The sequence below is a fragment of the Amblyomma americanum genome, chromosome 1 (assembly GCF_052857255.1).
Source record: "Amblyomma americanum isolate KBUSLIRL-KWMA chromosome 1, ASM5285725v1, whole genome shotgun sequence".
NCBI lineage: Eukaryota > Metazoa > Arthropoda > Arachnida > Ixodida > Ixodidae > Amblyomma > Amblyomma americanum.
This window is the reverse complement of record NC_135497.1, coordinates 548,944,524-549,232,881: the sequence shown is the minus strand read 5'-3', so window position 1 is coordinate 549,232,881 and position 288,358 is coordinate 548,944,524. Positions and strand designations below refer to the sequence as shown.

At 47.2% G+C, this 288,358-nt stretch overlaps 1 non-coding gene and 3 pseudogenes across 1 annotated transcript; 1 reads left to right on the top strand and 3 right to left on the bottom strand.

Annotated features, from left to right (window-relative positions):
* Window positions 1-129,879: 129,879 nt before the first annotated feature.
* TRNAL-CAA (transfer RNA leucine (anticodon CAA)) lies at window positions 129,880-129,953 on the bottom strand. The gene has a single exon. It is a non-coding gene; the product is annotated as a tRNA-Leu (tRNA).
* A 48,543-nt stretch (window positions 129,954-178,496) lies between these two features.
* LOC144129596 (telomerase-binding protein EST1A-like) lies at window positions 178,497-181,631 on the bottom strand (annotated as a pseudogene).
* Window positions 181,632-181,660: 29 nt separating this feature from the next.
* LOC144129586 (uncharacterized) lies at window positions 181,661-183,062 on the top strand (annotated as a pseudogene).
* A 21-nt stretch (window positions 183,063-183,083) lies between these two features.
* On the bottom strand, window positions 183,084-184,111 carry LOC144108237 (protein phosphatase 1 regulatory subunit 12A-like; annotated as a pseudogene).
* Window positions 184,112-288,358: the final 104,247 nt, after the last annotated feature.

The window sequence follows — 288,358 nt, the reverse complement described above, 5'->3', positions numbered from 1 at the left end:
GAGTTTTTTGCCAGGCTTGGGGATCATGACGACGACGGCGTGTTTCCGCTCCGCTGGTACCGTCCCTTCTTCCCATTGTTTGTTGAGGTATAGGGTGAGTTGATTGATTGCTTCGTCGCTTAAATTTCGAATCAGCGAGTTGTTGATTTTGTCCGCTCCCGCTGCCGTGTTTTTTGTTGTCGCCCTTATGGCCTCGACGACCTCTTCTCTCGTAATGGGTCTGTCCGTGGTTGGGTTTTCCGCGCCCTGGAAGTCGCCTTGGTAGCCGTCCACCTGGTCCTTCCCATAGCATTTCTCCCGTACCGCTTGGAGCAGTTGTTCTTCTGTGCCTTCGTACTGGTGGATCAGTCTTTGGATTGATTTTCTGCTTTCCGCCTTTCTTTTGCTAGGTCCATTAGCGTTTTTAGAATGTGCCACGTTCTAGCTGTGCTGAGGCTGCCATTCAGCGAGGTAGTAAACTGTTGCCACCCCTGTCTTGCCAGCTGCGTTGCATATTCCTCTGCTTGCCTGGTGATTTCGGCAATCTTTTGCTTTAGTTTGCTGTTTAGCTTCTGGCGCTTCCACCGCCTGGTTAGGCCTCGTCGTGCCTCCCAGAGTCGGAGGAGTCGCTTGTCCACTTCCGGTGCTTGTTTGGTCCGGTCTACGTCTTTGGTGTAGAGGTCCTTAATTTGTCTAAGTTGTTGGCTCCAGTCTTCTGCCGAAGTTATGTCGCCCTTGAGTTGTTTGCAGTGGGTACGGAAGGCGTCCCTGTCAGTTAGGCTCGCCTTGCCAATCTTCCTCTTGATGCTTTCTGCTTCCGTGCTGACCCTGATGATATAGTGGTCGCTACAGAGATTTTCTTGCAAGTTCTCCCATTCGACTTGCTTAGCGCCCCTGACAAAGGCTAGGTCGGGACATGTGTCCGCGCCTGCACTATTGCCCTGTCTGGTGGGTTGGCTTTCGTCTGTGAGTAGCTCGCAACCTATGTTTTCTGGTGCCGTGCAGATGCCGCGTCCCTTTTTGTCTTCGATTCTGCTGCCCCATTGCGGGCTTTTCGCAGTGAAATCTCCTGCAATTATCAGGGTGTTCTGCCCTGCAAGCTTCTTTGCTTCCGCAAACAGCCTGATGAAGTCGCCTTTGTTTTTCGGTGGACTATATAGGTTTACTATGTAAATACTTTTGGCTTTCCTTTTCCTTTTTGGAATCACTTCAGTTATGATGTGTTCTAGTTGCGTGTCTTCAATTCCTTTATGAGCTATGGTTGTAATTTTGTTGCTAATGAGAGTGGCTGTTCTGCCATTCTCTTGGCATGAGTATCCTTTTAGAATTGGGATCCTATTTGTTTCTTGTAGTAGTATTAAATCTGGTGGGGTTATTCGAGTGTTAATGAATTGCTGTAGGAGCGCCAGAACAATTTCGACTGCCTGTGCATGTTTAAAATGCAATGAAAACGGACGATAAAGAGAGCAAACACGAACTCTGGCTTACTAATCAAGTTTATAATGTGCCGCTTTGTAAAAGCTTGCATGTCTTGCATCAAGGTCGGGATCACGAGCTTACTGCCGGCGGGGGTTTCTTATAAGCCTAGCGTACACTAGGGTCTTGTCAGGTTTATGTTGCGTCTGTATGTTACCCTTGGTGCATCCGGAAATATTTTCTTGAGACGATCGTTGCTAGTTAAAGAAGGGTAGTATTTCTGCAGAATATTGTTCATGTCGGGAAGGGTGTTCGAGTGTTTCGTTATAAGTGCAGGTGCCACTCACTGTTAACTTTGTTCGTTTTTTAAGTACATCGCCTCGTTTTAGGGTGGTTGCCCATTGGAAGGCATTGTTAAGGCAGTTCTGGTGATGGTTCCTATTGGAGCTTTTCCCCAGATCTTCCCTCTTCGAGCCCCAGAACTCTCCTAACAATGCAAATCCTAATCCACAAATTTAAAACCTTACACCCAGTAGGGATCAACAAATCCAAAGGATGGTTACAATTTATCAGGTACACTCTGGCACTGGCGCAATGGTTTATAAAGGGCTTGCATATGATCGGAGGAAGAAAAAGAAAGAAAAATGTCATACTGCTATTCACCGTACTTAATTGCGCCGCTTGATTTTTCCTTTCAGCCTACGTACCTTTCAGCCTAAACCCTTTTCAGTCTCTTCTCCACCTCGAAGTCCATCTTGTCTCTTTGTCACCCCGTAGGAGCAGACTCCAGATCCGGAATCCGTGGACCTCGGCCTTTCGAGAGACAGCCCAGGCGAACCAGGGGCCCGCAACTAACTGGTGGCAGCGGTGTAATTGACCATGCAGCGTGGTGTTGCTTCACCGGGTGAGTGCTTGAGCTTTGCTTGATATTCGCCACGCTTCAAATGTTTGGGTTAATGCATTTTACTGCTGTGAATCGAAGGAAGTTGATCAGTGAGACGAGTGTTTATAGCTCACGTCAGCAGTTGTTCAGCAAAGTCAATGCTCAGAGCAGCAAACATGTATCTATTGAAGTTGCTAAGGACAGATTTGCTGTCATTGTGCGAAGAGTAGGATGTAGAGCTAGGGGTTAATAAGATGAAAAAGTCGGACAATTGCATATTGCTCTTGGAAACCACCAAGGAAGGAACAGTTAGCGATACGTGTGAACTCCTCAAAGCGGAGCGAAAGAAAAATGAAGATGGGTGAAGAAAAATAGAGGAACGACGGCAAGTGGCAGAGCAAGACGAGCGGGAGCTCAAATGGTTCCATCTCGCGTATGAACAAAAAAACTGGAATATGAGAGCTCGAGAGGCGCGACTAGAGAGGGAGTCAGGCCGAATCGTTTCAGTTGGACAGACGTCACGCCACAAGACAGGACTGTGAAACAGCGCAGAACCCTCATGAAGAGTGCGGAGCTGTAAGTGTGTTCAAAACGCAGTTTCGAAAGCCACACCGAGACAGAGGACAAAAGCTCAATTGTAGACGAGCAGGGTGTTTCAGGGGTAACTAAGCGTTAAGGGCGATAAGCGGGTGCCGGAGGAATACCTTCAGGCGAGCGAACTGCCTAACTCGGGGGCAGAGGATCGTCCCTCTGTCAGCTGTGCGGAGCTGGAGCCGTGCTGCGAAGAGGCCAGTTTAAACTTGAATGGGCCCAACTAGGGGGCAGTGGAAGGTCCGCCTGTCAGCTGTGTGAAGCTGACTCTGCTCTGCGAAGGCGAAGAGGCCAGTTTAGAATTGGATAGAGGTTTCCGAGATGCGATAGAAAAACTAGAAGAAGGTAGTTTTGTTCAGGAGACGCACACGGCAAAGCCTAGACGGAAAAAAAGGAAAAGGGCAAGGACCAGGATGAAGCGCTTGTAATATCAGGCCCTAAATTCTGCTGCACAGAGAGGTGCTAATGTTAGTACCCATGAAAATGCTGCAGAAAAGAAAAAACCTTCCCGCTTTGGACCTTGTAATCATGCGGCTAATATTACTGGTCAGGAGAAAGGCGCAGATGGTTTTAAACCTGAGCGCAGTAACAGAGAGAGAAAACCGCACCTTGCAAGCAGAACAAGAGCGTTGTTTTGCAAAGGACATTGGCTTGCGAGATGACCCAGACAACCCCGAGAGGACACAAAGGCGCTAGAAAGGAAAGCAACGCTTCCAGATAGATCACAGGACACTAGGTTGCGCGACACTCGGCGCATGCGAGCGCAGGGATAGAGCAACAGAAACCTCATATACAGGCTTGTTAAGGCGTGCGCACTTTAGAAGGATCGGTCTTTCACTTTCCGCACTGTATTCGAGGAAGCGCGCAGAGCAAAAGGGTAGCCGGGGCTGCTTGGGGCGAGAAAAAAGAGCAGCTTCTCGCGCTGGTCGCGGTCTGTCGCCCGGAGTCGGTTATCGGCACTGCATGGGCTGCCAGGGCCTTTTTAGCGCGTCGAGGAGCTGTGGAGATGAGAGTAGCAATCAGGGGTGGTTTTTTCAGTTGCCTTTTGACAGCAGTTGTTAGCAGTACAATCATTCTTAGCGTGACCCCGGCGGGCGCGTCTGAAAGACTAATCCTTTCAACGCGGGGATGGTGAGTCAGCTTACACCCCGCGTAGCCATTCGAAGTAGCTGTTTTTTATTCCTCCTTTTTTGGTGTGTGCGTGAAAATTGGGGAGGGAAATGCTACTTTGTGTTAGGTGAAATATTTGGATTTGATCAGGTGTAACTGTTTTCTTATCAATTAAATAAAGTACATGGTGTGATTTTAGTTAGAAAGTACGTGTTTCAATTTGGGATGCCACCAAGTGAAAAAGGCACTCACAGGAGTGCAGCGAAGACAGTTCTTGAGTAGACGATGTGCTATTTGCTTAGGTGGAACCGCTGAGAGCTAGCAAGTTTCCTTGTGTTGAAAATTTGGCACAGGTTTGCCTTCATATCTTTAGTACATTCAGACAAGAAGGACTTGGTTGAGATACCAAGAGCTGGTCGCTACTTTAACGCCAGTGTTGCTAATGTCAGGCGAAAGCAAAGAAATCACAGATATTCGTGCCCATTTTTGAACTTGCGTTTAGCGGCGCCGGCTTAGCTAGCCGATTTTGGTATTCAAAGATTCAGGGACGAAGTGAGGCTGCAGAATTCTGCAGAGAATAGCTGCAGCAGCTTTCTGTACAGGTGGTGACGAGGTGCATAAACGACTAATTGAGTTTAAGAGAAGTCTCTCGCCAGCACGGGAGTAAGGATTGCGATGCGCAGTCGCATCTTTAAGAGTTCAACTCGAGAAGTTGATTATTAGACTCGAGGGTCAAGCTTCTTTTAAAACAGCCAGTGGATTAATTTATCGTACAACATGGCAGCCTGCCTTTGGTGACCTGATATGAGACGCGGATGCTCGCTTTTATCCTAAATTCGGGTAAAACTGAGGTGCCAGTTTGTTTGTTTGCTTGGCCTAGTGTCGTCATTAGTATTACTCTTGTTTGGCTTCCATATTTGCTACCACTCTTCAAATCGTGTAGGGCGAATCGGGTTTTGGCAGCTAATTTGGCAGACATGAAAGCTGATCTTATTAGCCGAGACTATTGCTGTCCGCTACAAAATGTTGTGCTGACGTTTATGCCGAAAATGAAGTCGTATTGCTTAACAGCCTGGCGGCTCTCGGGTGAATTTCGTGCACTGCCTTGGGAGTGGCGCTATGTGGAGTGGTTGGTTTCGACTAATGCCTCTGTTGTGCGAGGTTTACGACTCTGTTCTGTGATCGCAGAGAGAATCAAGAAGGGCCTCCCACGCTGCAACTCAAGTCCATCTCTCCTCGGCCGATCGAGATTCTCCTGGCAGCGGAGGAGTTGTTACGGATAGAGAACGCCAACATACGGAGAATGTTCAAGCGACTGGGAGTCATCAATCGACAGATGCTTGCTTCAAGGAGCAGTCGGCCTCGCTGTGGCGCCACGAATGCAGGTGGCGGCGTCAACGAGGGGACCCCCCCCCCCCCTTTTGTTTACGGAGGTGAAAAGGATGTCCGCTGCCGGGAAACATTTCTCGGGTCCATGACTCTCAATAGTCCATGGCGTCGGACACACCCGTCCCCTAAGTGTCGGCGAAGGCGGCGGCCAGCCCGGTGCTGCAAGTGAGTCACGGCAGACGTGGCTGTGTTTGGTTAGGGTGAGCAAGGACGCCGAAATGCTGTGCTTCAAAAAAGACCTTGTCTTCCCCTAAGTGGCACCATCTGCGCAAGTGCAGAGGCAACCTTTCGTTCCTAGGAAGCGCTGTGCAGTGCTGGTGTCTGACCTTCGATGCCGATTGATCTGCCATTCGGGCTTTTCGTCACTGCTACAGGAACAGCACAGAGTATAACTTGTCAGCAGAGGCGAGAGTGTTGTTGCGGACGTCCTGGTAGTCGGATCCTAAAGACTGGACACATGATTGACATCAGTGATGAATGCTTTTTAAATTTACTAAATTTCCCAACTAGGCACCTGTGGACAGAGGACACTTTTTAAGGAGCAGTTCGGCATGTGATCGACCAGCTCCCCATTCACTCTTGCGAGAACTGTAAAAATATAAATAAACCCTTTTCAGTCTCTTCTCCACCTAGAAGCCCATCTAGTCTCTTCGTCGCCCCGTAGCAGCAGACTCCCGGGTCCAGAAACCGTGGACCTCGGCCTGGCGAGAGATAGCCCAGGCGAACCAGGGGCCCGCATCTAACAATAAGAAGGAAGCCGGCAGTCAGCGAAACGAGTGTGCCCAGGGCAATGATTCTATTGTTTTAAAATGTAATGCTGATCAATGGCGAATAATACTTCGATTAAACTGTATCTTAAAGAAAATTACTCTCAAACCAGCAGGAAAAATAACCAAGCCGCCGGTGGTATCCGCACCCATGACCTCCGAACATCACGTCCGGTGCTCTACCAACTGAGCTACGGCGACGGCTCTCGAATCTGCTGCTCTCGTGGGTATTTATGTTTATTGGGTGTAAGTGAACCTTGAGAGTGTTCACCAATGCTATCCTCGTCCACAGCGGCGGACGTGGCACGTCCTGTATTACCGCGGGTGTGACGTCGACCGTCATCTAACGTAGCGGGCGGAAACTGTTCGAGAAGCCTGTTATGCTCCCCATAGCATCAAGACTACCAGAATCGAGATCCTCGTTAAGCAATTAGTAGACAAGGCAACGGAAATGGGGGGCTCGTTTGACAAACATATGAAGGAAGCCAACTGTCACCGATCCCAAGGTGCACAATGGAATGTTTACATTTTTTGTAATATGTAATGCTGATCAATAAGGAATAATATTTCGGTTAATCTGTAACTTAAAGAAAATTACTTACAAAGCAGCAGTAAACGCTGGTGAACACAAGAAGTGGCGCTGGTTAACACTGTCAAGGTTCGCTTACACGCAAAATCTGAATACCCACGAGAGCAGCAGAAATGACAGCCGCCGCCGCCGTAGCTCAGTTGGTCGAGCACCGCACGCGATATTCGGAGGTCGTGGGTTCAGATCTCACAGGCGGCTTGGTTGTTTTTCTGCTGCTTTATAAGTAGTTTTCTTTAAGATACAGATTAATCAAAATGTTATTCCCTATTGACCAGCATTCAGTGCCAAGAGCGTTAAGTTAGGTTGTAGTGCAGGTTTAAAAGAACCGATCTAGTTTATTGTAGCATCGCATCTCCAATGCGGTCCTTTTTACGGCATGTAAAAAAACCCGCGGGCTATGAAAAAGTACCACGTGACTTCGCTCGTGCACTACCATAATACAGCGCTCTAAACGGCGTTTCGAGCAAACGGAGCGTGCTCGCTGACCGTGGCGAAGTGAATGGAAAAGACGCGCCGCTGCGGGAAGTGCTGACATACTGTCAAGCTGCTGCTAAGAGCGGCGGCCGTTCACTTCGCCACGGTCAGCCAGCACGCTTCGTATGCTTGAAACGACGTGGAGAGTGCTGCAAAATGGAAATGCACGAGCGAAGTCACGTGGTATTTTTTCATAATCCGTGGGCTTTTTTTTTACATATCGGAAAAAAGGACCCCTTAGGAGTTACGATGCTACAATAAACCAGATAGGTTGTTTCTAAACCAGCGCTACAACTTAGCATATCGGCCTTGGCACTGAATTGATTATTTGAAAATTTGCTTATTTAATCTTAGTTAATTAGCTAAGTGGAATATAAAAATATTTTGGGCAGCGCCACATGATGGCAAACACTGTGTTGATGGTTTGAGTGGGCTGCGGTTTACCGCTTTTTTAAAATCCTTCGTTGAATCACGTGAAAAATCTTTATATATAGGTTAAGTGGAGTAGGCACTTCTACAGAGAAACATTTATTCTCGAATTTTCGACCGCGGTCCGGTCTTCTTCAGGAATGCAGTGTATCGCGTTAGACCGATGTTTTTAGTTTGTGAGCTGCAGAGGAGAGGGAAAAGGAATGTAACACGCATATAGCAGCAACAGTAGAAGAAAATAAAAAAAGGCAGTGTGAGGGAAGCAGACAGGGACAAGGCTGTGGGCGCAAGAAAAAAAGCAGAAAAAAGAAAACAAAAGAAAATCTAGCAAGGAAGGTAAAAAAGAGATGGCAAGACGAGAGAAAGAGAGAGGAAGGCGGTGCGGGGGGACATGGGCAGCGCGGCAACGACAGGAGTACGAAACCAAAACACAAAATACAAAGTTGGGCCCTGTTGCAGATGCGTAGCCAAAGAGGAGCCGCTGCGCATATGATGCCGACGACGCCGAACAGGCCGAACCAGGAGCCTTTTGAGGGCTTGTCACTAATTTCCTGTGAGCGGAGAGTTGGAATGTTAGCGAAAGAATGGGCTACATTCTCACGAGCCCGTGGGTAAGAGCGCACAAAGGGGCAGGGTTTCAGTTAAAATTGCATCCTCCCCGCGGCTCAGGTTGATTCTCCCAGGGCGGGTCATAGAACCGACTTCGTAGGGAGTACTAAAGCCCCACAAACAAAGTCTATTGAGGGCTTTAGGGAGCACCGGTTTGAATTGGGCGGGGGCCAGGCTGTGTACAAAGCTTTCAAGTTGTCCCAAGAAAAAAAGAAAAGAAAACAGCAAGGAAGGCCAGTCAGTGATTAAGGAGCGGTATGAATGCCTAGGGATGTATACTAGGAGATTTAAAGGGTACCTCAAAGTTGTCCAGTTAACTAGACTTGCAGAAATATTTTCTTTGGAGGGCGAGGGTAAAAGAAAGAGGACGATTCAAGAAGGTTTTAGCGAAAATCATCGATGATTTTCGATAAAACCTTCTTGATTAGTATTCAAATTGTATTCAAAATGTGGACAATTTAGGGTTCACGTTCAAAATCTCGGGTGTTCTTGTAGCCCCCTTGAAGAATTGTTACTTTTAGTTGGTAAATGTGTGTCCTTTTCACTTTGCATGCTTGGATAAGGGATGATTTGGGAGAAACTTGGTGTGTGCGCGATGACAAATCAAATGTGGAATGCGTTGGCTGTCATTCCTGTGTATTGCTGGTTACACAGAGTGCATTCAAGAAGATAAATAATTTTTGATGAGTCGCAGCCAAAGCTGCGATTGATTGAATGCCGGAAGCCGGACCTCGTACTCGTTACGGAACATCTGGTCTGCATGTATTTGCAAACTTTGCAGCGACCTTCACACACAGGGGTGACATCCATATTTTTTGGTTCTGTGTGCCTTCTAGTGGACTAGATAGCTCTGAATGTTTTGGGCACGCTTGTAAATCTCGCGGGGTTCGCATGCAAATTAATTAGATAATCGTTGACTTAGTTGGAGGATATTAAAGTGCTTCCTAAAAATTCTGTTTAGTTCGGAGCGTTACTGTTCAATGTGAGAATTAGGATTGCAGTGCAATCATTTTGGTTATCTTATCGGTGCCCCAGGAGTATTTGATTAGGGTTAAGATATGAGGCTCTGCTTATGTCGTCACCAATAAGGGAAGGTGGGTAGCGCTAAGTTAAGAGCACGCTGCGCATGTGGTCAAAGTTGTCATGAAAGTCGAGGTCGTTAGAGTAGATTCTTCTAAAACGATGGGCCTGCGAATAAGGGATGCTGGTTTAACAGTGACGGCCATAGGAGCTTTCAAAATGTATTCTTGGGAGTGGGTTAGTTTTGTATCAGCTGTTGCACAAACTGACTCGTCCCTTGTCAACCAGAATGTATTCAAAAAATTGATTTGACTGGTTGAGTAGGTACGTGTGGGTAAACCTGATGTTTGGGCACACGGACTTGAAACTGTCAATGAGATGGATAAGTTGTCACCGAGAATTTCTCCATCACCAACAGTTCTCACCAGCAGTTACCGAAAGCAAGGTGCATAGGGAACTGTTTCGGTGACTATTGGCTTCCATCACACGCACACGCACACGCACAGGCGCGCGCGCGCACACATTCCGGCAGTCTTGATGCCATAGGTAGCATAAGGGCTCTCGCACAGTTTCCGCCCTCGCCGATAGAAAATGTTCTATGTCAGATTCGCGTGAACAAGGCCCCCGTAAGCCGGGGCCGAAACGTCATCCTTTTTAACGATTGGTCGGCGCTTGAAGATTTTCTGCCATCGCGTTAATAGAGTACGTGCTACGTTCGCCGCTATGGACGAGGGTGGCGCTGGTGAACACTCTCAAGGTTCGCTTACACGCAATAAACATAAATATCCACGTGAGCAGCAGATTGAACAGCGGTCGCCGCAGCTCAGTTGGGTAGAGCACCGGAGGCGATATTCGGAGTTCGTGGGTTCGGATCCAAACGGCGGCATAGTTGTTTTTTCTGCTGCTCTATAAGTAATTTTCTTTAAGCGACAGAATAATCGGAGTAATTAAAAAAAAGAAGACAATAGAATTATTCCGCTGTGCACCTTGGTTTCGGTGACTGCTGGAACCCTTCACAGACGCAATTCAAACAAGCAATCTGGACGGCCGCAATCTTTGTTAGCACAGCACAGCTCAGTAATCAAGCGTTAGTGAGCGCCAAACTGAACTTCGTCTGCCTGGTCTTCCGTCTCCTTTTCTCCTACATGGGCACTGCCCGCTGGGGAATCAAAGCCAATTTGTCTGTCTTATAACAGCCCCGAGGTGAAAAGGCGCCATCCTGGCGACCTAAGGGCACGAGATGACAGTGGGGTTGCAGTAGGGTTTCATGCGATCGAAGAGGACAATTTCCCAGCGGCGGCGCCGATGATCAGGCGATGGTATGAGAGGCATGACGACATAATTAACTGGAGATGTCTGATGAACTGCGCGATAGGAATCCTGGTATTTGCTCAGCAGTTCTGTAGACTGGCCCGGGTGGGAGGGCAGCCAAAGCCAAACCAAAGATTCAGGAAGGTAACCTGGCGGCAGACAGGTAGAAGTGGCACGGGCACTTTTCTGAGAACGCTGGTCGTGCGAAGTAAAGGAACAGGCGAGTTGACGGCATTCTTGGCATGCGCAGAGGCTTGAGACTGTTGTAAATCCGGAGGAATCTGGGCGGTAAGGGAGTATGGCGCCCATAATTAAAGATGGCTCCCGGCCGTAGAGACAAAAATATGAAAAAAAAACAGTAGTTGCTTGTGTTGCGGAATTGTAAGCGTAGGTAACGAAATGTGTAATGCAGTCCCAGTTTGAGTGATAAGGTGAAATGTATTTAGCCATCATGTCGCCGCGAGGGTCCGGTTAAAGCGCTCGGTTATGCCGTTCGTCTGCGGGATGGCATGAAGACGTTATACAGTGAACGATGTTACTCTCCCGAAGAAGGGCCTCCAAGACGCCAAACAAGAAGACGGGACCTCGATCGCTGAGAAATTCCTAAGGCGCGCCGTGGTAAAGAATGATGTTCTGATATATGAAACCGACTAGCTCAGAGGCCATGGCAGCTTGTAACGGGGAAGTTTCTGCAAAGCGCGTGAGAAGGTCTATGGCAACAATTATCCAATGGCGTCCTGCGGAAGTGCTCGGAAGAGGACCATAAAGTCGATTCCTATACAGTCGAATGGCCGAGCTGGGCAAGATAAAGTTTGCAAAGGAGGAGGCGAGTGCTGTGGTGGATCTTTGCGACGCGGACTGGCGAGGCAAATTCGGTTGTCGCAGACGAGCCTTGGCCATCTCTGCCTGAGCTACACACACCCGCAGTGACCAAGAAGGTATTGCTTACTCAGAGTCCCGAGCCCATTGCTATTCAAGCACAAGTCACAACTCCGGTCCAAGACCGGGACCGCCTAGTGACTTGGCCATCGCTCCCGAAGCACCCACCCCAGCACCACGCACCCAGTGTGTTGAGCCTACTGCTGGTCGGGTAGTAGGTCTGAAAGCGGACCAGGTCGCAGACGAGCAAGTGATTGCAATGCTAAAGCCAATCCTGAATGCCATGCGTTTGCTGCTTTCCAGCATGCACATGCCAGCTGCACATAATGCACTGCCGATGCTGGATTTTTTGCACCCATTGCTTGCAGTTGTCCAATAGCTGGCACAACCTATCCTCCAGCCTCATCCTTCCGAGAACTCCGATGCTTACGTTGTCATCAACATTATCAGCCTCAACGGCAAGCAGCCTTTCTTGACACTGAAACGTCTGGCTGCCTTGTGATGGAGGTCCCTCGATCTGTTCAACTCAGGTCGCAGCAATCGGCAGCCCTCAAGGTGTGCAGGCTACAGCTGCGGCGGTCTATGACTTACAGTGATTGTGTCATTGCCTGTCATGCTTGCTACGGACCGCCTTTTTCTACCTCTTATTCTTTTATGCCCTTCTCATCCTTCTCCTCTAGTGCAGGGTAGCCAACCGGAACATTTTACTGGTTAACCTCCCTGCCTTTCTTCTAGCACTTCTCTCTCTCTCTCATACCGATGCAGCTAGCGTCCGCGTGGAGATCTGTAGGGGCAGAAGAGTAGAAATGGCTCAAGATCGTAGGGGAGGTGAGACGGCGCAGAGTTTCAAAAGCACCACCGCATGCAGTGGACCAGGGCGGTAAGTCGTAGCCGCCGGCTAGAAGTTGTCTCAGTGGGGTGAGAATGGCTGCAAAGTTCTTGAAGAACCGACGAAATTGCGAGCAAAGTCCAATAAAGCTTTTAAATTTTTTCAGGGAGGTGGGCTTCGGCAAATCAGCAACTGCTCGAAGCTTGGCAGGGTCCGGAAGGACACCATCCTTGGACACGACATGCCCTAAGACAGTCAGCTGTCGGGCTCTAAAGCGACACTTTTTCAAATTAAGCTGCAGGCCAGCGTCGCTGAGACATCGAAAGACACTCTCAGGACGAAGAAGATGAGACGGAAAATTTTGGGAGCAGACGACGACATCGTCCAAGTAGCAGAGGCAAGTCTGTCATTTAAGCCAGCGTAGGATGTTCTTCATCATGCGGTCAAAAGTGGCAGGCGCGTTGCAGAGACGAAAGGACATCATATTAAATTCATGCAGCCCATCAGGAGTGGTGTAAGCTGTTTTCGGGCGATCAGCTTCGGCCATCGACACCTGCCAGTACCCAGAACGCAGATCCAACGAACAAAAGTATTCCGCTCCTTGCAGGCAATCAAGCGCGTCATCTATCCGAGGCAGGGTAAACCTCTTTCTGAGTAATTTTCTTTAGCCGGCGGTAGTCTCCCCAGAATCTAATGGAACCGTCGTTTTTTTTGGCCAGTAATACAGGAGAAGCCCACGGGCTGTGAGGGGGCTAGATCTCTCCACGGTGCAGCATGTCGCTCACCTGTTCATCAAAGATGCGGCGCTCAGCGGACGACAAGCGGTAAGGGCGTTGGCGCAAGGGTCCATGTGTTCCAGGGTCGATATGGTGGCGATCCGCTGTTGCACGATGCAAGGTGTCTTGATGAGAATCGAAGGACAGACGTAAGCGCTGAAGCAAGGCGACAAGCTTGGTGCTTTGGAGAGGTAGTGTAGCGGCATCTAGAGAATGGGCAAGCCGGTCGGGTGAGGTCTGGTCGGCTACCTCGATTGGAGGAGTGAGGGCTTTGATGCCATACGGGGCAGGGTGATCTAGAATAGGAGAAGCGTCGTCGAGATCAAAGACATGAACCGTGCCAAGCGATTCTGCCATAAGTGGTGGGGATAGTCAACGGATTCGCAACGTACATGGCACTACAACCACATAGAGGCATACTGTGCAGGGTCAGAATGTGTCAGCGACACTTCAGTCATTTTTGTACAATGCATAAAAGGCGTTCCTTTCAAAGTTTTTGTGATAAAGATGTGATGAGAATCTTCTTTCCTATTTTTCTTTTTTCTCTTGCACGGTGTGCGCCTGCGCTGGTCTGAGAGTATTTAAGCTGTGTGTGCGTCTCTGAATAAACAGTTGTCAGTCAGCGCTGTGTTGGTCATTCTTCTCTTCCTTCTTTCTTTGGCTGTGTGCCGTTGCGTAGAAAAAATATGAGCTCCAACCAGCAGAAGTTGAGAGAACAGGATGCGGAAGCATGACAGATTTCCGGTGCGCACAAAGGGGTGAGGACGAATAAAAGACAGTAGCATAAGAGAGTGCAGCACAAGTCAGGGGCACAAGAATAGAAGAGAAAGGCGGCACGGCGGTGTCGTAAGAGGCAACAATATCTGCAGCGGTAGCAGGGTATGCATCCACAAGAGCGTCACACAGCGGCGACAAATCAATTTGAGCCCGTCCACAGTCTATGATGGCGTGATGCGCAGACAGAAAGTTGCCATCGAGGATGCTGTACTCAGAGGAGCGGGCAAGAACGAAGATTTCATTAGTGTAGGAGAGGCCTTGGATGATGAGGCGGGTGGTGAACGCTGGGAGATGCGGAATGGGGTCAGTGGTGGTGGTTCAAAGGGAAATTTCAGAAAGCGGCGCCGTCCTTTTTTAGTTTTCGGCACAAGTTACGACCAATGATGGACACGGCAGCACCAGTGTCAATAAGTGCATGAACAGGAACACCTTCAACCAACACTTCAATAACGTTCACAAGAGAGGTAATAGGGCTTGAGACGGTCGCTGAGGGCGCAGTTCTTGTCTCCGGAATTGCGAAGCCTTGTTTTCCGCTTGAACAGGTGGGAACCGGCGGATCATAGAAGAGACCGAACTGTGGTGAGCAGACGGCTACCGTTGGGTTCGGTGGTCGGAGCCGGAGCGATACGTAGAGGGATGGTGGGGATGAGGAGAAGAGACAGGTGCGGAGGGCAAGGGAACGCCGTACTTCGGCGCTCGGCTGTAGTCGTGAGGACGGGATCCGCGCGCAATGTGGACAAGAAATGTGGACAGCCCCAATCTTTGTTAGCGCAGCGCAACACAGTAGTCAAGTGTTCGTGAGCGCTAAACTTAAGATCGTCAGCCTTGTCTTCCAGCTGCTTTTCTTCTTTATCGTCACTGGTTGCAAAACAAATACCCACGAAAGCAGCGGATTGGACAGCCGTCTCTGTTTCTCATTTGGTAGAGCACCGGACTTGATATTCGGAGGTCGTGGGTTCGGATCCCACTGGCGGGATGGCTTTTTTTCTGCTGCTTTATAAATAATTTTCTTTAAACTAATTGATTGGCATTACAAATTAAAAAAATGCTTCCTTTGCATATATATATATATATATATATATATATATATATATATATATATATATATATATATATATATATATATATATATATATATATATATAAAGGAAGCCAACAGTCACGGAAACCAAGGGGCATAGGGGAATGTTTTTATTCTTTTTTATTTGTAGTGCCAATCAATCGGTTTAAAGAAAATTACTTATGAATGAACGTCAATGGTTGTGTGGTGGATGTACACTGTGCGATCGTAACAAGCGACATTAACGGCGAATTACAACCAGGCCACAAGAACAAGGCGGCCGAGAAATTATCCCCATGATCGGAGTCTTCTCTCCTCAGGAGTCGCCCCGCAGGGGGGCGTCTGCAGCTTGCAGGCAGGAACATCCCCGCAGGTGGATGATGGTGATCCGTGCATCACCACGGACCCGAGCACCCGCGCTTCGCCATGCGTGGCATCGCCGTGTCCGGGGAAAAAGGAATCCTGGTGGTTGAGCCGATGCCGAGCGTTTGGACCTTTAAGGCCCCTCGGCTGAGGCAACACACCACTTTGGCCCCAGCTTCCTGTAGACAGCACCTGCGGCCTGACCCGGCCGGAGGAAATCGGCAGTCGCCTTTTCCTGTCTTCCCCTCCGTCTTTCACTTTCCTATCCCTTTCTCACAACTCTCCTATCTCCTACTCACTTCCTGGTTTTTCCTTTTTTCCTGGCAGCGAGGGTTAACATTGAGTGATCAACTACCCTGATTTGCGTCATATTTGGTTATAGTTGAGGTGTGCAGCTGGCGTGGGCACGACTTGCTTGCAAGTTCCTGTCCCGTCCCCTCGCTGGACTCCGTGGTGGGTGGCTGGCATCATTCCCGAATAACTACATTTTTTATGGCTCCCCCTTTCAAAACCAGATCGCTCTCTCACGAGAGGGAGGAACGAAGCAGATTTTTCCTGTAGAAAGATACAAGCATTTTCAGTTTCAAGTTATGCACAGTGAATGCGAACAAAAGCAAGCCCGAATAATATCTCCATTTCTGGTGTCCAAATGCTTAACAGATTCCTTGGGCCCTGGCTACAAGTTATCAAAAATGGCCAGCGGCGACCTACTCCTTGAATTGCGCGAGAGCATCCATTGCTCTAAACTCTCAAGCATTGCTTCCATAGGAGACGTCCCTGTCTCCGTGACTCCCCACCGATCCCGTAACACAGTCCGAGGTGTTATCTCGGAAAGTGACTTCGTCCATTTAACAGAAGCCGAAATGCTTCAAGGGCTCACCGACCAGAATGTGATGGACGTTAACTGAATCAAAATCCGCAAGGATAATAACGAAATAGACACCAAACACATGGTCCTCACATTTAACACCAGCACTTTGCCCGAAACGATCAAAGTTGGATATTTGAAAGTCAATGTCAGACATTATATACCCAATCCCCGCCGATGCTTCAACTGTCAAAAGTTTGGCCACGGCTCACAGACCTGCCGCGGCTGCAAAACCTGCGCGAAATGCGTCTCGAAGGACCACCATTATAAGGAATGTGATGCAGCACTGCGCTGCGCAAACTGCGGAGACCACGCTGCGTACTCCAGGGCATGCATACCGCGAGCCACTTCGAATTCAGAGCATAACAACTTACGGATAACCAATCCTGGTAAAGCCGCACCTGACGCCAAAGCTCAGAACGTAAAATTTTGCAGGCGCGTTTAACATGCCCCCACGAGGGTCTAACAAGGCCGAATAAGGCACTCACTTCTTCCGGAATCCTGCCTTTTCTGAGGCATACGGCGATGTATCTGGCACGGCACGTAGAGTGAACAATATTGGTGATGAGCATATCCTCGGAAGGAAAGTCTTTGTTTACACAGAAAGAAGAGCCCACTGCAGAAGAAATATACTTGAGTAAAACACGTTTTTGGGCAAGTTGGTAACATTCTTGATTCATATTGCAGCGAAGAAGCACACACACACAGAGAAGGAACACGCAAAAAACACGGACGAACGCTGCACTCACAACTGGTTTACTGCGAAAAGAATTCAAGCTTAAAATGGCTCACGCATCTGCGCACTACAGAAAGAAAACCAAAACAAACACGTGCCACGAAATAACATCTTATCGTATTGCCGCGAAATGAAAAAGCCCTTCAAGCGGTTGAAAAGAATTTCACCCTTATAAAGCGTCGTGCTACTACTGCAAAACAAAAGATAGCCGACTTCTGCAAGGATGTTGGGAATGATACCTTGTGTACGCGAGTCACTAAGTCTAAAGGTAATGCTTTGAATGTTTTCTTTAGTGCCAAGACGCACAAACCCGGGGTCCCTTTCCGCACTATTGTAAGTGAAAAAGGCTCTTGGCAGTTACATGTTAGCCAGTTTCTGCAAAAATCATTAAAACAACTTACTGTTCACGATCCGTTCCTTGTCAAAAATTCTGGAGATTTAGTTAATTTTCTCAAGAACGACCGCAACATCGGCTTTCCTTTCTCTGTCGATGTAGAGGATCTGTTTTATTCAATACCTCACCAAGAGTTGTTCGCTTCTTTGAGACAATGCATTGACAAGAGTGGTGTTGTCCCTTTCCAAAATTCGGCTTGCATGTCTGTTGACAATTTTTTGACTCTTTTAGAATTTTACCTTAAAGGTACATTTATCGCTTTTAACAATCACCTCTATTTACAGACGAAAGGCATTTGCATTGGATCTTGCGTAGCACCCATTTTAAGTGACATTTTTTTAGCTAGCATTGACCAGGTTTTAAGCACTGTTTTTAACTCGGACGAGGTCATCAAAGTGTACCGATATGTTGATGATTTTTTAATATTTTTGGACAAGCAGAGCCCTTTACACTACTGCGCTATTGTTAACAAGATTTGAGATGCTTTTAGGAAGTATGGAAAGGGACTAACATTTACTTTCGAGACACCGGATAACGACGAACTTCAGTTTCTAGATATTCGAGTGAAGTTGGGCAGGGGTCATACTTGTTGGATGTACGCCCCTCGTGTTCAGAAGCAAATCTTGCCTTACGACTCTACTCATTCGAAGGTCATAAAAAGAGGCATAGTTAGTTTGTGTCTGGATTAGGCGCTTGAGAAATCGTGCGTCCATGAGATGCAGTCTAGCTTTCAGAACCAATTGGCTAGAATTTTGTCAGCGGGCTACCCCTTGTCGGTCGTGACTTCTGTTGCAGAAGCTTGCCTGAAAAAAGTGAAGGCACGCATAGAGAACTCCAAGAAGAAAAAAAGGAACATGAACCTGCGACCGGAAGTTGCCCCCTACCTACACAAGGTGTCGCATAACATGAAGAAGGTAGCGAACAGGTATGGGGTGCCGCTCGTTTTTTCGGCGCCGGTGAAGCTGTCAAAGTTGTGCCCTCGTATTTCCGGAAGCGAAACAAGGAGAAGCGGGTGTGGAAAAAAGCACACTACGCCCTATGTGCAATGCGCTTCTGAGGTGGTATACGAGCTGCCACTTTCATGTGGAAAAGTGTACATCGGTCAAACGGGGCGATGTATTAACGACCGGCTAAGCACCAAAGGAATTTAAAGAACAAAGAGAATGTGCACTTGGTTAGGCACTGCCAGTCATGCGTGACATGTTCGCCACGTTTCGATAGTATTCGAATCCTAGGCAGAAGCAAGTATAAAACGGCACGTGAACTCCTGGAGGCCTTTCACATAAAGGAAAAAGCAGATTGCTGCATTAGTGATGCATCCGTTTTTTTTGTACGCTTCGGAATTCAACCTTTTCGCGGCAATACGATAAGATGTTATTTCGTGGCACGTGTTTGTTTTGGTTTTCTTTCTGTAGTGCGCAGAATCGTGAGCCATTTTAAGCTTGAATTCTTTTCGCAGTAAACCAGTTGTGAGTGCAGCGTTCGTCCGTGTTTTTTGCGTGTTCCTTCTCTGTGTGTGTGTGCTTCTTCGCTGCAATATGAATAAAAAATTACGGTGACATAACGCATATTTTAGGGTCAATGTTACTTAGTGTTTTATGTCTTCAGGAGACCAATCTTGGTCCACAGCATGCGCATATCCTGAAACATTACAAAAGTTTTACACGAAATCGCGAGCAGGCAAATCGACTCTCGGGAGGCGTTGCAATTGTCGTCCAAAGTGGCGTCCCTGCTCAAGAAGTCAAACTTAACACAAATAGTGAGGCAGTTGCAGTTAGCGTCGTTGCCTACAAAACAATAACAATATGTTCTGTATATCGTCCCCCGCATATCACATGAACAGTAAAAGATTTAGAAAGCCTGAGTCATCAACTGCCGGAACCATATCTGGTAGTTGGCGATTTTAACGCTCATTTCCCATTTTGGGGAAGCGAACGATGTGACTCAAGGGGACAAACAATCGAAGATTTTATCTTCTCAAATAATATCTGTCTTTTAAATAATAGAAAAGCTACTTATTGTTGCCCAACCTCGGCAAAATTAAGCTTCTTCGGTTTAGCTTTCACATCACCATCGCTTTTTAATGATTATAAATGGGATATTTTAAATGACCCTCTGGGAAGTGATCACCTAACTACTATCATCAGCCTCTCATCGTCAACTCCAGTCATCCCCACAAGACCACGGCGCTGGAAACTTCACCTCGCCGACTGGTCGCTTTTTACAGCAAGTGCCACACTAGAAAAATAATTGTGTGAAGACTTCAGCATAGAAGAAATTAATTAAAAGTTTACTACATGCAAAATATCGGCCGCTGCACTAGCCATACCACAAACAAGAGGACTTTTACACAAAAAAAAACAAAGTATAGTGGACACAAGAATGCATATTGGCAAAAAACAACAAAATAAAACTTGGAGTCCTCTGCGTCGGTATCCCACAGCGGAGAACTTTATTGCCTATAAGAGGGCCAAGGCCAGAGCGCGATTCGATAGAAGAAATGCCGAGAAATCTTCGTGGCAGAAATATGTATCGTCAATAAATAGCTCAATAACCTCAAAAAATGTGGGAGAAGGTTCGTAGATTCAGTAGTGACCATAACCCTTTCACACTTCCTTTATTGACTACACTCGGGACACAAACATCATTGGAAGAACAGGCCAACATACTGGGTGAGCATTTTTCTGAAGTTTTCAGTTCGTCCAATTACATAAACACGTTCCAGAAGTACAAAGCAACAGCAGAAAAACAAAAACTTCCATTTGCAGCAGGTATGCACGAGGACTGCAATCAACCTATCACACTCCAGAAATTGATTAGGGTATTATCTTCTGGTAAAAAGACAGCACCAGGCCCAGATAATGTGCATTACACAATGCTTATCCATCTATCTGAGGCTGCCGTGCAGGCATTGTTGAAATTCTTCAACAAAATATGGACAACTGCGAATATACCTGAGGAGTGGAAGAAAGCAATAATAGCACTTTTCTGAAACCCGGAGAACCACCAAGTCCTAACAATTACAGACCGATAGCCCTCACCAGCTGCATTGCTGAATCTTTCGAAAGCATCATAAACATTAGACTGACCTTCACACTTGAATCTCGTCGACTCTTAGATGTACGTCAATGTGGATTTAAGAATGCATGCTCGACCACTGATCCCCTTGTCCGCCTAGAAAACACCATCCGGGAGGGATTCATCCGCAAACAGCACTGCATCGGGGTCTTCGATTTGGAGAAGTCCTATGATGCCACGTGGAAGTTCGGCATCCTCCATGACCTAGCAGAGCTAGGGATCCGCGGCAGGATGCTGAACTGCTTGAACGACTTCCTGACTAACCGCACATTCAAAGTCCGTCTGGGAGCAACTCTGTCAATGACATTCACCCAAGAGAATGGCGTACCCCAGGGATGCATATTAAGTACGACACTGTTCATAGTAAAATGAATTCTTCGCCGAAGTAATACCCAAGTCTGTAATGTATTCAGTTTATGTAGATGACCTACAGATAGCATACACTTCTTCCAGCATACTGTCCTGCGAGAGACAAATACAAATCACACTAAATAAACCGGCTGCTTGGGCAGAGAAAAATGGATTCAAGTTCCTCAAAAAACAGTAGCTGTTCTTTTCTCACTACGACGAGGCCTACAGGTCGATCCCAATTTTGCTTGAATCAAACCACACTCCCAGTCAAACAGGAACATAAATTTTTAGGCATCACTTTTGACAAGAAACTTACATTCCTACCACACATCAACAACCTTAAAAAGGAAGCATCCCAAGCCCTCAAAGTATCAAAGGTACTCTCGCGAAAACGGTGGGGGTCCGATAGAGCATGCCTATTACAAATATATCGCTCTTTGGTGCGCTCGAAACTGGACTACGGGTGCAAAGTATATGGTTCAGCAAGAGCATTCGACTTGAAACGACTGGACCCTGTTCATAATCTTGGTCTGCGCTTATCAACTGGAGCATATAAAGATCCCCGGTAAAAATTATTTATGTTGAAGCTAATGAGCCCACATTAGAGGATAGAAGAGTCGCACTTACATGCACGTACATCCTAAAAACCCGTTCTCTTCCTAAACATCTCTGCTATCCCATTGTTACCAAGTGCCCATCTAGAAGATTATTCAATATTAAACCGCATTTTATCAGGCCACAAATAATGCGCTTTGAAGATAAATGTGAAGAGTTAGCAGTGCTGGACGCCCTACCGAATATTGAACAAAGACATGAATATCTGCCACCATGGTACAGCCTCCCTTCGGTGTGTGACTTCACACTGACACATGTAAACAAAGAGTAAATGCCACAAGAGAATATACTGCAAGATGTCTTTGCACTACAAGAAAAATATGACACCTACACTGATGGCTAAACAAAAGTCATGTCGGAGTGCAGAAATTCAAGGAAAAACGAAAAAATAATATGATTGCCACAGTATGCATCGGCATTTTGCTGCGGAGTGTTATGCGATCCTCGTTGCCGTAGAACAAATAGTAAAAGAGAACATAAAAAATAGCATCATTTACACCGATTCACTGAGTATGCTCAAAGCGCTGCACTCTACAAATGCTGCTGAACCCATAATACGAAAAATCTTACATAAAATAGTTAAAATCACAAAGCAAAAACATAACATTATATTCTGCTGGGTTCCTAGCGATGTAGGAATTTCAGGTAATGAGAGAGCAGATGCTTGCGCAGCACAAGCTCGAATTGGTCATATAAAACAAGTTAACATACCACAGAGGAATTTTTCTAAAGAACTGCACAGTAAACTCAGGAAAAAGTGGCAGGTTGCATGAGACGAACACAAAAACAACAGAGTACATTCTATAAAACCTGTTTAGGGAGAATGGAGGTCATGTAAACATCAAGAGCGTTTTACAGAAGTTATTTTGTGTCGACTACGCATTGGACACACACCTTACACACAACTTCTTACTGACAAAAAAAGACAAACCTCTCTGCGAAATGTGTGGCGATGAACTCACATTAAACCACAATTTAATTGTATGCACAAAACTGGAACAACTGAGGAAAAATATTTCACAACATTCTACAATGAATACATCTCACTACAACCCATGTTACTTTTGGGAGATCAAGCACTGGTTTATTTTTCAAGCATTCTTAAGATTCTCAGAGAAGCCAATGTTTTAAACAAACTTTACTTATAAAAAGCGTAACCTTTAACAAAAGCTCTAACCATGTGTTTGGCTCATCATAGCCTTTGTTGCTTTTGCGCCATTAAAATCAATATAACTAACTGTCCCCAGAAGCCTTCTCTGTCGAGCTCGCCCACATTTAATCAATGGTCGGTTGCCCTCAGTCCAGGGTTCCGCTGGCCACTGCAGTCCACTGAGCTCGCTGTACTCGGCCTTGTTGGTCTTTGGTCTTTACAGCGGTCGCTGGACAGGAGAGTCTCGCAATGATCCGCACTCGGGTTTTATATTGCCATTTCACCAGTCAACAGATGGACGAAATTTACGGCATTGTCTGGGGATATGCGCCTACTTTCGGAGAATCGTTCAAAACTTCTCCAAGCTCGCAGAGCTGCTCACTCGCCGGACGAAAGACTCTGCACCGTTTCTCTTGGGGCAGGATCAGGAAGAATCCTTCACAGAACTTAAGACCCACCTGCATTCTACACATATCATTGGCCACTTCGACAATGGAGAGAGCACGGAACTGCACACAGATGCCAGCAATGTTGGCCTCCGTGCGGGGATTGTGCAGTGGCAAGACGTTGTAAACGCAAGATCGCGTACGCAGCTCGCACTTTGTCCCGATGTGGGCGTCGGTAGGGTCGCCGATGAGGTCGTCTTTGAGGTCGGAGGGTGAAGTCGCTGACGTTCGGGTCTTCGCACCAAATCGTCGGATGTAGGCTGTTCACTCGCTGCGGCAGCGGCGGTCATACCCCCGGAGGACGCCGTCTGCCGTTTTCCCGGCGGGTAGACTGTCCTCTGAATTGGCCGGAGGATGATGCTCGGCTGGGCGAAGCACCGCGTCTTGGAGACGGCGGCTTAGACTGACATCGTGGCAGTGTCGAGCGCAGCACGTGATCGGCAGGTGCTGTTCAATGTCCCGCGGTCTCTCACCATACCGCGGTCGAGGTGCGCCCTGCAGAAATCCTCTTAAGCCCATTCTCCTGCATGGGGATCTACAAATTTTCGTCCGTACCTGTACGGCCACCCTTTTCGAGTAGTCAGCGATTGCTACTCCTTGTGTTGGCTAGCGAACTTGCAAGTTCCATCGAGGCGGCTTGCACGGGATGTCCTTCGGTTGCAAGAGTTCGACGTCACCATCGTGTATAAGTCGGGTGCGAAGCATAGCGCTTCTGAATGTCTCTCCCGCGCTCCTCTTCCGTGCTCACCGGTTGAGTCCGACGACGATTCTGCTTTCATCGCCGCTGTCACCACATCCGACCTTGCCCACCACAAGAGGGCCGACTGCGAACTGCTGCCTCGAATCAAGTACCTCGAAGGAACTGCTCCGTCTCCGCCCCGACTCTTCACGCGCGAACTTTTGTCGTTTTGCTTAAGAGATGGCGTCCTCTATAAGAAAAACTACGGCCCGACCGAAACTGCGTATCCCCTCGTTCTCCCAACCGCGGTTCTGCAGGAAGTTCTCCCTGCATGCCACGACTACCTTTCTTCTGGCCAGCTTCGATTTTCCAGAACATTGGGACGCTTACGTCACAAGCACTACTTGCCACGGCTTGCTGAGGTTGTCCAACACTACGTTAGAACCTGTCGTGAGTGTAAACGACGGAAGACACCGCCGACAAAACTGGCCGGCCTTCTGAAGCCAATTGATCAACCAAAAATTTCATTTCAGCAAGTCGGCATGGACCTACAAGGCCCATTCTCAAGAGAGAGAGTGTTTATTGATAGGAAAATGCAGAGAGGTTGGCCTGAAAAATAAATATCTGGCCTGCTACTCTGCTCTGGGGGACGGGAAGAGGAGATAAAAGAAGGTCACAATGGGGGCCGATGATGATGGGAGGAGGCAGATGAAAAACTACTTAAAAAAAACAAGGCACACTTTCTGACATCACAAACGCGAGACAAGGTCCGTGTCGCTCAAAAAGCGTGAGAGCACTCGCGTTGCCTTTACAGTTCTAAAACTATCTGGCCAAGCGCCGAGGATGAAATCCTCAGAGAGGAGCGATGTGTCCATAGGCTTCAGAGGAGATGCAAGTATGAGTCTTTGACGTGCATACGCTGGACACGCCACTAAAACATGTTCTATAGTCTCTAGCACGCCACATGTGGTACATTCCGGGGAGTCCGCTTGTCCTATTAAGTGCAAGTAATTGCGCGTGAATGCCACATTTAAACGTAGTCTACGGATAACGCATGCAATAGGGCGAGGTATTTCGCGAGGAACTGAAAAGGTCATCGTCGGATCTAGCCGTTTAAGGCGGATGTGGCGGGTGTCTGGCAGGGCCCAGTATTTAGCCGTCGCTCTCCTTATCAATTCCGAAAGGAGACAAGTTGTGTCCACTATAGAGAACGGTATAGCTGTACGCAGGCCACTGCTGAAGGCGCTCCTTGCTTCAGCGTCGGCGGTCTCATTTCCATCGAGTCCGCAGTGTCCGGGGATCCACTGAAACACTATACTGTGGCCGTTTCCCTGATCAAATGATACGAGACTAATTATATCAAGAGCCAGAGCTTGGTAGGCTGTGTGGCGTAGGAATCATCCTAAAATGTGTAGCGCAGGCTACAGTCGGTGAAAATGCACCACTCCTGAGGCGGTTCTCCGCAGATGTGGCGAATCGATTCCCGAAGGCCCACAAGCTCTGCAGCGGTTGAAATAGACTTGTGTCCCATAATGAATCTGCGGGTCGTCTGTTGTGCAGGGATTGCGAAAGCTGCTGTTGATGCATTTGGAGACGCAGATCCATCCGTGTAGACGTGCACACATTTGTGGTATTCTGACCAGATGTAGGCAAGTGCGAGTTGCTTCAGTCCGCTAACCGGCATCGCAGAATTCTTGATTATGCCAGGGACATGCAGGCAGACTGAAGGCTGAGCTATTACCCATGGGGGCTCCAAGGAATGATGCGGCAGGGCATAGTCTGATGGCAATTCGGAGCGATGTAAACGCAGTGCGCGTGAAAAACTGCTGTCCGGTCGCTCATCAAAAATCTTCGTCAGCGGGTGACAGCGGTGCCGTGTAAGCGCACGTAAATATACACGAAGTGGTTCGTGTGACAGGTAGACCGATAATGGGCACGCACGAGATTCCTCAATCGTGCCTTTGTTCGAGGCAAAACGTGGTAATCCGAGGTATATCTTGAGCGCCTGTGCTTGGACACTCTCTAATGTCCGCAAGCAGGAAATACTCATGTTAGTCAGTACAGGAAGGCTGTAACGAATGTAGCCAATAAAAAGGGTATAGTAAAGTCGAAGCAAGGAGCGCTCCGTTGGGCCCCATTTAATGCCTGCCACAAAGCGAAGCACTTGGCAAAAAAGAGTGAGTCTTTTCTTTAGCATGTTTATATGCCTCAACCATGACAGATCGTGGTCAATGATAATGCCCAAAAATCTGTGGTGGGAGACGTATGGTATTGAAACCCCTTGAAGATTTACCGGGTAGTGGCAGACAGACTTGCGCGTGAATGCGACCACAGCACATTTTTCAGCTGCCATGTGCAAACCCTGACGCCATAGGTATCTTGAAGTAGATGACACGGCACGTTGTAATCTCGCACGCATTTGCGGACGTGTCAAACCCGACGCCCAGATGCAGATATCATCAGCATAAGCACTAATGTGAATGTTAGTGGGAAGTTCATTCACCAGTCCAATCAATGCCACGTTAAATAGGGTTGGGCTAAGAACACCTCCCTGAGGAACTCCACGGCAAACCTGATGACGGGTAGTCTCCCCATCAGGCGTAGACATGTAAACAGACCGGCCGTTGAGGTAGCTCCCAATCCACGAATACATCCAGTCGCCAACGCCAATGTCGTCAAGGGCATCAAGGATGGTGTCATGAAGTGCATTATCGTAGGCCCCTTTCATGTCCAAGAAGACAGCAGCGACGAGTCGGCGACTACGTTTTTCATGTTCCACTGTCGATATGAGGTCGATTACGCTGTCAATCGAAGAACGTCCCCTCCGGAACCCGGTCATCATATCCGGATAGAGAGCCTTCTGCTCTAAAAACCATTCGAGCCGCGCCAGCACCATTCGCTCCATAACTTTGCCGACGCAGCTTGCTAGTGCAACTGGCCGGTATGAGGTAAGCTCATAAGGAGGTTTGCCTGGCTTCAAACGTGCAACCAGGCGGCTGATCTTCCAGTGTTCTGGAACGATTCCGGAAGCCCATGTATCATTATAGTAACTGAGCAGCACAGTTCGGCCTTCCATGCCAAGGTGAGAGAGGGACGCGTACGAAATCCCGTCAGGACCAGGTGCAGATGGACACCTACACGAGTAAAGAGCAGCTTCTAGTTCAGGCATCGTGAATAGCATGTCGTAGTGGTCATCTGGTGAAGGTGGTACAAAAGCCTCCAAACTGGTTGATGGTACCATAGTTGTGCCCACAACCATTTTGCAGAATTCTTCTGCACCTCTACATTATTACGGCGTTGGTAAATAGACAGGGCATGGAAAGGATAGCGTTCCTGCAAGCTCCTGGCTACATGCCAAATACGCGACAGTGGTTTGCGAGGGTCCAGCGATGAACAGAACTGCCTCCAACGTTGTCTCCCTAGTCTCGCTAGGTGGCGCTTTATTTGTCGTTGAGCTCGGCGACAAAGTGCAAGATCATACGTGGATTTGGTTCTTCTGTATTTCCTTTCGGCGCGCTGACGGACTGCGCGTAGTCTTTCGAATTCCATGTCAATAGTAGACCCTGGCGTAGGCGCACATATATACCGCGTGGTATCACTGAGAGAGGACGTAATCAGGCCTTCTACTTTAGATGGTGTTCAGAGGTCCACAAAGAAAATCTGTACGGACGACCTAAAGGCAGGCCAGTCTGTATATCGCACGCGAGACGGAGTAGTAGGTGCGTACCACTTGACGCAAACATACGTTAGAATGTGGTCACTCCCATGTGTTTCCACGTCACTGCACCAGCTGACGTAAAACTGGAGACTTGCTGAAACAAACGCCAGATCCAAGCAGCTGCTTTACGACGTGCCACGCAGAAACGTAGGTGAACCATCGTTGATATTGATGAAGTTCTGGGAGTGCATAAAGTCAAACAGGTTCCTGACTCGGTTATTCATAACAGCACTGCCCCACTGAGAGTGATGAGCCTTAAAATCGGCCACTATGATATGAGGAGCTGAACAAGTCTGGATGGCTGAATATAGGTACGAAGTATCAATGGCATCTCTAGGTGGAATGTAGGCACCGATTATCGAAAAGACCCGTCCTTTTAGCGTGACTGTCACACAGATGTAATGGTTTGTGTTGTGTGGCTGTAGAACATGGCGGACGTGCGCAATGTCTTGGCGTATGCAAACTAACACTGCTAGTTTCGTCTTCTGTGCGAGACCACAGCAGCACGTATCCACAAAGGCGGAAAGGCGACGGCATGTTGGGCTCACATATAACCAGCACAGGGAAGCGGTACTTGTGGACGCGTTGCCGGAAGTCACTCAGACGACCTCGTAGGCCTCGGGCATCCCATTGCACCACTACACTACGGCGCACGTGCATTGGCACAGATGAGGTGGGTTTTGGTTGTGCCATAATGAATTACTGCAACGCCGCCAAGAGCGGCTCAAGTGCATCCAAAAACTGCACAACAATCTTTGCTGTTGGCGTGTTAATGCCTGTAAGCAGCACGCGCATTGAACACACAAGCTTTTTTAACATTATGCTCACATCCTGACATTCGGGCTTGCCAACAGTGTCAGCTGGAGTGGCAACAGGTCTTGGTCTTGCCATGGCGACCTTCTTGGATGGCAGAGCAGGCCATTCAGTATCAGAGGAAGAAGGTAACACAAACGCATCAGACTGAGCTACTGCGGTAACAAGGGACACGGCCGCAGACGTCTTGTTATCGTTGTTAGGCTCATGCTGCTGTGCCTGCTGAGCTGATACTTCCTGCGACTGTGGTGCAGGTGGACTAGAATTGTGGGGAACCGGACGACGCCGCCGGGAACGATGTTTGCGGCGACGAATACACGCCGCCGCTTCTTGGTGGTCGAATTGTCCTTCACCATCTTTTTCAGGATGAGTCTTTCATTTTGCAGCTTAGGGCAGTCCTTAGCTGTGGCTTCATGGGCACCCGAGCAGTTGGCACACTTTATAGTCTCCGTCGTGCAGGTGTCATGCTGGTGCATCCCGCCGCATCGACGGCAGGATACCTCGTTGTTGCAAACAGCAGTCACATGACCTATCTTGTTGCACTAGTGGCACTGAACAGGTTTGGGAACATACAGGCGGACAGGATGCCTCGCATAGCCCACCTTGACGTGGGATGGCAGAGCGTCTGTTTCAAAAACGAGTTTGACACACTTGGAGCGCCCGAAACGATGAATGTCAACAATCCGGGCCGTAGATTTAATCAGCGACTAGATGTCCTTGTCAGCTATCTCCGGGTCAACATCAGTGATAACTCCAGTGGTTGTCCGCTTCCCGTAAGCAACGTAGGAGCGGACCGCCATGCCACCGAGGACGCTAATTTCTTTCAGCTTGTCTGCTGATGCCTGAGATGTAACATCTACTGTCAGGACATTCTTCCATGCATTAATTCTGACTTCACAGACTTGTCCTGGAACAACCCGGTTGAAAAACTGGGTTAGCCGCTGTCTGTTAATGGTGTTCAGATTAGCCGTCTGCGTTGTAGGAACGAAGGCCACTGAGAAGACACCTGTCTGGTCAACATTCCTTGTAGGAAACTCACCCGCTGTCGATGTCCGGCGCAACTTCCTTTTCAGGCGGCGCGACTCAACAAGCGTGAAGCTGCTGTTGTCAGAATCCATCGCTGTCACCATGGATTCATCAGACGAATCTGGATGCTCCACATCAGCACTAGAGTTGCCACCTGGTAGAGCCGCAGTCTTGTCAACGGCGACCACGGGAGGACGCAGGGGTTGTACTCCCGCCATCCCGAAGGATGACGAGGACACAGTTTAGGCACAAAAGCAAAAAACTGCAGAAAAGTGGAAGAGCTGAAACAAAGAACCCCCATTCTCAATGTCCTCAATGGGCAACAGGTATATTGTTGTCACGGACTACCTCAGCCGCTACTGTGAAACCAAGGCTGAAACCGCGCAGTTCTTTGTTCACGACATTGTGCTTCGGCACGGCGCTCCCGCTGTTGTGTTAACTGACCGGTCAACCGTGTTTACGTCGGCCCTTGCACAAGTCTTGCGTCTCAGTGGCACCAGTCATAGAAAAACGACTGCTTGCCATCCTCAAACGAATGGACTGGCGGAGAGGCTGGACAAGACCATTGCAGATATAATGTCTATGTATGCAGAAGGTTACCATCAGAAGTGGAACGAAGTAATTCCTTACATCACGTTTGCGTAGAACACCGCCTTCCATGAAATGACGCGCTTCACTCCATTCCGTTTGGTGTATGGCCGTGATGCCCTGACCATGCTGGACGCTATGCTGCTCCCGGATTGGGCCCTCTCGTCTGTCATGGGCACTGACCAATTCTTTCGTGACGCAGAAGGCGCTCGCTACCTGCTAGACACCGGATTCGACACCAGCCGACAACTGACGCCCGGAGTTGCAACCTCTGCCACAGGGAGCTGATTTACAAACCCGGCGATCACGCCTGGGTATGAAGCCTATACCTTTGCGCCGGCGCGGTAAAAAGCTCCTTCGCCACTATTTAGGCTCCTATGAGGTGCTACGTCAAGTCAGCGAGGCGAGCTATGAAGTGTTCACGCAAGGTGTTGTCTGCTCTTCTCGACCGCCCAAGTCTGAAGTCGTCCACGTGTCGCTCATGAAACCCTATTACGACAAAAAGTATGGTGGAGCTGCCATAAAAAAAACGTAAACCAATAAGCTCCTGCCTGTGCCACTACGTATAACAGGGGACAGTTAGCCCCTGCGGGGGTTCAGATCGAGTGCCGAGGCCACACGCGCCTTCGCACTTTAGGTACCTTCATACCGTTTTTCCTCTTTGCCGGAGGCATCGAAGACATGCCTCTTGAAATTAGAGGGCATTGCCATACTGCTTATATTCTGCGAGTGCCGCCATGCAGCCAAGCTGCATGACTTGGCTCCTGACGGAGTGAGGAAGCCGAGGCTTCTGCTCCGGTGCGCACTGCTGGCCTTCTTGGATGTTGAATTAAATTCCTCTTTTGATTCGCGCTCCCTTTGTCGGTGACAATATTTTTGAGCCACGTCTATAAGTTTTGACAGGCTCATGTCATGTGATATAGCGCGGGTTTTTTGTTGCACCAGGGTCATTTGCCCGCGTATATCGTGGGGTGCATTTTGTTTAGTATGTGTAGGTTTGGGTAAGAACCTGTCTGTAAATATCTCCGAGTGACAGCTTCCTCTCGGTTGACAGATTTGTGCGGCGGGGATGTAGGTGTCTTCGGCCTGCATGGGTTTGTAGTATGGCCGACTATTGCTTGGGTGCTTGCACGAGCTCCACAGTCTCGTCGGATGCTCGGAAAGTAGTGTGTTCTTCAAGCTATCCCGTCGGCTTCTTTGTTCCCTGAGACCCCCGTGTGTCTCGGTACCAGCAAGATTTTTTGTGTAGTCTTGCCATTTCCTACATGGTTTTTAATTATGTCGCTCGCTTGGAGGAGCATACGGAGCGCGTGACGAACTATCCTGCCTTTATGTAATTTTGGCAGGCTGTTTGAGAGTCTGTGAGTATTGTTAGTGATTTCCCGGTTCTTTAGCCGCCGCCACCGCTAGAGCAACGGCTATTTGCTCGGCCTCTGCAAATGGGAAGTCTCGCGTAGACGCGCTGGTCATTTCGCGTAGCGACGAATCGGCCACCATGGCCGTTGCAATTTTGGTGTCTCCTCCTCTTCAGGACGCGTCTGCATACATAATCGTGTCGTGAGGAGCGTATATTTTCAGGATAAATTCGGCCCTCGCTTCTCCGCTGCCTCGGTGGAGGTTGGGGTCGATGTATCTTGGTGTTGGCTCTACCTTGAGGGATTCCTCGCCATTTCTAGCATCTGCTCGCGGTATCCGAATAACTGTAAGAGCGCTCTTCCTGTCGATGTCTGCAGCAGCCTGAGTTTTTGCGATTCAAGCTGCGACTCGCGTAACTCCTCGAAGGTGTTTTGCACTCCCAGTGCCAAGAGTTTTTCTACAGGTGTGTTGCGCGGTAGTCGGAGTGCTGTCTTATACGCTTTGTTTAGCACTGCATCCGCAATTGTTGTATTTCGCCCTTGTGGAGGCCTGGTAGGGAAGGATGCACGTAAATCCGCTTTTAGTTTTATTGTGTCCTGTTCGCACATGCCGCATCGCCTGTTGATGATGCGGGTGATCATGCGTGCGACTTGTAGCGTTGTTGGTTTGAGTAGGGTCAATGTGTGAGTACTGCGTTAGTTGGATTAATCCGAAATGCCCAAGATTCGTATTCCTGGCTTTTCCGATGTAAGCGTTCTTTCCAGGCAGACCTTGAGTTTCAGGTCCTCACTGGTTGGGACGGACCGGCTTTGCTTGCCTCTCGATACTCGCAGCAGCTCCGATATAACGGTCCAGCATGCGAGTCCTCTCTCTCCGAGGTATTGCTCTACAACAAGAGACCGCTTCCTGTAGCCTGTCTTCCTTCTCCCCGAGAAAGCTCTTGTTTGTCCAGACTGTAATGTCGTCGATATACATGGCGTGCCTGATGCCTTTGATCTTCTTTAGTTTTCGAGCTAGCCCTACCACAGCTATGTTGAGTGTCGGTGAGATCACTAACCCTTGCGGTGTTCTCTTGTTTGGCGTGTGAATTTTGTTTCATCGGAGGTCTCCCATGCCGATGAGGGCAATTCTATCGGACAGCAAGGCTTTGACGTAGCCGTGGTTTCAGAGTCACTGAAAAAAAAGGCTGCCACCATCTGGAAGACGTTTAAGTAGCGAGCGTTAGCTCTTTCGTTTACTAGACGATGAAAGCGAAGAAGAACGCGCCCGTTGTCGAATTACACCCCTTAAGATATGTCACAAACAGAATTTGCTTTCTTTGGCGAGTCAAGGCTGACCTAGAAATCGGCTTGAGGTGCTATATGGTAAAGCTTCAATTAGTAATTGCATTTATACAAAGTTTATCTATTATTGAATTGTGGTTTTATTTCTATATCACAACCCATAGCGTTTTATTTGCCTACAAAGTTAAGTACACAACCGTCCACGAAAGGGCGCCCCTTGGATTCGATAAACCGAAGCTATGCTGCGATTTCATCCCATGGCGTCATACTGACATAATTCCTCCTCTATCCACCATATTGGACCGTGACGTTATCATCGGCACACGGCAGGTGGTTATTGTTTCTACAATGATATTGCAGATGGCGCTACAAGCCCCAATGCAAGATGTGCTGTTTTCTAGTTGCTGCCACAGATGGCGCTGTGATCTCACGGTGGTAGGAGACCCCTAGAAATCTCGAAATGTGATGAGTAGAGCTAACGCTCTTAAAAATTTCAAAGCTTCCAAAGCTGGCAAATCTTTCAATAACTCTAGTGCACTGATCCATTGAGCCAGTTATGCGCCTTTCCTTTGCAAAAGCCACCGTAGTCTCACTGCGAATAAACCAACACTGGGTGTAAGACTAATTTACTTACTGCAAGCACCCCCTGCAGAGCGTGGAGAGGGCCGAGAACGCGATCGAACCGCAGACGCGAGCGGAAGGTAGAGTATGCACGTGAGCGTGTGGGAATTCGTTTTTTTCTCGCCCGCCAGAAGCGGTTCTCCCAGGGCCTCCGTGAATGCACTCCCCACCCGTTCTGCTTCCGGCGGCGGCTGGCGGCTGTGCCGGCTGATCGCACAAGCACCCCTTCCTCTCCTCTTCCTTGAGGTTGCGTGGTGACAGACAGAAGGCAACGATGCAGGTGTACGGGTCTGGCCCAAGGAGGTTACAAAAAAAAACGGGAGCACTGCAGCAACAGGTCGCCGGCGTTCATTTAGTTCATTGGCGTTGGTGTTGACAGCATTGTAGACTCCATTGACTTAGAGGAAAGAACAGGCGCATAACTGATTTCCTGGATCAGCGGATATCTGAATCGCGGATTGACGTACGTGGCGGTGGTGACAGAGAAGTAAATGTGCACTGCAGTTATTGGCGCTGACAACGCTGTGGCAGAAACGCGGTTCTGGAGCAATAGCGGCGCGTTTCGATAGAGGCGAAACGCAAAAGGCGGCCGTGCGCTGTGCGATGTCGCTGCGTGTTGTAGATCCTCAGGCGGTCGAAATTATCCGGACCCGTCTATTGCCGCACCTTTCTTTCACTTCATCCTTTATTCTTTCCCTTATGGCGCGGTTGGGGCGTCCACCGAGAATGCGAGACAGTTACTGCGCCACTCCTTTTTCTCTAAAACTGATTTTTCATTTTTTTCCAGAGTTAGCCAGTCGGCATTCATTAAGTTCATTGGCGCCCCCAATGCTCTAGACGCCACAGATTTAGAGAAAAGGAAAGGTACCTAACTGACTCCGGGTAAGTGAACACTTTAATCTCGCTGGAACTTCACAGACCTAGAAGGTTGGGGGACCGCGCTCTCTAGCTCAGAGCCGGCCTGACAGAAGAGGTTGGTGGAATGGATGGAGAATGTCGCTAGAATTCATTGACTGATGGCCGCCGCCCAGGATTAAGAACCATGCCAACCAAACCTACCTTAACGCATTGCATTGGTTCATTACCTCGCCGACACCTACTTACCTTAATTGCGCTTTTGGATACGTGGCGGTGGTGTCCATCTGCAAAAAAGCATGTTATCACACAATATTTTGTGGTTAGCAATGCTAAACACCAGCCATGTTTTACATTCGCGCTGTGTTAGCAGTGACACGCACTGCGTTTTCCTTTTTGTGGCAGCTGCGGTAATTGGAGGGAAAATCAAACCCATCCGGCTTCCATTCACATGATCGCATGCAGGACATTTAAATGAGAGAGCACAGGAGCATGCGTTAGGGTGGCGATAGCTAGAATGCGATGCACTCAGTGCAAAATATCACTTAGAGCTTCCTCGAACCTTGAGGGCAGGCAGCGAAAGGAAATCAAGGCTTTCTAGGCAGCGTGAAAAAAAGCGGTAATGAAGAAATGGCGGGCGCAGTAATTCTCATTCTCGGTGGACACCTCACGCACGCTCTCACTGCTGTGGTGCTTAAGGTTGAACGTTGAAAATTGGTTGTGAAATAAAGGAGATAGGCAGTATCTCTCTTGCTCTCAGCGGATGCTGAGCCGCAGCGTGAGGGCCAGGATGAAGGAAAGAAACTACAAAAATATAACAATATTTCACTTGTAATCTTAAGAGCGTTTTCCTCGGCAGGCGCTCGAAGCGAGCGGACGTGTTTTTTAGCTCTCTGCTCCTTCGGACGCTGGGCCTAAGGCTTCGCGGCGTTGCGGGGTCTCCCCATGGAGGCCACAGACACCGTGAAAGAGCGAAGGCCTGTGTTCGGCGGTGACAATGAGCAACGCAGGGCAGGCCGCTCACGCTCACGATCACGGAGACGAACGCCATCCAGAGCAAGGTCGTCCAGCACCAATCGGGGAATGCAGGCCGAGATCGCTGATCTGCGGGACACGGTGAGGTGCCTGACGGCGGCGCTCATCACCACCTCGGAGAACCTCGAGTCCGTCATCGGTACCTTGGACGTGTCGCCGGCGGACCCACGCGTTCTAGCCTTGAGGGACGCCATGGCGCTCGCTCACCAGACACAGAACTCCATGGCGGCTCCCTCCCCGCCATTTCTAGCCAACCCTGCGCTTCCTGCCGCCATTGCTACACCTGGGAAACCTGCTGTGATGCCCTCTCCCCCTGATGCTGCTGCTGCGGGCTCACCGCGGACACGTGCTGACGAGGAGAGCATGTGCACCCCAATGGACGAGTCTGCTGTCCGGAGACGGCGACGCTCAACGGGGTCCGAGGAGGAGAGTGACTCGGAAACCAAAAGGGACATCGCGGTGTCCAAGCGGGAAGCTCGAAGCCGCCCACCGTCACTGTTCCCTCTCCCTCCACACTCGAAGGAGCAGGGCCTTCCCAGCACGAGCCCCATGGAGCCCACCCCCAGCCTGCTGCTGATGCTGCTGCTGTTGCTGCTGGGGCGACGGCGTCCGGAAGAAAACCGGGTGCGACTTCACCAAATCCCGCTACACGAGACCAGGCTGCGGATGGGGCTTCGTCTGCTGGGAGCGAGCGCGCCCAACTGCGCGGCGCGCCGCAGCAATGCGGCGCACACAGCGGCGATGCTGATGCTGGGGCCAGCCTGGTCCCGTGGCGCATTATCACTACCAAGGCGCAGTGGCGTAGGAGAGCTGCCCTGGAGCGAGCCGCGGCTGCCGTGGAGGTCCCGTCCAGCCTGGTGGGGACGGTGCTGTTCTGGCCGGCGAACCGGGGCACAGCCTTCACCAGGGAACAGGGCTAGGAGTTGGCCGAGGAGATCGGATCCCGCCCGGGCGTCCTCGCCGTCCGGGTAAACATGCGGCGGAATGGGGGGGGGGGGGGCAACGGACGCGGGGAGCACCGATGCTCTCCAGGCCCTGCTGGCCACAGCCGTCCTCCGCGGCGTGCCGGTCTGCGCCAACGAGCCTCCTCCTCGGAATCAAAGCTCCGGCCTGGTCTTCGGTGTGGACGGGCCCATGACAGCGGAAGAGCTGCTAGCGGCGGCGGAGTCAACGGTACCGACGGTGTCGGCGTCTCTGTCGGGCAGCACACTCGCTCTCCGTTTTGCGGCGCCGACACCACCGGCGCTCATCACCATATTCAAGCGCAGGCTCGCGGTCCGCCCCTGCCGTCCCCGGCTGCTCCATTGTGCCAAGTGCGCCAGCCTGGGGCATGTCAATGAGGTGTGGCGTGCTCCTGCCCTATGCACGCGCTGCGGCGGGCCGCACGAGCCTGGTACCTGCGCGAGCAAGCCCCGCTGCATTAACTGCGGGGGGGCGGCACGCAGCCATTGACCCAGCGTGCCCGCACTGGCAGCGAGAGCGTCACGTGGCCAATATAATGGCCACATCCATGGCACCGATGTCCAGGCGGGTTGTCGGAGCCATCGTCTAGGCTGAGACAGCGGCCCCAGCCCAGCAACATCAGCAGACGCCGCGGGCGCTTTTTTATGCGCAGGCCGTCAGGGGTGTTGCAAGTGGGTTGCAAGCCCCAAGGGTAGCGTTGGCCTGGCGGCCTGGGGCACAGATGGAAACATCCGAAGGTCCAGCAAAGGATGAGTCGACTGGCAACAGAACAACTTGTTTATTCTGGCATCGCAAAAGAACAGCCGGTCAGGGCGACCACATTACTCGAAGGAAGAAATCGAAGTCTCTCTGGCGTCCGGGGCAGCTCCCTTTATACCCACGGAGTCGAGGGCAAGAAGGAACGGCTTGGGATGAGGCGCCCGATACGGCGACGCTCTGACATGTTCAGACGTGACGTGCGCGTCCGCCGGGCCGGCGCCGGTCAGACCTCGCCTCCCAGTTGGGGAGCTCCTCTCCCCGGCTGCCGCGCTTTGACAAGCGTGGGCACCAACATGCACACACACACACGCACACACGACGACACGTGGCATTGAAACCTGCCTGGACGCGCTTGGCGGGAGGCGTTACGGCAGCACTGAACGGGCCCAGAATGACCGCCACTTTGAGCGAAGCCCCGGCGTCCGTTGCATCTGCGCCGGCTATACCGCGCGTCGATGGCGAAACGTAACAGACCGCCCCGCCGGGAGAAGGAGATCCCGATGGTCAGGGGACTGCATCCGCTGTCCGGAGGGATGTCGCTCGATGATGCTCGTAATCGAAACCGGTCGTGCCTTGACGTTGCTTGAGCGCAGCGCACAGGGAAGGCCTCGTTCTCAGGTTCAGGTTCACACAGGGCACTGCAAAGTGACTTCGGGAGAGTTGACATTTTTGTGCTCGTTCCCAGCAAGCATTAGAACTACGCCGAAACGCAACCGCTCAGTCAGCAAGCACGAGACAACCCTCACTAAGCTCTGCCAGGCTCTTTCCCCTTTTATACTACTGCCTAGTTCCTTACAGTAGTCAAGCAGCACTCAGAACGCTTCCACAAATTGGAAAATTGCACAAGAAAGCACATCATCACTTTGAAACACTAAACAAAAGCAACATGTTAAAAATCCTGCCTCAGGAAGAAAATATCAGTAACAAACAACTTTGAGGCGGATTCCCACGTTAGGGGCTTCGACTTAAGCCATCGGCGTTACCGTTGAGACTCCCCTTTTTGTAACGCACCTCAAAAAAATATTGTTGCAAAGCGAGGCTCCAGCGCAGGAGGCGGCCATTTTTGGGAGAGATGGTCTGCAGCCATTGGAGAGGGCAGTGATCCGTCTCAATGATAAACCTCGAGCCGGCTAGGTAGCATGACAATTTCTGAACGGCCCACACGAGACACGCACACTCTTTCTCGGTGGCGCTGTACGCCTGCTCACGACAGGTCAGCTTACGACTAGCATACAGGACGGGGTGTTCTACTTCTCCATTGTCCCTTTGGCACAGTACAACGCCCATGCCTCGCTCACTAGCATCGCACTGAACAACGAACCCCTTTGTGTAGTCTGGCGATCGCAGCACAGGCTGGCTTGTGAGGGCGCTCTTTAGGGCGCTAAAAGCTCTTTCCTTTGTCTCGCCCCAGACGACTGTTCGGGGCTCTGTTTTTCTTAGAGCATCCGTCAGGGGAGCCGCGATATCGGAGTACCTGGGGATGTACCTCTGATAGTAGCCGGCGACACCTAAGAACGACCGAATATCGGTCTTCGTGCGCGGTTGCGGGAAGTCTCGCACAGCGGCCACCTTTATTTCAGAGGGGCGGCGACGACCCTGTCCAATCACGTGACCGAGGTAGACAACCTCGGCCTGCGCTGATTGGCACTTGGGAGCCTTGACTGTCAAGCCCGCTTCGCGCAGGCGGGTTAGCACTGCCCGCAAATGTGCCATATGCTCAGACCAGGATGCGGAGAATATCGCTACGTCGTCTAAATACGGTAAAGCGAATTCTTCCTGTCCCCGCAACACTTTGTCCATGAGGCTTGAAAAGCAGTATGGCGCGTTCTTCAAACCAAAACTCAAAACTTTAGGACGGAATGTTCCCATTGGTGAAATGAATGCCGCATACCTACTAGCCTCTTCTGTAAGTGGAACCTGCCAATAACCCCTGACAAGATCTAGGGTGGAAATAAACTGAGCGCTACAAACTTTCTCAAGGCGCTCCTCGATGTTAGGGATCGGATAAATTTGATCCTTAGTGATGGAATTAAGCCTGCGGTAGTCGACGCAAGGACGAGGTTCCTTGCCCGGTACCTCAACTAAAATCAAAGGGGAGGTATAATCACTCTCACCCGCCTCAATAACACCGAGCTGTAGCATTTTCTTTACCTCAGCCTCCATAACATCGCGCTGGCGGGGTGACACCCGGTACGCCTTGGATCGTACTGGCTCTGGGGAGGTAAGTTCTATATCATGAGTAAGGACAGAAGTCCTACCAGGCCTCTCAGAGAACTGACCTTGAAACTCTTGTAAGAGTTGGTGTAGTTCGGTTTTCTGCTCAGGCGACAGCGGTGCTTTACTGAGTAAGTCACTAATGACCTGATCAGTGTCTTCCCTGTTCGTCACTGAGCTTAGTCCCGGAAGCTCGACCGGAAGCTCTTCTAACTTGCCCGTGTCGGGCATTTTTTCTCCAGTACCTGGTGCCTTCAACGCTACAGGCTCAATTTTATTCAGTTCGGACGTGCTCTGAATATCAGCTTGCTGCGCCTCCGACCTTTTTTAATTGTTCGACAACGTCGGCCCCGCAACTACCGCCTTTGCAGCGAGCTCCCGAACTCTCGATCTGGTTAAGGCCTGAACGCTAGCCTCACCAAACAAAAGCCCCTTCTCGCGCAGGAGGTGATCGGACCTGTTCGAAAATAGGTACGGGTACTGGGGGGGCAGCATAGATGACACTACGGCCTCCGTCTCAAGTGCTCCGAAAGGTCCTTCAATAAGCACTTTTGCTACGGGCAGACACACGCTATGAGCTTCCACGGCTTGCTTGATCCATGCGCACTCGCCCGTGAACATATCGGGTTTTACGTAAGAGGGGTGAACTACATCCATTGTAGCTGCGGAATCACGAAGCACTCGGCACTCTTTCCCGTTCACGAGGAAGTCTCGCATGTAAGGCTCGAGAAGCTTCATGTTCTCGTCAGTGCTACATAATGACAAACACACGACTTCTCTTTTTGTTTCTGGACACTGCGCCGAAAAGTGACCCGGCTTCTGGCACGTATAACACACGCGCGCTTGCCTCCTCTCGAACCGCTTTCTGCGTTCGGCTTCGGCTGCCGCCGTCTCCTTACGTTCGGTCGGACTGCTTTCACTCGCATCCGCACTACGTGTGTCCCCCCTTGCTCTCATGGGTGTGAACTTCGGCCTCTCAGACTTGGAGCCAAATTCACCCTTTTGACCGTCCTTAGCTCCGCGAGCCCGACGCGTCACAAACTCCTCGGCTAGCTCGGCGGCTTTAGCCACTGTACTAACGTCTGGCCTATCCAAGACCCAGTACCGCGCGTTCTCAGGTACCGACTATAAAACTGTTCTAGCCCGAAACACTGCAGAATTTTCTCGTGGTCACCAAACGCTTTCTCTTCTTTGAGCCACTCCTGCATGTTTGACATAAGCCTGTAGGCAAACTCAGTATATGACTCACTTCTGCCTTTTTCATTTTCCCGAAACTTCCGACGGAACGCCTCCGCTGACAGCCTGTACTTTTTTAGCAGACTCGATTTCACTTGGTCGAAATCCTCTGCCTCCTCTCTCTTCAAGCGAGCGACTACGTCGGCCGCCTCGCCGGGTAACAAAGTGAGCAAGCGCTGTGGCCACGTTTCCCGAGAGAACCCCTGCTTCTCGCACGTTCGCTCAAAGCTAACCAGGAACAAACCAATGTCCTCTCCAAGCTTAAACGGCCGCATCAGGTCAGTCATTTTGAACGATACCCGTTCTCCTGCACCGTGTGCCTGACTTCCATTACGAGCGCGTTCCATCTCTACCTCGAGACGCTTCATTTCCAAAGCGTGTTGACGGTCGCGCTCTTCTTTATGTTCGCGCTCGTCTTTCTCTTTTTGCTCTTTACGTTCGCGCTCGTCTTTCTCTTTTTTGCTCCCTCTCCTCAATGGTCTCAAGGCATTCCGACAGCTCGTCATCCCCAGCCTCCAACTCAAGAATAGCCCTTAGCAGTTCTGGTTTTCTGAGTTTGTCTGAGACATCCAGACCCAACTCTCTTGCAAGCTCCAGCAATTTCGGTTTGCGCAACGACTTCAAATCCATGGCTGCTCCGAATGCTGACACTAACAAAAGCCTGGCAAAACTCAGAAGAAGAAAGTCCCGCACTCACCAAACCTCGCAGCCAAGAATTCAGCGCAGTCGTTCCGCTGCAGGCAACCAGTCATCACACAGGGCTCGTTGCACTGCTCCCGGATGGTCGTTGTGCTGCTCAGCATACAGTTGACCGCATATCTTCGCTGCTGGCCTCCGTTGTCGGGATCTCACCGCTGGCAACCAGTTGTTGCAAATGGGTTGCAAGCCCCAAGGGTAGCGTTGGCCTGGCGGCCTGGGGCACAGATGGAAACATCCGAAGGTCCAGCAAAGGATGAGTCGACTGGCAACAGAACAACTTGTTTATTCTGGCATCGCAAAAGAGCAGCCGGTCAGGGCGACCACATTACTCGAAGGAAGAAATCGAAGTCTCTCTGGCGTCCGGGGCAGCTCCCTTTATACCCACGGAGTCGAGGGCAAGAAGGAACGGCTTGGGATGAGGCGCCCGATACGGCGACGCTCTGACATGTTCAGACGTGACGTGCGCGTCCGCCGGGCCGGCGCCGGTCAGACCTCGCCTCCCAGTTGGGGAGCTCCTCTCCCCGGCTGCCGCGCTTTGACAAGCGTGGGCACCAACATGCACACACACACACGCACACACGACGACACGTGGCATTGAAACCTGCCTGGACGCGCTTGGCGAGAGGCGTTACGGCAGCACTGAACGGGCCCAGAATGACCGCCACTTTGAGCGAAGCCCCGGCGTCCGTTGCATCTGCGCCGGCTATACCGCGCGTCGATGGCGAAACGTAACAGGGGAACACCCCAGCAGCAGCAGTCACCAAAGAAACGGCAGCGCCGGCAGCGGTAGCGGCTATCTGGTTGCCCGGCGTCCCGTACAGCGCGGCCCGAGCCTGCGGCCGCTTCTCATGGCCAGCCCCATGACGCACGGGACGCGGAGATCGCGCGCCTAAAGCTGGCGTTGCGCGCCCTCAACGCACTTTTTCCGGAGGGCACCGATGGACACCGGGCTTGCTTAGAAGCAGCGGGTGCTCCCGCACAGATAAGCCAGCATGATGGCTAGCCGCCGGACTCCCTCCCGCATACCATCCATCCTGCAGTGGAACGTGCGCTCTCTTGCGGCGCGGTACGCCGAAATGCGAGTTCGCATCGCACAGGATTCGCCGGAAGTTAACGCGCTGCAGGAGACGTACGTACGTTCACATGATGGGGAGCCCCAGATGCGGCTACCTGGCTACATTCGCTACCACTCAGCCACCACGTGCGAGGAACCCACCTGTGCCGCAGTGCCCTTTTGTGTCACATTTCAGCGCCCCTGGAAATCAAGGTGCGCGATATACGTGCGGCAGGACGTCCAGCACACCCTCGTCGGCTCGGCGGCGACGACATCTGATGCCCAGGAGTGCGTGGTGGTGACAGTGCGCGTCGGTGGTGTTTACACGTCGGTGGCCAGTGTTTATGTGCGTCCAGCTCTCGCGTGCAACTGGCTGTGTTTTCCTGCTGTTTCTTCGTGCTGTGCCCCGTGCCAAATCATCTGCGGTGATTTTAACGCCCACCATAGTGCGTGGGGCAGTGCGCGCCACTCCTCGCGTGGAGACGACCTGCACGACGCAGCAACGCAGCAGGGACTCACCCCCTTGAACACCAGCGAGCCCACCTTTCGACGATGCGGAACAACCGGCTCCTGCATCGACGTTGCCTTCGCATCCAGAGCCATCGAGGCGACATGGCGCCGATCACCATCTCTCTGTGGCTAGGATCTTTAATCCATCCTAATCGAACCCACTGCGTTGGAGGCGCGCACCAAACGTGCCTACTCCATTACCAACTGGAGTGCGTTCAGGCGGGCGGTGGACGAGGCGGCGGCCACTGGCGCAGATTTCTTTTCTTCAAGTCGAGTTCGAAGCGCTTTCGCAGCCGCCCAATGAGCAGAGGTAAGGGCAGGGCAGCCCACACCTGATATGAAGCTGCTCAATCTGCGCGAGAAGAGAGATTGCGCAGAGCGACGGGCGCAACGGACTGACAGAGCCGCCGACTGGACTGTCTGCAACCGCTTGGACACAGCAGCGCGCCGCCACGCCAACAAGCTATACCGCCGGCAGTGGGCTTCACTATGCCAAAGGATGTAGGAAGATATCAGCTCGCGGAGGCTGTTTGACACCGTGCGGCGCATCACCGAACCACAGGCAAGCCGTCAACCGGTGGCCGCCATCGCAATCTCCAGCTGGCTCAGCTTTGTAGAATTGGCAGAGCGGTTTGCCGATCGATTCGCGCCGCCCAGTCCCACAAACGCCGCTACCATAGATGCTCCTGTGAGCCCCAGAATCGACGCCAGTCCCTCGCCCGTCACCTCGGAAGGTCCACGTGATGCGCCGTTCACCGCGGCGGAACTGAACAATGCGCTGCAGCGCTACCGCTGCCGCTCGGCGCCCGGACCGGACGGGGTGACATACCAGATGCTGTGAAACCTGGATGCGCAGCAACGACATATCCTCCTGCAGCAGATCAACCTGGTGTGGGAACGCGGGGAGCTACCGGAGGATTGGCGAACCGCGGTCGTTTGTCCCATCCGAAAGGCAGGGCGCCCACCTACGGAGCTGAGAGCATACCGGCGAGTGGCATTAACAGCGGCGGCAGGTAAGCTCATGGAGCATATGGCGTTGCAGCGTCTGAACGAGCGGGCTGCGGAGGCTGATTTGTTTGACGAGCGGCAGACGGGTTTCCGTGGGATGCGGTGCACGGCTGACTCTATATCGGACGTTGTTACAGCGCTGGAGCATGCCAGGGCAACAGGCCAGGTTGCGCTGCTGCTACTACTGGACGTCTCGGGCGCTTTTGACAACGTTCACCGCGCACCAATTCTCGCGGAGCTTGAGGGGGCTAGTGTGAGCGGGCGCCTATTCCGATACGTTCATGGCTTCCTGAGCGGGCGCACCATGCGCGTACGAGTAGGGGGTAAGCTCTCCAAGCCTCGCCCGGTGGACATGGGCGTGCCGCAGTACTCTGTCCTATCACCGTTTCAGTTTAATGTGGCCATGTTGGTGGTGCCGGCCTCCCGCCCCATGAGCGGCCGACACCATGTGTACATGTCCATATATGCAGACGACATAGCTCTGTTGTGCCGGGGACCACCGGGCGAGGCGTTCCGCGTGCGGGGATGCCTTCAGGGAGCCCTGACTGCAATCGATGCAAGCTTGCGCGGCCTTGGTCTGTCGCTGAGCGCGGACAAATCGGTGGCCATGGCCTGCGTTTCGCGCTCGCGCACGCACTTTGCTCCACTGCCACTGGAAGGGGCTCCGATTCCTTGGCGTAAATCGGTGCGGTACCTTGGCCTGGACATCGACTGGCACCTTTCCTCCCCCCCGCGACGAACAAGGCCTGTCTGCAGATGAGGATCACCGCCGCCGTGCACAAGCTCACCGCTCGAGGCCAGGGCATCTCCCAGCAAGCCGCGCAGCGTCTACACAATGCCGCAGCTTTGGGGCGGTCCTCTATGCGCTGACGCTCGTCACGCTGCGCAAGCCATGCTGGAAGAAACTCGAGCTTCAGCACCGCAAGTCCCTGCGCGTGTGCCTAGGCCTGCCAAAAAACTCGCAGTGCGCCGCAACGTTGACCGAGGCAGGAGCGTGTCCACTTGAGCTTCAAGCAGCGCGCAGGGCATTGAATTACATCGACCGGCTTCACCGCACACAGGACGGCGGCTAGCTGCTGCAGCGTATGCGCTCGCATCCGCGCTCACGAATGGGCGCGGTGCTGCTCAAGTATGAGATATTGACACAAGGCCCACCCCCCTACGGCTCCTGCGCGCCCTGGCCTGCTGCCTCGGAGGTACAGCGAGAGATCGTCGGCATTGCGGGAAAGCGGAGCACACCCCTCTGTGCTGTGCAGCAGCTGGCCAGAGCCGTCATACACGAGGAGCTCCAGGACCATCTCCTCGTGTACACCGACGGCTCAGTGGACCGCGACAGCTGCTTCCTTGCTGCGGCGGCCACCATCCCCGCCCTGCGACTGCACAGTAAGCAACACGCAGCCTCCTGGGCTCCTCCATCACGGCGGAGTTGATGGGGATCCGGCTCGGGCTGGACCTGCTGCTCACCCTCGGCCCTCCGCCGCCCAGGAGTGCTCCACTGTGCGACTCCCGCGCCGCCCTCAGCCGCCTGCAATCTAACGGCCGCGGTACCCCACTAGTGCGGGAAATTCGCTCGCGCATCGAGCGCCTCGCGCAGAGAGGTTGTGCCGTGCGTGCACATTGGGTGCCCGGTCACTGCGGCATCGCAGGCAACGAAGAAGCTGACGACTTCGCGACCGCTGCACACCAACTACCTGCCAGCGATCTCCCCCTTGCACTGGAGGACGTACATGCGGCCATCCACGACCATCGCCCAAAGCAGCACCCAGACCCACGCATCGCGGGAGGTGAGCGCATCGACAGTGTCACCGGCTGTCGCGCACTTACGCGGTCACAACGTGCAATGATCCTCCGCGCGCGCATTGGCTGCGTGTGGCCCGGGGAACGACGGATGCGTCACGGAATCGCGACGAGTGATGTGTGTGACAGATGCGGTGCTGTGGAAACACTAGAACACCTGTTCCTTCACTGTTCCGCGTTCGCCGATGCTCGTCGTGATATGCTCGCGGCGTATAGGTCGCAGGGCATACTACCAGACTCCATCTGGACGCTATTGTGGCCGCAGGGCAGTGCGCGCACTCGTGAGCGATCTTTTGTGAGCCTCTGTGCATTCCTCGAACACACGGGTTTGACGTCCCGTCTGTTCTCCGTCAGGTAGTTACACGCAGTGACCGAACGCTCCGCGAGTTCTACCTTGAACGATTAATAACTGTACGCCCCACTCCAGTTGTAACCAACACAGTGCGGTGCGCGTTTGTGATTTAATTCCTCTAAAATGAACTAATCATGCGCACACCCTGGACACATTTCTTATTGTGTAAATAGTTTGTACATATTACTTCTCCCCCTATCCTCTCGTCCTGTCCTCTCACCTCTTTCATTTCATTTCTCCATTCTGCCTGCTATCCTTTATTTCCGCTGCCCCAGCTCAGGTGCTTCAGTATCGATGGCAGATGCCGGGGCTAGCAAAAATCTTTTCCTTCCTTTTACTATTATTTTTAATAAAACCACTACCACCATCCAGCTTAAGAGCAGAAATGCGAAAGCCTTTCCTTTCTTTCTCAGTTCATTTCGCGTTTTTATTTTTTTTATTTTTGCTGATTTTTACTTTTTTCGTGTCATATTCTCCTTTTATTTTTGCTTTGTTTTCCGGTTTGCATTTTCAATTTTTGTTATATGATTTTCATTATTTTTGTCATTGCATACGCGTTGCTTATCAACTGTTGCTTAATCCAGGTTCAGGTTTTCTGTTAATTATCATACTACTTATGATTGACAGCTCCTGCGGATAACTTGTGTCTACAACTTCCATGAACAACTACCATCCACGCCAACCTTGAGCCAAGAAAACTCACGCCTTAAGAGGGGGTCTGTAGAGCACAGCTTCAGAAATTTCGACTGCCTGTGTTCTGCACCATGTAGTCACATCACGCAGCTCAAAACCGTGGCTTGTATTTCGCATCTACCAAAATGCGGCCGCCGCGAGCGGGACATCTTCAGTGGTTACGGTTTTAGGGCGCACGCAATTCTTGGCTCATGTGGTGTGGACGGAAGTTGTAGCGCAAGTTTGCGGAAGGAAGTTGTCCGTTCGAACTGTCAATCACAAGGCGTATGGCCAATAAAATAAAATGAAATGTAAAACCCGATTAATTGCAACGTTTCCTGAGCAACACATCTAATAAAATAAAAAAACAGAAATCCAGAAAAATGAAAGCAAAAGTGGAAAAAATTGAATAAAAATAATAAATTAAAATTTGTCAAAACCTTTTCGACAATTGAAAATAAGAAATACAGAAAAATAAAACTAGGACAGCAAAACGATAAAGACAACCAAAAAATGAAAAATTGAGAGAGAAATTGAAAGAATTGAAAAATGAAAATTAGTTTTTGGGAAAGGAAATGGCACAGTATCTTTCTCACATATCAACGAACAACCGATCCGCACCTTAAGGGAAGGCATAAAGGAGGGAGAGCAATAAGAAGGGAAGCAAGAGGTGCCAAGTAGTTTCGACCTCCTGGGGATCTTTCACCTCCACTGACGTCGCAGAGCACACGGGCGCCTTAGCGTTTCGGCTCCATCAAAACGCAGCCGCCGCGGTCGGGTTTGAACCCGGGAACGTCCGATCTGTAGCCGAGCGCCCTAACTACTGAGCCACAGCGGTTGGTACACACAAGTGTATTCCTATAATTTTTCCACTATGGAGGGCGAGGACGAGTGCTGTGACATAATAATAATTAAAATATTAATAATAATAATTGGTTTTTGGGGGAAAGGAAATGGCGCAGTATCTGTCTCATATATCGTTGGACACCTGAACCGCGCAGTAAAAGAGGGAATAAAGGAGGGAGTGAAAGAAGGCAGGAAGAAAGAGGTGCCGTAGTGGAGGGCTCCGGAATAATTTCGACAACCTGGGGATCTTTAACGTGCACTGACATCGCACAGCACACGGGCGCCTTAGCGTTTTTCCTCCATAAAAACGCAGCCGCCGCGGTCGGGTTCGAACCCGGGAACTCCGGATCAGTAGCCGAGCGCCCTAACCACTGCGCCACCGCGGCGGGTACTGTGACATGTCAGTGAATGTTTTAAGATCCCCTGATTGACCAAATTATTCCAGAGCCCTCCACTATTCCAGAGCATCCCTTTCCATCTTTCTGCTTCCTTTCCCACGTGCCACTTTCCCTTAAGGTGAGAAGTGAGACGGTTACTGCGTCATTTAGTTTCCTCAAAAAACACCACTGATTTTTGTCTTTTACCGCGTATTGGCATAAGCAATGAATTGAGACTAAGCCTCCTCCATAATAATAATTGGTTTTTGTGGAAAGGAAATGGCGCAGTATGTCTCATATATCGTTGGACATCTGAATCGCGCCGGAACGGAAGGGATAAAGGGCGGAGTGAAAGAAGAAAGGAAGAAAGAGGTGCCGCAGCGGATGGCTCCGGGATAATTTCGACCACCTGGGGGGGATCTTTAACGCTGACTGACATCGCACAGCCCACGGGCGCCTTAGTGTTTTGCCTACATAAACACGCAGCCGCCGCGGTCTACATATAATCAAATCACCACATTCTACAAACTCAGCCGCATGACATTTCCACCACCCTGAAGCACCTTGCCGCCCTTATTCAGCACTACATGGAGACAATTTCAGTCAGGCTGCTTTATTTCACTCTACCGTCTCTCATGCTTCTACCCCAGCTAACGCTCTCATTGTAACACCTGTGGCGTGCCCAAATCATCCCATTCTTTCTTCCTGGGAGCCCGCCGACTAGGAATGGCTGGTGGACCGGGCTTTATGTGAAGTTCAAACCCATGGTCTCCTGGGTCAGTAGAGGACCACGCTGGAAAATTACTTCTTCTCTTTTTTGTTTCATAAAATGTGTCCATCCACATGGTGCTTGCTGTTCGCATAATTGAGACACACCGAATCAAGCTGTCCTCGTATTTCGTACTTCGAAGTGTTATTCAATGACGACACACTGCTTTTAATATAACCGCTGATCGGTGAATGGAAAGCTCCCTCCACGCCTTATTCGCAAACACGCACTGCTGCACTGGATTTTTGATACATTTTGCTCAATAGCGCGGTTTACTTGCGCGACAGGATTCGTGGGCAAGCTAAAGTCATATAAAATGGACTCGTGTGCACAGAACTCTTATTAATGTTGTAAGCATGCACGGATAAATTTTAACATTAAAGCCGTTGCATAGGTTTTGCAACACGCTTAGTGGTTTAACGCGACAGCATATACAGCGCGTTTGGTAAAAAATCTAAGCTTTGGCTTCCTCATAATTTTTTTTAGGAAAAGAATTGGTGCAGTAATTGTCTCACTTGATTTGAGGAAAGGGTAAACGCATAACTGGCTCACTTTGCCGGCGCACCTCCACAACGCCATGAGAAAACAAATTGAAGGGCGCTTAAGCTTTGCCTTTAAGAGTGGAACGCGATAGTGTTGCAGTACTGCAAGGGAGTCCAAGGAAAGCCATCACCCGTTCACTGCGACGTCTTGCCCATTAAACATATCGCTGTGCTACGTGCGGTGAAACGGACGCGCGGAGCGGCAAACCGCGTAGAAGCGCTGCCAGGCGCCTTGCCGAAACGCGCGGGACTCAAGTTGCAGTCGTAGTTCGTCGGCACATCGTACTCGACAAACCCGATGCCACGAACGCCAGCATAGCTTCCGCGCCGAACGAGCGGGCAGCAAGCCGCAAGCTTTTATTTTTAGTGTTTCTTCTATTAAAATAATAGTAAAAAGGAAGCAGAAGATTTTTGCTAGCCCCGGCATCTGCCATCGACACTGAAGCACCTGAGCTGGGGCAGCGTAAATAAAGGATAGCAGGCAGAATGGAGAAATCAAATGAAAGAGGTGAGGGGACTGGAAGAGAGGATACGGGGACAAGTGATATATACAAATTATTTACACAATAAGAAATGTGTCCAGGTTGTGCGCATGATTAAATCATGTTGTTGGAAATAAAGCACACGCGCACAGCACTGCGTTGTCTACAACTAGTTTGGGCCATCCAGTTAATAATCGTTCAAGGCAGAACTCGCGGAGCGTTCGGTCACTGCACGTAGCTACCTGACGGAGAACAGAGGAGACGTCAAGCCCGTGTGTTCGAGGAATGCACAGAGGCTCATCAAGGTTCGCTCACGAGTGCGCGCACTGCCCTGCGGCCACAATACCGTCTTGAGGGAGTCTGGTAGCATACCCAGCGCCCTATAGGCCGCAAGCATATCGCGACGAGCATCGGCGAACGCGGCACAACAAAGGAGCAGGTGTACTAGTGTTTCCACTGCACCGCATCCGTCACACACACCACTCGTCGCGATTCCGTGACGCTTCCGTCGTTCGCCGGCCCACACACAGCGAATACGCGCGCGGAGGATCATTACACGTTGCGACCGTGTAAGTGCGCGACAGCCGGTGATACTGTCGATGCGCTCACCTCCTGCGATGCAGTGGGTCGGGGTGCTGCTTTCGGAGATGGTCGTGGATGGCCGCACACACGTCCTCTAGCGCAAGGGGCAGATCGCTGGCAGATAGTTGGTTTGCAGCGGTCGAGAGGTCATCAGCTTCTTCGTTGCCGGCGATGCCGCAGTGACCGGGCACCTACTGTGCACGCACGGCAAATCCTCTTTGCTCGAGGCGCTCGTTATGCGAGCGAATTTCCCGCACTAGTGGGGTACCGCGGCCGTTAGACTGCAGGCGGCTGAGGGCGGCGCGAGAGTCGCACAGCAGAGCACTCCTGGACGGCGGAGGGCCGAGGGTGAGCAGCAGGTTCAGCCCGAGCCGGATCCCCATCAACTCCGCCGTGATGGAGGAGCCCAGGAGGCTGCGTGTTGCTTACTGTGCAGTCGCAGGGAGGGGATGGCAGCCGCCGCTTCAAGGGAGCAGAAAGCTTCGTGGTGAAGGCGCTTTCGATGTGCGCTGCGTTGGTCGCCGGTCAGCGTGTGATTCCTGCGTGCCCGCTCGGCATCACTGCGCCCGAAGGAGCTGAGCGGGAGGCGCTGTCGTCGCGCCCTATCTGTTGGGGCAGTGCCGTACATTGCAAGGAGGAGGAGAAGGAGGAATTTTTCGGTCATGGCGGGCGCTGTCGACACCGGCTTTTCTGCGACACGGGGCCCTTAATGCTCTCGCGTTAAAAATACGAACGCTGACTAAAAGCTTAGACGGGTTTCCGTGGGATGCGGTGCACGGCTGATTCTATATCGGACGTTGTTACAGCGCTGGAGCATGCCAGGGCAGCAGGCCAGGTTGCGCTGCTGCTGCTACTGGACGTCTCGGGCGCTTTTGACAACGTTCACCGCGCACCAATTCTCGCGGTGCTTGAGGGGGCCGGTGTGAGCGGGCGCCTTTTGCGATACGTTCATGGCTTCCTGAGCGGGCGCACCATGCGCTTACGAGTAGGGGGTAAGCTCTCCAAGCCTCGCCCGGTCGACATGGGCGTGCCGCAGGGCTCTGTTCTATCACCATTTCTGTTTAATGTGGCCATGTCGGTGGTGCCGGCCTCCCTCCCCACGAGCGGGCGACACCATGTGTACATGTCCATATATGCAGACGACATAGCTCTGTGGTGCCGGGGCCACCGGGTGAGGCGTTCCGCGTGCGGGGGTGCCTTCAGGGAGCCCCGACCGCAATCGATGCCAGCTTGCGCGGCCTTGGTCTGCCGCTGAGTGCGGACAAATCGGTGGCCATGGCCTGCGTTTCGCGCTCGCGCGCGCACCTTACGCCACTGTCACTGGACGGGACTCCGATTCCTTGGCGTAAATCGGTGCGGTACCTTGGCCTGGACATCGACTGGCGCCTTTCCTTCCGCCCCGCGGCGACCAAGGCCTGTCTGCAGACGAAGAGGATCAGCGCCGCCGTGCACAAGCTCACCGCCCGAGGCCAGGGCATCTCCCAGCAAGCCGCGCTGCGTCTATACAATGCCGCAGCTTTGGGGGCGGTGCTCTGTGCGCTGCCGCTCGTCACGGTGCACAAGCCGTGCTGGAAGAAGCTCGAGCTTCACCACCGCAAGTCCCTGCGCGTGTGCCTGGGCCTGCCCAAAAACTCTCAGTGCGCCGCACCGCTGGCCGAGGCAGGAGCGTGGCCCCTTGAGCTCCAAGCAGCGCGCAGGGCACTGAATCACATCGACCGGCTTCACCGAGCACCGGACGGCGGCTCGCTGCTGCAGCGTATGCGCTCGCACCCGCGCTCACGAATGGGCGCGGCGCTGCTTGAGTATGAGCAATTGACCCAAGACCCACCCCCCTACGGCTCCTGCGCGCCCTGGCCTGCTGCCTCGGAGGTACAGCGAGAGATCGTCGGCATCGCGGGAAAGCGGAGCACACCCCTCTGCGCTGTGCAGCAGCTGGCCAGAGCCGTCATACACGAGGAGCTCCAGGACCATCTCCTCGTGTACACCGACGGCTCAGTGGCCCGCGACAGCTGCTCCCTTGCTGCGGCGGCCACCATCCCCGCCCTGCGACTGCACAGCCAGCAACACGCAGCCTTGCTGGGCTCCTCCACCACGGCGGAGTTGATGGGGATCCGGCTCGGGCTGGACCTGCTGCTCACCCTCGGCCCTCCGCCGCCCAGGAGTGCTCTGCTGTGCGACTCCAGCGCCGCCCTCAGCCGCCTGCAATCTAATGGCCGCGGTACCCCACTAGTGCGGGAAATTCGCTCGCGCATCGAGCGCCTCGCGCAGAGAGGTTGTGCCGTGCGTGCACAGTGGGTGCCCGGTCACTGCGGCATCGCCGGCAAAGAAGAAGCTGAAGACCTCGCGACCGCTGCACACCAACTACCTGCCAGCGATCTGCCCCTTGCGCTGGAGGACGTGCGTGCGGCCATTCACGACCATCTCCGAAAGCAGCACCCCGACCCACGCATCGCGGGAGGTGAGCGCATCGACAGTGTCACCGGCTGTCGCGCACTTACAGGTCACAACGTGCAATGATACTCCGCGCGCGCATTGGCTGCGTGTGGCCCGGGGAACGACGGGTGCGTCACGGAATCGCGACGAGTGATGTGAGTGACGGATGCGGTGCAGTGGAAACTCTAGAACATCTGCTCCTTCGCTGCTCCGCGTTCGCCGATGCTCGTCGCGATATGCTCGCGGCCTATAGGGCGCAGGGCATACTACCAGACTCCATCAAGACGCTATTGTGGCCGCAGGGCAGTGCGCGCACTCGTGAGCGAACTTTGGTGAGCCTCTGTGCATTCCTCGAACACACGGGCTTGACGTCCCGTCTGTTCTCCGTCAGGTAGTTACACGCAGTGACCGAACGCTCCGCGAGTTCTACCTTGAACGATTAATAACTGGACGCCCCACTCCAGTTGTAACCTATACAGTGTTGTGCGCGTGTGTGATTTAATTCCTCTAAAATGAACTAATCACGCGCACAACCTGGACACATTTCTTATTGTGTAAATAGTTTGTACATATTACTTCTCCCCCTGTCCTCTATTCCTGTCCCCTCACCTCTTTCATTTCATTTCTTCATTCTGCCTGCTGTCCTTTATTTCCGCTGCCCCAGCTCAGGTGCTTCAGTATCGATGGCAGATGCCGGGGCTAGCAAAAGTCTTTTCCTTCCTTTTTACTAGTATTTTTAATAAAACCACTACCACCACCACTAAAAGCTTCTTTCCAGCTTGTGTTCAATTTTTCTTTCACCGTGGGGTTGAGTCCACCAAAAAAGTAAGCCAGATATATGAAAATTGGTTTTGGGGGAAAGGAATATCTCGGCAGGCACCTGAACTGCACCGTAAGGAAAGAGAAAAGGAAGGACTGAGAGAAGAAATGAAGACAGGGGTGCCGTAGTGGATGGCTTCTGAATAAATTCGACCACGTGTAAATCTTTAACGCGCACTGACATCGCTGAACACACGGGCGACTTTTCGTTTCGCCTCCGTCGAAACGTGGCCGCAAAATATATAATTTACAGCTGCCCCGTATGTTGTGAGCAGGCAGAAAGAGGAAATTGGAGCTCTTTAGGCAGCGTGAAAAAATTATGAATAAATGGCGGGTGCAGTAATTCCCGCTCTCGAATTACGCCTCAAGCGGGCTCTCACTGCCGTGGTGCTTAGGATTGAACATGAGAACTGGTTGGTTGTGAAATAAAGAGGAGACGCAGCCTCTATCCCGCTCTCAGCGGATACCTGTACCGTGCCATGAGGATTGGGATGAAGGAAATAAACAGTAGACAAACAATTACCGGATTGTACTTGTCTGCTTAAGAGGAGAAATGCGAAAGCGTTTACCTTTTCTCAGTTTCTCAATACATTTTTATGTTTATTTTTATCTTTATTGCTTTTCTATTTATTCTTTAATGTCTTTTTTAGTTTTCCGTTTTTGTTTTTGTCCAGCTTTTTCTAAGTTTATTTCTGATTTTTCAATTTTTGTATATTTTTCAATTCCATTACATGTTTGTTGCTTGTCGACTGTCGTAATCGACTTTTACATTTACTTCAGTTACCATACAACTTGCGATTCACAATTCGTGCGGACAACTTTCGTCTACAACTTCTGTCTACGCCACTCTTGACCAAAGAAAGGCTTAAGCCTTAAAAAGGAGCTCCAGAGAGCAAGAGTTTGGAAATTTCCACTGCCTGATTTATTTACCATACACTCACCTCGCACAGCACAGATGCGCCTGTTGTGTCTGAAGATGAAATTACGCTCTTGAGAAAAAGAAATGGCGCACTAAATCTCTGTAAAGGGGGGAGTTAACAAAGTTGGCTAAAAAGAGGGGCCACAGTGAAGGGTCCTGGAAGAATTTCAATTACCTGCGTGCGAATTAAGAAGCATTCGAGAGCAAGCTTTTTGAAGATGGACACCACAGCCGCATACCTCAAACCGTACAGTATTCAATGACACTGGGAGCCAGTTATGTGCCTTTCTTTTTCTCAAAATCAATGGAGTCTGCAACATTCACCTAACCTTCTGCCGCCCCTTGCTACGCTTACTTTCTCTTGGAATCCATTCCGTGGAATCAAGAGAAAGAAATGGGCTTGGGCAGGGCATGTAATGCGAAGGCAAGATAACCGCTGGTCCTTAAGGCTAACGTGTGGAGGTGCTGGGTGGCATTCCATGTTCCGGACGCCCCCTTCAAGTCGTAACACCAGTCCTCTGCGCTTCGCACCGGAGGACCAGCCAGCAGTTAACCGAGCCAGCAGACGACTTCAGGAAGAGGTGCCTGAGTTCGCGACCCTCCCGGACCACACCCGACAACGAAAAGGCGCTGCTGCGAGCACGAAAACCTCGCCAAAGATGTCGACACCAATCATACGCAACAGCCACGGGTTCCTCTAGTTTACAATACAATACAATACAATACATCTTTATTTCCAGAAGACAACTGGATGGTCTCTTGGGCTAAAAGCTACACAAAAGCTTGACGAGGCCCAAGAGACCATTACAAGGCAGCAGCGTAAAGAATAGAAACATAATAGATGAATAGTACATAGGTAGACAGTAATAGGGAAATAATAAAACAGTTACTGTGACAGGTAATAATGATGTCAATCACATAAAGCTACCAGTAATGAACTGAAACCAAAATAAAACAACTGAAAAGCACATACGCGGAAACAACAAACAAAAATTAATGGATCACAACTGCACAAAACAGGAATGTAATTGTTTTTTGTTCAAGCCCACTGTGTGTCTATATTTGTTTAGTATTGTAGGGAGGTTATGGGTAAGTGACTGATATTTATAAAATGTACGAAAATGAGGAACTGCCCACGCATCAACATTTCTTGTTTGCACGCTAATATTTCGTCGCTCTAAGGATGCCAAGGACTTTAGAAGGTTAGTAACTTCAGGGGAGGAAAAGTAGATTGACTGTAATAGGCGAAATTCATACAACTTGTCTACACTTATGATACTGAATGATTGAAATGCACCCTTTGTAGTTTCCATGGGCTCAATATTTGCTATGTAACGGATGAATTTTTTCTGTAAAACCAGGAGTTTATTTAAATTGGTTTTTGTGGTTGTGCACCAAACTAGACTGCAGTATCTTAAATGAGAGTTAAACAAAGCATGATATACTTGAAGTTTTATCTTGGGTGGAAGTACAGTACGACAGCGCGATATAACTCCTGTAATCGAGGAAAGTTTTTTACGAAGGTGATCAATGTGAGCATCCCAGGTTAGATGTGAGGAAAAATGTACACCTAATATTTTATGGTTGTCAACGATTTCAATTTCTTGGTGCTCATAGGTTATAGTGTGATTTATTATACGTAAGGGAAGACCCCGAAGAATGGTTGGACCAACTTGAGCTGGTGGCATCATTCAGCAAGTGGGATGATGCGGCGAAAATTGGACACATATGTTTCTCACTGCAGGGCTCAGCACGTACGTGGTGCGAAAACCACGAGTCGTCTCTAACGACATGGGAACTATTCGAGGAGGAAATTTTGAAGGTATTTACCAGTGTCGTGAGGCAAGGAAGCGCCGAACGATTCCTCCAGTGCAGTATCAAGCTTCCGAACGAGCCCGTGCGCGGTTAGGTGGAATAGAGGAAGCGCCTTTTTCGCAACGCCGACCCCGATCTCAGATAACCGAGAAAAAGAAAGCTCACTTTTTAATGCGCAACGTAAAAGTGCATCTTTTTACCAGCCTATTCCGCCAGCCGCCAAAAACTGTCGAGTAATTCATGCGAGAAGCCCTCACGATCAAAAAGACCGTCGACGTCCGCGGTCGGCAGTACAAGCGCCCTTCTCTTGTCTTTGCAATCTGTCCGGACATGACGCACACGACCAGCAACAACTTGCGGGAAGTTGTCAGCGAAATCTTCCGCGACGAGCTGCGCCGAACGTTTCCTTCCTCCCCACAGTCGCAAGCAGCGACTCTCATGGATTTGGGTCTGGAAGATGTGCAACAGGCACTTGGCACCCCTTCGGTCACAGAATCCCAGGGCACGACCTACGTCACTGCAGTGCCCACTCCTCAGCTCAAATGACGCCACCTACGTCCTCAACGACATTAATAACTTTTTACAGAACACCGCCTTCCTGCCCCCGCCCGCCCAGCCTATGAGCGACGCTCAAGCCCCAGAAAATGCAACGCCTGGGGGACTTCCGATAATCGGCCGTTGTGCTATAATTGCGGTGTCGCTGGCCATATATATTTCTCTGCCCTTACCGACGTATCGGTCTTCATGAATTTGACGTTTGCGCACCACAACCACGCTTCGCAAGAAATGGACGAGCACCTGCGTCGAGGAGTACTAGCCAAACCGCTTTTCGCACTCACCTTCGCCGCCAGCCTGGCGCTTTGCGTCGCCACGCCACAGATACGCAGCCGCAGTACGAAGAAGGTCTGCCAGCCATCGTAGGGGAATCTAAAGACAGCAACGTCTGGAGGTGAGTTTCTTGCCGAGCGAAATACCGAAGGTGCTTCAACGACCATGCTGCAAGAAGACTCCGTCCCCGACACGCCGATGCCGCAAAAAATTACAACCTCGACCACAATGCGAACCGCCTTCAGAACCAAGCCGCTACCGAGGAAAGATTCGACCACACGTTCTACCCACGATTCCCATACCCAACGAAGCCGTGACCCGACGCCCAGGACGAGGTGCAACGCAAGAGCCAGGACGTCCGACTTAGAAGTAGCTATCGAAGGTCGGAATGTTACAGCTCTAGTCGACACAAAAGCCGATTACTCGGTGATGAATGGAACATTTATTGAGGAGCTGAGGAAAGTCACGACCGCTTGGGACAGACCACAAATTTACACCACATGGGGCCATCTGATTATTTCCTCAGAACGATGCACAGCGCGAGTGACTGCCAAAGGACATACCTATCCTGCGACCTTCGTTGTGCTACGGAAATGTTTGCGCAAAGTGATCTTGGGCATGCATTTCTTTAATGAGCATCAGGCGATCGTCGACCTGCGATCCAAGCTGATCACGCCTTCGACTGATGGGGCCATCTCTTAGATGAGAACTCTAGAAAATCACATTGCTGTGAGTGTCCTGGTGGAATACATGATCGCCCCACCCCTTTCAAAGCGTTACCGTGACCATGGGCGCCACGAAGGCCATTAACGCTGAAGCCATCATCGAGGGGAACATGCAGTTGCTTCTAGACCCAAGAATCAGCAACCCAAAAGGCATCGCATACCTCCGCAATGACTAGGCGAAGTACTGCTGACCAACTTCAGCGAAGAATACCGTCACATTAACAGAGGAACGACGCTTGCTATCTTCGATGAAGTATCCGACGTAGGTGACTCCTTCGCCCGCTCTGACCCATACGCAGAAGATTTACTGACCAAGAGAACTCGCCCACTTTCGACATAAACCCAGTCCAGCCCCGGAGGAGACAAGAACAGATCCGCAATCTGCTTCGAAGCTTCAGCGATTGGTTTTCGTCATCGCCGATGGTCCGACAAACATCAATTGCCATGCATGGCATTATGACAGACCAGCACGCCCGACCTCTCCGTCAAAGTCCCAACCGTGTGTCGCCGCGCGAACAATCCATCCGAGACAATGTGGAAGAAATTCTTGTGACGACGTCATCCAGCCTTCAAACCTTCCATGGGCGGCACCGGCTGTACAAGAGAGAAAGAAGGACGACACACTTTGATTCTGCGTTCATTACCGCCGCTTGAAGAACATAACAAAGAAAGGCGTCTACCCCCTCTACAGCATCGGCGACACACTGGCCGGCTCTGCAACGCAAAGTATTTCTCAGCGATGGACCTCAAGAGTGGTGACTGGCATATTGAGGTCGATAAAAGAGATCGCGAGGAGACCGCATTCATCACTCCAGATGCGCTCTTTGAGTTCAACGTGATCCCATTGATCTCTCTTTCGCACCATTGACGTTTCAGCGAGTAATGGACACAGTGCTGGCAGGCCTGGAGTGGCAAATTTTCCTGCTATATTTACATGACGGTTTTTTCTTCGCCTCGAACTTTGAAGAGCACCTCGAAAGACTTTGAGCAGTACTAGACGCCATCAAGTCGTATGAACTAACCTTGAAAGCAGAGTAGTGCCACTTTGCCTATGAAGAGCTGCTGTTTCTTGGCCACGTCGTTAATAAGAAGGGAGTAGGCCTGCACTGCAGAAAACAGCTGTTATTGAACAGTTTCCACCGCCGGCCAATACGGAAGCAGTGCGCAGATTCCCCGGACGGTGCGCATATTACCGACGATTTGTGAAAACATTTTAGCGCATCGCTGACCCCCTGACCCAAGGGATGAAGGCAGACGCGCCATTTAAATGGGAAAGCGCCGTAAGGAGGAGATTTTAAAGAACTTCAACGTAGTTTACAGTCACCACTAATCCTCGCGCATTTTGATGAAAACGCCGATACTGAAGTTCATACCGACGCGAGAAGCCTGGGCCTAGGCGCCGTCCTCGTTCATAGAAGCGACGGGCTGGAGAAAGTCATTCTATATGCTAGCGGTGCCCTTCCAAGGCCGAGGCTAACTACCCGACAAAGTAGGCGGAGTGTCTTGCCATCATCTGGGCTACGTCGAAATTTTGCCCCTACCTGCACGGACGGCCGTTCTAGGTGGTAAGAGACCAACGCACGCTGTGCTCGGTTGCCAATTTGAAGGACCCCTCTGGCCGCCTCGCTGAATGGAGTATACGCCTCCAGTAGTTTGATGTCACTGTCGTTTACAAGTCCGGACGCGAACAATCTGACGCCGATTGCCTCTCACGAGCCCCTGCAGATGCACTGTCACCGGACGACGATGAGGACGCCTTCCTGAGACCCATCAGCCCCAGCTCTTTTGCAGAGCAGCAACGCTCGTACCCCTACCTAAAACGCCTCATCGAGTACATGGAAGGCAAAATTCCTTCATCTCCCGCCTCATTCAAGCGATGACCGTCTTCCTTCTATGTGCAGAATGATGTCCTCCTGAAGAACTTCGCAGCGAACGAAACAGCCTAGTCCTTGTTGTATCTGCTTGTCTCCGCAAATAAGTTCAACAGGCTTCACACGACGAGCCGACAGGTTGACATTTCGGGTTTTCTCGCACCCTCCGCCGCATTCAAGATAAATATTACAGGCCTCGAATGTCTTGGGTTTCGCACATTATATGAAAACCTGCCGAGATTGTCAGCGACGAAAGACCCTTCCCACCCGACCAGCAGGATTCTGAACCCCATTGAACTTTCCTCCGGGCCCTTTCAGCAGATCGGCATGGACTTGTTTGGTCCTTTCTCAAAGTCAGTGTCTGGAAAAAAGTGGATCATTATATAGACCGACTACCTAACCCGCTTACGACAAGGCAATATCCCTACCTAACGGAACAACAGTAGAAGTCGACAAATTTTTCGTAGAGTGATTCTTCATCGACATGGCGCCCCCGATGTGCTCATCACAGAAAGAGGAACAGCATTCACGGTGGAACTAACGCAAGCCATCCTGCGTTACACCCATTCCAGCCAGCGGAAAACAACATCATATCATCCGCAGACCAACGGACTGACCGAGCGCCTGAACAAAACCATCGGTGATATCTTCGCCATGTATGACAAAGCCGAAAATAAGATCTGAGACGTCATCCTGCCTTACGTCGTCCTAGCCTACAACACCGCAGTGCAGGAGACCACCCAGATGACGCCTTTCAGGCTCGTCCATGGCAGGGAGGGCACGGCCGTGCTAGACGCCGAGCTGGCAAACGTTACCGAAGAACAGAACGTCGACGTCTTCGCCTACCTTCAACGTGCAGAAGAAGCTCGAAGACTTGCTCCATTGCGGATCAAACACCAGCAGCGGACAACGCCAGACGCTACAACCTAAGAAGACGCAACGCGGATTACAACCCAGCAGATCAAGTCGGGGGTTTGGACGTTCATTCGCCGCCGTGCATTGAGTGAAAAGCTTTCACGCCGTTTTACGGCCAGTACAAGGTTCTTTGTCGTGTAGGTGACCTGGATTATGAAGTCATTCTAGACGCAATGAGTGCATCCCAGCGATGCTGCACACGCCAGAAGTTGTCAATGTCGTCCATCTAAAGCCATAATATGTGCGCTAAATGACGCTGTGTTTCCACACTCTGTGTATATTTTTCCAGGAACCGTTTCACTTGTTGCTAGTCGCCTTATTTGTTTCAATGCATCGGGTCGACGCTTCTTTGAGAGGGGTTAATGCTGCGGATCTTTGCAGTGTTTTTGTTCAGCCTTCAAACCTGCCGCCACGCCACATTATCGCTTTCTTTGCGATGCAAGACGCGACCAGATTTATCTCGATTGATCACATCCAGCTGAGCTGATTCTAAGTTGTTCCAGAATGTTCTAGTAACTTTTCACCCTTGAACTCGAAAGCTCGCCAATATACACGAGGGAAGCCAAAAGTCACCGAAACCGAGGTGCATATCCCCTATGCACCATGGTTTCCTTATTTCCATTTGCCTTATATATATATATATATATATATATATATATATATATATATATATATATATATATATATATATATATATATATATATATATATATATATATATATATATATATATATATATATATATAACTGCAGACTGACACACGTTTAAAAACATAAGGGTTTCTGACGCTTATACTGGCAACCAATCTTCATCAGATTGGTATATGATTGTTCCAGACCTGTCTACAGGGGTAAAAAAGAAGCTGCTACAATGCGCTTGAATTAGAAACTGAAGTAAAGGAGCAACAAAACCTAAAGGTGCTATAAAAATCGCACGTTCCCGTCGTCGCTGCGTGATAAGTAACAGTCCGGAAGGACGTGCAGTACCCGCACTCCGGAACGCACAATGCACTAGATAATGCGCACAAACACACTTGCCACAAACACATTCGACTAGACTTTAGGGTGAGTGACTGTCCGTGGTAGGCGAGGCCTTTGTTAAAACATATATGCTAATGTGCCGCACGGATATGGCGAATACGTTTCTAAGAATGTGGGTATGAATGGCGAGTCTAGTCCTGTAGGAACCAAATAATACCGCTGAATAATTTCGATATTGCCCAAAATTCGAAGAGGGATACGGGTCCACGAGCCTGGCGTAAAGCCGGATTCACTCTGGGGACTCACCCCCTTGAGCACTCTGCCGCTGTGCCTGAGTGATTATGGCGCTCGGATGCTGGCCCGAAAGAGGCGGGTTAGATCCCTGCTGCGGCAGCCGGATTTCGATGGAGGCGAAATTCTAGAGGCCCATGTACTGTGCAACGTCAGTGCACATTAAAGAACCTCAGGTGGTCAAAATTTCCAGAGCCCTTCATTACGGCGTCCCTCATAGCATCAGTCGCTTTGGGACGTTAAACACCCATAAACCCATAAAACCCCCTTCGAGCGACAAGTTCAATTGAAATCGCTACTTACCGCAACAAATTGACCGAAGCCACGTCCGCGGCCCGTCCATGCGAATCTGCCCCAAGGTTGGGCCCTGTCAATGGAGTCACCCCAAGGTTTACACAGAAATGGTGCGTGAGGCGCCTGAACTACTGCAGTCAGGGCGCCTGGCGAAAGGAACACTCCTCATTCCTGTGGCCACAACCAGGAGAGCAGGTGGACTGCCAGCCACAATGCGGGGACCACACAACAAACTGAGAGCCAACGGCGTTTCGCCTGAGTGGAAGCCTTAGTGCTGGCGCGCTAAAAAACGCTGCCTGACATTCGAAAACGACACTCATGAAAGCGGAGCGGTGGACGGTCGGTGCGTTTATGGCTCGTGATATGCGAGGAGTGGTTTTCCTTCAGAACTTGAAACAAAATACCAGACGTTCGCGCAACTCTATGTAAGCCGTATCACTCTAATCTGTATAGATGGGCGACGTCATCGTTTTTCAATGGCAGAAGTCATTACCACTTTCTTTTCACCGATAAGAGTAAATGTGCTATAAATTTCCTTGTTAACGGGAACAAAATAAACTTTTGACCCAAAATTGACAGTCGGGCAAAAAGGAAGCCTGCAGAGCACCGGGACAGTAGGCCAAACAACTGACTTCCGGCAGCGGTCTTGTTTGAAACGGTGCGACGGTGTCGAATTCCCTGCAGCGAATGGATGCTTCGGAGCCGCGTCAAAGAATTTGGCCAATTGAGGAACAAATGTCCGTGGAAGCCAAACTCTCAATTCTTGCTCCCGTAGGTAGCCTGTGCAGTAACTACATCAAACTTGCTTTCAGGCACTGTACCGTATGTGTCCACGAAATGCAGTGTGATAGTGCCCGCTTGCTTTGAAAGGAATTGGATGTAGGAACCGTTTAGTACGCAACAACCACCCAAATAAAGATTGTTGCCTTCAAACACGTCTCTCCTATAAAATTTCCTTATTTTAATGTTGGTAGAGGCAGCTATCATTTGAAATATAACGCATATGTTCACTTGGATAACCGCTGTGGGTGCAGTTTTGGCCAAATGTGAGAAGCCCCGGTGTTTCTAACTTCTCATCTTGCACGTGACGAGCCTCATTTTGCCCACATCATCCAATGAATGTGAAAAATTGTTTCATAAAACCTGGAGTAGAACGGTGCTTTTCAATTTACCAAATTACAATATTTTAGTGGCTTAAGAAGAACTTCTAAAATACGGAAAATTTGTAATTTTTTTATTATTGCAAATTATTGGATACTTTGCTCAGATAGAAGAAAAAGAAATGGAAGATAATAGCCAGACAACTGGTTTTCTATAATGTTTTTCTTTAACGCCCCAGGTAACACCCACTTGTTCAGAACATCTGTGCAGCGGAGAATAGTAGTAATAACAGTAATAGAAAACACTTTTATTAAACGGTCATTACGTAGGACGTGTTGCAGGGTCGCATCCCTGGAGGCAAGCCAGAGAGCCACCGTGCGGGTGGGGCGAAAGCATATCCAAGTGACTGCAAGGCCGTGCGCCATTATATAAGGCAGTGTTCTATATCTGCGCATGCGTGTGAACAGGTCTAGCACTGAGACGTGGGAGTGTGCTGGTACAAATAGAGTTTGGCTTCTGTATTGAGAAAATTGAATTGTATTCGGAGAATGATATGAGCTCTCCGGATCGTTAGGGACACATGCGGCGGGGCGCACAATTTTTGGATAGTATTCCTGGACAGAGACAGACAAAATATAATTTAGACAAAATTAGGCGCTCCCAAGAGGTGGAAACACGGACATATACTTGATTGTAAGAAAAAACAGCCATGATACGTGCATTTCAATACGTAGTTTATAGCGTGCATTTTTGTGACCGAATTGTATCGATGTTTTCCCTTTTGCGGGGAAGGCATTTTCTTGCGCTTGCGGTTAGCTGCGTGTTCGCATTCCGCGAAAGGTCGCTCTCAGGGCACGTGCGCATGAGCAACTGAGTGCATGCGCAATCCGCGCTGAAGGATGCCACATGGTGAGCGAGTGCCCGGAATTAGCGAGGCGGTCGAAGCGAATGGCAGGAAACGCTATAGTCCGCAAGCAGGGGTACGGCATGGTTTGCTTCTTTTATCAAGCATGTACTGATTGCAGTTTCTCTTTTGCACCACTGATGATTTTTCAAATTTCTGCAAAATTATCCACAAATTTCTCCTATACCTCGAGCTTGGCTCATGTTGGCTTTGTTGCCTATGCGCCATGAAGCACAACACAATACATAACACACTTTCAAATTCGCTATGATGAAGGTGGTCCTCTGAGCCCTGCGTGGTCTACATGCATGCACTCTTCTACGACATGAAGGCGCGCAGCTTTAATTTTGTGGGTGGGGTCGAAAGACGCATAGATTAGGTAAAAATTTAGGCAGGGTTTCAGCATGGCTTCAGCCTAGTTAAACGAGCGAAAGTTGTGCTGTGCTGTGTTTTCTTGGCTTTACTTTGTTTGGTTTGCTGGTTTTACAAGCGACAACTATCACGTCAGAAAAACACGCCTTCGCTGACGTCGACATAATCATATCAGGAAAAGAAAGATCAAATTCAAGCTCAAAGGACGAAGTCAACGGGCAAAGCTCAAAGGTCAAGACCAAATGTCACAAGGCCGCTGATGATTGCTCATGGTAGTCGGTCATTAGATATACCCCTACGCCATACGTTGTATATCAGGGCTGTGGCAGAATGAGTAGTTCTTAGTGTGTCCTTGCCAGGCTTTGAAGGTCACAGTGACTAACCGACCCCAAATCAGAAGCTGTACCTCGCGTAGTAGAGCCTTTCCTTCTAAAAAGAAAACAAGCATGGCTCGACCAATCATATTAAAGCTCCTTGAATTCCGCGTAAACAATGGCTATATTACGATCATGCCTTGAACTCAAAATCACCAGCAGATTAGTACCTGAGGCCTTTTCTGAACGAGTTGGGGAAATACGAAAACATTTACAAATGTGGAGAGAACAGGCGCCAAGCCAAACTAAACAACGATAAGCTTAGCGTTTACAGTGCTGTTTTGCTGTGACGAAAGGAGAGGTTCTCGATTGAAGCTTAAAAAAATCGAGCTGACTTCGGACTAAGAGATCTGTAAAGAAACAAAGAAACAAAGAAGCAGAAACAGCAGTTCTCCGGAAAGAAACGCCAAGCTGAGGGAAAGTGCTACAAAGGAGGAACAGACGGCAGCAGAATCCTGGGCACCTTTGGAAGCACCCGTACGGCGGCACTCGAAAGAGAGCGGACAAAAGGCCACCAACAGCACGGCGCCCTTAATTGGCAGCGACATAGCGCAGAGCCGCGCGGTCGGCAACAGATGGCCCTTCTGCTCTGCACGCCCACGAGCGGTCTCTTTCCCGAACGAACTCCAGATGCCGGCCACGACGCAAGTGTGGGGTTGGGGACGCGACCGCCAAACCATGTGATCGTGCGGGGGAGACAGAAAGACTGCCTCGTGGACGTTGAGGGTGTAAAGAGTTGGTGGACGGGGCCAGTGCGAAACACGGAGTCGTCGGAAGAAGACGTATGTAATTTGCCTTGAATATACCCAATGTTTTTTTTTGATCGTTATTCAGTTTTTGTCCCCTTGAGATTTATCGGCTATTATTCGAACCCTAAATTTTAAAGTTCAAACTAGTAGCATTATAGCTAGATTGATAAAAAGCTACTACAATACATTACATGGTGCCGAAACTCGGGTTGACAAGACAGCGGTGAAACCCGAACGGATCACGAGGGACTAAAAAAGACTGAGCTTAGGAAACGACAACATGGAAAAGCTCAAAGCCAATAGAAGTCGGCGAGCGCACAACACCATGATAATCAGCGAGGCCACAGCAGTACTGCCGACAGCTGACGTTCATCAACTGACAAATCTGCTGCACAGACTACAAGTAAGCAACGATGAACTGCGCAAATTAAACGACGAGTTGGAGGACCATCTGCCGGAGGAAGCTTTCGAGACCGAATTCACCGAGGCCATCGAATACGACGACCGGGCCATGAGCACAATCGGTCTACTCAAGGCTCAGATAGCAGCTTCGCAACCGACAACGCTTGCAGTACACAAAGCAGAATCGAGCAAGCGTCGCTGCCGACACCAAGGCACAGTAGCATAAAGCTCCATAAGCTGTATCCAGAATTATTCAACAGAGAGTTTGTCTATTGGCACACTTTCTTGGAATGTTTCCACGAGACGGTGCATGAAAATCGGTGCTTGTCGAAAGCGGAGAAGTTCTATTACTCAAAGAGCCTCCTCACCGGGCCCGCTTCTTCGGCAGTAAGATGATTGCAGGCAACAGAGGCCTGCTATAACGATGCAGGACAGGTACTGCAGCGCCGTTTCGGCGACAAAGAAAAAATAGAGCCCGAACACCTTGCCAAGTTAAGGATGCTGCCGTCTCGTTCGTCTTCAGGAGATGTGAGGGGACTCCGCCGGCTTTAAGACCATGTGCAAGCACACATTTGCGGACTCATGGGACTGGGAGTTACCACGCACGCTTACTCTTCAATGCTTTGCAACATCGTACTAACAGCGCTGCCGCCAGACATGGTAGTAGAGTTTCATCGACTGACAAGCCAAGCTACAAAGACAGGTCCATCGTCACTAGCCGATAGCCTTCCCGCTTCGCCAGCGCAGGAGTCCACCTCTACGCACACAGCAGATATATCCGACGGCCGGTTAAAGATATTACTGCCCCTGCTAGTAGAGACCGAGTACCGAGATTGGTGCAAACAAGATCCCATTTTATGGCAGAGAAGAAGCCGTATCACAAGGACCGCTCAGCAAAACGTACGAATCAGCATACTGCCAGTGCCGCTGTGCTCAATTCACAGTCGGAGAAAACTGAGCAATGCAGGTTCTGTGATTCCAGCAAGCACGGCACTGAGAGTTGCATAGCTGCGCTGACAAAGAAAGACAGACTAGTTAGCCAAGGCAAAAAGATGCTTTCGATGCACGAATGAAGGCACAAATCTGAAGATTGCAGGAGAACGATAAGTTGCGAGCATTGTGAAAGAAGACATGGCACCTCAATGTGCAATCCCAGTTGGACAATAGACAAAACCGTCCCGCCAACAGAGGTCACTGACACGAACGTGCATGCAGCCGCTAGCAGGAAAGAGACTCGCGAGACAGCTCTGCGGACTTTTCGCGCCTTTGCTGCGGGGAACACTAAATACGGCTTCATCCGGGGAGTAATAGATGGTGGAAGCCAGAACACGTTCATTCGAGAGGGCATCTCAAAAACACTTGATTTGAAGACGTTGGGACAGAGCGACTTTCATCTGAACACCTTTGGGAAGTCTGCCACGCATTTGCAAAGATGCCGCCTCGTCGAACTTCGCCTTCGGAGCCAGTGTAGCAGCCAAGAAACTACAGTAGAAGCTATTGAGGTGCCATTAATATGCAAGGGTGTCTGGCAGGTGCCCGCAGATCACAGTTTTGTGCAAATTATTGAACTTGGAAGAGCTTTAATAACAGACAAATTTCTCTATTCCGGCACATCTGACCCAGGAATTGGATTATTATTGGCGCCGATCACCTCTGGAAATTCCAAACTGGGGAAGTGTAGCAAAGCGACGAAAATGAAGGGTTGGCAGCCATTAACACCAGACTTGGTTGGGCCATCCAGGGGCCGTCCAGTGTGACCTCCAACCTCATACTAGCAAACGACGTTTGCATATTACGAATCGGTTTAGAGGCGGCTGACCTAGTCCACACTGCCGCTGCAGTACTTCTGGTAGTTGAACGCCATTGGCATAAAAGATTTCCCAGAGACGCCGAACGCACGACCACTAGACAAAATAGAAATGGAAAAGAAAGGTCAGCGTTATGAAGTCGCACTGCCATGGAAAGACTCATCGCAAGAACTCAGTGACAACAGACACATGGCGGTGCAACGGCAAAACAGCTTGACGAGGCGAGTTGGGCGGAACAAAGAACTTTTGGAACAGTACGACTCGGCTATTATAAGTTGCATAAAAGCTCGGTATGCAGAAAGAGTTCCCAAGGAAGCAAATACCACCAACGTTTACTAGATGCCGCATCAGCCAGTATTCAGAAGTGAGTCGACAACTACCATATTGCGCGTGATGTTCGATGCCTCATCGCACGCACCCGGCAAGGAATCACTGAATGGCCACCTGTAAAAAGGCCCGAAGCTGATTGGTTACTTGGTTCGCATTCTACTGCGATTGCGCTTGCACGAAGTAGCCCTAGTTGCCGATGTAGAGAAGCCCTTTTTACAAATCGGCGTCTGACCGGAGCACAGAGATGCGCTGAGATTTCTTTGTTGCAGAAGCGCAGCTGTTGCCCAGGAACCTTTGCCCAGAATAGAAGAATGGAGAATGTGTAGGATGCCTTTTGGCACTATGGCGAGCCCCCACCTTCTCATAGCCACACTTCTAAACCATTTCGATAAGCAGAAGGGCGCACTGAAAGAAACAGCGGGCATCCTGAAGGACTCCTTCTATGTAGACGACTTGGTTATACGGGCGAAATCAGACCACGAAGTCTTAAAGATAGCGAAGGAGGCAGCTGGGTTAGTGAGGAATGCTGGAATGCGCCTACGGAAGTGAATATGGAATTCTACCACAGTGCGAAGAGCCCTGCGCAACGAAGACTGCGGCGCATCAGATGAGACAAAAAAGGTTCTCGCTCTTCACTGGACTCTAACGAGTGACCGCTTGGGAATATCGCTGGCCAGCAGGCTAAACGCCATAAGCACAGAGAAAAAAACGAATCGAGGGGTGTTACAAGCGTTGGCCAGTGTGTTCGATCATTTGGGCCTTGTTTCTCCATTTGTCATCAGAGCAAAGATATTGTTTCAAAGAATGTGGGAGAGAGACTTCGAGTGGGATGAACAGTTACCGAGTGACCTGGAAGCGGAATGCACGAGCTGGTGTTCGGATCTCGCCAGTCTGAGACAGCTTTGCTTCCCGCGTTGCATTGCGCCCAACGACCAACTTTCCTGGCGCCTCCATATTTTCTCCGACGCAAGTGTGGCTGCCTACTTATGCTGCGCCTACCTCCGATTGGAGAAGACAGCGGAACGGTGAGCGTAAATCTCGTCCTTGCCAAGTCACGCGTGGTGCCCTTAAAAGCCTTGTGGCTGCCTATATAGATTGGAGCTTATGGCTGCAGTATTCGGAACACATATGGCCACATACCTGTGAGCCGCAATCGATCGCCAAATGAATGTTTCCTTTTGGACTGAATCAATGACAACGCTCTACTGGATTCGACGCACAGCAAAAAACTGGCAACCCTTCGTTCAAGACAGAGTAACAAGTACAGAGCGCAAGTACCGCGGAGAGCTGGCGGCATTGTCCTGGATCCCATAAAACGGCGGACAGCTTCACGAGAGGTACGAAAGCAGAGAGCCTCTGCAACAGGAAGATTTGGTGGCATGGCCCAGAATTGCTAGAAAAGAGCGCAACTTCGTGGTCTAAGACCCCATCTGCTTTGCCGTATAGCATCGAGGTCGTTGCGGAAGAAAGAGACAAATAAATGAACTGTCCGTCTCTGAGGCGAGTACTCCGTTACTGCCAGCAGAAAATTATAGCAGCTCTTCTATTCACTAGAAACGAACTTAAACTGAGTTTATACTCATTTGGGGAGGATGCAAAGAAACAAAGAAACAAAGAGGCAGAAACAGCAGCTCCCCGGACACGCCAAGCTGTGGGAAAGCGCTACAAAGCAGGAAAAGAGCGCAACAGAAACCCGGGCGTGCTTGGGGACACGCGAACAGCGGCACCCGAAAGAGAGCGGACAAAAGGCCACCAATTGCACGGCGACTTTACTTGGCAGCGACATAGGGGAGAGCCGCGCGGTCGGCAAGAGACGGCCCTTCTGCTCTACACGCCCACGAGCGGTCTCTTTCCTGAACTAACTCCAGATGTCGGCCACTGCGCAAGTGTGGGGGTGGGAACGCGACGACCAAGCCATGTGCACTTGCGGGGGAGGCAGAAAGAGTGCCTAGAGGACAATGAGGGTGAAAAATCGGGTGGACGGGGCCAGTGCAAAACATGGAGTCGTCGGAACAAGGCGTATGTAATCTGTCTTAATTATACCAAATGTTTTTTTTTTGTTATAGTTATTCAGTTTTTGCCCCGTGTGATTTATCCTCTATGATCGAACCCTAAAGCTTAAAGCTCAAGCTAGTGGCATTATCGCTGGATTCTTAAGAAGCTACTACAATACACTACAAGTTCTGAGACCTTGAAAATACTAAATGTCATTTGCAGTACTGTCCTAAGCGAGACAACTGAGTTGGAGGCGCTTCTGCTTTTGCATTACCCTGAAATAGCGGTTTTGACAGAAACTTGGCTTAATGATACGGTATTGTCACGTAGTGGTGACGGCAGTCGAAGCCGCAATGAAAATGGACGAGAGGTCTTTTGGTGGTGGGCGAGGCAACAGCAGCGGCGGCACGATGCTAAAGCGCTTTCTCTTCATTGTGCAGATCCTTGGATGCGTCGTCAAGCCAGTGTCGTGGGACTGTGTGCCTTGTGACGTCATCTGCGTGCGATTCCCGGACGAGTCACCGATCTACGTGGAGCACACGTGGACCTTCGCCCGTGCATCGCCCGACGGCTCTATCGCCCGTGTGTGCGATAGCTGTGGCTTGCCAGGGGGATCAACGGCCTGTCACCTGCGTGTTCCATGGACCTTTGATGCCTCTGCGCGCACCATTGACATCGGCAGCACCGCGATGTCACCAGTCATGGGTATAAAAACGCCACCTGAGGCTGTTTTCGTCAGTGGGCAAGGCAACAACAGCGGCGGCACGATGCTCAGGCGCTGTCTCTTCATTGTGCAGGTATGTTACCTTGATAATAATAATAATAATAATAATAATAATAATAATAATAATAATAATAATAATAATAATAATAATAATAATAATTGGTTTTTGGGGAAAGGAAATGGCGCAGTATCTGTCTCATATATCTTTGGACACCTGAACCGCGCCGTAAGAGAAGGGATAAAGGAGGGAGTGAAAGAAAGGAAGAATAGGTGCCGTAGTGGAGGGCTCCGGAATAATTTCGACCACCTGGGGATCTTTAACGTGCACTGACATCGCACAGCACACGGGCGCCTTAGCGTTTTTCCTCCATAAAAACGCAGCCGCCGCGGTCGGTAGGCAGGTAGGTAGGAAAAACTTTATTGAAAATGCCGGCAACCGACGGTTTGACGCGTCGTGACGTTGGCCAAGCGTCGACCCGTGGTTATGCCCTCCTCTGCACTACCCCCGTTCGGCCCGTTTGTGGTGGGTCGTGAGGCTTGTGCTTTTCGAGCGCACCCCGGGCCTGCTGGACGGCCCATAGTTGAATGTCCTTGTCTGCAGACTGCACTGCACTTTGAAGTTCGGGCGGGTATATCCTGGAGGTAGCCTCGGTCGGGAACCTGGCACAGTCCCACATGATGTTCCATTGGTCCGCCGGACCAGCTGCACAAACATTGCACACATCGCTCGGATAGAGTTCTGGGTGAAGTACGTGTAGCACTGCCGGGGCGAGGAGTGACCCGGTCTGTATCTGTCTTAGGATAACGGCCTCCTCCCGACTGAGTGCCGGGTGGGGAGGCGGCATTGTCCGTCGAGCTAGGCGGTAACACATGGTAACTTCGCCATAACTGGTTACGCGTTCCTTGGTTTCGAACCACCACACGGAACGGTCACTCTCGGGGGCGCGGAGGGTAAGCGCTCGCGCCGCCGAATGGGCCGTCTCGTTGTGGTTCGGCGAGGATGCACACTCGCCCGCGTGCGCTGGGAACCACTTGATACGGATGGTGCTGCGGCGGTCTTGGGGCTGGAGCTTGCCGATGATGGCGGCCGCCGGCGCGCTCACTCGCCCCTTGGCAAAGTTGCGCACGGCGTTCCTCGAGTCACTGAGCACGGTGTGACACTCGGCCTCGGAGATCGCCAGAGCGATGGCAACCTCCTCGGCGTCTGTGGCGTCCGTGCACCGCACGCTCGCTGCCGTTGTCGTGGTACCGGTAGCCACCGCAACGACCACTGCCGCGAAGCCTTCTCGTTTGTATTCCGCTGCGTCCACGTACCGGGCGTGCGGGTCTTGGGCGTGTTTCTCGATGAGGGCCTGGGCCCGTGCCTGCCGCCGTTCTTGGTTGTATTCGGGGTGCACGTTCTTCGGGATGGGGTCCACATGGATGTGAGCCCGCGCCTCCTCGCTGATCTCGCATGGTTGCCGGCTGGGGGTTCGGGGGTTGTAACCCAGGGATGTCAGTATACTGCGCCCCGTCTTGGTGGTAGAGAGGCGCTCCATTTGCGCGGTGAGCTGCGCCTCGGCTATTTCTTCTAGGGTGTTATGGACGCCGAGCTGCAGGAGCCGAGCCGTACTCGTGGTCTCCGTTAAGCCCAGCGCCGTCTTGTAAGCCCGTCTGATCAGCGTGTTGATCTTGTTCCTGTCAGTGACCTGCCAGTTGAGGTAGGCCGCAACGTAGGCGATGTGACTGATCACGAACGACTGGACGAGGCGCACGAGACTGTCTTCACGCATGCCCGCCCGTCGTGTCGAGACTCGGTGTATGAGCCGGATGGCGTCCATTGCCTTGGTGGTAAGTTTGTTGATGGTCTCGTCGTTGCGGCCGCTCTTGTTTAGCACCAGGCCCAGGACTCTGATCTTGGGAACTTCGGGGATGCGTTGCCCCGATGCGGTCATGATCTTGATGTGATCGCACTCCCGAGGGGGAGCGCGTTTCCGTCCCGGTCGTAATGGTGTGAGGACGAACAGCTCGGATTTGGCGGGCGAGCACACTAGGCCGGTGCCGTCAAGGTGCTGCTCGATGGCGGTAACCGCGGCTTGTAGCTGTTGCTCGATGCTGGCGTCGGTGCCGCCGGCCGCCCACAGGGTAATGTCGTCGGCGTAGATCGTATGCCGGACGCCGGTCCCCGCTACTGCCCTCGCTACCCCGATCATAACGAGGTTGAAGAGCAACGGCGAGATGACCGAACCCTGCGGGGTACCCGTGCTACCGAGCTTGCGTTCGGGGAGTCTGAGGTCTCCGGCGTGCAGTTCCACCGTGCGGTTGGTCAAGAAGTCTTGGATGTAATTGTAGCTCGTTACCCCCATGTTGAGTCGTGATACTTGTGCTAATATGGCTGAGTGTTTGACTTTGTCGAATGCGCTTTGTAGATCGAGCCCCAGAATCACTTTGCTGTCTTGTGTCTTGTTGTCGATGATTTCTTGTTTTAGTTGTAGCATGGCGTCTTGGGTGCTGAGTCTGTGTCGGAAGCCGATCATCGTGTCCGGATAGAGGCCTTCCTTCTCCAGGTATTCCTGCCACCGGTTGGCCACCACGTGCTCCAGCACCTTGCCCACGCAGGATGTAAGCGAGATGGGACGCAGGTTGCCGATGTCCGGTGGTTTGCCCGGTTTCGGGATCAGGATTTTTCTTGCCGTTTTCCACTGTCCGGGGAGCTTGCCCGAACGCCAGCATTCGTTGAAGTAACGGGTTAGTGCCTCGATCGATGCATTGTCGAGGTTTCGTAGCATCTTGTTGGTAACGAGATCGGGGCCGGCTGCTGAGCGGGTGTTGAGCTCATGCAGCGCTACTCGTACCTGTGGCACGGTAATGTCTCGGTCGAGCCACGCGTTGGGCAGCCCCCCGTACGGCGGGTGGATTTCCGTTGGCGTGTCCGGCAGATACTTGGCTTCCAGGCTCTTGATAACGGCGTCTTTTCCTTGTTGTTGTGTGGTGGTGTGCAGGAGGCGGGCGAGGCGGTCGCGCTGGTGTGACTTGGTCTTCGTTTTGTTTAGGAGGTGCCGAAATAGATTCCAGGTGCAACCGCGATGCAGTTGCCTGTCAGCTCGGTTGCAGATTTCGTTTCATTGCTGACGGCACAGGACCTTGCAGTGGTGTTCAATGGCCCTGTTTAAGTCGGCTACCTTCTTTCTCAATTTGCGATTCCACCGTTGCCGCTTCCAGCGCGCCTGTATCGAACGTTTGGCCTCGAACAGATGGGCCAGGCGGCTATCCATGGCGATGACGTCCTCGTCCGTTTCGATGGTTTTGGTGGCCGAGTGCACAGCATCGCAAAGCTCTTCCGTCCAGGTTTCGATGTCTGTGATGTCTTGTGCTGTGGTGGGACGTCCCTTACGGAAGCCGTCCCAGTCCGTCCACTTGTGCATAATGGTGTTGCCCCGGAATTGGTTCGGTATCGTAATTTCGAGGATGTAGTGGTCGCTGCCCAGGTCGACGCCGGTGTTGTGCCACGTTACTTTGCCCGTGTGGTCGTTCTTGATGAACGTAAGGTCTGGTGTGGTGTCTCGTGCTACGGAGTTGCCGATGCGGGTGGGATGAGCGGGGTCCGTGATCAGGGCACAGTTGTGGTCCAGGATATCTTGTAATAGGTCCCGTCCCTTGGCCGTATCCTTCACGTAACCCCACGCTCGATGGGCGGCGTTGAAATCCCCTCCGATCAGCAACGTGTTGTCTTTGGCTTGGGTGCTGGCTGTGTGTAGTAGGGTCTTGAATTTCTGTGTTTGGTGCTTGGGGTTACTGTAGATGTTGGCGATGAACAGGCTGCCTTTCCGTTGTTTGTTTGGGATGATTTCGGTGAAGGTATATTCCACCCTGCTGCGGCCGTGTTTGAGTTGGTGCTCGATGAACGTGAGCCCTTTGCGGACGAACGTGCAGACGCCCCGTCCCTCCGCCGCCGCGGTCGGGTTCGAACCCGAGAATTCGCGATGCCTGAAATCAGACAATCGATCATTGCTGCTGTTCCTCTGGCCACAAGACGCGGTTGACTTGTGTTCAAATTTATTGTACTGTATCAGTAGTGGAGCTCAATCCAGGCCCCCTAAATCTGTCCCCTCAAAAGCCTCAAAAAAGCCCGGTAAAAGACCGGTAAATAACGGCAACTCATCTAAGTACAGTGAGCCTAATGACAGCCCTTCTGTGCGCCCTTCGCGCTCTGCCAATCAACATTCGGCTAATGTTGTAAGTTCAACCGACACAGCTAATATTGTCACCATACTTACTGAAGTCCTTGAAAGGCAAACGCAAATGGCCGAATACCTTAGCAATATTAAGTCATTCCAAGCTTCCGTGAACTCGCGTTTTGATGTGCTTGAAACCCGCGTGACTCTACTTGAATCGTCTCCATCGAGCCAGAAATCTACTGCCAGTGAGTCTGATTTTTTGCGCTCCGAACTAAAAACATTAAGTGGAACTGTAGCTCGGTTAGTTGCAAAGAATGACGACCTTTATAACCGCTCTCGTCGCAACAACATTATCATACACGGCTTGGACGAAAACCAAGATGAAAACGAGAGGACTCTGCTAGATAGGGTTACATCGATATTTTCCGATACTCTGCAAATTACGCCCCCCCGCCCCCCACATATTGAGCGTTGCCACAGAATCGGTCGAAAACAAAAAGGACATCCACGCCCAGTCATTCTTAAGTTGCTGGATTTCCAGGAAAAGTTGTTGATGAAAAACGTCTCGAAACTTAAAGGGTCTGATTACTACATTAGTGAAGATTTTTCGGCCAACGTCCGCGCTATTAGGAAAAACATTTGGGATGCTTCAGCACTTTTACGAAGCCAGGGTTCTGTGGTAAAGTTACGCTACGATCACGCTTTTACCGACAAGGTTCGCTACGTGTGGGACGATGATTCGAATGCTCTTATCAGAGACCCGAAGTTTTCGAATACTCGCATTTCCCGATCACCATAATAATAGTAATAATTGGTTTTTGGGGGAAAGGAAATGGCGCAGTATCTGTCTCATATATCGTTGGACACCTGAACCGCGCCGTAAGGGAAGGGTAAAGGAGGGAGTGAAAGAAGAAAGGAAGAGAGAGGTGCCGTAGTGGAGGGCTCCGGTATAATTTCGACCACCTGGGGATCTTTAACGTGCACTGACATCGCACAGCACACGGGCGCCTTAGCGTTTTTCCTCCATAAAAACGCAGCCGCCGCGGTCGGGTTCGAACCCGGGAACTCCGGATCAGTAGTCGAGCGCCCTAACCACTGAGCCACCGCGGCGGGGCTTCCCGATCACCATCTCGCGATTATTCCCGTCAAGATAAATTTTCTGATTCACCACGTTCCGCTTCCCCCCGTTGACTGCCGAATAATTTCGACTGTAACCTTTCCATTTTGAACCTAAATGCCAGAAGCATAACTAACAAATTCGCAAACTTTCTACATTTAATCACAGCCCACTCACCTCATGTAGTTGGCATCACAGAAACTTGGCTGCATGACGACATATTAGACTCAGAATTCACGCCTCCTGGCTACGTTGCGCTTCGCACAGACAGACGCCACACTAAAGGCGGCGGCGTTACGTTGCTTTTTCGTTCTGACCTCAAGATTTCAATAATGTCACCGCCAGATTACATAGTCTGGTGCAAAATTTATATGGACAAAAGTCATGTCGTAATCGGCGTCTTCTACGGTCCTCCAAGTTCCTTTGTAAATGAAGTTCAATCTCTTAGTCGGTAAATTAACGATCAGCGACTCAATGCGGGCAACTTTATTTGCATGGGTGACTTTAATGTCCCCGGCATCCACTGGCATACTTTACCACTTGTGAAAAAACCTTCATAAATAGAGAACTACTTTCCTTTTAGCTTTAATGTGACCTTATCCAGGTTACCAACAACCCTACGAGATGTGATGCTCTGCTCGATTTGGTTTTCGTTAGTTCTAACATTGTGGGAAAGGGCTACAAATGTGACGTCATTGAAGGAATCTCTGACCACAAGGCAGTTCTGTCTACTTAAACCTTTCGATTACTAAACAGAATTTCGTTTTTTCTACATTTCCTGATTTCAGTCAAGCTGACGACACTTCAATAACTGACACCCTAGCCGATGGGTATGATGAATTTGCTGCACTGAGGTCTACATGTGATGCTAACACATTAGTGAGCTATTTCGAATCCTTAGTTAAAAAATGTATTCACTGTATTATTCCTCTCAAAACTAAGAAGAAAAATATCAAAATTCCCAGGATTACACGAGATATATTACATCTCACACAGCGTGTACATAGACTTAGGCGTACGAAGCGCTCAGGTAATCAGGCAGCCATTGCACGTTTCATCAAAGCGAAAAAAGAGCTTTGATTGAAACAACTCCACTAAGGATTTTTTCTTCCGTGTGCAGCTGCAGGATCTACTAGACTAACCCGCGTAAATTTTGGTAATCTGTGTTTCCACGTGATAAGACAGCTACTGCAATGAGGATTAACAATGAATCTACAAACGATCATTTTCATATATCCAATGCATTTAATGAGTACTTCCACTCCGTATTTTCTTCTGACAATAATGTCATCCAGCCAGTCATCACTGCTCGTAGTGCCGTGCCAATCGACGATATTAATATTAGTGAAGAAGGTGTTTTGAACCTAATATTGAAACTTGACACGAAGAAGTCTGCTGGACCTGATGGCATCCAGATCTTGTTTTTGGTATGCTACTCATTATGGACCTGTCGATACCTCGCTGTCATATTTCGCGTGTCTCTAGCTTCCTGTACAGTTCCTTCATCCTGGAAAATGGCTAAAGTTGTCCCTTTATTCAAGAGCGGTGACAAGCAAACAATATCCAATTATAGACCAATCTCTCTAACCCCTCATGCATGTAAAATTTTAGAGCACATAATTTACAAACATATTATGAAATACTTTGAATCACATCATTTATTAACGAATGCTCAGCATGACTTCAGACGCGGTTTCAGCACTTTGACACAACTTAATCAATTCACTCATGATATTTGCAATACCCTGGATGCGGGCAATCAAATAGACGCAATATTCATTGATTTTTCGAAGGCGTTCGATACAGTGATACACTCGAAACTAATGTATAAACTTAACGCCATCCTGAACAACCCCCGCCTTCTCAACTGGATTTCAAATTTCCTTTGTAATCGTTCTCAATTTGTGTCTTTCAACGGAAGTAATTCTAGAATCGCAGATTTGCCCTCAGGAGTTCCACAGGGTTCTGTATTGAGGCCCTTGCTTTTCTTAATTTTTATTAACGACTTACCTTATGACATCACCTCTAACCTACGTCTGTGTGCTGATGACTGCGTGTTATATCACAAAATTACATGCCTCGATGACCACTTACACCTTCAGAAATCATTCTCAGAATTTTGCTCTTGGTGCGACACAAGGCAAATGGCGATTAAAATTCGCAAAACTGTTGTTATGACTTTCACTAACAGAACGGCACCATCCGTATATACTTACAAAACAAACAATACCCCTATCCAGAGCGTGAATCAATACAAATACCTCGGTATTCTTTTTACACCAAACATGTCATGGTCCAAACATGTAGATTTAATAACCTTAAAGGCACTTAAAAAGTTAGGATACCTGCGTCGCGCAATAAAAGCTGCTCCTAGAGATACTAGACTACTAATGTACAAGTCGCTAATCCGTCCTCTACTTGAATACGCCAATCCTGTCTGGAACCCGCATAAACAACGCGAAATTAACCAAATCGAGGCCGTCCAGAGAAAAGCCATTCGCTTTATATACCACAGGTTTGATAGGGATTTCTCGCCTTCAACAGCACTTTCATCACTGGGCCTGCAACTGCTCTCAGCTCGACGAAGGGCTGAGTCATTAAAATTTCTGCATTGTATTGTTAACTCTTCTTGCCGGACCTCTTCAAATGATCATCTAATCCCAGCTATACCTTATAAAACTAGAAGTCACCACAACCTAAATATCACTCCTTATTTTACCCGCACGAACACTTTTAAGTGCACTTTCTTTCCACATGTAATCGAATGCTTGAATTCTTTACCTGGTTGTATGCGCTCTCTTGCCTTGAAATTGTTTTTAGAGGCTATTGTATAGTATTGCCTTTTCTTGCATATGTTGTTTTTCTCTACTCTCATTGTCTCCGCTGTTCGCCATTGTTGTGCTCCTTGTTTCTCTACGTTGTTTTGATCACACCCACCATTGCAATAGCACAATACGGCTGCAGTATGCACAAGTAAATAATTAAATAAATAAATAAATAAATAAATAAATAAATAAATAAATAAATAAATAAATAAATAAATAAAAGAAAACTGTTTATTGGGCTGACATGCACCCAAAATGGTCTGAAGCACTCGGCGGTGGCGAAGCGACAAGAGTGTTCGGTGGTCGTCGAACAGAATGCCCGCTGCTTTCGATCGTGCTAAATTTAAACCTGATCACGAACTTTAGAGATAAAGCGTGCAAAGTTACTAGAATATTCTGGAAGAACGCAGAATCAGCTTTCCCTCGATGGGATCAATCGAGATAAATCTAGTCGCGTCTTGCGTTGCAAACAAATCGATAAAGTGGCGTGGCGGCAGATTTCAAGAAGGAAGAACAACTGCAAATATTCGCGACACTAATTCCCTCTCAATGAAGCATCGACCTGATGCATTAAAACAAAAAATGCGACTAGTAAGAGACTAAATGGATCTTGCGAAAATAGAGTATGAAAATGCAGCTTCCATTCGCGCATAATACGGCTTCAGACGGACTACATTGACAACTTCTGGTCGTACGCGGCGTCGCTGGGATGCAGTCATTGCGTCAGGGATGACTTCCAGTTCACCTAGCCGACGAAGAACCTTGTACGGGCCGAAATAGCGGCGCAAAAGCTTTTCACTCAATCCACGGTGGGGAATGTGCGTCCAAACCCATACTTGGTCTCCTGATTTGTATTCCGCGCTGCGTCTTCATTGGTGAATTGTAGTGTCTGGCCTCAGATCTTTGATCCGTAATCGGGCAAGCCTTCAAGCTTCTTCTGCCCGTTGAAGATAGGCGGCAGCGTCGAAGTTTTATTCTTCTGTAACGTTGGGCAGCATGGTGTCTAGCGCGGTAGTGGCCTCCCTGCCATGGACGAGGCTAAAAGGCGTCATCTGAGTGGTCTCCTGCACTGCGGTGTTGTAGGCGAAGACGACGTAAGGCAGGATCACATCCCAGGTTTTGTGTTCGGCATCGACATTCATGGCGAGCATATCGGTGATGGTTTTGTTCACGCGCTCGGTCAGTCCGTTGGTCTGCAGATGGTATGCCGCTGTCCTGTGGTGGCTGGTTTGGCTGTAACGCAGGATGGCTTGAGTTAGTTCCGTCGTGAATGCTGTTCCTCTGTCCGTGATGAGCACATCGGGGGCGCCGTGTCGAAGAAGAATGCACTCCACGAAAACTTTGGCGACTTCTGCTGCTGTTCCGTTCGGTAGGGCTTTCGCCCTGGCGTAGCAGGTCACGTAGTCGGTCGCTATGATGATCCACTTATTTCCAGACGTTGACATTGGAAAAGAGCCAAGCAAGTCCATGCCGATCTGCTGAAAGGGACTTGAGGGAGGTTCAATGGGGTTCAGAAATCCTGCTGGTCGTATGGGAGGGTTCTTTTGTCGCTGACAATCTCGGCAGGTTTCCACATAATGTGCGACATCGGCAGTCAGTCTGGGCCAGTAATACTTGTCTTGAATGCGTCGCAGGGTGCGAGTAAAGCCGAGATGTCCAGCTGTCAGCTCGTCGTGTGATGTGTCTAGAGAGAGAGAGAGAGAGAAACTTTATTGAGGTCTCATAAGAGATTGGCGGTTCGGTCTTCATCTTCATCGCTGTCGACGCTTGACCTCTTTCAGCAAGGTTGGGGCTCTATTCCAGGGCTCCACTGAGCCTAGCTGCTTCGCTAGAACTTCTTCGCGGAGACAAGCAGGTAGGCTGTTTTGCTCGCTGCAAAGTTCTTCACAATGACATCATTCTGCACACAGAAGGAAGACAGTCCTCGCTTGAATGATGCGGGGGTGGAGAAACCTTGCCTTCCAGGTACTCGATGAGGCGTTTTAGGTTGGGGTCCGAGCGTTGCTGCTGAGCAAAAGAGCTGAGGATGATGGGTCCCAGGAAGGTGTCCTCATCGTCGTCCGGTGGCGGTGTATCTACAGGGGCTAGTGATAGGCAATCGGCGTCAGTGTGCTTGCGTCGGGACTTGTAAACGACGGTGACGTCAAACTCCTGGAGACGCAGACTCCATCGAGCGAGTCGGCCAGAGGGGTCCTTCAAATTGGCGAGCCAGCACAGCGCGTGGTGATCGCTGACTACCTTGAACGGTCGCCCGTGCAGGTAGGGGCGGAATTTTGACGTAGCCCAGACGATAGCAAGGCACTCCTTCTCAGCTGTCGAATAGTTATCCTCGGCCTTGGAAAGAGAACGGATAGCGTATGCGATGACTTTCTCCAGCCCGTCGCTTTTTTGAACGAGAATGGCACATAGGCCCACGCTGCTTGCATCGGTATGAACTTCAGTATCGGCGTTTTCATCAAAATGCGCGAGAATCGGTGGAGGCTGTAAACGAGGCTGAAGTTCCTTGAATGCTTCTGCTTGCGGCGCTTCCCATATAAACGGCACGTCTGTTTTCGGCAGTTGTGTCAGGGACTCGGCTATGCGCGAAAAGTTTTTCACAAACCGTTGGCAATATGCGCACAGTCCGAGATATCTGCGCACTGCTTTATTATCGGCCGGCGGTGGAAACTGTTCAATAGCAGTTATTTTCTGCGGGTCCGGACGTACTCCCTCCTTGCTAACGATGTGGCCTAGAAACAGCAACTCTTCGTAGGCAAAGTGACGGTTCTCTGCTTTCAAGGTTAGGCCAGACGACTTGATGGCGTCTAGTACTGTTCGAAATCTTTTGAGGTGCTCTTCAAATTTCGAGGCGAAGACAACGACGTCCTCTAAATATACCATACAAATTTGCCGCTTCAGGCCTGCCAGCACTGTATCCATTACTCGCAGAAATGTCGCTGGTGCGGAACAGAGACCAAATGGCATCACCTTGAACTCAAACAGCCCATCCAGACTGATTAATGCTGTCTTCTCGCGATCTCTTTCGTCGACATCAATTTATTAGTAGGCGCTCTTGTGGTCCATCGACGAGAAATATTTGGCGTTGCAGAGGTGGTCTAAAGCCCCTCTATTGCCGCTACCGCTTTTTTAAGTACCCCCAAACTTTGAAGTACGCCGCCGCCTTTTTTACGTAACCGCATATGACTTTTCCGGTTCCGGTTTCCGTTTTTCTGCCGGAAGTCGGCGTCCATTTTGTATTTGCTCTCACGGAGAAAAAAATGTCGGCTCGTTTAGGAACAGCGATCGCCTCGGCGCAGCGTACTTCAACGTTCGAGCTAATCTTGTGCCATCACTCTGCTAAGCTGTTTCTCAGCCTCTAACCGACTTGTTCAGCGCTTGGTGGAAGCTTGGTCCGCGCTGTGACTCGAGCGATAGCCTCCTCTATTTTTGCTCGAGGAAAGTGGCGAACTACTCGTCTGCCTAGCGGGTCGGGTAGTGATCCGTCGCGGGTCATGACTGTGTGCTGTGCCTTTGGTTGTTCGACGCGCTCGGGAGGGGGCTCTTTTCGGTGCCCCCGGGTTAACACGACAAGAAGCGTACGAACGTTTGGTTGGATCGCATCGGCCGGAGCGATATTTCGCCGAATAAGTCCTGCAAGCTTTGCGAGGTAAGTCTGAAATTTTCTTCCTCTTTCCTCTGCTTCAAAAAGGTCGTCAGACATAGCTGGAAATGTTAAGGGTGGGCTGATGCAGAAAATATTGACACATGTGCTACATTGTTTCTACGGTGGCATGCCAATACCAGGTTCGTTGGTCGACAGTGCTCCAGTGTCAAATGTTTTTGCTCATTCCAAACAGAGCCTCTCCATGACGTTTTCTTCCGAAAAACCAGGAGCGATAATAAACGGGTTTTAATACAAAGAGCCCGCCATTGGCGCGCGACGCTGATCCTGAACAGGGATTATGATACTCGGGCTGAAGGCGCAGTTGCAGCACAAAAGTGGATTTAAGGAACGGGGGGCTACGCCTTTCTCACAATTAATTTTTGTCACTGCATTTCGCTGCTTTTCGTCTAAAGCAAATGCGGTTTCGAGTGGGAAATTTGTCGCCTTCAAGCGGGCAAGTTTCCTTTAAAAATTTCCGTATTGGCACTCATCTTGTACACGAAAAACGTGTACTGTACAAAAAAAAAAACAGCCCCGCAACCGTTGCCAACTATTGCTGCTTTATTCTCTCATTTCTAAGCTGTACAAGCACCCCTTATCCGTTCGGGAGTAACCCCTTTTTTGTTAAAATTTCCAGGAGCATTTTACAGCAGATCAGTTTGAGCCTCTGATTCATCTGAAGCATGGCATAAAGAAGCTGAAGCCCACTGCTGTGCCTTCGCTGTTTTGCCACCAGCCCTACAAAACTGGAAGAAAGCTACCAGTGTCATGCAATCCTATGACTAGTGCATTATAGGCTCTTTCCTCATATATGTAACAGTTCCATTGCTCTAACACACAGAGAAGCAAGGTGGTGGTGATGATACCACTGCAGCAGGTGGAAAAGAAAATACCCGACCCGAAGACACGTTCTGAAACTCCGTACTCGCGTATCAAGAACTTAGAATTCAGTGATCGAGCCTGTCTTATTTTTGAGTAAGCAGAAGTCCTCACTGCTGTAACTGCAGATGTCTTTCCAAGCAGCTTGCTTCACAACAGCACCCCCCGTGTCAACTCGTGCACACGAGGAAATCCGTCAACCACTTGCTCTGCTGTCCACATCATCAGTGCAAGGTACTTCAGCCTTTACTACAAAGCATTACATGAGCATAAATCTGTTCCTTGGTGACTAAATTGACCGGGGCACAAACTGCAGTGGCATTTATAATCAAAAGTGGTAGGTCAATTTACAGCATGAGAAATATACTTGTAATGTACAGCATGCCGTGCACTGCATGTCTCATGAAACTATGTTACTAAGGGCTGTTCAGTTAACACTTGATCGGTGTGGTCGTATATCATAAGTATATAGTCAGGATTCACTTTACGTCACATACTAATGCTGATTTGATGCCCTCGCGTCCGAGTTTTGTTTTTAGCAATTACTACTAAGGACAGTCCCAACTCTAAAATTAGGTCTGAAATGCATTTCTGTATTTCAAGTCCTCTGGTAAACATCCCTTTGCTCTTTTCTCACACAAAACATTCAGTGCCTGCTGCCCTGAGAGTACTACCTGGCCAGTCGCTGCTAAAGCCCAAGACAGCGGTTCCAGCACATGGTCTGAGCAAGCAATTCGAGCTTGCAGGTGAGATCTTATTGAATGGTGGTTGTATATGTTCCTCATAATTTTAATGCCATGGATGACTTGTGCGGATGACTGTAGCTTTGGGCCAGGCGTTAAATACCAGCACGAACAGCTGGAGTTATGGTAACAACCACTGACCAATCAGCATGACATGCCAGTGCTTGAAGTCGCCTGGAAGTTTTCAGTGAGTGTTTTCTGCACACAACTTTAAGTGCCTGCTGCCCTGAGAGTACCTCATGGCCAGTCGCTGCTAAAGCCCAAGACAGCGGCTCCAGCACTGGGTCTGAGCCAGCAATTCGAGCTTGCAGGTGAGATCTTATCGAATGGTGGTTGTATATGTTCCTCATAATGTTAATGCTAAGATGACTTTTACGGATGATTGTAGCTTTGGATCAGGCGTTAAATACGAGCACGAACAGCTGGCTTTATGGTAACAACCTCTGACCAATCAGCATGACATACCAGGTGCTTGAAGTCACCTGGAAGCTTTCAGTGACTGTTTCTGCACACAACTTTCACTGCCTGCTGCCCCAATAATACTGCCTGGCCATTCGCTGCTGAAGCCCAAGGCAGCAGGTCCAACCTTTTGTAGCCAGCATTTTGATCTTGCAGGTGAGATCTTATGGAATGGTGGCTGTATATTTTCCTTATAATGTTAATTCCATGGATGACTTATGCGGATTATTGTATCTTTGGGTAAGGTGTTAAATACCAGCACGAAGAGCTGGCGTTATGGTAAAAAACCCCTGACGAATCAGCATGACATGCCAGGTGCTTGAAGTCGCCTGGAAGCTTTCAGTGACTGTTTTCTGCACACAACTTTCAGTGTATGCTGCCTCAATAATACCGCCTGGCCAGTCGCTGCTGAAGCCCAAGGCAGCAGCTCCGGCCGTTTGTAGCCAGTGTTTTGATCTTGCAGGTGAGATCTTATTGAATGGTTGCTGGATATGTTCCTCAAGATTTTAATGCCATGAATGACTTGTGCTGATGATTGTAGCTTTAGGTCAGGTGTTAAATACCAGCACGAACAGCTGGTGTTATGGTAACAACCTCTGACCAATCAGCATGACATGCCAGGTGCTTGAAGTCGCCTGGAGACTTTCAGTGACTGTTTTCTGCACACAAATTTCAGTGCCTGCTGCCCCAGTAATACAGCCTGGCCAGTCGCTGCTGAAGCCCAAGGCAGCAGCTCCAACAGTTTGTAGCAAGCATTTTGATCTTGCAGGTGAGATGTTATTGAATGGTGGCTGTATATGTTCCTCATAATGTTAATGCCATTGATGACTTGTGCGGATGATCGTAGCTTTGGGTCGGGCGTTAAATACCAGCACGAACAGCTGGAGTTATGGTAACAACCTCTGACCAATCAGCATGACATATCAGGTGCTTGAAGTCACCTGGAAGCTTTAGTGACTGTTTTCTGCACATAAATTTCAGTGCCTGCTGCCTGAATAATACCGCCTGGCCAGTCGCTGCTGAAGCCCAAGGCAGCAGCTCCATCCGTTTGTAGCCAGCATTTTGATCTTGCAGGTGAGATCTTATTGAATGGTGGCTGGATATGTTCCTCATAATTTTAATGCCATGGATGACTTGTGCTGATGATTGTAGCTTTGGGTCAGGTGCTAAATACCAGCACAAACAGCTGGTGTTATGGAAACAACCTCTGACCAATCAGCATGACATGCCAGGTGCTTGAAGTCGCCTGGAATCTTTCAGTGGCTGTTTTCTGCACACAACTTTCAGTGCATGCTGCCTCAATAATACCGCCTGGCCAGCCGCTGCTGAAGCCCAAGGCAGCAGCTTCAACCGTTTGTAGACAGCAATTTGATCGTGCAGGTGAGATGTTATTGAATGGTGGCTGTATATGTTCCTCATAATGTTAATGCCATGGATGACTTGTGCGGATGATTGTAGCTTTGGGTCAGGCGTTAAATAGCAGCGCGAACAGCTGGCGTTATGGTAACAACCTCTGACCAATCAGCATGACATGCCCGTGCTTGAATTCGCCTGGAAGCTTTCAGTGACTCTTTTCTGCACACAACTTTCAGTGCCTGCTGCCCCAATAATACCGCCTGGCCAGTCGCTGCTGAAGCCCAAGGCAGCAGCTCCAACCGTTTGTAGCCAGCATTTTGATCTTGCAGGTGAGTTCACATATGAATGATGGTTGTATATATAGCTCACAACAGTAATGGCGTGGATGGATAGCCTATGTGGGTCATAGAATAAAGTAACTGTTTAAGGAATGCTGTTGGCAACACTGCGAAAATAAGACTGCTAATGTTCGCTACGAGGTAATGTATTGGAAACAGAATATAAAGGCAAAAAATTAGTGGTAGTTAGAATACTCTGTAATGCTAAATTTAAACGCAGCTCTTCAGATGTATTGATTTTCCGATATATATTTACAATTTGACATATTTATGCATGCATATATGTATTGGTAGGACAGTTAGACAGAATACTGGCAAGCTATTTCAGGATACGAAAGATCTGAAAAGGAAACGCCAAAGCATTGCCAGGACTCTGGTTCATGCGCCGCTAGTTCACAAAGCTGCCACCACGCGCCGCATGAAGTTGAGTGCCTCCTCCTTCTCTTACATTCTCCCTCCCTGGTTTTGGAAAGAGACGCCGGTAAGCTTCGCTCATTGTCCGCTTCGTGTGCCGTCCCCTCACACCGGGCAGCTTCCCGAGCGGGGGGGGGGGGGGGGGCGGCTTTGCAATTCTATTTTTCTTTTTTCTTTTCTCACCCAACGTGTTCAAGGGGGACATACTGTGCAGTTCCCCTACTCATTTCATTGGTTGGGTTGTAGTAAGAAAACGAAAACAGCCGGGTCGTGGCTAACGCGCCATACCCGCGCCGCCTTTGTCCGACGTTGAGCGGTCATCTGTCAAAAAATATGTCGGCTCGTCACTGTCTGGAAGACGTTGAAGTAACCAGCGTTAAGTGTCAACTCCAAGGTCCCTTCCTGTACGTACGCGTGCAGCGTCGGCGCTCTTGGTGTACGAGGAAACGGGCGTCAAAAAGGGCATGCATCTCCATGTTCCTGGCGCTGGCTCGCTAGCACGGATATCTAGCACGGACGATATCTAGCACGGACAGATATCGGCGCCTCTCCTAGAATCGCTGGCGTCTTCTGCAGTGCGCATGCGCAGGCCGGTTTTGGCGTACGCCAAGAGCGCCGACGCTGAGCGCGTACGCCAACCAAGGGGGCTTGGAGTTCGCGCTTTAGCTGTGTGGTTTACTATAATTGATATGAATGAGTTAAAGTGAGGGAACACCAATGGAAATACAAATTTGACATCTTGCATTTATAAGTGATGTAACCAATCAATCACCAATTCGATATACTCATGATGTTGCCAGTCAATCACAAAATTGGTTGCAAAATTGATTTACTATGGAGGCTGCCATCTTGAATTTCTCAGACTTAGAAAATTGCACACTGAAGGGAAGAAGCTCACGCTCTTAAAACTACTGCAAGTATGCACATCACACAAGAAATGGTCCGCTTCTCGCCTTTATTTTTTACGGCTACATAAAAGCTGCTGTAGGCGACAAAGACGAGTCTTACTTTATCGTTAATCACTCGTACGCTTTCACGGCACGACCCCCGCGAACCAGAGAACGAAGCGATTGAAGATGATGATGACGACGATATAGGTAACTCCTACCAACAAGCACTTATCATAGCGCGGGATGCCACGGCTGTGGCTCAGTGGTACGAAGCGTACGGAAATAAAGAATGCCCATTTTTGGCGGCGTTTGTCACAATCCCTCTCTGCGCTCGTGGTTGCAAAGTTACCTTTTTTTAGTACCGTCAAACGAATTTCGGAAGGTTTCGCTTCAGTCTGCTAAATGTGGGAGCTGGTTGAATTTCTGCGTTAAAACTATTCGGAAGCTCATTACGGTCATTGTTTAAAAAATAATAAAATATCGGGACGCTCTAAGACTGGGACGCTTTTTTCGACAAAATTTGCGAGGCAGAGAGACCCGCGACGCGTTGACGCTCAGCTGGAGATACATAAAGCAAAAAAGCTACGTGCGGGATCGCTCAATGCTAAAGCTAAATGTCATCAACGAGGGGCAAGCACTGCTAAGCGAGAAGGCCTGCCAAAGCAGCGACGCTGATCCTTCTGTTAAAGTGGAAAAATTTGATTTCGGCACCGCTGCACTAACTGTATAATTATCTAAAAGAATTAGCGTGTTCGATTGAACGAAGCCGGCCTAAATTGGGTTGCCTGCCCAGCCGCAAACACCACTAGGGACGCGGTTTTCCTCCGACGCGGACACCTCGAGGAAACACGACCATTTTGATCTGACATTAGGTCATGTCCGAATAAAAAACGGACATCTTATGCTTGATGAATCGCTTATCTTGAAGAAAGTCACGCTTCCGTGCACGGCGACACACTTCCTAGTTTTGTTAGCCAGGAAGCTGCTCTGTTACACACCTGTACACGAGAATGAATCAACCTGTGTACACACACATGACGCGGCCAATCCTTTCCTTTATTTTTTTAAAACGCCGCATTTTCTTGCACAAATCCTCACCGAACAAGATAAAAAGTCTGTATCCTTGTTCGAACATTGCTCAGCGCGGTTCCGAGTGCACATGTGATTTCAGGAAGACCTTCCACCGGTCTAAACAACGCGTCAAGGGATTGCAACTGAACGTACAGAAGTGCTTTCGCCACGGAGCCGGTTAGGAAACACTACTCCGCCACCTCTGTTCTCCCGTTTAATGGGACCTCGTTATGCATTGCAGCCTTGCTTTTGCTATGCGGAATTCACAGAGCAAAAATTCCAGCAATCTCGAGGGTACGTTGTTCAGACGTCACAAACGCTTCCTGCCTCCACGAGAAGTCCGCTCGGGGACGCAGTAAGTGAAGGGGAACAAAGCGATGCGGTCTCACCTCTCGGCCATGATAGCGTGGTTTTATAAGTTGTTAACACTTCTCTCAGTATAGTTTCATGCACATGTTTGTGTGCCCGAGCCAACCATTCTTATTTTGTAAGAATGGAAAAAAGAATCGAAAATTGTCTCTCTTTTACCGATGCAGACACCCTTGCTGCGCCTTCAACGCTGATTTCCAGGAAGATGTTTAGGATCACCAAATAATTTCTTTGTGAGCTCAGTACACAAGCCCAGACAACAAAGTAACACTTAGGTCCAAGTTTTGAATCTGTGGCTTGAACCCCATCAGAACCCTTCCTGAATTACAGCTTGTCCTCGAAGAGTTCTAGAACACATGCTAGATTTTTATCTTCGCGTCCTATAGCATCGTCACCGTAGAGAGACATGCTTATGTGAACACTATAGACCACACCCAAGGCGCGCCAACTTTTTTTATTGCAACACTGCCGTATAAGCCTCAGGCTTATCCATAAAACACTGCTGCAACAGAACGAGAAAGGTAGCATAGATTGCTACAGAATACGCTATAATGAGTAGGTTAGGTTTGAGTGTGTGTTTTTTGGTGTTGCTTTACTTTTTTCCTTTTTCCCTTTTTTCATAATGTAAGAAATGCGCATGCGTTCACCTTCTTCGGGCTATATTTATGCAACATGTTGCTTTCAATAAAAATAGTTGGAGTCAGCGCCCGTCCTGTATGGTCTTTCTGTGTGGTTTGTGTAAAAATTAGCGTTGGTTTTATTTTTGTTACACAATGTTACACCAACTAGCCCAGCAAGAGGTACTGTTAAACGAACTTTATTCTTCAGTGGGCCCTTTCTTTTGTGTACCACCTGTTAAGCCTGACCCTTTGAAGATCGTGAGCGCCATCGCCTTTTGCACCTGCAGAGCAAGATTCATCGTCTTTAGTCTCAATAAAGTACTTGTACCAGCGGAAGTGAGTGCCCTTTTTGGAAGCGTTTAACCTTCTTTAGGACACGCAAGGCGAGTTAGCAAAGTTTTAAGGGCGGAAATCTGGAGGCAAGTGCGATTGTTGCATGATTGGATAAACTTGGTGTGCTTAAGTGAAGATGTGGAATGGATAGCCATGAAGAAGCTGCAATCCCTAAGAAATCAAGCGGCCCAAACTACGGAGGCATTATGGAGCTGCGTACTGAATAAGACTCTACACACCGGTTGAAAGGTTCCGAACAGAACAAGAGCCGACCTCTAGTTCTAGGCGACGTGAATGTGCCAAAAGACATCGCGGACATCCTGGCAAAAGAACCAAAATACAGCTTTGAGCCTTCCGTACTGGCACACGAGCTGTTGGCTTTTAATCGGCGCGTAGCAAGGAAAGCAGAAAAAGAATATCAAGAAAGGTGCGTTCTCGACGGCATAGACAGTTTGACAAGGACCACACCCCAGAAGAAACCCGCTCCGAGAGGGAAAGCCTTGACTGACAAGGTGATCGCATATTGCAAGGATAACAGCCTGTCCCTGCCGTAGTCGGACAAAGAAGGGAACTTTGTTCTCATGCCTTCAGGCATTTACAACGAGAAAGCTTTGCAAGCAATTTCGAATAACTTTGTTAAAATAAAACCGTCCGCCACCAGGATAAAAGACAAGGCTGTTGGCCTCTGCAAATCCCTAGAGTTGCAGAGCCTGGCAAGAACTGTTTTGAACTCTTCTAAGAATAACCTTTCAATCTTCTTTCGGTTAAGACCCATAAACCAGAGGCACCGTTTAGGGCCATAGTTAGTGAGAAAGGTACTTGGCAGCAGCACATCAGCCGCTTTTTGCTTAAGCACCTAAAGGATTTGCACGTTTCGGTCCCTTTTTCCGCGAAAAACTCTTTCGATGTAGCCGGCGTGTTGGAGAGGGAAGAGGAGATTGGTTACGCGTTCTCTATACATGTTGTAGATCTTTTTTACTCTGTGCTCCATAGCGACCTGATCATTGCTGTTCGACAGTGCATAGAAGCAAGCGGCACTATTGCATTTCAAAACAAGGCAGAGAACAACGTTGACAATTTTATGTCTCTTTTAGAGTTTTATATTAAGTCCACCTCCATCCAGTTTGACAACCGGCGGTTCCTACAACGCCAGGGCATTTGCATCGGTTCATGTGTCGCGCCAGTTTTATGTAACATTTTTCTCGCATCCATTGACAACATTTTGGCATCACTAACTGACGATGGAACTGTCCTAAAGATTTTTAGATATGTTGACGATTTTTTAGTGATTTTAAAAAGACATGACACAGGCCGCTATGAGGAGACTTCCATGAAAATTTTAGAAATGTTCACACAACATGGGAAGGGGCTCTCTTTCCCATTTGAGCTTCCTGAACAGGACTGCCTCCAGTTTTTGGACCTTAACATTAAGCTGGGCGACGGACGTGTTTTTTGGCGCTACCTGCCTAGGGCCAAGGAAGATTTTCTACCGTTCGATTTGGCTCAATCAAAACTGTTAAAAGGGCTATTGCCACCCTTTCTATGGAATCAGCACTCCTCAAGTCGTGCCCTCACGTGATGCGAGTGAGCTTCCAGGGTGAGGTGAATTGAATGCTTAAAGCAGGGTTCGCTAACCACGTCTTGTCTGCCGTGGCCGAGGCACTCCCGCAAAAACTTAAGGGTAAGCCAAAGGGGCGACGCCGGAAAGAAGACTTCGGCGAAGCCAAACCAGTGGGGATACCGTACATTCACAAGGTGTCCCACAATTTAAAACGAGTTGGCAACAAGTACGGAGTCCCCATGGTCTTCTACGCCCCCTGCGAATTGGCCAAGATGTGCCCCAAGGTTAGCAGCGGTGCCAAGGCTAAATCTGGGTGTGGAAAGAAGCACTCGAAACCCTACGTAAGATGTGCCGCGGGAATGGTCTACGAGATCTCTTTGCATGGGGCAAGGTGTACGTCGGCCAGACTGGACGCTGCGTAAACGAGCGTGCAGGGGAACATAAAAGGTCGTTAGGGAACGCATGAAATTCGTCCGAAAACCTACCCGCCCATTGCCGCTCCTGCATTGATAAAAACGAAAAAAAAACTGTGAACCATGACTTGGCGAGATTAAAAATCTAGCTAGAAGCAAAGATAGATTAGCTCGGGAACTGGCAGAAGACTTTTTTATCAGAGCGAGAGGTTGCATGGGCGTCAGCACCACTACTATCTCCCTACGAGAAAGTGAGCATAGATTGCTAAAGAATGCGCGATAATGAGTAGGTTTGGTTTAAGTGTGTTTTTTGGTGTTTTTTTCTTTTTTCTGTTTTTTCTTTCTTTTTTATCATGTAAGAAATGCGCATGCGTTCACCTTCTTCGGGCTATATATATGCAACGTGTGGCTTTAACTAAACGTAATGGAGTCAGCGCCCGGTCCTGTCTGGTCTTTCTGTGTGGTTTGTGCAAAAATTTGCGCTGTTTTTATTTTTGTTACACAATACAGAAACCCGTAATAATTTGCCTTCCCTAATTCCGCCGAACACATTATGGTTGGCAGGGCTCAGACACAACCGCGTCGTAATGAACTACGCTCATTAGTAGCTAAATTATAAAACTTTAAAATAAAAAGAGATGTTGTAGCTACATTAGCAGTTTGTTTCAATAACATCATACGTGACGACAACTTATCCGTGAATCGATCAACTCGAAAAGAAACTAGTTAACTTCGCTTGCTGAGTCAACCACAGCTGCCTCGTTTTCAGCTTCGTTACAACTCTTTCGCCTTAAGGAGCAGGGAATTAAGGTACTTTGTTACAAATGCTCAGTTTGGGCTGTCTTTTGGGCTGTCTAAAATTATTCCGTAGGCGTGTACAAGTGCAAAAGCGCTAATCCGGAAGTTCAGAGCCTAGAAAGACCGTCTCTTGCCGACGTGTGTCCACTCCGTCCCAAGCATAGAAAAAATGGGAAGAAAAGGAAATAAAAAATATCCAATAATGGGAGTAGAGACAATGGAGACGCGAAAAAAGGCCGCTGCGCCAGACTACTTGGATGTTGATCACCGCTTTTTCTTTTCATCATGGCGCTTACTGCACGAGGTTATGCGTGTATAGAAATAGGATATACACCTATTATTTACTAACCACTCAGCTAGTGGCTGCACAGCACTAGCTTGATAAATAGCGACACAACTAAAAGGGCGGCAAAGATAGAAACGGCCTAAAGAGCTGGAACCAGTCCGGTATAAAGTCTGTTCTGTCATAAACATCCTAAGTTGTAGCCTGTGATGCTACAACTGAGGGTATCGCCACAGCCTAACACAAATCCGTGCTTTCGCAATGATGGAGATGTAAGCAATCTCTGCAGATTTTTCTGGTCAGCAGTAGCCTGGACATCGCCAAGCGTTTCGAATGATCGCTTAGCATAAAATAGTTTCTAAACGTTTGCTATGTTTTGCTGACTTTTGAAAGGATCTTCATGTCAATGTAACGAAATCGTTTGGCAGATTTCTTCATCTCCCTTGTATTTGTTCGATTATTTTTTTTAGTCCGACGTTATCTGCAATGCTGAACCAGCTTTATTTGATCCTTTTTCTCTATCAAGCACGACAGCTTCTAGGCCTGAGTTCTTCATTCACAATCTCACAGCTAACCAGCTACTATAATTCACACCTGCCTGAGACAGAAACGGCAATTTAACTTTACCTAAACCAAAGCTTCTACATAGCACTTCTTGATTGCAAGGCATGCGTTACCGCTTGGCGATATGCACGACACCGTTAATGTGGTGGTCTGTCTCGAAAATCCCACCTAGACTTGACGCTGTACAAAATGTGTTGACTTGGTGGACCTCACCTGTCACGTGATGTGTAAGGTCGCATGCGACGTGTCGCCACGCGGCTATGTGCCATGCCTGCGCACAGTCACGCCTGACTGAATTTGTCGACACTCGTTTAATGCTAGGATTCCCAGAACAAGCTCTAGCTATGCAACAAGTATCTTTAAAAATCAATTTTACCTTGAATCTGAGATTTTGGAAACATGCATCTGCGTCCCTCTGAGGCTATGACAACAGGCAGCACACTGAGCTGCTGTCAGTGGATAGATAACAGGCCAGAGAAAGTGAATGCCGGAAGTGATAGATATTGGAGTTGGGAGGTGAGCCAGAAAGAAATAGGGCATAGCAGTTGCGCGGTTCGTTTTTTCACGTTTGTCGCAGGCGCGCGGGTGCTCGATTATAAATAGGGGTTGCGGGGAAGCGTCGAGGGAATGGTCCTATCCGCGTTGCAACCGCAAGTTTGTTCTCTTTGTTTTCAGAGACATGTTTTTGCGTTTTGTTTTGCTATTCAGGTAGCACCATTTGACGTCGCTCGGCCACCAAGAAATTATTTCACCGCCTTACAATGCTTTCTCAAGATTCAGTCCATAATAGTAGCTCAGAATTCCGTGAGCTTTGTGATGTAGGCATTATTTGAGCGTGACGGTTTAAATTTTAAACTTAACAGAGTAATTTTATCCAACGAGTTGTTTTCGTACTATTGCCATACAGACTAAAGTTTATTGCTGCCATTTCACAAATCATCCCGGAGCCGCCGCGGTAGCCGAGTAGTTATGGTGCTCGGCAGCTGACCCGAAAAACGCGGCTTCGATCCCGGCCCCGTAGGTCACATTTTGACGCGGGCGAAATTCTAAAGGCCCGTGTACTGTGCCATGTCAGTGCACGTGAAAGAATCCCAGATGCTCCCAAGTATTCGAAGCTCTCCACAACGACGTCCCTCATAGCCTGAGTCGCTTTTGGGCGTTAAAACACGTAAAACTAAGCGAGTGAATCGCCCCACCACAATAACGAGTGAAATAAAGGTATGGTCTGATACATATTTCCTTTAGATGTTCTGTTGTGGGAAAACGTTTTTAGACTGTCGATATTTTGTTCAATGAAGAGGGCTAAATCGGGCTGGTTGGTGAATGTTGATGCAAACGACTGGACAGCGCCAATGGTACCGAAGAGAACACAGACACCAGCGAGTGCGTATGTGTTCTTTTCTGTCCCGTCTGTTAGCGCATTTCAGCCATTACCAGCAACATGTATTTTTTGTTTGCCAATGTTCAAAAAGGTTCGAAAATATTCAGTTCGCAAGTAAACATTTGATACTCGCACAACCTAACGTTCTGGCTCAAAAAGAGCATAAGTCTTGCTTTTTTTGTAAGCCTCCTCTCTTAGTTTGCCCAACAGCCATTTTTCTGTTACATGTGCTACACGGGCACGTTCGAATGTCATCTGAGTCGAATGGTATTCGAGACTTCGAATGACATTCGGACTCCTCGGACTCCTGCGGTGCTACCCGACACTTTCCGAACGCATTTAAAATTTGCTCAGCTCGTTTTCAGTGTACAACGACGATGACGATGGCGGTGGTCACTGCGTTCACACTGGTGCGAGAACGACACTGTCATGGTCAACAGCAGCATATAATTGTACTTGAACAAGTTTTCTAGGCTAACGACACCGACGAATCCGATCGGCAGACGGTCAGCCTTCATGTCCTCGGCAGGCTGGTGGCTGAGCAAAAACACGCTGATTAGCAGACGGTGTGAATATATTCGCGCTTCTACCTTATCCGTATTGAAAATAAGCCAAACGAGCCGGTATATCTCACATGTGCACACTTGAACACTCAGCAGCGATTAGCGCTTGCCAAATTAACTGTAATTAACAGCGACTCCCTTCCCTTCCGCGACGACTAGGCCTAGCGAGTCCGCAGGGTTACGTCTGCGATTCGGCGGTCGCGAACAGCGAATTCACAACTTTAAGCGAATGCAAAATATCAACGAGTGTAGTTTTGACAACATTCATCTGAACTCAACTATTGCTGACATCTCAGGGCGCGCATACGATGAACGGAAAGCGCCGGTGTTACCCAGACCGCCTAGCACTGCTTTACGGCCAGCAGCAGTCGTCGCCGTTGCTATTTTGTGGATGACCAGTTATGCGTTTCAAACAGCACGAATGGTCCCCAATCATACTTCTGGACAAAGTAGGTTAAAATAGACTACTGGTCATGAGGGAAGAAGTCGGGACAATTAGCGACAAGCGCCGGTCGTACGAGATGTCAGCAGCCCGGCTGTCATGTGTTTCTCAGCGAGTTATCGTATCGGAACGTCTTGCTGGGCAAGTTGGTACATCTTTGGATTACAGGCGCGAGAACAGACAGACCACAAGGTAGATAAACGGGACGGAGCGCCTTTATCTACCGTTTACCGTTTATCCCGTTTATCTACCTTGTGGTCTGTCTGTTTTCGCGCCTGTAATCCAAATATCGTATCGGAGCTTCCCACAGATTGTCGCGCTGCATTAACAAGCACGGGCACAACCAATACAAAAGAAAAGAGATTATTTAATAGATCTAAAGCACAGAATGCGTTTTATGTCATGCAAACGAGCACTAGCTGTTCATACGCAGCGATGTAGACAACAGTGTTAGTGCAACCAACCGTCGTCGTCGGCACATTCTTGGGGAAATTTCATACTCATGCGGTAAATGTTAATTGGTGTACTATTATCTGCAAGCACTTACGTAGACAGAAAAGGGACAGTTTGCTAAATAAACAGCAAGAAAAAGCGAGTAGCGGGTATCGAGATGAGCAGCCACATATCCGAGAGCAGTCGCGCGGCTATGGGCGGGACGAAGTGATGACGGCGGCGACGCCTATTGGTTGGTTCGGGCTGTGTTCACATTTCGAAGGCATTCCAAATTCTGGAATGTCTCCGCGCAGCTTCGTCGACTTGAATGTCATCTCAACCGACTGCCGTTGAAAAACTTCGTGTAGCAGCGGAAGTTCGGCAGTCGAGCCGAATGACATTCTGTTCGAAGGCATTCGAAACGCCCGTGTAGCAGGGGTATTAAAGCAAATTCAGTCCTTACCTAGCCTCTCAGGCGCCAATACACGCTGTGAAGGCGGGCCAAGACCATGTGGCCTGAGCTGAATAGAACGGCCTAAGAGGCATGTTTGGCAGTCCATGTTCGTGGTGCTGGCTGGCTCCCGCTATCGAGCCAAAAGTGGAGGATTAAAAAAACTGTATTGTCGACCACCTGGGGATCTTTAACGTGCACTGACATCGCACAGCACATGGGCGCCTTAGCGTTTTTCCTCCATAAAATCGCAGCCGCCACGGTCTGGTTCGAAGCACGGAACTCCGGAGCGCTAGACTACTGATCCGGAGTTCCCGGGTTCGAACCCGACTGCGGCGGCTGCGTTTTTATGGAGGCAAACCGCTAAGGCGCCCGTGTGCTGTGCGATGTCAGTGCACGTTAAAGATCCCCAGGTGGTCGAAATTATTCTGGAGCCCTGCACTACGGCACCTCTTCCTTCCTTTCTTGTTTCAGTCCCTCTTTTATGCCTTCCCTTACGGCGCGGTTCAGGTGTCCAACGATATATGAGACAGATACTGCGCCATTTCCGTTCCCTAAAAACCAATTATTACTCTGGTGCTTCTTTATCGGAACCGAAAGAATTTCGAGGCGTGAAGAAAAGTGGTTGGGCGGCGTTGAAAGGACAACTTTAACCGCGAGGAAAAGTTCTGTGAACCAGGAAGAGCTTCAAGCCATGAAGAAAAGTCATCGAGAGCGCAGCTTTACTCCTATTGTCGTAAACTGGACCCCGCTTCCGACACGTGCGCGAGCGCCTGTGAGCTGGCGCCGATGTCTAGCACGGACAGATATCGGCGCCTCGCCGAGGTTCGGCGGCGTCTCCTGCAGTGGCCTTGCGTAGACGGGCTCTGTCGTATGTTAAGAGCGCCGACTTTGGGCGCGTCCGCTAAAAAACGGCCCTTGGAGCACACTTGCGGAATATCGAGTGTCCTCTACAGCTTCCAAACCGAAAACCATCTCTCCTCATGCTAACCCCTTCAGTCAGCACAGCAGGAAGTGAAAACGTGGTTTGCGAACGTGGGTTGCTGGTTGGAAGCAAGTTTCCTGTAAGTCGGCAATTTTGCAAGTTGTCCATTCATTTCTGAGAAAATTAATGCTGCACGTCAGGGGTACCCTGTGATAGATCTTTATGTTCGGTTGCCTTAGGGTGCAGTGACGCCAGGCAGATAAGATCATGTGAACCAGCTGTCTTTGAAAAAGCTTTGTCCGCATTCTCAGTGCACGCGCTCACGTTTGCCCGCTGAGAGGTATACCAGCACAGTGACATCACGACTAAAAGAATAAAAGAATAGTGGCGCCATGCGTACTCAAAGCAATGTGAAAATATATGGCAATAAAGCATAAGATATCCGGCATTCTGCGGTGGTAACTGAGTCTCATTATTAATAAACTGCACATCTCCAACCAAAAGCTTTATTTTAACCGAATGTTTTGAAGCCGACTAGGCTCCTTCATCAGGGATGACGAGGGCAGTGGCTAGCGTCTTTAAGTATGAAGGGGAGGAGAGGGTCAAAGGAAAGAAAGCTGTGAAGCGAAAGGCGTGGGGGAGGGGGTTTATGCTCTTAGTCACGCTGGCGCACTGCAGGGAGGTGGTGAATGGTGACTTTTTTTCGTTGAAATCCCTGGGCATATACTGGGGGCAGGCTTCCTTTTGTGCGGTTGATGTTGTTCGGGGTGGTTTGGATGTGCCAGGAGTCCAGAAGGAGCGTTTTGTGGTAATTTGTTTCGGTTACGAGGATGGTGTTTTTTTCGAAGTTGATTGTATGGTCTGACTCCTCGGAATGTTCGGCTATAAGATTGCTCTCTCTTTCGAAGTTAAAGACGTCATTTTTATATTGCCGAATTCTTTCTTTGAGATTTTTGGTTTCGTCGTTGTAGCTTGTGTCGCAGTGGGCGCAGGGAATTTTGTAGACAATTTCTTGGGCTCTTTCTCTCCGCGGCCGGTCGCTATGAACAGGTAGGCAAAGCGCAACAGTGTTTGTGGGCTTGTGCGCCACATGGAGACCCCCTTTCTTCAGGAATCGGGCGATGGTTTCACTGACACTTCCGTCATAAGGTACAGTGACGTATTTTGGTGGTGGCGTTGGTCTTCGTGCGTTGATTTCTTGGCGCATGTTGTGGTGGTTCTGAAGTCGAATGGTTTTTTGAATAAAGTTTTTTGGCTAGTCGTTCATGAAGATTTCTTCGAATATCGTGCGTTGCTCTTTTTTTGTGTCAAGTTCTGTGCTTGTTCTGCTGATAAGACTGAGATGTGCAGTTTATTATAAGTCTTCAAACCCAAACAGACAGGCAAATGTGTCAAAATGGTGCTTTTTTTTAACCGAGTCTCCTGATTTTTGTGTTGTACTTAGCGGTGTTCTTTTGTTTTTAATATAGTGGCGTTGGAGACTCGATGCACCGTGCTGGACCTCTTTCGTCAGCAAATGATCTCTGGTGAAATGGGCAGTTTGCTCCATTCGACTCATTTCTTGCAACACAAGGCGAAAACACGTGATTTTGAAGCTGTCGCAAATTACGTGGCCGCAGAAGGGTCTCGCCCATTCACAATGGTCGGCATTTTTTTGTTCTGTACACAAGCCATAACAACACACTGCACTCACGTTGCCTGACAAGGAACGTAGTAAAGGCTCTAAGTGAAAGCCTTTCAGCGTGCAGTCTTTTTCATTGAGTGAGCAGGTGAGAACCATGGCCACTCGATGATGCGGTTCCATCGAGCGGCCGCATTGGTACCAACCGCTGCCTCCACAAGCTGGCAGAACAACAGCGGGCTAACGGGGCCGCATTTTTTATTCTCGCACTGAGGCTTCAATTTTGGATTTCGACGTGATCTGTCTTTATGTCTGAGATTTGCTTGACCAGAAATAAAATAATCGGAAATATTTCAGGGCCGCGAGTGAGTCTCGAACCTGGGGCGGCGAGAACACATCAGTTTTGCTGGTTACTGCCTTAGACAACTGCAACACCGCCACAGCAGGACATTGTGCGTCCTAAAATACCAGTCTATTGCGCTGTGTTTTAAATATCGTCGTCTTCAACTGCATCCGTGCTCAAGTGAACTGAACACCGAAACAGCACTGAAAACCGATGTGCTAGCGCTCCTAGTTGCATTCAGCAAAACCATGCTAAATCATCCGAAATTTGTTTTTGTGCCACTCTTTACCGGTGTGATGCGCTGCGTTTTTAACAAAGCTGCTGGAATTCCTTAGGTTGGTGGAAGGCAATAAACAATGTAACTGATCTTCTGCACAAGCTCTGATGTCACAGTTGGGAGATTTTTTTCCGTGTGTGGAGAGACCCTTTGCCGGGACTGACACATTAGCGGTTGTAAGTTTTTTTTTGACAACCTGGAGACAAGAGTGTGTCCCTGACCTTTCCGCGCTGTTTTCGCAAAGGCACCGACTTCGTCGTGCTTCAAATCGTAGGGAGGAGAAACATAGCGCGGAAACAACGCAAGATATTCAAAGAAATTGTCATGAAAGTCTTCTTGGGCGAGTTGGTCACAATTCATCTTTGGTACTAGGCGCGAACACACAAAGAACACAAAGAAGGAAACGGGACAAAGTGCCACTTACAACTGTTTTATTCGTAGGCACATCACACACAACTTTTTATACGCAAGGAACATAACAAATCAGGATCGATAAGCACGTGCACTGGTTAAAAATTTCTTTTCCGCCTTATTTAAAGATACGGATGGATCACTGACGCACATGTTTTCTTTCTCTCCGATAAAAAGAGCTTAAAGTATTTCCCGAGCTTTGCTGTCTTTACTGGAAGCTAGAATCCTCGCCCTGAAAAATATGCCTCACTGGAGCGTGATGGGCAGGACCTAATATGCTTGGGTATGTTTGGCCCTTTTTTATTTTGCTCTAGATTTCTCTCATGTTCCCTAATGCGGTCATTGACGCAGCGTCCGGTTTGCCCAACGTATGAGTCACCGCATGTGAGGGGAATTTCATACACCACCGCTACGGCGCACTTCAAAAACAGTCGTCCATGCTTAGTGCCGCATCATTTTTCTTCTTCACCTACTCTTTCGATACGCGAGCACAGGCTTCCGAGCTTTTGGGGGGCTAAAAACAAAAGCGGCACCCCATGCCTGCTTGCGACCTTCATTAAATTGTGGGCCATTTTATGTACATAGGGCACCACTACCGGTCTCACCACCACTTCTCGAGGGGATCTTCCCCAGCTCTAACCGCCACAGTTTTCTTTTTTTGAAGTAGGCTTTCGGTGACTGCCATCACAACCGAAACAGGGAATCCGGCTGAAGACAGCCTGGCCAACTGGTTCTGAAAGCTAAACTGCATCCTGTGAGGACACGATTTCCTCAGGGCGGATTTAAGGCAAAGTGAAGCAATTCCTCTTTTTATCAACTTCGAATGGGTAGAGTCATACAGCAGGAGCCCTTTTCTTGCACGAGGAGCATATTCCCAACAAAGCTGATCCTAACAAAACTGAATATTTATATCTAGAAACTGCAGGCAGTTACCCTCAGGCACTTAACAAGTGAATTGCAAGCCATTTCCATGTCGTCGGAATAAGGTTACAATATCATGCACACTCTCTTCGAATTTCAAACTTCCGTCCTTAGTAAAAAATATCAAAAATCGTCCACGTATCTGAACATCTTGAACAAACAGCGCGAACAAAGACGAGCACAAAAGACAAGAAAGCGAACGACACGGCGCTGTGTCTTTCTTGTCTTTTGTGCTCGTCTTTGTTCGCGCTGTTTGTTCAAGATGCTTAACCAACTAGCCCGCCAAAACGTGTTAACGTATCTGAACACTTTAAAAACATGCCTAGATGGTAAAACTTGATGAAAAAAAAAACAGGACGCAAAGTAGAGACACACAACGACACGAGCGCTAACAGTCAACTGTTTATTTCTTGCTGTCGCTACGTATAAATACATGAGCCACAAAGAGAAACAAAAAACAAAAAAAATGATAAGTCAGCCTTTCGCTGGTTGCCATCGATCTAGATAGGAGAGCTCTTTCGCTGACAGTGCCACTGATGTCACGCTCTCACACTTGTTACCTGCACGAGAAATACTACGAGCTTCAATGTTCTCTCGAACAATGTTATCATTGTGGCGGGTTATGATTTGGCTCTTCTTAAAAAGTGGCATGCACGAATTTGGCCACTAATTTCTTCTGTGGCTGAAGGCCTGCTCCAAAAATAGAAAAAGCATGATTGTTCAACAAGCAGGAAGGTACCAATGAACAGCAGGATCGCAAGAAAGCGGTTGTCACCCCTCACATTCATCATACATCCCACAACCTAAAGAAAATAGAGAAAACGAGCAGGCGTTGAAGTTGTATTTTCAGTACCCGTAAAACTGTCGATGCTTTGCAAAAAGACCAATCCGTGCGGTATCCAGGAGAAAAAAAGATGTGTAATAGACCAGAAACGATTTGTCACTTGTGAGGAGGGTGTTGTCTATCGCGTACCGTTGCCTTGTGGCCATGATTATATTGGGCAAACAGGGAGATGTGTGAATAGCAGGTTAAAAGAAGATGACTACAATGTTAATGAAAACAGATCGGACCACCTAAGCCAACACTTTCGCCACTGCATGGTCGAGTCTGAGAAACGGGACCGTCCAAATTCGTGCATGCCACTTTTTAAGAAGAGCCAAATCATAACCCGCCACATTGATAAGGTTGTTCGAGAGATTATTGAAGCTCGTAGTATTTCGCGTGCAGGTAACAAATGTGTGAGCGTGGCATCAGTGGCACTGTCAGCGAAAGAGCTCTGCTATCTAGATGGATGGCAACCAGCGAAAAGCTGACTTATCAATCTTTTTGTTCTTCGTTTCTCGTTGTGGGTCATGTATTTATACGTAGCGACAGCAAGAAATAAACAGTTGACAGTTAGCGCTCGTGTCTTTCTGTGTCTCTCCTTTGTGTCCTGTTTTTTTACGCGCTGCTCTATTTTCATGGATCACCAACTCGCCCAACAAGCAACACTTCTGATGTAAAACTTGATCCATTTTTTAAAGAAAAATATTACACAATATCGGCGCCACACAGGATCCTATACATATACCGGCTTTCTGCAGAAAACACTGCTGGTCAAATGTTATGAAAGTCGATTGCAAGTAAAACACTAAAAGGGTTAAAAAATTGTCAATAGAAACTCCCACAGTATTCTGAAAGGAAATGGGGTCATTTTTTCTATACACTCTCGGACTGCAGCAAATAGGGCCTTGTGAAGAACAGAGTAAAATAAATCCACCACATCCACGGAAAAGGCTCGCCCCACATAACTTTGCGATTTCAGGAAGTCGTAAACTTCGTTAGAATTCTTTGTATGAAATGGGTCGCCTATTTCAAGTTTACTTAAATGCTTCAACAAGAACTGGCTCAGCTTCTTCTGCAACGACCATATTTCTGTGACTGTTATTCTAAAAGGCACACCTTGTTTATGGGTTTTTACTGAAAAAAAGCCTTCAAAGCATTATTCTTACATTTTGCTATCTGTTTGCCAAGACGGTCCAAACCAAACTGCTCACATAGTGCAACAGCTCTGTTCTTAACTCTATTTTCTTTTACTTTAACAGACACAAAATTCTTTTCTAGTGCCTGCGCGGCTCTTTCCGAGAAAATATCTGCAGATAACACAACAAAACCGTCCTCCTTATCGGTTTGTAAGAGCTTAAGGTTGTTACTTCTGAAGTATGTCACAATGTCTCCGGTTGAAGTTTTCTTGTGACGTGAACGCACCCGGTCGCCGGACTTGAGAAGGCAGTTAACGCCTTCAATTAGGCACATCTCTTTCTCCTCTGATTCCCCCTTGCTGGCAATTCGTCGATTGATGGCAAGCAGTTCATGCGGCGGCAATCGCGGTTCAAGTCCATACTTGGGTCCCTTTCCAAAACAGATGATATCTTGTCCGGCATATGAATGTCTCCTTCAACCACCACCCCACCCTCGTTCATGCGGTTCTTCTTACTTCTTTCCTTCAGCAATTTGTCTAGCATGCAGACCCACAGTTGTTCAGTCATTTGGGAAGCTGACCTCTTCACGGAGCGAAAATTCTTCTCAGCTAGCCAGGTAGGGTATTGTTTTTGACAGGCGATGCGTAGGAGATACGCGATTATAACGCCACAGTTGAGACCTGAGGATCCTACTTATGCGCTTCACATGGCCCCAGGAGGGTAGAACTGGCCGGAAAAGAGCACTTTCTTCAAGGGGTACCAATCCATTCCTGATACAAAAGGCGATGTTCTTTGCGCGACAGGTGTATGTGACAGCAGATGACATCCACTGTTCCATGAAGCACTGAGATGACACACACATAGAAAGGCCCACTGAACGAGAAATATAGCTTAAAAGAACGTCTTCATGGGCGAGTTGGTTACAATTCATCTTTGGTACTAGGCTCGAACACACACAGAAAACAAGGAAGGAAACGGGACAAAGCGCCACTTACAACTACTTTATTGCAGGCACCTCTCACACAATTTTTTATACGCAAGAAACACAATCAAATCAGGATCGATAAGCCCGTGCACTGGTTAAAAATTTTATTTCCACCTTATATAAAGATATGGATGGATCAGTTACGCACATGTTTCCTTTATCTCAGATAAGAAAAGCTTCAATTAATTCCCGAGCTTTGGTATCTTTACTGGAAGCTAGAATCCTCGCCCCTGAAAAATATGCCTCACAGGAGCGTGACGGGCAGGACCTAATATGCTTGGGTATGTTTGGCCCTTATTTATTTTGCTCTAGATTTCTCTCATGTTCCCTAATGCGGTCATTGACGCAGCGTCCGGTTTACCCTACGTATGGCCTACGCAAGGCCCTATTTGCTTCAGTCCGAGAGTGTATAGAAATAAACGACCCCATTTCCTTTCAGAATACTGCGGGAGTTTCTATTGACAATTTTTTTCCTTTCAGAGTTTTACTTGCAATCGGCTTTCATAAATTTGACCAGCAGTGTTTTCTGCAGAAACCGGCATATGTATATGATCCTGTGTGGCGCCGGTATTGTGTAATATTTTTCTTGCAAAAATGGATCAAGTTTTACATCAGGTTTTGCCGTCTAGGCATGTTTCTAAAGTGTTCAGATACGTGGACGATATTTTGATATTTTTTACTAAGGACGGAAGTTTGAACTCCGAAGAGAGTGTGCATGATATTGTAACCTTATTCCGACAGCATGGAAATGGCTTCCAATTCCCTTGTGAAGTGCCTGAGGGTAACTGCCAGCAGTTTCTAGATATAAATATTCAGTTTTGTGAGGATCAGCTTTGTTGGGGTTATGCTCCTCGTGCAAGAAAAGGGCGCCTGCCGTATGACTCTGCCCATTCGAAGTTGATAAAAAGAGGAATTGCTTCACTTTGCCTTAAATCCGCCCTCAGGAAATCATGTCCTCACAGGATGCAGGGTAGCTTTCAGACCAATTGGCCAGGCTGTCTTCAGCTGGATTCCGTGATTCGGTTGGAGGATTCTAGCTTCCAGTAAAGATAGCAAAGCTCTGGAAATAATTGAAGCTTTTTTTATCGGAGAGAAAGGAAACATGTGCGTCAGTGATCTATCCGTATCTTTATATAAGGCGGAAAAGGAATTTTTAACCCGTGCACGTGCTTATCGATCCTGATTTGATTGTGTTCCTTGCGTATAAAAAAGTGCGTGTGATGTGCCTCCGAATAAAGCAGTTGTAAGTGACGCTTTGTCCCGTTTCTTTCCTTGTGTTCTTTGTGTTCGCGCCTAGTACCAATGATGAAATTGTCATGAATGGCTACCCAAAACATTTTATTGAAAAAACCATTCGACTTCAAAAACACTACAATATGCGCCAAGAAATCAACGCACAAGGACCAGCGCCACCACCAAAATACGTGACTATACCTTTTGTCGGAGGCATCAGCGAAACCATCACTCGAATCTTGAAAATAGGGGTCTCCAGGTTTTGCACAAGTCCACAAACACTATTGTGCTTTGCCTACCTGTTCCCAAAGACCGGCCGCCACGAGAAAAATCCCAAGGCATTGTCTACAAAATACCTTGCGCCGACTGCGACGCCACCTACATCGGCGCCACCAAAGATCTCAAAGAAAGAATTCGGCAACATAGAAACGACGTCCGCAACTTCGCAAGAGAGAGCAATCCTGTAGCCGAACATACCGAGCACTCAGACCACAGAATCAACCTCGAAGAAACCAGCATGCTCGGAACCGAATCCAATTACCAAAAAAGGCTCCTTCTCGAATCCTGGCACATCCAAACCACCCCGAACAACATTAATCGCACAAAAGGAAACCTGCCCCCAGTATAGGCCCAGGGACTTTCTTCAACTCAACGAAAAAAAGTCGCCATTGACCGCCTCGCCACAGTGCGACAACGTGACTCACAGCCTTAACCTCCATTCCACCCCTCCCCCATGCCTTTCACATCACAGCTTTTGTTCATTTGACCGCCTACTCCCCTCCATACTTAAAGAAGGTAGCTACTGCCCTCATACCCCTGTCACACGCCATTCCTAGAGGGCCTTTCCAGCAAAGGCACCTTTTTTCAGCAAAGGAGAGAAAGCTTAAAGGAGCAGCGACGCACCTACACGGTGCAGCCCAAAGGTGAAACAGTCGTTCAGGCTTAGCACCCGCGGCTGTTCTCGAGGCAGCTGAAGTGAGTGTTTTAAAATTAAAGTGGGGTATTCTTTTCATTCGAGGAGCTCAGACATTTTTTTAATTCTGATAGCTTCCTTAAAAGTATTGCAAGAGCTACTCTCATCATCAGCAGCACGTACTTTGTATTGCCTTGGCCACCAGCAGCACTCGGTGTTGCTTCAGCACTTTCACTGTCTTGAAATCTGTGCATATATTATTAACACCCGCACCAAAAGCAAAGCCAGACACACCTTTCGTATTTAAAAAAATATATTTTCAAACATTTTGGCTGTATCTTTTTTATTGCTTTTAATTTTGACGTTGGATGACACTGCGATCGTAGGTTCCTTAAGGCTGCGCCTTTGGGCTCCAAAGGTCTCTGACGAGCGCCTTCGCCTCCAAGGCCCTTAGCGGCAAAGGCGCAAAATTTGTGCCATATAGCTGCGAACCTTACGCCTTTGGATATAAGGTTTGGTTTATGAGGGTTTATCGTCCCAAAGCGACTCAGGCTATGAGGAACGCCGTAGTGAAGGTTTCTGGAAATTTCGACCACTTGGGGTTCTTTAACGTGCCCTGACATCACGCAGTCGTCGTGTGTGTGCCTCGTCTCTTCGCTGTGTACCGTTTTTTGACTGGTTTTACTCCTGAACATGTACCAACTGACCCAGATTTCAACACTACTGCGGCCTCTAGAATTTCGCCTCCATCGAAATTCGATTTTTGGGTATAAGGACCTGATTCCTAAAGGCCTTTGCGTTGTCCGTGTGACAGGTATCAGCCACCCCTGATGAAGGAGCCAAGTCAGCTTCGAAACTTTGCGTTAAAATTAAAGTGCTTCGTTGGAGACATACACTTTATATAAGTCTTCAAAAGAAACCTCATAGGCAAATCTGTCAAAATGTTCAGTTTTCATTTAACAATCAACCACTGTCTGCGCTCCACGATTCGTGGAAAAGTAAAAGGAGGAAAAACAAGAAAGGCAGGCAAAGGTACAGCAGAATACCCCTCCCCACTGTCCTTTTCTTTCTCCCCCTTGCCACCCTGCAACCAGCAGTCCGTGAAGCTCTGGAAAAGAATTCTTTCTTACCTATGTACCTGCTCACATCCTTGGCCCTTCACGTTACCGCCCTTCACCCTTCTTCATCCGTTTGATGCTGCGAACAGTGGGTCTTGTTCTCGTATCTTTTGTGGGAGGAACATTGCCAAAAATTGTGTCTGAAAGGTAGAGTGAAAATCAAGCAAGTTTTAGTTAAGACGATTCCAAATTCCTTCTTACTTGTTCCAAAATCCGCGACAACAGCAATGACATATCGTTTTAAGCATGCTGCTCGAGGACGGTGTGTGATTCGTTCCCCAGTGCCTCCGTGTACCAACTGGTGTCCAACGGTCACAAGCTTTCTCGAAGCCTGTCGCTTGGTTCCTTTGAGTTAAAGCGCTTGGAAAATGCTCTTTCACCTAACGTTGTGTTGAAGAAAAGACTTCATTCCATTGCGCTTGGTGCGAGGTTGCCATTGCACTACTAAAACTCATCATCAGCAAAAGAAAACATTTCTAAGAAATAAATACCCCAAGATTCTTCACTCGATGTATCATCTAAAACCGAAAAGGAAGCAACGCAAACACCTCTATATGCTTACGCTAAGGACCCGAAAGTGGCAAAAACGCGCATGCAGTTCGCACGCGGAAGGTGTCAGCGAAAGCTTGGTCAGTATTGTCAGAAAGGAAGGAATGCAAAATACACACAAGTCGGCCACCGTTATCGGAAGCCTCCTCTGCCCCTTCAAAGTCAGGCATCCTACAGAAAAGGCCTAAGACGTGGTATGGAAAGTACCCTGCTTCGAGTGCTTGGTATCGTAGGGTTTGAAAACCAATCAAGGCAAAGTTAAAAGTCGCGGGAGGATGTTAATCGTTTCCTGGAAATGGCACCCTCTTCTTACACCCGCGGTGGGTGCAACTCTCCCGGAGCTGCACCTCGAAGAAGTAATAGTTTGCCAATCGCTTCATAGAAAACAGCTTACGAAAATACAAGTAATCTAAAAATGTTGCGGCCCCGGCTATTGCTATCTAATCTCTAAAAGCACCACAACTGCAACCGGCAGAATTAAAGGCAAAGAGAGAGGACACTGAGAAGTACAGTACTCACGGATTGAAATAGGACATTCGGAGCGCGTGGCCGTCGCTTCATGGAGCGCCGCCCGTAGACGCTCATGGAACCAAGGTGGTGCATTGTGGTATGGCGTGAGAGGGAGAACATCTACAAAGCAGAATTGTTCCTTCCAGTAGCCAATCAGCCGGCCTGTGGTTTACCACATGCCTGCGTGGCACTGCAAGGCTAGCGCTCCGAATGTCCTATTTCAATCCGTGAGTACTCTACATAGAAGAGCGTCAGCAAGAAAATAAAAAGGCGGGGGTAGGCTTGCACCCCATATGGAAAAAAAAAATGTTCACGCCACTCGTCCGAGAGTGCCTATAAGAGCTGTTGCACATATTCGCAACACGGTAAATTCACTGCATATTCATGGCCATGCGCACGTAGCGTGCTGTCATTAATTAATCATGCGACTGCCACATTGCACAAGCGGGCTGGGTGGACAGCCCAGCCGCCGCGCTGGAGAAACCCAGTATGCTTTGAAACCTCGTGCTATAGGACAATAACTTCCGTTCATTTCTCAGCAAATTTAAATCGTAAACAAGAACATTTAATTAAAGTTTGACTCTTCATTGCTGCTCTGGGTAACGGCGTATTTAGTTGCATGCCGAACAGATGGCGCAGTCTTCAGAATACTTGCCAGCATGCCATTCTATGAAGACTTCGTTAGCGGTTCATAGTTTACGTACACCATTGATATAATTGCCGAAGCTAGCATCGATTACAGCAATAGTAAAGGCCTTATCGACGGCGAACAATCGAATCATGGGATTCACTTTACCAACTTAGAAAAAATTTTGTGAACTACCAAACTACTAATTGTTACATTGGACAAATCACCTACTGCCATAAAACGCAGCATCACGTTTGCCGCCTTGCACTTACGACATTCACTTCAAGGCATCCGTGCTGTACTTTCTCCACATCGACAAAATTTTCGAAGAGCTGTCTGTTATTCAGCCTAATAATATTATTGTTCAAATGTAGTCATTAATACAGGATTTGATATTTTAATTGCACAGTGCAAGACCCATATGCAAGTATCGGTGACTGAGCTCTAAGTATTAGCGCCCGGGAATTTCATTCCCCCGGAGTTTCGGAGTTTCATTGTTTTGCACTGTTAATGCGCACACAATTTCACTATCACCAATGCCCGTGTGGTTACTGTACGTGCTTAATTAAAAGTGTACCTTCAAGCTAAATTCTCCTTATAGTTTCCTCTATATACCTCATAGAAGGAAAGCGCTTTCTTGTAGCATTTTATGTAGCAGCCCATGGTCATAGCCTCAGTCCGATGGGGGCACTTTTGATTAAAGTGCGCATTCGTACGGCACAGCTCAACCTCTGAAAGCAAACTACCGAAACAGGGACATTGCAGCAAAGACGGGCGCCTTGCCAAAACACGGAGAGAGGGCGCCACACGCTTCTTGGCGATGCTGAGAATGCATGAGCAATAGAAAAACAGCGCAGGAACTCTTGTGCTTCATTAAATGTAACATGCTTTATATTTGTTTAAAGGTAGGGTAATACGCTACCTGAAGCGTAGAGAGCTTGCCGATATGTTGAAAATTAGGGCTGTGGTGAGCGATAAGGTGAAGTCAAGTGGGGTATTTTTCAGGGCCTCGCCATAGGCTCCATGCTATCGAAGGTATAGCGGATGGTAAACGTAGCATGTAGGCTACATTGATGAAACTCTGCTAAAATAAACTTTAAGAAGAATTTAACATCTTGGCGAGAGAGCTATTCTCTAACTTTTATGCGCGACTGGGTATTAATTTTTATTTTTCATCGCCATTGAGTTATGCGCCGCCGCGCCGCGGGCTGTCACGAGATGGCGCGACCGGTTTTTCGAGGCGCATGGACCAGAATCCTTGGGATGGCATGAATGTGTCTAACCCTACAGACAGAATAAAACTAGCAGAGCTATCAAAGTTAATAAATAAGCGCAAGGTAGCCGACGTAAGTAAGTTTAATAAAGAGTGAATTGAGCATGCCCTAAAGAAAGGAGGCAGCCTAAAAGGGGTGAAGAGGAAACTAGGCACTAGGCATATGTAAAAGCCACATGTATGCGTTAAGAGAAAAGGAGGGCAATGTCATAAGCAATATGGATAAGATAGCTGAAGTAGTCAAAGAGTTCTACCCAAATCTATACAGTAGCCAATGAAATCATAACGTTAATGAGAGAGACAGTAGCGCACAGCAATGCGTCATCCCGCCTGTAACGAAAGGGGAAGTAACCTACCCGCTATCCTAAAATCTAATACCAAAATGTTTGGCATGTGATATCTCCCAATAGTACTACCAACCAATTTTCATTGTGAATTGACGATCACGTACCGCTTTCGGAGAGTTAATGTCCCCAAGCATTTAACAGATATTTTGCATCAGTATTCACACGGGAAGATCATTCCAACATACCCATTGTTCCTGATCATGATTACCAATATACGGCCCCTTTAACCATTACTGCTGATGGAATCGCTCGTCTCATTGCAAATCTTAAGGTTTCTTTAACCGCTGGTGTTGACAACATTAATTCTAAAATATTGAAAAACACTATCGGTCGCAAGCGAAATTCTTTGCCTCATCTATCAGCAATCATTATCATCTGGTCTGCTTCCTACAGATTGGAAAATTGCTAAGATTGTTCAGTGTTCAAAAGCGGAGACAAAAATTCACCCGAAACCAACCGCCCCATTTCGCTAACCTGCATTTGCTGTAAATTACTTGAACACGTCATCGCTTCCCACATTTACTGCCACCTAGAAGTAAATTCTTTCTTTTTTCCTGATCTGCACGGCTTCCGGAAAGGTTTTTCTTGTGACACCAAACTTCTAGAATTTACGACTGACTTGCAATTCAACATGGACGCTAATCTACAAACTGTCTGTATCTTTTTAGGTTTTGCTAATGCTTTCGAACGCATTGCCTATTACCGCTTGTTCTAAAAAGTGTCTGCTCTGTGCCTAGACTCTTTAATATTGTCATGGCGTCGTAACTTTCCTTCTTATCGCCAGCAGTTCACTACAGTTAACAATTTCACCTCCCCACTCTGTGATGTAGCATTCGGCGCACCTCAAGGCAGTGTTCTTGGCCCATTATTGTTTCTAATATACATTAACGACTTGCCCACAGACATATCCTTTTCCGTACGACTCCTTGCTGACGACTGCATAATCTACCGCCCCATTAATTCTATAGATGATGACCTCTCTCTCTCCAAACTGACCTGAACCTCATTTAGAATTGGCGTAATAAATGGCAAATGATGCTAAACTCAACTAAATGCAAGATTATCTTTTTCACCCGCAAGCGTTCTGATTCTAATTTATCGTACTCCATTGATGGTAATGTAGTGTCTCGGGCGCCATATTATAAGTATTTAGGTATTCACCTCATGGAAAATCTTTCATAGGACAAGCACATTAAATTCATATGCGCCAAAGCTTCAGGGTCACTTGGGCACCTGCGCCGGAAGTTACGGAACGCCCCTAATAACGTGAGAAAAGTGGCTTATTTAACAATTGTGTGTCCACAACTAGATCTTTCTTCACCTACGTGGTACCCTTATCAAAACTACCTTATCAACATGCTTGAAGCCGTACAAAATTGAGCCGCTCGTTTCATCACACAAAAGTAGATCCTCATTTCAGCATCACTAAGATCAAACTTGATATGTCCCTCGAGCCTTTAGATATTCGTCGCTCCATCGCTCTTTTATGCTTACTTCATAAATATCGACACAACACCAGGCCATCTCCCCTGCCGCTTGAAGAGCCTACATAATCAGTATAGCATTAAACGCATATACGGAAGATAAATAAAAGCCTTAGGTTCAACGCAAAAGGGAAAAGCAGCTGGTAAGGGTCAGGTAGCAGCAGATCCGTTGAATAACGGAAGCGAGGCAGTGCTAGAAAAACTAGCCACCCTGTATACGCAATGCCTTACGACCTCGACCGCACCAGACGCTTGGAAGAACGCAAATATTAACTTAATTCATAAGAAAAAAGACCTTCCAGCTCATGACACAGTACAGCGATAGGTCCATATGTTTGAGACATCTTTAAGTGCAGCGTGTTGCTGGAGTGTACACTTTTTATGGCAGACACTTCTACTGCAATGAATTGGCAAGCACCGAGCTGTCAACTGGTGGGGTCATGGGCGTTGACCCAATTCATATGTGTTTGTTTGCAGGAGCTGACTGTGATGCCCTAAAGGATGAGGTCACAGTCCTGAAACGAAAGCTGTCGTTATCGCAGCGAAAAGTTTCTTCATTATAAAAAAAATCAAGAATCTCAGATAAGGTAACCTGGGGTTTTATTTACCAGAAATTACTGCTGGCTTAATTTTACCTACATGTAATCAAAACATGTATTTTCATGACATTGTATTGTACATGCAGGTATTTCGGACTACCTGAATGATGACCAGGTGACCTGTTTGCAAAAAACTACTATGCGAGGCCCATCTTGGGGCTCTAAGATTATTGTGAAGGCGCTCAGGCTTAAACTTGCTTGCCGGTCACAGGGATACAGTGTGGCACGAGAACTTGGGATTCTGCTTCCTTCTGAATGCACTTTGCAGCGCAAAATAGAGATTCAAGTTTGTCCCAGGCATACTGTCAGAGGCCATTGATCTGCTGAGAGCCAAGTTATGTGCCTTGTTTGTGAATATTCGGAACACACTCATATTTTTTTCTGCTCCATAGATGGGCCAACTTTCAGGGCAGGAATGCCATGCAGTTCTGATGTATGATGAAATGCAAATCACTAAAAGCCTGGACTTCGACTCATCGGCCAACAAGCAGATCGGGAGGCCATCTGTACCACTGCCTGATTCCTGCTATACAACACATGCTCTTGTGTTTATGTTAGGAGGCATTTCCACCCGATGGAAACAAACTGTGGCATACGAATTCACCGGCCGCTCCTTTCATGGACAGACTGTGAAAGATAAGATCAATGCCACAATCTGCGCGTGCGAAGCTGTTGGTGTGAGGGGTCATGCTGTCGTCAGCGACATGGGGCCTTGCAACCAGGTTATTTGGAGGTTGTATGGGATAGGTGTAACAAAGCACTCAAAGCGAGACTGCTATGTGCCACATCCGAGTGATGCATCTAGGCGTCTCTACTTTCTCGCCGATGCACCTGACCTCATGAAGAACATTAGAGGCCATCTTACTTAAGGGCACAAGATCTACCTGCCAGCTGATGTGGCACACAAGAACAATCTTCCCACAGCCAAGGTTATCATTGAGAACGTGGAACAACTAATAGATTTGGAAGAAGAGAGTGAGATTAGGCTTGCTCCGAAACTAATAAAGAAGTGCCTTAATCCAGGGCACTACGAAAAAATGACAGTTGGCCCAGCGTACATATTGTTAAACCACGACACAGCCGTTGCAATTTATTACCACTCAAAACATGGGAACCTTGACAAAGAGGCAGAAACAACCGCCTGGTTTAAAGATAAGGTCCACAGCTGGTTTGCCTTAATTACATCGAGAACACGAAATCAGGCTGAGGGGCATCTTGGCTCGCATGGAGAGATGTTCTTAGAGGTGATCAGACTTTTTGAGGGGTTGAAGATTTCTGCCTATGATGGCTCATGAAAAACAGTCAAGACTGGTGTTATTCTGACAATGTGAGCAATGCAGCTTCAAGAGCATCTAATGGTAAAGGAGAAGTTTCTTCTTGTTTTGCTTTCGCGTTTTGTGCAGGATGCACTAGAAAACTTCTTTGCTACGATCAGAATGAAGAATGCAGTTCCTTCACCACGAGAGTTTAAATCTGCATTGCGCAGTGCTACGCTTTCTCAATTTCTGCGTTCAAACCCCAGAGGCAGCTACGCATGTTCAGATGGCAAGGCACTGGTAGGGGTTTCAGACAGAGCAGAACAAGCCTGCTCTGGTGTCGTACTACACCCTACAACAGACTCTTTGGAGGTAATGGATGTTGAGGAGGGCTTTATGTACATATGTGGCTATGCAGTTAGCCAGGTGAAGAACGTCAAGACATGCCATGCTTGTGCAGCAGCCATTACAGGTAGCAGTCTGAACCTCGCTGAAAACAGCTGGTTACGTGTCAAGTCTTTTGTGCCTGCTAGCATGCCCCTTGTACCCCCTTCAAAGGCAGCACTTGAATTGCTCAAGTTTTATGAAGCCGCCTTCATGTTGTATACTGAGAGCATCCTTAACAACAGGGCTACACTGGAGCACATTAAGAAAGAAATTATGACGCATCTATCTACAACAATACCATCTTGTCACAGTGTGCCCCAGAAGCACGTGACCTGCTTCTTGAGAACCAGAGTCTATATTTTCTGCAAGAACAAAAATTAAACTATATCTAAACATGACTTGGGACCAAAATGTGGGAGCAGGAGCATTGGGATGCATCAGTCTGCCAGTGCAATAATGTGAAGGTCATCATCATCATCAGGGTGACTGCACCCACTGCAGGGCAAAAGCCTCTCCCATGTCTCTCAAATTAAACCGGTCCTTTGCAAGCTGCGCCCACCCTATGCCTGCGAACTTAATCTCATCCGCCCACCTAACCTTCTGTCGCCCCCTGCTACGCTTGTCTTCTTTTTGAATCCACTCCGTTACACTTAAGGACCTGCGGTTGTCTTGCCATAGCATCACATGTTCTCCCCAAGCCCACTTCTTCCTCTCGATTTCGACTAGGATGTCATTACCCCTCGTTAGTTCGCTCGCCCACTCTGCCCGCTTCTGCTGTCTTAACGTTACACCTATCATTTTTCTTTCCATGGCTCGCTGCGTTGTCCTTAACTTAAGCTGAACTCTTTTCGTAAGTCTCCAGGTTTCTGCCCCGTAGGTGAGGACGGGTAAGATACAGCTGTCGTACACTTTTCTCTTGGGGGATATTGGTAAACTGCCATTCATGATCTGAGAGAACCTGCCATATGCGCTCCACCCCAATCTTATTCTAGTTATTTCCATCCCATCATGCGGATCAGCTGTCACTACCGAACCCTAAGTTGACGTATTCCTTTCCCACTTCCAGCACCTCGCTTCTAATTGTGAACTACTGTTCTCTTGGTAGGCTGTTGAGCATTACTTTGGTTTTCTGCATGTTAAATTTTAGACCCACCATGTTACTCTGCCTGTATAAATCATTGATCATGTTTTGAAATTCATCTCGCGAGTGACACAGCAAGGCAATGTCATCAGCTAATCACAGATTATTTAGGTATTATGCATTAACTCTTATCTCCAACTGTTCCCAATCGGGCCTTGGAATACCACGTGTAAACATGTAGTGAATATTTTCTTATTTTATTTTATTTCCAAATACTGCAAAACAAATGTATGTACATGCCGAAAAATTGAATATAGGAGAGTCACTTCCTTTTTAGTGCAGCAAAAAGTTTTTAGTGCCTGTTCTATGAGAGGAGAGACAGAACACTGAACTGAAAGGCGAAAACGCCTGATTATCACTAAGATGTGAAGAGCGCGGGCAATACCAGTGCCTGAACATCCTCGAGATTAAGGGCGTCCCGGGTAAAAAGGAGCCGCTTGCAATGAAAAGCAAAATAGGCGAAAGTGTAGCGGTAACAATTGACACCTTGGCTGACATTGACACGTGTCACTATGTGCGTACATTTTACGCAGATGTCAAGAACGTAGTTGTTCGCTTTTTGAGATGTAATCAGCGGAATTAGCTGTTGTCAAAGTGCAGAAAAAAGAAAATAGACAGCTCAATGCTTGGTCTTGAAGGAACACTCCCGGTTTTTGTGAACGAGCACTTGACTCCAAAAAACAAGGCACTTCATTCGGATGCGATTAAAAGGAAGACTGCCATATGGAAATTTGCCTGGATGACTGGAGGCAAGGTGCTTGTAGGTAAAGATGAAGACTCTGACATAACTACCGTGAAAGAAATGTGAATTATTTGCCTTTCCTTTTTCATGTTGATGAACCCAGAGGATAACTGCAGATACTACACAGTTTATGCTTTTAATCCTGAGTTCTCTTGTGGCAAGTTTTTTTCTGCATTACATGCAAACTGTAGAAGCATTCGGCCAAAGGCAGATGACATTTCTGTTTTTTTTGCATTCGTTGTCAGTCGGGTTCGATATTCTATCCTTTACTGAAACATGGCTTTCAGACAATGACACAAAACCAAACTTTCCAGGTTATCGGTCTGAACATGTCTGTCGTAGGCAAAAGAAGGATGGAGGGCTGGCTGTCTACTTTAAGAATACCTTTTCTTATAAAGTGTTCGGTGATTTCTCGCTAATGAATGCCGATAATGAATATTTGTGCTTGCGTATCGATAAAATACTGGTGATCGCTGTTTATCGTCTACCGCTAGGGCACAAAGGTCGTTTCGCAGAGTTTGTGGACTTACTGTTGGCTTCCCCTGTCTTTTCAAACGCATCCTGCAATATTATTGGGTACATCAATATTGAATTAAGTTCCAATGATCCTTACGCAGAAAATTTTGAGGCACTATTATCTACGTATGGCTTAGCAAACCATATAAGTGAACCAACAGGACTTACAAAACAGACTGCCACTGTTTTGGATGTTTGCATAACAAACTTCTGTACACAAGACATCAGCAGTGGAATATTTTCGTATGATCTTAGAGATCATCCGCCAGTTTTTCTGCTTTTTTCAATTACAAAGCATTATGACAAGCACAAGAATAAAAGAGAAGGTAGCCGAGCCATAAGCCTTGAAACGCAAAAAGAGTTTTTCCACTTGGTCAGTCTGATTGACTAAGTGAGGTATACAACGAGGAGAATGCAGATAGCGCCTACGAGAAATTCTTTTCTTTACTGCGCGCTTCATACAATGCCGCATTTCCTGTATTAACACCGTCCGGTCGTAAAAGAAGAAAACACAAGAAATCTTGGGTTAATTCGGAGCTTTATCACCATATCAAAATAAAAATAAGTTGTTCCATGATTTCATTCGTTCACAAGATCCAAATACATTGACAGAATTTAAGAAGTACCGGAATGCTTTAACGACCCAGTTAAGAAAAGCCAAACAATACTACTACCAGAATCTTTTTGAGAGCATATATAATAATAGTAAGCGACGAATATGGGGGGCTGTAAACTCGCTCACTTCAAGAACAAAAGCTTGGGATAGGATTACGCAGCTCGTAGTCGAGGGTAAAACACTCATCGGTGAACGGCTAGCTGATGCAATGAACACACATTTTGTGGATGCTGGCTCCTACCATATCATGAGTGCAACTGTCCGTGATGACAGTATGCCAGTGGACACAATATTGAGTCCTGAGGCCTACTGATCCTTTTCCTGAGGCCTACTGATCCAAGTGAAACTTCAAGTATAATCTGCAAGCTTAAAAATAATATATCTCCAGGGCTGGATGAATTTTATCCAAATGAAATAAAGTTAATATCGCCTTTAATATATGAAGTTCTTAGACACATAATTAACCTCACTCTAAGAACAGGCGTATTTCCTAACCAATTAAATATCGCCAAAGCCACTGCAATATTCAAAGAAGATGATACAAATACTTTATCTTAATAATAATCTTTATTTGCCATCGTAAATTTGGATGGGAGGACGGCGGGAAAAAAGCTGCTCGCAGGCAGCTTGACCAGCCCACAGCCCCTGTTTTTTTTCCTTTTTTTTGGCAGAAGAAGCACAACAATACATCAAATCTGTACACAATTTGGCACAGTAGTCACAGTACAAACAGAATAACATGAAATCACAGAAAATGAAAGTATCCGAAATCATGAACTATACATAAGGCGGAGATTTCTTTAAGGACATGAAAATAAATCAAACCCATCTAATTTGTAGGTGTTCAAAAGAGAGGGTAACGTGTAGGATAGGCGCTGTTTCCCGGTGTTCAGACGAGGAGTAGGAACTAACCACCGTTCTGCATATCTAGTGGGGTATCGTGGCAAATTGGTTTGCAAGTTTGCAAGACCCTGTAAGCTATTCAGATTGTGTCTTAATTCTGTTTTGATCTTCACGCTGAGTCGGTATTTATATAAGTTGTATATACTAATTACCTTGGCATTGTGAAAAAGGTCTGCAGTGTGGGATCGGTGTGATGTATTATTTATTTATTTTATTTATTTATTGATACTGCGATCTTTTACAAGACCTTCGCAGGGGTGGGCACACAATACATAAATTCTGGAAACAACAAAAACGACCTCAGGAACAAGCAAACAATCAAGAACAATTGATCAACAATTTAAGATCAAGAAACAATGAAACAAAGAAATGTAGCGGTACGACATTATAAAAAAGTTAAAGGTGGCTTTCAAACCTTTTTAGTGAAGTTTGGGTTACTGCATCATTAGTTAGATTATTCCAGTCTGTAATCGTTCTGGGGAAAAAAGAGTACTTAAAGGTGTTATTTCGTGCGTTTAATGGTGTTACTGTAAAATCATGGCGTTGTCTTGTGTTGTACCCTGAGGAGAACGATATAATATTGGATGTGTCAATATTGTACTGACCTTTGATTAACTGAAATAAAAATTTTAGACGACAGATGCGATTTCTATGAGAGACTGGAAGCAAACCACTTTGATTAAGAAGTGCAGTGATAGATGTGCGGTTATATGAATTGTAAATAAACCGTGCTGCTTTCTTTCGGACTCTGTCTAATTTAGCAATGTTAGATTTAGTGAAAGGATCCCAGATTATGACGGCATATTCTAACATAGGGCGAATAATAGTGTTATACGAAAGTGAACGTACACTGGGGGGGCCGAGCTTCAGAGCACGTCGGAGGAAAAATAGTTTGCGTAGGGCATTAGCTGTAACGTTGTCAATGTGCTCTGTCCAGGAGAGGTTATTGCAGATCCGCAGACCTAGGTATTTGTAAGTATTCACTTGAGAGAGAACTTTGTTTTTAGCAGTATAGTTAAACAAAAGAGGCTTCTTTTTCTGGGTTATACGCATGAACACTGTTTTATCATAATTAACGCACATTTGCCATTGGTCACACCATGTTATTATCTTAGTGAAATCGTTATTTAACCGTACTTGGTCCTCAGTAGTAGTAATCTTTTCATATAACACACAATCGTCAGCATATAATCTAACAGAAACTGAGATGTTATCGACAATGTCATTATTAAAAATCAAGAAGAGGAGTGGCCCAAGAACAGATCCTTGGGGAACGCCGGAATCAACAGGAACTGGAGGGGAAGGGGAATTATTTACTACTACAAACTGAAGACGGTTTCTTAAGTAGGCTGTAATCCATGCAAGTAATTTGTCATTTTTTAGTACATTACCTAATTTGTGAAGAAGTTTGTTTTGCGAAACTTTATCAAATGCTTTTTTAAAGTCCATAAATATAGCGTCAGTCTGCTTTCCTTCATTTATTGCCTGCGCAAAATCATGTATAGTTTGTACTAGCTGAGTGGCAGTGGAAAATCCTCGTCTGAAGCCATGCTGTGCATTAGTTAGAAAATTGTTTTGTTCAAGAAAATCTGCTATATGTTTATGAATGATGTGTTCCAAGACCTTGCATGCTGTAGATGTTAACGATATCGGACGGTAATTCTGAATAGATGCTTTGTCTCCAGTTTTGTGAATTGGTTTGATTCTTGCCGTTCTCCAGTCATCCGGTAATGATCCTTCATTTAGTGATTTGTTAAATAAGATGCATAAGTACTTGGCACACCATTCTGCATAACGCTTCAGGAATGCGTTGGGAATGTCATCTGGTCCGGGAGATTTTTTTACATCAAGCTTCAATAATAAATTGAGAACACCTGCCTCGGAAATCACAACATCAGGAATTGAAGGCAAATTCACGGAATAGCAGGGAAGAGAGCTGTCATCCTGCGTAAACACCGATTTGAAGTAGTCATTGAAAGCCGTGGACACCAAAGCATCATCACGCTCACATATTCCATTTACTTTGAAAGTATCATGAGATCGTGAAGCTGGAGTTATCTGCCTCCAGAATTTCTCAGGGCATGTTTTAATGAAGGTAGGTAGCTGAGTAGAAAAGTACTTTTCCTTGTCATGGGCAATCAGCTGTTTGAGTTTTTATGTTTGTTCATCAATGATCGTTTGGGAATAGTTTCCTGCTTTTAACCTTTTTTTCATTCTTTTTAGCTTTCGTTGTGAGCGTAATGTCTCTCGTGTTATCCAAGGGTTACATTTTGGGGACTTTTTTGCAATTTTTGGAACGAAGCGTTCAATACACTGAAAGACAACACTTTTGAAAAATAGCCATAAGTCATTCACATTTCCATTAAAATTCATAAAGCGGTCATAATGAAAGTCGAGCATATCAAAAATAGATTCATCATGTGCACGAGAAAAATTAGGAAAGAAACCGACAGTATTTCGGCGATCAAAGTTTGCATTTATCAATGTCAGTACAACAGCTTTGTGATCAGAAATACCGGTCGTTACATAGCATTCGACATTTTCTTTGACAGTACCATTTACAAAAAATAGATCAAGAATTGAATATGAACCATTGTGGACTCTAGTAGGATCTTTAACTACCTGAAGCAGGTCAAAGGCAATAGAAATATCAAGCATAGTTTGCTCAATGATGTTATTAGAATGCGAAAAGGCAGTCCAGTCTATGTTTGGTAAATTAAAATCGCCATTCAACATTAGCCTATCATTCTGTTTTATATGGCGCTCAATATATTTTTTTAGATTCACTAGGAGTGCTACAGAGGAATTGGGTGGCCTGTACACGGCTCCTAAAACGTAACGAACATTGTTTTTGTAAAATTTACAAAAGATGCCTTCTACATCGTCAATATCTGGCATTCTAAAGACTTGCAGTGAAGATTTGAACAGTATGGCCACTCCACCGCCCCTTCCATCTCGGTCTTTGCGAAAAACTTTGTAGTTTTGTGGTACGAATTCGCTGTCAAAAATATTTTTTCCCAACCAGGTTTCAGTGAGTGCAGCGATTTCTACATCATACGTCAACAGCAGGCCCTCAAGTTGCGTAGCTTTGCAGACAATACTTCGACAGTTGACGTTTATCAGTGTGAACCTTTTGTTCATAATATGCGTCTGTCATTCCCTCTTTTTAGATATACGATAGGGCTCATTCTTCACTTCGTCCCATCCGAACATAGCACCGTCGATAACCAGCTTATCAAATATCAGTTTGGCTTTAGCGCCGTTAGCCTTCTCCACTGCACAGCTTTGCCACAGCTTTTTTCTAATTTCACGAACTCGGCTGGAAAAGTCTTCAGCCACAGAGAATTTGGTTCCTTTCAGCCCCGAACAAGCCTGTAACACCGAAAGTTTTTCTCTGTAGTCCTGAAACTTCATAATTACGGGGCGGCTTTGATGACATGACGTATGTATTTTTTCTGTAAAAGATGTATGCGCTGTAAAATAGACGGTGCTGCGGTTCCCCATACGAGTTGACAATAGTTAAGGTGCGAGTAAAAAAGTGAGTTATATAAAAGCAATTTGGATCTCGTTGATAGCTGATATTTTAAACTGCCTACCAAGCCGGTGATTTGAGCTAACTTTGTTATGAGATAGTTTATGTGATCATTCCAAGACATATGGGAGGAGAAAATTACTCCAAGACACTTGAAACTCTCCACAATTTCTACGTTACGGAAGTTTAGTGCTATGGCATGATGTGGCGGGATGATTTTGTTTATTGGCCGAAAAAAGATTGCTTTGGTTTTCTGTTCATTTATACGCATGGAATTATTTGTTGCCCATTTTCCCAACGCTATCATTGTGTCGTTACATGCGGATATTATTTCTGAGATATTTTTTCCGGAGAAAAAGATGCTCGCATCATCCGCGTACATAATAAATGTTACTTCAGGGTTTATGTTTATAATATCATTAAGGTATAGATTAAACAGCAGTGGTCCTAGTATACTACCTTGTGGTACACCAGCGTGGATAAATTTAATTGCAGAACGGGCATTATTTAGCTGAACCACTTGCTTTCTCTGAGATAAATACGACCTTATTAGTTGTAAGGCAGTTCCGCGGATGCCATATAGCTCTAGTTTTAGCAACAGAATATTGTAATCCACCAAATGGAAGGCCTTTGAAAAATCGACAAATACACCAAGTGCCAGAAAGTTTTGTTCAAACTGTTCAAGAATAAATTCTTTTTGTGCAAGAAGTGCCAGTTCGGTTGATTTGTTTTTAGTAAAGCCATAGTGATGTGAAGTAAGAAGATTGTATTTGTCAATTAATTTGGATAAGCGTATGTGCAAAAGTTTTTCAAAGACCTTCGAAAACACAGGTAATATGGACACCGGTCTATAGTTGCTCAGATCGTTTCGGTCACCTTTTTTATATATTACAGTTACTTTCCCAATCTGTATTTTGGCCGGAAAGACTGCTGTTGTTAAACATGTAATAAATATGTTGGCAAGACCTGGAGCAATGATGTCGGCTACGTGTTTCACAGGCCGCACCTGAAGGTCATCGATATCTCGGGATGTACTATTTTTTAGGTTCTGGATTACAGATATTATTTCCTGGTCAGTTGCAGGTTGCATAAATATAGATTCACTGTTCGGAGTACTCATGCACTCTAAAGCGTCGGACGAGCCGCTGCTCGTGGCAGTCCTACAAAAGAAAGTATTAAATGCATCGGCTACCGACCTATTTCAGTACTGTCTGCAGTATCTAAAATATTTGAAAGCGTCATTCATGCAAAACTAGTTTCATTTTTTGAAAAGCATCAAGTGATAACTCAATGTCAATATGGCTTTCGCAAATATCGGTCGGCAGAACACGCTCTCGTACACATCAAAGACAGGATAATTGAAAACATGGAATGTAGAAAATATACACTAGGTTTGTTTCTAGACATTCAGAAAGCTTTTGATTCCGTGAAGTTCGATTTATTACTAAAACAATTATCAAGATACGGTGTCCGAGGTGTTGTACTAGGTCTTCTAAATAGCTATCTGAGTGATCGTTATCAGTTAGTAAAATTTAATGATGCGGTATCAACACTCACAAAGATAAAACAAGGAGTACCACAAGGATCAGTATTGGGTTCATTACTATTTCTTGTCTATATCAATGGCATCGTCAAAATGGTCATTTACAGAGGATTCTAGTGTCAGTAGGTTATGCGAAGAGAAGACATTGGTATCATCAGCATACATTATGGTTTGAGCAGAACTATTGCTCAAACCATAATGTATGCTGATGATACCAATGTCTTCTGTTCGCATAGCCTCCTGACACTAGAATCCTCTGTAAATGACTACCTTGTGCATCCTTCAAACTGGTTAAGCAGAAAAAAGTTAAGATTAAACGCCTTAAAAACAACAAATGTCATATTTCGTCCTGCCAAGAAACCTCTACACTGCAAACTTAACGTGAAATTTGAGAAAACCTTTATAAGACAAGTTAAGAATTTCTTGGGGTTTGGTTTCAGGAAGACTTGAGCTGGTCTTTGCACGTAAGAAACCTAAGTGTAGAACTTGCCCGCACAGTTGAAGGTCTTTATAGAATATCTGCGCTCACACCTTTCTGGCTAAAAAGAACATTTATTCACTTTTTTATTCCAAATTAACCTACGGCTTAATGGTTTGGGGCACTACTACACAATACAATTATACTTAGCTTATCACTTTGCAGAAGAAAATCTTGCACTGCTTTGAATCTTATCGTGGCAATGTACAGGACTTAAGAACCGCTACTCTGTTTAAGAAACATGACATCATAAAGGCACACCAGTTATATTATTTAAAAGCACTGCAATTAATACATCAGAAGAAACTGTACAAAATTATTGACTCCGAAAACGGTTAATACCTTTTGAGGCACCGAAAACATCGAACACCAAAAATCCCAACCAATTATGGAATGCAAACAATGGCGTGTCAAATACCTGCGATCTTAAACAAATTTGAATGTAAGCTAAACATTGAATGCAAATTAAAATCATTTAAAGGCCAACTTGAGGGAGCTATTGTTATCTTGCCAATTTAAGTATAGCCATAATTGAACAGTATTTTTCATGTTTTACTGTCGTCTCACAAACGAAACGTAAAACAGTGTATAACACAAAATGACTCTATAAATGGCTCTTATCTTGCTTTTGTGTCGTTTCAAGCAATATTATTCAGTTTCATTGACAATTATATATATTTTTTGTCTGATTTTGTACAACAGCTATTTGTGCTCATTTTTTCATGTAATTTGCGTAGCGTCCTATTATGCGTGATTTGTTATGTGTCATTTGTGTGCAACAATATATGCAATAAGTTTTTGTACAAGTGTCAAATGCTGTATTTTTTATATTTTGTGGTTACAGGAGGCACACTTTATTCTTTCTTCTAAGATTTGTATTGTATGTGTACCGCTGTAGACTGTTAAGGTTCAGAGGCGTCGTAAGGCACCACCAGCCTTTAGCTTCTGCCCCTGCATCAGGCTCTGTGTTCCGTCTTATGCTGAAACAAAAGAACTAATTTATTTGAAAAAATGGAGTCAGGGAGTGCATTCCAATCTGCTATTGTTTGAGGGAAGAAACTGTGCTTAAATGCGTTTGTTTTAGCAAAAATAGGCTATAAGGAGTGCTCCCTACTATGGCGGGTCCTTCGAGCAGTGTTAATGTCTTGATTTGATGTATTTTGTTACTTTTGCAGCTAGTGTTATTTGGATGCCTGTACTTTTTTAATTGTACTCACTCGTGCTTGGAGTCAACCTACTCTGCAATATATTTTAATAAATAAACCACGGACCGTCACACTGGTCGGAGGTTATTTGGATTGCAAATGCCTTTGATGGCCATTTGCAGCTTTGTTCTTGAGCTGAATGTCACTACAGTCATTTGTAAGCTTCTTGCCGTCATGTTGAACTTAAAATTTGAAGTTTGTGGAAAGTAGTAAATGATGAGAAAAACAAGATGTGTGCTGTATTACTTGCATGCTGGTTCTGAATGAGGTTTTTGTCCGTGCGTTAGCAACAGTTATTTTAACTTGTGTATGCCGCGCCCTACTACTTCAGTTCAGTACGATCGCGCCTCCTTAATATGGAAGCTGTGTTTCCTAAGCAAAACTGTCCATAAAGCGGTTGTGCATAATAATTATTCATGTAGAAGAACAATTATTCAGAAAGTGAAACTTCCTGATGTAGATTTTTTGTCCATGATGGGGCACGGTAAAGTGAAAATTGGACAAAATCTTCAAGACCATTAGCAGAACTGTATCACCCTGGTTTCAGATACCTGTAAAACAATCCGGTGCAGTTAGAAACACCTAATGGCCTAAAAGAGTTGACTGCGTCTCGTGATGCGATTTATGTACCTCCTGCTATGCCTGTTCACATCCCATGAGCTGCTAGTGCTTATCTTGAGGATGCGTTGTCGGACAAGTTGGTTCTGATCGATGGATAGATAGGTTGCGCAAAAGGGGCGTTAACAAGTGATGGCAAGATAGGATGAGCGGAAATTTGAAAACTTTATTCCAGGAGCAAGCACATTTAAATATTTTTGTCAGTAGAGGATCAAAAGGGTACGAAAAGCAGATATAAAAAAGGGGGGGGGAGGACACTGTCATCACTGTGTCCGAGAAAATGTTTTTCACTGTTATAGTCTGATGTGTCACGGATATATTCTGTTGCCTTCTTTTTTGATAAAATATGCTTCCTCGTGTTTTTTTATTTCACTTGCGCAGAATCTTGCTTTTGCCAGTAGACGCATCCATTTGTGTGCCAGGCAATGCGTCGGTAGGTGACGTTGCTCCTGGTTTTTAATTTACCTCTCATGCTCATCAATGAAAACATTGATACAGCATCCTGTCTGTCTTGACAAGAGGGCATCTTTGTCCGACGAAATGTTGGTTAGCACATGAGGCTCCCCATATTCATTTTATTCTTCATCTGATTTCATTCATTTAAGCCCTTGTTCATATGTTTTGTGCTCTTCGAGAATTCCACCTTCCAGCCCTTTCTCTATTATGTAGACTTTGGCACATGACAGGGGGATATAATATACTACGTCAGCATGGCAGTATACATGGGGTTCTTGCTCGCCACAGCCTTTGTGTGCTTTTTTACCCTCTTGCGCTAGCCATCTATCTATAATACCTCTCACAAAGAGGTATTATGGCCATCCTTAAAACCATCATTAAAAATAAAAGGCCATCATTAAAACGTTTGCATCGCGTTCGCATTACATTCCGCTAGTGTGCAGCTCTCAAGTTACAGGGAAAAAAAAATTAGTTTGGGCAATCGAGAATTTGTTGTCATCGCTGTCCACATTAATGCGACGAATGTACGAGCATTATTGGGCTTTGTGCATTTTTAGACAGTTGACTGTCCAGATAGCGAGTTTCAATATTAACTAGGAGCAAATACGTTAACGAAGTTTGGCCTTCATAAAAAGTGTCTATAATTTAAATCAGCAACGGGGGCCGTATTAACCGGACACGACAGGTTATCACGCAAGCAAGGCACCAGCAAAAAAGCACAATATCGTGTTACGCCTTTCAAATGCACCTTTCTTTCTGCACCACTTACAATATGTTGCCCCTATAGAGTTAACTTTCCAATACGTCACTACTCAAAATACATCAGTATTGTAGCACTCAACATGCAGAGCGCAGCCGAGGATCGTGCGAAACAAACGCGCAGTGCTTCCTAGGATGCATCACTTCGTCGTCAGCAGCACATCGACCTAAATATGAGAATGATAGACCAGAAACAATGCAGTCCGCCCTCGCAAGGCTGCAGGGTAGCACGGGGTCAGTGGTTTGAGCTATTAGCGAAATACGTTTTGCTGTCGTAGCTGAAACAAATTTTTAACATCGATGTAGCCGCATCGATCCAGCTGGCAGGTAAGGGAAAAAAGTGCTACTCCCGTTCGGACATCGCGCTCATCGTTTTACCGAGACGTTGATCTAGCGAATAAAAATCTGTGATGCAAGCACATAATTCGAGAGCACCGGTGTTAACGAGGTGTGAACGCGTCCCACGGGATCAACAAGCAGCGGCTCCGATCCCTGTCGCTCGGCGTCGGTCAAGTTCGTGGCTTGAACGCTCAGAAATTTCGACGCTTTTCACACGGTGTCATCATCCCATGGGAACACAAACCACTAGCGCGATGCAGGTGCTTCTTTTTCCGACACTGTTTCAAACAATAGCACCCAAAGAGAAATACGGCGATGAATGAAAATAGCAGTGACGCAACACCGCCACAGCCTCCATGCACAACCTCGCACCGAGAACCGAGAAACAAAATGGCAGCGCTTTCTTCCGTTCTAGACCGGAAGTCGGAAGGCTGTGTGAGGAGGAAAAACCGTGGGGGAGGGGAGGTTGGCGGTACTTATCCTGGTCGGAAGAAAACGTCTTGGAGGGGCTTTAAGGCGGTCCAGTGTGTCGTCGATGCGGGGGAGGGGGTAGGCGTCCTTCTTTGTTATGTTGTTCAAGCGGCGGTAATTAATGCAGAATAGAACAACCGGTGCCCCCAAGGGCTGTTTGAAGGCTGGATGACGTCGTCACGAAGCATTTCTTCGACTTGGTCCCGGATGTCTTGTCGTTCTCGCGGTGGCACACGGTGGGGGCTTTGACGAAGCGGTCGGACCTAACGATGCTTGGCAATTGGCGTTTGTCGTACCTTCGGCGATGTCGAAAAACACTCACTGTAGCTTCGAAGCAGATTGCGGATCTGGTCTTGTCTGTTCCGGGGCAGGGATGAAGTGGGCGAGTCCTCTTGGTGAGGCGAATCTTCTGCGGAGGAGTCGGAGAGGGCGAAGGAGTCCCGTACGTCGGATATTTCGTCGAAGAAAGCAATTGTCATTCCTCAGGTAATGTGCCGGTACTCTTCGCTGAAGTTAGTCAGCAGTACTTCGGCCTGGCCATTGCAGAAATGTGCGATGCTACTTGCGATGATGATTCCTCGGTCTAGAAACAACTGCATGTTTCCCTCTATGGTGGCTTCAGCGTTAATGGCTTTCGTGGCGCCTACGGTCACGATAACGCTTGAACGGGGTAGGACGTTCACTTCTTCCTCCAGGACACTTAGAGCAACGTGATTTTCTCGAGTCTTCATCGAAGCGATGGCACATCCGTCGAAAGCGTGATCAGCTTGGATCGCAGGTCGATGATCGCCTGATGCTCATTAAGAAAATTCATACCCAAGATCACTTCACGGGAGCATTGCGCTAGCACAACAAAAGTCGCAGGATAGGTATGTCCTTTAACAGTCACTCGCGTTGTGCATCGTCCTGATCGCGTAATGAGGTAGCCCCCCGCGATGCGAATTTGTGGGCCGTCCCAAGCCGTTGTTGCTTTTCTCAGATGCGCAGCGAATGTTCCATTCATCACCGAGTAATCGGCTCATGTGTCGACTAGAGCGGTAACTTTCCGGCCGTCGATAGTCACTTCTAAGTCGGATGTCCTGGCTCTTGCATTGCAGGTCACTCTCGGCGTCGGGTCACGGCTTCGTCGCGTATGCGAGTCGCGGGTGGGGCGTGTGGTCGAAGCTTTTCTGTTTGGTGGCGTCGTTTTGAAGGCAGTGTGCGTCGTGGTCGGGGTTGTCATTTTGTGCGGCGTCGGTGCAGCGAGTGTCCTTCATGCGGCATCGCGGGTGCAGTTTCTTCATGGGGCGGGGTAGGTGGAGGATCTTCGGCGTTTCGCTCGTGAGTATCCTCACCTCCAGAGGTTGCTGCCTTTAGTTTCCCCTACGGGGGTTGGGAGACCTTCCTTGTACCGCGGCGGCGTAACTGCGACGTGGCGACGCAAAGCGCGAGGTTGACGGCGATGGTGAGCGCGGAAAGCGGTTCGGCTGGTACTCCTCTCGATGCAGGTACTCGTCGATTCCCTGCGGACGTTGTGCGAAGCGAGGTTGTGGGGCTTTAACGGCAAATCCTCGAAGACCGATACGTTGGTACGGGCAGTGACGAAGAATATGGCAGGCCTCACCGCAATGGAAGCACAACGGCCGGTTGTTGCAAGTCCTCCAGGCGTCGCATTGCCTCGGGATTGAGCGTCGAACGTAGGCTGGACCTTCCACGTCACACTCGCGGTATTACAGGACGTGCTACGACCGCCGGTATGGACAAGGGTGGCGCTTGTGAACACTCTCAAGGTTCGCTTACACCCAATGAACATAAATACCCATGAGAGCAGCAGATTGGACAGCCGTCGTCGTAGCCCAGTTGATGGAGCACCGGACGCGATATTCTGAGGTCGCAGGTTCGGATCCCACCGGCGGCATGGTTTTTTCTCCTGCTTTATAAATATTTTTTGTATAAGCGATAGAAGAATCTAAGTATAATTATTTCACTTATAAGCACAACAAATTAAAAAAAATTACAAAATCCCCTATGCACTTTGGTTTCGGTGACTGTTGGCTCCCTTCATAACTTTGTCAAAACGAGCCCCTCATTTCCTTTATATTTTCTGCTCTCATTGTCTGCTCTCTCTTTCTATATATATATATATATATATATATATATATATATATATATATATATATATATATATATATATAGCAGACAAGGTAAAGGAAATGAGGGGCTAGTTTGACAAACATATTACGGAAGCCAACAGTCACCGAACCCAAGGGGCATAGGGGAATGTTTTTAATCTTTGTTTTATTTGTAGTGCAATCAATCGGTTTAAACAAAATTACTTATAAAGCAGCAGAGAAAACAACCATGCCGCCGGTGGGATACGAACCCACGACCTCTGAATATTGCGTCCGGTGCTCTTACCAACTGAGCTACGGCGACGGCTGTCCAATCTGCTTCTTTCGTGGGTATTTATGTTCAGTGCGTGTAAGCGAGCCTTGAGAGTGTTCACGAGCGCCACCCTCGACCATAGCGGTGGACGTAGCACGTCGTGCAATACCGCGAGTGTTACGTAGAACGTCATCTAACGGCGAGGGCGGAAACTGTGCGAGAGCCCTCTTATGCTACCTATGGCAACAAGACTGCCAGAACCGAGACCCCGCTAAGCTATTAGCAGACAAGGTAAAGGAAATGAGGGGCTCGTTTCACAAACATATTACAGAAGCCAACAGTCACCGAAACCAAGGAGCTTAGGGGAATGTTTTTAATCTTTGTTTTATTTGTAGTGCCAATCAATCTGTTTAAAGAAAATTACTTATAAAGCAGCAGAGAAAACAACCATGCCACCGGTGGGTTCCGAACCCACGACCCCCGAATATCGCGTCCGGTGCTCTTGCCAACTGAGCGACGGCGATGGCTGTCCAATCTGCTGCTTTCGTAAACCGATTGATTGGCACTACAAATAAAACAAAGATCAAAAACTTTCCCCTATGCCCCTTGGTTTCGGTGACTGTTGGCTTCCCTAATATATATATATATATATATATATATATATATATATATATATATATATATATATATATATATATAATCACCAAAATTGAAGAAACATAACAGGATTTAATTCACGACGTTTCGGCTGGTGGACCAGCCTCGAAAAAGGCTGGTCCTCCAGCCGAAACGTCGTGAATTAAATCCTGTTATGTTTCTTCAATTTTTGATGATTTTATATTATATTGACCAAATCAGGCTGCCAGAAATCACTTTTGATATATATTTAGAGTATTGAAAGATAAACGGATTTGGTTGCTGGAGGCAAAATGCAAAGTAGTGAAACGCTTCATTTAGCCATAGATTTATTTTGAGTCGACGTTTCGGAGAGAGCCTGTCATTTCTCGGGGCTGCAGTTACAGCGATCTTCTTGCTCTTCTTATGGAGTTGTCATTGACCCACATATGCCGTACATGTCGTACACGAATACACAGGTTACACACACAAATATGTCACTGTAGTAGCATGCTTGAGAAGAAGATAAGCGGGAAAGCATAGAAGCCAGCAAAAACAGCGCCGTAATGTTAGAAAATGTCGCTAGAAAGGAATTGCATCGCAAGGAAGTGTCTGCCAAAAAGACAAAAATAATAGGATAAATACTGATGAGAAGCGAAATCATAGCAGGACACAGATGAACAACGCGAGTGAGAATAAAAAGTGTCTTAAAAATTTTACGTAAAGTGCAGCGATCAGCAAAAACGCAAAATAATAATAGGATGAATACACATGGGAGGCGATGGTCACATATTTAGAGACCGTTACCTACAAGATGAATTTCAAATATATATTCTGGCTACCGAAGTGGTTCCAGATGACGAAAGGTCCGGCCCTGTCTGCATTTTATTCTATTTATTTGTTTACTCTTTATGAACGGTACACGCGAGTGCACGCGTCTTTAACTTTTGTGTGTAGGATGATCCCGCCACCGTCTGCTCCTGTGCACCTTACACGCCGCCGCTCTGTTGCCTTGATGGGTAGCCATTATCCCCGCCCGCTCGGTGTTTTCCTTTTTTTTTTCCTCGTCCGGGGTCGGCTCCCCGCGGCTGCGGGGTGGGCGGCGGAGTACAACACGTTTTTCTTTTTTATTTTTTGTTCCCTTTTTTCTCTTTCTATCTGTATCTTTTCTAGTATTCTTTGCCTCCGTTTGTTTCTTTTGTTCAGGTGTCGTACATGTGTGCCAGTGCCAACTCCTTAAGAAGAGGAAGAAGACCCCTGTAACCTCAGTCTTGAGAAAGGACAGGCTCTGTCCGAAACGTCGACTAAAAATAAATCTATGACTAAATGAAGCGTTTTCCACTTTGAATTTTTGCCTCTAGCAACCAAATACGTTTACCTTTCTATATATATATATATATATATATATATATATATATATATATATATATATATATATATATATATATATATATATATATATATATATATATATATATATATATATATATATTAAACAAAAGAGAGAGAAGGGGATGTGTGGCTTTCGCGATGCCAAAAAATCAGTTGAACGCCACCAGATAGAAAATACCTGAAAATGATGTGCAAAAGGGTTATGACCTCCGATGACTCAGTCAGTGGTTTTGCTTTGTCTACTAGGGTGGAATTTTCGTTGGTCTCTGCCATCGAAAGCGATGATAGGGTGCCGCGGTTTTCGTTGATCCCTGTTGTTTGCGTTAAACTTGAAAATAAAGTATGATTCGCGTTGTTCGCGCTCCCGAATGATTTTAAAGCTTCTCTGTAATATCGTTACCTTAAGTTATACAAACCCATGGCCTTTTTGTGCAGAGGTGACTCCATTGAGGGATGCCAGGGAGAGATTGAGTGTGTGAGCGGTGGTTATTAAATCATAATCGGAAGGAGTTGTCTGTTTGGCCAATGTATTGCACGTGACATTTGCCTCAATCGAACATGTAAACAACATTATTGGAAGCCCAATTTAAATCTTCTCGGATAACATGTTTGAAATCTGAATGGGTACCTTTAGGCAGTGCCGTGGTTTGCATGTCCTGGAAAACTTGGCATCTGTTCTTTCCGCATGGTGTGCAACCCACCGGCTTTGGTTTATTAACCGTTGAGTGCACAAGGTGGTTTTGTAAAATTTTTGGCCTTCTCTATGTTCCCCGGAAAACCATTGAAGAAATATTGCACACCCGCTCGCTTTGTTTTATGATATTGAAGATTTTTAAAGGATTCTTTTTTAATATTTGGGAGGTTGTCTGTGAACGTCAGTACACTACGAGTTGTCAAGTAGGAGAGAGCTCGTGCTTGCAAATGGGAGTCCTCATTTGATGAGAAGTGTGAGAAAAGCGCAGTCCTCCTACTAAATGTAAATGAGTGGCCATGATACTGGCAACGATGAATATGAATCCTCATACACAGCGATGAGATTCCCACGGTCCTCAACGACATTATGAGTACCACTCGTTCATATTAGAACGATGGATTCATAATACTGACGGAACAAGAATGAGTTCTCGTGAAATACTCATCAGCTCTCGTATTAATCTCAGTTCACTCCTACATTTCTTATATCACTCACACTAATATACTATTATCAGTACAATTTTTCAGCATGATTAAGGCGTGTTCAGGTGTTCGTCGAGATGTGAGACATACTCGGCCTTTCCATTCAAATTCGCAAATTGGTTGTTGGGGAATAGAAATGGCGCAGTATCTGTTCCACAACTCGACGGACACCTGAACCGCGACCGTAAGGAGAGAGATAAAGGAGGGACAAGGAGAAGGAAGGAAGAAAGAGGTGCCGCAGTGGAGGGCTGCGGAATTTCGATCGCCTGGGGCTCTTTAACGTGCACTGACATCGCACAGCACCCGGGCACCTTTGATTTTCGCAGATGCGTATATAGTTTGTAACATCCGCGTAAGAGATAAGCGGATTAGAATGATTTCCGCCGCAGAACCGGAGGATTGAGTGTAGCCCGTTGGAAGGAATACTCGGGTAGCCGCGAGAGACGCCTCGTTCTCCTGAACCCTGTGGTGACTGGACTCACAAACTATCTGTTTTACAGCGAAACTGTACACCTACCATTGAAGAAAATTTTCGTGCCGTCGTCGTCTTCAACAAAAAACGCCAGGCTAAAAATTGAATGCTACTCCGAGTGAAAAAGTAGCCAAAAGCATAGAAATCGTATGTCATACTGATCATAAAGCAGCCGTAACGTAAAACAATATATATATATATATATATATATATATATATATATATATATATATATATATATATATATATATATATATATATATGTGTGTGTGTTTGTTAGCAGACCAGGTAAAGGAGATGAGGGACTCGTATTTGACAAACTTATGATGGGAGCCAACAGTCACCGAAATCAAGGTGCACAGGGGAATGTTTTATTCTTTTTTTAATGCGTAGTGCTAATCGCTGGGTTAATAATACTTAGATTAATCTATCACTTAAAGAAAATTACTTATAAAGCAGCAGAAAAACAACCATGCCGCCGGAGGGATCCGAACCCACGACCTCCGAATATCGCGTCCGGTGCTCTTGGTTCTGGCAGAGTCTTGGTTCTGGCAGTCTTGATGCCATAGGTAGCATAAGAGGGCTCTCGCACAGTTTCCGCCCTCGCCGTTAGATGACGTTCCACGTCACACTCGCGGTAACAGAGGACGTGCTACGTCCGCCGCTATGGACGAGGTTGGCGCTGGTGAACAATCTCAAGGTTCGCTTGCACCCAATAAACATAAATACCCACGATAGCAGCAGATTGGACAGCCGTCGCCGTGGCTCAGTTGATAAGAGCACCGGACGCGATATTCGGAGGTCGTGGATTCGGATCCCACCGGCGGCATGGTTGTTTTTTCTGCTGCTTTATAAGTATTTTTCTTTAAGCGATAGATTAATCTAAGTATTATTAACCCAGTGATTAGCACTACGGATTAAAAAAATAAAAAGAACTAAACATTCCTCTGTGCACCTTGATTTCGGTGACTGTTGGCTCCCATCATAAGTATATATATATATATATATATATATATATATATATATATATATATATATATATATATATATATATATATATGTATATATAGACACAAAAATAAAGAAGGAAAAGGAAAAGTAGCACCAAAAGAGAAAAACTTTAGAAACAAAAATTTTAAAAGCACATAAAAGTACAAAAGTAAAAAATCAGCATAGCAATAAAATAAGATTAACGCAGAAATAAAAAAAAATAAAGAGTAAATACGTGAAATGAGGCATACAGGCCAAGCTCAGTTGTCGTTTTCATTAAGAAAAAACACAAAACAAGCAACAAAACCACACGATGAATTATAAGGCGCGTGTGAACAATGGGAGCACCGTTTCACCAATGCAACTCAACCAACCATCATTCATGGTTTATGCATTAATTTAACCTTAGCAAAGATTATCTCTACAGTTAGAACTGAAAATCTCAGTGTATATCGTACTGATCAAAAAGCAGTCATAAATGTCGTTGTCAGGTAATAAAGGGTAGTATGAGTACATTTCACTTGTCTCTGGTTTGACTCTTTCTACAGCCACGTGTGTGAATATTCAACTGACGCGGCAACGCGCAGTTTGGTGTCCTTTTACAGCTTCGCTGTCCAACCACCTTCACAGCGTGAATAGGGGCCACAAATGTTTTAGTAATCGCCGAATCTGAGTTGCTCTCAACTGAAAATTGGATTTTTGGGAAAGGAAATGGCGCACTATCTGTCTTGTATATCGGAGGACACCTGAACCGCGGCGTAAGGGAAGGGAAAAAGGAGTGGACGAAAGAAAAAATGAAGGAGTTGCCGTAGGGGAGGGCTCCGGAATAATTTTGACCACCGGCGCTGGCTCTTATTTGACGGCGGCGACAGAAATAGTATGGGGCCATTCCTTCCCAACGCTCCGAGATTCGACGTCTTGACCGAATCAGAGCTCGCTCAAAAAGAAGAAAACGCTATTCTTTTGCATAGGGAGCAATACTTTGCCAAAATACTTTCGTCGGCATTTTGTTTTTGTTTCTTCGAGCGCTTTTCAAGGATTGCTGGTGGGCAGGAAACAAGATCCCAGGTAGCATAGAATGGTATAAAAGTATATGACAAATATTTGGCACTAAACAAACGGGCAAAATACGTCGCGAAAAATCTGTTCCCACCTCTAAGACGTCCTGAATCAGTCATGTAGATTGTCTTATGTCCCGATGAAAAGTCTGTAGAATCTGTCTTACAGACGTCGTCAAGCACTCGTCTTTAAATGGGCTACAAGACCTTAACAGTCCAAATGCAGGCAGCTTATAAGACGTCTACAATACTTTTTGGTAGCCGCATATTTTGCTAGGTTTGATCAGCGAAAGAGAACCGCTGTTTTCCCACATCAGGCTTGAACTATTCTCTGCCCAATTATCATGCTTCCCGCTGCAAGCTTGATGTTGCGTCAACTGCTCCTGCTACGCCTAAATATGAAAAAAATCTATGTCAGAAAAGTAATCTTTACTGTGTTCAAATATTCAGAGCATCAAACAGTATACCACAAGCAGCATCTGAGCTGGGCGCTCTGAACGGTGGTGTAGAGGGAAAAAGAGCACTCCTGAACAATCATGTAAGCAGCATCTGGCGCAGATAAATGGTGAAGGAGACAAAAAAGAGCAATACGAGACTAGCATCTAATATCCTATTCAGAATATTATTTAGAATCTAATTCGTATCCAATTCGGAATCTCCTAAAAAGCGCTGTACCTTTACTTCGGTACCATTAAAAGATCCACGACCGTGCCTGTAACGACGCTATGCAAGCAGAACAAAATATCTTCGCCGCCTCCTTGCATTGCATAGCCTGCGTAGGCAACGATATTTCCTTCTTTCGGCGATAGGCTTTCCATTTGGTGTAGAGCTCTTGACCATTACGATGGAACAGAAAAATTGAAGTAAGCAAGTACCCTCCCCGCAGTGGCTCAGTGGTTAGGACGCCTGGCGAAGCGCGAAAGGCGCCCGTGTGCTGTACGAAGTCGATGCGCGTAGCACGCCCCAAGGTGGTCGAAATTATTCCGAAGCCCTCTAATACGGCACATCTTTCTTCCTTTCTTCTTTCACTCAGTCCTTTGTATCCTTCCTTACGGCGTGGTTAGCGTGTGCACCGAGATATGCGAGACAGTTACTGAGTCATTTCTTTTCTTCACAAACCAATTTTGTCATTTTCACTTTTTCAAGCAAAAATCGTGCAAGGACATGTCCCAAAATTGTTTTAAATGAAATAGATGCACAGCTTGCTTGGTATGCCAAAATAGCGGCGATGGCTCTGAGATACAGAACTCAGGGCCAGTTTATATGTACTGCAATTCCCACTGGGAATAGCAGTGTGTGATACAACATAATAAAAACAACATATTAACATAGGAAAGGAGCACAAAAACTAATCCGATGAACGCAGCATGAAGATGGTGTTAAATAAGCATAGAGAACACATTTTTAAACAATACTGGAAACATATGTCGACACTGATGTCTTTAAAAGTTCGCGAATGGTTAGGAGATTAATATAAATTACTGTTCGTGGAAGTAAATATAATATAAAACAGTTATTACGCGTGCTTCTTAAATGGGGTTATTGTGCAACGATGTCACTGCCTAGTGGCGTAACCAAATGGAAAAGAAATTGTTGCCGTGAGATCTGTCTTATTGTTTGGGTTTATGGCTTGCGGGTGGGTTTAACGTTCCAAAGAGACTCAGGAAAAGAGAGACGCCGTAGTGAAGGGCTCTGGTAATTTTGACCACCTGGGGTTCTTTAACATGCATTGACGTCGCACAGAATACGAGCCTCTAGAATTTTGGCTCCATCGAAATTTGAACGCCGCGGCCGAGATCGAACCCGCGTCTTCAGTAGTCGGGCTCTATAAACACGGAGCCACCGCGGCGGCGCCTGTCTTATAGTGATCGTTAAGTTGAAAAAGGAAGTTTGGTGGTAATATACGGTTTCTTTGTGTCAGCGGTGGCAGGCCTGCTTTAATGACGAGTTCTGTCGCTGATGTACAGTATGGTACACTGTTAAAGGGAACATGCGGTGGCGCGAAGTTGACTTTCCGCGAGGCGCTGCTGCGGAAAGCCGGAAAGAATGCCGAGCATCAGTGATTAAGGCCAGGGGTTTTTTTCGGCATTCTGTTCCCTTGCACGGATCTCATTTTTACACCCACAACGCATCGATTACTTCTTCTCGCTGCCGAATTGGCTTTTTTCTATTCTGTTGTAGTGTTTCGTGCGAAATACGCAATGTTTTGTCTGGAGTAGATTATCCACGTGTCAGTGCCTTGGTTCATATACCACTCAGCGTGTACTGTACGCGTTAAGTGGCATATGAACCAAATCAATCACACGTGGATAATCTAGTCCCTAGAAAATGCTGCTTATTTCGCAGGAAACGCGAGAACAGAACGGACAAAGCCAGTTCAGCAGCGAGAAGAGGTATTCAATGAGTTGTGGGTGTGAAAAATGAGATCCATGCTCGGGGACCGAATGCCGGAAAAAAAGCCGGACAATAATGGGCTAGGCATTCTTTCCGGCTTTCCGGAGCAGCGCCCTGCGGAAAGTCAACTTCACGCGACCGCATGTTCCCTTTAACAGTGCGCCATACTCTATCTCCAAATCCATTACAAATGAAGCGAGATCTTTTCTTGGCACCGTTTCTATATGCTAATGCTTGTTTTTCGTGTAAGGCCCCAGTAAGACGGACATAGTCTAGTATAGGCAGAATTAAAGTTTGGTATTGGAGTAGGCGGAGAGAAAGAACGGAAAGTCAAAGCTCTCCTCAGAAAGGACAACTTGCGATCGGCGTTAGCTATTACATAGTAAAGGTGCTTAGTCCAAGTGAGATCACTAGTGATCAAAAGTCCAAGATACTTATAATTTGTTACTTCGGAGAGAAATATGTTATTAGTAGCTTCTAAAAACTTCAGTTTATTCTTCTTGTGTGTAATTGACATAAAACAATTTTCTACAAGTTAATCCACATTTTTCGAGCTTGGTACGACACCAAAATTTGTCTCAGAGCATCATTTAGTAACGCGTGATCAGTGGTGCTCTCTATTTTGGAGTACAATACAGAATCATCAGCATAAAGCTTAACCTTAACGGGAAGACCGTTCAGCACATAATTAATAAAAAGAAGCAACAGAAGAGGCCCAGGTACCGAAGCCTGGGTAACGCCAGTGTCCATTGAAAGTCGGTTCGATTGGTGATCGTTAAAAGCAAGAAATTCTTGCCGGTTAGTCGGGGATGCTTTATTACCTTGCTCAATTCGTAACCTAGTTATTTGTGAGATACCATGTGGAAAGCCTTGGAAACCTCCATAGATACAGCGTCCTTTGTTTCCTATCGTTAATTCCTTAGAAAAAGCATGCATTGTTAGAACCTGTTCGTTGCATGTTGAGTAGCCTCTTTTCGGAAACCATTTTGGCACTTTGTAAAATATTATATTTGTTCAAGATTTTTTGTTTATGGGGAGTTGAACGTCCGGAAGCGACTCAGGTTATGAGTGACGCCGTAGTGAAGGGCTCCGGAAATTTCGACTACGCGGAATTTTTTTAACGTGCAAATGATATCGCACAGTACACGGGCGTCTAGCATTTCGCCTCCATCGAAATTTGACCACCGCGGCAGGAATCGACCCCGCGTCTTTTGGGTCAGCAGCCGAGTGCCGTAACCACTGAGCCACTGCGGCGGCTGTCCAAGAATTCGACGATATGTTTATAGAATATGTGTTCCAAAAGTTTGCCTATGGCAGATGTTAAAAAAATTCTGCAGGAGTTTGATATGCAGCTCTTTTTTCCCGTTTTATGTAGTGGTTTCACTCTAGCAGTCCACCAGTCGCTCGACATTTGTCCCTCGCAGAAAGACCATGTGAGCAGGTCGCTGCGGTGCATTGACGTCCATTCCGCATACCGTCTCAAAAATGTGCAAGCAATGTTGTTTCTTTCCGGAGGACATTTTATGTCAAGATTTAAAAACATTTTTCATAAACCTGCTGAACTTATTTAAACATCGGCTGTGGACAGCGATTAGAAAGGTGAAATTACGCTATTATTATCAGTGAAGACGGACTGGAAGTGTTCTGCCATCGTAAGCTCTCTTGCAGTCGACATTAAATATGACATTCCCTGGACGAGACAAATAGAACGTCAACATTTTTTTGAAGCTGTGGTAATAAAACTTGGTAGTGGTTAATCCTAATAGAGTTGTTTATTGGTACAAATGTGACTTTTAGGCAGTGAGTGCACGTCAATTTTTTTGCACTGACTGCGCGCCATGGATTTTTATTTTTTTCTTAGGCCGTTTCAATTGCCTTCGGAGCTGTAATGTCTCCCCGGAGATCCATTGGTTGTTGCCTTTCTTAGAGGGCAGTTTTTAAGCGCTCTCGTTCGCGGATTGAACCATGTCGCCGCCGTCGGTGCGGCCGAGCCGAACCATAGATACAATAAATAAAAAGAAACATTACAGGAAAAGGGATTTGAACCCGCGGCGCCGTGAACAGGTAAGCTTTTCTGGCCACTGCACGGGAGCACGAGTGCATAGACTATCGCCGCAGCCGATCACTCTTCGAGTGTAACTGCAACATACTCTCATGCTGTGCACTGGACATGGTCGTCGTATTTAACTACTACTGCTAGCGAACTACTATAACGATTTTCGCGCGATGTGCATTGAATGTTGTCTTCTTCTCATCAACTAATACTAATATCGAACTAATATCGTCGCCACAAATGGCGACGACCCACCAAAGCAAAACAACGATCCCATAGAGCCTGAGACGCCTATAGAGCTGCGCTCAAATATTGCATTAGGGAGTACGATTATCGTCCTCAGATTTTTTCTTTTAGTTCTCAACGCGACAAAATAGGCGGTGTGCTCGTTAACTACTTTTTAAACCTGAAAGAAAGCGAGTGCGCATCGTATGTGATTTAGGCAAAGGCATAAAGGTTAAGCGAAAGAGTCTCAATAATTGACTGATAATGAGCCCGAGAGAAATTTCGGTAAGATAAATATTTGGGTTTGTTATCTAAGATGGCGTCTACAATGGCGGGTAGTACAGCGGTGTGTTCTGATATTGCAGGTACTATGTGGCAGTTTGTTTTGGCAGTTACTGATCCGCTAACAAAAAAGAGGTAAAGTATTGACTGCGAATTCTAGTGAATTCCGATCATTTCTTCCACAAATCCCAGTTAGTCGAAGGCAAAAGCAATGTCCAACATAATTTCACCTTTAGGGTCACGCTTTTCATTTGAAGAAATTGACCACACTATTTCAGGCAAATTAAAATCTCCTGATAATATAATAGGATTTTATGGTTTAACATTCAGGCTCAAATATTGTTTGAGTTCGTCTAACAAGGCAATGGTAGCGTTGGTGGAGGGGGGAATCTGTACAATGCTCCAGTAATATATATAACGTTTTTACAGTACGCTGCACAAGAAAATACATTCTGCACTGTGTACATCAGGAGTTGGACAAAGTCGCAGGGATGGTTTAAACAGTATGCTGACACCTTCACCTCCACCATCACGGTCTTTTCGGTGCTAACTGTAGCTACTGTGAACGAACTCGATTGACAGTGAGTTCGAATCTATAATACTGCCGCGAACATATGCAGTGTTTATTCATTCTTCAAATCTGCCGAAACACAACTTTATCGCTTTGTTTGCGACGCAAGACGCGACTAGACTTATCTCGATTGATCGCAGCCAGGCAGAGCAGATTCGAAGTTGTTACGGACTGTTCTAGTAACTTTGCACGCTTTATATCGAAAGTTCGCTATCAGCTTTAAATTCAGCACAGCAGAAAGCGGCGGGCATTCTGTTCGACGACCGCCGAGCACGCTTGTCGCTTCGCCGCCGCCGAGTGATTCAGTCCATTTTGGGTGCAAGTCAGCCCAATAAACAGTTTTCTTTTAGAAGACCGTTTTTTCATCTTCATCGCTGCTTCGACTGCCGTCACCACTACGTGACATCTGGTGGAGGTGCGGGGTAGCCTTCCATGTTCTGGATGCCCCCTTCTAGTCGTGAAGCCAGCCCTCAGCGCTTCGCACCCGAGGCCGAGCCAGCAGCTCAGCGAGCCAGCCGACGTGTCCAGGGAGAGGAGCCTGAGTTCGGGAAACTGCCGGACCGCCCGAGACAGCGAAAACACGCTGCTACGAGCATCGCAACCTCGCCGAAGATGTCGACAGCGATGATACTGTAGCAGCCGCGGGTGCGGCCAACTTTCAATGGATCCCTAGGCGAAGACCCTGAAGAATGGTTGGACCAATTTAAGCGCGTGGTTTCATTCAACAAAAGATATGATGCGGCAAAAATTGGACGTGTTTTTCTCATTGGAAGGCTCCGCACGCACGTGGTAAAAAAAACTACGAGTCGTCCCTTACGACATGGGAGCAATTCAAGAGAGAACTATTGAAGGTATTCACCAGCGTCGTGAGGAAAGAAAGAGCCGTACGACTCATCGAGTACATGATCCAGCTTCCGAATGAGCCCTTCCGCGGTTACGCCGAGGAGATGAAGCGCATATTTCGCCGCGCCGAACCCGAGATGACCGAGGAAAAAAAGTTCAGTTTTTAATGCGCGGCGTAAAAGAACAACTGTTTGGCAGGCTCATCCGCTAGCAGCTAAAAGAGTCGAGGAATTCATGCAAGAAGCCTGCGCGATTGAGAAGACCCTCGACGTCCGAGCTTGGCAGTACAATCGTCCTTCCTCTGCCTGTGCAATTCGTTCGGACACGACGGCCACCACCAGCCACAGCTTGCGGGAACTTATCCGCTAAATTGTCCGAGAGGAGCTACGCCGATTACTGCCATCCTCCCCACAGCCACAAGCAGCGGCTCTGATGGATGTGGAACGGGAAGAAGTGCAACAGGCACTTGGCATCCCGACGGCCACAGAACCCCAGGCCATGACCTACGCCGCTGCAGTAATGACTCCTCAGCCCCAACGACAACCCTTGCATCCTGTCCGACATGGCCAACTTGTTGCTGAACGTCGCCGTAGCTGAGTTGGTGGAGCAGTGGATGCGATATTCGGAGGTCGTGGGTTCGGATCCCACCCGCGGCATGGTTGTTTTTTCTGCTGCTTTATAAGTAATTTTCTTTAAGCGATAGATTATTCTAAGCATAATTATCCCACTGATAAGCACAACAAATAAAAAATTACACATTCCCCTACGCACTTTCGTTTCGGTGACTGTGTTGCTCCCTTCATAAGTTTGTCAAAAGGAGCCCCTCATTGCCTTTACTTTGTCTGCTAATAGCTTAACGAGGTTCTCGGTTCTAGCAGTCTTGATGCCTTAGGTAGCATTAGAGGGCTCTCGCAAAGTTTCCGGCCTTGCCGTTAGATGACGTTCCACGTCACACTCGTGGTATTACAGTACGTGCTACATCTGCCGCTGTGGACGAGAGTGGCGCTTGTTAACACTCTGAAAGTTCGCTTACATCCAATAAAAATAGATACCCACGAGAGCAGCAGATTGGACAGCAATCGCCGTAGTTCACTTGGTGGAGCACCGGATGCGATATTCGGAGATCGTGGGTTCGGATCCCACCGGCGGCATGGTTGTGTTATCTGTTGCTTTAGAAGTTTTTCTTTAGGAGATAGATTATCCTAAGCATAATTATCCCACGGATAAGCACAACAAATAACAAAAAATAACATATTCCCCTATGCACCTTGGTTTCGGTGAGTGTTCGCTTCCTTAACATATATATATATATATATATATATATATATATATATATATATATATATATATATATATATATATATATATATATATATATATATATATATATTGCCACGACCTGGCTCGAGCTACCTGCGCGCTAAGCCGTGACGAGGACGAAGTGGTCGCGTTCGCGTGAGGCGCGCTCGAGCTGGCTCTGTTCTGGGCGATTAAAAAACCTCGGCCGTTCTGCGGTCCCCCTCTACGTCTACGACTGTTCTCCGTCTGGCCTGTGACATTGGGTGGAGGTCGCTTGGGTATTCTCGGCTGATGCTCCATCCTTCCTCGGAGAGCCGAAGCACAAGCCCGGTGCCTCTTGTGCGAACCCCCGTCCATCGTGTCAGCCGCAGGCTCCGCGGCTTGTCTCCAGAATTCGGCCTCCAGCCTCAAGAGAGCGCACCCATGGCTACGACCACGGCAGCAAGGTCAGACAGCACCCCGTTCATACCTGCTTCTTTTGTGAGCCTGCAAAATCCCCGGATCCCGAAGCCTTTTCACGGCGGATACTCGGAGGACGCCCAAGACTGGCTTGATCAGTTCGAGCGCGTTGCGCGTTTCAACAGCTGGGACGACAGTGCTAAGATCCGGAACGTTTACTTCAGCTTAGAAGACGCCGCTCGGATCTGGTACGAAAACTGCGAGACGAGTCTAACGACGTGGCAGGACTTTCGTCGCCAGCTGTTGGAGACTTACACCAGCAGCGATCGCCGTGAACAGGCCGAGCGTGAATTGACCGCTCGCATTCAGCTACCAAACGAGAACGTAGCGATGTACGTGGAGGAAGTGACGCGCCTCTGCAACCGAGCGGACCCGACCATGACGGAAGAGAAAAAGCTCAGACACCTGATGAGAGGCGTGAAAGAGCAATTGTTCTGCGGTCTTGTGCGAAGCCCGCCCAGAACAGTCGCCGAGTTCCTCTCCTCCAGCAACGGTACAATTTCTACGACCGGCGGCTAAACCCTATCTCGGCTCTACACCCCCTGGATGCTGCTTCGGGGGCCAATACAAGCTCCCTTCGGGACATCGTGCGTTCTGTGGTCCGTGAGGAGCTGCAGAAACTTCAGGGGATTTTTCCTGTGGACTCTCTGACTAGCGCCATTCGGGAGGAAGTTCAGCAGGCGCTCCGATCGCCCGTCGCTCCAGTAGAGCCGCCACCACAGCCAGCTTCTTGGCCGCCAGCGACGTATGCGGACGTGCTGCGCCGTCCTGCGCCGGTTCCCTGCGCGCCACCGTATGCCCCTTCGGTAGTCGCAGTACACGCCGAGCAGCCGGTTCCCTAGTGGCAAGCTCCAGGACAGGCGCCGAGGAAGACCGATATTTGGCGTGCGCCAGAGCGACGTCCCCTGTGTTACCATTGTGGCGAGGCCGGTCACATCTTCCGGCGGTGTCCATATCGGCCTCTGGGATTGCGAGGCTTGTTTGCAGGTAGTCCCCGTCCGCGGCATGCCGAACAGCCTCAGGAGTTTGACGAATACGTCACCCGCCGGCGTGGTTCACCACCTCCTCCGCGCCGAACGTTCCGATCGCCCTCACCTCGCCATCGGTCGCCTCATCAGTCCGGTTATGGACCTGGTGCACAGCGTGGGTCCTCGAGCCCGCACCGGGAAAACTAGAACAGGCGACCTTTGGAGGCGAGGCCGCCGAACGCCGTATTGCCGAAAAGCTTCCACCGACGCACCGACTGACCCTTCCCGAATCGACGACCACGATACCGATGACGACGACGACGACGACGAAGACGGCGCCGACGACTGGGTCTGGTAAGACCAAGGACTCCCTTGACATACCCGTGCTGATTGACTCTAAGGAGGTTAGCGCACTAGTGGATACGGGTGCGGACTACTCGATAATAAGCGGTAGGATGGCTAAGGTGCTGAAGAAAGTTATGATGCCGTGGGCAGGGTCACAGATACGTACGGCTGGTGGCCACGTGGTTACGCCGCTCGGAATGTGTACGGCAAGAATTACGGTGCGCGGATGCACGTTCGTGGCAACGTTCCTCATTTTGCCTGAATGCTCACGAGACGTCATTCTCGGTCTCGACTTTCTTCGAGAAAATGGTGCGACTATAGACCTTCGAAATCGATTGGTTACATTTTCAACTAAACTCGCTGCCACCAAACCCGCCCCCGTGAATTGCAGAGCCGCACTGCGTATATCCGACGATGCCGTAACGGTGCCTCCACGGGCGAGTATTCTGGCTAGGGTCACTTGCGACGCGCCACATTGCGGACTACGTTTTGTTGAGCCAAATGTCTCTTTTGCTCACCATGGGTGTTTGCGTAGCAAGAGGGCTCGCCTTTCTATCTGACGGTCGCACTGAAGTCCTCGTGACCAATTTCAGTAATGAACACCGCCATTTATTTGGTGGCACAGCCATCGCCCACGTCGACCCCGTCCAAGAGGTGGCTGAGTGTTTCGCATGCCTAGAAGACACGCCTGGTGAAGTTGACGAAGAGGCAGTACGCGCTGTTCACATAAACGAGGGCCTCCCGCCCGCAGAAAGGCAGCAATTGCAAGAATTGTTGCTGCAGATTAAGGACTGCTTTACCTCGTCGTCTAAGGTACGTCAGACGCCCATCACTAAGCATCGGATAGTCACGCACGATGGCGCGCGCCCAATACATCAACAGCCTTATCGCGTATCTCCCCGAGAGCGGGAGGCCATCCAAACGCAAGTGAAGGAGATGCTCAATGACGGCATAATCCAGCCATCGAATAGTCCCTGGTCGTCTCCTGTCGTTCTCGTAAAAAAGAAGGATGGCACGCTGCGCTTCTGTGTGGATTACAGAAAACTTAACAGCGTAACAAAAAAAGATGTCTATCCGCTACCTCGTATAGATGATTCCCTCGACAGACTGCGCCAAGCAAAATACTTTTCTTCGGTAGATCTGCGCAGCGGATATTGGCAAACAGAAGTTGATGAGAGGGACCGGGAGAAAACCGCCTTTGTCACCCCGGACGGCCTCTATGAATTTCGTGTGCTCCCCTTCGGACTCTGCTGTGCTCCAGCAACGTTCCAGCGAATGATGGATACCATGCTCACCGGCCTTAAATGGCAAACATGTCTAGTATACCTGGATGATGTAATCATTTTTTCAACAACGTTTTCGGAACATTTGCAGCGGCTCAGAGTGGTGTTAGAAGCCGTCCGATCAGCTCATCTTACTCTAAAGCCGCAAAAATGCCATTTTGGATTTACTGAATTGAAGTTTCTCGGGCATGTCGTCAGCTCCGAGGGCATCCGGCCAGACCCTGACAAAATTTCTGCCGTCGCGGACTTCCCGGTTCCCACTGATAAAAAAGCCGTCCGACGATTTCTAGGCCTTTGTTCGTACTACCGACGTTTCATAAAAAACTTTGCTAAGCTGGCCAGTCCTCTGACGCGCTTGACACGAGATGAGGAGCCATTTTTGTGGGGTGCCGAGCAGCAAACTGCTTTTGACGATCTACGACGTCGGCTACAATCACCACCAGTACTAGCCCATTTTGACGATGATGCCGCCACTGAAATTCACACGGACGCCAGCAACGTCGGTCTTAGAGCGGTTCTCGTCCAGCGTCCGAACGGTGTCGAAAAATTAATCGCTTATGCTAGCCGTGCACTTTCCTGTGCAGAGTGTAACTACTCTACAACTGAGAAGGAATGTTTGGCCGTTGTATGGGCCATCACAAAGTTCCGCCCCTATCTGTATGGCAGGCAGTTCAAGGTTATTAATTACTGACCACCACTCATTGTGCTGGTTGACAAACTTGAAGGACCCATGTGGCCGCCTAGCACGTTGGGCATTACGCTTACAGGAATTTGACTTCACGATCATCTACAAGTCTGGTCGCAAACACACCGACGCTGACAGCTTGTCGCGTTCACCCGTGCAACCTTACGAAGGTAACGCAGAAGACGAAACATTCCTTGGTGCAGTCACGTCGTCCGACATCATCGCACAACAACGTGCGGACGACGAGTTGAAGCTGCTCATGGAGCATCTAGAAGGTCACCATCCCTCGATACCCTCCCACCTGGCTCGTAGGCTGCCATCCCTATGTCTTCGAGGCGGAGTGTTGTATAAGAAAAACTCCGCCTCCAGTGGTAAGAGTTACCTTCTGGTTATACCAGCCGCCCTCCGCCACGAGATCCTCCTCGCCTGCCACGACGAGCCGACCTCTGGGCACCTTGGATTCACGCGCACACTTGCCAGAGTGCGGCAGAACTACTATTGGCCCCACCTTGCCTCATGTGTGAAGCGATATATTCGGACCTGCCGTGAGTGCCAGCGTAGGAAGACGCCGCCTCTGAAACCGCCTGGCATGTTGCAACCTATCATGCCTCCTAACATACCCTTTGAACAAGTCGGCATGGACCTCCTCGGACCATTTCCCTTGTCGTCGGGAGGAAACAGATGGATAGCTGTTGCAACCGATTACCTGACGCGTTACGCCGAAACGCAGGCTCTCCATCAAGGCACAGCGTTCGAAGTTGCGCACTTCTTTATGCGTGCAATAGTGCTTCGACACGGCGCTCCGTCCGTCGTCATCACAGACCGAGGGAAGGCATTTACAGCTCAGCTTGTCCACGACATCTTTGAGCTGAGTCACACCAGCCATCAAACAACGACAGCATACCATCCCCAAACAAATGGGCTCACAGAACGCCTAAATAAAACACTGGCCGACATGATTTCTATGTACGTGGATGTGGAGCACAGAACCTGGGACCAAATACTCCCTTACATCACATTCGCGTACAACACTGCGACTCAAGAAACAACCCGCTTTACACCATTCCGTCTAGTCTACGGCAGAGAAGTGCGGATGATGCTGGACGCCATGCTCCCGTGCGTGGATGATGACTTGACACCAGATGCGGGCTCCTTTGTCGAACAAGCCAAGCAAGCTCGCCAGCTTGCTCGTTTGCACATCATAGCTCAACAAGACACGGACTCCAGACGTTACAACCGGCGCCACAGGGAGGTTACTTACAACATCGGTGACCGTGTGTGGGTGTGGACCCCTGTCCGCCAAAAGGGATTGTCCGAAAAACTGCTGCACCGATATTTCGGACCTTATGAGGTGCTCCGTCGTGTTGGAAACGTGGATTATGAGGTTGTTCCACGTGGAACTGTGGCTACCGGTCGTCGGCAACCACGGACTGACATTGTGCATGTAATGCGACTTAAGCCATACTTCTCGCGTGAGAGCGATGACGCTCCACTTTAAACTGTGTTGGGGTTCTGCGTTTTAATTTGTTTCTTTTTGTTCGTTTTCTGCTTTGTACATATCCTCGCATCGGGACGATGCTCTTCTTTTTCGGGGGACTAATGCCACGGACCTGGCTCGAGCTACCTGCGCGCTAAGCCGTGACGAGGGCGAAGTGGTCGCGTTCGCGTGAGGCGCGCTCGAGCTGGCTCTGTTCTGGGCGATTAAAAAACCTCGGCCGTTCTGCGGTCCCCCTCTACGTCTACGACTGTTCTCCGTCTGGCCTGTGACAATATATATATATATATATATATATATATATATATAGAGAGAGAGAGAGAGAGAGATTTTAATGCCGGGACAAATCGGAGGAGCAGGGAGACCCTATTGAAAAATCTCGTATATATGTGTTATATGTCTCTCTTAATACGCAATAATTCGATGTGTCCACATATGTGCTCATATGTATATGTGCTCGTATGGCATACGCGTTCCTCGCCACGTATGGCGAAACACATATATGCGTGTGATACGTGCCTTACACATCCAAGCCTTGGTTTGTCGCCTCATGGAGACTATCTTAGGATCTCAGTAGGCTCCACTGTGGCGAATTTGGTAAAAAGGAACCCCTAGGTAAGGAGGGCTCCCGCAGTCCCGGCTTATACCACCAAAATGACTTGGCGTTGTGCCCCAATGACCCATCCAAACCCCCATAGATTTATCTAAATTTAGAGCCGCACCTGATGACCTGAAATGACCTTTTCGTTTGGTCATAAGTGGTTTTCACCTACCATAAAATTATGGTGTATTGAATAACAATGTTTTATCATGGACTTCGTTCGCGAGCCGCTACTTCTTGCTATTTTTTGTTTTGAGTCGGCTGCGTTGCGGCTGGAGGGAGCCGATCCGTGTACGAAGCACGATCGCAGCCGCCCAATGTGCAAACACCTTTCTCATGCCTTCTTTCGCGGCAGGCTCAGACCCTTCGTCTCCTCTGCGCAAGAATATTGCTTGTCGTCTCTTCAACGCAACGTATTTGTCATTGTTTCCGACTATTCATGATCAGGTATGTCCCAAGCACAGTCTCCTTTCAGAAAAGGGAGAGTAAATTAGTGTGCATGCTTCTATGGCACGTACTGCGCGAAGTGCTCACATGTACCGCAGTATTGTATCTGATTCTCATTTTATAGTAAACCTGTTATAATTTTCGCGCTAGAAGATTACTCCACCTGCCAAGTCGCTTTTTATTCTCACTTGTCGGTAAATTGACTTTTTTTTACCTTGAAGAGGAAAGCAAATGATAAAACAATAAACGCGGAACGGTCATAGGTTACAAATGCGCAGCTCATCTGTGCTCTACGTTTCAATGCCTGCACTTCCAAAAGACTATTGCTTACACCATATGGGTCAACTTTAGTCCTGCGTTCATTTGACAGGTTTATGCTATAGAAGGATAATAGTGCTCTTGTGTGGGCAATATATATATATATACATATATATATATATATATATATATATATATATATATATATATATATATATATATATATATATATATATATATATATATATATATATATATATATATATATATACCACCGGATAGTGCATATATCCTTTGCATTTGGGCATTACCTTGTACCCCTAAAATGGTACTATTATCCACCATTTTGGGGTATGCTTTTGCACTACAGGGATTCAAAACTTTGCTCTGTTTATGTCGATGTAAGTTTACTTTTTGACAAAGTAACTTAGCGCTTCTAGACGTAGCATAAATTAAGCTGCTAAAGGGGCAAACATGCACCTTTCATGCTAGGATGGTTTATGCTGTCTTCAGACAGACTTACTCCTCTTAGAATGGCATAATATTTTACCTAGCTGGCTTAAAGTGATTATTCTTATTGCACTGCAAGTTAAGACTGTTAGAAGCATAACATTACACTATGTGCAAAAGCATAAATACTTTGTCTGCCAGAAACAGCGTAACTTTGCACCTTAAAAGTTTTCAGCTCAGTGGCAAGTCACTCACCCCCCAAAAAGACTAATAAACACCCTTCTCTTTAGAGTGTAGTGTTCAAGCTAGTTCGCGCGAAGTACTTAACAACGCTCGATGCTAGCCGCGGATATTTTCATGTTAAAATGAATGACCAAGATAAGGAGACGCCTGCTTTCACTGGTCACAGAGATATTTTCCAATTCAAGAAAATGTCTTTTGGCTTGGTAAAAGCACCCGCTACTTATCAGCGCTTAATGGACCGTGCTCTGGGAGATGCGAAGTGGCAACATGTGGTCGCGTACATGGACGACATCGTGGTGTACTCGAAAACGTTCCAAGAACACCTGCGCCAAAGGAGGGACGTCCTAGAGAGGCTGAGATCCGCGGGAATCACTTTGAACCTCAACAAGGCACAGATATCCGCGACCCGTATAACGCTGTTAGGGTTCACCATCGACAGAGGCCGCATTCTGCCGTGCGATTATAAGCTTGAGGCTTTCTTAAGTTTCCGTCGCCGACAGATTTAGCCGGTCTCAGACGCTTCTTGCGAATGGCGAACTCTTGTCCCCAGTTCATCCCAGATTGCGCAGCGCTGCAGGCGCCTTTGACAAAGCACTTGACGAAAGGCGAGCGCTGAAGTTGGGGTCACGAGCAAGAGGATGCACTGCGCAACCTCTCCACGATGGTTACTGATACGGCCGAGTTGCAGCTACCCGACTTAAACAGGGAGTTTGTGATTCAAACCAACGCAAGCGATCTGTACTTAGTAGCAGTGTTGCTTCAGGAGCATGAAACGTCCACAGTACGGTAGCATTCGCGAGCTGTTTTTTGACGCCCGCAGAGAGGAACTACTCGGTGACAGAGAGAGAATGTCTCGCGACCGTTTTTGTTCTGCGAAAGTTCGACTACTACGTCGTTGGGTAGCATTTGTGATCAAGACGGATCACAAGGCGCTCAGTTAGCTGTGACAATTCTGCGAGCCAAGCGGCCGCTTGGCACGTTGGTCTCTGTTGCTGCAACCTTACGATCGTAACTTCACCCTGCGCAACCGCAAAGAGAAAAACAACGCCGTGGTTGACGCACACTCGCGAGCGCCTCTCCAGAGCGAGGAAGGTCACACGACCGACCGCCCGACAGCCGGAGACAGCGGTGCAGACCCGAGGCGTTTACAGACCAACCGTTGATCCAGGGCGAGAGCGTGAACCACGTAGACTACGTGAGTTCCATGGGGAACGTGTTCACCAGAAAGAAGCTGCTCGAAGCCCAGCAGAAGGATCCGCTTTGTCGAAAGGTGTTCGACGGGCTCGTGAGCAGGGCGGCAGGAGCGATGCGCACAAGGTGACAGCTGGATTTACTGTCGATTTGGAGCTCTTGGAAACAGCTGGTAGTGCTGTGAGCGGGATGGATTCGTATCTCCTGGATTCCGACGGCAACCTGCGTAGATAAATCCTCTCCGAGTACGACACAAGTGAGGCGTTCGAAGTGGTGGTGCTGCGTGCGTTAAAAGCAGCACTGTTACGCTACTTTTGTCACTCGTACATCTCTGGGCATGCAAGCGGACCCAAGACCTTTACTAAGTTGTGTCTCTTTGCTACCTGGCTTTGCATGAAAAGGGACGTAATATGCTACGCCCGCTCAAGCCATGTGTGCCAAATTGTGAAGCCCCGAGGAGGACGACCACTCTGGCTCATGCACTCTAGCAGCCGGACTCCCTGGCAAATCGCGGTGTGTGACATCATGGGACCGTATACTATGACACTGAGTAGGAACAAGTTTTTGCTGGTGGTCACAGATCACTTCAGCAAGTGGGTTGAAATTTTCTTCCTTAGAATGCTGACGGCAAGAGTTATCATGGAGAAGCTGATGGACGTATTCACCAGGTTCGGTTTCCCAGAGGAGCTGATAACGTATAACGCGTCCTACTTCACGGTGAAGGTGGTCGTTCATTCGTGGGCTGCACTCGGCCTTAAGCGAACGTAAACGACCACCTATTATGCTCAGTCGAATCCCACGGAACGAGTCAATCCCAACGTTAAGCACATGCTTGTCGCGTCCTCTGAGAAGCACAAACATTCGGACTCCCATCTGCCGGATATCGCGTTTGCTTTGCGCTCGAACATTAACCGCTCTATTGGGTATGCGCCGTCTTCTCTCAGTCTGGGTAGAGAGCTACTAAATGCGATTAGCCGGATTCTATCGGACAGCAGGAAGATGCACGTCACTTTGTCAGCACGACCTGAATGCGCGACACGGCTGCGCGCTAAGATTAAGGAGACTTTACGCACGGCCAGCCGGAGCCTTGGCACTGCTAGGGCGCAGCAGAAAGCACAATACAACCACTCGCGCCAGGATGTTCACTACGAAGTGGGCGATCTGGTGCTTCAATGCCAGCACGTTCTCAGCGATGCTAGCAAACTGTTTGCGGCCTCGTTGGTGTCAAAATGGATCGGGCCGTACCGTGTGCGGCAGAAACTTTCCTCGCTCGTTTACGGACTCGAGGACTTGCGGTCCAAAACGACAGGCGTACCGGTGCATGTATGCGACCTGAAACGTTACGGGCATCGAGATGCGTGGGTAGAGGACATATCCCGACCCACGCCACAGTCGGATAACGAGCGCTGCGATCACCCGGTGAAATCTGTGTCCCGCTACAGCTTGCGCCGTAGGCAGAAATGAATCTGCGTGCGCAGCTTAGAGCTAGGTCGCTATTCGGCAGGAAGTCTCCTTGGACGCATGAACGTAAGGGCCGCTCTTGCCGGTCAGTGTCATTCAAGACTGACTTGCGTTAGCCATAATGGCTCTCGTGAGGGTCGAACAGCTACATAGCACGCGCTGCGAGAGCTGGCTACATCTGTGTTGACTTTTTTAGCGCAGATGGAAAAGAAGCAGGGCACATCAGAACAACACCGTTCCACTACCAAATATTGGCCACCATCCAGCTTCGGCAATGGGCCGCGCACAAGGCCCGACGCTACGCCAAGCCCACGACCTGCAGTCTCCACCCTGCTGTAACCAGGTCACCCCGGCTACCTACCGTCTACCACCCCAGCCCACCCGCCGACTATGTGCCACCGCCAACCCAGGCCCGATTGCGACTGCAACCCTGGGCCCTCGCCTGATTACGAGGTATGCTAGGACAGCACAACCGCGGCCTCAACCATAGAAGCACCGCAGCCCTGGCGCATGCAGCCACCTGACCCAGAACCTCAGGGTGGCGCAGCCATTGACCTGGCCTCCAAGCAATCGCAGCCGCGGCCAAGGAAGCGGTCGACTAAATTCTCGGAACGGTGCAGCCGCGCGCTCGGAAGGCACAGATTGGGAGCAAGATGGCTTTCGACGTCGTCATCACGCGGGCCAAGCCTTCGGAGCGAAGGAGCCTATCGGCGGGGGAGTGGCGCGGCCGTCAACTGATGGACCCGCGTTAGCCGAAGAACTTAAAACCTCGACCCCTGGATGGCGGAGATCAAGTAATGTTGTCCCCTGTTTCTGTGTTCGGGAGGCTTCTTAAGAAGGGGAGGATATGAGATAGACTGGTATCTCTTCTCCCCGGGCCAGCGGTTATCGTGACTCTCACGTGCACAATCGCCACCGCGAAAGTTGAGAAGAAGCACTCCTGCGACTCTGCTCATTCCTGGAGACCGCCTGGAACCTCCGAGGAGTGCGGTCGCGTTTCTCTGTGCTCCCGTTGAACCGTCTCCCAATTTCGGTGGCAATCGCCTCCCAGCATCCGGCCTTAGAGAGTTTATTTTGGGAACGTGCCGTAGACTGACGCTCGCTCGTCTTGCTGTCAACACGCTTGGCGCGTCACCCTTCGCGGGTTCGTACAGTCCTGGACGCGTCTTTGCTTTCTCTATCTCCCTTCTCGTTGACTTCTGTTCCTGTGAATTGCGCGAAGGATTCGCAAAGGTGCTCTATGCCAACCGATACCGGATTTCGCCAGGTACGACCACTGGTTACCCATCTCTCGGGACTTTAGTTTAAGTGGCGACACTCGGTGAACTGCGTTTGGCCTAACGCTAGGCCGAACGTCGGTGCCGCGCCGCTGGGACCCGCTAACCACGCGGACCGCCCAGGACGATCGCATCATAGAATACGCCGTAGAGGGCGAAGATATTACTCCGGCGCAGCTTGCCGAAGGAGGATGAAAGAACGTTCTCAACCTGCAAGAACGCTACCGGCGCCCCAGAGCGAACACCAATCATGTGAACGCTGACCCAACGAACGCACCGGTGACGCCGGGGAAGGAGCACGGCACCGCTCCCGGCGTTCCTCGCAACGAAGGCAAGTCCAAATGCGCTCTTCGGAAAAATCCACCTGCCCGACGTAGGCAGGCACCACTCCCTCGTCTACCAGCGAACGACTATAAAGTCTTCGTCAGGCCGCGAGGCATCGACTTGAGCACCGTCGCGCCGCGCAACATTCTCCGAGCTACCTGTGTAGCGTTCGACTTACTGCTTGAAGAGGTGGTGAATGAAGATAGTCTTCGTGCTATCACAGTTAACAATACATTTAACATTAGCACACCAAATAAGCACAGGGATTTGGTTTTGAGAAACCTGACACTGCTCAAGATGGGCGACAAAGCATACGAAGCGACATCGTACGTGTCAGTGCCGGACGACTCCACGAGAGGTGTCATTTATTATGCATACGATGGCGGGACAGCCGATGAGGTCCCACAGGGATTTCTGAAGTGCAAACACGGGATTCCGGGGGTGGATGCCCGCTGCCTCGGGCAGTCAATGTCCATCCTGGTGACTTTCGCCGCCAAGAGGGCTCCAGACACCACCTACTAATGGGAGAGTCCGCGTGCACACGTACAGGGAGCAGGTCAAAATCTGTTTCAACTGCAGAGTCGGTCATCGGGAGGACGTCTGCTACAAACCCAGGACCCAACTGTGCCGCAGATGCGGCGAAGAACACCCACCCCCAGATAAGGGCGAAGAGCACACGCGAACGCCAAAGTGCATTGTGGGCAAAATCGCTCACAACACCGGCAGCAGGAACTGCAAGCATCGCTTTGTAGATCACCGCCCCGGACACAACCGACAACAAAAGAAGCAAAATGAGGAAAGCGACCAGCACTCCGTCCACAAGTCGCGTTCCAGAGACAAAGCCGGCAATCGATCGTCGAGGCGCCGTCGGGGCAGCAATTCCCGCGACAGATCCACCTCCTTCCCGCCGTTGTCCTAGAGCCAGGGTGCCAGTTCGACGCAGGGAAGCAAGGACAGACGGAGGAGTGCGAGCAGGAGCAGGAGTGGAAGCTGCTCGAAGAAGCAGGTGAGCTGGCCGGATGCGGCTTCCCAAAATTATACGGCTGGCAGAAAGGAGCTCCTAGATAAAACAGTCCAGAGACGAAACCATTGCGCAAATGCAAAGGGAGATGGCCGAAATGAAAAGGCTGTTTAAATTGCTACAACCCCCCGCCACAGCCATTCCCCGCGTATCTCGCACGCCCCCCTCTCCCGCACTAAGCGCTATACCCTCCACCAGTAATGCGATGGAAACAAATGGCCGCATTAACCTCAAATGGCCGGCTCCTTCAGACGAGAGCGCCGGATTAAAACGCGCCGCGGACGCGTCCCCAGAGGACACCCCGCAACCGACAATCTTAAGGCTACAGACAATATAAGTTTCGAAATGAACACCCTCGAGAACAAATTTAACTGTATCGAGGAAAAAGTTAATAATCTTACGAAGCAAGTAGCCCAACTAGGTACAAACATCGCTACATTCTTCAATCAAGTAGTGGAGCGCCTCGCGGCCTTGTAGTCAAGCCATAACGTAATGCCGCCAGTCGCGACCTTGCCCGTGATCATCCCTCCCATATCCCACCATGGCCCCTCCTAAAGAAATTGAGGTATGGCATTGGAACTGCAGGGTGTTCCGCAACAAACGGGGAAACCTGCAGTTTTACATCCAGAAACTAGGCAGAGAAGCGGACGTGATAGCCCTTCAAAAAGCTGGCGGCCCGGCGAAATTACCAGGCTATAAAGCATTCATTATCCCATTGAACGCAGTGACGACGGCGACGACCCCGTTCATCGCTATCTTTCTGCAACGCAACATTACGGCGATACAACACACCATAGACAGTTATAACGAACAATATCCGTAACCAGAAATTGTGCCGAGGAAAAAGGGAGACGAAAATTTCTTTATTCTGAGCCTATACAGTTCCCCGAAAGACAGGTTTACAGAAGAAGCAATCAACCGGGGGCATGGGAGCACAAAAAGGAATGCTTTGCTAGAACGGATACATTTTCCGTAGAGTGTTTCTCTCCTGCGGAATGAAGAGGAACGGATTAAGCGTCCACATGCTTGCAATGCAGCCGTGTCCATTGGAGGCGCTGGTCTCTAATGGGGCATTTATAGGCGGGTGGCGTGAGAGGTTGTTCTTGGGACATGCGCGGTGCCATCGGCACGTCTGGCCACGGATTCGGTTATCAGGTGGTCCCAGGACGTCGGGTGAAATATAGGATCCACATGGAAGGCGGCGATGTTCAGGATGACATATTCGTTTGCAGGCAGCTTTGACCCGGTGAAGTTGGTGGCGGTATCCAACAGCACGCCGATTCAAAACTGCGGAATGAAGGGGAATATTAGGGCATGCACATCCTTGCAATGCCTCCATGCCCAATTATGAAATTTAGCCATTCCTATCGTTCTTGTTAAATACGGTTAAGGTAGAAGTGCGAATATATTCACACCGTCCCGTCATCAGCGTGTTTTCGCTCAGCCGCCGACCTGCCGAAGACACGAAGGCTGACCGTATGCCGACTGCATTCCTCGGTCTGGTTGGCATAAAAACTTGTCCGACTACAATAATACGCTGCTGTTGACCGTGGCAGCGTAGTGGCCGCACTCGCGTGACCGCAGTGACCGCCGCCGTCGTCGTTGTTGTACATTGAAAACTAGCTGAAGATTTCGAATGCGATTCAATTCTATCGTGTATCACTGCGGGATTCCGTCGAGTTCGAATGCCATTACAAGTCTCGAATGCCATTCAACTCAAACGTCGATCAAACGTGCCCGTGTAGCAGATGTGTTACTTGGGGCCCATACCTTTTAATTGAGCTGCGCTATTAACTTGATATTAACACGCTTTGACGTGCCACATGCCCACTACAGTAAAGCTTATGTTGTATCACACTGTTAACCAGACTGGCCTCTTATAAGCAAAGAAAAATCTGCGAAATGAGCCTTGGTGAACGAGGAAGCGGTCGAAAAGGCACGAAATTCTCCATGCCAGATTTCTCAGAAAAGTGCTGCCTAATCAATATGACGTCATAGATTAAAGAAAGTGTTTAGTTACTGCAATTACTTATTAGTCTTATATTAAGCAATGTTTAAGAACTTTTGCACGTAAGATAATTTACGTAGAGTTGTATTCACAGAAGGCCACATGTGGGGTAAAACGCCACTTTGTAATTTTCTGATGGTGCTAAAGGAAATTAAAAGTTCTAATTGCTTGCTCTGAAGCTCCGCCCATGTTCTTTCGATACCTGGCAATAGTTAGAACTCACAAAAAGAACACAATCAATGCCGACTAGCTGGCAGAAAACATGGAGCTCTTGAGAGATGGAAGCCGCGCCGGTGCCAACAGGCGTTTTGGTGGTCCCAAAGGGGCCCACCACTGGACAGTAAATGAAACGAAAAGCAGAAACTGCATCAATAGTACCCGAACCTAGGCGTTCATTTCTATCCGGTGGGTATGTACAGCTATTAGTTCAACACAGTCTGTCAACAGAGATAGCTTTGTTTGGTCTGGCCTTCACTGATGTTAAGAACCTGGTGTTGGGGGGCTACGAATTGAACCATATATCACATCCATTCAACACGGCTGAGCGAAAGAGCAACAACTGTGGCACTAAAAGGAGAAAAAAGTTGCGATGAGGGCAGAAAATTGAAAAACATCGCGCAGCCAGGCTGAACGCCTAGCCCGGCGGAAGAACTGTGTAGACCAATGGACCGTAGGACAAAATAGTGCCAAATTTATTCATAGTATAGAGTCTGATTCTAATAGAACCAAAACGATTGTCTAGATTTTTATCAAGCAAATTCCGAATACATAGACACTAACATGAATACTTTGATGATTTTAGATTGTGGTCTCATTTTGGACCCATGCGGTCTCATTACGCTCCGTGGGGGGTGCAAAACGTGACATTTTTGGTGACAGTAACGGCAAAATGGTAGGGAATAATTCGGCACTACTTGCTTTTTCAGGTCAGCAGTGCTCAGTTTCAGATTTCTGCTCAAGGATGCTGCTATGCAGAGGAAGAAGACGAGCTTCTTATTGCGGTGCACGCCCTCTTCATCAGTGTTCTTAAAGCCTCTGAAATTGACAGGGAAGAATAGAAGGCGAACGGTGTGATTTCTCAGATTTGTATGAAGTCAATAGCAATACCATCCTCAGAAGCGCTCCTGGAATTGCAGCCAAATCGCATGGAAAGCCCAAAGGCCAGTTGGTCGACGAGATCTGGCACGAGCACTAGGGAGACTGAGGCACCACTGGCCGAGCTCAGTGACATCCAATTGTCGCCGTCAGCGGAACCCTTAGAAGTGGCGCGTGAGCCTTCAGCAGGCTTCATGACGCCAGCAATCGATGTGGACCACTTGTAGGTTGAGTGGTCTTTTCCCAACGATGCTCTCTGCCATTATGATAACGATGACACTGGTATTCTAGTGACACCGGGAGAATAAACAGACTTTGAAGATAAATCTGTACCAGTCAACAAATGTTTTAGCTTTGATCTGCCTGTGGACCGTGCTGTAATTGAGGATGGAGGAGAAGTACTATTCGCTGTAGAAAAAAATGCCACCCGCGGCTGCCGGTGTTTCTCCTTGTTTGATTCCAATCACCCCTTTGGATGCTCCCCACAGCAGGCTGATACCAAAACTGTTGAAAAAGATGCTTGCGAAGCCACCTCCGTCAGCTGCAAGCCCAGAACATTCAGCTTCAAAACGCACAGCGCCTCAAACTGCGCGTGATGAAAGTTCCGTGGAAAAAGCTGTAACGACACATGAGTTTTCCGTTGGACCACTATGGTGGTATAAAGTTGTGACCTCTTCCCACAACCCGAGACAAAGAGAAAAAGTGCTTCGAATTAGCAGGAGCGCGGTTTTGCAATAGCGACACCGTGTGCATCACGCAGGACAAATGGTTCTGTGCCATCATCTCACAGGTCCCCAGCTACTCAAACAAAGGCTGGGCTCAATAGGGGTACAGAGGGAGCCCCACAAGGTAGGCGTCACTAGCGTGCAAGAGAAAGGCTGCTAGCAAGGAAGCAGTGTCTGCACGAAGCCGCAATAAGAGGAAGCCAGCAAAGGCTCTGCCAGAAGCACATGGGCAGCCAGCAAAAGGGCAGGTACAATCAGCACCAATCATGCAACATCAAGCGCAGAGCAGAAGTCGGCGATGCTCAACGTGAAAGCTGCCGTGGCTGGTCCACGGGGTGCAGGCAAGAGGCTGGCGATACTGAGTCCTCACCGGCAATGAATGCCGCTCGTTTCGGGAAGGGCAAGGGTAGACAGCGAGCAGCGTCCAACGCCCAGACTGAAAGGACAGCCAAATACCAGCCCCGGTTAAAGAACCAAAAGACTGCGATTCCAAGCCCTGTAAGGCAGGAGGCAGCACAGGACGTGGGTGGCAGTCAAGAGCAGGCAGAATAAGGCAGAATGCCCCTGCGACAGATAGTCCTTGAAAACCGACTCCTCCGAAATCGAGCCCTGAAAGGGAACAACGTCTGCGCAGTCCTGCCAAGTACAATACTCCTAGCCTTTCTAAGACTACGAGAGCCAAACGGCGCCTTTCCGCCTCAAGCGTAGTGAAAGAACGATTGCCAGCACCACGACCCGTTGAGGACAAAATGCCTTTACAGACGACGAGGTACCGGCCCGCAAGAACTTCCACTTTTGCTGATTCTTCAAGAGGGCATGCAACGACAGCGTCTCATCACAGATCCCGTCTACCTCCAGACCACGCAGAAAGTCCCAAATTACGTGCGTCATTATCGCTCAAGGAGAGCCTCCGCAAGCGAACTGATAGGATGCCGCGTCCTAAACGAGGGTCTCACAAGCCTAGTACTGCTGAGAAAAAACTACCAAGTCCTGCAAAGAAAATCAGTAGGTTCCAGCAGTGTTCTTCTGCGGACAACCCTCAACACTTGCCTGAGTCAGGTTCCGGCGAAGGCAAACTGAACGGCAAGAACGCAGGCGGCAGAATACCAGGCATTTTCCTGCCCTAAGTGCTTCCAAAGAGCTATTGCCTGGTTCGGCCCCATGTTGTTTCCGCCTGACAATTGACATGCAGCTCTGCCCTGAATAGCGCACTGCAACACCACTCTCCAGGCTAAGTGCTTCTCGGCACAGGTCTTCCACAGCAGCTAGCACACACCATGCTCTTGAGAGCACTGCTGAATGTGATCGTACTCGAACTGACTTAACTGCAAGTCTTCTCATGAGAATCGAAACCACTCACTCAAATTCGACGAGATAACGCTGCCAGGAAGCCGCTCGCTCGGCGCAAACGTCGGCTCTAGAAAATTTCAAAAGACGCCCAGGCAGCCAGTGTTTCTTTATAAGCTCAAGGTGAGACAGCCAACAGTTACAGTGTACCGAACGACCCCATCATTACCCGCCAGAACTCCCAGCTTTAGGAGCAAGAAAAGAAATCACGTTAAAAAAGAATGAAGCACCACTGCCAAGGCACTGTAGCAAGAATGTGACCGGAACTCATAGTACAAAAACACTTCAGAAGTCCGGCATCACATAAGGGTTGTAGAAGACTTTGGCGAAGGACCATAGCGGTCGAGGGCACATGACACTGTAGGAGCTTAATGACCGAGACTGGCCAACTCTGTCGCACGGTCGAGTAGGACAGCTGCAGTCGACCAAGCAAGCTCCAGGAAAGATGCTCGAAGACACAGAAGCGATGAAGCTGCTGATTAGGTAGACCAAACCAGGTATTGAAGACGAGGGTTCCCAGAATCAAGCCACCAGGAGGGCTACGGCCAAGCATTAAGGCCAGTGGAGGAACGAGCAAAGAGGGGAAGTATAGGTGGCACGTATGGTGGCGGCAAAATGTAGGGGTTGCAGCGAAACTCCCAATCTGGCCGCAGAAACGTAGCCGAGGCAGCGGCAGCATCAGAGACCGACGCCGCCAAGAAGAATGAGGGCGAACTCGTTCAGACTCCGCTTTTGCAGGCCTCCAAGGACTGATAAAGCAAGGGTACCCCCCCCCCCCCCAACACACACACTACCAGCAGCAGCGGCATGTGCGCATGACGCAGCAATGAAATGTATATTATGAGAGGATGGCGAACCAGGACGGTATGAAGAGCTTAGGATGAAATGAAAGTGAAACATGAAAGGATGTACGGGAAGAGCCCAGGCATGTTTTTGCTGTTGCTGCCAGAGAGTGTAAGTATGAACTACATGGATCGTAGAGAACTTCCACCATAAAGGTATTAATTGTACAAACACTAGAGCGCACGTTCCCGTTGTGCCTGCCACGCAGGCCGACACAGGGTAAGGCAAGGAGAAGCTGACCCTTAATCCCTCGCGATCCTGGTGACGGCAGGCTAAATCCATGTCGGCGCGCGGACCGCGCTTGATGCCCCAACCGGGCCAGGCCTATGTTTTCATCATGAGTGCGTTTACACAAACCCATTTGTAAGCCCCTCCTTATGTAATGCCTTCGGGCCTTTAAGGATGAAATAAATGAAATGAAAGTTAATGACAGAAAACTATTTGGAGCAGTGGAATAACAAACAAAAGGAACCCTGCGATGGGGCCACGCCACCGCAGTTGGGATATTGCTCTCCCCATGCGCATGAGTATAGGTGCTCGTGACTTCGCTTGGTTTGCTGACGCCAACTTCATCGACTGGGCTTTCCCTTAGACCGGACGGATGGTGTGCGTACGCAACAACGATGACAGCCGTGCTTGGAATGGATCAATGCTTCCTATCTTCGAGCCGGCCGCAACCTTCACCGCCGCCTCTGAACACAGAATCACCCTTCGTTTGGCAACCTGGAACGCTGTCAGATGATCCCTGCAGTGAAAAGGGCGCCAACATTTTCGATACGTCGGCCCACGCCACCGCAGTTGGGATATTGCTGTCATCATTCGCATTGGTATGGGTAAGTTTTTTATTTTTTATTTATTTATTAATACTGTCAGCCGTAATGCCGTTACAGGTCGGATGCATACAACTCAAGAAGTACACACAGCTCAAGTACAAAATTTATACAACTATATGAAATTATCTTGCCAGCAGATCAAACCACAAGTGCGTCAGATAGGTAAGTGTTCATAATAATACGCTTGGTTTCAGACCACCGAAGATCGGAACCGCAGGTAAAGAACGTAATGAATGACCGCAATGGCAAATGGTTTTCTCGATGCCTACGCTTTTCGCGACAACAATTTCTGTCTTGTTTCGGTGTCGTGTTCACCCGATTCTTATAAGAGTTCTCGTTCAGTGGCATTGAACTCCTTTCGCTTTTGCTGTTAGCTGGTGATATTGAGGAGAACTCTGGTCCGATGACGGAGTGCAAGAGGATAAGCTTGACTCAGTGTGCAATGCAATCCAGCGTCTAGAGAAAAATACTGCCATCCTCGAATCTGTTAACAAAGTTTTAGAAATGCATATCACTCTTGAAAGTTACTTTGATACGCTAAATAAACCTGTCGATGAACTGGAAACCAAGCTTATGCCTGTCCCTTGTAAGCAGCTCCCAGAAACCAGCAACAGCAATGTTCGCAAACTCCAAGAAAACATTGCTGACCAGGAAAACCGTTCCAGAAGGCTGAATGCATTGTTTTTGGTGCTAAAGATGCAGACTGTTCGGAAACGTGGGAAGACACCGAGGCTCTTGATCGTGATTGCTCTCAAAATAAACTAGGTGTTTCACTCCAGTCTATTGCAAGGGCCCACCGGGTCAGCTGCTATTAAACTGGTAAAAATCGACCAATAATAGCGAAATTCTACAATAAAAAAGAAATCGACACTTTGCTAAGCAACGGCCACAACCTTAAGGAAACAGACATCAGGATAGCATGTGACTACTCGGTTATTGTGCGCGATAAGCATCTTACACTTTGGCAGTTCTCGAAGTCGACAAGGAGAGTGACCATTCCCGCACTGTCCTCAACAAGCTGGTTATATAAGATTATGTTACGCATGGAACACGGACACAAACTGCGCAGTTCGTTTGGAAACCTCAGGAAATGATGCGCCACAAGTAAAAGCTCGGACGCCGGGAATTCGCGATGACTGACCTAACCACCCACTTACCTTATCACATTCAACTAACTCTCCCTTGCCGCCACTTGATAAGCATAGTCGTAATAATTTGTTATTTTTATTTTATACAGACGTCAGAAGTATCCTCTCGAAATCCGTTCCTATTTCTTGGCTCATCGGCTCATGTTCAGCATCATTAATCGCGCTCACAGAAACGTGGCTTGCGGACAACGCTCCAGAAGAAATTTTTTTTTACTCTGGCAACATTCAATATATTTCGCTGCGACAGGGCTAATCGGAGAGGCGCGGTGTTCTGTTGGCTATACAAAAGACTCATCCTGTGTACCCATTATAGTTACACGTTTCTTGAATGTATATGCTTGCTTTGCTAAAATGCAGTATAGAGGCATACGTATCGGTGTTTTATCGCTGTTTTAGCTTATCGGTATTTTCGCTAAAGAAAATTATGGCATTCTCAGTGAAAGGTGCAACCGGTTTCCAAATTGTGCTTTATTGCTATTAGCTCACTTTAATTACCACCATATTAATTGGGCTACTCTACCGGTCGCGGCGAGTGAAAGAGAATCAAACGCATTTCTTCAGGCATGTTTAGTTTTTTCATTATCTCAACTCATCACAGAACCCCCACGGTGCACACCCACATGCTCCAACATACTTGTTCTTATACCTACTAATGTCCCTGACATTTACACCAAAATTCGCCCGCGGGTCTCCAGGTTTTCCACCAAGAGAACATCTCTCGCCAGGTGTCTTCGTGAGGCCATTACCGCACTTGGTCCGGTCGTGGCATGGGACAAGCGGGGAGCAGTGTTCTGGAAAAATCCCCTTTAAGGAGTCGCCGACGCCGCCGCCGCCAGCAAGTGGTTTCGGCCGTCTTCAGATCTGCACCGGTTTCTCTAAAGACCCCACTACCCCTGGCTTCCCAGGATCCGAACGAACAAGAGCTCAAGCGTGGAAATCAACCTTTTCGGAGGTCTTCGGGGCCGCTCGTCCACAGCAGTCGTCGGCCGTGCTAATGGCACAACCAATTTGGATTATCTCCGGACGGGGCGCTCTCGCTTCGCACGTCAGTTTCTTCAAAGGAAGAATGGGATTCGACGACCGTGGGAGAGTTGGCGGCCCAGCTGACGTCACCTACGAGCCCGGTGCTGTCCCGACCGCATCCCGCTCTCCCTCGTGTTCAACTTATGCCATGGGCATGTCCATAAGTGCGGAGGTGTAAGTTGGTCCCTGCGAGTGAAAGTTTTGCCCATTCCTACCACGACGAGGGCGTCCCCAACCTGGGGAATTTAGGGAAGACGCAGAGTATAATACTGCACGGCGGATGCAGTTGAAGCAGCCCCCTTCAGAACTGAAATGCTTTTAAATATGTAACATAAAGTAAGAAACATCTTTCTCCACTAACGAACCCCTTCACTCAGCGGCACTCCGGTCTGGGTCGGAGCGGGCGTCGTCTTGACCGAGGTTGCATAGAGAAGCGACACCAATCCCAACCTTCAACAATGGAAACAATGTTTGTTCAGAGAGAGGTACGAAGGTTACTAATAAGAAAATTATATTCTATAGAAAATCTAACTTGGATGGAGCGAATGCTGAACTATCTCTATTTAGCGATGTTTTTGTTACTAGCTTCTCGTCCCGCGCAGTTGAACAAAACTCGATTGCGTTCAAAAATGTGTTCTCCGCCCTTGTTGATAAGTAAATACCCACCATAACAATTAAATGTAACAGTTCTGCACTATGGTTTAACAAAAAACTTCGACGCTTAAACATCAAAAATAGCGATTATACAGGCAAGCCATCAAAAGCAATCACACATCATCGGGGCGTAAATAAAAGCAGTGAGACAAAGAATACCAGGCCTTACTTATATCCACTCGTCGACAATTTTTTAACAGTGACCTATCATCTATGCTGACTAACAGCCTTCGAAAAATTTGTCAAGTAATAAACCCCAGCAGTCAACCTGAAGTTACGCCTACTAATCACAAAGGTGCCACTGTTCTCGAGTCAGAGTGCGCACAGATGTTAAACAACGCATTTTCATCTGTGTTCACCCGCGAGGACGTCTTTTTATGCCCAAACATAGGTACACTTTCATATGTGATTATTATGCAGATTATATCAACACGTCCGGTATCATATTACTACTTAATAATCGCAAATTGTCGTCTGCATCTGACCACGTTTGCTTGAACAAGTTTTTAAAAAGCACATAAAAAAATGTTGTAAACGCTCTGCATTATCACTGTGGCGAACGCCAAGCGCATGTCTCTCACGCTTTTTCTCTTTCCTTCCTCCCCTCACCCTCGACCGGTCATGCTATATAAGATGGCTGATCGATACAAATGAAGGCATTTCTAGCTCGAGCGTCCGTCAGTGATCCAGGAAAACCTTTCCTCGCCCTTGCCCCTCACTCCACCCATCTCCTTTGCCTAACAACCATGTACTGAGATGTATGTTCGATTTGGAAAGAGTCTGTGCCATGATATTTACTGTACACAAATTTTTGGCCTGTTCGGTACGTGTTTCTTTCTGTTAAAATTGGTGACTGCATCGGCAATTTTTTGCGCCTGTTGTTTCGGGATTAACTTATCTTCTATTCGGGTTAATTATTGTCTGATATACAAATAAATCTTCTTTGTGACCACCGCGTACTGAGATGTATGTTGCATTTGAAAAGAGGCCGTGCCATGGTATTTACTGTATATAGATTTTTGGCCTGTTCGGTACTTGTTTCTTTCTGTCCGAACTGGTGACTGTTTTGACTATTGTTTCGCTCTTGTGGTTTCGAGATTACCTTAAGTACTATTCGTGTCTAAATATTGTCTGATGTACAAATAACTTCTCTTTGTTAGCACGGCGAGCGCAATGCGCGTACTTGCTATGTAACAGTGGCGACGAGCTCTAAACGAAGCCACGGCGACAGTCAACCTGAAAAGACTTTTCAAGACGGAGCCGCTGGACACAACCATTTTGGTGATGGCACGTCACCAGCTTACCGAGTATGAGGACCGCAGTGACAATTGGAGGGCGTATCTAACGAAAGTTGATGCCTACTTCGAAGCAACTGGAATCGAAGATTCAATGAATAATAGGGTGCTGCTCATTTCTGCACTGAGCACACGTACAGTACAGGTACTTTCAGGTAAACGTTGCACCGAAGAAGCCTAATGCGCTGAATTACGAAGAAGTAGCTGAAGTCCTAAGTGCCTATTTTGACACCAACGCCACGAAAGAACTGAGAGCTTCCACTTTTTCAACCGGCACCAATTTGAAGGTGAGTCTGTTCATACATTCATTGTTGAAATTCGCCAAATAGCGAATGGGTGCAATTTCGGAAGCATGCTCGATAGAACGCTTCGCGACAAGATAGTATGCGGCGTCAGATCAAGTGCCCTGCAAAAGCACTTGCTGACGAAAACAGACCTTACCCTGAAGGAAGCCGAAGCGATAGCGCTTACCTCAAAGGCAGCAGAAAAGGATGCCAATGCGATTTCTTCGGACGTGAGAGCCGTAATCAAGATAAGCTCATGGTATTAGAGTGTGGACGGTATGGAAGCACAAAACGCAATGAAAACGCGCGTAGCTGGACGAAAGCTCGATGGTACCGCTGCGACAGGTTCGGGCACCTTGCAAAAAGTGCCTTAGCGATATCTGCAAGGAAAAGCCAGAAAACACATCCTCGAAACAGGTCAAGCCAAGCGTTAACTGAGGAAACCTTGGATCACGCGGCTGACAGCATGCACATCTGGACTTTGGTTGCGTCTCAGAAATCTCAGTTGGAACCACCGATTTGCCGAACGTTCACGTGGTGTGACAGCGATATACCGATGATTGTCGATACTGTTTCGGGGGTGTGCGTTGTGCCTAGGCAACTTTTTGATCACAACAAGACATAGTGGCCACCATTGTCACCATGCCACATAAAACTTTCCTGTCACCTAGGGACCTTGCCAGTACTGGGGCAGTTGGATATGCCTGCCTCGTACAACGAGACTATCGTCGAGGGCTCATTAATTGTTATCGACTGCTCAGGACCAAGCCTCTGCGGACGGGACTTCATATCAAAACTCAGAAACGCCAGGTCGTCAGTCCTCAACATCGGTGTGAAGCTGGGGGAGAGCTTAGGGAAGAACTGTGCATCAACTGTGGCCGATGAGATCTCCGATTTCCAAGATGTTTTCAGCACAGAACTGGGCCTGATAGACGGACTACCATCGCATCTGCAACTTAAAATATCCACAACAAAATTCCGTAAGGCCCGTTCTCTGCCATTTGCTTGGCGCGACAAGGTACCCAAAGGGATTGAAAGGCTTCAAACCATCGGAGTGTTGTCCCCTGTAACACACGCAGAGTGGGCTACACCAATTGTGCCGATACTGAAAAAGGATGGCACCGTTCGAATGTGCGCAGATTTTAAAGTAACCTTAATCCTGCATGCGAGCTGGAGCAATACCCGCTACCTGTTACTGATGATATTTGCGTCTTTGAATGGCGGCGAGCAATTCAGCACGCTCGACCTGCGCGAAGGTTATAATCAGATTCCTCTCGATGACCAATCCAAGAAACTGTGCGTTATAAATACGCACCGGGGGTTGTTCTGCTACAACCGCTTGCCGTTCGGTATAGCTTCCGTGCCAGTAATTTTTCAACGGAAAATCGACACTTTATTGCAAGGCATATCAGGTGTCCAGGCTTACCTCGAAGACTTACTTATATTGGAAAAACACGGCGGCATCGATACAATAAGGCCTGTGCTCCAGCGTCTCCAGGAGCACGGGTTAAGCTCAGACTGGGCAAATGTAAATTTCGCCAGGCGTCGGTTTCCTGCTTAGGTCACGGAATTGGCCGTGAGGGTTCACATCCGACAGAGCAGCATATGGAAGCAATCTTGCAAGCTATTTGTCCGCAAAATGTGCAGGAGCTGCGCGCATTTTTGGGCATGATTACATTTTACGCAAAGTTCATGCCGAAGTTTTCATCCATCCGTCCACATTCGTACAAGCTGCTAGAGAAGAACACACGATGGAATTGGAGAACCGAGCAGGAGGCAGCATTTATGCAAGCTAGAGAAGGCCCTCAGGGGTACTTGTGCATTTCAATCCGGCCGCAGACCTAAAGCTGGAGTGTGACGCGTCGCAGCATGGAATGGCGCCGTGCTATTCCATGCATATGGCAAAGTGAACAAGCACATCGGCTTCCGTTCGCGAACATAACAAAGACTGAAAGGAATTACTCTCAACTCGAACACGAACGCCTTGCCCTTTTATTTGGCCTAACAATGTTCCGGGATTTTCTCGTAGGCCGAGAGTTCACACTTGTTACCGACCACAGACCCACATGGGATTGCTGAAGGCAGATCGACCGACCCCATCGCTGGCAGCCGCTCGCATACAACGTTAGTCTCTGTTCCTTGAAGGTTTCCGTTACATGCTCCAGTACTCCCTGGGTAAGCAACTTCTGCATGCCGACGCCCTGACTCAGCTGGAAGAACTTACGACATAATTGCAATCAGACGATCCCCCTGATTACATTCTTGCTCTAGCAGGATTTCAAGACTGAGAAGTGTCAGTTGATGAACTGAAGCAGTTATTTGCAAATGACTCGCAATTGAAAAAGGTTGTGCAGGGGACACAGTATAACTGGCTGTCGACCGCAAGATGTATAGATGATGAGAGTATTCCATTTTCGGTAAAAGACAAGACCTATCTGTGCCCACTGACTGGTGTGCTGGGAGTACCCCGTAACAGTGCCGAAGGAAGCACGACTTTTGTACCTACTGCACGAAACACACCAGGGGTCTTCAGTTATGAAAGCAGTTGCCAGATCATCGTTTTGAGGCCAGAGCTGGGCCGCGACATTGAACAACTAGCAGCAACGTGTCAGAACTGTGTCCAAAGCTTGCCTGTGACAGCCGCAGCACCGCCAGAGAGCTATCCGACTGCTCGAGAACAGTGATCCAGGATACATGTTTATTTCGCAGGGCCATTTGGGGTAAGTATGATTCTCGTTGTAGTGGATGCGCACAGGAAATGGATTGAGGCAGTCTCTATGATGCAAACTATTGCTACAGCTTTCAGTTAATTGTTTGCACGAGATATTTAGCATGTTTGGCATTCCAAGGACAGCGGTCTCTGACAACTGAACTAAGTTAATCAGTCAATATTTAGCTACCTTCATGAAAGAAAATAATATAACGCATCATCGAACGGCTGTGTTTCACCCACAGTCTGATGGTATGGTTGAAAGAGCAGTCAGAACGAAAACGGATGGCCTTAAGAAGATGGGGGACCGGAAGATTAGATACCCACATTTCCAGACTGCTTTTTAATTACAGAAGGACGCCTAACAGCTCGGGCAAGTCTCCTTCATATTTGAAGAGCGCAATAAAACAACGGAACACAACAAAGAACGAACACCACAAGCGCTGACTAGCAACAAGATATTTATTCACGTCTAAGGCATCCTAAATACAAGTACACCAAACACAAACGAGAGGGAAAAACAAAAAAAAAACAGCACAAAAGCTAATCATCAAGCCCACAACGGTGACAAACGGTACGAGTGCAAAGCTACACATCTTGGCCGGATAAGAACATCATCTTTTTATCAGTTAGTGTGAGAGAAGGATCACTAATGCAACTATCTGATTCCAAGCGGATTTTAAAAGCCTCCAAAATATCTCGCGTTAGGCTGTCATTATGTTTACCTAGGATGACGGTGTTAAAAACAGAGGGGTGCAAGTACCTTCTCTCCAGTGATGGGCAAGGTTACAAAATTACCCATTATCTCAGGACCTGTGGTGCTCACTTACACAAGCGTTAACGCAACGTCCAGTCTGGCCAATATAAGTCACCCCGCAAGTACACGGTATTCTGGAGACAACCCCGATATTACAGGGCAGAAAAGGGCTCTTATGATTGGTCTGACTGCCCCCACTATTTTTCTTCGCGGTTGTTGGCTTAGCCTTCTCTTCCACCTGCCTGCACGCACCTCTAAATTTTCTTGGCGCTGAAAAAACCACATGAACATTGTATCTTGCCGGAACATTATTTAAACCATGCCCCACACCATGTGTGTAAGTCACCACCACAAACTTCTTTTGACTCATACCCTCTCTTGATCCATCCAAGAAGCTTATCGAATTCCCTGGATATCACATGAGAAGAATAACAGCTAGATTTTAATCGGCCAACTTGACGCAAAATCCTTTCGTTGATTCTTTGAAGACATAACTTGTACAGGACAGATTTCAGGCTAGAAAAAACAATGCCATTTTTTACCAATTTTGTATGGCCTGATTGGTAACTTAGGCAAGACTTGGTAGAGCGAGAGGAGTACTCTCAACATACATGACGCTCTTCAAAGAACAGTCTCAAATCCAGAAATTGAAGTACCTCTTCTTGAGGAAGTTCAGTCATAAAAGTTAGGCCATTAGCGCATTCCTTGAAAACCTTCAGTACATCTACCAGCCTACGTGTCATGTTCCCCTTCTTAACAAAACAATATAATCATCAACATACCGAAAGATCCTCAGAACCAACCCTTCACATCTAGTGTCTATGGATCTGTCTACCCTGGCAAGGAACATATTGGCTAACACAGGTGCTACTTTAGATCCTATGCACACTCTATCATTCTGCACAAACGACTTCCCTTTCCATTCAATGAAGTTGAACGGTGGTAAAAAGACAGAATCTCTAAGAAGCTTTCAAGGAACACACCACATCTAGCAATAAAAACAGTTTCATTGTTGTGATCAGTCATGCACAATTTAACACTTTTCATGAGCTCATCATGCGGTAGAGAATAATATAGGTCTCGCACATCAATGTTGAAAGCATCACACCTTACCAGGTTATTGGACTTTAGAAAGCCAACTATAGCCTCGGAGTTGTGGTGTCCGTTCTTCGTTGTGTCCCGTTGCTTTATTGCGCTGTTCAAATAAGAATCAGTACCAAGTCGCCCAGTTCGCAGCCTTAATGAATGTAAGTCTCCTTCAGAGGCGCTTCTTGGTTATCGTCTCCGGTCTCGTCTGGACACGTGTTTCCCTCCCATTGTTAGAGATTTCGTCTCGGAGCCAGATGAATGGTAACCACCTCTACCTAGAGCTGCAGTGATGCAGGTTAATTTGGCGTAGGAGAAAAATTGCTCCATGGAACAGTCACGTCTACTGGAGGGTCAAGAATGGTCACCGTACAGACACCAGCCGGACCGGTCAGGCGTCACGTTGACCAGGTGCGTGTTCGACACACAACTCCCCCAAGTGCGCTGGATCACGACCCAGCGGAAGACAACGCTGTTGAAGCAGAGACACTGTCGCCGGTCTCGCAGGACAAAGGATTGGAGCGGGCGATACCTCGAGCAGGTACCCCACCTCCAGTGGTTCCATCACCGACGAATTCGTCAGCACAGCAAGACCAAAAGGCCATCCGACGAGGCAGTAGCAGGAAGAAACTGCATCGGCGCAGCCACCATGCATACCGCTGTCACTTCAACGTTCCACGCGTAAAAAAAAAGGCAATACAGCGACTTTATTCCTAAAGAGAAATGTAAATGTTCTGCCTTATCACTGTGGCGAACGCCAAGCGCATGTCTGTCACGCTTTCCCTCTTTCCTTCCTCCCCTCACCCTCGACCGGTCACGCTATATAATCTGGCTGAGAGTGACAAATAAAGGCTTTTCTATCTGGATTGTCCGTCCCTGTTCCAGGCAAGCACGGCGCGCGCAATGCGCGTACTTGCTATGTAACACAAAACATTTCGGTAATCTTACGCGCACAGTCATTGTCATCCAGCCGGAGTCCTTGTGATTGGCGCACAGCCAATGTCATACCAATTTTTAAAGCAGCCGATCGCACATATCCTACTACCGACCCATTTCATTAGCTAGTAGTAGTAGTAGTAGTAAAGACTTTTATTCGACCATAATTTATAGGCCGAGCATGTCGACCGCCTGGGCGACCAGAAGCCGCTGTTCTTCTTCCCCTTCAGCGCCAAGCCAGTCGAGCCAGGTGGTACCGTCTGTAAACTACTGGAGCACATCATACGCTCGTAAATCATAACATACCTAGAAGAACATAACACAATCTTGAAATGCCAGCACGGCTTTCGCAAAGGATATTCATGCGATGGGCAGTTAGCGGGATTTACTAATGACTTGCTATCCTGTACTGATATCGGCAGCCAGGTGGATGCCATATCCCTTCATTTTTCTAAAGCTTTTGACCACGTTCCTGACCACAGGCTACTAACGAAACTAAAACATCTTAACATTAACACACAAGTGGATAAAAGATTTTTTGTCATTCCGAACAAAGTTCACAAATATAAACCATAGAATTATTCATTTATTCCAGTCACGTCCGGCGTTCCTCCATAGAGCGTCTTAGTCCATTGCTTTTTATAATATATATTGATTTGCGTAACTGCATCTCGTCCCTGTAAGACAGTTCGCCGGTGGCTGTGTTATTTACCGTAAAATTACTACTGAAACCGACAAAGAAGCGTTGCAATCAGACCTAAACGCGATTAATACGTGGTGTTCTGACTGGCAAAAAAACACTAAATCGTACCAAAACACAGTGCATGTCATTTACACGTTCCTCTTTCCGCATTTTAACCTCATATTTTATAGATAACAATATTGTCGAGCTTACTACCACATACAGATACTTAGGAGTAAATTTTCAAACGGATCTAACATTGCATCATCACATTAACGTTACAGTTAAAACTGCTAATCGCTCACTCGGTATCATGAAACACAAACTAAGGCAAGCATTTTCACACTTAATAAAGCTCTCATACATCACCTTAATTATACCAAAAATTGAATATGCATTTGCAATCTGAAACCCGAGCCAGGATTACATCATACGTAACAATGAATCCCTGCAAGGCCGTGCTGTTCGCTTCATTTTTTTCGGGCTATTCTCCTTATACCAGTGTTACATCTCTAAAAAATGGGGCCGAATTAGATCCGCTATCCCTACGACGAAGACACGCTCGCCTATCTCCTTGACTCATCTACCCTCGCCATGATCATCTTTACTAGGTCATCGCCCAGCCTGTCAGTCATCACAATACGCGAAATCATTCATACCTAGAACAGTATACGTTTTTATGGAAGAAAAACGCTAAGGCGCCCATGTGCTGTGCGATGTCAGTGCACGTTAAAGATCCCCAGGTGGTCGAAATTATTCCGGAGCCCTCCACTACGGGACCTCATTCTTCCTTTCTTCTTTCACTTCCTCCTTTATTCCTTCCCTTACGGCGCGGTTCAGGTGTCCAACGATATATGAGACAGATACTGCGCCATTTCCTTTCCCCCAAAACCAATTATTATTATTATTATTATTATTATTATAACCTACCATGGGATATTGTTACAGAGATTCACCCAGAATATTTCTCAAAATGCTGCATACCCACATTAGTATCTGACGTCCCTGTGCACTAGTTTACATTTATAGAGTTAGTAATCCTTCTTTTGTGCTCCCTCGAATACCACTGCCTTCTTCCACATGTTTCTTTTCCATTCGTTTCTTCTTTCTGCGTTGTTTTTGTATTCTTAATCCCAGCTGTTTAAATTTGTACGCTTTTCTGTTTCGCTATAATGTTGTTGCTATTGTTGTTTTTTCCTGTACTTCAAAATGGTGTCCGTATTTTTTGTTTTTTTCTCTCTCATTTCTGTTTCGAGAAAAGTGTTGTCAAAGTGCATCGTGTGTTCACCCTAAGTAATACCCTCCCCGGAGGGCCTTTGGCGTATTTGAATCAATAAATAAATAAAAGAGAGCAGCAGAGAGCCAAAAACAAATGGCTATGAGACAGGCCCACAGAGAGGGGGCAGTGAGCCGAAGCAGAAATGTGAAAGAAAAGCTCTAGCTATGTTATTGAATAGGATTAACCTGTATTGCCATCTGTCTGCACTAGGCAGAAGTACAAATGCACCATGACAAGCCCCAGAGGGCACAATTGAGCAGCTGCAAGCACGCCCAGGACGACATGCTAGAATGAAATGTATTCCTAAAGTGAAACGAATACAGTAGTCCCCGTTTAAGCAAAAATAACGCCATTACAGTGGCAGAATGCACGTACAGGAGGAAAAAAAGGAAAATAAAAACGAGAAGTGTGCCCAGCGCCACCTAATTGTACTGGAGTGAAGGCGAAATGCGCCAAAATTCAAACAGTGTCACGGCCTATCATTACCATTTATCATGGCTGGAGAGCGCGCGTGTGCGGTAAAGATAGGCAACATGAGTTTAAATGATGTAGAGGGGAATTTATTCCTCATTAATGCACAAAAAGACATAATTCCTGCCCCAAAAATCAAGAAAAAGCAGGTAATAGGAAATATGCAGCAAAAAGACGCCTAGCGCCACTTATCGTGAAGCGGACGAAAAGGAAACGTCGTGGCGCCAAATTAAAATGCCGAATGAGAATCTTGCTATTGTGCATACTTGGGGCGCGCCACAGAGCCGCAAAGAGGGAAATTATAATAAAGAGTATTATGGGCACGACAATCTTATATTGTGCACACAGCGTGCCTTGTGGTAGCCACGGCTACCAGTAGCCGCCGAGGTCTTTACATTGATAAAAGCAAATATGCTGCATTAAAGGTCCCTGACAACAAATTTACTGAAACGAAAATTGGACAGCTGAATAAGGAGCAGTTAGCCACCAAAGGCAGAAAACCAAATGATGCATCTAGGGCTAAGCTGCATTAATTCCCGGTATGCTATAAATTTACTGCCACAGGCAAACGTGATGTACAGGGTGCATATCGTAGGAAACGTGCGAGTGTAAATGTGGTTCTGTGCAAGAAGAATTCTGAACTTCGTAGTGAACAGAGAAAGAGAGAAAGGAAAGACTGTGCGCCTTCGCTCAACGAAGCACTTTTGCACCGAAGTGAACTGCTTTGACAATCTACTGCTCTTGGAACTTATTATCATGCCCTAGTTTCCGACACAATCATTCTCTTACCGTGTTCAAGAAAAATAACAGCAAAAACGTACTCCAGCATGCTCCTTTCGCTGCACAACAAACCTAGATATTATAACAGCTCACCAGGGGAAAGAGTAGACCTCAATCTAGAGGCATCCTCACCAATGGCTTTTTTATCTCGGGCCGCACTGCCTCCCTGCACATAGATCAGATTACCACATTCCCTTACACACTCGGAGAGCTCGGAACCTCTCAAGGGGCGGTCCGTTCTCCCCTTTTCTTTAACGTTGCTCTCATCCCCTAGCTCACAAACTGGCTCTAATCCCACACCTAAAGCATACCCTGTACGCTGATGATATTGCCACATGGACCACTCATGGCTCTGACGGGGAAATTGAGGGAACTCTTCAGTTATCAGTAGACACCATCTCCTCTCACGCGTCATCCATCGGGCTCGAATGTTCCCCATCTAAGTCCGCGCTCTTCCTAATTAGGCCAAAATCTAGCGCTAACTCGCCCATCCAAATCAATTTAAAAGGATCCCCTATCCCCATCACACCCGCCCTCCGCCTCCTTGGCCTCCACTTGCAGGGTTCTGGACGAAATGAACATACCCTTAAAAGGCTCAAGGCCTCCACGCAATCCGTGTTGCACCTTCTACGCCGAGTGTCCTCCCTTAGCAAGGGTTTAGACGAAGCGGACAACATGAAAGTAGTGCACGCATTTACGCTTAGCCGCATTCTATACGCAACCCCATATCTCAAATTGAACCGCACGGAAACCGAACGCGTGAACGCAATGATCCGCCTTGCGACTAAGACAGCCCTACACCTACCTCATAGCACTAGCACATCCAAACTTCTTGCACTAGGCATGCATAACACCATTCAGGAACTAGTTGACGCGCACCTTCAGACACAGTACCTTAGACTTGCCACGAGCGCCACTGGCCGTCGTATACTCTCCCTTTGCATCAACATACCCGCTAACCCGTCAACCGTTATACCCATCCCTCGACACATCAATACACCTCTCGTTGTGAAACCCCTTCCTCGAAACGTCGATCCCTAATATCAAATCCCTCGCCGCGTAGCTCGCGCTAATGCCCTCCATAAGTACTATGGGCAAGCCCACGATGCCGTTTGCGTAGATGCCGCATGTACAGCGCATGAAGCGGTAGCAGTTGCCTACAATCCAACCTTGCCTCACCCCCTAACTCACCGTCTTCCCTCGGGATCTACGCCTGAGGAGGCAGAGGAGACCTCCATCGCCCTAGCCCTTGCACATTCGGACGCCCAATACATCTTCAGCGACTCCAAAACCGCTCTGTCCATCTTTGCCAGGGGCAGGATTCACGCCCCTTCCTGGCAATTGTTGAACACCCCTACCCAAAATTTACCGCGCAGGGTAGAGCTTCAGTGGGTGCCGGCTCACTCTCGGAACCCTGGAAACGAGGCTGCCGATAAATTGGCCCGAGGTCTGATTTGCCGGGCTCAGGACAGTCTCGATCTAGGATTCTCGGGGGAGCGGGCGCACACCTTTGCGGAGCTCACGCAAATACCCCGTTTGGACCGTCGGACTTACCCTCCTCCCCACTCCTCTCTTACGCACTCCCAACAGATCCTCTTCAGACGCCTCCAGACCCGCTCTCTGTCATCCCCTCAGCTTTTATCCCACTATTGCGGCACATCCCCTGCATGCTCCCTATGTGTTGACCCCCACGCCACACTCTCCCATATCCTTTTCGGCTCCCATGCTGACCCTCCCCCGCGGGGACAGCACGCCATCTCGAGCTGGGAGGACTGGGAGGTCCTGCTTATGTCTTCAGACCCGACATCGCAGCTTGCTGCGGTGACTCGGGCAGCCGACGTCATGTCCCGGCATGACCTACTTGATGCAGTGCGGGACCGCGCAGTGGCCCAGGGACCCAGCTGGGTCTGAAACTCACTTGCTGAATAAAGTTTTTCTGTCTGTCTGTCTGTCTGTCTGTCTGTCTGTCCACATAAACGTCATACCTCTTGTATACTCATGCGCAGTGATTGTGCTGCTCGAGCAACAATTCTCTCGCCAGACGCTTGCATCGGGCAAAAAATGAATTTTAAGCACTACTGACGTACCATTCGCCTTATCGTACTTGCTGCAAGAAGACACTTCCACGAGTGCGAGGTGAACTTACTATATCCATCCCCCCTGTACTTCAGCACCACACAAAGTGCTTCCAAAAAGAGCTTGTAAAAAATGAACCTGATGGTTTTCCCTCAAGATTTTTTATTCACGAGTAAAAAAAAGAAACTAGCAACAGGGTTGGCTTTCGTTCTAGGTCAGCAGTAGAGGAAAAAAATTACAATAAAACTGAGGAAGGAGACAGAAAAAAAACGAAATGAATATGTGATGCTGCTTTTCTGCTGCCAGCAGAGGCATGCTCATGCCGTTGTTTGTGCTTCATGAAACACCTCGCCCCTCCCAATTCTCTGGGCTAGTAGTACACCCCGTTCCTGCTCAAACGGATGGCCGTTGCTGCTTCTTGTTCTTTTCAAGACACCCTAGCAAAATCAAAAGCGGTGCTCTCCCCCTCCTGAAGTGTGGTGGTGGTCGTGGTGGCGGTGTGCTTTCGGGTGCTAGCATGTGCTAGCACGGCTGGGAGGGGTGCACCTGCTGCTACGTTTATACAAAAACAGCCCTTATCCAGGGCAAGGGAGATCGTTTTGTACAGCTGCTGCTATAGCTGGAGCAGTTTCTGCTCTCGCCAACGTACTTCTCACTCGCACGCGAAGCTTCTGACCCTGGTGGTCACGAGATGTCGGCCCAACGAAGAAAGGCTGGCAAGTCCCGCACAGGGACATTGTGTGTGAGGGCCTTTATGCACAGGTTCCGGTCTTCTGTGATGAAAACTGTCTCGAGATACAGCTTCAAAGGTGCATCAGGTTCTCTGGGCAATGCTTGATTGCCCCGGTCTCTGCATTGCAGCTGGCAGCAGGTCAAACTTTGCTCGTCGTTGGTCCCCTTGTAGTCGCCGAGATCCTCACAGTGGAAGTTGATAGTGTCCAGGACAGATCCTCGGATGATAATGGTCGTTAGCTTTGGCTCACGCTGTCCGAACCCCTCCTCCAGATAGGCGATGGTAGCCCTGGCGTTCGAGCTCACATTCTCGCAGTGGTCTGCGCATCCTGTGCCGGGCGAGCGCCACCTCGTGCCAGGCCGTGCAACTCATTTAAAACGACGATGGACACGTAGACGTAAAAGCGTCCGTCGGCGACCAGCTTCTTCACGAGCGGCAGGTGGTCGATGAAGGAGTTTGTGTCCGGGATGAGGTACCGCGGCCGGATCTTCAGAATAAATGCCTGCTTGCTCTGATGCTCCTGAAGCACAGCTCGGATGCACGCGTGATGGCGCTCGTGCTGTTTGGCCGGACGGAGCTGCTCCTTCTTGGTCCAGAGCTTATGGATCTCTTGCTCCTCCTCGCTGGACGTGAACGGGGCCGTCTGGTCGTCCAAGGAGTCGCCCAGCTCGAGCTCCTCATCTGAGGAATCGTAGGTGACCTCTTTCTTCGACTCAGACTCGGTGTCAGAGGCTGTGATCAGTGAGACGAAGCGCTTGCGCTCAACATTGAACTCCAGGTATGGTTGGAGATGCCACACAGGTAGTCTCCAAAGAACTGGATGCGGCCTATGCGTAGGTAGCTGCGGGCCCGTTCCCGATTGCAAGGCACCTGGACGTAGAATGCCTCCTGAGGGGCGCCGAGCAGGGGCACGAAGCTGGATAGAGTGGCATCTTCAGGTAGCGTCACCAGCTCACGATCTTCCGCAGGGTCCTTGTAAAATGTCACGTCGTTCAAGTTCAACTTAAGCAGAACTGTCAACAGGTCTGCGAAGGTTGTCCGGATATTTCCTTTTACACTGGTGTTGTGCTCGCTAGGTGAGGGCGGGGGCACCCAGAGTCGCTTCTGACCGGACATCCAGTCGGTCCACACCTTGAGGGAGGGCAGCAGGTCGGCCGGGTCATCCGACAGGGAGACCCCTGTGGAAGAGGACTCCGGCGTGGAAGTAGACGAGGAAGAGGAGGAACTCTGCTGCAGCAGCTGTGTGACCCTCTCTAGCATAATGGCTACGTGGGCGAGCGCCACCTGTAGGCTCCGTTCTTGGAGCAGCGACTGGCAGTCAGGGTCCAGGCTGCACACTTTAAGTGTTGGCCACAGTGAACATATTGATGGCGAGCAACTGCAGATGCCTGGTGTGGGTGATGGCCGCAGGCGTCCTCTGGAGCAGGCACTGGAACTCCATCAGCATTCGCCGACCAGTTTCGGGGAACGTCTCCATGCCAACCCTGGGGAAGAGCTTCCCGTGAACATGCAGGAAACTCGAGGTGTACCTTTAATTAAGATCGATGGTGGAAAGCTTCACAAGCTGCTCCAGTTCCCATGAAGCTTGGTCCGTATGGCGACAGCTGCTCCGGTGTGAACGGGATCCGGCGGATCGAATCCATATTTTGAGCCGTTCCTCATCCCATGGGCTTTCGAGGACTCACTGCTGATTCGTGCCCTCTTCTTCCAGTCGCTTTCACTCCAGGTGCTCATACGTTTTCCTGGCATCGTCGAAGAGGGCAAGCAGGCCCTCCCTTGCCGTCAGGAAACGATTGCTCACCGCAAGGCTCCGCATGTAGTATTAAACGGCGTCAAGCTTCCGCCTCACATAAAGCGCAAGAATGGCAAGCTGGTTACATGGACGGCCATTCTTGGGAGCTATCTGCTGAGCCTTCAGGTAACAGTTGCGTGCCTTGTCTTAGTTGGTGGTACCCACAGCCTGCTCCCGGTATCGTACCAGGTCCCCAAGGCAGATGTAGATCTTCTCCACAGAGATGAGCACCAGCCTGACTGAGTCTGAGAGGGATCGGCCGCCAGCGGCACCTGTCCCACCTAACGAGGGAGAGGACCCCGTCCCCAGCAAGCCATGCATTTCGGGGTCAAAGAACTGGTTCAGGCTATAACCATGCGTCTCCTCGAACTTGTACAGGAGATTCTCGTAGAAGACGGTGCCTTCATCAACCAGGTTGAGAAGCTGTATCTTGGCCTCTTCCCGAAAGTAGGGGCACTCGTCCATGACACGACGGAACGTCTCGATTCTCTGGTAGAAGGCGGACTTCCACAGGGAGTTTTTTTATTTTCCGCTCGGCGCAGAACCTTTGGTCGGCCGAGATCACATTTTCATACCGCTTGCTGGTTTTTCTTCTTCCCTTGGCTTACTTCTCCTCTTTTTCATTTTCTTTTTCATATCTTCTCGACACACGTCCTGTTAAATTTAATCTGCATCAACAGAGATACTCTGTCTTGTTGCACTCTCTGAAAAGCTGCTCCTTAGATAAAGTGACGATTTTCGTCTTGGTCGGCCTGCAGTCATGGCGGGCTCTCGCTGTGGCCTTCCGTGATTTGTTTGAAGGTATCCTGGAGATCGTGTTCTCTTGGCCCCGAGTCACTGCAAAGGGGCCGCTCCTCCTGCCATTTCCCCTACCCCGTTTCACACCCCTGGAAAAAGACCTGTCAGACTCCATTTCGTTGCCCTTCAGTGCATTCAATGTGCCGCTGTCCCCACAAAGATCACAAGGTTAGTGAATGACGACGTCCTGCTTCAAAGCAGGCCTATTCATCTCAGGACTCGAGCCTCTCCCTGATGTGCTCCGTGCAATTTTCCTGGGCTTTCATTTCTACCTTCTTAGGGTGTCTCTGCTTCCATCCTGGTTCAGGGGAAGGCTGTGTTTTGTTTTAACTGTTTTCAGCATTGTTATCTGCCACTTCAATGGCCACAGTTTTCTCGCTTTCGGTGGGAAAGGGCATCGCCGAAGACGGAGAACCCCTCAAGTCCACCACAGCTGGTTCACGTCGCCCATCAGAGGAAGTGGACGCCCTGATGATGGTTTGACATAGCTCGGCATGTAAACAAGCGGATCAGGATGATTTGCACATGACTGCCTGCTCATTTCCCATTGGCACTGCTCTTCAGGGAGAGGCCCTTGAGGGTAGGCAGAGGATAGTGCTGTCCCTTGGTGATGGTAACCACTGGGGAAGCATCCGCATTGTAGCTTTCGTTCTTCTTCTGGGGAAGCCCCATGCCTGGCCGGTACATGGTCATCGCTGGCTTCGACCTCGTGCCTTCACGTTTGCCATTGCCTTCCCTCTCAAGGGAGCATTTGCACGAGTATGTTCCATCGCCTGTCGCTTGGAAGCACAGCTTCGGTCCAAGTGCGAAACATTCTGTATGTTTCGAGATGTTCTAGACATTTTATCCGCAGCAAAAAACAAGCGACTTGCTGATTAAAAGGAGAATGCAAAGTTTCCAAGCCAAGATTTTGGGACATCGTGTGAAATGCGAAATAGGATGCTTGGATGAAGCTTGGTGACATGTCGAAGAAGGGGGCTATGAAGAAATACGTTGAAGAACTGGTGAAGACTGTTGAGGCTATGTCGTACACTGACCAAGTGGCCAAGTTTGTGGATCTGCCAGGTCCCTTGTTTAATTCCGCAGCGCCTCAGACGGCTGCCGCATTGCCGCAAGCCAAAGTGAACGGCTATCTGGAGTCCCAAAATGATATAGAGACAATTGAAACTGTCGAACAAGAAAAGGCAGTGTATGCTAAAGCAGACAAAAAGCAGAATGTAGAGAAATCAGAACGGATGGCAGCTGAAGAAGGAATGAATGGCCGCAGATCGGACTTTGAGAATGAGGAGGATGAGAGTTCAGACACCTATGATGACATGGGGGATGAGGATGAGAGTGGATCTCCCGAGCCTCGGAAGGAAAAGGCTTTGGGCATGATGGCCAGTGCCTTCAACGAGGCCTTGCTGAGTGGCTCCGATCGCGTCCTAGTGTGGAATGGTTAGAGCCAGCTCTGGGTCTTCTACCCCGATGGGGCCAACCGCCATAATGAGGAGCTGGCCTATGTGCGAGGTGGTGGGATGCAACCCCCACCGGGGAGCACCAATCACCCTGCCCAAGTCGGGACCCGGGGGAGGGAGTCACTTGCCGCGATCTCACCGCCGAAGGGAGACAGACGGAGGAGCCGAATGGGGTCCCGCTTGGCCACCACGGCCATCTGGGCGACTACCTGGTGGTGCAATGGGAGGCATGGGCCGTGGTGGTGGTGGCAGCGGCAGGTCTTAGCTTGCCTTGAAGTGAGTGAGCAGCTGGCAGTATCCGTGGTGCAGTTGCAGCACACCATGAATGAAGTGGTCGCACACCTCGAGGTGCTCGAGACCCCGCTACAACACGGCAAGGCCCCCCGAACCAGCACTGGTGGCTGTTTGAGGGTGTTGCGTTTCACGTGCTGATAATTCTGCTTGCCTGGCCCGTGGTTTTTCTGCTTGATTTGTATATCTGTTTTGATTGCGGTGAGCTCGGCTGAGGTGTCTTTTACCACGATGCTGTTTTTGTCGGCCAGTCTTCTGCATGACTGATGTCTGGCGCTTGAAGGGCGGAGGCCACTGTGTTTTCCTCTCCAGGACCTCCTGGATTTCGGGACGCTCCTTCTGCATGCTATCCTGCTTCTTGTGGAGCTCCTCAAGGACGGGAGCACCTCGGGGTCAGCCAGGTCGAAGCAAGTGTGGCCCGCGCAGCTGGGCAGCGCCATATTGGCCCAGTTCTCACAGAGGTTGTGGCACGCCGCCTTCTGGCCCCAGTGGGCGGCAGCGTGCAGGGCCGTCTAACCGTCCACGTCCTGGGAGTTCAGGTCCACCCCAGTCTGGATCAGCACACTCATGATCTTGACGTAGCCCTTCGCGGCCGCCACGTGCAGCGAGGTGGCACCAGTCTTGGGGTGCACCTTGTCTGGCACCCGGTTGTTCTTCAGCATCTGCTTGGCATCCTCCAGCATCAGCGCCTCTTCATCGTTTGACGTTGCCTCGCAATCCCCATTGACCCTATCTACTTCAGCCTGCAGCAGCTCTTCCATCTCCTCTGACTCAGCAATGTCGATGGGAAGGTCGCCATCGTTGTTCACCCGCGATACGTCGGCCGCATGCTCGATCAGGTACGTGGCCACGCTGAAAAAGCCGCAGGAAGTCGTAGCGTGGAGAGGCTCTCAGCCCTCGTTGTCACCGAGGTTGAGGTCGCAGCCGCACTCAACGAGGAACCCCGCCATCGCGATGTTGTCGTCGATGCACGCCTGGTGCAGTGCTTTGAGCCCGTCGACGTTCTTCTTGTTCATGTCGGCGCCGGCAGCGAGCAGACACTCGACTTCGGCAGTGTCGCCCGCCACACAGGCTGCCAGGAATACACAACCATCGCTCATTCAATTCGAGAAGCCTTGTCCGGTGGCGGCTCGGCACTCTCGCGGTTCGTCTCGGAGTCCTCCCAGCGTTTTTGCTGATCTTTTCGCTTGAAAAGCGAATTGCTGGCTCGGGCTTTTGGCTAGGTCATTTTTGTTTCGTCAACTCAACGGTTTTATTTACTTTCTTCACGACCGATGTGGTTACCAGCGGCAGGTTACCGCCTGCTGCGTTGCGCTCCCCGATACAGACACGGAAATACATGCCACTCAGAACGCCAGAAAGTAAAGAATGAACATAATGTAGACTTACTGTTTGCTGTGAACAAATTTCCTCCGCTTGATATTCCAAAATAGAGGCCGTGTTCTGAAGCACTCACGCAGTTTTTTTTTCGTTACGCATCGTCTATCCTTCTCACTCACTTTCGCTACCATTTCTCAGAAAGATTTTGTTGTTTTTTTTGCGGTGTGGCGGACACAGGGTTAATTACAGAAGTCTTGTTATCCAGTCAACCACATGAAGTAGAAAAAAATAGCTCAAAAAATAGTCGAGACAAAGGCTCTCTACTAAGGACAGCGGGTCATGTGTTTTCTTGCAATTTATGCAGTTTTTTTTATATTAGATTCTAATAAAAGAAAAGAAGCCTACTAGATGCAGTTCTCGAAAGAATCAAAATGTACGGACGAACTTGTCCAAGCTGGATAGGCTAAGCAGTAATAAGCCTCTTAAAGCAATGCCAGAGGAAACGAATGGCTGCTATCCGACGCCTTCTGCCAGCGAGGCTCACGGCATAACTTCCCACATTATCCGAAGCTGGTCCTCGAACACGAAGCCGTAGTTCCTGAGAGCGCGAAGAATAAACGACGGATGAACGAAAATACACCCTAGGGTGCTTGATGTTGTAGGCTTTTGTACCTTTTCATATTCATGGTGTGGATTATTTTCAACAATCTTGCCACACATTCTTGTGGGTGTATGACCCCGAGCCTTATTTGGGGCTCTAATGGCCACTCAACAGCGTCGTCGTTGTCACCCTTCTGCAAGCGCATCCCCACATGCACGTGCACTGATACACTATCGTTAATGAGTTCCACTCTAGGTGACATGCAGTAGCCACACAGGTACATCTGGTCGCTGTGGCACGCAGCCTAGCCTTTCTTCAGCGCATTTTCTTGATCGATTTCACTCCTTTGGTATCGAAGATCGTCTGCTCTCTTTATAGTTCATCGGATCAAAACAATGTCTGAATGCGGTCCAGTGTCTCGCTATTATTCAGTGTTTGAACTTTTATTTCATGGATTGATCCTAAAATTCGTGAGCAATTGTCATAGCTCTGTCTTGTTGCGGTCGTCAACTCATTGTTCACTTTTTCCTCCAGTGTGTTTAGGCTGCTCGAAAGGTTCTCATTCCGCGTTATCATATGGCCTTTCAACTGCTCGTTATCCCTGGCGAGTTCGCGCGCACCTGTTGTCATACTTTCTTGAATTTGGCTTGTCACTTGGGTAAGATTTCCTGTGAGGTCTTTGTTAAAATTGTTTGTCACGTGAGAAATTTCGTTCAATTTATTACCATGGCATAAATATCAGTAATTAATTTGCCCTACATGCGCTCTCATTTCTACCGCCTGCTCCTCAATTACTCGTTGCAAAGATGTTGAAAGTGCTATGTCTTCCGTGTTGTTGTGCTGATGGCCAGATTCGGATGCAAGAGGCGTCGATGGTGTTGCACCATCTGATCTCAGGTGTTCGCCCACATCGCTGAAAAGAACCGACGCCGAACAGTTGGGGCGCCGTGCAGAGTGGTGTCCACTACCTCGCTGGAAATGCTCGGAGAGGTAGATAAGCCGCCACCACAGTCGAAGAGCCGTGTTTTCTGTTCCAGCAAATAACCATAACATCTCCACTCAGGAGCTGATCTGGAGGAAGATCCCTCCACTCGATGTCGTCTTCGTCGTTCCACTCGACCCCTTCGAGCGGACACACGTGCAATCCTTCGCGGAGTCATTGCTCGTAGCTGGAGTCTCAAAGCACGTGTATGCAGGACAGCAATGCGGTCCTTTCGCGCACCAGTCCGCAGGCACTGCGCACACTTTTTTTCATAATGTTATTCACCAAACTCAGGGGTCTAGAGTCAAGGTTAGGGCTGAAGCCAACCAGCGTCTACTGGACAGCTGCAGAAGGCATCACTCTTCACGCTCGCTCGCTAGGCTGTTGCACTGACACAAATGGCAGACCGAAGCGTTGTCTTGTGGTAGTACATCCGCCTCGCATTAGGAAGGGGCTGGGGTCGATTCCCAGTGTCGCCGGGTACTCACCGGTTTTTTAATGGGTACAAGATTTCCCCCGGCCTGATGTCTGGCTCTTCTAGGGTGAGATGCTTGGGAAAAGTGTCCTGTACCAAACAGTTGCCTTGACAGATCAGAGACAAGTTCCGCCGTCAAGCAGTCCTAAATCAGCCTCGTGCGGTGGAAGGCCAACTTGTGGCCTTTTCGTTAGGATTACCAAGGTGACTGGTGGCGTGGTGCGAGACTGTGAGACACTGCCACCAGCACCCCCTAATGCAGCTTACCTAGGTTTACTTGCTACGCCCCGAACCTGTTCCCCTGTCGCGGCGGCACCCAGCCCTTGCCGGGTTTCTCAAAAGGACGGGATGGCCCCCGCCGACATTCCGGAGGATGTTCTTGGCTTTGCTGCACGCGTAGAGCGCATCTGCACAATCCAGCCAGATCTGACTCCAGTGGCCAGACAACTGCTCTGGCTGCGACTGCCCTACACTGCCAACAGCTTCGAACTTCCTCTGCTGTGCACAGATAGCCCTAGCAACGTTTGCGTCCTGCTCAAGCGTCTTTCCACTATTAACGAAATACTACTGGCCCTGAAGGCTGAATCATTGGAAGACGCACCTGGAAAGGTCGCCGTACGGATTAATCGCGGCTTACTCGGTCCAGTGTACGCCGATGACGAAGGTAACCACGAGAACCAGGCTATTCTCTACTGTCTTTTGGCTCGCCACCGATGCGTGCAGCGGGTTCAGTTCCTGCTGCCGCCGAGTTACCGACAGGGTTTCGAGCTGCTGCTGTGCAGTGCTTTGACATCCACAGAATCTGTGACGTGCCTGCATTTGCGCCACTTCAAAATAAGCAAGGAAGACACTTCTGTCATATTCTCAGCCATCTGCCGCCGTCTACCCTCTACCTTAGGTGAGCTCTCTCTCGAGTGCCTTGAACGTTTCGTGAAGGCATTAGCGTCAGTGAATTCCAGGCCAGATGCCGACGCCACCACCAGCAGCCTCAAGACATTGAAGATAATTTGTCTCCTTCCTCGAACTGGAGACAAGCCGCAGCAAGCCTATAGACTTCGTCGGAACAACTCTCTGCCCCCCGACCAGCAGTTCCAGCATCTACAGTCTCTTTCGTAACGCCTCATTTACTGCACACGAGCATGGTGCAAGCTTCAAGCGCATGCTCGCCAACCCTTCTGGCCCAGCCGAGCTCAGCGTTTTGGCCGATAACCATGTGTACGAATACAAAGCAACTTGTTCTTCGAGACTCTCGTTACCACCACCACTGTGAGCAGCGCCACTATTGAGGACATTAGCTGTGACTTGAGCCATTGGCATGGTAGAATACACGGCGATGATGAGCACCTCGTCAAAGACCTCTCGAAGACGACATCTCTGCGTCACCTGGCTATTCAGTACCGGTTCCTCCCCTGCGGGATTCATGCCATCCTGGCGGTAGTTCGTGACTGCGATTGTGTCTCCGAGTTCCACCTTCACAAGCTTGATCTCCAGGAGGTGCAGTCCTTCTATAACGCGCTAGTGGCTACGGGCACAGGACCGAAGGTGACAGTGGGTTGCTGGATAGCCTGTGATCATTACATGACTGCCCTGGTGATTCGCACATGGAGTGAACTGCGGACCGGTGGCGAGGAGCTGTTCTTCGGCAGTGTACTTAGGCAGCACTATCACCAGCCGTCCATTGTAGACTTCTGCCGAGCTCTTGACGACCACGGCAGGGACAACCTGACCTAGCTAGAGGTCTGGAATGAATACAGGGCGACGTCGAACTGCGGGAGGCAGAGGCCTTGGGCGCCTGCTTATCAATGGCGCGCGGCCTATGCAAACTTACCTGGAGGTTCCCGGCGTCTCCCTAACCTGGTCACGTAATCATCGTCGGCGTCATACACTGCCCAAGTAGTGCTGGGTACTGCCTGTCCTTCGCGAGAGTTTTGAAGCGAAACGCTTTCCTACGCCAGCTTTTTAAGCCGTCAGCAGGGCCGCAAATTTAACAATGATAGCAGCTAGAGGTCAGTGTGGCCGCAAGTTTCACCTTGAGTGTAATTAGAAGTCAAACCATGACACATTACGCCTGTCTCACATATCTTGGTTAACACCCGAACCGCGCCCGTCGGGGAATAATGAAAATAATAATAATAGGTTTTTGGGGAAAGGAATGGGCTCAGTATCGGTCTCATATATCGTTGGACACTTGAACTGCGCCGTAAGGGAAGAGATCAAGAAGGAAGTGAAAGAAGGAAGGAAGAAAAAGGTGCTCGTAGTGGCGGGCTCCGGGATAATTTCGACCACCTTGGGATCTTTAACGTGCACTGACATCGCACAGCACACGGGCGCCTTAGCGTTTTGCCTCCATAAAAACGCAGCCGCCACGGTCGGGTTCGCACCCGGGAACTCCGGACCAGTAGCCGATTGCCCTAACCACTGAGCTACCGCGGTGGGGGAAAGAAAATGGAATAAAAATCGGTTTTAAGGAAAGGATATGAAGCCTGTCTCACATATCTCTTTGGACAACAGAATCGCGCCGTAAGGGAAGGAAAAATAAACTTCGTTTCAAGGAAAGGAAGTGACGCCTGTCTCACAGGTGGTCGAAATTATTCTGGAGCCCTCCACTATGGCACCTCTTTCTTCTTTCCTGTCCTCTTTATCCCTTCCTTCGCATCGAGGTTCAGGTGTCCGCCGAGATGTGAGACAGATTGTTCGCCACTTCCGTTCCCGAAAAGCCAGTAATCATTTACTTTCTTGCATGAGCGCCTTTAATTTCGTTCCGAAGAAAGCAAGATGTTTAACAATTAAAAAATCCTGCTACTGTGTCAGTATGGCTATCTATGTAAATCGCCAGTTCTCGACCACAAACATAGCCTGGGAGGTGCAGCTCTTGTCTTTCGACCAGGGTTAACCAGAGCTAAACGACCAGCATTTTTTTTAGCAATGGCACCTCATCGTTTTTCTCATCGTCCCAGACTTAGGCTTGGCTGTTGATAAAAAGTTTCTTAAATGATAATGAAACCTTATGATGTTTGTCGCGGTTCGGATGTACCAAAGCTTTTTTCTGAGGTTCCTTGTTTTGCAGGGCAAATCTTCTCTGATCGATATACCACTATTTATTATATTACGTCCTTGGTTTAGAAATGGTTTTGGACGTTAATCCAGCAGATTGAATATAACAGGCCTCGTTTTGTTTTCGGCAGGTTTCCCTTAGAGGTGAACCCGTTCTATGCCAACTGGTGCTAGTTCTTTGTCTTCGATTATGTAATAGCTAACAGCACTTTCCATGGGCTCAGAAATCTCGTCCTCTTCTTCTTTTAGGCCATAGACGATTAAGTTTGACATCTGGCTGCGGTTCTCCAAGTCGTCTAATCTGTTTTCCAGTTTTTCGGTTACGTGATTTATTGATGCGAGCTGATCTTGACAGAGAACACCTTTGGCCTCTTGTCTTGTTACTAAATCTAATTTAGTGTATACGTCGGTCAATCGTTTTACTTTTATCTCTTTAATATCTGCTGCAATTTTATCCTATTGTTTAGCAAGTTGTGCATTATTGAGACCAGCATTTGCCGCAATATCACCATCGAGCAATAACAATTATCTCAGGTACAGCGTGTACAGCGTAACTCCCCTGTTGGAAAAAAGGAAACCATGGGTATATTAGAAACCAACGTCCAACATCTTGGTGAATTATGGTAATGGAAAACACGGTCGGAGCACTGGGCACGCTGGGTAGTGGGATGACTGGACACATTGGGATGATCGGGCATATTGGGGTGATCTGGCATATTGGAATGATCGTGCATGTTTGGATGATCAGGCATGTTGGGATGATTGGGCATTTTGGGATTATTGGACACAGTTGGGAACACCAGCATAGTAAATAAATGATATGGGACAGTGAAAACGGTTGGTGTCGGCACGCTGGATGTTCGAATGTTAAGCCTGTACACATTGGTATTGATGACAGCCACAGAAATGTGACGGGAATCTTAGGATGACAGCATTAATTGATTATTTTTTGCAATCTGAACGTTGTGTGTAGATAGTACCCACTGCACAAAACTGTTTAGGAAAGCGCCAAAATTGAGTTGCTCTTTATTCTGGGATTGCTGATCCCTCTACTTGCTTCTTCCTTGAGCGCTTGCCAAGGCGGCCTGCGTCCATGAAAAAGCTGCGCAAATGCTTCCACACAGCAGCTACTCTCACTTCCGGTGGTGGTGCTGGTGCCGGATGCGCCGCCACAGACTTGAAAAAGTAGTCTGAAAGAGAGATAACAAATTTATATACTTCTTCATTTGTCTAAAAAAAACCTGTTGAATACGTAACTGGTAAAAATTACAGATTAGAGGAGTATAGCCACCAAATTTTACTTGCCTGTTTTATTTGCTGAGATTAATATACATAGATCATCGCACCATATACGCTTATGAAAGAAATTTAGTTTATAGTCAAGCCCATAAATAATGTCCGCAGTTACAACAAACACTTACTTATTGCAAACAAGGGTGGTGCTCCCATCATTCGTTTGAGAGCAATTGCTCTGTGCCTCAGATACAACGAACGACCGTTGCTGCACCATTCGGTTATGCCGTACAATGTGCTAACTCCTCATTCCCGTTCGAAAAACTCGCACTTCCCGAACTTAAAGAATGAAAAAATCACGGAGACAAACACAGAGATAATGAGCACTGCAACAGAATGGCAAGGCACCTACAAAGAAACATATTACAAACATATCAGCATTGTAAACAGCAATAAGTAGGCTCGGATCACTGGCAGACAGAGCTCCAAAAACAAAACTCCACAATTGCACTCCTACTTGGCACTCCTACTTGGCTGACTGACGGAAACCTTACGATCACCGTCATGCCTGCCAGAGGTGCAAGGGGAACAACGTAAAATGCTACTGAGGCCCGAGGTTTAATATATTAGGGTCATTCCACGCCAAATGCCCCAGACATTGTGCTCGACCATCTCCAATTTAAAAAAAAATCACGAAAACTTGTTCCAACGTGCGAAATCAGAGCCTGAATTACTTTTGCCGAAAAACCTATTCGTGAGATGAGTGTAGTTTGAATAACTAGTAAAGGCCTTTCAAGAAATCGGGCACTGATCAAAAATTAATAAAAAATTCAAATTTTTTAGGGAACGCTTTAAAATATTTTTATGAACATTTCCTCAGGTTTTGGCTTCCGATATAATACTGAGCATGCAGCTTTATACGGCATCAATATCTTTAAAAATCGAAAGGGTATGTGAAAATGTACCATTTGTGCCATTTTTTGCTTAATGTTAACTTGCTCTCGGAAATTCGGAAATAGCTATTTTGCTTCTCTAGATGTCTAGTACCTATGAACAATGTTACAGGTGATGAAACTGCGTACATCAAAGTAACAAACTACTTAAGTTGGAAAAATGTGTGTTTGGAGCCAAAAACGCTCTTTAATTTCACCCTGAGGTGGTCCAAGCAAAATTACATACCATAGGTGGATCTGTAGAACAGTATACTGCCTTTCATTTCAGAACTTTTTATCAAAGTAATTTTTGTTTAAAATATGAAAATATTTCTTGAAGTTGAACTCCCTTGCCGCAAGGTGCGTCTTAACACCTCTTCACAGCAGATCATGGCACTGCCGACACTGAGCCTCTTAAATTTACCGGATCAGGATACGGTCCGTTCAACTGCAGTCGGTCGGCCGCCAGCTTTTGCTGCCGGCAAGGAATGCATGGATAATCTCGAAAAAAGTGATCAGCTGACTGAACGTTCATCTAGATAGAACACGCAGGTGTACTGTAAAAATTTAGCTGCGCATCGTATCTGTAATGCTACAACTTTAACGCAGAAGACTGGGACTTGAATGAAAGGCGCTACAATCCGGCGTTGCGTGTCGGTGCCTCGCGTACCGCGTCTTCATGCATGATCTGATCCGCGCTGAGAAATTCTTTTTATCTCTTTAATGAGTCAAACGTGAGGAGATGCATGCGTACAGTTATTCTCAGATATTTTAAGCATTTGTGTCAAAAGGCACGAGCATCAAGCTGTAAGACCGTTGTCTACGACAGAATCAGCACTCGCCTCGATCGGCGGCCGTGTGTGAAAACTGTGTGGCTATATGTATGCCCACAGAGATGCCTCGAGCAATGTGCTCGTGAGGGCTTTTAATAAGGGACACGTCTCTATCAGTCAGGCGTTTCTCAAACCATATTCGTCTTTCCATTGCGCAGAATGCAACGAAGACCATACGCTCTTGTATTCACCGTGGTCTAGTCGAAACAACCGCCTGCATCGCATAAAACATCGCATGAAGAACCGCGATCCTTCTATTCCATACAAAATGTCCCTGCGCGCTTCCCGCTACCATACCATATCTGTGTCGTCTGATAGTTGCCCGAGCGGTGCCAGCAAAAAATCTTCCTCTAAAGTCTGGCTGCCCACTGGCGCATGAAACCACCCAGGCAGAGAAAAACGAACGCGTTCTGGGTAGTCAGCGGGAGTGCGCGGAGCAGCCGGAGAAAATCTAGCGCCTATCTCCGTGCTCTCGCCGCCCGCAGGCAGCCAGAGGCCGATAATCGAAGAGGCCCACTTTGGCTAGACAAAATGTAGAGTTCTTGTTCTTAAGTGAGGTTTGCAGAGCAAGCATGGAAACGTTGAGTACTCGAATAGGTATTCGTGGGAAAATATTTTTACACTGCCAGGGGGGCATATGTCCCAGTGAGCTATTTTAATACGGTTATGTTGCAGTCAGTCATTCTTTTCAGTGCCATGACAGACGTAAGCACCAGCATAAGAGTTAGTGAGACACCGATCTTGAAGTGACCAGAACGATCCAGTGTTGAAACAATGAGCGACGCAGCAGCACCACGTGGTATCTGACCCTTGTGGCCGTCAGAGGCTCGCTCATGCCCGTTTGTTTCCGATGTGATGTCTTGGTTGTAGAGCTCAGGTCATTTATAACGTAACCGCTTATAATGCGGGACTGCATTGTATGCGGCTTTTTGTGAAAACCGCCTAGCTTCCCATACAGGTAAATATATTGGCGTGCCGCTTAATACGCAGCAGCGCGTAACAGAAGACAGTGTATAGTGCGGTATCTTGAAAGCCTGGCGGCCTGCTTACCGGCGAGGGCCAGTGGGTACTGGCGGACGCGAGGAGCATGCTTCTCAGATGGGGCAAGAAGGGGGAAACCGGCAAAGCGGGGAAGCGTTGTCAAATTGGTTCAACGCAAGGCTGAAGGAAGGAGAGGATAGAAAAAAAGTCCCAAAGCAGGCGTTCATCCTCTCACTCTCCGATGCGCCTCCATTGGGCACACTGACACTGATTGCACAAAGCTGGGAAGCACATGATGGCACGGCCAGAAGAGCATGCTGGAGCGGCGGCCGCAGCCGCATGGCAAAACACTGCGAGCGCTGCTCGTACCACGCGTGCGTGCGGCAGCATCTTGTCACACCTGCGCCTATCAGCGCGATATGTGTCGTTGCATGAAGCGAAAAGTTGACAACGTAGGCAAGTCTAGCAGCCTCGGCTGTCTTCAGTTCCGAAGCCGTCTGCGCCTCCGAAAGCCAGGAAACGGCAACCTCTCGAAACTAAGCAGAGCAATGTGAGGCGCGTCGAGAGCGGTTTGAAAGAGGCTACGGTGGTAAAAAGTACGGTGTCTCCGATGCTACTATTTACGTCATTTGGAAGAACAGCACAAGTTGCGACAACAGCGGCAGGAAGATCACTTTGCTTGTGAGGAAGCGGATTAGTGCGTCGAAGTACGAAGATGTCTTCGCTATATTTGCATGGTTTCGTGAAGTCTGGGCTCAGAGCGTTCCAGTGAGTGGCTCGATATTACAAGCCATGGCCAGGTGCCTTGCAAACATTTTGGAGCATGATGGTTTGAACCCAGTGAACGGCTGCATTTAGCATTTCAAGGAGCGGCACGGGATAACCTCGTCGTCATCGCCGATCCCGTCGGCGTTGTGTGTGAAGTAGCCGCCACAGATGAAGACATAGTGACAGTGGTGCACGGTCGCGATGAACCTCTACCCGAGGATTAGCCGTACGAAGTGAGTGAAAGTGCAGCAGAAGTTTCGTGCAAAGACGCGTTCGACGGTTGCAACAAACTGCGCCTCCACTACGCTCAGAGAAACCTCAGCGAGCAAGCGCTCAAGTGCCTCACTGTTTTTTAAGAAGCCATTATCAACGCAGTTCAGTCGCAGCGCCAGACTTAAATAACATCCTTCTTTCATTCATTACAATGCTTCGATAAAAAGGTCAAATAAACTTCTTTGTTGCCTGCGATTGCAGTGTTGTGCATCTGATGCGTTGTCAGGTAAACTTTGAAATGTAGGCTGGCCATTCTTAAAACGCGAATGCATGGAAAATCCACATTTTTGTTACAGTGCAGTGCCGTTTATAATGCAGATTTTCCAGAGTCCCGAGGTATGCATTATAAGCGGTCTATGCTTTATTAAATTTAATCAGTGCAATTTCTGCACGTTTTACTCCAGTGATAACTGTAGACGAGCCACTGTGCCGGGGAAGCACATTCATGCGATCGAGCCGCGTTCACGGCCAGCGCATCTCGTGTTACTTGCCGCAGCGGTGTACACTTCGCAATGTTATGTGCGCTCCTAGGCGCGCGCTCTCCGCCATTATATTCATATATAAATAAAGCATTTGTGATACGCCTGCCATGCTGATTGGTCGTTCCTTCTTCGTGGTCTATGAGATAGTACGCTGAATACCCCTGTTTTTCTTCTCTTGGCTGCCCTCGCACCAACGCGGGTCTGTTCGAACTTGGAAAGCGAAAACGATCTTCTTCAGTGCATACCACCCGCCAAATGTCATGATATCTTCTAACTCCAGCCCTAAAAATGCACGACAGCGAGCGACGGCAAACTGAAGTGGCTATCTCGCCATAAGAGTTGTTGCATGCCAAGTGACATGTTCTGAGGTGAAGAGGCGTTAAGAGATGACGCAACTTGCGTCACGAGAGCTCGGCTTCAAAAATTATTTTCTGGCTTTAAACAAAAATTACCTTTATAAAAATTTTAGAAATGAAAGACAATAAACCGTTCCACGTAACGCACTATTTCTTGTATGTTTGCTTAGACCACCTCAGGGCGAAATTACGGTTTTCGACTCGGAACGTTCTTTTCTTGCAAATTTAGTAATTTTTTTTTACTGTGGTGTGTGCAGCTTCATCACCTGCGATAATAGGTACTAGACATCTAGGCAAGAAAACGGCTATTTCTAAATTTTTGAGAGGAAGTTGATATTTAATAAGAAACTACACACAGCGTACATTTTCATATTTCCTTCCGATTTTTTAAAAATATTTATGCCCTATAAAGCTGCACAAAGAATTATATTGAAATCCTGAATCTGCAAATATCAATGAAAAAATCATGAAGTTTTTCTAAAAATTTGAAATCTTTATGAATTATTGAGCAATGGCTGGTTTATCACCTTTTTTAAATATTCAAACTGCACTCAAATCACAAAATAAATTTCTTTCGGCAAAAATATTTCACGCTTTGATTACGCACAGTAGGACAAGCTTCAGTGGATTATTTTTAACAGATTTGAGATAGTCAAGCGAAAACATCTGTGGCGTTTGGTGCGGAATGACCCTAGTGAACACTCTGTTGCCTCTTTGGGAGCTATCCAGATCAACTAATTCATGACCTACGCGTGGTGTATGAATTGGCAAGCATCCTATGCCACAGACTTTATGCGCATTGAGTAGGACACCAGCAGCACTCCAAGTTGTCTGAATCGCAGAACTTGCAAGGTTTTACAGCACTTTCATATCTGTGGTTTGCTATTAGAAACAAATACTGCTGCTACTGGTTTATTTTTGATTTGGTGACCCATGCATTGCGGCACACCTGCAGCTGTCCAAATAATCTGAATCTGAGAACTCACAAGGTTTTACAGCACTGTAGTTTCTGTGCTTTTATATTAAAACAAATACTGCTGACTGGTAGTGGTTTGTTTCCCATCTGGTGACCCATGTATTTCAATGTTATTTCCTCTTTTGTTGCACTACAATTGTGATTACCAATAGGGCATGTCTTTCACTGTGATGCAGGCTTCCATGAGACGTACAGAATTCAGTTGCTATACCAAAAGTTGTGCCTTTTAGAGGAAGCAAGCAAGCCTACAGTTTTATAAAACCCCAGAGCATCAAGAAACGTAACATGCACCATCAAGGAAGAGTGCAGCCCATTTGTTCACTAACAAGGCTACTTTATTGGTATGATTAAGTCAATAGCCTAGTAGTGATGCTTCGTCCAAAAAGCAGCAGTGGATAGTCTGCATATTTCATGCCCATATGCATGAAATCTAGTCAAGCTGTCCAAAATTGGAACTCAAGGCCTCCATTGCTTCAAAAGTATGTTTTCTGTGGATGCTGAAGGAAAGTTTCTCTGCTGACACTATGCAGCTGAGAGGTGGCACAAAAAGTTTAAAAATTGAATAAAAGAGAACAAAATAAGGAAGCAAATAATAATACTTTTGATTTTTATACCAGAAAGCCCCACTAGGTTCAACTTTTAAATATTAATGCAGTCTTCCAGCAGCATTAACCAGGCAACATTTGCTTACCTGTCAATGCCTTCACTTTTTCGGGCGTAGCTGGCACTTTGGAGCTAGCCCCCATCATTGTCCAGCAGGATTGCCCAGTAAGGCTTCGTGGGGCTGCCTCCTCGACGGACCAGAGATGCCTAGTTTTTTCCAAGCAGCACTTGCTGTCTGAAGTGTTCCTCATCATCCATGCCCACTTGTCGGCAGGAATTTCGAAGCTGGGCATGGCCTGCACAACGTGTGCAACAAAACATTCTTGCTTCCAATTTTTTCTCAAACAGCACCTCAAACTCAAGTTTGAGGAAAAAACATGGTATACACATTATGGCAGGAAGTGTCTCTTCTGTCCCAAGCTCAGCAAACTTTGCTGGAAAAATCATTTTACTAATGGCAAATAGAACTGCATCATAATGTGTGTTAATCAACTTTGGTAGGCACATCCATGTGCATTATTATGTTCATCAAACTTAAGGCCGCCGAACTACTTTAAATAATCATTTCCTTTGATGATGAGCAACATGATTTTTTGCAGGTCACTCGCACTTCTGTGGTTTCGAAATTGAAATGCATAGCTACAAAGCAATACCTTATAATCTCATGTAGGTGACGCTCCCGTGTATGAGCCGCATCCCGTTTTAGTCTACATAGTTAAGGAAGAAATAGAGTTTTGCGTTTTTTAATTGCGCATGGGCCACACCTTTAAAATTTATGCAGGATATAAAAAATAAAATGCTGCTCTTACACGTTTTTTACATGGCACTATAAATATACATGCACGAGAAGCAATAAATATGCATCCGTTAATTGAAAATACAACGCATTACTATTCTCTTATGTATAACAGATATAGTACCAACTGCTATTCAGGATCACCTGTGCATGGGCTGCCTGGAAATAGCTTGATGATGGCCCAGATGAAACGCCGCCAGGGCTCTGCGGCACACTATCTACATGTTCCTCTGAAATAATTCGACCTGAAGAACATGACTTCACACAGTATTCACGCTTCTAAACACTACATGAACACAAAGATTACATTAAATTTTGTCTCAGCAAGGGTTGCACAGAAAGCCCGTATTGAATATGTGACACTCAGTCATGCAACTTCTCCATTTGGGAAATTGTAATACTTCCTTAATAATGCAAGAAAATAGAATGGTCCGAGAAGCATAAGCAAGTATGAACACAAAGCACAATGTAACACATTCTGTCACTGACTGGGTAGTAATAGCCAAGAAAGGAAATGTTGGTTCACACAAAATCCATAACATGCAAGTCATCATCATCATCATCATCATCAGCGTTACTACACCCACTGCTGGGCAAAGGCCTCTCCCATGTCTCTCCAATTAACCCTATCCTTTGCCAGCTGCATCCACCCTTTGCCTGCAAACTTCTTAATCTCATCCGCCCACCTAACCCTCTGCCGCCCCCTGCTGCGCTTACTTTCTCTTGGAATCCACTCTGTTACTCTTAAGGACCAGCGGTTATCATGCCTTCGCATTACATGCCCTGCTTATTTCTTTCTCATGATTTCGACTAGGATGTCATTAACCCGTGTTTGTTCCCTCACCCACTCTGCCCGCTTTAGGTCTCTTAACGTTGCACCTATCATTTTTCTTTCCATGGCTCGCTGCGTTGTCCTTAACTTAAGCTGAACTCTTTTCGTTAGCCTCCACGTTTCTGCCCTGTAGGTGAGTACCGGTAAGATTAAGCTGTTGTACACTTTCCTCTTTAGGGAAATTGGTAAATTGCCACTCATGATCTGCGAGAATTTGCCATATGCGCTCCACCCCATTCTTATCATGCTAGTTACCTCCCTCTCATGATCCGGATCAGCTGTCACTACCTGCCCTAAGTAGACGTATTCTGTCACAACTTCTATGCTCTCGCTGCCAATTGTGAACTGTTGTTCCCTTGCTAGGCTGTTGATCATTACCTTGGTTTTCTGCATGTTAATTTTAAGACCCATCGATCTGCTCTGCCTGTCTAACTCATTGATCATGATTTGCAGTTCACCTCCTGAGTGACTCAGCAAGGCAATGTCATCAGCAAATCTCAGATTATTTACGCACTCTCCATTTATTTTTATTCCCAACCGTTCCCAATTCAGGCCTCGAAATACCTATTGTAAACATGCGGTGAACAGCATTGGCGAGATCGTGTCTCCTTGCCTGACGCCCTTCCTTATTGGAATTTTATTGCTGACTTTATGGAGGACTATAGTAGCTGTGCAGTTGCTATATATATCTTCCAGTATTTTGACATAAGGCTCTTCTACCCCCCGATTACGCAATGCCTGTATGACTGCTGAGGTTTCCACTGAGTTGAAAGCTACATAAAGAGGTCGGTTATATTCTGCGCATTTCTCTATCACCTGATTGATAGTGTGAATATGGTCTATTGTGGAATATCCTTTACGAAAGCCTGCCGGATGATTTGGTTGATTAAAGTCCAACGTTGCCCTGACTCTATTAGCGATTACCTTAGTAAATGCTTTGTAGGCAACGGATAGTAAACTGATCGGCCTGTAATTTTTCAAGTCCTTGGCGTTTCCCTTCTTATGAATTAAGATAATGTTTGCATTCTTCCAAGCTTCTGGTACAGTCGAGGTCAGAAGGCATTGCGTACACAGGGTGGCTAGTTTTTCTAGCACGATGTCCTCTCCATCCTTCAACAGATCATCTGTTACCTGATCCTCCCCAGCTGCTTTTCCCCTTTTCATTGCTTCTAAGGCTTTCTTTACTTCATCTTTCGTTACGAGCGGGATGACGCATTGCTGTGCACTGCTGTCTTTCTCATTTACGCTCTGATAACTTTGGCTACTGTACAGGTCTGGTAGAACTGTTCGGCTACGTTAACTATCTTATCCATATTGCTAATGACATTGCCCTGCTTGTCTCTTAATGCATACATCTGGTTTTTACCTATGCCAAGTTTCCTCTTCACTGCTTTTAGGCTACCTCCGTTCTTTAGAGCATGCTCGATTCTCTCCATATTAAACTTCGTTATGTCGGCTACCTTGCGCTTATTTATTAACTTTGATAGCTCTGTTAGTTCTATTCTATCGGTAGGGTTAGACGCCCTCATGGTTTGGCGCTTCTTAATCAGATCTTTCGTCACCTGAGATAGCTTCCCGGTATCCTTTAGAACTGTCCTACCGCCTACTTCTACTGCACACTCCGTAATTATTGATGTCAGACTATCGTGCATTGAATGAACATCAAGATCGTCTTCCTCAGTTAAAGTCGAATATCTGTTTTGCAGCGCTATCCTACACTCATGTGCTTTCCTTCTTACGGCTAACTCGTTAATGGTCTTCTTCTTCACTAGTTTTTTCCGTTCCCTCTTCAAGTCTAAGCTAATTCTAGGCCTTACCATTCTGTGGTCGCTACAACGCACCTTTCCGTGGACGGCCACATCCTGAATGATGCCAGGTTTAGCGCATAGTGTGAAGTCAATTTCATTTTTAGTTTCACCATTGGGGCTCTTACAGGTCCGCTTCCTGTTTTCTCGTTTGCGGAAGAAGGTATTCATGATCCGTAAATTATTTCTATCCGCGAATTCGACTAATAACTCTCCCCTGCTATTTCTAGAGCCTATCCCATAGTCCCCTACCGCGTGGTCGTCAGCCTGCTTCTTGCCCACCTTCGAATTGAAGTCGCCCATCAGTACAGTGTACTGCGATTTTACTTTATTCATTGCCGATTCTACGTCCTCATAGAAAATTTCAACGGTCTGGTCATCATGGCTGGATGTGGGTGCGTAGGCCTGCACTATTTTCAGCTTGTACCTCCTATTCAGCCTAATTACTATAGCTGCTACCCTCTCGTCAATACAATAGAGCTTCTCTACATTGACAGCTATATCCTTATTAATGAGGAATCCCACACCTTGTTCTCGTCTATCCTCTAATCCGCGATAGCACAGTATGTGTCCATCCTTTAGTACTGTATACGCCTCACCTGTCCTCCTAACTTCGCTAAGCCCTATCACATCCCATTTAGTTCCCGCTAGTTCCTCGAACAGCACTGCTAGGCTAGCCTCACTAGATACAGTTCTAGCGTTAAACGTTGCCAGGTTCAGATTCCAATGACGGCCTGTCCGGAGCCAGAGATTCTTAGCACCCTCCGCTGCGTCACAGGTCTGACCGCCGCCGTGGTCAGTTGCTCCGCAGCCGCTGGGGACTGAGGGCCGAGGGTTGATTGGTTTGATCATGGAAGGTTGTGGCCAAGTACTACACCAGGGTGGCCAAATCCTGCTCTGATGAGAGGGTGCGTTGTCAGTTCTGGTCACCGAGATCAGGCCGCACTCCAGGCCTGGTTATGCAATTCCATCGACACGCGGATTTGTTTTTTGAAATCCGGTGGAGAATTGCGCGGCACCAGGATTTGAGGCCCGGTCCTCTTGCACGCGAGGCGGACGTTCTACCTCTACGCCATCGCTGCAGCGATGTAAGTACTACACAAGTACATGCAACATGCAAGTACTACAGTAAAACTTCAATAATTTCACCCCCGCTAAATGCAGAAATCTAGCGTGGTCCTGGCCAATATCCATGTTAGGCTCCGCGCCAGAGGCTTGTTTCAGGCACTGGCCAGCTGAGCTACCCAAGCCCAGCTGCACATTTTTTCGTATGCAGATTAGCTTTTTCCACTTACGGCACTCTCTAGGAAGAGCATGTAAACTCGTCTGTTCCCCAGAAAACTGGTTGAAATCAAGTGCACGTGGGTGACACAGGCATGATCAACCTCCACAAGATATCAACTACATATGCAAATTGGCAGATATACACACCCCATCGCTTGAGCCTGTCGCTGCAAGAACTGTGCATGAACCATGCAAGCACAGTTCGTCCTCAAACAGTGAAGCCAGGAGAAGGCAGATGTCGAATTGTGCACATGCACAAGGCAGCAGTTTGGAAAGTGCAAATTTAGTCGTCGCTGGTCTTTGTTTGCTTCTTTGAGAGCGTCGTGCTGTTGCTCAGGTGCCAGCATGTGTACATCATAACTGAACTGGTCTCGCGTTATTCACTGTGCTGTGGAGGCTTTTTCACGTATGACACCACTGACTGTGAAAACTTGGAGACGCTCTGCTTCCAGCTAACCATACTAATATCCTGATACAAAATTTATTCGCATTTCTTCAAATAAAAGCAAACTAACAAGGAATAGATCTATATTAAATAAATTCCCTATCAAGCAGGCTGTTCCTGGAAGCTTTTGGGGGACAGCCTTGTGATAATTTGACCTGCAGATAATTTGGATGTTTTTCCATTCTCTTGAAGTTCTAAAAAGTGAGGTTTTAATGCAGTGAGCTTGTACACTGAAATACACAATGCAACTAATTCCAGCCTAGCCACGGAATGTTGGCCACGCATTGTGAATGTAATGCTGTACTCAGTAACGAATGTCGGTGAAACTAAAAGGCAAATGCAACTATTAAGTGAGAGCATTGATTTTGAAAAGTAAATTAAAATGTGGACTAGAGCCTAGCCTGGTCTAAGCGCTATGCTTTTTTCAAGTGAAATTACTCGGCCAGCACACACATAGTTTTGAGGTCAGCCAATTTAAATTCTAGTGCTATTCATTTTTTAATGAGTCCCTTTATACATGCGACAATGCTCAAAACATTTACAGCAAACTTAAGCATATTACAGCAACAAAGAAATTCCACCCCACTTGCATTCCAGTGCAGTGAAGTAAAACACCTGCGATTTAAGTTGTGCGACTTCTTAAAGGGGAATGGGAGGGTAGAGGACATGATCACCTGCTTTGATGCTTTGCACTAAATAAATGGAATGAACAGTTATCAAGATTTGGCAACTAAAACGACCATTAAAAAACTGCCTTTTTACAGCAATGTAAGAAAATCTGCTCTTGTTGTGAAAGATTTCTGCAAGGCTTCACTGAAAGGCGCGAAAATCTGAGCTGCTGCAAGTTGCAACGAATACTTCAAAAAACCAGGCCCAGGCTCAGGTTCAAGAGACACTGAGGACAACCACAGTGAAATCTCATTATTTAAACCTCATTAACTTGAATTTTTGGTAAATTGACACTATGACTTGGTATGGCCATACCCCATTAGTCTATGTAAAACATAGCAATTTAATTCGAATGTTAATTGGTGGTGCCACCAATTCCTCACATAAAAATGTTTTCACCAGATGTTCGAATTGGCATAAACAGTCTATTGACAAAATATGGTGATATGGTGTTGCTTTAGAATGCCCTTCATGATGTTTTAAGTGATGACATTGCAGTATACATGCAAATACAGGCAAAAATTAGCAAAAGTTCACCTTGGAGCATGACTAAAAAACACAGTAAAACTCACCAACAGAATCTTCAAGTACTACTCCATCAGCATCCATCGCTGGGATAGCTGCACTTTCTGCGATTAAGAAAACCAAATGGTGAACAAGGCAATTGATAAACTGATCATTTTTAACTTTTACAAAGAACTCAGTCAAATGGGCAATCCTCCTAGCAAGCCGGGGTGGCTTGGCTCCATTCAAGAGGGATTCATTTATATAAATACTGCTTAAGGAATTTTCAAAAAAAATTATCAATTGTGCACTGTTTCTTACATGACTATAAATAACTGCAAAAATTTTGACAATGTTGACGGTACATGCTGAAAATAAATTCTTACTTTTCTTACCATATTCACTAGGGTTGCATGAGTGCTGCACACATCCACGCTAAAGAAATGAAATTTGTCTTCTGTTTTCCTTTACTATTCCCATAATTTTTCAATGTGTTTTACTGGTGCATATGCAGGCAATAAAGTTTGAAATGTTCCGTTTTGAGTACTCAGTACGCTGGTTGTAAATAGTAGAGGCATTGAAAGGCTGCAGGTCCCACTGTCACTTTCTGACCACTAACCTGTTGCAGAAAATTTTAGTACACCCGTAAAACGATCAAAAGCTGCTGCAGTGCAGCAGCATAATGAATCACAGGTTTCAATTTTAATCGACCCTGCTAACCACATAGTGCAATTCAAGGGCATGCCTCTTATGTGAGAGAAGCAGTCCTAAATTTGAACAGGACTACTAGGAGCCAGCTTGTTTGGCAACATTAAGCTATGTTTGATCCCCGAAAGAGTCTTTGTTTACCTAAAGGCCTTGAACAACTGAGATGCAGGTGGATACAGCACATAGACATGATGCATAGCTAAAACTAATTTGTTTTTACCCAAATTGGTGGCAATGAGAGTAGTTGCAATTGGGGATTTGCGACCTCAACATGGCATGTAACTAGTGGGACATGTAGTATTTTAGGCCAAAAAGAGTTCACTAAAGCAATTGAAGAACTGCATGCATATATGACAAAATGATGTTGGGAACAAATTGGAAGACTGAACACCAATGTTTTTGCAATCTAGGCTTCAACAGCACTTCGGTGAGGAAAAGTAACCCTGAATTAGAATAGTATGAGAAGCAGTGAACTATAAAATGATGAATAAACATGCCTAGTTTTTATGCATGCATGTGGCATGGCACAATGTTTGAAGTTAACGAAAATAAATACTGTACACACTAAAATTGCAACGAATGCCAACAGCAAGCAAATCTGTCAAAAAATCTAGCAGGTATTTTGCCTTCGGGGAACTGAAGCAATTGCTCTGTTAGAGATCGGATGCTGGCAACAAAAGCCACCCTTAGGATACACCTGTTCCAGCTTGTGCCACCATTCCTTCTGGCCTTGTGAACTTCATCACAGGAACTAGCAGCTCTTCTGAACCATTTGCTGGCCCTGACAGAGCTAAATTTCTCAGAACTTCCGTAAATGTCACGATAGCACAATGATGCAGTAGTTTAGGATAGCTATAAAACGAAAACCTACCTGCACTCATCGGAGTAAGCATTACAAACTCCCCTATCACTTCCCCACCTATCTTATGACCTGCGCGAGCTATTTCTGCAGTTTCAAAAAAAAGAACATGTGTTGAGAGGTACAGCATGAGGGGAATAAACTGAATTATAAACTGTTTAGCGAACACAGGTAAATTCTATGTGGTGAATAAAGCATAGTAATGTGTCACTGCATAGAACATGCTACCAACATTTGGTCCCTATACTCCAAGAACGCGGCGCTGTCGCTCGCATGCATAGTTTTTCTGATCATATCTGCTTACTGGCTTAGTCTGCTGGCATTCTGAGAGGCGCTGGTATGCATAATACGCGTGTGACGGCAGACTACACATACCTTTAGGGCCTATGTGATCAGGGTTGCTGCTCTTCCATGACTCTGACGTTATAGCACAACCCAAAGCTCAGAAATTAAAATTCAAAGTCCTCTTGATATCTTACATAAAGCAGTTATAAATCACCTAATGCATATACATGAATCCTGTAGCATGCATTATAGACATTGGAGCAATATTTTACTTTTGAAATAAAGAAAGCAGGAACCAAAAAATTGCCGACGATTACGTCACTTCTCAATGCAAATTTTCAGCGCAGCTCATCAGCTGTTTCATTTTTTCGATAGATTGAGGCAAAAAAATCGAGCAAGACTTGTGTGTACAATTACAGGCAATTTACAAGAAACACTCCACTGACAGTTTTCGAATGTCATGAAGGAAGCTTTGTGGTCGGAGAAATAGATGGATATATGCTAGACTTGTTGCACCAAAGCCCGGTTCTCAAACACTAGGCCTATGCAAGTATTTCGCGAGGTTGTCACAGCCGTGGGAGGCGCTATGAGCGAGAGGAATGGGTTGTTTTCTCGCATAAGTGGTAAGAAATTCGTGTTTGCCCTTATGTCTACATTAGAGTCCCCCCTACTAACATTGCTGTGGATCGATTTACGGTTATTGTGAGTCGCAGGAAGTGCACGACGTCCTTGGTGAGCGCGGTAGGGGAGAAGTAGTCAGCCACTACCAGTCAGCTGTTGGCCATCTTTGCGGCGCAAAGTTCACCGACTTCCTTGGACAGTGCCGAACATTTCGATCGGTATTGCAGAGAGACCCGGATGCAAGTAGAAAGCGACTCCCATCGCTCTGTCGTGGTCTCTGCGAGCGCCACAGCAGTACCGGTAATCTGATTTCGAGAGGCTCTTCGGGATCCATCCAGGTTTCCGCACGGCAAAGTACAGAGGAATGCCCCGCCGCCCAGGGGTGGCATTGGAGAAGCAACGAAGAGAGCAGTTAGGTTATCGAGAGGTCGCGGGAGACAGCGCGTGGGCGCATAGGATCGTTGTGTGGCGAAGAGACAGCAGCGACTGACTGATGCCGCTGACGCTGCTAGAAAGTCAAGTGAGGCGCTTCGGCAACCGGAGAACACCGCGCGCTCTCGCGTGGTCGCCACCATGGAGGAAAATGGCGGGGGGTATACGCAGTGGCGAACGGCGGCGGCTATGTGTTTCGGCTTGGGTGTGCGGGAGAAATGGCGCCAGGAGCTTGCGCTGCCCTGGCTGCAGAGCTGCTTACGAGGGACAACAGCGACGTTGCGATACGCACGAACGGGCGCCAAATAGCTCCGCGCTAAAACTCTTATGTCTCCACCCTTTTAACGAAATTTGTGCTGTCACACACTAACATCAAAAGCATTTAGAAACCCTGCTTAATAGCCAGTTTGCCGGAGACAACAGCTTCTGCTTTACGAACATTACTCAGTTATTGCTACAGATTAAAGTACTAGTTGTAAGTGGGGTGCTTGCACAAAACACTCAGGCAACACTGAAAAAAAAAAGAAAGCAGGTTAGATGCTGTTCTCATGATCTACTTCAATACACTGATATGAGTACATGTCTGATAGGCACATCGCAAAAGATATATAACAGCTTCCTGGAGCACTTAAAGCCTCAATACAAAATATTGCCTTTTATATGAACCAATAACACTGTGCTTACCTATTTTGTCAAGCAGTGCATCAGTCAGGTGACGGTTTCTGAGCTGAAGCTAATCATTTTCTTTTTGGAGCCGCCTTATCTCTTTTTCATTCCTCGGAAGTGTAGTTTCGAGCTTTTGAAATAATGTCGCCATCTTTACTGCTAGCTGGTTCATCAGGCTAAAAAGGAATGTATATTATACTGAAATCAAAATACATACCAAAATGCATGTATAGCAAGGCCCTACCAATCTTTCATACATTCAAAAAGTAAGGCGAAATCCTCCTTTACGCACATCGGTTACATTAATGCCTGCAAGCAGCACATTAATCCCTAAATGTAGTACACAGTGGCAGGGCTGAGCGAATATATGTCCTCGACCTTCTAGTACCCAACTTTGTTTTATCTTTAATGCTTGCTTACAAGCAGGTACTTTCCCAGAAAGCATGCAGTGCTCCAGAGTAAGTGTTATACATAAATCTGGTGACAAGAATAATTTATCAAACTATCGGCCAATCTCTGTGCTACCCATTTTTTCCAAAGGATTAGAAAAGGTTATATGCAAGAGAATAATGTCTTTCTGTGACAAGCATATGATTCTCTCGGAGCAGCAATTTGGATTTCGTAAAGGTAGATCTACAGAGTTGGCCCTTTTAACGCAGAAAGAATTATTGCTTATAGGTTTTGAGGAAAATATACTTACTTTGGGTGTTTTTATCGATTTCTCAAAAGCGTTTGATAGAATCGACTATACAATCCTCTCTAAAAAATTAAACCATTATGGTTTCCGAAGTATTCCTGGTACAGATCTAAAATCATATATTAATCATCGCAAGCAGTGTGTTGTAATTATTTATTGGTATTGTAGTGTACTAAATATTACTGCAGGGGTACCACAGGGCAGCGTATTGGGACTGATACTATTTACGATCTATTTGCTACCATCAAAGACTTTGTGCGGGACGAGGTCGGCCGGCAGCTCTCGCTCCTATCTAGCCAACATCAGTCACCGACCCCCCTCAGCGCTGAGATCCGGCACGCCATCACGCAGGCGGTCGCTGACGCCCTCCCTCCTCTTCCACAACCAGCCCCCTTGGATCCCCAGGTCGGCCTTCCCCCGACCCCGCCACCGCCTGTTGCTGCTCCGTTGAGCTACGGTCCTCCAGTTGAAGTCCCGCCTGCACCCACTCCCGTGCCTCTCACGTATGCCGAGGCTGTCGCGCGACCACCGCGACCGCAGGATTATACGTACGTTCCTCAAGTGGTGCCTGCGCCTGCTGCTCCACGGAACCGCTTCACGCCCCCTACCTACAACCCTTGGCGCACGGCTGACAATCGACCGATATGCTACGCCTGCGGTCTTCCGGGCCACGTCGCGCGCCTCTGTCGACGTACTTCGCATGCGCCTGTCCACCCTCTGCCGGACTACCCTGATGCAGACCGCACCTTTCGCCCACGTTTCGGACCACAACCTCAGGAGACCTCTCCTGACCGCGAGCACGGTCGCCAGCCCTACGTTTCCCACCGCTCGCCTTCGCCTCGCCGCCGCTCATTGTCGCCCATGAGGCGTCGCAACGTCCGCGCCGATTCGGAAAACTAGCAGCCGCAGTTCCGGGGGCACGAACTGCGCACTCATCGCCCTGCTTAAGTTCTCGCCTTTCCGCGCCGAACCTTCTTGACGTTTTTGTCGACGGAGTCAAGACACTTGCGCTTGTGGACACTGGGGCCACCGTTTCTGTTATTCACGAAAACTTCTGCCGCTCGCTTCGCAAAGTTAAAACCCCATCTTCTGGACTCTCACTCCGTACCGCCAGCGCCGATACCATTCATCCCTCTGCCGCTTGCACAGCACGCGTCGTCATCGCCGATGTTTTGTATGTTGTCGAATTTTTAGTCCTCCGTGCCAGCTCCCAGGACGTCATCCTTGGATGGGATTTTCTCTCCCTGCACTGTGCCGTCATTGACTGTGCCCGTGCGCACGTCGTCTTCTCTCCACTCTGCGATGCGCTCCTCGACGAGCCTCCGATTCGTTGTGCTGCTAAGCTTATTGTCGCCGAGGAGACTGACATTCCCCCTGACAGTGCCGTGCTTGTCCCTGTTTGCGCCGCCTCAGTTTTTGACGCCACCGTTCTCTTCATGCCTTCCCTTGTACTTGCCTCTCGCCGACACCTATGTCTGCCCTTCGCCGTCATCGACATTCACCACGGTGCTGCCGCCATCCTCGTCTCTAACACCTCATTCTCCGCGCTCTCCCTGCTCCGTGGCGAGTGCCTCGGCCATTTTGAAACCGCTGCTTTGATCTCTTCCTTCGACACTGATGTAACCTCCTCCAGTGCCGAAGTCGCTGCCCTCACCCCACGTGGTGCTACTCCAGCTTTGTCATCGGACATTTTCGACCGCTGCATTGACCGCGCTCTCAACACTGCTCACCGCGCGCAGCTCCTTGCCCTGCTCAACCAGTTTCGCTCATCGTTTGACCACCAGTCGACTTCTTTGGACCGTGCGACCACTGTCGAGCACCACATTGACACCGGAACCAATGCTCCTCTCCGTCAGCGCCCCTACCGTGTGTCGCCTCCCGAGCGCCGCGTCATAACTGAGCAAGTTGACGACATGCTACAACGCGGCATTATTCAACCTTCCGCCAGTCCTTGGTCGTCCCCAGTCGTCCTGGTTAAAAAGAAGGATGGATGGATTTTGCGTGGACTATCGCCGGCTCAACAAAATTACGCGCAAAGACGTCTACCCGCTAGCACGTATTGACGACGCCCTTGACTGCTTGCAAGGCGCCGAGTTCTTCTCCTTCCTGGATCTCCGTTCCGGCTATTGGCAAGTCCCGATGGCGGAGTCCGACCGTCCTAAAACGGCGTTCGTCATCTTTGACGGACTCTATGAGTTCAACGTGATGCCATTCGGCCTCTGTAACGCTCCCGCAACGTTTGAACGAATGATGGACAACATCTTGCGCGGCCTGAAGTGGACTGTTTGTCTCTGCTATTTAGATGATGTTGTCGTGTTTCCTCCCGATTTTCCGACGCATCTCAAGCGCTTGCGCCAGATACTGAGCTGCCTCACCAATGCTGGCCTTCAACTTAGTCTCAAAAAATGTCACTTTGGTGCCCGGCAGCCGACAATACTCGGCCACCTCGTCTCCAAAGACGGCGTCCTGCCCGATCCTGACAAACTCCGTGCTGTCGCTGACTTCCCTAAACCGACTTCTACAAAACAAGTGCGCCGATTTGTGGGTCTCTGCTCCTATTTTTGGCGATTTGTTCCCAATTTCGCCACCATCGTCGCGCCCCTGACGAAACTTCTTAATGGTCCCGCCGACCGGTCTACGTGGGACTCGGCCTGCGACAACGCTTTTGCTGCGCTCCGTCGTTTTCTCACCTCACCACCTGTCCTTCGACACTACGACCCCAGTGCACCTACTGAAGTGCACACCGACGCAAGCGGAATCGGCCTCGGGGCTGTCCTTGCCCAGCGCAAGCCCGAATTTCCTGAATACGTCGTTGCGTACGCCAGCCGTGCCCTCACCAAGGCTGAGTCGAACTGCACCGTGACGGAAAAGGAGTGTCTCGCCGTAGTGTGGGCTCTAACAAAATTCCGCCCATACTTATATGGCCGCCCGTTCACCGTCGTCATCGATCATCACGCTTTGTGCTGGTTGGCTTCACTCAAAGATCCCTCAGGGCGCCTAGGCAGCTGGGCCCTCCGTCTTCAGGAATTCGATCTCACCGTAGTTTACCGATCTGGCCGCAAGCACTCCGACGCCGACGCCTTGTCCCGCTCCCCACTGCCCTCTCCTGCGCCCTGTTCGCCAATATCTGCATCCCTACTCGCAGCGCTCACTACCATGGACATGCCCCATCAACAACGCCAAGATCCATGGATTTCATCGTTGCTCGACGTACTTCGTTCACCCTCTACGGCCTCCTTCCCTCGAGCTCTTCGTCGCCAGGCTTCCCATTTTGCCCTTCGCGACAGTCTTCTGTACCGGCGCAACTATCGTCCAGATGGCCGCAAGTGGCTTCTCGTGATTCCCCGACATCTCCGCACTGAGATTTGTGAACGCCACCATGCCGATCCTCAGAGCGCTCACGCTGGCTCGCTGAAAACGTACGAGCGACTACGCCAGAGGTATTATTGGCGGGGCATGTACAACTTCGTTCGTCGCTACGTTCGCTCCTGCACGGCCAGTCAGCAGCGGAAGTCGACACCTCGCCCTTCGACTGCCCCGTTACAGCCAATACCGTGTCCGGCTCGCCCTTTTGATCGTGTGGGCATCGACCTATATGGGCCACTTCCCTTCACGACCGCTGGGAATCGCTGGATCATAGTCGCCGTGGACCACCTCACTCGGTATGCTGAGACCGCTGCCCTACCTGCGGCTACTGCTCGCGATGTAGCCTTCTTCCTTCTTCATCACTTTGTCCTGCGTCACGGCGCTCCTCGCGAACTTCTCAGTGACCGCGGCCGTGTTTTCTTGTCTGAAGTTCTTCACGAGCTTCTCGCTGCGTGCCACACAGTCCACCGCACCACTACGGCTTACGACCCTCAAACCAACGGCCTCACCGAACGCTTCAACCGTACTATTGGGGACATGATCGCCATGTACATTCACTCCGACAGCTCCAATTGGGATCAGGTTCTTCCGTTCGTCACCTATGCATATAACACCGCCTCTCAAGCAACCACCGGCTTTTCCCCATTCTTTCTTTTATTCGGACGCGAACCTTCTTGTATGTTGAATACAATTCTTCCCTACAACCCCGACAGCTCGGAATATGCTTCCCTCTCTGACATCACCCGCCATGCTGAGCAGTGCCGCCAGTTGGCTCGCTCCTTCACCGCCGAACGTCAAGGTCTCCGTACCCATGCTTCTGATCAAGACACGCCCGCGGTTCACTTTTCCACTGGCTCACTGGTCTGGCTCTCTGTTCCGAATACGTCCAAATTTTCGGCCAAGCACATCGGCCCTTACCGCATCTTGGAGCGTACGTCACCGGTCAGCTACATTATCGAACCGGTGACACCTTCTTCGGACCATCGCCGCCGTGGCCGCGACGTCGTTCACGTCAGCCGCTTGAAGCCGTATTATAGCCCCCTCGTAGTCTCCTCTCCTTGAGTCGCCAGGATGCCTCCCTCTTTCCGCCGGGGCACTTGGAATGAAGAAGATGAACCAGCCCCGAAGCCAACGACGACGAAGCGCTCGCGCCGCCGGTTGGATGCTCGTGCTGGATGGAACACTGCCGCTTGTGTCTGGTCTCTCGGCTCTCTGCCTCGTAGATTGCCTGTGCCAAGGTCTTCGTAGCCGGCGCTTCCATCGTGCCAATAAACCGCTCTACAGATATAATAAATATTAATAGACATGCATATTTATTTATATATGCAGATGACACTAGCCTTTTCTTCCAGTCGAATGACTTAAACGATTTAAAGGTTTCCGCAAATACAACACTAATGAAATTGCTTGAGTGGACTAAAGCAAACGGTTTAGAAATAAGTACTAGCAAAACAAAAGCTATGTTATTTGCACCTGTGCAAAAAAAATATTACTAGGGATTTCAACTTGCAGCTTGGATCAGAGGAAATAAAACTAGCAAGTGAAGTTAAATGCTTAGGGGTAATCTTTAATCAAAACTTAAGTTGGAATACGCCCGTGGACCTTGTGGCAGGAAAGCTAGCGAAAGCTACGGGTTTGCTTTCTCGGCTCCGGCACATGCTTCCACTGAAAATTAAACTTATGCGTTATAATTCCTTGTTTCTTCCTCATATCAATTTTTGTAGCCTTATCTGGGCTGACACAAGCCAACTCAACGTGAACAAATTGCGTCTGCTGCAGAAGAAAGCCATTCGTCACGTAGCAAATGCTCCCTATGATGCCCATACACAAGTACTATTTTCCTCCTTTAATGTGCTTCCTTTACAGCATGTCCACAAATTTAACCTCATTATGAAATACAAAGAAGCCATAAAAGATGACAGCGTCACTTTTATAACGCTTTGTAATCTCAGGAAAAATTCAGAAGCACCCTTTCTCATTAGAAAAAGAGAATTCTGATCAATTCCCTTTTCACGCACATATGGCCTACACAGACTACAGTGCCACATACCGAAGTACCTTAAACTATTGGAAGCAAATAATATTGACATATGTAACATCTCAAAGAAAAAATGGAAAGAATACCTCATATCACAAAGCATGTAACTCTGCTATTTTTTATGATTCCGGAGTGGCAAAGACTGTATATGACACAAATGTGCATTTGACTGTTCTATCCTTTTAATGTTTTCTGTTTTATTGTTGTTGTTAATCTGACCTGTAAATGACTTACGCGATGTTGTGTTTGAGCGCATGTATGATTATGGCGTTATTTAGGTTTTGTACATAAGTGCCTGTTGTCTGCTACCCATGCCAAGACAGGGGCAGGAACCCCGTCAAGCTACTAGAATGGTTGCTTTTTGTTCCTGTCCCAGTCTTTTTTCCTGGCTTATTATGGAAAGAAATGCTGAATAAAAGGATTTGAATAAAAACAGCATCATTGATAATGGAGGCCAACACTACTTTTGCACTTACCGCATGCTTTACCAATACAAAAACATGATGTTTGTAAACAAAGGCGGAGCTGCGCTTTGCAGAGACGCAGAGTGTCGACAAAAAAGCAGCATGCCTACACTGCACCATGCAATGTGGCTTTTGAAGCCAACTGACACGAGCAAATATTTATGCAGGCGGTACGCTTGTAGTTAGAAGCTTTATGCTTATGCATGGAGAGTAAATTTGCACTTTTACAATCTGTTCACCAGATGGAATTATCAAACAGGGCACTGGATCGCCTTTCTTCTGGGCTGATACTCGTCACCAATTAACAGCGAGACTATGGTGGGTGATTATTTTGACTGCTTAAAAGAAACTGAGAAAACACAAGGTAAGGAGAGAAACTAATTGATTTGTTCTCAAATTCCAGGCTTATACAGCATAGTGGATTGCTAGTGCATGGGCAACAACGCGAACTACATTCACATGCTGAACCTCGTGATGCGCATCCCAATTTTTCAGAGCCACTTCACTCTGCAGAACAAGGAAAATTACTATACGCTCAAGTCATGCAGTAAATATGACTGAGGCAACTTTGATTTCTGTGTTCTTTGGCGAGTGCGCAGCAAAGCTAGCTATATCCTGCCTGATCAAAACAATGTTTCCGGCTAGAGTTGCTTCAAGCTTAAATTAGGTTCACTCTAACCAGCTAAATGTTCCAAGTCGTTCTGCATTTTATTTTAAAAGTAGCATTCAAATGCCAGTCATGCACTTGCTTGACTTGCTCTTGGTGTGCTATGTGCTCTGTTCCTCATGCACTGAACAATCTGGAATGTCATAATTCCTATAATCTGTAAAATAACTGCGCGGTAACATTTAATCGCTATCTATGACTGGTGTTCATTAGAGACATTTTTTGATGCTCGCCAAGTGAAAAAAAAGAAAAAACTGTCTAGTACTACTTCCTAGTATTACCAGTACTTAGTAGTACTACTGTGAAACTAGTACTACTTCCACAGCGTTGCACTTAGCCACTATATTGCTTTGAAAGCTTGAGGTAACTTGCAGCAGCAGTTCTGTCTTCCTTTTTAGAGAACGAAGAGCTGCTTAGTAGGCAGCGCAGGTGACTGCGATCTGACAACAGCAACGCTGCGTTAAGCTTAGGACACCTTAAGGTCACATGGGTCATTGCGTCTAAACATCTTGCATTCATATATATTAAAACGGGCAATGAAAGTAGTGCCCAGCCCCACACCATAAATTCCACAACACCAGACATAGCATGAATGAATTGAAGGCATTGTTGCCTCACTGTTCGTCGCGTGACCAAAGGGCGACTATATGAATAATAAACCGCAAACGAACTGGTCAGAGTTCCAAGCAGGAATGCAATGATGGCCGTAAAACCGATCCATCGCCAATCGCTTTTGCCTGAACACAAGACACTTGTGGAAATTAATGCCACTTCCCTTCCGCCTGCCTTTCAGCACAACCATCTGCACCTCAACTTGTCGGAATATCGCATATTATGTTCAAAAACACTCAAGCGTGAAGCACCCAAGGTGGCTGGTTCTTCGTTTTGCCTAAAGGTCACTCCATGCCAGCTTGCTATGCCGTGACGTCATGGCCTGATGCTTCTCTATTAGATCAAAGAAGAATGATGCGTGCAATCAGACAGCCCCTTGGCAATGGTGTAACTACTGTTGCAGTAATTTCATGTGTATAAAAAAGAAAGCGACACAATAAGGCCGGTTGAGGACCACTGTCACTCACTCCATTGCTTCCTGGGCAAACACCATGCAAGTGACGGTGACAGGCGACATGACATGAACCAATAGAGATAAGCTTTTGTTCGGTGCCCTTGCGCTCCGGCTTAGTAAATACCATTGCAATCTGTCACTCGGATCTGTTCGTTAAGTGAGCAAATTTGTGCAAATGATCATTTGGAGCGCTAGTGTTCAGTGACTCTAGGTACCAGGCGCCTTTACCTAGCCCAACATGCATCTCAGCCTGCAGCCTACCTACCCATGACCCGCATGATATGTTCTTATCCCGTTGTTACTGCCAACAAAAGCCTCACCCGATCAAAACACACGACAGAATTTTTTGTCGCGCATCTGTCGCGCGACACAATTTTGTGTCGCAAGACAAGCTGTCTTGTAGTGCTTTGTGTCGTGCGACAAGCTTCGTGTCGTGGGTTCTTTCGCGCGACAAAGTTGTTTGTAGTAGGTTCTGCCGCACGACAGACATCTTTCCTGCATTTTGTTGTGCGAAGAAGGTCCCTGTCGCAGCACTTGTCGCGCGACAGGTTTCTGTCGCAGGTACTGTCGCGCGACAGAGATTGCGTGCCTCAGCAAAGTTGCCTGTCGTGGGTTCAGTCGCGCGACAGACTTCTAGCGCGCCTCTTTTCACACGACAAAAGTACCTGTCGTGTGGCCTGTCGTGCGACGAAACAGCTTGTCGTGGGATATGCCGCGCGACAGATACCTGTCGTGGGATGAGTCGCGCGACAGATACCTATCGTGGGGTGTGTCATACGACAGATTCCTGGTGAGGGTAATTGTTTTACTGCAGAATTGTAGAAACTGTCGTGCTGTCGTGTGACAGCGATAGGATCAAATTGACCAAAGATGCTTCAAAGCGTGTTCACTGTGGCGAGTCGCGAAGAGGATGCGAGGTGCTCTGGTCTGTTGGTGACGGGCACCGAGCGAAATGAAGTGCTCATTCACATTGGCGAATCGAGTTTTTTGAACACGCTTCCCGCGACCTGGCTCTCTCACCGAACGAGAATTGGCTTAGAGGAGAGGCACTGCTCGAGCAGTCACCTAATTCCCTTCTGTTCCCACATGACAGTGTGACGAAAGTAGTGCATGCTCAAGAGTATAATGCGGCTTTCAAAGCCAAAAAAGCTGTAATGCACAAGCGACGAAGCCAGCGGTGCCTGCGTATCCGCACGCGCTTGCGGTGGCGGCATGTAGCTGCAGCCACGACAGCGCCTGCACACCAATCGGTGTGCGCAAGTCGAATGGCGCTACTGAAAGTCAGTGTGCTCTTGGCTTCTGTGACATGTTCAAGCCTTGTAACATAGTGTACCGCTACTACTACATGCGCAGAAAAGGCCAAGAACACTTCTATGCATGTCGCGGAAAAGAATGTCGTTAATCGTCAATCAGGGAAAATTACTCGCCATAACCATCCTGCTACACAAAGGCAGCATGTGTGTACATGCACGCAGTTCTCTGTATAAATGTTCAAAGCAACCCCGATATCATTTTTCCGCGTTTCAGTTTTAAGAGAGTCAGCTCTTACTACTTACGTTTGTCAAGGACACGTCTGTCTGCAGGGAAGGTCAAATTGGCCAAAACAGTTACCACACTATATCACATAGTAACAGCGGGCGCGTAGAGCCTCAGTTGTCACAGATAGCTTCGATCCGTTTTACATATGCCAATATAGCGGCTATCGAAGTGGAACCTCGGGGACCCCCATTTGCATCAAATTTGCGGGCCGCCCGTTTGACGCATAACGATCGAAGCGGTGTCATTTGACTTGCCATGTCCCTGAGGATAAAATAAACATTTAGATGAAGCCCAAAATATGTGTGGTATTCGCACCTACCACCTTGTCGCCCCCAAACCGTGCATTCCGGGGACTTCCAGACAGCCATATGGCCTAATCGTTTGTCGCAGAGGGGTCCGGATGCGGTCAAACAATTCGTCTTGTTGTAATGCACACGTTTATAAAATTCGTTAACTGATATATAAGGAGGAAACATACCGGATATAGCGAATGTGGCTGTAAATCGCAATAGTAGTGCAAAATCTATGAAGTAGATGACGCTGCTTGTATCTTAGAGCGAATGTTTCCGAAACGAAACGCCCTCAGATGTTTGTATTTTGTCTTCGCCACGTTTGCTGAGCACCCCGATCTAGCACCCCGATCTAAACACTTGAAGCTCTCATATCTAACGCTCTTAAGTCCAACACTGATGCAGTGTTGGCGGAGAATATTTTTAGCGGCAGTGACGTGGTGCTTATCATAAAATAGCAAAAAAATACTTTTCGACGTCGTTCATTACCTTCACTGAAAATTTCATCACGGTGACACGAAAATGTCGCTAAATATAGAGAACAGCGTATGCAGCCGAAGGTGAAATGCGGCGGCCGGCGAGATTGAACCGATTTGATTCTCGGTCGAAATGAGAATGAAGTCTTGGGACTGACGTCAACCGCGCGCTTTAAAGAGTTTCGCCTGCTTTGACACAGTCTAGCTCCTGTGCACCCGCGCTCGGTCCTCTAAACTGCTCTGGTCCCTGTGTGACTGTGTGCTGTGACAATCTGAGCGAAAAGGAGGATGTCTGGGGGTTTTGATGTGCACCACGGCCATACACTTGAGCGACATGATAACGTACGGGCGCGGCATGCCAGCCTGAATACCGGCCACCAGCGACAGAAAAATGCGGCAGTAAAGTTTGTTCAAGTTCATACTAAGCCATCGGATGGAGTATCGTTTGCCAATATCGAGTCGTTGGTAGACGCGATAACAGGAATACAAACAAATGTCTCCCCACGGCGCCTTTAATTGCTGCTGCTCAATCGCGGCTCTGCTGGCCTCAGCTGGCTCCGCTCCTGGAGGTGTCGCGGAAACCGAGCATATCTTTGTTTTACTATGAGACGAGGTTCACAGTAAAACGATAACGAGAGCAGCACCTCAGCGCTAGCCAGTTTCGAAGTGCACTTAGCTGCTGCATCGATGTGAAACCGGCTAGGCTTAGCTACGACTAGGGCAGCCAGGGGGTAGCGCGTAGTTCATTCCCCGGCGCGCCCGCGGGCAGCGTCGTTCCCGAAAGCTCGCCTCGCTCACTCCGGCTGGCTCACTGATTGGCTCAACAGCTTTCGACCTTCACTCGGAAGGCTGGAAAATCGAGCAGCGAGCGACTGGCGCTGTGACTGAGCGATACTTTATGCCCACGTTTGCAGTACTGGTGAACAACCTTTAATACCCATATGCTTGGGTTATCGGCTGCGTTGCGGCGAGTCTTAGTTAAGATCGTCCGCGACACCATCGTCACCGTCCGTGACGCACAGGCTGAGAACTTCAATTTCAGTACGTGCCAAAACAGCTCGTATTTATCGTAACGATACGAACTCGAAAACACGGCTGCTTCGATGCGCTAGTGGGCTCTTGCTTGTTAAACTACACGCAATCAGGATGCGGCGAGTGCTAGCCGCTGTTGCATATTAGCTAAAGTGAGACGCAAGTATCGACGCAGTTTCGTAACACAGTTGATATCAAACTAATCCGCTTGTACTGGTCACAGATTAAGCTGTTAGGTTTCATGATCTCCGGTGAGCGTGCCAGTGTCGCGCAAATTAATGCATCGCAGCTACTCTCCATCGTGCCAATTGCATTCAACTTATCCACGATACTCGCCAGCTTGAGATACGGCGCTTTTCTTCGCTGTTTTTGTCGCAACTTAGTGATTTTATCTGGCATCAAACGAAATTCCATTCTGCCAACACCGTCGTCTGCTAGAGGATCCGGGTCACTTCAGGGGATCACAGAATGGCAGCTTCTACAAACATGCCAGAAAAAGTAACTGAAAGCGCTTTAGTATTCTTAAATAATCTAAAAACAATTTAAAATAAATGCAGTGTCTTTCTTGTGAAGATGATATAAATATTCATGGGTTAAAAAACAAAAAGTTTTGTCGGTTGCAATTTTTCACCGACACGAAAGCGCAGCCGTCGGCGCCATTGCAGCGCAACCGACGCGTCGTGTTTTGTATTATTTGCCTCTTTGAGGCATTGCTTGAGTATTTGTACGGCGGAGACGTGTGAAGAACTCATTCAATAGGAAGGTGAGCAGGAGTGTGCTTTGGAAGCCAACGACCAGGATTTCGGCCTGTCAACATTGGCGAGTTTCAACGGGTAAGCCATGAAGAAAGACAGTGCTGCGACGTCTTGTCATCCGTAAAGGGAACGAAGACTCCTGCGCCGTTTTACTAAGCCTGGATGAACCGCATGACCGGTGAGTACCGCTCTGCGTTCTTTGCTAATGATCTGTATTCACACGCGCTATTTGTATGCGGCTATATAGGGTTGTGAGTGGAGGCAGTCCGCCTGCGGTTGCCGCAGCTAAAATGCGGCGCCAAAAAAGCAGGGCCTATATCCTGCATGACCAGTGTTGTTCTCATTGTCTTTATGTGCATTTAGTACTCGCATGTCGTGGTAAATAAAAATGGCACCAGATATCACAACAGAGTTACGCTTTCGCTTGCTAGCGCTTCGACACTCGGTGCAAAGGTATGGATTGGAACTGCGTAGAAGACGATGAGCGAGAAGTGCCGGGCGGCGGAGCGCTCGCGCTAGGCTAGCTGCGATCAGACATCGCACTATTTTGCTCAGGGTTAGTACTTATCGGATTAGTGCTTGTGCCTTAATATGCGTCATACTAAATTATTCTGAGACAGTGATCGCATGCGAAAGGCTAGTTCATATTCATCGCCTTGTCATTTGTAAACTTGTCTGTGCTTCCCCAGTGGAACAGAATTTGAGGGAGTGTTATGTCAAAGTTAGATCAATCTTGCGTCTCCTTAGCTGTACACGTTGATGCTTCCTCTCCTTCTGAACACTGCGAGCTGTCGGAGATGCCTGCACACTTATTTACGATTTCTACCTTTTAGCTACATCCCTCGCTTTTGCGGCCCGCATTCAAGTCGTTCGCCATTGTCGATGGTTTTTTGTTACTTATTTTCACTTTGTTATTTATTCTTGGTTGCGCGCCATCAGCTGTGATGCCGGTAATTTTCCGAGGTCGGAACTCTTCCCAGGCACAGTATCCTACCTGAAGACCTCCCTTCGTCACACTCACGAGTGTTCTTTGGTATTTTTTTTTGTTTTCTTGCCCTTACTTGCATTGCCAGTCGACAAATTTGTGCGGCTTTTAATTGTATGCAGATTTGTTAAAAGCGCTAGCAATTTTTCTATGATGCTAAGCTGGGCTGTGAGATATCAAGCTTCTTGCTAGTGAAGCATGCTTATTTCCATTCTCTCTTCTCATTAAACCAAGGCAGACTGGTTGCAACTTTCAATTTAATACCAAGACATTGGTGCAAGGCACCATGATAGGAATTAATGAAAACCTGCACATCCTATATTCAATTTGGTGCGCGGTATTTCAGCCAGCTCATCTTTCAGTGTGGTTATAACAGTCATTGTGACTCTTCTCAAAGAATGTATATGGGTGCATTACATAAAATCTCTTCATTTCTTTTGTCATGAGCTAGCTCATTGGTTTTTTTATTTACCTATATCACATCTAAGTTTAGTTTTAAAAGCAGTAGACAATTTCCTCTCTTGTCATTCATGACATGGCTACAGCCACTGACAGCTGTTGCTCTGGATGTATTTATTTGCAGTTGCCAGTGGCCAGCATCTATTGGGCCATGCGTGCTTTCTGCCTTCGGCTGTGTCATCCCTCCTGATCCGTTCAAGGTAGTTATTCTTTTTCAGTGATGCATATCTTAGCTGCCTATTTAGAAAAATATTTTCAACATAGGCTTGCAGCTAGGTTTAGAAATGCATTAAACTCTACATGCAGTTCACAGCAGTACCTCAGCTTATAATTACCGGAACTGTAGACTTGTACAAAATATAGTCGCTGATGTAGCTCTTGACGCAGCTGCTGTTAACATAAACGTGCTTTGACATTGCACACCTGTTGACTGGTATGCATATGTGTCCTCGAAAAGGACCTATATGTTCATTTATCCTTTTAAAAACATTGTGCTCTACAATGATGGTTTACCAGTATTTCTGAAACAGAGACCAAATTGTCAGTCAGTAATGTAACATTGCACGATGACACCAATCCTTGTATGGCATAGCATCATTGCAATGCACTGGGCAAGCTGCTGTCAGCACAGATTTATTGCTGGTTTATTGCCATAGCATATAGTTATACTGCACAGTTTGTACCTCTACCTTCTTAAAAGTCCGTGCTTGAAAATTTAAAATTAGTTGAAGGAAAATTCAAGGAAATGTAACAGTAACTGTCTCACATTTTGGTGGACACTTGAACCGTCATATAAGGGAGGGATATAGAAGGGAAGTAATGAATAGCTGCCCTAGCGGAGGACTGATGCCCATGTTAGATGCCCCTCTTTAGTTAAACATACCTCGCAATTAACACATTCCGTGCAAAACAAACATGGGACTTGCACGCTCACAAGCACCCTCATGTCAGTAAAACTATGTGCCAATGTTGCCGTACTTTAGAGCTTTGCTTTTAAAAGCGCAGCTGACTGCTGCTCAAAGTGTAGAGCAAAAATATGTCTACTTTTCCTCATGTGCAGTCTGCGGCGCTGGTGCCATTTGCAGTGGTGATTGACAATGAGTCGCATGATGCGCAGTCCGTTCCTGGAGTTAGTGATTTTGTCTGTCGTGTGAATGTGCTGTTAAATTTAGTGCAGAACAATGGTTCTCCAGTTCAGTTTAGGTAACTGTATCCTGTGCCACATGCTACCACCCTTTTTCCTCAAATTTCCTAATCTCATTTAGCCATCTGATTGCCACCCATTCATGCATTCACCTGCTTTTGGAATCCTCCCAGTGTTTTAGTGTGGTATTGCTTATATCTTCTCTGCATTACACATGCATTGCACTTCCTCTTTTTTTAATTAAGTCAAGATATCTCTGTTCCTGTTTCTTGCATAAGTATAAGAGGCGACACAAGTGCACCATCTGGGCTTGTGATGCAATGTGTAGGGCCCTTCGTTTTTCATAAGACCTGGTTTCTCTCTACTGTAGCACCAATAATGATTCTTAAAGATCAGGTTCAACGAGAGTTCTGTGCAAACGTGCCTGTAAGAAAGTGTGGTTTGAAGGTGCACAAAACCGATGAACTGCCGGAGTGTAGTGGATGTCGCATAAGTCTTCTGACAGAATTTTTAAACAATTCTGGTTATTTTTTCTTCCTTTCAATGTTTATTGTTTGTCGGTTGCTTGTAATTTTTGGATAAATTCAAAACTACATGTACAGACTGGTATTTCATTCCAATAATTATACCCATTATTATGATGCTGCGTTGGAAGGTAGGTGTGCATTTTGTATGCGTGCTTTGAATTTCAGTGATTGTTGCTGCAATGCAAAATGGAGGACAGGTCTCTGCTGTGCGAGTTTTTTGCAATGGAGTGAAAGTAGCTGGAGCAGCATTTGCTACTGTGTCACCCAGCCAAAAGTTCTCCCACAGACCACTGACCTTCTGAATACCTATAGCTTAAAGCTAGAAGCTCTGGTTGCCCTTTCCGAGGTTTTCTGCATTAACGAGTGCAAGCCCAAGGGCTCAGAGCTAAGAAGCATTTGAAACCATAGAGCTATACACAGTAGTGCTGGGACCGTGCAGCAAGTCAGTGTGATATAGGTCGCGATAAACGTGGTTTACTGTAGAATGCTAGAGTGAAAAAATAGTTGCGCTCACAGAAACCGCTGTTTTTTTTAGTCGGTGATTGAAACAAAGCAATGCATGTAAAATTTGATATCTCACTGATCCCTCAATTTTTTTCCAGCTTAAGACCAAGAGGTGCATGGAAGTTGTGCAAGCCACCAAGTTTCGTGTGATTTTTGCCAGGGACCTGGAGCAGGCTGGGAAATTAGTGGATGGCCAGTGGTATTCACTCAGTAAGGCAAGCTTTTTCTGTAAGCACAGTTTTTGGCATGGCAATGCTTAGGGATGCATGCATTATTCTGACTACTCTACACCCGCCCATGCTTCAAGAACAATGTAGTACATGAAAAAAATTGATTACCGAAAAAAAATTGCCGCTTGTGTTATGTTTTTTCAGGAAAGTATTTGCCATTTAAAGGGCTGTGAAAACCTTAAAAATTATTATGTGCTTCTTGTGGCTTTTTTTTTAAATTTCTCCTTCCACGTCTATGTTGGCCTGACCTTGTAGCTTGTCTGCATGAGATTGCCTGCTACCTACAGTTCGCTTTTTTGTTGCTCCTTTGTTGCCTGTCACATTCTTTACTTTCCGTGGCAGTGTCATGCAGATTGGGAAGTAATCTGATCTTATTTCTGCATTGGCCTGAAGTGCAAGCTTTTGCATGTGGGGCGGGTTTATGGTGTCCTTTTGTTTGCTGTAACTGCAGTTTGGCCATGAGGGTTAGTCCTTTTTTTATTTTGATGCAGTGTCATATACTTCATGCATAAATTAATGAAGTAAGTACTATTTTTGTAATAAATGAACATTCATTATATCTGTGGCCATTATAAGTGCGCTTGACTCTAAAATGGCTGTCTTGCGGCATTCAGTATTTCATCTTAAAACCAGCCGGAAGACACAACACAGGAGAAGAGATGAGCACAAGATGAGGCTGGTCTAACAACTAAAATTTTATTGAAGGAAAGTGGCAAAAGAAGACCTGCAAAGAGATTCAAGCACGAAAAACCCCAAAGCAGTGAGAGGGCAAAAAACAATCGAAAGGCACTGACGTACTAGTGAACCATCTAAAAAACTAATTCCTTACAGTGAAAGTTCACCGACGGTTTAGCCAGGCACTTGTTTTTAGCCTTACCGATGTAGTAAGCCTCAACTATATCAAGACAGATTTATCACTTCCCTAAACCATAGATGTTCCGCGGAAATCAGGCGTGCAAAGAGAAAGGTCGTCCTCCGATTGCATTCACGAGATTGAACGTGCAGCGTCAGGTGAAAATTCGCCTTCCTCTCTATACAGTGAAAGTGCTCTCAGCCAGACGCACATTCAGATATCTGCTTGTCTGCCCATAGTAGTTTCAGCTACGAGGCAGTGGAATGCAAAAAAACCGTTTACTTTTGCAAGTGGTGAACATTTCTTATCTGCCACTGTGCATAGCGGACGATTACCCGTAGTTGTATCAAGACTAGTTTGAACGGAGAAGCAAAGGGCTTCTACCTTACTTTTAGCGGTCAAGACAACAGCAACATCATACTTTGGTGCAACTTTCTTGGGACGGTGCGAAATGGCGTGGAAGTAAGGTATAGAGCCCGTCTTGTTGTGGTGCTCAACTACGTCAGCATCATGCGAATGGTGTTCCGTTCCCTCGAGAGAGTAAAAACACACTGACAAGTGCGCGAGATGGGCAAGTGGGAACCCAGGTGCCATTGGCTTGGAAACCTGCTCCGAGAATGCATTTTAAACACTGTGATGGCATGACTTCCATAAAGCGGTCGTGATGCATGCGATTTCCAACCTGTCCTTCACCAGCCTCGAGTGGTTCGACTCATAGCTAAGAGGCTTCCCGATCTTGGGCTGCGGCGCCAACATATGTGGTCGTCCGCAAAGCGCAGGTCTAAGTCAAGAAGCTACAAACGGTTATGCTTAGTTAAATTCAGGCGTAAAAGATAGGCTTTGACCACATGCCTAAAGATTTCTAAAACGTCTTGTGCAAACTTATCTAAGCCCTCCTTGTGCAAAAAACTTAGGTAGCTATCAACATAACGAAAAGCTACTATGCCGAGGTCTTCCAAACAGGGCTTTGATGCGGTATCGTCTCTGGACAGAAGAATGTCGCGGAGGAACAGTGCAACCTGGGACCCTTTGCATATGCCTGAATTCTGATGTAACTACCGCCTTGCATACTCACAAAAGCGGAGTTCTGTGGAGTTCTAGTTTCATGTGGACAGCAACCTGGGCAGGTGCTCTGCAGTGAGCATCGACATGGAGGGCCTGCACTATTCATTGTCACATGAAAGACATCTGAGGCATGTGCAAACTGCATCAGGGTGAACAATGAACATGCTTTTACAGATGATTGCGTGATTTCGGTCGCTGGCTTCATGGGGCTGTTGTCCTTTTACTGCAAATCCGCATTTGTCAGTTGGCAGGGCGGTATTTACACGCAGGTTGTACCTTTGCTCAGCAAAATTTTTTTGTCTCAAATCGATAAGGCATTAAAGCCCTGTTTGGAGGACCTTGGCATAGTAGCATTTCGTCATGTTCATGACTACCTAATTTTTCTGGACATTGAAGGCTCAGATAAGTTGGCACAAGATGTTTTAGGAGTCTTTAAGGCATGCGGTCAAGGCCTGTCTTTTAGATCAGAATTGTCTAAGCAGGACTGTTAACAGTTTCTTGATGCAGACCTGCGCTTTGTGGACGAATATGTTTGTCGGGGCTACAGGTAAAGATCGGGGAAGGTTCTTTTTAGCTACGAGTCGGACCGCTCGTTGCTGGGGAAGGATGATCAAGAGGTGTATTTGTCGCTGGTTAAGGTCAGTAAAGATGGAAACACTTGATGGATGTGCAATCGTGTGCATGACATCAGCTTTACATAAGTCATGCCATCACTGCTGAGGACGCATTCTTGTAGCAGGTTTCCGAGCAGCTGGGTTCCCACTTGCCCATCTCAACAACCTGTCATAGTATGTTTTCACTCGCTCGAGGGTAAGGAACACGTACTCCGATGATGCTGATACACCTTACCTCCACAGTATTTCACAGTCTCAAGAAAGTCGCGGGAAAGCATAATGCTGCTGTTGTCTTAACAGCGAAGTGCAAGACAGGAGGCCTTTGCGCCGCCATTAAAAAAAAGGCTTGATAAAACTGGGTACTTGTCCACAATGGACAGTGTGACAAAAAAAGGTTCACCACTTACAAAAGTAATGGAGTTTATTGCGTTCCACTGCCTTATAACTGCCACTAATATGGGCAGACAGGCAGATATCTGAATTTGCACCTGACTGAGCACTTTCACTCTATAGGGGGAAGGCAAATTCTAATCTGGCACTGCACGCTCTATCTTTTGAATGCAAATCTGAGGATGACCTGTCTCTTTGCACGCCTAATTTTCACGACACATCAGTGGTTTACGGAAGGGATAAATCTGTCGGTAGATAGTTGAGGCTTACTACATCGGTAAGGCTAAGGACACGTTTGGCAAAGCCGTCGGTAAACCTTCACCGTTAGTAATTTGCTTTTTTAGATGATTCATTAGTATGCCAGTGACCTTTGATTGCACTTCGCCTTTTCACTGCTTTGGGTTATTGTGCGCCCGTATCTCTTCGCGGGTCTTTTTTTGCGGCTTTCCTAAAATGATGCCGCCGCGGTGGCTCAATGGTTATGGCGCTCGACTGCTGTCCAAAAAGACGCAGGTTCGATCCTGGCTGCGCCAATCAAATTTCAATGGAGGCGAAATTTTAGAGGCCCGTGTATTATGCGTTGTCAGTGCACGCTAAAGAACCCCAGGTAGTCGAAATTTCTGGAGCTCTCCACTACGGCGTCCCTCTTGTGAAGCAAAAGGCAATGAACGGGTGATTAGACTGGGCGGGTATTCAGTGAGTGGGCAGGAACGATCCATGGAGGAAAATTTGAAAACTCGAAATCGTTGCTGACATGAAATGAGGGTAAAATAAGAGTTAGTTGATAACCAATCAAGTCAACTAGAAAACAACAATGGCGCCAAATTTGAAAGGCGACCAGTGTCGAGGAGGCGTCAACGCTTTCACATTTTTTTTGTGCAGGTAGCAGCGGTGATCTTTTTTCAGCCAAGACAAAGGCCATTTTTCTTGTCTCATGGGCGATGTATCTAGGAACCTGCGGCCAGGACAACGCTGGACAGCATGCATCAGCAAGCTAAAAAAAAAAGCACGAAACAGTAAATAAAAATTGATCATTTTCATTTCCATTCTAGTGGTTTTGTGTAAGAATTACTCTGGAATGCACAAAGCTTGTGTTAATTGACAGGCAACCATTAAGAAGCTGTGCATTTTTGTGCATTGCCTACTCCAGAACACAAATCTTGTGTTAATTGACAGGTGACACAGTAACAACTGTTACACAGTGTACGAGCACTACACAAGACAAGGCAAACTACAGAAGACAAGACAGACTACAGAAGTCAAGACAGACTACAAAAGAGAGGACAAACTACAGAAGACAGACTATAATAGACAAGACAGACTACAGAAGACAGGACAGACTACAAAAGACAAGACAGACTACACAAGACATGCCCAAAATACGACAAGACTACAGACTACAGAAATTTTCTGTCTTAGAATTCTGTAGTGTGTTTTGACTGGGCATATCAACGACAAAGGGACTATATTACTCTAGGTACCAGGCGCCTCTACCTAGCCCAACATGCATCTCAGCCTGCAGCCTACCTACCCGTGACCCGCATGATATGTCCTTATCCCGTTGTTACTGCCAACAACAGCCTCATAGCAACGACAAAGGGACTATTTTATTTAAGGAGGTGGAGCAACTGTGGCACTGAACAAGGTGGCGTGTCTGCTGAGGCCTACAGGCCGACAGACCATAGGGGACGAGCAAATCTGAGAACCCAGAAGTGTGTATGGCCAGCAGACTTCTGGGATGTGTGTATGGCCAGCTGGGCAGCAAGCGCGCCCAGTTGCAAAAATACAACCAAGTGAAGAGCCAAGTGAAACGGGAAAAACAGTTCACATGACAGCGCTGCTCGTTGCTTGCCATCATCACTTAGGCCTTCGCGTGAAAGGTAGCATACATAGAGCGAAGCCTCAAAAAGAAACACGGCCTGATACAGTAAGCAACGCCGCGTCCTGAGCTATGTTTTCCTTCTTCTTTAACAAAATTCAGCAAAGTAGACAATGTTCTTCCTGACAGCAGGAAACAAACTGAAGAAACACAAACCTCACAGTTCTCTTCATTAAATTGATCAATAATCTTCTCTTGTAGAGACATAGATGCTTCAAATTTTCGTTTTTTTCACATCTTTAGTTGATGGCAGGTTCTGCAAAGCAAGCAGTACGTACTGGTAAAAATGACCTAGCTGGTGAAATGGTTTGCTCTGATCAGTACATAAATTCTTATTGTTTTCACTCGTGTTGTTATTATTAGCATACTGAAGTTCATACCACAAGAAGAAACGCACTAATGACATGCTGCACACTTTATCAAATGGCAGTGACAGAAGTTGAAGGAGAAAAGGAGAGAAAAAATCTTCAATCAGACAACTGGTCACGTCAACTTACGATGCATCCTATTCCCGGCCAGCCCACTTCCACATTTATATTTTTCTATGTGATCTTTGTCTGAATCTTTCTTGCCCTTCAACCGGGCCTCAAACCGATACCGAAGTGAAAACTTCAGTGCTACCGCACCTAACTTGCATCTGGCCTAACAACACAAAAATAGTCCGTCATTTTTTAAATGCACTCAAATTAACTGAATGTGTAGCAAACACAAATGAGCAAAACCTCGTACTGTGAACATTAACGCTAATTTTTCCGCGCAACAATTGAAAACAATTTTGCACAACACCTAATTTGATTGTTTTTGCAAATGTCCCTTTTACTCGATTTTTTGTCTTTCAAACTTACAGGCTGCAAGATTTAAAACTGGTACATGCCAGTGCTCCTGTGTCAAGATGTTAGCATGCTCAAGCACACTCCTGGGATTGGCGCATCCACTTTGCTTAGAGTTATGCTCCAGCAGGAGCGTGACTGTACCTTCACCGTTTCAAGGCACAGCACAGGCTTCTTCCAGTTCAACATGACCGCACTCCTCACAAAGAAGTCTTTTATCATGAATGCGTGTGCAGGAGCATAGTTGAAAACTTCGGCAGCTTCTTTACTCTTTACCTTCGACATGATTTTACTTCTATGATGCACAAACACAGTAAATACACTAAACTCGATCAGACCAAGAAGGATGGCAACAGAACAGTCTGTCTTACGTAAACAACTTCCCCCTTTTCACCTCCTCCCATTTCATCCTGTGCAATTTTTAAATGTTACAGAGACAACAGGAAATTATCTATGTATAATAAACAAGTCAAACAGCAAAACTGAACACTAACCATTTTCTTGCTTGGTGCACCTGGGGCTTTGATCAATAGCCTCGGGAAAAGCTCCCTGCCCGATTTGATCTTTTGCCTCATGCTGTCCATAGTGTCTAGAAGTTGGATAATATTATAATGGCCACACATACAAATTCATCTCCCCTGTTACATTGAAAAAATCATGAAACTGTGTACATAAAGTTTCAGTTAAAACTGATGCTTTGTGGTAGTTATTTTTAAATTGGTGCATACAAATAGTTTTGGGGTGTTTGATGTGTATGGGCCTAGTAATTACGAAAATAAGCTCAATTCACCAGAGCGCAGTGTGAACGTTTCTTTACAAACAATTCTGTACCAGCAGTTCCGGTCTCGGTCAGCGCCAGTGCTGAAGTGTACCTTGATGTCACGGTCGGCCAGCCAACCAGGACTGCCACATTCCTAAGCAACGTCAGTATCACCAACAGACACTGGTTATGCACTTGGACGGCACCCGATCCAGATGGAAATGTCACGTGGCTCCTCAGACAAGTTTTCTAATAATTTAATATATGTTCCATCCACTCAACGCCTGCAACTAAAACTTGTTAGAAGGCATCTCCTTAGGCCTGTTTCACATGCTGCGAATTTTGTTGCACCTACACTGCAAATTCGGTGCCGCCACTGACGACGCAATGCGATGGCCGCTCAGTCCTTTCACGTGCATTGCAGAACCTACGAATTCGTTCGGTTGGGACAGCAGGGTTACTAGATGTCTGCTTATGCTACCTATGGATAAGCGCGGCAGTAATGCAACATAGAATGTGTTTATGTTGCTTTAGTCGTGCGCAGTTTTATATACATAGTAACATTATGTACATTTTATTAAAACAAACAGTAATGAACTATTCTAACAGTACATAATGGCCAAAGCCAAGCCTGGCCATTATGTTGCATTGAGCAACTTTGGTCAAGAAACTGTTCCCAAGGATCTCACCCCAGAAGAGCCGAGCATCAGGCCGGGGAAATCTTGTACCCATTAGAAAACCGGTGGGTACTGAGCGGCACTGGGGATCCAAACAAAATTAACGCTGGCACAAGAGCTCCGTGTTGACAGCATTTAACGATATCAGAGTTCCGTCCATGCGATACACGCAATTAAGAATGTCCCTTAAAGAAGGTACTAGATTTTTCGATCAGACCAGTGCTGCCGTCATGGATAGCAGAAAGGTTTATTGCTGCGCGGTTTTGTTTGGTTGTTATGCCTCAAGTGTTTAAGTTAGATAAGTTCTGCAGTAGAAGGTCCGCCTAAAAAGTTGCCCGGGTGTCCGGCTAGCGGTCGATTACCACTGTCGCAGCCCTGCCTAGCTCTCTGCATGACTGATCCCCTGAAGAAACAACTTCCAGACCCTCGGAAATCGCCGCTGTGGGCGGAGTAGTAGACTAGAAGTTAAGCCAGCTGAAGTCTATCAGCCGCTCGGCATGGAAAAAAAACCCACCAAACTCACGTGCCCCATCGATCAGGCGCAAAAAAAATCTACCCACGCGCTTTTACTACGGGCGCAAACAAGCATAAATGCGTGCTTTAAAACATACAATTACCAAAACCCCCCACACGGAACAAAAATTTTTACTCACCAGCAAGCGCAAGGACAAAGGCGTCGTAGAAGCCCTCAAGTGAGCTGTCTTCGCCGATCCAATACGCTTGCACTGTTTTAGAAGCGCCGAAGTCGAGCTCGCTTAACGGATCAAATTGTTTGATGAGCAGAACCGGCACTATCGCCCGATAATTATCTTTCTACTACAAGTACGCAAGCATGGTGAAAAACACAGACCCGCACAAACGTAAACAACATGCGAAGACAAATAAGTTACACCGGAGTACGACTTCGGATAGAGACGACACCGACGACATATGCTTGTTTTAGCTTCAGTTTCGAATTCGTGAAATATTGCTGAACCCTGTAAATATACATACATTTTCCAAGTTGAATTGAATTGAATTGAATTGAGTTTATTTCCGTTCGAAACAACGGAGGGGGCTCGAACAAAAAGTGAATCAAGTCCACTTGACTACGTTCGAGCCCCCTTTACATGGCATTTGGTGAGGACAAAATTTTAGTAAAACAACAGATACATTTACAGATTGCAGAATAGAACAAAAAAAAATGTTAGTTATGCACAGAAAATCTTACAAAATAATTTACACAATGCCAATATGCAATTCTAAGTGCAGGGTTCATAGAAATAAGTACATATAAAAATAATATGGGGGAACAAGGCAAAAGAAGTATTAATTACACAGAACAAGCTCGACAAGACGATTGGTTCAAGCCTGTATGGAAGGGCGGCCTCATTAAAAATGGCATAAGAAAAAGGAACCCAATATGTCAGGTGGAAAGCTTGATGCATTTTGAGCGCATGTAGAATGCAAGTGTAGCATTACTTTGTTATTCTTCCCTTCAGTGTCTTCTTCAGAAGTATTTTTTTTGCATTGATATATGCCTTCAGATGCTAGAGAAGCAATAATTTTCGAATGATGCAAACGCTGCTGTTTGATGAAACCTTTGATGGTTTGAAGCAAATCTGAAAAACTCAGCAGTTAGCATATGAATAAATATGGCCCGGCAGTGGTGCGACAAGTGCGACAAGCTAGAGATAATCGGGGTACTGAATTGCTAACGGCTGCGAGTACAGATACATATATACGGGATGCAGCTTTCAGAACCGCCGGACATCATCATTACAAATACACGTGCGCATGCGAACTGGGTCATTGCATGAGCGCGCTCCTCTGTCCAGCGACAAAAGGACTACGGAGATATATGAAAAGCGCGTTTCGTTGCTCTGCGAACACCGAAATGAATAAACGCCCCGCCTGTTCTGACAACAGTATTAAACTAGCCCCAGTGGGTTTTCTTCAACGGGGCTGCAGCGTCCGCGAAATGGCATACACACGTTTCGGGAGGGCGCAGAGATTTTCTTTTACCTTCAGGAAATGAACGCTGCCGATGCGTAACAAGCCGCATAACATGGCCCGGAAGTAAAACGCTCGGCTCTTCATGTACTTTTGACAAGATCAAACGATCAATCGAGATAAATCTTGCCGCGTCACTTCATTTCAAAATAAAAAAAAACAATTCATACTCCTCACTCTTGATACCAATTGATACTGTTGATACCATTGCATGCTTTATATAGAAAGTTTGCTATCAGCTTTGAATTGAGCACGGCCGAATGCGGCGGGCATTCTGTTCGATGACCGCCGAGCACGCTTAAGCTTGCTGCTACGCCGCCGCGTTTCAGTCCATTATAGGCGCAAGTCAGCCAAAATAAAGTTTTTGTTTAGACGCCACTTTATCTGTCTTTAGCCCTCCGGATTGCAGTCTCCACTTCGTGACAATATATATCTATTATTTCATTGTTACGATCGCGTTCCCGCTCAATGCAGACATAAGAATTGACTCGCCACAGCACTCTGGAACAATGTATATAATGGGCTCCACCTGGATACGATCAATTGAGATAAATCTTGCCGCGTCTTGCACCGCTAACATAGCGATAAAGCGGCGCGCGGCAGCTTTGAAGAAAGAACAAACAAATTAACACTACAAAGATTCGCGTCATTTTTAGATTTGATGTTTCAATTAAGATAAGATAGTACTTATAATGGTCTTTGCACAGTGTGTCTGCGTGATGTCTCATTCCATAGATATAAACGTTGAAACATATAAAGCACGTGCTAGGATATGCGCGTGCGCCTCACGAAGCTGGCACGTAAATTAACTCTGATACTTTCACTGCTGTCACCCTTCCGCACAAGGTAGCAAGACATTCTTCCCCCTTCCTTGCTAGTAACTTGCTAGCAATAATTACTGCCACCTGTCACCAGCAATGTGCATTTTAAAGAAGCGTGTATTGATAGCAGAGTGATAGTCTGTATGTTTTTCCCACTAAATGACCAACCATGCACATTATTTTTCTTTTAGAAATAATCGAAATAAGTTTATTTTCTTGCTTACCGCTATTAACACCCAGCTTCAGGAAAAAGATCAACAACATTTGTCTTTGAATTCCTGCATATCTCTCTAGCTTGGTCCTTTATTGCTTCTTTCGATCGGTGCATGAGCTTGTGTTTTTTCCGTGCAGATAGAGATGCTCGAGCTGTCGCCGATCCTGCTGAATCTTATCCGGCTGCATCGGATATTCGCGGAGTGTTGCGGACATGTGCGGAGTGTTGCGCGTCTGATGATGTCAGACCCACCGGGCCATCAGCCAGAAAAGAGGCGCAAACGGTGCCACAATCGCGACAGGTATTTCAGTTTGCCGCCGTCGACTTTCTACCGGCGCGAAAAGAATTATGCCTCTGCTGCTGCCGCCGCCACTGAGTTTGCATTGTCTGCAAGTAATATAAACGGAGCGGGCCCGCATGATCCGCCGGGATCAGGCGTGCTGCACGAGGTGGGGGCCGCGCCGGACCGTGCCAGCTACGACGTGGTCGACGCGACTGCAGAGTGCATTGCTTCGTTCGACGAATCCAGTGACTCCAGTGAAAGTAACTCTAGTTACTATGACAACCACGACGACAGTTACGACTACAAAGGTGACGACGAAGAAAATTGCCCGCTTCCGCAGTGTTTTGAGCGGGCGGATGATGAGAGCCTGCCGAATTCGCCGGTTACAAAGACAGGTGCGATTGCTGCTGTTATGGCATTCGCCATCTCGCACGGGCTCATGTGGAGCGGCCTTGGCGATCTCTCCAAAATGATAAACTTCTTGTTTGAGACAGAGGTACTGCCTCGAAGCATGTACGATTTTCAGAAGCTGTGGTCCCAGCAAAAGCAAGAAATTGTACACCACCACTATGTCTGCGAGACCTGTAGTACAGTAATGCAACAGCAACAAAATTTTGCGCAGTGCCCTCTCTGCATGCAGGTTGAAATCCTTCAGCTACTGAAAGAGCGTGGGCTTTTCTTCATCCCAATAGATATTGAGAATCAGCTAACTTTATTTATTGAAAGGATGAAAGCGGAACTTCACACAAATCTAAGAAGGCTTGAACAACGAGACAAGGATACTGATCGAATAGCCGTCAGCCCCGGTCACAGATGTCACAGATGCTGATAGCTACAAATTGCTGTGGACTTCAAGGCAGCTGGCCACGGACGACGTCACCTTAACCATCAATACGGACGGAAGTCCTGTATGAAGTCTTCAAAAACATTAGTTTGGACGCTTTAGTTCATTATTAATGAATTGCCACCAGAGCTAAGGTTGAAACAGCCAGTTCTGGCAGGACTTTGGTATGATGGAACACACCCAAACATGCAGCTTTTCCTGGAAAAGTTTGTGTCCGAGTTCAGCAAGGCAAAGACAGTGAAATGGACGTATGTTATTCAAGAGCGCATGTCAAAGCCTCTCGTGCTGTGCTGTTCTCTGGATACACCAGCAAGGGTAGCTGTGCTCAACATGTTGAATTTCATTGGATATTTTGGGTGTTCGTGGCGCTTTATTCCTGGTACATATGCTGGAGGTAAGGAAGAGCTTTGAGATCTTTCTCTTGCGTTTTTGGCTTAGGTATTGGAAATAAAATTATGCCATGCAGCTTGCTTATTATGCACGCATTCAAATACACCGCTAAGGTTTAAATATGCTTCTGGTACATTGGAGTGGTGGGCACGATGACATTAATCATTTATGCGCTACATAAAAACTTATATAATTCAGTGCCGAAATGCCCCAATTTCTCTGCTTAACCATTTCAAACCAGGCATGTAAAATGAACTAAAAAAATCGTTCTTGTGGTGAGTGCTACTGCATTTTGTAGTAGCTATGTTAAGACTGGTCAGTGTGCATTTTCTTCTGCATGATCTGCAAGGATGAGTGGTTTAAAATACCTAAATTATGCTGATTTATTTACATAATGACTTTTTATGATAGGAGAGAGTGAAAAAGCAGTATATTTGAGACCCTGAAACTTCTGTTGCGTCATATTTTAGAAATATGAAATCTAGACAAATTGAAAATTAAGCATTTTATAGAACCGAAATTTTTCGTGCAATTTTGGCATGTTCTGCAAAAAGATCGCCCAGCTTTAACATTTTTGCTCCCTTTCGACAATAATTTCAGGCTGAACAAGTTAATGCTAGCCGTAAGTATTTTCACTTTGTGCAAGCTTAAATATTTTTTACATTTGTTTCTTGTGTTATTGTGTTAAGAAAGTATGCGGTACATTTAGCAAGACCCACCAGAAGCTAGGACATCCAAGATTAATGTGAAAGACATGAAGGACGCTGACAAATACACTGACATTATCAATGGCTTCAGAGGGCCATCTTCACTAATGAACTCGTGAGGTAAGCTTTTCATTTTTTTGTTTCATTACTCTATGAAAGCTATTCACCACCTGTCTACAGAAGGTATTCCGAGGACTAAATTGGGAACAGTTAGGGATAACAGTTAATGGAGCATAGCTAAATAATCTCTCATTCCCTGATAATATTGCCTTCCTGAGTCACTCAGGAGATGAATTTCAAAGGATGATCAATGAGTTAGACAGGCAGAGCAGAAGAGTGGGTCCAAAATTGAGCACGCAGAGAACCAAAAGTAATATTCAGCAGTCTAGCAAGGAGCAGCAGTTCGCAATTGGTAGCGAGGTGCTGGAAGTGGTAAAAGAATATGTCTTCTAAAGTAGGTAGTGACTGCTCATCCAGATCATGAGAGGAAAATAAATAGAAGCATAAGAATGAGATGGAGCGTAGATGGCAGGTTCTCTCAGTTCTTCGATAGCAGCTTACCAATATCCCTCAAGAGAAAAGTATACAGCACAAGTATCTTAACAGTACTCACCTGCGGGGCAGAAACGTGGAGGCTAACGAAGAGGGTTCAGCTGAATTGTAAAGTACAATGTAGCGAGCTATGTAAAGAAAATGATAGGTACAACGTTAAGATACCGGAAGCGGGTAGAGTGAATGAGGTAACAAACGCTGGTTAATGACATCCTCTATTACTTAGGTGTTAAGCTGGTGGTGGCACCAGTTTTCTGTTCAGTGTGTAGTTCACAACTTCGGAACAGGTTTGCGCATGGTCATCCAGGTTCCGACAATCCGGCGGTTCCACGGAACCCGGAAGCAAAGAATATGATTATGCGCTGACTACCGCAGAGTCGACAAAGATATTGATAGCAGCGAAAGTTGGCACCCCTGCTGCGCAGCGAAGAACACGCTTGGCAGAAACAAGGCAATCCGCCTGGCGGCTAAGGCCGCGAAGGGGTAAAATCTCTGTTAGCCTTTAGTCACAGAGGTTCCGGCCCCCGCCCTCCAGGCCTGCGTGCCGGGGGCGGTGAGTAGTAAGGGGTCCCCATTTCCGGTGGACCCCTTATGTAATACCCCTGAAATCGGGGGTCTTTAAGAAAAATAAACTGAACTGAACTGAAGTGAACATAAAAGCTGTCATCCATCCATCCATCCATCCATCCATCCATCCATCCATCCATCCATCCATCCATCCATCCATCCATCCATCCATCCATCCATCCATCCATCCATCCATCCATCCATCCATCCATCCATCCATCCATCCATCCATCCATCCATCCATCCATCCATCCATCCATCCATCCATCCATCCATCCATCCATCCATCCATCCATCCATCCATCCATCCATCCATCCATCCATCCATCCATCCATCCATCCATCCATCCATCCATCCATCCATCCATCCATCCATCCATCCATCCATCCATCCATCCATCCATCCATCCATCCATCCATCCATCCATCCATCCATCCATCCATCCATCCATCCATCCATCCATCCATCCATCCATCCATCCATCCATCCATCCATCCATCCATCCATCCATCCATCCATCCATCCATCCATCCATCCATCCATCCATCCATCCATCCATCCATCCATCCATCCATCCATCCATCCATCCATCCATCCATCCATCCATCCATCCATCCATCCATCCATCCATCCATCCATCCATCCATCCATCCATCCATCCATCCATCCATCCATCCATCCATCCATCCATCCATCCATCCATCCATCCATCCATCCATCCATCCATCCATCCATCCATCCATCCATCCATCCATCCATCCATCCATCCATCCATCCATCCATCCATCCATCCATCCATCCATCCATCCATCCATCCATCCATCCATCCATCCATCCATCCATCCATCCATCCATCCATCCATCCATCCATCCATCCATCCATCCATCCATCCATCCATCCATCCATCCATCCATCCATCCATCCATCCATCCATCCATCCATCCAGTCTAGATTTCCAACACGTGAAAATGTCGCGACTTGACTTTCGCTGCTGGTGTACTGTGGGGCGTCGTTGGTTCCGCCGTTTTCGGAAGCTGCTGATGGCTCGAACATGCCTGGTGAAAGTCCAAAGTATTCAACACTGCTTGAAGTATCCATATTTTCCAAAACGTAGTCTTTAAAAGCCAGCTGAAGCAACGCGCTACGTAGCAACGCCGTCGGTGCCGGCGGAGATCCCCGTGGATGACGTCACGAAAGTAGCGGCCAATCGCGGGCAAGAGCGGCGTTCCTGTTTTTTGATGAGATATCCTCTTTCAGCGGACTAAAAGGTATAAAATGACGTACAGAAATCATTTTTTTCGAACAGTACTTCAGCTTCTCTTTAACGGTAATGGATTGGATTCCAAGAGAAGGCAAGCATAGCCGGAACGTCAGCGCCTGTCCCGTGTTTTTTTCCCCTTTCGCCTACGTTTTCGGCCTGTTTTTTTAATATGTATCACCAACTGACCCGCCTAGTTATTGGCCGCAGCAAATTAGGCGTGCGGACTAGAGTAAGAAGTATGCGGGCATACGGTAGGCACAGCTGGCAAAGCACAGGGTTAATTGAAGAGACATGAGAGAGGCCTTTGCCCTGCTGTGGGCGTAGTCAGGCTGATGATGATGATTTTATGAAGTCTTCTCTGCATTTTTTGACTATCTCAGAATTGTAATCATTGCTGTTCATATGTGTATCACGTTGCAACTCTTAACATTTGAGCCTGTTATCACTGGATATAGCTAAGCGCTCATGAACGGATATCTGTGTAACTGATATTGGCAGGTAGTGAGTAATACTAAACAATTTAATCTGCTTGAGGAAAGTACTAATGGTGTCTTTGGCTGACGGCACTCGTGGCATTTTCAGCTCACTAGTGCGGTGTTGCACGTTCGGCTGAGACGAGAACGACACGCGTGCGCACCGCCGCGCCACCGTGGGGACCGACAGTGGAGCACGGTGCAATCCCGTCGTGCAGCGCGCGCTAGCAGTAGTCCGGACAGACGACGCAGTTGACGCAGAAAATTTCACTATACAGTGGCCGATAGGAAGCTTCGACGAAGCGGAAGAACAGATGAAGCATCGCAAGTGGGCATAGTTTAAAGAAATGTTGAACTTTATAGCAGCTGCAGTGCATTTATTCGACCTACAATCACTAGAGTCACTGACCGACAAGCGATGTGCCTTGCCCTCGTGTGAAAATTAAAGGTTTGTCAATATTTTTAGTCGCGCTAGTCCTGCTTTAACTCAAGCATGCAGAAAACGGCCGATACTGTTCATCCGGCATGCCTGTTCTTTATAACATCATAATTTTTGTCAACGTGAGCATAGGGTAAAGGATATATCAATAAAGCGTCAATGTGGGGAGCTGAGATTGGATTGAGAATCGCCTGCAGATACTTTCGGAAGTTACTCTATCTTTGCTATAGTTTATGCATCGAAACCGACAAGCAAAATTACGCCATGGTGCTGTGTCTGAAAAACGTGCAGCTCCACAATCGTAGCATTTCACGAGCATGCTCGTGGTTCCCGCATTTCACACCGTGTCTATGAACGCTGTTCATACGCGCAGTTACTGAAGAGGTTGTTGTTAGCTCTATAAGTTGCTTTCTGTGGTCGTTGTCGTCGACTGCTCATAAGGATGGCTTCCGAGATTTTCGAGGGCCTCGAAGGCCACGGTGAACAGAGAGCACGAAGAGCAACGGCGCACTGCGAGTGTTTCACATGTTCGGCTTAGGTGCAAGGAGACGTGTCACTTGTGTAGTATCTGACGACACTTCCTGCGCACCGGCAAAGAAGTAGTGCGGCTCAGCCGATGATACCATTTGGTTTTTGGTTAATCAGTTTATGGTTGGTGAAAGATGTGGGCTAGGACTTAATTTCCACTTTTTAAATAATCAGTGCAAACTCTAAAACGATTGCTGTGTTTGGAGCAATTGAGGTTATTGGTGGGATTGCATGAGTGTGATTAAAAAAAAGTCGTTTTCAGTCTCACTTCATATGTTCAAGAAGTTCATTTGTTCATGAAGCACAACATATGGTGACACCAACAGATGCAAAGTGAATGCTGAGTTTTCCAATTCTCCCCGGGGCTCTTCCCGAAACATGTGCACCCTTCCAATTATTTCACATGAGCGCGGGAGCGTCGACTGCTCAGCGCTGCTGAGCCGGAAGAAGGATGAGACGAGAAAGCGTGAGAGGCAAGGACATGCCAAAATTCATGCAGCTCAGTAAGCTTCTCCTGCTAGGCTGTTCTGATCAGCGCGAAGCAACCCCTGCCCATGAACAGCTGTTATGCATATGCGGCCGAGAAGCTGCGACCAATCGTTTTTATCCACTGCGCATACCATGGGTGATTCAGAAAAGAGCATACATTTCAGAACAGCCAACCATGCCCAAGAATCCAGTTGTAGTCGTTACTTACGAAAAACTGATTGAAGAGGACCCTCCATGTTGCCCCGTTGTGTTCGCTAAATAAATGCTCTCAAGACGCTACCCGAAAATGACACCGGGGCCTAAAGTCGTGCTTGGAAAGCTATGAATTTGCACCAGTCCAGAGCCACACACACGCAGCGGATAGAACACGAAACAAACGCTCGCAGAACTCGGCACAAACGTTGCTTCGCAGGGGTTGCTTCGCACGAAGCAGAACAGCTGCAGCGGCGTGATCGCTGCACATGCAATTGTTCCCTTTCCTGATTTTCCCTCTGCTTCGCCTGGACACTGCTGCACCGAGCACTCAACGCTCGCACGTTCTTGGTAAATAATTGGAAGGATGTACATGTTCGAACCTTTTTACATGAATAAGTAGCCAATTTCACTGACCGTTATAAATATAGGCGTTGTTTTACCGAAAGACATGTTGTGCATATATTTTTTTAATGCCAGACACTACTATTGATGCAAGCACTGTGATGTTTTTGAAATTAAGTGACGTTCCTTCTGTGTTACATGCAGTCCAAGGCTGAAACATACTTGTGGCAATATTACTATCTTGGTATGCTGTGAACGTTTACTGTTTAATGGTAGGATGCAGTTAGCACATGGTTCTGCATGCTTTTGAGCTGAAGTACATGCATGCGTAGCAGTAATAATCAAGAGTGGAAGTATGTGGTTCTTGTGACATGGCACTGTATGATTGCCTTTAATTGCGATGCCACCTTTCATCCAGATTTTGCTTTCTATTCATCAGGGCAATAACGGTACTACATATCTTCCGTATGGATTGGTATAGTTCATTGCACCTGACATTGGTGAAGAGGCAGGGTTTAAGAAAAAAAATTGCAGCTCTTCAGTTCAAATGAACGTAGGAAATTAAGCGTTGTCTTGAATTAGAATGAACTCATTATGCAGCTTTTGTTTCTATGCCACGGAAGCATGCCGTGTAGTTGTGCTGCAGTGCTCAGCATTGTTGTCACGGGTTACTTTTGGAAATGAGCAATCTGGTGTTGGTCATTGTGACGTAATATTTGTACTGATAAAATAAAAATTTTGATTAATTGGCATTTACTTCAAGCTGTGTCCAAGCTCTACGCCGCTAAGATTTATTAGGGATATCTGTAAAGGCTGGATGCCACCTCTGTGCAGTTGGTTAGCTGGATCTGACTGGGTACTTAACTCATTTGCACAGGCTCCTAAGGTTGCCAGTACATTTTCATCTTTCAGGGAATTTAGCACCTTTTAATGATGGCCAGCATTTCAGTGTAATGACAGGGTCGCTTCATGCGCTGCGGTGGCATGAGGATACACGACAATAAATTTAATGGTGGTGTAAAATGAGGGCTATTCACCTGTGCATCGCCTTTTTTGAGCTGGTTAGTTTAAAACATAGATTTTTTCTTTAGGTCTTGACCTTGTGAATGGGCTTAGTGTCGAATATATGTATAGTGTTCTGAAAAGCGTTGTGAAACAGCTGACTGACACAATCATGTCTTCTTCGAACTCGGCTCAGCGCTTCTACATTGGTAATGTACTGATGAAATGGGTGGCAGTGTAATGAAGTTAGTGCACCCACTTCCTTCCAAAATTGTGAGGTCCAAGTAAACTAACGAATTTCAAGTAAACTAAACTAAAACGAGGTCTCGCAGAAAGCTTGCTTTTGGTTGGTTTGTGAGCATGGGATTATTGAATCTTTGTTTAGAACGCAATTATCAAAGCATAACACTGCGCACAACTTATACAAAAGAAGACTGGAGCTTTTTCTGCCATTTATCGGTACGCTGTCTTGATATGCTTTCGGAATCTTGGTAATTTGAGCTTATCTCTTACTCAAAGCGAAACATCAATCTCATCAATACCACGCTTTTTTCAGAAGGCGAAAGCTCGCAGAAATTAGAATGCACAAGCATAAATGCAGCTGATTCAAACTGACAGCACAGCTGGCCTGCCTCGACTACTGGAGCACAACAGTGCAGTGCTGTGGATAGCCTCTAGCCAAACAGCAAGCGCGTGTGCCCCAGTAACTGTGGCAACCAGTCATACTGAGTGCCATAAGTGCAGTGTTATTAATGTGCTGGTGGTGCTGCATGCATGCAGAGCTTGCCATTATCTGCCATGCTCATCTGCTATCAGCACATGCTGCTTGTCACCAGCTCAGTTCCAGCTGTACATGAGTTGCACACTTTGCCTTTTCACCTTCATTGAAAGTCAGGCAATCATGATGCTCTGCTTTCTTTGCCCAATACTGGCTGCAGCGCTACTCTAGTTTATTTTTAAAGCCAACAGAAAATGGCTGATGAGATGCATCGATGTGTTCCTGACACTGACAGGTGTCTTGCTACCACTTGCTCTTATTGATAAGAATCCGCGTACACATGAATATGCCAGACCTGTGCCGACATGTCTTTAGTGTGGTTATTCACACAGTGTAGTCCATCACCTCCCGTTACTGATCAGGCTTGTTTTAGTATGAACTTTATAATTCGAAGAGTCTGTCATTCTCCTTCAAGTTTCAGTTGTCCAGATTCAACTGTAGACATTTTCATAAACAAAATTAAGTTGTATCTACTGTGTTCACCTGTTCGTAGTTTATAATGAAGGGTTCTTATTAGTGGAGTTTGTTGTGGTATAAGATTTTACTGCCGTTTACTTTGGTTCCTACATGTGCCCGTGAAAGGAAAATGACTAATGTCCTAAGTTAATTTGGCCAGGCGGCAGTATTACTATTTTGATGTCACTATACGTGAGTATTAAGCACTACTGAATTATCAACATGTATGCACCTTGAACCATGAACATAGAACGGCAACTTTACCAAGCTCTTGACACGGAGAGCAGCAGCAAAGGCACGTTTTGTTTCGCACAAAAGACTACCTCAACACTTTTCTGCTCTAATTGGGAACTAAGTTACACTTCACCTTGACATGTATTTTATGTTGCCAAATATTGCATAGATGAGCAAGGCATGAGAATGTATAAATACGTTCTATTACCTGTGCATTAATTAGTCTTTAAGCGTGGATCATAAAATCTTGTAATAAAAGAGGCAGAGTACCAGCAAATAAAATGAAATGTTGTGGTCTTTTCTTCTCTCAAGTGCCCCATCAGCAGTGTCAAGCATAAATGCTAGACGGCTCACTATAAAGCCTCCACCCTGTATCACGAGATTGCCACGAGCAGTCTCAGAGCGGGCTCATTGGAAGGCGTTGGAGTGGAGTCATTGGATTTTATTTTGTGCCCTGCCTTGTCTTGACGGCATTCTTCTCGCTGATTAATGAAGTCATCTTGCCAAACTCTCCAAGACCCTGCACATCCTTCTGCGAGAAAGCATCACCTTTTCAGAAATTGACAAAGCAGTGAAGGTACAATGGAGTACGCATTGCTTAAGTGGCATTAAAAGTGATAGCAGACGTTTTTGTCATAATTTTGCTTTACATTTGGCTCAATGCTGGCAAAATTGAGCTGGCACAGCATGAAAATATTTAAAGTGTAATTTTATGCCAGGTAGTGTGGCACAAAGGTGCTATTCAATCTGTAAGTTGGGTTTCTAGGTGCATTTTCTTGTCGCTCCTCATAAATGAAGCATTTAAAAGGCTGCCTGTTGCTGCTACTGATGTATAAAAGGAGAAGACTTTATCCTTCATATATTACTTTAGTGTGAAAAACAATTTATTAGAAGCTGTGAGTCTATATTTTCCAACTCCAGTACAAGAGTGTCAGGATTCTTTTTTTAGGGTTATATGGTCGCACTGGCAAATATGAAAAGCAGGGAGGTTATGATGAATTAGCTTTGAACTGTTACTGGAGGGGAGGCAATGTTGGTGCAGGCAGCATTTATAGCATAGACGGTTGTTTCTTTTTGGTAAGTTTTTGTTTTTGCATCATTTGTATTATTTTAAGTATTACAAAACAGTTAATTTGTTGAACATATAAATTACTTTGTAGTAAGCAGATGGTGAAGTTCTGTATGCAGTGCATTTTGTGAACACCGTTTTTCTTATTTTAATTAGTGAGTCTGACAACCTTTCATTTCAGAGTCTCTGTTGGAGTACTTCGTCATTCGATGCCATTCCCCTGTACGGCATTGCATCCATGACCTTCAACATGCATGCTTTGCGTCACCTGGTGAACTGTGTGCGGTCACTTGGACTTTGTTGGCCCATTCAGCCTTCGTTTTGGAAGGTGGAAATGGAATGGTTGTACGGCAGGTCTCCGCTGCAAATGGAATGCCTCAGCATGTTGTGGAGAGGGTTATTATGCACCACCAGCTGAAACAATTGATTGGAAGCACTCATCTGCCTCTGATGAAGAAGATTTTTTGTAATGAAATAATTGCCTATTCGCTGGTGGACTATGCAAAGCGCATCAATGATCTCTGTCTTTTAGGTGCAGGCAAAAAGATCATCCTGGAGAGCGCTGAGCAGCATGCAGTGTACCTCCACTGTGGACTAAAGGCGTCAGTTGCTTTAGAGTGCGAAAGCTTTTTACTGACAAAACAGGTTATACACAGCACCGCCTACAAAAGGCCATCAAAATGTGACAACTTTTGTGAGGACAAGCAGTGGCTGCTATAAACGTGTGGAAAAAATGTTTTTTTTTTGTAGGAAAGTGCAACCTGCATTCTAATCTATCGGCTCAAAATTGTTGCCGAAGTGATTAATTCACCTCCGCACATAAAGGAATGCTTCCTTTCTTGTAGCACAGCGTGGGATGTTCTGCTTCCAGAAGTGGCTGACAGTTGCTTGTTTGTAGAGCTTATACGGATATTGACAAACCATTCATCTGTGATCTGACAAATAAGGTTGAAAGAGACTAAAGCACGCCTAAGAAGTTATAAGCACTGCTGGCAACCAGTTGGAACCATGGGCTTTGGAGATTGCTAACATACTTCTTGGTTAGGTCTAGTGTATTTTTTTCACGTGTTTACTGAAGTGTTCAGGGATCTAGATTGGGAGAGTTGAAGATAAAAGTTAATCGAAAAGACCTTAGTAATCTGCGATTCGCTGATTATATTGATATTGACTCAAGGTATGAATTCCAGAGTATTCCTGAGTGCCTTGACAGGAAAAGCAAAACAGTGTTTCAAAAATAATATGAAGATTATATTTCGCAGGTACTCGCAGATCACGAATGGCAGGTTACCTGTAGCCCCCAAGAGGAAAGTGTATAATATGCGTACCTTACCAGTACTTGACTTTGAGTCAGAAATGTAGAGTTTAATGAAAACGGCTGAACCAGAATTGGGCTCAGCGCAGCGAGCTAAGGAAATAAAAATGATTTTTGTTATATTATCGAATTTCGCGATAATGCAAGATGTTGCTAGCTTTTTAATCATGGCCACCTGCCCAGAAACATCGAAGACACTTTTCCACGGAGATTTGGCTGCGTGGAAGAAGCCGTTCATAGTTCTATATGTGAATAGAAGTTGGTTAGCCAGCCATTTATGACATTGCAGTGAGAATAAATATTTTCAGATACAATAGTAATTTTGTGAGGGAGCGTAGTGGCGTTTCGGAGTTGACATGCCTTTTCAAGGGAAAGTCTGATATATAAAGAACAAGGCAGATTTGTTCTCGTTTTGTGTACTTTTCTGCCAGGTCCACAGGTGTAGCTAGCAAAACTGTATGCTATATGTATAGACAGCTATCATTTTCGGTGGGTTATCAGGCAGACCCATGGTATATGGGGAACGCAAAAACGGCACAAGGGACAAAGAAAGACGGACAACACTGGCGCGGACAACACTTAGCGCTTGTGTTGTTCGTCTTTCTTTGTCCCTTGTGCCGTTTTTGCGCTCCCCATACACCATGGATCATCGTTACCGACTCGCCCAAGTTTCCACCCTTGTGAATCAGACAGTCAGCAGTATGCTTTCTTGAGATGAGACTACAGTGAAGGTGTGCATGCATATACAGAAGTGTACTCTCATCCAGTAAGAAAACCAAATCAATTCTTAGTGTAAAATGTGCTGCGCATTTTATCCTTATACAGATATTGTATATATAGATCTGCATTTCAGGCGTGGAACCGGCGAAATGTCGGTGCTGCGATTCACACGTTTACTTCTGCTGACGCAGGCCTTCCTGTTAACTAGGCATGACAGTGGCTGCCTGGACGCTTCATTCCCGAAGAAAAGTGGATTCCATCACTACGGCTGCGAAGTTTGCCCCACGGACGATTCTGACGGATTCGACGCTGCTTGCCACGAACATTGTGCTGCCTTGTCGGTGGGTGTGGTAGACTGGCGGCTACAAATACCGGCTGGCGTCACAGCGACATCGGGGCGTGGAACCGGCGAAATGTCGGTGCTGCGATTCACACGTTTACTTCTGCTGACGCAGGCCTTCCTGTTAACTAGGCATGACAGTGGCTGCCTGGACGCTTCATTCCCGAAGAAAAGTGGATTCCATCACTACGGCTGCGAAGTTTGCCCCACGGACGATTCTGACGGATTCGACGCTGCTTGCCACGAACATTGTGCTGCCTTGTCGGTGGGTGTGGTAGACTGGCGGCTACAAATACCGGCTGGCGTCACAGCGACATCGGGGCGTGGAACCGGCGAAATGTCGGTGCTGCGATTCACACGTTTACTTCTGCTGACGCAGGCCTTCCTGTTAACTAGGCATGACAGTGGCTGCCTGGACGCTTCATTCCCGAAGAAAAGTGGATTCCATCACTACGGCTGCGAAGTTTGCCCCACGGACGATTCTGACGGATTCGACGCTGCTTGCCACGAACATTGTGCTGCCTTGTCGGTGGGTGTGGTAGACTGGCGGCTACAAATACCGGCTGGCGTCACAGCGACATCGGGGCGTGGAACCGGCGAAATGTCGGTGCTGCGATTCACACGTTTACTTCTGCTGACGCAGGCCTTCCTGTTAACTAGGCATGACAGTGGCTGCCTGGACGCTTCATTCCCGGAGAAAAGTGGATTCCATCACTACGGCTGCGAAGTTTGCCCCACGGACGATTCTGACGGATTCGACGCTGCTTGCCACGAACATTGTGCTGCCTTGTCGGTGGGTGTGGTAGACTGGCGGCTACAAATACCGGCTGGCGTCACAGCGACATCGGGGCGTGGAACCGGCGAAATGTCGGTGCTGCGATTCACACGTTTACTTCTGCTGACGCAGGTTGGTCTACGTTCTGCAAAATTTAGTTTTTATTTTTTGCCGGTAACGCCCCACATGTTGTTTCGTTGCATGCATGGTTCTCACGTAGTTAGACATCATGTTAGACGCCGGATCGTACTGTTGAGAAACGCTGCATTTTTCTTCTTGTTACTGCTGCTCTGTGGTGACGTGGAGCTAAATCCAGGCCCGACCCCCCAAGGCACGAGTAGTGAACTTGTTGCTGCCGTGAAGTGCCTACCACGAATTCTGGAAGTTCAAGAAAATATTCTTAAAGAATTGGGAGCTCTGCGAGAACACCAAGAAATAATTGAAAACAAAATCGGAACGTTATCTTCAAAAATTGAAGGTCTGCTTGAACAGCCAGCCAACGCTGAAAAGGATGAGTTGAAATCCCAACATAGCCAGCTGACAAGTGCTGTAAATGCGGTGCTAGCAAAACAAGATGACATGGAAAACCGGTCCCGTAGAAATAACTTGCTCTTTTTTGGTGCTTCAGATACGGACAAAGAATCATGGAATGATTCGGAGGCTAAGGTCATATCAATCTGCGACGAAAAACTGGGTGTTAAAATTGATCCCGCTGCAATTTAGAGGGCGCATAGAATAGGCAGGTATGATGAAAACAAAAAGAGACCAATCATTGTTAAATTTAACTTATTTAAGGACAAACAGCGGGTTCTTTCTGTTGCATCTAAGTTTAAGGATACCGGTTACTCAGTGAGTGAAGACTACTCGCCCAGTGTGCGTCAGTTAAGGAGCAGGTTAAGTGCGTATGCCCGAGGTCTAAACGCTAAGTATGCGTTAAAGTACGATAAACTAATAATCAATGGGAAAGCATACATTTTTGACAGCGCTACTGATTCTGTTCGTGAATTCGTGCAATAGCAGTCATGTACCCCTCCCCGTCATAATAGGCACTCTATGAGCCAGCTATCTTTTCTTATCGTGAATTGTCGGAGTGTTAGGAACAAGACTGCTGATTTTGCCAGTTTAGTAGGGGTAACACAGGCTCATGTTGTTATTGGAACTGAGTCTTGGCTTGACCACAATATAACAAGCTCTGAAGTTTTTCCCTCGTGTTATGTAGCATATCGAAAGGATCGAGACGCGCATGGCGGTGGAGTGTTTATTCTTGTACGCGACGACATCCAAAGTGTACCAATCAGCGATGTTCATGATGGTGCAGAATCTGTATGGTGCAAAATAATTTTGTCAAATGGGGAGAGCCTTGCCGTGGGAACATTCTACAGGCCACCTAGTTCAAACAACCCTGAAATATTTCACAGGGTATCGAGATCGCTGTCAAGCTTATCATCAGATATGATTATTCTGGGAGGCGATTTTAACATTGCCTGATGTCGTATGGAACAACCGGCTTCCTGTCGAACAAAGTAGATCAGCGCTACACTCAGCCTTTTATGAAATGATCCGCAACGATGGGCTCTTTCAATTTGTGGATTTTCCGACTCGCTTATGCACAACTGGTGCAAATGTCTTAGATTTGCTTTTTAGCAATCAAAATGGTACAGTTGAATCTGTTACAGTGGCACCGGGAATAAGTGACCATGAAGCTGTTGCCGCCACTGTTTTTTGCAAGAAACCCGAATTTCAAAAAGGGCGTTCAAGAAAACTATTTCTGTACGAGAGAGGGAACTACGATGCTGTAAAGAATGCTTTAGTAAATTACTTTCCTTTGTTTCTCAGTTATAGCGTAACGTGTGACGTGGATGGCTTGTGGATCGCATTTAAGGACAAGCTTCTCTACTTGATTACATGGTACGTTCCTTCTAAGACTGTATCAGGGAAACTACGCGCTGACAAACCTTGGATTTCAAGGGAATTACGTAGATCAATTAGAAGAAAGGCCACACTGTATAAGAAATATCGTAAAACTAAGAGCCCCTCCTTATTCACAAAACTGAAGTTATTGACGTGTTCGCTTAAGACAGAACTGAAAAGTGCTAAGCGTCTTTACCTCTCGTCTTTATCGAAAAAGATAAGGGTTAATCCAAAACAAGTGTCGAAGCATATTAAAAATACTAAAAAAGATAACATTGGAATTCCGTCTTTGGTGCACAATAACAGCGTTGTGGCAGACGACTTGAGTAAAGCTGAAATTTTTAATGCGTATTTTCACTCAGTATTTGTCAGTGATCAAGCAGATCTCAATTTAGTCACGCAAAATTTCACACACTTGCCGGAAATGGAAGATGTAATGATAACTGAGACGGGTGTGATGACGCTGCTGTCTAATCTAAATTCCCATTCTGCCCACGGCCCAGACGGTATAACTAATCATATTTTGAAGCTATGTGCAATAGAAATAGCTCCATTTTTGGTCGCAATATTCAATAAATCCCTGGATTATAAAAAACTCCCAAACGACTGGAAGCTTGCAAATGTAACGCCAATACATAAAGATGGTGATCGCGCAAATATACGCAATTACAGACCGGTGTCCCTCACCTCTGTTTCTTGTAAAACACTGGAGCATATAATATATTCTGGTCTTATGAAGCACCTTAATGGTCATGATTTCTTCACTACCGCTCAACATGGTTTCCGTTCGGGCCTATCGTGTACAACTCAGCTCACCGAGTTCATCCATGATGTTGCGGAAGGTATAGATAGGGGTGTTCAAATAGACGCAGTTTTTCTTGATTTCCGCAAGGCTTTTGACGTGGTTTCGCATTCTCTACTCTTAACAAAGTTATCGTATTTAGGTATACCTTCTAGACTTCTTGGATGGATTCAAGATTATTTGTATGCACGGCGACAACGGGTACTTATTAACGGTGTCACTTCGCAGTCTGTTCAGGTTTTATCGGGTGTGCCGCAAGGCTCAGTACTTGGGCCTTTGTTGTTTCTTGTTTTTGTAAATGATTTGCCGAGTGAACTGTGCTCCCGTGTTAGGCTGTACGCTGATGACTGTGTTCTTTACCGTTCTGTCACGTGCGCAAATGATACCATTCTGTTGCAGTCTGACCTTGACAAGGTATGTGCGTGGTGTGACAAATGGAAGATGACTCTCAACACCAGTAAATGTTACCTCATGCAGTTCACAAACAAAAAAAAGAAGATATGGGGCAACTATAATCTAAATCAATCTGTTCTACAGACAAAGGACAGAGTAAAGTATCTCGGTATCACATTTACAGCGAAGTTGGATTGGACCGCACACGTCGACGCGATAACTGCCAGGGCTTCCTGCGTTCTCAACCTTTTTAAAAGAAACTTTAAACATACGACTCCACGCCTAAAAGAAACATTGTACTTTACGAATGTCAGGCCAATTCTCGAATATGGATGCGTATGTTGGGACTCGTTCACAAATATTTTAAAGGACAAGCTAGAACGAGTTCAGAAGCGGGCAGCAAGGTTCGTAACTGGGAATTACAACTTTAAGGTTAGAGGTTCTGAACTTCGGGAAGCTCTTGGTTGGAAGTTATTATCCCACCGAAGAAAAGTTTTTAGAATAAAGTTTTTGTACGACATTTACAATAATAAAACAGGAATTAATAAAAGCCTCTATTTAAGGCAACCTCACTACGTTTCGAGTAGACGGGACAATACCATGAAAATTAGAGGGTATAACTGCCGGATCAATACATTTAAATATTCATTTTTTCCCAACACAATAAGTGACTGGAATCTGCTGCCTAATGAAGTGTTTGAGAGCGAGAATTTCCAGGCAGCAATTGACCTTGCAATATTCTGATTATGCTGCTGTCAGTGTTGGTTCTGTGTCTCGGGTGCAATCAGAATGCTTTTATCTTTTTGGAAGTTCTTATCATTTTTCTGTAACTTTTATTTCTGTTTTGTTCTCTTGTCCTGTATTGAATTTTACTGTTAATGTACTTACCCCCCCACAATAATGCCTCTCAAGGCGCTGTAGGTACCTTGAATAAATAAATAAATAAACAATGTTAGTTGTACTGAAAATTGTGTTTCAAGGTGCGCGTACAATTGTGCTGTGTAATAACCCTTTGCATAAATATTGTGTATACATGTTTGTATTTCTATTATAACCTTTCTACAAAGTACTGTTAACTGCGTGGCCAGTTATGCACTTAAGAATTTGTTAATTGAAATATTAGTGTCATTTGAAAATCCACTAATAAAATTTTCTGAATGAAGTCGAGTGCTTGAGTTCAGGCATGCAGGCACTGTAAACATACAATATATTATTTTGTAAACCACGAAGATCAACTTTTTCAGAAATATTTTGCTCCTGATATTCTAAGCTCCTGCAAAGAAGTCGTTAGTTTTGAAATATTTCTCAAATTTACTAGTCAATTACCATATATTCACGTCAAAATAAAAAGAAAAAGATTTGTCATGCAGTTTGAATTCTAAGAGCATATCAAGCGCCAAGTGTAGCTTTCATGCATTTAGCCCACTGAGTCTTTTAGTGCAATTATGAAGGTTTGCATTATGTTAACCATATAAGCACATATTGGTATTTGCTGTCCAGCATCGGCCATAAATATATTGAACTGCAGCTGCCATGGTTTCCACACAGTCCAGTGTTCCCTGCGGGCCCACCAGGATAACCACGGTGGGTACCACCAAGGCACTGAAGTTCCCAACGTAGTTTACATTCTGCCCAGTTTTGTGCAGTGGATGTGCCAATGCAGCCATCACAATTTCCACCGCGTCTAGCGTGGCCCAACGTCGCCATCGGTGCGTCCACCATCTCTACACCAGCGTCCAGCATCTCTCCACCAGCATCCACCATCTCTCCAACAGCGCCCACCATAGAAACCAACACTCCCAATGTGCTCAACCTTTGCTTATTTCGTCCGGACCTGGAGTGGTTTCGACTCTGCGCCACGGGTTGGGGAAACGTGTCGCGTACGAGTAACGCCTGAGTGTAGCAGGAATGGAAGCCCGCATCCCGGCTGGCTGGACGCAGAGTAACCGTATAACATCTGCAAAAAAGCATGCTATCACACAATATTTCGTGGTTAGGAATGCTAAGCCCCCAGCCATATTTTACATTCTCACTGTGTTAGCAGTGAAATTCATTTTGTTTTCCTTTTTTCCAGCAGGTACGGTTATTGGCGGGAAAATCGAACCCATCGGGCTTCCTTTGATGTGATACGCATGCTGATCTTTGAAATGAGAGAGGACAGGACCATGCGTTAGGGCGGCGATAGCTAGAAAGCTGTGCAAGGAGGGCAAAATATAATTTATAGCTGCCTCGTTGATTGAGAGCAGGCAGATAGAGGAAATTGCAGCTTTCTATAACCCGTTTCAAATTCAAGTGCAACGCTGGGAAGGATACGGAAGTATTCTGCAAGAAAAAAATAAAGAGAGGTATAACACTCCGCACTGTTCGGTGGCCTTTTGCTCTAACGCGTCGCTCCGGAGAGTCTACATGCATCTGGGGGTTCTTGGGATCAAATCCCGCATGGTGAAACTTTTTCGCACACTTTTTCATCGCAAATTGCCTTTCGCATGACTTGAATGAGAAATCTCGTTTTTTTTTCAGAATCGCTTGAATATTATGCCGCGTTCTGAAATGAAATGTATGAAACTGGTGATTTGACGTATACCATGTTATTGTGAGTTCTCGGAAATCCGTTGCCAGCGGGCTTCCCCGGCTTCTGGTCAGCAGTGGCGGTTTTCTTCCCGATTCTGCATCATTGTGACTATATATTGCAGATGCAAGCGAGAGATTTGTGTGAAAAGATGACGTTCATTCGTGGGGTTTAATTAGCACAGTGCTGAGTCTCCGCTTTAGCCTGACTAACAACTGACCGTCTGCAGCTTTCGATTTCGCCGTTGCCGAGAAACCCACTCCTTTGTGGGCCTCTCTTAAGGTACCTGGCATGTCTGAATTGTTCCGTGCAACCGGTTAGCGGCCGATCCAGTCTTCGCCAAGACTGTCTAGGACTGACTTTGGCACTGTGCTCTAGAGTAGCCCAAAGAACTTGGCGAGAGCAATTTTTTTTTTACTGATAGTAAAGTTCAGAAGGAAGATGTCTGTTAATTTAGAAAGCTGGTTTATTATGCATTGGGCGCACAAACATAATCCAGACTTCTTCAACAGGACTTGTCGGGCTAGTTGGTTGATCATATTGCAAAAAAGACGAACTGCGCAACAAGAACACGGACGAAAGGGAGGCAGACACACAATAACGCAGACTTACAACTTTACTAAAGGAAGGAATACAAGGCAAATATATATAGCGATCCCCCAACGCACTTCAAATCTGATCAATATGGCACGTGACAATCTGCCCAGGCGATAAACAGACCACACAAGAACCAACCGCTTACAAGATAATCTTATACCGGGCCGGCCCTTTCTATGAAAACAAAAAAGCAAAGGAACGCTTAGCGACAGTGCACACTTGAGAATTACGCGTTCTGCAAAGTAAGGAAATTCATAACAAAAACCACACCACTGTAGCCATCTGATACCACTGAAGCTCGAACCGCTTACAAGCACAGGTGCTGACACCAAAACCAAGAGACGAAGCACTCCCCCTTTTGAAAGCAAACAAAACGGGAAACAAAAACAACCACTTCGGTCATCGTCAAAAACAAAAAAAAAACGGTGAAAAAAGGCAACAGGTCAAAAAGGTAAAAAACCATGAATCAGCTCAAGAAGCTACGTCACAAAAACAGTGAAAATAGGCACCGCGTCATTTAAAAAAACAAAACGATGAAAGACGGGACAACATTTTAAGACAACGGTTTTAAAAAAGGGGGTGAATGAAATCCAAGCGTAGGAAAACATCTCAAACCATGACAGAACCGAAACATAACTGAGATCGCTAATCAAATGAACAACGAAATCATCAAACGCAATCAGGAGGCACTGCTCAATCACCAGGGCACAAACAGGCCACTAGGCTACACATGCCCCCGCAAAAACGAAAATTCTTTGGATGATAAGGAAATGGAAGCCTTGCTAACACAGTTGTCCGTAGTGCCGATGTAAAATGTTTCGACGACGAGACGCTCCCATTTGTCATTCAATCTGGCCAGAAATTCCGTCTTTTCGAACCATGGTACACAGTCCCGTTGCTTCATTTTTGTGCAGTCCGCACAATGCTTAGCCAAAAACCCTCCATCGTTGTTTGCCACGCTCAACCGGTGCTCCCTTGCTCTTTCATTAAAGCATCTGCCGGTTTGGCCTATGTAGACTTTTCCGCAACTAAGGGGAATGCGGTAAACAACGCCGGAAACGCAATCTTTGAACTTCCTTAGATGTTTGATTTTGCAAGGGGTCTTCTTAGTGTTCTTCAGCATCACGCACACCTTGGACAGTCTGCATGGAGCTGAGAAGACAACGTTGACGCCTCCTTTTCTCGCCACTTTCTTGATGTTGTGCGAGAATTTGTGGATGTATGGAATCACATGGGCCTTCTTTTGCTCGGCGTCTTCTTTGTCTTTGCGTTCTCTCTTAATTTTTTGAAGCACATTTTCACACACACTCCAAATGACGTGCGGAGGGTATCCAGCTGCTTGCAAACGCTGAAGCTGGTACTGGAAGCTCTCTTGGACTTTGTGGTCACAAGTCTTTTTCAGGGCCGACTCAACACATAAGGAAATGATGCCTCGCTTGACCAACTTCGAATGGGCACTAGTGTAGGGAAGCAAAGTTTTTCTGGACCTGGGTTTGAAGGACCAGCACAAACGCTGTTTCTCAAAGTGCAGATCTAAATCCAGGAACTGAAGATGTCCATCAAGCGGTAGCTCACTGGTAAACCGGAGCCCGAAAGATTCAGATGAAAATGCCGAGAGGATCTTTGAGGCCAAATCCTGAAGATTGCCGTCCCCCGGTGGGGTCAGGAAAACCAGGTAGTCATCGACGTACCTGCACACGCGGGTGACAGCCATCCCTCGCAGTTTGTCTTGAAGACGTCGGTCAAAGGATGACAGAAAAATGTCGCTTAAGGCTGGAGCTATGCTCGAACTTATACAAATGCCTGCTTTTTGAATATGATAACTCTCATTGAAGTGGATGACGGAATACTTAAGATAGAAATCTATAAGTTCCAAGAAGTTGCCAGTGTTGAGGCCAACTGAGTTCCGGAACTTCGTCTCTCCGTGAAGCTCCACGCATTCTCTGATGTCAGCGAACAGTCCTTCGTGCGGAATGGAATAATACATGTCCTCGATGTCGACGGAAAAAGCCGTCGTGGAAGTTGGTAGCCCTTTTCCCATCAGCTCAACGACTTCTTTGGAGCTTCTAACGAGGAACGGATCATTGCCTAATAACACATTCAAATGTATCTGCAGGAAGTTCCCAAGCTTCCTCTGCCAGCAGTTCCTGTCCGACACAATTAGTCGAAAGGGGCAACCAATTTTATGCGTTTTTCCAGTGAAAAACACTTCAAGGGTTCCGGCATGCTCGTTTTTCGCGGCCTTCATCAAATGCTCCAACTTCCAATCCTTTAAAAGTCTCACGGCTTCTCGCTTTCTTTTCTTCGGATCGTGCTTGACTGGCGTGAAGTTCTTTGTAACGGCATCCATCGCCTTGCTCTGGAACAAGCCTTGCGGTAAGACTACAAAACCCCCTTCCTTGTCCGACTGGATGACCGTTAAGCCATTTTCTTTAAGAAAATTGACAACCTTCTTGACAGGTGGCTTAGAAGTGGCTTAGACTTCTTAATCGCCTACTTCTTGACTGTATATATGTAACTTTGTTGTGCATGTCTGCAATTCTTTTATTTTTGTTAAGGTATGTTTCTTTCTTAAGCAAAGCGCGTTTTCCTTTTTCATTGAAAAGAGAGCGCTATACCTGGGCTATGCTATGCAGCAAAAGAGCAGTATATTTAAACTGATGGGTCAAATTATTTTTACAGACACCATACCAATATCGCCTGCTTTCCCGCGTTAGGTGTTATATTTAGAACATAGTCTTGATCCACACAGTTACAGAAAATACTGCTGCCTCAGGAGTTAGAGTTCCTGTCGTGCACAAATGTATATGAAAGCAATACAGCGACAAGTCAGCTTGTCGCGATTTTCCTGCTTGCATGGAAGAGCAGAAGCTCCTCAGGCAGGATTTTCTTGCAGCCAGGCAAAAAGAGTTCCAAGCTGTGGGAGCGTCAAGTAAGAATGCATTAAAAGTTGTACAACGCTTTGAAGAAATATTTCGAAAGAGCAAACAGTAAATGATTCAGGACAATAAAGAATGCTGACCGCTCTGTGTTTGCAAGAAATGTATTATTCTGGAAACAGCCAGTGGCGTGGATCACAGTGCATACAAATTAAAGGACACGTGCATTGGAGGCAAACCAACACACAGTCTGTCAAGTGCTCCAAAATTGGAACAAAAATTTGCAGGCCATTGAACACCCTTATTTCATACAACGAGAACCTGACCAATGTCTAGACAGGGTTCCAAAAAGAGTGCATTTTAAGTCAAAAAATTCAAATTCCTGTGACATGTACTGACAAAGACATGACTCGAAACAAATTCAAAGTGAACCGAGCAAGAGCCAGCTTGAAATCATTCACACCCCCAGAAATTAAGGACAAAACATACAGTACTGGATACCTCCACACTGGCACTGCAGCATTACATAACATGTCAAAATGACCCGAGATTGACAGTAATGCAAGACAACACCAAACCAGGACTCCATTTTCTGGACATGAAGATCAGACACCCATCCATTGTATTACCACACCTCACACACAAAATGAGGCCCATTCCTTGGGGTGTGTGAATGTTCAAAAATTTTGGACAGAACATTGAATAAATTCACGTTCAATTAGTCGAACGATTCAAACAGTACATGTTCAAAATTACTTTAAACGAATTGAATTTGTTCTCAAATTTTCATATACATTTCGAATAACTGACACAGCACTTCATTAAACTCTACTGTATTTTTCTGCAATAAATCTTCCAAAAACTACTTATATTGACGACGTATAACGCTATTCATATTCTAATTAGAAAAAGTGCTATTTGCACTCCCTTACAAATTCTACTTCTATAAAGACACTATTAACACGAACACGCACCACCACCACCTCTGCCACTAACACGACCTCCTCCTCCGCCGCCACAACCACGTGTTTTCACATCCACCTCAACACCTACACTACAAGTTACTCGTGATACAATTTGATGCTATTGAGCATGTGCTTTTACACACATGCACACGCAAGAGTGATCACAGCATGCCGATGAGTTCTCTCACTTTCTTCGGTAGACTGATCAACACACACACCGACATGCACACATATTTTCACCTTTCCACCCACAAATGCACAAAGAGGATCAGAGAATGCCTATGAGTCATCTCTCTCTTCTCAGTAGCATGTATATTACGCATCCAATCGAAGTCAAACAAGTTTCTCGATGCCACTGAATCTTCGTCACTGAAATTAGTGCTCGACCCATCAGAAGAGTTGAACGAATCACAAATGCTGAAGACAACAGGTTCAATTTCAGCGTCAACAATCATATCGCGTTGCCATGCTTCAGCCTCAACTCTCTCCACATGAACACGACAGTTTTGCCAATTTTCCTGGCTTACAGACGCCAGTACTTCCGGGAGGAGCTTTTCCACTTCAGCCAAAGTGAAACATTTGTTGTGACATGCGATGTATTCCTTCACCTGGCTCCAGACAAGTTCAATGCGATTGAACTCGCAGCCTTACGGTGGTAAGTGAAGCACTCAGTGGCCATGGATAGCCGCCAGGGTGTCGATACGGTACACAATACTGTGTCTGTTTGCCTTTTGAGAAAGCTCCAGCAGTTATGCCCTCGCCATGTCCTGTGACCACGGAACACTTGTCTTGGTGAGCCAAAGCTGAGTAGTAGCTATTCGCGTAGGCTTGGCAGGTGCTTTTTAAGAGCCATGCTAAGATATGGAGCATTTTCTAAGATGACAATGCTATTGACCGGAATGTTTGGCAAAAGCTTGTCGGTGAACCAGTTCTGAAAGCAGTTGTCATCCATCTCAGAGTGGTAGTCAGCATGGTTTATTTTGTGAAGATGTCAGCGGCGTCTTGCACAAATCTTGTTGCACTGCTACCAGCATGTACAAGAATCAAACGGGCCTTTTTTTTCCCGAAGGCGCAGCCAATCCTGTTGCTAAACCTTTCAGGAAGGTATCCCAAATGACTTCACAGTCGTGTCCTCCCAGACGTAATCTTTTGTCTGCCCTGCGTTGACCCAGGTTTCAGCTATGTAGATGATGCACCTGTCAATGGGGCGTGGAACCGGCGACATGGCAATGCCCATCTCAACTGTTCTGCTGTTAATGCAGGTTTTATCTGCGTGCCAGACTGCTGGAGGAACGTATTCGGAGCCTACCTTCATGGACGACGTGTGCCGGATCAAGGACGAAAATCACCGTCCTTTTTTCAAGCCCGAAAATCAAGTGTGCCCAGCTACCGACAAAGCCGAACTTTTTTCAACGTTGTGTTTGCAACAGTGTGCACTGGGCGTAAACGATCTTCGGCTACAAATGCTGCGAAGCGGCACTTCACCAGCGGGGCGTGGAACCGGCGACATGGCAATGCCCATCTCAACTGTTCTGCTGTTAATGCAGGTTGGTTTTCATCATCGTTCTCTTACCCGCCAAGCTTTTTTGCTGCCGGTTCCACCCCACACGTTGTTTTTGATTGTGTCATCACAGCGAAATTATGTGCGGTCGCGGAATGTTCATGTTAGACGGCAACTATCTCTGTTTCGTATTCCTGCATTTTATTTTTTCCTATTGCTGGTGTGTTGCGGAGATGTTGAATTGAACCCAGGTCCCTCTGAACAGCTGACTCAATTACTCGAAGGCCAAAAAAATATGATGTCGAAATTAACATCAATAGAAGCAAAACAAAACCAGATTACAACGGAAATGGATGATTTGAAAGAGCGTCTATGCTCTCTTGAAAAGCAGCTAAAAAATGGATGACATGAGCAAAGCAATAGATTCTATTTCAGTAGAACAGCGCCAGGACCATGAAGCGCTGAAGTTTCTCAATGCCAAAATTGAAGATTTAGAAAACAGAGGAGGGCGGAATAACCTGATCATTTTTGGTTTCGAGGACTCTGAGAACGAAACCGCTGCCAAGTCAGAAGAACTTGTTCTTAGTCTATGCGCCTCCGAACTTCCACTTCCCTCATTGGCAATTGAACGCGCTCACAGGCTAGGTAAATTCGAAGCTGGCAAAGATCGGCCTGTTATTGTAAAATTTGCCTCTTTCAAAGTACGGCAGTCGGTGCTCTCAAGTGCGCATAAGCTGAAGGACACTTCTTACAGCATATCTGAAGATTTTTCACGTGGTGTGCGCGAAAAAAGAAAGATTTTGTGGGACTACGCAAAAAGAAACAAACAGGATGGAAAGAAACCAGTGCTAAAGTTCGATACGCTGCACTTAAATGGAAAACGTTATCAGTATGATAGCGATTCAGGGGGTGTGGTCGAGCTGTGACCACTGGGCTCGTCCCTGAAAACAAGGCCGCTGAGTTTGCTGCTCATAAACTGCCAGAGCATTAAAAATAAAATTGATGAATTCTGTCTTCTCGTTCAATCTACAAATCCATCAATTGTTCTTGGTACTGAGTCATGGCTCGATTCGTCTGTCTTGAATTCTGAGGTTTTCCCTTCCGGATATCAGTGTTTTCGTCGCGACCGTTGCACAAGAGGCGGGAGTGTGTTCATTCTCGTTGCTTCGAGAATACCATGTGTAATGTTAGACTCTTCTACTGTTACGGAGTCTGTGTTTTGTAAATTAAGATTATCGAATGGAAAAAGCCTGAAAATTGGGGTATTCTACCGCCCACCTGGTTCATCGCGAGCAGAATTAGAGCACCTATCAAGTATTCTCGACACTGTTGACGGTGATCCTATCTTGTTGGGCGGGGACTTCAACCTCCCTGGCATAGATTGGTCAGCCAGTTCCCCGAGAGACAGTGCTCAAGGTTCCTTGTACTCGACATTTTTCGATTTAATTGATTCATTCAGGTTCCATCAGTACATTCATGATGCGTCTCGCAATGATGGCTCTGGGAATATTCTTGATCTATTGCTGTGCAATGCCCCGAACGTTATAACAGATGTTAGAGTACTGCCGGGAATAAGTGATCACGATATAGTGATAGCCGACATTTCAATTGGAAATGTGTCAGTCGCAAAGAAACTCGCGCGAAAGGTCTATGTATTTAGTAAGAAAAATTATGAGAGCATTAACGTAGAGTTAGAATCATATTTTTTGGTTTTCGATACTTTGGCTGATGAAATTAGTACTGAGCAGTTATGGACCATTCTAAAAGAAAACCTCTTACAGCTACAAGACATGTTCATCCCCACGCAAACTATATCTCCTAGAAGAGCTAAAAACAAACCATGGTTCAACAGTCACTTACGCGCTCTCACGAAAAGAATAAAGCGAGTTTATCTGAAACTTGGAAAAAGGCGTTGCCCTGGGAATGTAGCTGAACTAAAAAGGTTGAAATTTGAGTTTAAATCGCTAGCAGGAACAGCGAAACTTTCTTACTTTTCTTCACTTGGAGACAGGCTGGCACAGGATTCGAAGCAATTCTGGAAACATGTTCCCAGTCGCGGCAAAGATGACTGCTCGGTACCAACGATAAAAAGTGGTGATACGCTCATTGAAGACTACGCATGTAAGGCTGACACCTTTAGTAAATATTTCTTGTCGGTATTTACTTCATCCCACTCGCGAGCTTTACAGATTCCAGCAAGTGCTGATCTGATGCCAGAAGTTATCTTTAGTACAGCAGGAATTCGCAAGTTATTGCGCAATGTGAACCCGTCGGTTGCAAGCGGCCCAGATGATTTACCAGCAGCAGTTATCAAAAATTGCGCTGATACATTGTCATTGTATTTTACACGATTATTTGAAAAGAGTTTGCAAGAAGGCACTCTGCCGAAAGACTGGAAATTGGCTCGCGTTGTGCCTATCCATAAAAGTGGACCGAGAAATTTGGTAGAAAACTATAGGCCAGTGTCTCTAACAAGTATAACTTGCAAGACAATGGAGCATGTAATTTACAGTTCTATCATGTCGCACCTCGTTAAACACAATTTGCTTAACCCTGCTCAGCACGGATTTCGCCAAGGTTTGTCTTGCTCTACACAGTTGGTTGAGTTTACTTATGATATCGCAGTTGCTATTGATAAACAGAAAGTTATTGATTGCATTTTTTTGGACTTCCAGAAGGCATTTGATATTGTTGCGCATGATCTCCTTGTTTCTAAATTACGCAGCTACAATTTGAATGAAAGAGTCATTGTATGAATCTCTGAATACCTATCCCTACGGCAGCAGTGTGTAGTTGTTGGTGGTCGCTCCTCGGAACTATGGTTCTGTCACTTCAGGCGTCCCCCAGGGCTCTGTTCTGGGGCCACTTCTTTTTTTGTTGCATATAAATGATATTAATTCTTATGTTACTTCTTCGTTCAGAATGTTCGCAGACGACTGCGTGATTTATAGAATTATAGATAGTTCACTTGATGTGCAAAGCCTGCAAAACGACTTAGATAAGATAGCCATGTGGTGTAATGATTGGGACATGACTTTGAATACTAACAAGCGTGTACACGTCACCTTTTCGAGGAAGTGTTCCTACCCTGCTTATATCTACTCTATAAACCATGCGGCCTTAAAAAAAGAACAGAATTTTAAATACTTAGGCGTTTATCTTACTGCTGACCTGAGGTGGTCAAAGCATGTTAATTACGTCGTAAAGAAAGCTGCTGGTATATTAGGTTTGTTAAGAAGAAATTTCAGCCACCTTCCACAGCATCTCAAAGAACAGCTATATTTTACTCGCGTCCGCACAGTACTCGAATATGCATCAGTGTGCTGGGACCCGCACACACAAGAACTTATTGACAAATTGGAAAAAATTCAAAATAGGGCAGTCCGCTTTGTACTTGGAAACTATTCCAGGACACTCAGTGTCTCGGAAAGCAAAAGGAATCTTCAGTGGCCAGAACTTAAAACTCGAAGAAGAAACCTGAGATTAAAATTTTTGCATAACATTTTCTATTCCAAGACTGGCATAGACGGATCAAAATATTTGAAGCCGCCTTTCTATGTCTCGAAGCGAAGGGACCACAATTTAAAGCTTCATGAATTTCCTTTTAAAGGTGACGTACTCCGTTATTCGTTTTTTCTGCGAACAGTTCGCGAATGGAATGCTTTGCCGCCACATATTGTTAATGTTCTACCTAATGATGCCTTTTTTCACGCGTTAAGTGCATGACTTTTTGTATTTTCAATGTGAAAGTGCCCCCCTGCTGTAATGCTGAAAGGCGATGCAGGTACCAAATACATAAATAAATAAATAAATAACAACCGAGCGCACGAGTTAATGCTTGTATGTAGGCAAACGCACTGCAGCAAGTAGGTAGGCAACGCACTGAAACAATCTGCTGATCATTGTCTCACAAACACCCGCTCAGAGACAATCGAGAAAAAGATCCATCCCTGCTGCATTGCTCCCTGGTTCGGGCTTATATTTCGTGCTCAGGCGGCATTGAGTAGCAAGTTTATATTCAATTTATATTCAGTGTGTTTGCATGGGGTACTTGATTAATTCGGCAACACTTGAAGTCTCTTCACTTGCGGCGACTGCGAACAAAAATTGCCAACGTTCGCAGCAGTAGCGCCAGTAACTCGCACCACCGGAGCAACGGGCAGAGTACAGTGGGTGTTCATTAGTTCCTATGGTGACGACGAGATGGCACTACCCATTAAAGTGCTACGACATTTTTGGTAGTTTTGTTGTTTTTGCTTGCCGCGCCAATTAGGATTTATCGATTAAATCTGATCCATGCAGAAACGTGCCCCAACCAAACGTAGCACAAAACTGGCCGTGAAACGTCACCTTACGCAAAAGGTCGGCAACAGCAATGTGGTTAAGATTTCCTTTAAATGTGTTATTATGAAGCAACACTCACTGTTACGACTACGAGGTTGAAACGCCAAAATCAAGCTCTATATGAAGCCAGTTCAAACGTGCTGCGTGAGAAAATAAATAAGGAAGGACTCGTACTTGCCCTGTCTTCGGAATTCCTTCATCGTCCGCAGGTAGCTGCGATGCCAGGCAATGATTTGCACATGGTTTCGTTTTCTTTTTTCAAATGTGAATCCAACATCCTTCATCAACCTCCCCAACGTTGTTTTCTTGAAGTTCGGCAGGTCGTCGTCCTCACTGACAGCATTAAGCACACTGTCCAGTGTTGGGACTTCCCTCTTCGCGTACATACTGTTCACTTTCAGACCGATGGCATGGACTGTGAAGCTGTCATTCTTTACTGTTCGCGAGCTTGAAATTCACACGTCGCGAGGTCTTTTCTTCGGATACGCCAAATACCCAAACACACGCACAGCCTTTATTTTTGCAACGGTACGGGGAGATACTCCGGTGTCCTCACTCGCAGCACTCAGTACTTCCCAAGCACACTTCTCCGGAAAACGGGTCCTGGTATCGGAGTACACATTTGCAATTACTTGCTTGGCGTGCTTTGACAGCTTGGATGCACGAACCTTCGAGAAAATGAGTACAGGAGAAGTGGCCGGGTCGGCTGAGCTGGACGTCGTTTTCCCAAAAGTGAAAGGAAGCCGGAAAAGTAAACACGGCGGCCAGTTGCGGGCACAGCGAAAACGTCAAATGGAAAAAGATGACAAACGCAGGATACAAAGCCGCCGACCTCGATCAATTTAATTGCAATAACAGCGTTTTTTCACGCTGATGACAAATGTAATATCTACGAAGCCTGCCGGGAAAGCATTTGTTATTTTTATATCACCACAAGCAATTTTCGCAGATCTTGTCGCAGATTTTGTGTAGCGCAAAAAAGAGCGCTAGCTTTGGCAGCGTTCCACTTATTATTTGAAACGCGGTATATGTGGCGTTGAAGTTAACTGCGTTAGCTGTTTGGTAGCGCCATCTACCGTCCATGCGATGTATTACCAAGTGATTAGGCTACCTTTTCATACCTCACAGTGAGCGGGCGCCTACCGCCTTGAGGTTGGCTATTTTTGACCAATTCGAAAAACTGATAATTGGTTTTTCCGGAAACGAAATGACGCAGTAGCTCTCCCACATCTCGGCGAACCACTCAACCGCACCGCCAGGAACGGCCCAAAGGAGGAAGTAAAAGCAGAGAGGAAAGAAGAGGTGCCGTAGTGGAGGTCTCCTTCATAGTTTCCACCACCTGGGGATCTTTAACGTGCACTGACAACGCACTGCATAGAATTTAGGTGGAAAAAGTTTTCGACTCTGGAGGGGGCTCGAACCCGACCGTGGCGGCTCCGTTTCGATGAAGGCAAAAAGCTAAGGCGATGCGCCCATGTGGTGTGCGATGTCAGTGCACATGAAATATCACCACGTAATCGAAATTATTCCAGAGCCCTCCACTAGGGCACCTTTCTTCCTTTGTTCTTTCACTCCCTCCTTTATCGCTTGGTTTACGATGCGGTTCAGGTGTCCGCCGATATGTGAGACAGATATTGCGCTATATCCTTTCCTCCTTATAAAAGTGGATATGTAATTTCTCATGTCATTACCATATAATCCTGGTGATTCATCAGAAATTAATCACAACAGCAAAGTCTGTTGTGTTTTCGCATCAGACCGGCATCATAAAACACTTGATAAGTGTTTGCCTCAAATTTTTTGCATCAGAATGACATCAAAATTTCGTGAATTTTCGCATTTACTTTTTCGCATCAGACCAGCATCACAAACTCTTCATGAGATTTTGCATCAACATTTTAACATCAGATTAGAATCAAAAATTCTTGATGAGATTTAGCATTAGTATAATTAGCATCAGACGAGCATCAAAATTTCGTGATTAATTTTGCATTAACTTTATTGCATCAACTTGACATCTTAGAGTTATTTTGTTCACTGTACTCACAGGAAAACCTTCTTCAGATGAACTTGAGATGCACGGGGACATCACGTAAGAGGTCCCCCATTATTGTTTGAAATTAGAAATTAATTGGCAAAGCCGGGTTCGAATTGCCCTTAAATTTCCTATATATATATATATATATATATATATATATATATATATATATATATATATATATATATATATATATATATATATATATATATATATATATATATATATATATATATATGTGTGTGTGTGTGTGTGTGTGTATGTCCTTAATTTCAATTTCGGACCGACCTGGTTTAAGAGTGGGCTTCATGTGCGCGAAAAAGAGAGCGAAGCGACGAGTCGGTGTGGGGACGTTCGATCTATCGCTTAGCAGCAACCTCCAAGCAAGCGAAGGCGAGAGGCGACGTGCAACAGCGACGTACACAGCGCTCTTCCTGCATGCGCACTCGAGCTTAGTAAACACGCCCGTAACTCTTGTCAGGCTTAAAATTTTGTGAATGTGCCTTATAGCCAGGGCAAAAGAAATATTTTCTCTACGGCAGCGGTCTTGCCCTAGAGACAAAGTCACATCGCGGATTCAGGGAGGGGGTGGTGTTTCGTTCGCTGCCTGGGCACTCCGGCTTAGTAAAAACTCCCGTACACAGTCACCGAAGTCTGCTTCTAAGTGAGAAAACTCAATAATGCAAGTGAGAATAGGTTCTCCAAGTGTTTCTGCATCGACGTACAGGTGCGTAGCGTAAATGTGGTTCGAAGGCCGGTACCCGCGGCTTGACACGCATTTCTCCCTGCAGTGTGCCCGCTCGTATAACCCGCTCTAAATGTTTTTAGCCCTCCGTGAGACGTGCAGATAGTTCTCATTTTTTAATGATACTGGTCTGCCTCAGACCCGTATCATTTCCGCTGTCATTGACCACTATCTGAGCTTCTACCCCAGAATTGAGGGGAGCCAAATCCGCGACCCACTTTCATCGCGGCGCCTGTTTTCTCGGCCGGCTCGAGCAGCGCTAACAAGCGCAGCTGCCCAATTGAATCACTTTGCCACTTGGCGTTCGTTTACGACGTAGTTACGCGCGGCTAACGCACCCTGCGTCTACCGGCCTAATCTGCGATGCACGCGGATTCCAATCTCCGGTCTGAATGCCACGCGTGAAGAAAACAGATTGCGGAGCAGGAGTTCGTCTGCTACGTGCACCTCAAACATAGCAGTCAGCGAAGGCGCACCGCAGCGACACGGTGCGGCTGTGCGCCTGTGCAAAGCACCTATAAGTAAAAAACGTTGACCAAAGTTATTCCACCTTGATCTTCGGGGCAAAAAAAAAACAGTAACACTAATATTAACCCACTGAAATATATTAAAATCAGTAGTTTTATCATTTTGTAGCCAAGCTCACAAACAGGCTCTAATATACGAGTCATAGCCATTGCCTAGCCATAGCCATAGCCACTGTACTCTTTTCAGCTTTCTAGCCCGTCTCTACACGCAGCATTTTTTTGTGTGTGAAGGCTCGTAGGTCTGAAAACGCCGTTTTTTAGTCACGAAGTTTGCTACATTAGCATGTTAGAATCGTCAAACGTCATGCATCTCCTAGTGGAGTGACTCACGGAGGCCCCGAGGAATGTACTCGACTTCCGTGCGCTGTGCGCTCGTTGTTGTTAGTGTGGGCATGCACGTTATGACAGGCACGAACGCGATAAAGGATCTAAGAAACAGTGATATCGACGTCAGTTGGAAAGATGGAGAGCTGCCTGCATTGGCCAAGCTGTTTGAATGTGGTGAGTATGATTATAACAGCACTAGTCATTTACACAGGTTGCTAACGTGTGCATGCTTTGTTTCCTGGCTCACAAGCAAAGATGGAGCGACGGCGCGCGAAAATTGTGCCAGCACGTCCTGCATCCTCTAGTAGCGCTGAGGAATCGACTGGAGAATTCTTTCAGGGGGTAAATCCTCAAAATATTATCGTAATTTATTACAGGCAGCTCTCTCCTAACCCCCAAGGCAACGCGAGCTACCTCGTTTGGCAGTCACTGACACCGTTAGAAAATCGCTTTCGTGCAGATTTTGTCACGAATGTTTGCATAATTAAACGGCGCGTAAGCACGCACGTATAAAAATTAGTTCCTACCTATTTTATACGGTTTATTATTTTCTTGTGGTCGGTGATATGATTTCTTGGTCAGTTTGCACTGACGCCTAAAAGACCCTTTCAAGAAACGCGAGTTGTGCGACTGTTCCTTGCTGCTATGAAGTATAAGGATTATTTTTTATGATCTAATGAGTGATTGGATTTCAAAAAAACGCGCTGCCCCATTCGCAGAGGTGTGTGCAAAAGGCCGAGAAAGGTGCTTACTCTTCAACAACCATATATATTAGACTGATATCTGATGATAAGAGAAGACGAAGACCTAGTGGGTGGCTTCATGTCTGCTTCCAGGTCCGTGTTTTCGCTTTTCGCTGTCTTTTCGCGCGTGGCGTGGGTCGGACAGTGCCCTCCGTGAGACCGAATGCTGACGACGCCCCTGCGGAGAAATTCCCGGCAAGGTGGGCGCATTCTCAAGTGAGAAAACCCAACCGGAACCCTCAGTAGCAGGCTAGGCTTAGCTCGGCGCTGCCGAGCGAGGCCGCGCTACGCGTCTGCATGGATTCTGCGTTGTGGACGAACGCTACGCGGATGCCCGCTGTGTTTCCACCTGACGCAGCCTCCCCGTCCACGCAATCGTCAGCGCCTCTGGGCCTCCAGCCTGCGCCGTCTTCATGCTACGACTTTGGCCTGTGGCATGGACTGCTCCTCCTCCTCCGTGCCCGTGGCACTCCCTCAAGAAACTGTGCCCGTCGCGCCGGTTCAGTATTCCCACCAAGGGCCGTCACCAGCGTCTGAGCCTCCTCCACAGATGCCTCCTGTGAGTCACGGCTCTCTTCCGCCTGCTGCGAACTCGTTCCGGGTTACCATCAAGCCTACATTGCGCTTTGATTTGACTGCCATCCCTGAACGGAATGTTCAAGCCACAAATGATCACGCTCTTGGCTCTTCGAACTACTGCGGCTTGGTGTCCATCGCTCATCGAACACCATCACGGTAAACTTGTCATCCTTGATGGACGCCCAGAAACTTTGCGCAGTTAGGCGGATCCCCCTGGATGACAGCAAGCATGTCCCGGTGCAAATTTATTTTGCATCTGGTCTTGACACACTCCGCTGCATGGTTTATCATGTCGACAGCACGAGCCCTCCCGAGGAGGTGCGCGCAAATATTCGCTGCTCAACTCATGTTGTACTGCAAGCACGGCCTATCGGTCACCGGTGCTCATACCTGCTCATCCTGCAAGGACCGTTGACTCTCCCGAAGTACCTTACCTACAACGGTGCGATCGTCAAACCACAGCCCTTCCGACCTCGTCGTATTTTTTGTTATCACTACCACAAAGAAGGACATATGCAAAATACCTGCCCTAATCCAGCAGCTGTGGCCGACATGAATGAACCAACAGCTCCTTGTGCCCTGTGCAAATCGCCGGACCATGACATTCGCTCCCCCGCTTGTCCAAAGAAGAAGCAAGCGAAGAAGTTTCACAAGTCGCTGCAAAATTGGATGTTCCTACAATTAATCGCTTTGCAGCACTCGCATGTGAAGACAAAGACTTCCCTGAACTTCCTTTATATGAGCCCGCTGCTCACCATACGTCTCCTCACCAGCCTACATAAGCACAGACGGCTCAACTTTCCGGATCAAATGATACGCCAAAACGTCCAGTGCATCCATCACATGTGGATACCACAGATGAAGACACAGCTTTAGACAATGCAATCGCGGAGGCTCGCCGCCGTCCAGACGAACTCACCCAGCGCCGGGAACAGCGTCGTTCTCAATCCTCTCGAAGAATTCTAATAACTCGGGAGCAATCATCAGATGTATCACCACGAGTAAGCACTGGGCCACAATCAGGTGCCGACCACCTGTTAGCCGTGACTACCCCGAGAGTGGATAAGATATTAGCGCTGATGAAGCAGGTGACATCCCTCATTGTGGAAGCTCTTCGGCCTCGTCATGGATAGCGCATCATCATCGGTGGTGGTGCAGTGGAACTGTCTAGGATTCGCTAATAAGGCCTCAGAAGTGAACATCCGCCTTCGCGACGGAAAGCTGAGGGCATGGGCGTTCCTACTGCAAGAGCATAATGCACTCCTACGCCTTTCAGGTTTGTGCGCATACCATTCACCCTCTCGACTGGTTACAAATGCATGCGCCAGCCGCAAGGCGTCCTTGCATCGTAACCCCCCGCGCTTGTCAGAAACCCGGCGGACCCTGCGGCCCACCTGGTCGCCCAGCTTACGGAGCTTGGTAAATGTCGTTTCTGACCGTTTGTGTTGATGTATAAAGAGCCCCAGTACCCAGACTTCGACATTTTCAGGGATTGGACCTGTCTCAAGAGACAATGTAATTTTCGCTGTGCACTTTGGTGAGGGGCGTATGTGCACAAATTCAGACTTTTGGGGGAGCATTGGAGGCCGCAGCGGCGAGCATAACGGTCCACTATAGTCGCCGCCTGCTGCAGGTTCGCCTCAATGTCGCCGAGGGAGCCCTGCGTGGCCCACAGGTGGTGTCATCGGCGTACAGCGCATGCTGCACACCGGCGACAGCACCCAGCTGGGCCGCCAGTTGCATCATAGCCAGATTGGACAACAGGGGAGAGAGCATCGCGCCCTGAGGGGTACCCCTGGTTCCTAAATGAAAAGGACCATGTTCCTCATCCTGGATTCGAATGTAAGATTGTCTGTCGGTCAAAAATTGCCGAATGTATTGGAAGGCGTTTCTGCTGCAGTTTGAGAGAAGTGGGTGAGAATGATCTTGTGGGTAACGTTGTCGAATGCTCCCTTCAAATCCAAGGCGAGTACGACCTTGTCATTGTGGGGGCATTCGACAGGGTCGAGGATGGTCCGATTGAGTAGAAGCAAGACATCCTGAGCAGATCTGTGTGGGCGAAACACGAACATGGTGTCTGCGAAAATGTGTTGAGATTCCATGAACTCGGGCAACCTGTCACGTACCATCATCTCCATGAGTTGGCCCACATAGGAAGTCAGAGAGATGGGACGGAGGTTGTCCGTCTTGATGGCCTTGCTATGTTTAGGATTGAAAGTGACCAGGGCGGTCTTCCAGTCGTTTGGGAGGGGCACTTCTACAAGCCTGATTAAGTTAATGCAATCAAATAAAGATAGATATGCCGGGCCGGGAAGGTTGGCTAACAATTTGACTGTAATTTTGTGCCGACCCAGAGCAGTGCCACGTTTCATCTTGGCGAGGGCCGCCCTCAGGCCGTGAAGCTGGATCGGTTGATCCAGCTCAACGTTCTCACAGCCTGCATAAGAGTACGCCGGCCCGCGGGGGTCCTATATGGTGCACAACTACTGGTCCCGGAGCTTGTTCGCCAACTGAGTTGCGTTGCCCTGAAAGCTGTGTATTGCTCTTTGGAGGTGTTTTTGAGTTTCCGTGCGTGTTTGCGTTGGGTCAATTAGGGCACGAAAGAGTCGCCTGGTGTTCCGGCTAGACATCTGCCGCGCGGCTGTATTGCCTCGGGCCACCCAGTTGGAGTAGGCGAGTTGGGCCGCATACTCAGCCGCTCGCTGGGTGAGCTCGGCGATGCGAGCTTTAAGTTTCCGGTTGTGCTTTTGCCGGCGCCACCGACAGATAAGGCAATGCCGGGCCTCCCAGAGGGAGGTGGAGGAGGTGGTTATCCACATTCGAGACAGCCTCAGAGAGCTGAATTTGAGTTTCAGAGGAGCAAAGTCTAGAGACCAGTTGCTGGGACCAAGAGTGGTAGCCTTGCTCGTAAGGGTGTCGCAGTGTTATAATTTTGCCTGAACTTGGTCCAATCTGGTAGTGGGGCCTGTGTCAGTGCACGTTAAAGATCCCCAGGTGGTCTAAATTATGCCGGAGCCCTCCACTACGGCACCTCTTTCTTCCTTCCTTCTGTCACTCCCTCCTTTATCTCTTTTTTAACGGCGCGGGTCAGGTGCCCAACGATATACGAGACAAATACAGCCACATTTCTTCGAAAACAATTTATTATGACTAATATTAGTCGGCGTTCGTATTATTTTCTCATGCCGTCGTGGATGTGCGCTGGCGAAGTTAGCCAGTTATGCGTTTTTCTTTCCTTAAATCAAGTGAGACAATTACTACACCATTTTTTTCTAAAAAAATAAGGAGGACGCTTAATCTTTGAGTGTGGAACGCGACAGCGTGTTGCAGCACTGCCAGGAAGTCCACGAAACACCATCGCATTGCCTGTTGGACAAATCGATGGGAGAATCTCTAGGAGCATCTGAAAGCGACTCAGAAGCTACTCAACACTAGCACCCGTATACGGCTGCAGGTTCCATCACATGTGTTCCGGAACGAACGGCACTACTCCGACGCGGAAAGGTCGCCTACGCGCGCGCCATCTGCCGGGCCAGTGCCGTGCATGGTAAAGTGGGGGAGGGTTCAGTGGCTGCCACTCGATGCGCTACGGCTCCACGCCAAGCACGGAGGAAATTTCCCAGAAACGCATGGTACTCGCTTAATTCCGACATCTGCGATTTACATGCTCATAATTACTCATGTACGCCTCAGTACATACCTCGAAGATACGTTTCTAAGAGACCCCTACATTATCTAGAAGCGCCTTTATTCACGCTCAAATGTCGAGCCGTCGTAGCCTAGCGCCTAGTGCCAAGCGCCTGTTTTGATGTAGGTTTTCCAGGCTTCTTATGATGTTGGCTTTTGCCCCCCCCCCCTTGTATTCTGGGCATAATACAATATTAATTCCAAAACGTACAGCTACCAATCGGTTGAAAACAGTTGAGGGAAAGCGACCAATTTCCCTCTGAAATGCAGATTACAATCTTTTTGCAAAGGTTCTTTGCAATCGTCTGCAGCTAGTGATCCCTACTTAATACGCACGCATCAGGTCTGCCGTATCAGAGGCCGCAGGATCCAAGCCCACATTCATATTGCCCATTCAGTACTGGAGACAGTGTCGGATGAAACTGGACAAGTACCTCTAATAATATTGACCTCGCAAAGGCATTTGATAATGTTCATCACTAATTCTTGTTTGCAGTTTTAGTGCGCACAAATATTGCAGTTTTGCTTAGCAGTGAAAGACAGTGCTGTAAGGAGCCCAGTATAATCTGTTTGCCGAGGCTGTCCATTATGGCCTTTGTTGTTTGCCCTATATCTTTAACCCCTTTGCCTCAGTATTATTAACAGCGCAACTATCCGTGGTTTCTCCCTGGCGCAATGTGAAATTAAGATTTAGCCAATGCAGATGATGTCGCCATCTTTTGTTCTGTCAAAAAGAGTGTGCTTGAGGCATTAAAATTGACTTAACAGTTATGTGGAGTTATGTGAGGCATCAGGTGCGGCTCTTAATTTAGATATATCCATGGGGGTATTTGTTGGGTCATTGGGGCACAACGTCGTCATTTTGGTGGCATAAGCTGAGACTGCGGCAGCCTTCTGTACCTAGGGGTATCTTTTTACCAAGTTCGCCACAGTGGAGCCTACTGAGATTGACAGATAATCTCCATGAGGCGACAGACCCAGGCTTGGATGGGTAGGAACATGTCAGTGATTGCTCGGGCTCGTCTGCAGTTTTTTTTTATTCACAAAACTTGCCTATGTGCTGCTGGTTCGCCACTGTGCGAGGAAGAAAGTGCTGCTGATGCACGAAATATTTGCTATCTTTGTATGGCGCTCCCAATGGGAACCCATGCGCCGCGATAACCTATTTTTTCTCTAGTCTTATAGAATAGGCATGGTGAACTTATTCGTCCATCAGCTTGTTTCACGTTTTTATTTTTCAAATCAGCAAACCACTCCTTTATAGTAGCTGTTCTTATCAGGCGTTTCAGTGCTCATTTACTTTCCTGTTGGAACTGACTGGACACACTCGTGAAGGGCATTTATGGGGATTCGTTAATAAAGTTGCTCACACCTTTGATTTCCCCACTGTGCGCTTTTCTTCAACTACCTGTACAGTCTCTCCAGAAGGCAGATTACTCAGGCACATACAGAGTATTGGTTTCCTGTACCGCTGTATCGGCAACCTTTTCTGGAGTTCCTTGACACCAGTGTTTTTAAACGTGTTAGGCGAATGCCAATTCTTTCTTGTGCGAAACATTCTCCTTTAAACTGCTCACATCTACGCTGCCTGTGAAGGCATGGCATGTCTTCATGCTAAGGAGATGCTTGCGCCATGGACGGTGAATTTTTGCCCGTGCAATACGCCAGAGACAGTTGACCATTGCATTATTCTGTGCATAGCTTCTATGTTCTTCTGGGATATATTACAACAAACAATTAGGAAGGACATTGATATCACACCCTACAGTATCCGTTTTTTTGCCTGTGGAGGAGATCTGTGTTGTGCCTTATAATCAATTTATTCGTGCCGGGACTATTTATTCTCTGGAAAAGGCGCATGATGGACCGCCACGCCGAATCACGACGGTCGTCGAAATCTGTGTGAGCAATGCGCTTTGATGCGGCGAGTACATGCTGCCTGGGAAGAGCTGCCTAGCTGGCTCCCCTAACTGGATGAATGTCTGTGCCTCCAAGATTTTTGATGTTTTGGAAGGTGGGGTCGTGCAGGGGTATGGTGGCCAGGTGTTTTGTGGCTTAAGCGTGCTTAGATTTTCCTTTTAGGTACTATTTTCGTGCTATAAAGAAAAAAAAAGAGCCATCATGGCGGACTGGACGCGTCCCCGTCCCAAGTATTAATGCCCTATATCCCGGTTTCTTTAATGCGAAAACATAGATGTCCATGTCCCGAGTGTCGTGTCAGCAAAACTTCCTCGGTTTGGAGCTCTCGGGTTCGAAACCGACCGCGGCGGCGCGTTTCGGTGGTGTCGAAATGCTAAGGCGCCGTGTGCTGTGCGATGTCAGTGCACGTTAAAGATCTCCAGGCGGTCGAAATTTTTCCGGAGACCTCCATACGGCACCACTTTCTTCCTTTATTCTTTCACTGCCTCCTTTATCTCTTCCTTAATAATAATAATAATAATAATAATAATAATAATAATAATAATAATAATAATAATAATAATAATAATAATAATAATAATAATAATAATTGGTTTCGTGGGAAAGGGAATGGCGCAGCATGCCTCGCTGTCTTGATTATGTCGCGGACTAACTGCTGTTTCATGATTATTCAGTGATTTACGTTTGCCAAACAGGTGCATAAGTTTTTGAGGGGCAGTCTCTGCAATGAATTCCTAGGTTTCTGCAATGTCCGGCAAAGTCTGACAAATTCTGACAAAGTCTGACAAAGTCTGACAAGTCTCGAAATTCAAGGCGTAATCAAGAAGGAAACTGAATCACTCCCCGAAATACTGTCCCACATTGGCAGCTTGATAAGTGAGCCTATTGAGGAAAGCGACATTGAAATCTGCCATCGCGTCCCGACAAAGAAAAACGTCAACAAGACCAACATCGCCGTCCAGTTTAGATCACGAGCGAAGCGTGATGCTGTTTTGAGAAAGGCTAGGAAGGAACGGTTCACAAACACTGACCTTGGTTTCGAAGATACAACCCCAGTTTATGTAAATGAACATCTTTGCCCAGCGCTAAAAAAGCTTCTTGGAATGACCGTGAAAAGGAAATAGGAACACAGCTGGAAATCAGTTTGGACGAACGACGGAAAAATTTTCGCGAAGCAAGCAGATAATACGCCTATCATTCAGATAGCGAGGGAGTGTGATGTCGAGAAGATTGTTTCCAGGCAGATAGGCGACACATCGGCTCGTAACGAGAGTGGGCAGGAATGATGACTCCACAAAGCCAGAACATAAGTTGCACAATGAATTATCAAGAGCTCTCTTTACCTACCGAAGTCAAATGTGATTTCCCCTTGTGCCAATCTGTTATTCATATAAACGCCCGCTCAGTTGGTAACAAGGAGGATGATATTGCTCTGCTTTTGGATCAGTTTCGCTTCAAAGTTGACATTCTTATGATTTCTGAGACATGGTATTCAACTGATTGTAAAATGGTAAATATATATGGCTACGATAATTTTTTTCTTAATCGTCCAGAAAGACGAGGTGGTGGCGTGGCAGTTCTTGTCAAGAAAACAAAGAATTGTTGCCTGGTGTCGGATTTCAGCACTGTAACGGATGACTATGAAATCGTGACCGTCAAAAATAGGAGCGATGTCATCTCTGTGCTATATCGCCCTCCGAGTGGTAATATTGCACGCTTTATGGAATTTTATGAATCTTTTTTGGACTATGTTTGTGATAATAACCTTCGCCTGATCTGCGCTGGAGATTTTAATATTAACATGCTTGAAGAATGCAATTCTGTTTTCGAGTTTATGACATTTTGGTTTCATCTGGTTTCAAAAATTTAATAATCACGCCAACTCGTATCCCAAGAACTACATCATCAGTACTTGACCTCCTTGTAACTAATGTCTATACCACTGTTTACAATTCTGGCAATATTGCGTCCGACATAAGTGATCATTGTCCAGTTTTCATGGCATATTCTACCCACTCACCCAAATCTATCAAACAAAAACAGTCCTTTATTGCTCAGCACATCACCCAGAATGGTTTACAGGCATTTCAGCAGGACATTCTTTCACAAGACTGGTCACCTGTGACCAATAAAATGTATGTTAACGATGCCTATAATGAATTCATTACACGTTTTGTGTGTGTGTACGCTAGGAATTTTCCATTGAAGATGCACAAACCTTCAAAAAAAGCCAGGAAACCATGGCTAACTCGTGACCATTTAAAGAAAATTACAAACAAAAACCGCCTCTATCATTCTTTCTTGAAGACACGCTTAGAAACAACCTTAAAAGAATTTAAGAAAGTCAGAAACGAAGTGAACAGTGAACTTAGACGGGCAAAGTGTGCATATTACGAGCATCTGTTTGCACATGTTGCCCGGCAGAGCCCAGACATTGCTTGGAAGGCTATGAACGACGTCCTCGGTCGTGAGAGCAAAAATTATATGCCAGATACTGTAATGGTAGATGGTAATGAATTACGGGACAAAGCTCTAATAGAACACTTCAATCATCAGTTTGTAAATGCTGCTGCCGCATGTAATGGCACCCCCTCCACAAATTCGCACCATAGTGTTGTCACTGAAACCATATTCCTCCAGCCAACTGATGAATCTGAGATATACAGTACTTTTATGTGCCTGCGGAACAGTAAAGCATTCGACATTCATGACCTGCAGATGAGACCGGTTAAGTACGTTTTACCGATAATTAGTCCTGTACTTGCACATATCTTTAATTTAATTCTAGAGTCTGGAACCTCCTGAGCAAATGAAAACAGCCAGAGTATCTGTTATTTTTAATGGTGGCGAACGTAACTTGTCCACTAACTACCGCCCGATATCTGTGCTGCCTATCTTCTCCAAGGGAATTGAAAAAATCATTTTCACTCGGATAACACAATTTTTCGATAAAGAAAACGTTATCACAGCTGCACAATACGGATTTAGGAAAGGCAGATCAACGGAATCAGCTTTGTTAGCACTTAAAGAAAATATCTTGCGGAATATTGAAAATAATTTGTTAACTGCTGCCCTTTTTGTAGATTTCAGCAAGGCATTTGATTGCTTACATCATAAAGGGCTCCTTAGTAAGCTGCAGTCATACGGCATTCGCGGTAATTGTTTGGCCCTGCTGGAGTCCTACCTCAGCCACAGGACTCAGTGTGTATATGTGAACTGTTATATGTCCTCCCTCCTACCAATTACTCAGGGCGTTCCACAAGGTAGCATATTAGGACCGTTATTATTCAATACTTATATAAATGATCTTGTAAACATAGATGCCACAGTTCAATTTATAATATATGCTGACGACAGTACCATACTTATTCCCGAGTACAATGTGGACCGACTAATAATAAAATGCAATGAAGTCCTCCAGAAGTTATCTATATGGTCTCAGCTCAACGTAATTAAAATAAATACAATGAAAACAAAAGCAATGATATTCCGTGCCCGAAATAAACCTGTTGAAATACATCAGTCTATTAATTTTCAGTGCCATAACATCGAAATTGTGGACGTTCATAAAATCCTCGGTGTACATTTTTCTCAGAACTTAAGCTGGGATGCACACACTCACTATCTTAGGAAAAAACTATCCTCAGTTGCAGGCATGATATCGCGTTGTCGGAGACTGCTTCTAGTAAAAGCTAAACTTCAAGTCTATAATGGTTTATTCAATTCCTATTTAAATTACTGTTCGTTGGTATGGGCCACAACAACAAAGACAAACTTAGACAAACTCCATTTGTTACAAAAGAAGGTTATCCGCTACATTGGAAATATCGATCCAACAGCCAGTACTAAAGATGCGTTTGTTTCCTTTAACATCATAAGGGTTGATAACTTATACAAATATCGATTACTCCAAACATTCTTTTTTTCCTCTACTGAAGTCAAGAACTTACTCTCATCTCTGGCATTTTTAACACTACGTAGCACAGATATACACACAAGAAGTAAAGATGTCTGGGAAATCCCCCACTTCCGCACTTATTATAAACATCAATCATTAGCACATAACCTGCCATCAATGCTTAATATGTACCAAAACACAACTCGTCTGAATCCCAAGAAATTGCGCACGTACTTCATAACATTGTGAACCACATTTTGATGTTATACTTAGTTTTTTCAACTGTGCTTCCTTTGTTTACAATTTCGTACTGTTATTTATGTCAACTTGTACTATTTGTAACTATTTTTAGCTCATTTTGGCGAATATGGTGCATTACATACTGTATTATGTTGCCGCAACAAGTTTTTTTTGTCGTATGGTGTACATTGCTTTATATTCACATTATTTTTTTTCTCAACTTCACTGTTCTGCCATCTAACGGTCTCCTGGACCTCGTCAAGCTGCTCACCCAGTTTTTAGCCCAGGAGACCATTCCAGTTCTTTCTGGGAAAAATAAAGAATGATTGATTGATTGAAAATAAAAACTGAAAAGTGCAACCCCCAGTCACGGGTAGCAATTCTAGGTTAACTGATATACAGTACAAAACTTCGTTATTTCGAATCTTTTCTGCAGCCCCAGTGACATAACGTTAACGAGGCTTTTCTGTATGATACAAATATATTACAGAAAAAATGCATGAGCACGAAATATTGCACCTTTAGAAAATGTTTTAACCAAGCAATAAACAATTTTTTTCCACTCACCTGCCATTGAAGCTACCTTGGCAGGGGAGAGTGGAGGGAATACTTTTGTCGCACCTTTAGAAATTGCATTGTTCGAAAGTGTCCCCGTCACGCTCCTCTCCGACAATACTGTATTTCCCCACAAGCGGACTGCTAGTTGTTTACAAAAGGCTGAGTCATTGTTTGCTGTTAACAGCAGCTCCCAAGTCCCCGGGTCAATGTATCGGCCATGACCAACGTGTACCTGAAAAAAAGAAACATAATTTATTAGTGCACCTCGGGCACGGCGCAGAGGCCGACAGCACAGAGCCTGCACAGGACACGAAGCACAAATGCCCAGAAAACACGTGCTGCCTAGACAATTCATTCAGTCCGTCTTAATTCACAGTATTCGTTGCAATAGCGTTAGATTTTATACCTTTCCCAGTCGAAAAATACAACAAAAACACAACAAAAAACTTAGGAGGGTAGATGTGTAGCCCAGTTGGTGAGACATGTAGGAGCTAGACACCGCAGCGGACACACCCTGTGTCGCCTTCTTTCTCTGTCCCGTGTCCGCTGCGGTGTCTAGCTCCTTCATAACAAACAACTTGTCTTGTATTTTTGGCATGTCGTATGTCTATTGTCTGTCTTGTGTCGTAATTATGTTGTCTGTCTTGTCTTATTTGTGTTGGCCTGTCTTCTGTTGTGTCGTATTGCTGTTGTCTGTCTTGTGTTGTAATTGTGTTGTCCTGTCTTGTGTTGTGTCGTATTCATGTTGTCTGTACCCTGTCGTAATTGTGTTGTCCTGTCTTCTGTTGTGTCGCATTCTTGTCGTGGCTTAATGAGTGAATATACTGTAAAACCCTGATAATTCGAACTCTGGGAATTCCAAATACAAGATAATTAGGATTTCTGCAGTCCCGCAATTTCTAATATTAATTTTGCCAGATAATTCAAAGCTGCAGCGTGCAGCAGCTCAGTTAATTCGAAGACCTGAAATGTCATGCGAGGATGTCTGATCCCGATTTCGCTGCAAATCAAAGAAGCCATGGCCCCTCGGAGCCATGAGGCGGCAATGTAGGGCGATGCCTATTAGCAATGTCGATGCTCGATATGCAAGGCACCCGAGTCCCAGTACATCTCAGCACAAAAACCGATCTCATACAGCTTGTAGACCGCCGGAGCGCACGCCTGCAGAGAAGACGTGCTTCACTGCAAAACAGCCATGGATCTTAGTTTCAAAGTTACATGCTATCGGCTATTCATCAAAGCATGGCCGAACTGAAGGCAGCGGTGCGTGTGCTCCTCTCCAATATGGTCGCGTTCAAGGCAGCATCTAAAGGAGGCGCTGGAATTGAAGCAACCGGCCCTAGCAGTGTCAGTGCATGTCTAGCGATGGTTAACCGCGCACAATGCTGGCAGCGCCGCTTTTGTGAGTAGTGTTCCGTAGAGCAATAGGTCGACCAAACAGTAGCGCCGACCTCTTTGCTCCTTAGGTAGTTTTGGACAAGCGCCAGGTAGTATATGCACCCCATGCCGGTACCTGTTCCAGGCAGGAAACATGGGCTTGCTCCAAATGAGTCAAACTTTGTCAATTCGCACACTAATCGCATCCGCTGAAGAAATATCAAATTGCTCAGTTTACCCAGCTCTTTCGTGCTGGCGGTCACTTCCTCGGACAAGCGGGAGGTAGTGCGAGGGCAAACTTGAATCTTATACTATCCAGGTGTCCAAGGCGTACGTCGCACCAGAAGCCGAAACTTCGAGCGTTTACAGTTCAGTTTGCTGTTCGGGCAGCACGTGTGTGTTTAGGCAGGGTGGAATGCCGCTTTTAAAGCGAAAGCTTTACTGGCCTCACGCCGCTGAATTTGCTATGGGCTGCAGTTTGTCCTTGAACATCCTTGCTGTGCCGCTACCACAGCAACGCATCACGTGATTTCGCCGCGAGGTCAAGCAGTCTTCCGTCACTGTGCCGTGGCTCCACAGCTGCGGAGCGGCTGCTGCCTGACCACGAGATCTAGTCAAGCAGACACAGCTTGAAATCTGTAACGAGTGCTTTCCATACACTGGATAGGCAACGCGCCCACCCTGCAGGTAGCATTTTATAGTTGATCGTGAGCGGTTGGTCACCCAATGAACGCTGCTCTCTATTGCTGCAGTGCTGCGTGTCTGCCATAAGGGTGTCAGCGCTAATGCATGCAGCCCACATCTATCACCACCGCCATAAACCTCAAAGCACGACTGATGTGTCCACTGACCCAGGGAGCCAGTTATGTGCACTTCCTTTTCTCAAAGTCATCAGCGTCTATTACATTGTCAATGCCAAGGCCAATGAACACAGTGAAAGCCGACAACTTTCACTTTGTATACCTTGGATTAATTGAGTTAATCCACATTCATTTTTTCACTTTTTTATTTCAATTGGCTTCACGTTGCTGTCTTTGTGCTGGCATCGTTACACATTTGTTGCTATGAGCTGCACGTGCGTGCCATGCCATCCCGCGGGAAGCTACAAAACAAAACGCAGCACTGGTAAACACAAAGTTCGCCCAGTATAGCGGTAGCGCATTCCCGCAACAGAATTTTTCGCCCGTCTCCAATTTTTTGCTCTGGTCAGTTAATTCGAAAAATATGCGTGGTCCCAACGACTTCGAATTAATGAGCTTTTACTGTACTGCAGTCATTGCCCAGTTGTTGAGCAGCTGACTGGTCGGCTCTGTATGTGCACTCCACAACAGATACGAAAACACCTTACTTGAGCACAATCATATTTATTGGCCGAAAAATGCCTTTCTCGATGCTGTCCTAAGGTGCACGATGTGGTTCACCTGACAATCGCCTCCCTCCCGGCAGTCCTGAGAAAAAAATAAGCCAGTAAGCTCGTATTCATGCCCGACACTATATTTTTCACACACATTCTAAAATTGGATGCAAAATTTACAATAAATGGACCACCAGAAAACCAGATGCAGAAGAAAACTGCACTTTTCGAAGCAAAATAATATGAATCACACTGACCCACTGTGTTACACTGTAAGTCTAGCTTCCTGCTGTGAAAGATTGCGCTAGAGGTTTACCATTAAGAAAAGAGAGCTGAACCATCAGTTCAGTCACTCTGGAAACGAACTGCAAAGCATGATCAATGAGTTAGACAATCAGATTCGAACGGTGGGTCTAAAAATTAATATGCAGAAAACTAGAGTAAGTAATGCTCAACAGTATCGGAACGAACAAGCACTTTACAATTAGCAACGAGGTGCTGGAAGTGATAAACGAATACTTAGGGCAGGTAGTGACCGCAGATATGATTCACAAGAGCGAAATAACTATATTAAGAATGGGGTAGAGCGCATTTGGAAGGTTCTCGCAGATCATGAATGGAATGGCAGTTTACCAGTATCCTTTAAAAGAGAAGTACAAAGCATTTGTAGTAGAGCCCCCTTATAACAAACCTGACATCACACAAATTCCGTTCGTTACATCCGACGCTCGTAGTAAGTGGACTCTCCGTATAACAGCCAAAAATACTAAGGAAACCAAAGTGGAATTTATTTCTCATAATTCTGCTTTATGCGTGCCTACTTTTGTCATGGCTTTTTCCAGGTTTCTAAGGTGTCACTAAATCCTTGACAAGACCCTTGCTGCCAACAATCAAAATTACAGTTGGGATTTAACTGAAGGATGAAGTGTCCATGGCAGCTGGTGGCAGGTCAGCCACATAAATAGATTCCTGGCAGTAGGCGAGTGCTCGCACTTGGTGTTCAATGTATTAGTCAGAGCATGTGCCTCTGCGATTTCGTGGTGCGTAGGAACATCGCCATCCGAGGAAACATCTGGCAGCTTTGCATTACAAAATGTAGTGTTTCGAACATCATCTCTTGTTCCTCGGCTCATGCCCAGGAAAATAGTAGCACAGCGCTCATGGCATAGTGCATCAGCTGCACTGTCCGCTGTATTACACTGCCTGCATGTGGTAGCCGCACAAAAAGATGGTGCCGACTGCGCAGGCGATGCATACTACGTGGCCAGCCTGGCTTTCAAAATTCTCAAATTGCTGCTGCTAGTTGATCTACGGCCAAGGTCATTATATCTGCTTTCGACGATGCCCCTGTCTCACATGCACCACGCTTCTTCCACTTAGGATGCTTTGCCCAGCTGGCGAACACACAGGCAATGACTGCCCTCATAAGCCATCGGCGCATGCTTGGTAGGTTACTGTTTCAATGCCGCCTTTTGGATTTTTGGGTCGATGTGTTCTTTCCAGGGCAGTGTTGAGAAGGAGGGTGAAAAACGCTCCTTGATCTCTGTGCTTGCTGGAAGCATGACCTCTTCAGCTTCATGAGGTGTCGATGCCTTCTCATTTGCTATAATAGAGTGGTACGGCCAAAATTGTTCGCTGTATCCGCGACGAATCGCTATGGACTTTATGCGTAATTTGACGGTAGCAACGCATCCGTTCGTAATAAGCGAGCATTTGTTATATCTACGGGCAGTATAAATGGGTTCAGCTGTATCATACCGGTACTCACCTATGGGGCAGAAATGCTGAGGATAACAGAGTTCAACCTAATAAAATTGAGGACCACTCAGCGAGCTATGAAAAGGACAATGATAGGTGTAGCGTTGAAACAGGAAGAGGGCAGAGTTGGTGACAGAACCAAAGCGGGTTAAAGAGAAGCTGAAGCATTTTTCCAAAAAATGACTTCTCTACGTCATTGTATAGCTTTTAGTCCGCTGAAAAAGAATTTCTTATTGAAAAAGAGCGGAAATAAACGAAAAAGTTGTTTTTGAGAAGAAAACGCGCCCCACCGCCTCGGGGCGCCGAGCGAACGCCACTCTTAGCCGCGATTGGCCTGGACCGTCGAGACGTCATCCACGTGGATCTCCAGCCGGCACTGACGGCGTTACTGCGCAGCGCCTTGCTTCACCTAGCTTTTAAGAACTACGTTGTGGAAATTATGGCTAATTCAAGCTGTGTTGGACAGTTTGTACTTTCGTCATACATGTTCAAGCCATCAGCTGCTTCAGAAAACAGCGGAACCAACGACGCCGCGGAGTGCGCCGGCGGCGAAAGTCAAGTCGCGACATTTTCACGTGTTGGAAATCTCTACTGGATGGATGGGTGGATGACAGCTTTTATTTCCATGCGAAAAATTGACCCCTTACTACTCACCGCCCCGGCACGCAGGCCTGGAGAGCGCGGGCAGGAGCCTCCGTGACTAAAGGCTAACAAAGATTTTATCTCTTCGCGGCATCAGCCGCCAGGCGAATTGGCTTGGTTCTGCCGAGCGGGTTCTTCACTGCGCAGCAGGGCTTCCCTGCTTTCTCTGCTATCAATATCTTCGCCGACTCTGGGGTAGTCGGCGCACTCCCATATTCTCTGCTTCCGGGTAACTGTGGAACCGCCGGACTGTAACCTGGACGAGCATGCGCAAACCTATTCCGAAATTGTTGAGAACTACAGACTAAACATAAAACTGGTGCCACCGCCTGATAAAAAGCTAAGAAATAGAGAAGCGACCGCATAACGGCGCCTGCAAGCCGGAAATTTCGTTAACCCAGTATGGGCCTTTGGCGTCCTACCAGGGTAAAAAGAAAACCAAATCTTGAGTGATACATATTTTTTGCCTAGGTGCATGGGCGTGCATATCTTTTATGTAGGTGAAGTGGCAATAAAAATATCAAATTGCGTCGAAACGTTTCTATGTACCACTGCTGCATAAAAGCCTGGCCACCAACTTATTGTAACGCCTGTAAACATGACCTAATTCAGGCCACCGACAAGCTTAAACGAGTCGTGTGAGGTAAAGCATTTGTTTGTTCATTTATTTATAGTTACTTGCCTAATTACTCCCAAAGGCCTTTTAGAACCAAAGAAATGCCAAACTAGACGAGTTGGAGTGGGTGTACGGCTGTACTGCAGCGCGAAGAGCCGAGGCGACAAGGAGGAAGCTCCTATGTGCCCTTTCCTTCTGTCGCATTTTCGGGCTACTACTCAACCATGAAACTTCTGCACTTACCCCCGTACTTTGTTTTTTTTTGCAAGCTGAATTCGCTTTTGAACAATAATTAGGGCTGCGTTTCGGAGTTCGCAGTGCTGCTCATCAAAACTGGTGTGCTGCGAGGTATAGTTGCTGCTGTTGCGTATCGAGATAACCGGCAGGATTGCTTGTGACAGATATATGCGTACCGCGGCTCGACAACTTTGCCGTTCTGGCTCAAGGACAAATTTTAATGAATTCTGGTGCCATTGTTAATCGTCAGCCATGACCAAGCACTCATGAATGCAAATGTTTGCTTTGCTCAAGTATGCTAGACTTAAATTATCGGTTTTTATTGTTCAGTAAGGTGCAGCTGCATGTGCTGTGCACTGTTGAAGGAATAAGAGAATTGCTTGTGCTGCCATCAAGTGCAAGCAATCAGGAAAAAGCCAAAAGGCACACAGTGCGTAATGAGCTCAAAAGAGTTCAAGACTGTGTACCTGAAAGAGAATGCCGGAAGTGGCCTTAGCTCAACAGGGATGTGAACCAGCTGGAAAAGGGAAAGAGCTTACAAACAGGTAAGAAAGTATTATAACGAAAAGAGAAATATTGAAGCACATATTTTGTGCAGGCAGTTTCGGCATGCCGCGTACCACCAGATTGTCTGGTTAACGTGGAGGAGGCGGGGGGTGAACCGACGGATTCTACCACGCTGTGTGCTGAGCGCTGTTCGAAAGAAGTACCATGTTAAAACTGGTTAAAGCACAGGCTTCAAGCATTACACGGAACGCCCGAACGAAAGTAAACGGCACTGGCAGAAGATTACGGTGGTCTGTGGTTCGCCAAACCGCGGGCCGCAGCGAAGCAAGCGCCGCCTGAAAGCCGGCCGACTCTCCGTGAATGGCGTCACTTCCGCCAGTTCTCCCTCTCTACCGTCCCCCCCCCCCCCCCCCCCGCGCTTCCGGAAGCGACAAGAGCGCGCCGGCGGCGGGTTTTGAGAAGCGATTGCAGCTCCGTTTGCGGATGGAATCGGGAAAAAATCTCCACACATGATTTTCAAGTTCCTTTTTTCCCAACCACAGCGTTTCGTGCGATTCGAAAACCGTTTCAGCTTCCGTTTCATGACGTCTTAGTTAAAATCAAGAGGACGAAATGGGCGAAGGCAAGATAACCGATGGTTCTTAAGATTAATAAAATTCATTCCAAGAGAAGGCAAGTGTAGCAGGGTGCGGCAGAAAGTGAGGTGGGCACACGACAGCTGGCACACGACAAGGTTAACGGAGATATGGGATAGCCCTTTGCACTGCAGTGGATGTAATAAGACTAATGATGATGATGAAGAAAATTATCAGTTCACTGGATTAGCGGCGCAAGTGCGAGCACTTTTGAGCCAAGTAATGAGGTAGGCACTTGTGGCGTTTTAGCATCTCATCTCCAGGGCAGATTTTAAGCTTCAAAAATGCCACAAAGAGTCTGCAGAGACATGGCACAAGAAGAATATCCGGCAGATCAGAGAAAAGCCAGGACAGCAGCTTGGGCGTGCTGGTTACTGATATGTGATGGAACAGCGCAGAACAACGGGACAATAGACAAGCGCCAACTTACAACTTATTTTTACTTCAAAGAAACACTGCTTCTGATAACATCTTCACAGCTTCAAAACACGTGCCAGAACCATACCATTCAAGCCTTTTAAAATGATAACCTAAGATTTGTAATCATAGAGGTTTGTAGTCACATTTTAACGTGTCAAATGTTTTATTTGTTAACTCAACAGACGGCGTGTTGACACAATGATCGTGCAGCCTCGCTGTCTTGATTATGTCGCGGACAAAGTGCTCTTTCAAGATTAGTCAGTGATTTACGTCTGCCAAACAGATGCACAAGTTTTTGAGGGGCAGTCTCTGCAATGAATTCCTAGGTTTCTGCAAAGCCCGGCAGTCTTACAAAATTAAAATTTAAAAGTACAACTCCTAGTCACGGGTAGCAAATGTAGGTTACCTGATATGCAGTACAATGTGAATAATTGAAACTTCGTTTTTTCGAATCTTTTCTGCAGTCCCAGTGACATAACATTAACGAGGCTTTTCTGTACGATACAAATATGTTAGAGAAAAATGCATGAGCACGAAACATGGCAGCTTTTAGAAAATGCTATTAACCTTGCAATAACGAAGTGTTTTCCACTCACCTGCCAATGAAGCTACCTTGGCAGGGGAGAGTGGAGGGAATACTTTTGTATCACCTTTAGAAATTGCATTGTTCGAAAGTGTCCCCGTCACGTTCCTCTCTGACAATACTGTATTGCCCCACAAGTGGACTGCTAGTTGCGTACAAAAAGCTGAGTCATTGTTTGCTGTTAACAGCCGCTCCCAAGTCCCTGGGTCAATGTATTGGCCATGACCAACGTGTACCTGAAAAAAAAAAGAAACAGATGATTGATTAGTGCACCTCAGGCACGGCGCAGAAGCCAACAGCACATAGCCTGCACAGGAAACGAAGCAGAAATGCCCAGAAAACACATGCTGCCCAGACAGTTCATTCAGTCTGTCTTCATTCAAAGTATTCTTTGCAATATTTTTAGATTTTAGAGCTTTTGAACCACATATTTCTGTGCACTCCAGTTTAGGTTTGAACTTCATTGTTTCCTTTGCGGAATGGTAAGCGCGCTAAAAAATGGTTAAAATTGCGGTTCGAGAAGCAGCTTGGACTTGAGCATGGTCGGGCGCAATTGAATAGGCCATGTAGCAGCACCGGATCAGCACTCAATTTGATCCGGATCATCTCATCAAGAGCGCAATTGTCTGTGTGATGGTGTTAAAAGAACCAAAATCGTTCATAGGAATTTCTATATAAGAGGAAGCTTTCCAAGCTTCTCTGAATTCGCTTCAGCACAGCACTATAATTGAGATGAGCTCAAGAATGAAGGAGTGGGAGACAAATTCAACACATAATGATTTACTGTATGTGGCCAAGCTCCACATGGTCACCATTTTTACTGACGTCCTACACACCATCTAAAAAAACAAATGTGGAGTTAAAAATTTCGTGTCCCTATTTCTTCACAAAATATATGTGTAGAAAATCTAACTTCACTGAAATCTTGCATTTTCTTTGCAGCTAAGTTTGCGATGACTAAGGGGCACTGAGGCAAAATTTCAAACCGAGCCAGACAGACAAACCCTTGGGAACACTATTAAATTTTTTTTGCTGAGCAGAAAGAGGGCTTAATTGCTTTCTTGAATGAGCCAAATGAGATATGAAGGTTATTGCATGTGGAGCTACTCAGTTAGTTTTCAGCGTACCTAGCCATACCTGCTTGTTACTGAGCAGAAAAAATGAGAGACCATGCTCTTGCATCACACTTTGCACTCTGATTATGCAAACTCATAGGCATGTGGCTGCATGAGCGCGTACTAAATAAAAGAGACAAGCACTCTGCAATTACAGAACAACCGCAGCCTGCACAAAGTGGCTGATTCAAGTGAGAGCAATGCTGCTTTACAGGCAACCAGTGTTGAAGGCGTTACCGAAACAAAGTAACCAAATATGTCACTTGTTACGGTAAAAAAAGGAACGCATTACCACCCTACATTAACTACAGAAAGGTAACGCGTTACCGTTACCAAAAAAGTATGGCACGTTACGTTGCCATTACTCCATCGCAAAAACTTATCAGTGCGTCTTCACAGCACGAACTCATGATAACAAATTTATAAGGCTCATATTTCACAGCACGCGTTTACAAGTACCCAGTATCGGTTTTCGGCCCGACAACTCGACAACCAGGCCCTGTTGTGTTCACGTTAGTGCCGTTATCGGCTCAAGGGCCACATATGAGGAATATTTGCAGCTGCAATCTTGACTTGTATTGCCCCCTGGGTTACAGCGCCCTGCGCTGGGCAAGGAACAAAGCTGTTCTTCCACATGTCCTGAATAGGAAGCCCCCTTCCTATGTTTTGGCACCTTGCACCACAACCTAGAGCAAAAAAGAAAGGCAGAAATCCCTCCGAATACAGCCCAAGCAAGAAAAAAGGAAAGAGAGCTCAAGTCCGTCGAAGTTGTGAGTAAAAACCTGCGCGCACGAACACAGACAACCAAGAGGTTGGTGGTAGAATGTAGTAGCGGCAAAATATCCTGACGCCAGATGGAGCCACGTCCCGCTAGTTAAGTTTGGCGCGGATTTCAAATCCCCGCAGAAAATGCATGCACAACATACAGAGCCTGTAAAGCGCAAACACTAAGCTCGATATGGATGAAAATTGAGCTTGAAATTAATAAAGAAAAAGGGAAGAAATATTTCGGATGAAATTCTGATCTTGGCTGTTTTTTCACGAGTTGACATGAAAACCAACTTATCAAAAATTGCAATTTTCCTGAATATTTACCTCTGATTTGTAAAAAAAGGAACTTCAAAAATAATATCTGTCCACA